Raw genomic sequence first — 277177 nt, forward strand, 5'->3', positions numbered from 1 at the left:
GTCTGTCTTCAACTGCACAATCAAAATAAAGGCAAAATGCTGCTCCTCTCTTACAGCTTCAAAAGCATTTTCCAGATGGACTGCCATTACAGAAAAGACATCTGTAAAACTATAAACAGGACACTTGAACTGCAAACAAGGTTAATTATAACTCTAAATATGAATTTTTAAAGCAGTGTGTAGGATTTAGTGGCATCTAGTGGGGAAATTGCAGTTTGCGTCCATTTGAATAATGGTCGCCTGTGCTCGCCTCACCCTCCCCTTCCAAGAGTGTAGGAGAAACTATGGTGGCCGTGAAACTCGCGAAAAACGCGAAAGGCCCTATCTAGAGCCAGTGTTTGGTTTGTCCGTTCTGGGCTACTGTAGAAACATGACTGTGCACCATGGCGACCTCCGTGAAAGGGAACTCATCTAGATAAAAATGGCTTATTCTAAGGTAATGAAAACACAACGATTCTTATTTTCAGGGGATTATACACTGAATGAAAACATACATGTGAATATTAAATTCCATATCTGCAAATAGATCCTCCTAAATGTCACACACTGGACCTTTAGACCATGAAGGTTTAACATTTTCTTAGGGCCTTTTAAAAAGCTATTTCAATGCGTTTGAAAGCATCTCAATGTCATTTCTATGGGATAGGCTGACAAACTCAAGGAAAGAGACAGTAATGCACATTCGCAATGAGCTACACAACACAACAAAGCAAGAAGAGAGAATGTGTTGGATAATAGTGCAACACAAAACAGTTTACTTTAGCCATATTTTGGTGAAATAATGACTATTTGGCACATATTGAGAATAAAGATGAACATTTTGCTGTGAAAACTTGGAATCAATTGTAGCTGACATAATTCAAGCAGACGATGGCTGCAGCTCTTTGCGAAGGACGAAACTACAAACTTTTTACAGCCGCATTTCAAGCCTACAAGGGATGAGTGTTTGATTCTCAAATGATAGACTTTGGGTGGCGTGTTACTTTAATAGTCAGGCAACAGAGAGACTGAGTGAGTGATGGAAAGGGTTATAGAGGGAGAGATATGTAGGGTGTTCAGGAAAGTGACCACCCAAAGAGTAACAGTCCTGTCCACTTTATTGATGGGATGCCACCCCTTACTCGGCTAACTGTGATTGCTTTGGCAGCTCAATCCTGTTGAAATAGGGCTGAGCTTACAGAGGATTATTCATCTGTGCTCCATCTCTTTGGCATAGTCACAGTCAGTTTCATTCCTCTGTAACATCCATCCTCATGAGGGATGTGCGAGCAGACAACACACCAACCTGGAACAAACCTCAACCAGACGGTAAGTGACAGACACTAGGTATAAAAAATAGGCTTCTGGGGATAAGGTAAACATGCAAATTTAACAAAACCATAATAAACAAATGTAATAAACATCGACCTTTAGGCTGAGAGCAAAACTTGATTCAATACATTGAGAATTAAACAAGAAACTGATGTTTGAATGGTGCCAATATCACTCACCAAGTACAATATTTTTAATATTTTTATTAAGAAAATCAGGGGACAGAGATTGAAGAGAGTTGAAGAACGTTAAAAAAGATTGCCACTTATTATAGAATTTATGAGAATTAGCGCTCACTGAATATTTAATCTTCTGGAGACTGAGTGCTGGAGGGTGCGTTAGTAGACTTCCAGTGAAGAAGAAGAAGGTGTCTTGCCAGTAATTAAGTGAAAGCTATACATCTCATTGTTTGGAGGTGCATTGGTTGTAGTTTTCTGGAAACCCAAATATGGCAATATGGGGAAAACTTCTTCCTCATGACAAACAAACCAATTAAGTTCGATTTAATTAAATTTTATTTATATAGCGCCAATTTATAACAGAAGTTGTCTCATTGCGCTTTTCCTATAGAGCAGGTCTAAACCGTACTCTTTACAATATTAATTACAGAGACCCAACAAACCACAACATTACAAGTGACTTCATTGTGAAGTGACGTGCTAAGCAAGTGATAACTTTATGTACTGTTTCTCAAGTTAATGAACTATGTTTTATGTCAATGCAAAGTGCTTATTATAAACACCTGAACTTATTGACTGAACAGCATTAGATAGTTAGAGGAACATTTTTCACAGTGTAAAGCAAATGCTCTTTTTAAACACCATCATAAGCCCAGTTAGCTGCAACACTCCTGCTCATGTTTATGACAATCACTTTCTGTAAAGCTATATGGAGTGTTTGCAAGTTACAATTAGAATACCTTTGTTGTCATATTTGCTTATAATAGCTTTGTGATTGTATTTTATTTCTTTGAAAGCCCTCTATATTTAGAAATGTTGAAATGTTTGTTTAGAGCAGGCTGAAAGCAGTTTATAAAGCTGTACATTACTGAAACCACAAGCAAACAAAAACACAAAAGCTCTGTAATACATTAGTTTCATGGAGTAAAAATGTTCCTCTTACAATGGGTGCGGTAAAACAATTTAATATAATTTAAACTATACTGGCTTTACTGGCTCCTGGTAAATTTTAGAAGTGATTTTAAGATATTATTGATAACTTAGGCCGGCTCTGGAGTCACACTCAAATACATTTCAAATCTTCGGACACCATACATACCTGGTCGGAACCTGAGGTCCTCAGCTTTTTCTTCATTAGATTCCCAAAGGTTCTGATTGACATCAGAATTGGCATTTGACATTAAATTATCACAGTTTTGCCTAAGACACTGTGGCAGTTATAACTGATTTATTTAGATTGCCTATGTTAAAGGGACAGTTCACCCCAAAATCAAAAATACACATTTTCCACCATACCTGTAGTGCTGTTTATCCATCTAGATTGTTTTGGTGTGAGTTGCCGAGTTTTGGAGATATCAGCCATACAGATGTCTGTATTTTTCGAATATGATGGGACTATATGGCACTCGGCTTGTGGTGCTCAAAGCGCAAAAAAAAAAAAAATACCTCTGAAAAACTCAACAGCAATGTCCCTTTCCAGAAATCATAACCTTTCTTTCTGTTCGGTGATACGGTTGGTGGATGTAGTTCGGTAGAAGAAAATAGTTCCAACATAAAACTGCTCACAACAAGGTCTGTGGATTATCTTGAGTAACCGGGTCAGGATTTCTGGAAGTAGACATTGCGGTTGAGTTTTTCAAATATATTTTTTGGCCCAAGCCGAGTGCCATCTAGTTCCATTATATTCCAGAGAAGACAGACATCTCTACGGCCGATATCTCCAAAACTCGGCAACTCACACCAAAACAATCTAGATGGATAAATAGCACTACAGGTAAGGTGAAAAATGTGTATTTTTGATTTTGGGGTGAACTGTCCCTTTAAAGCACTACTGCTAGCACTGTTGTGTACCACTGAAGTCAGCGTTAAATCCCATGTTTGTATGCAATTAGGGTTTAACCCAGAAGTGCTTCGTAGTTGTTTACATTATATGACCATCAAATATATTATTATTTATAGATATATATTATAAAACCACAAATAGAAAAAGCTGCTAAAATGGAGACGTAACTAAAGCCAAAGTACCAGAAGCAAAAGGAGAAACCTTTTCAAAAGCAAAAGTGCAAACACACAATATTTGAGACTTGAAGGTTGAGTCAGCACACTTTAGAGCAAATAATTAATTGTTTTTTAGCCATGTTGGCTCTAGGGATGGCGATGTTGGTCTGTTGGTCTGTCAGATGGTCCACTAATTTGGTCCAGACTGAAATATCTCACAAACATTAGGATCGATTGCCATGAAATTACACAGAAACACAGAAATTTAAGTTCCACAGAGGAGGAATCATGCTGACTATGGTGATCTGCTGACTTCTCCTCTAAAGCCACCATGATATTGACTTTTGTGGTTTTTAGTGAAATGTCTATGCAACTAGTGGATGGATTGCCATGCAATTTGGTACAAACATTCATGCCCCCTCTGGGTTAATTATAACTTAATAACTTACTTTTTATCTAGTGCCATCATCAGTTTAAAATTTCCCTTTGTCCAATACTTTGATTTATGACCAAATACCTGCAAAATTAATGACATTCTCATCAGTGTCAGCTGAACTGTGTGTTTGGTCCTAATTAGGAAATATTAGCATGCTAACACACAATAATTAACATGGAAAACATTACATCTGCTTAGCATCAGCATGTTGGCATGTTGATGTTAGCATGTAGCTCAAAGCACCACCATGAGTAAGTACAGCCTCACAGGGTGGTGAGTGTGGCCGTAGAATCTTGTTTCTGTTAATATGATCCTTTTCCTGCTGAAATTGTTCATTTTTAAATGTATCATGAACACATACTTCATTTGAAGTCTTATTCATATTCTAGCACAGTGGACGGCAATGGACAGAGCTTCCTGATGTAGAGTGCTTCACAGCATCAGGGCGGACCGCACTACTTAACTGAGGTCACCGCACAAAATGATGATATTACACAACTCTCCTCTGCACTCGACAGTCTATTGTCCCCTCTCTCCCTCATTTTGTTTGGTGCCCTGTAATGTGTTTTTCCCAGATGCAGCAAATTTGCCCACATCTTCCTCCTTTTATTCATTAACCTCACAGTGAACTATAACAGCACCTCGTTATGAACATTTGGGGACGGTGGAACAGCCACTAATCAGATCAGACAGCAAGAAAATACCAGGGCATACACACATACCAGGGTATATTCAGCACACACACACACACATATATATGCGCATACTCAACTTTTTTGGTTGTGGTAAATAATGAAATAAATGCCTGAGTGGCCGTTTAAAGGGATGAGATGTACAAAGTGAGAGGGGAGCCTTGATGGAGAAATAGCTCGAGTTGAGTCATTCGTGTACAGCTGTAGAGAGAGAGAGAGAGAGAGAGAGAGAGAGAGAGAGAGAGAGAGAGAGAGATGAAAAGAGGTAAAGAAAGAATGAAAGGGGAGAGAGAGAAAAAGAGAGAAAGAGACAGAGAGAGAAACACCAAAGAGAGAGGGTGAGCGATGGAGGATGGGATGGGGGGTCTCATGCTTTTTGGCAATTAAAGTGATTAATACTCTCCCGCCAAGGAGGTGGTGGGAGTGGGGGGTGCTTGGTTAATGGATCCAGATTAAGAATAATTGCTGCTCGGGCAGTCTGTCTGTAAAGGACTCAAAGAGGCTGAGAACACCCAGAAGAGAGAGGAGAGGAGACAGAGTTAGATGCAGAGGTTGTTTGCACAAAACGATGATACCCAGATCCGTGGGTATATTGAAGCAGGGAGGGAGGAGGAGGGAGGGAAAGGAGGAGGGAGAGAGTGGATGGATGGAGGAGAGAAGAATGGAGAACAACGTACATTGACAGAGCAAACAAAGGCTTTTGTGAAAGCTTTCAAATCATCCTCCTGTGTGTTTTTTCCCCACAAATCCATTCTGATATGTGTCCTGGTCATTTTTATAAAGACCTGATCCAGAATGTAAGTATAGCTCCTTGTTAAAGGAACGGCCAACATTTTGGGAAATACGGTTGTTTGCAGTCTTACCAAGTTAGATGATAAGATTGATCAATTTCACCTTTGTGTATCCAGCTCTCAGACATGTTTACTGCAGCTCAGCACAAAGACTGTAAGCATAGGGAAAATACATTGAGGTTTTAGGAACAATTAGTTTATGCATTGCTGTCATGTCTTTATAAGTCTGAACAAATCCCAACTGACACTTGCATGTATTGGTGCTCTACTAGTGTGTTTCTACATGACTGAAGTTCTTGTATTTTTTGGTGGTGACTAAAACATCAACAGTGAACATCAAAGTTTTGTTGCTAGTTTGTCGAATTTTCTCCCCCAACAATAGCCTCAGTAGATCAGAATGCAATTCTGTCACAAACATTTTGAGTTTGCTCTTATCACTTACATGCTCGATGTGTAACCCACTAAACTGCATGTAAGAGAGGAGGAAATTAATTCTGGGAAATGTAGGAACTGCACTTACTTCACTAACTGAGATAGAAGTTGACGGAGCAGGCTAAAGCAAAGAGGGAACCATGTACACCATGTACACCAAAAACAAAACAAAAAACAAAACAAAACAAAAACCCTGCAACAAATCATGACACAAAATAACTCCTGGAATACTGAATTTTACAGATGACGACACAAATCCCTGGAATTTTCCCTACTTTGCTTTGCTTAAAGGTACCTTGATGGTGCAGATTTAGCTAATGCAACCCTTGAAAAGTGAAATTGTTAACTGTAGTTATGACTAGATGTAAAAATTGCAGGGAAATTTGTCACTCTCTGCACATCCTGCAATGTTTTTTTTTGTATCCATCCCTTTTATGACCCTCTATGCAGCAGCATCCATTGGGGACAAATCCATGTGACGTCATCCCCGACAGGAAGTAAAGGAGGAGAATGGGGAAAGAGATGAGGAATGAGAACATTACACAGAGTGAGAGCTTAAGTGAAATGGTTCCCCATGGGAGAGAGAGAAATGGAGTGGGACAGGGCTGTTCCTGGTTTTGGAGTGGAGGTTGTAGAGAAGGTTGTAGTGAGAGAAGACAAGGGGTTTTTACCAGCATGGCCCTTGCTTAGCCTGCGCTGACAGACTTGTTGTCCTGAAGGTCTGAATGATTTATTAAAGTGAGGAGTGGCAGAGAAGAGGGCAGCCAGGCGAGCTCTGATTAACTAGGGGAGCGAGGGAGGACAAGCACTCCTCTATTATTCATTACTCCACAGGAGCAAAGAGTGGGAGCATGGCTAGAATAGCCGAAGTAGGGAAAGAAAGAAAGAAACAGAAGTGGAGTGAATACCTTTGCAGGCTGCCCCCCCCCCCTTTTTTGTGCATATTTGAGTTTGTTTGTTTCCCCATTTTTTGTGTGTGCCCTTGATACAGGGCTGGCAGGGTTCAGTGTTTCTGCAGGGCCACGGATCTGTCTGCTCACCTCAGTGTCTGAGTGAGAGTGGAGCATGCATGCAAAAATGCAGGCACATGTGCATACATGCAAACAAAACCACACACACACAAACACAAACAGACACACACACATGCAGGGCTCCCTTAAAGGCAGTTTGCTGGCTGTCACATATAATACTCTCAAGTATAGGGAGACATCAGTCCAGTTCTGGTCTGGACTGTTGGAAAACAGACATGGCATTCGGTATGATTGCATCCAACTGTTGCCATGTAGAGCCACAAAAACACACACACATTTACACACTTGTTTGTTGTCCCTAAATAATGAAGCATAGCTCTTGCTGAGATCACATTATAAGATACTTTCCTGCCACCGGTCTGACAGAACCAATCTCCTCAGAAGTATAACTGAGAGGGGCATTTGTTCAATACTTAAAAGGCAAAATACAACATTGATGACCTGTGGGTCCAATGGTTGCCATCTTAAGGCAGAGGCATCGTGTGTTTCCAACTTATTTATTTCAACTCCATAGTCACAAACAAAAATATGAAATTAACCCCTCCTTTTATATTTTTTCTTCACCATCAGAACAGATTTCAGATCTTAATAGTTGATTCTTCTTGCTGTCAGTCAGGGCAGGTGTAATGGAGCACATTTGACATGGCTGAGTAGTTTATAGATTATCCTTGCATTCCTCTGGCAGCTATCCCATCAAACAGAAAATTGCGTGGTGCACTCAGAAAGGTATTCCATTCTCTCTATCACACTCTGTATTTCTCTTCATTCAATTTTCCCATCCTGCTATGTCATTGTCTCACCCCTCCTATTTCTCTGTGGAGCCTACCCAGTTATGCTCTTTACGTCATGCCTGTAAAGCCCATCTGTGCTCTTATGTGTTTATTTGACCGCAGAAGTTGAGGGCCAGCATGTCGTGTCAAGTGGGGTTGTCAGACCCTGATGGGCCAAAGAGGCTGGCTCTGATAATGGCCAGCATTTCTGAAATCACTGTGTGTATGTGGGGGTGTTGGGGGCAATGAGGCAGAATTGGACAGAGTGAGGAGAATGTGAATAAGATAAAAACAAAAATGTACAACCATGCTGCAGACTGGGCAAGTAACCGCGGTCCTCCGCCACCCTGAACCAGCTGGCTGCAGACCATGTCAATAAGAGTTCATTTTGCTCCATCGTGGTTATAATGGGGTTTCAATGAGGCATCAAATGAGGTTTGCTTGAACAGAATCACTGTTCAGCAAAAATCTTCACTACTGCAGATACAATTCTTTCTCCAGTGCAGCGCTATCAAAGGTTAACAGGGAGAAAAAAATGCCTTGAGTGCGACTGAATGTTTGTAAAGGAAAATGGGCATTGTGGTTGTAGGCAGGAGCGTGTCTGAGACTCAGTCATCAGAAAAATAGAAATCCCTACACATGATGTAAAGCTATCTAATTCAATAGCCTTGCAATAGATAGAGCTCAGAGAGGGGCAATGTTTAATTTTCTGTTTCAACAGGAAACATTCACAAATGTAATAGTTATAACAGTGCTGTATTGTACTGGATTGCATTATGTTGTGTTTTCTGCAGCAAATATTCAAATATTTAAACCGAAGCAATGTCTCTCCTCTTGTCATAGGTTGCATGTCTATGACTTGTGAGCACTTGAAATTCAAGGAGTAAACCAAGTTCCCTTCATTCATTTTTTTATATTAATAGTTTTATAGAGGTCTGAAGAGGCAAAACTTTTACACAATAAAAAAAATATAAAACTAATTTGTAAGGCAGAAATATGTTTTTTTCTTATCTTATTTATCCATTTAATCATATTGTAACCCCCTCAGATTTCTCTTGTGACCCCCATGTTGGGAACCACTGATTTAAATGACTGCAACTCATCTTTTTTATCATCTAAACCAAAAAGCTACTTGTGATGAAAGAAATTGAATTCCCTCTATGCAAATAATTATATTCAATCTGATGAAGTGACTCTTCTTATTCATCCTCTCTTTGAGATTGTATTTCTTCCTAGAAACCCGCTGAATGAAACTACAGTGATATAAGTCACATTATCTCACCTCCTTGGTTGAGTTGTTGACTTGGATCAAGAAATATAAATATTTTACGAATAAAGATGAGACTTAACATGGCCAAGAGGAGATCTGTTTCAGCAAAACATTATGTATGCTGCCATAGGCTAGTGGACAGTTGACTCCACTTAAATCATCTGAATTATTCACCAGAAAATCTGAAACACTAGCTATTAGCTCACCACAACTATTCACCACAGTGTTTGTGAGTAAATTGTGAATGTGTGTATGTGTCTCTGTGTATGCCATCATCATCATGTTTTCATAATCTACATAAAATTAAAAAAAGAAGAACATTAAAAGGGAAACAGCAGTCAGCTTCAAACAACGTTGACACTAATCTTCCTCAGGGATTGTGATGAAGCATACAAGCGTTGGTGTTTTCTTAATACCAGTGGGGTAGAGATAGTCTACAGATCAAAAGGCTTGAGTCAGACTTAATTAAAAAAATATTAATCATGTGTGTAGTTTTTTTAGTAATTACCCTTATGCATAATAGTGCAGCTAATTGATTCATTAAGAATCACAGCAGTCGCTTGGGTGCTCTGTGGTGTAAAAGAAGAGGAGAGGGAGAAAGAACATGAGAATAAATATAACTTCAAAGAAAAAGAAACAAAGTGCTAAGAAGGTTTAATATAACACACAACATTGAGGACTGATACTGCACAAAACAGCCCCAATAAATGGTGTTTTACTGTATATTAGGTTATACTTGCTGGTAGTAGTGACAAGTGTAAATTTTATGCTGGTGCTGAATTTATACATGATTATACAGTGTCATCTGCTGGTCAGTAATGGACATTTCAGTCTTATTTTAAGCCACAAACAAATGACTGTGAAAAATGATTTCAATGGAAACCAAAAACATGTAAGTCATGTATTTATTGAACATTTAAACTTTTGGTCACTGTGTGCCCCTTGGGAGGTGTTACAGCTTAATTGTACAGCAGTCCCTAGCAACAAAAGCGTTACACTCAAAACTTGATAACATAGAAAACACAAAACAAATGCATCAACAAACTTTCATTCTACCACTGTGAAAACACACACATTCACAAAAAGTACAGTTTCATTGTTATAGAAAACATACGTTCTCTTCCAAACGAGATTCATTTATATAGGCAGCATAAAGGATCTACATAGTGTATAAGGACTAGAGCCAAGTAGAAACCAGCCAGATGCTGTTACGTTTCTGCTGTGGCTGATTAAAAAATAATTCTACAGCCACAAAACCATTAAACATCACTCTTCAAAAATAATATTTGGCTAGTAAAATCATGAATGTGGTTGTTATTAGGATCCATCAGCAATGGTCAGAAAAAGTAGCTTCACACAATAGTTCCAGTAGGCATGGAAATAACACTAACATCGGATAAACTATTTGCAAAAACAGTGATATGTACACAGAGTACATTTTAGAAATATTATAAAAGAATAAAAGTTCCATGTGAACTTCTGACCACTCTCTTTCACTTAAGAGTTTTCGATGAGTCTTTGATGTAGCAGCAGACAACTCTGTTCCAGTAATGAATTTGTTGATTTTGCTCTGATTGAAGCAGCTCTTTTCTAAATTGAGCAATGATGGCTCACGTTTGTTGACAGCATACAGCTACATTGACCTCGCTGGTGAGAGAACTGAACACCAACAGCCACTGTTTGCATTCTGATTACTAACCAGCCAATGAGAACACAGCTGAGAAAAAGAACCTAGGATGGACAGGCATAGCTTGACAGAAAGGTTTAGCACAATACAGAGTTGTAGCTTTCCTAGAAAAACATATCCTACAGTAGAGCCAGTACAAATGATGTCTTCTAAAAAGATTTATCCTTCTCAGTGAGGCCAAAATGACTACTGAGACTTCTCCTTCAACTCTCCTAGACTGACGGATCAAAAACATTTCTCATGCCCAACAGCCTTTTCATAATCACACAGACACAGTCCTTTCAAACAACAGTGTGAAGCAGTAAAGCACAGTTTTTGAGACAGTCCTTTGCGCCTGTTTGACCAGGGTTCATCAAGAGTCCACTTAACAGAGAGATTTTGGTCGAACCTTCGGGAAAAGCTGAAAAAAATCCAAAACATTAACATGAATTTTTCTGCGTTAAAGGTAAGAAAATCAGGAGGTGAAGGCTAAATAGTTCAGCCCTTCTTTTAGAAATTAGTATCTTACCCCAAAGTAGTTGCTTGGAACAAAGCCCTCCCTGCCACAGAGTGAGGCCCACCACCAATCTGACCCTTCAGGTTTCTTCAGGATGGTGACCATGTCTCCCTCTTTGAAGCTCAGCTCATCGGCTGCCTGAGCCGGGTAGCTCCACAGAGCGTACAGCACCCCGCTGTTCTCCACCCCCATGGCCTCCTCCATACCTGGTATTACAAAGTAAGCAGGAGATATATATATGCACGTTTAACACTTACTGTACCAGAAAGTGATAGTTTGGACTGGTGAACAGGGAGACTACTGGTATTTCTTGACCAAAAGTTTACAGGTTATAATATCAGTTTTTGATCACTATAGCTTTATTTTGAAACCTGTAATCTGTATTTTTCCTTAAAGTGTTACTACTTTATTTTCTTACAGTAAAGTAGTATAAGCCTGCCAGTGAACACATGCAAAGTTTTAGTGTAATGTGTTCTAAACAGTGTTTCAAAGGCTTTTCCAGCCTGCCAAAAATGCAGATTTGGTATGAAATAGTCATATTTTAGGATACCAAATATTAGCACAAAAATCCCATATTGTTTAACGCTTGCCATCACAATGTGTCCTGTTGCAGTGTCCTTGAGAAAGATACCAAACCCTATATGTTCCCTATAAGTTATTATGGATGAAAACATCGGCTAAGAGCCATAAATGTAAACTTTTATGATTTTTTTCTTTTATGATGGGTTGTTTTAGCATCAGCGATATTATGAGCATGTGTGTGAAGGACTGATGGGAGACTAAGCTCAAACCCATCACATTTAACAGCGGTACAGTAAGTACAAAGGTCAGAGCCCCAGTAGGTGTATCAACTGTCAAATGGTGTCAATTTATGATTCATTATATTATGATTAACATTTAATAGTGCAGTGTCATAGGGTGTGTGTGTGTGTGTGAGAGTGTGTGTGTGCGTGTGTGCTGTAGTGTTGCATCGTTCACAAACGATTCGTTCAAAAGAACAAATCTTTTGGGTGAACGAACTGAACTGAACTCACTTCCTGAAACGATCCGTTCATTTCTCAGTCAGTTCAGTTGAGCTCTCAGTCACTCACTGATTCAGGCCATTCGTTCGCAGGAGGACTGAGGTGTGTTCAAGACAGCGAATACACAGCTGATTCAGGTTGCTAACATTTAGCTGCAATGATTCAACAATATTGGTCTTGGACTGCAATCAAGATATCTGACACTATCTAGATTGATATTATATGCATAGACTAACATTTAACGTTACTGCACGCAGTGCCGTGTGTGAACACACACACACACACACACACACACACACATAACGTTACTGTTTTGAAAAGAGGACAGCTGTAAGGATTATATAGATTTTTTAGACCTTCAGTGTTTGTTTATGGAGTTTATGGAGTGGTTGCATTGTTGTGTTGCTTGCCTGAGACCAAGTTGTGACAGAATACGAGAGTGACCGTTCTCAGTTCACTATAAGTGAGCAGAATTGAACATTCGGCCGTGTTTCAGTTCAGTGAGTGGAACTATGCAGTTGGAGGTCCGGTCAAGCACTGAATGATTCAGTGAACAAATCTTTTGAACGAATCTTTTTAATGAACAGAGTCTAATGATTCAGTACACTGAAAAGAACTGGTTTGGCAATCGCTAGTATGCTGGTGCATATGTAGGTATAATCGCCTCACCCCTCAGAAAGTTCTCACACTCCTCAAACCCAGCAGCGTAAGGATCACACTTCTGGGAGGCGGTAGCGCCATCGCTCTGTGTCATGGCCATGACTGCAGCTCCATTCCTCACCAAAAACTCACATAGAGGACGGTCGTTACAAGAGGCTGCACAATGCAGCGGAGTCCTGTGGGCCAAAGCACTGGCGGTAATTAAATACATCTAGGGGTACAAGATTGCTGTTCTGAAAATATCACATTGAGACACATTATGAACTCTACAACGCCATTAGCAAAACCCTCACCTCGGCAAACTCAGAATTTAACAAGCCATCTTTTATGTACCAAGTTACACAAAACCTTCACAGGAGGCCAAAGACAATGAGAGAGGATATACGTGGAAAACAACAAGAAAATATTTACCAGCCATGGCTGTCTGGTGCGCTGACATTGGCTCCAGTGCGAACCAGGAAATCCACTACATTGTAATGGCCCCCGCAGATGGCATTGTGAAGGGCAGTGATGCCTTCATCATTGGGTTGGCTAGGGTCGTTCATCTATGGAAAACATTTTACACGGAGTGAGTCAGCACTCAAGATAGTGTGATGTTAAAGGAAGAAGTTTTTCTGTCTTTGTCTATTGTAACTGGCTTTGTCCACTTTATCCTCATTTCAAAACTACTGTCAGAATCACCTTGAGCCAGCACTCAACCCCCAATTGCTGAAATGGAAGTATGAGCAACCTCCAGGCAAATGTGTTTCTGTGTGAGAAAGATGCAGGAATGTGTTGAATAAGGAAATGCAGGCTCAGCAAACTTTCCCTGAGAGAATGAAAGTTAAATATAGTGCTTCTTAAAGTCTACATCCAGTACTGGAGCACCAACTTTTGCTGTCTTAGTTCAGAGTGGTTTGAATGATTTTTTTTCTCTATAAAATGTATTTATGGAAGCTGCTAACGCTAAAAACAATTTAAAATGTTTTTGGAAGATGTAGAATTAGTACCAATGGTAAATATGGAAAACAATATAACCAAAATGACAAATGCAAAGTGCATTATTGCCTTCATTTTAATTATAATTAATCTTTAATTTCAATAATTGTTTTATATAACTATGGTTGGTAGTCTTCACATTTAATCATGCACATTTCTTTGAATAGATTTTACCCTTGTTGTCTACATTTCTTATGATTTTGTTTCTCTTACTGAATCAAAGCTTCATGTTTATTAAAAAAAAAAATTGTATATAATTTTTGGTGCAATGGGTTTAATATTTTAGGTATGATTACTATTACTGGGAGCAGTAGTAGCGGCAGAGTAGTAGTTGTAGCTGCAGTAGAGTAGTAGTAGTGGCAGTGACAGTATATACAATAATGTATATGTACTGTATATTAGTATAGGCCCACACACCTCCTGCACAGCCTTCTGCACTGTCTCCAGTTCTCCGACCAACGCTCCATCCAGCAGCAGGATGAGTGGGCTGATCCGAGCTCGCTTCCCAGAACGTTTCTGCTCCCGATTGGACCGCCGCAGAATGGAATGGTAGCTCTGAAGGGACAAACAGGTTGCAAGCTTGTATAAAGTACAAAAACACTTGACAGCAGAGAATGTCATCCAGCACAATTATTTAAAACAAAATGTAACAGTAGCCATTTTATAATAATAATAATGATCGTTGCCATATCAAGTAGAGTAGTTACATAAAAATATCCCTTTACAGTGCATTGAATGCATAATCAAATATTTATAAATCCCATCATTATTTTATTTCATTATTTAATCCTCTGGTGATTTACTCTATGTTTAATATGTGGTATAAGATAACAATTTTATGTTACACAGCAATTTATTGCATTAACTGGCTTTATCATATTTCCAACTAATTTAAAGGCCATTCTTCCTTTTTTGTTTAACAAATTGACACATTTCTGCTTGTTCAGAGATTATTACACCATCAGTTGCTCTGAGCGCATTTCTTACTCTGAAGTCATGGGGAATCAGTGTCGACATCTGAGGTGCAGGAAAAGGGGCAGGAGGTGTAGCGCTGTCCTCTCCATCTGAGGAGCTGCTGCTCTCGCTACCTTGCTCCCCCTTCTGGCGGTGGTCCTTCCTGCGAAAAAGCTTGTCGATGAGATGTTTATACTGGTTTGGCTGGTAATGGGAGGCCTTCTTCAGGGGCTGTGACTGGTCCACGGAGCCCCGTTTCTTTAGGGCCCGGGGGAATTCTGCCCGGATGCGGAGCAGTTCCTCCAGGTTAGGAATCTCCTGGCTCTGGGCCTCAGGGGCCACCACTGGTTGTAGCCTGGTGGGGCTGAGGGGCCGAGGAGCTGGGGGTGCTCCCTGCTCGACTTTCCTACTGTCCTGTGGCATGCTGGGATTCTCGGAAATCACAGGCACGTGATGAACAAAGTCCAGCCGCTCTAACTCTGCATCTATATCCCCTGGGTTCAGCACTGCAAAGATGGATATCAAACCAAATTTTTGTCGTGCAAAGTTAGTTGAACAAAGATCCTGTGAACATAGAGCATGTCAGAGTGTGTGTGCAGATGTTTAATGTGTTATACCGTCACTGTATATGGCTGGCTGCCTCAGCTCAGGTGGGTTTTGCTGTGGCTGGAGTACAGGTTGGTTGAAGAATTCCCTCGGCATGGGTACAGCTGGTTGGTAAGGTGCCATATCACCTTCTCCACCCAGGACTCTGGGGTGGTAGGTTGACATTTCTCCCCAGTGGGGGTTTTGGAGACGCATGATAACGGAGAGAGGGATGGGCTTGCGCTGACGGGACTGAGCCGTAATTGGGGGAATAGAAATACGGGAGATGATGGGCTGAGGGTGGTAGGGGGAGTGAGCTGGGGATGAAACATCTGGAGGTACTGATATGTGTGTGTTACGGGGGAGAGAACTGTGGGAAAAGTGGAGAGATTGAGAACGAGGATCCTGGAAAGGAAAGAAAAGAGGGATACATTCTTGCTAATCCCAATCCGCTGAATCAGATGACTGTGTAATGTGAAGGATCTCTGATAGTGCCAAATCACAGAGAATTATCACCTAACTCTGCAGCTTTATGGAGCTTTTATGCCTCTTTCAGCTTGATTTTATGGCAAATTTATTGTATGGTTCATCAACAATTAGGCAACCAGTTGTCAACTATTGTCAGCAAAATGCTCTGATAAACCCACTGTAGGCTACCTGCTCAGCACCAAAAGGTAAAATAGAATAATAAGAATTAATTGAGACAAAAGAAAAATGAACACTTGACTCTTATTCATCGGGTGTACAGAAACAAGAATCCAATTTGATAATAATGTTGCACCGCCATTAGCAGTTTTGATTGTTTTCTGTCCGATGGAGGTCAAATTATCTTTAAAAAATGCTAGAATTGATTTTTTTATTTCAAGAAGCTAATTAAAGGAGTGTCATCTCTACAAATACTGATTCATAACCCTGCCCACAGTTTGTTAGCTACTTCACCCTGATATTATCTGTGAAAAACAACAACAACCAGGTGACTTGCAGTAATTCCCATTTGATGGATATCTGAGGCTTCTCAAGAACTTGAGGAAATGGCTTATAAAAAAGTTTTGGCTCACATGACCTATTTGATAGTCTCTCTGTTAACACCCACCTTTTTGAGGCTTGGGGCTGGAGGAGGGCCATCGAGGTTGGATTCTCTCCAGCTGCTATTTGGCACAGACGGCCGGAGCCACTCTTTCTCTGTTACAGGAAAGTGTTAATTTAGAAAACACCTAGAGACCACATACAGTCCAGGCAGAGCACCAGTGCTCCTAGGGTCTTTTATCTAAATTGTTTGTCTAATTCCACAATACATTTCATATATAAAATAAAAGTTGAAGAAGCAGAACAGAAAGTATCAAAAATCAACCAACTGTCATAGGTGTGGTGTGGTTTCTTCTCATAGGACACGTCCAGATCTGTCTCATTCCACTTGCCAGGACTCTTTTGACGCTGCACATTCTCCTCTGGGAGAGAGATTGAGAGAGATTTAGAGAGAGAGAGGTTGAGAGAGAGATAGAGAAAGAAAATAAGAGCAAAAGAAACACGAAAACAGAGAGAGTAAGAGTGCCAGAAAGAGGGATATTGAGGGAGTACTGTGACATTAAACCCAGAGTAATTAAATTATTATGGGTGGGATGGCAAGGTGACACAAAGCAGTTTTTCAAGTGTATTTTCATAGCTTTCTTTCATTTTAATGTTTCAAAAGTGGGGGTATTTTTCTATTTTTTGTGACAAACTGGTAAAATGACTATACTGTATATCTGTGAAGCCCATTGATAGCATTTTTTTGTTTTTGCCAAAGTGTTCAGTTACACCAAAAGCCAGCTTCCAGAGCTTCACACCCACCTCTAATTAAACAGACAGTTTGGGGTTAATTAACATAACAGTAGAATTATTAATGAACTACAACTGTGATTGGCAGCATTGCTGATCCTACATGCTCCCTTGACATACCATACTAAATACCATGTTTAGCAGTACAAAAACCTGACTCATGACCAAACTGAAAAAGAGCAACACGATTATATGTTCAGCTAATGTTTCTTTTATCTACAGTATGCACATCTCTCAGGTAGTTTCCTACCTTGCATGTGATGTTAACTCAAAATGACTACAATGGGAAAATAGTTAATTTAATCCTGTAATAATTAAATGTCCTGTTTTACACCTGGATAACTACAGCCACTTACCAGGTTGCTTGAAACCGCCAAAATTTCGAGGGAGTGTGCTGGACATTAGAAGATTGAAAGACAAAGGGGAGGGGCTTCTGTCTGGCCGAGGCGACCTGCGGCCCATCTGGCTGCTGTCATAAGGGCTCAGCAGGATGGAGGAGGAATGGAGCGGGGCAGGCCGAGATGACTGGTCAAAAGAAACAGCTGTGGGGCTCGAAGTGGGGCTTCTATCCATGTAACTGATTGAGCCACGTGGGCTCCTGTCGTAACGAGAGGGGGAATTACGCCTTGGGGTGTGAGGCGACTGTTTGGGGCTCTGCTGGCCATACGAGTAGCTGTCGGATCCAGCTCGAGGAAGTGGAGAGTGTGCCTCCCTGTTGATCTTGCGAGGTGAGAGTGGGCTGGTGCAGGAGACAGGGGAGGACGATGTGTTTTTGTTGCTGGAGAAGACGGAGTCCATGGGACGGAAAGTTGTTGAGCTCGGGGAGAAAGGCTGAGAGCTCGAACTGCCATTACTGCTGCCACTTGACTCCCTTGTAGTGATGGAGTAGTTGGACAGACCAGTGGACCGAGGATTCTCTCCAGAGATTGTAGAGATGCTCTGAAGGGAAAATGTATCTGTTATACTTTATTTAATACTTAATGTATCTGTTATACTTCTGTGCTGGATAGAAAGATTCGCACATAATTAACATAATTTTAACAAAGATAAAGCAACACATATTTTGCTGACATTCAACAACTGCTGCACCAATGGGCCTTTTAAGCTTTTTTAGCTTTTAAGAAAGAATGATGAAAGAAACTCTCTAATGGAAAATGCCGATGCTAGTGGCATGCTAGAGGCTAGCTATGAGAGGGTGAAAGGGTGAGGATAAAACTCACTAAAGAGGCACACATGTTTACACATTTTCAAACAAATTTTTACAAACTGTTGCAAACTAACAGCTAAAAGGAGAAACTCAGTACTGGCGGTGAGTGTGTACCTGAGACCCAGACTTTTTGTTCTTGTTGTCGGAGGAGGCCTCCTTCAGCAGGGAGTTGAACTCTCTGGATAACTCATCTGCTGTAGCTAGCGATGCATTCAGGTCATCATTTATAGTCTGGACTGAATATAAACCACATAAGCACCGCAGACAATTAGCATAGGATAGTACTCCCATGTGCACAAATATACACTGAGCCAAAACGACGAATCAAGGATTTGTGGAAACTCACACAGCATGCTGCTGCCAAAGCTTGTCGGAGAACTCATAGCTGTAAGGTAGCAGCAATCGGCTCCTATAAAAGAAAACACACCACAGCTGTTAGGATCAAAGACTCACACTACCTTGTGAGTAGTGGTAGTGATTGTGAAAACTGACAATGTTTTCACAGTTTCATGAGATGGATTCCCATGCATCACTTTAGACACTTTATGGGACTCAACATGCTCCTGCCTATGTTAAATTGCAGCAGCACAAAGATTTGTACATGCAGGCTCAGTTCTTTGTCCTCTAGGTTCCTCTCATTCCATTTGACTCAGCTTTTGACTCTAAGTTTGTTGCAATAAAATTAGACTTGCTGTGGCTTCAAACTGAAAACGCTAAGTAGTGTTTAACCCTACCCTTTCTCTACTGCTGCAGGCTCCCAGCTCCCTCACCCCTTCTGACAGAGATTCCTGTGAACACATAACCTGAACGCTCTTCATGTCTAAACAAGCCACAGGTTTCTCATACTTTGACAAATGCAAAAAAAAAAAATCCTTGTAGGCATGCTTGAAATGATTTATCAGGATTACACCACTCAATGTTATTAACACTGTTTGAAATGTGTGTCCTATTTCCTAACACAACAACTGTGATACCAGGTGTGCCAGTTTAATATCACATATGAGTGGTCTGTTTGAAAGCCAGTTTCAGAAAGACAAACAGGTGCAGTACACAGCTAGTCAAGTGAATGACAGATTATACTAATACTCCAGACTGCTATGTCTGCAAACTGGTGGCAAAAAGCTATTCAAATTATGTGTTAATGTTAAAGAATCACTGCATGCCTAATAATCACCTAAAATATCTGCATGGAAAATAATTCTTCATCATTTCTGGTCATTAATATAATCTATATGCGACAACAACAGCTGTCAAATATTGAGAAAATAAGGTAAGTTGTCAGCTTCTATTTGTGGCAGTTAAGTATGACAAATTTTAGTAAAAGTAAAATTACAAGAATAGCCCTTACAATAATGTTCAATACCTTGATTCATTTTCCAGTGTGATATTCTGTAAAAGAGACATATTAGAATAGAAAAAGAAAAGCTAACAACTCTGTGGCATCTTCTTCATAAACTTAAAATACTAAATATTAGTGCATCTTTCTTTTTTAAATACTGTAAAGCCTTAACATTGTTCACGACAATCTTAAAGGGAACAGTAAGCCCTGATTTGGCCTTCATGTACATCTGGAGAAGATAAATGCCATGGCAGTCTAAACCTAATATGTTATTTCCATTAGACAGTTAACATGTGCATGTTGGGGCTAATAAAATATCTCAGAATTACAGTTAAATTAAATGTTTATCCAAGTGCGTTGAGCCATTCTAACACACCTTTCCACAATCCTGCCCTAACTAATAACAGCCATGCAAGTATAGTCACACACACACAGACAGAAAGTGAGGTCAGTCTCTCAGCCTGTGGAAAACAAGGAATCTACTGTCCCTGATGATTCAGCCACTGGGCCTGCTGTGTGATCACTCAACATTTCTGTGAGCTATTTTGGTACATTTCGTCCTTCAAAAACTAACCATGGTCAATTTGTTGTGTTTATTGTATTACATGCATTACTTTGTAAGAAATTATTGTAATATATTACAATATCCCCCTATCCCTTAACATGCTTTGTCTACATCAGTCAAACTTTATTTGCATAGCACCTTTCATACAGTGTTCTTCAGTTAGTGATACACTAAGTTTTCTAGTTAGGCCTGATACAACAAGTGCACAAAATCATGCACCGTTAAAACTAGACCAACCTCAGTCAACATAGATAATACACATCCTTCTCTGTTACTGGATAAGCCCCAAACACCAGTTGAGCATTAGCCAGGGCTAGAAGAAAATGTGTTATGTAAGGTCATAATTGAAGCATGCAGCACAGTCAGATAATAACTGGTCTTCACACTGTGTTCTGTGCTGTTCTGTAGCAGGGAATTGTTGTGTCTCAAACAGGCCTGACTACTCATTCCTCACTACTCCTCCCAGTGAGGCATTCACCTCACACACAGCCTGGGATGCTTATCTCTGTCAAGAGCAGCTCTCGCAAAAAGAGATTACACTCTCACTGACTCACAAAGGTCAGGTCGATCACTCACTGAACTCTCCCCTTTCCGCCCAGTAATTCATTCACCCCACCCCTTTCCTCCCTGTTAAACTCCTCTGCATGCCATACGGCGCTTTCTTTGTTTTCTCTTCAATGGTTCTATGACAACTTTTACTGTTAATAGACTGAACCAAGGGTATGAGTTTATATAAATGTATATCTTTTATAAATGTTGTGTTCTGTTCTTATTTAGACTCTGGATTTGCTTGTGTCTTTGCACTTTTTTGTGTTATTTGGTGGTTTTTAAATGATATATTAAAAAAAAAACTTTTATTTTTATCTTGACAGCTTGTGTTGGCAATTTACTTCCATCTCGGCTTTTCTTATCAGCATGCCTTATTACTGTGCAAATAAACTAATGTTAACTAAACAGCATAGGCTAGACTTGGTAAAATTAAGGTTTGAAGAGGAGAAGCATATAAAGAGAAGCATAAATGTTTTTCAGGAACAGCCAACATACATGCAGAGTATCAAGTGAGGCAACTGTTACACCTTAAAGTACACACCCAGTGAGGAGGGTTTGTCTTCAAGCATTGATACACAGAAACATTAATCATCTAAAAATGTTAAGTGGACTGACAACTTGTGGCCATTGCTGCAGTGCTGACCTCTATTCCAGGCTTGCTAATCTGCTGCTGCACTTTGGTTGCTTTCTCAAGAGAAGTTTCTTGGAAAACCTGAAAAACCATTTTAACAAACAACAATTGGCTCTCTCAAGTGGTAAAGCCAAGATGAAACCATGAAGGAGTACTTAACAGAACTACTGGCTACCTCTGCATACTAGACTTAAAACATTTTGGAACTTAGAAACTTTCTTAGTGGACACTCAAAAAAGCACAGAGATTCTGTGGGAAGCAGAAGGGAGATTTAAGGATTAAAGACAATAATCATTAGCTTTGCAGAATGACAGGGTGTGTCTGACCAAAACTACAAGCAGTCCCTCCCTCTTTCCCTTTAATTTTATGTCCTTCACCAACAATTCTAGATTATGCATCTAACCGATTCTTCATTCTAGTTTCTGCGGAACTCCTTATTTCCATTCAGGCAGTCATTAATTTCCTCCCCCACCTGTTTCACTATTGTTGAATATTGTTGGAACCTCCTTCATATCTGTCCTTCAGATCTTTCATCTCTGTTAACTCATGGCAAGGAACTTGGCTGAGACTGAATGATAAAAAAAAATCCTCTGACACAATGAAACACTTCACTTTATGGCTTGTGTTTCATTTTTCTTGGTCCATGAGTGCTAAAACCTAAGTCTGGCTGTATGTCATCATGCAGACAACACAAACTAAATTATGTCCCACAGGTGAATAAACCTCCTGTCCCCGCAGCTGTGATTTTTGCAGGGCTGTGATACACTTTCTTAGGTTCTAGTGAGCAAGCATAAACCCTGGTATTAAATGATTGATTTGAAATATCCAGAATATCATTAGTCTAATGTCCCTTGAAGGTATTTTCATACCTTGAGTCCAACGTCAAAGATAACATCCAGTGTAATGTTTACATTGGCTCACCACTATCTCATGTGATGGGAACATTGTTTGAAATGGGTTGTTGGAATTTCTGGATTCTGACAGGAGACTGAGGCCAAGGCTAATTATGCTAATACAGGTGGGAGGTATTGTGTAATTATTGTGTAAAACATTTGGAATCTGTGTCACAGTACTCTAGGAAGGAGATGGTTTTCATCTTCAGTATCAACCACAGAAAGAGTGTTTTCCAAAAACGTTTATCCAAAGAATATCACCCCGGGTCTTATAGATTATAAAACTATGACCAAAAGTAATAAGCTGTATTGAAGTTTTTTTTCCTAGCTACATGAGCTGTTGAGTGATAAATTCCATGCTGACACAATCCTACGATAAATGGCTCATAGATTAATCATGTCTTCTACTTCCAGACTTGACCAACTGTAAGCTTGTCATTTACAAAAACTCCACCCAAAGTATAATGCTTACACCCACACCTCCGACCTAATTAGTCATTGAAATGCTTAGTCTTTCTACCTACATAAATACACAAACAAGCATGCATGCGCACAAGCATGCACACACACATAGCAGATTCTATTCATGACAGCAACTGTCATTGCCAAAGACAACAGCCTAAAACAATGCAGCTCTATTGATCCTCTCAAGCTGATGATAACGATCAGTCTCTGCAAACACTAAGGGTACATAAACTGTATGGACTAAAGAATATTTCTGAGATGATAACAACTAATCCCTATACAATGCAACTTGCCTTCATTCTTCTTTTGGTTCATGATGCTGCAGATTCACCTTTGGCATAGTAGCTTCAAGCACTATGCCAACTATGCTCTTCACTTCTACAGCATTGCTGTTCTCCACAGCATGTGACTCTGGAATCTCTCAGTGCAAGACAACACAACAGACATTTCTGCCAAGTTACATGCTCCATTCCTGCAGAGCGTCATGCTCATGCTGAGGTACAAAGAGCGCAAAACAGGGCCATTACCAAGAAGTGACAAATATGTGTGTCTGCTTGCATGTGCATGCACAAGTTTGATCACTTAGGACAAAGTCAAATTAGAGTGCTGTGGTGAAAGTATGAGCAGTTTGTTAGGCAACAGGTTACAGCAAGTGCATCTCACAATGCAATGAATTTTGACTGAGACCCAGTGCAGAGAACACAAGTTGAATAATGCCATTTAAACCCTGCTCTGACAGGAATGTTTGGTTTGCTTGCAGATTACAGTCGTTTAGTGAGCAGCCCTGCTAATAAGTTCAGCAAATAACTCGCAGTCACAAGAAACAGTGTATAAGGAACTCCAAATGTTATGATGGATTTTTTTGTTTATCACAGCAACACTTAAATCACCATTATTTATAAAGGTCACAATATGGTGAACAACCATCGGCTATCACATAAAAGATCATAAAAATAGCATTCAATCAGATAATATCACTATTAAATCACTATTAATGCAGTCACAAAACCCCATAGGTCCAGTAACTCTGGCTGTATATGATGTTAGTTTTAAGTTATTGGTGAAGGGTGCTGAAAAGGCTGCACATCACTCTATCAATATCCAGCAGCTGGCTGTAGCACTTAAGCTTTCCTCTGTGGTTGTAGACTGTGAGGCATGCCAGGCAGGGAGGGTAACATCTGATTTTCATTAGTTTGAGAACAAGCTCCTTGTCGCATTCAAGACTCCTCACAATGAACAAGAAAACCGTGGAAAGAACTAAAGAGGGAAAAAAAGTCATTTTCACGACTGTACTTTGGAATACAGACAGACTCAAAGATCTACACCAACGATACACTACACGCCCGACACAGACACGATATTATAATAAAAAGTTTCCCCTCACAGTATTTCCCACGCAGATACGTGCGTACACTACGGGACGACTTAAAATCTTCCTTACCTCAAAAAATGAGAATCTTTGTGTTCTTCTGTCCCAAACTCGAGAGGAAAGTCGAGCCGTGTTCAAAGTTTCTTGTCTTCCTGAAGTCGGTTTGCTCAGTCTGTGTTTCTCTCTTGTGTCGGCTGCTCCAGACATTTAGTCATAGCTGCGCACTGCGTTGAGTTATTTTGGCTCAGAGTCCAGCCCCTCTGGCGCTCTCCGCTGCTGTAACCCGAACCAGGTGTTTCTACCACCGCTGGCCCAAGTGAAGCATATCATTACGTTTGAGCACTTTTGTGACACTTTTATTGACGTTTTCTGTAAAGAACAGGTTGCTTACAAGTTGCAGAATTTCCTATAGGCACTTACTAACCCCAGCAGTTATAACCGTGCACAGAAATAGCTGTAAACAGTAATCATGCTAAAATCTAAACAATAAAATCATAGTTTTATACATTTATTCATCTTTTACATGATTCTGACCACTTTCATACAGATTTATAAAACACGGGGCCTATAACTGTACCGCGTATAAAATATTGTACTGCATGATACATGTGCAGTGACATAGAAATGTGGTAGCCTACTAGCACCACGATGCCTCAGTAGGCAATGTTGCATGGGTGATAATCAATCATGTGCAGAAAATACAGGTTGTGGAGGATGTTCATATATCGTATGTTATGGTTCTACTGTTATAGTTAGCCTCTGTTCCCCCCTGATCCCTGTGTGCTCTAGTGTGCTTTTTCTCTTCTTGTGTTTCTTGGGTGTCCCCTGTTCATTGCTGGTTTGGATAAGGGAGGGGGACGAGTGGAAGACTGCCTTCAACACCCCCTTAGGTCATTTTGAGTACCTGGTAATGCCTTTCGGACTAACGAACGCACCAGCTGTTTTCCAGGCACTCCTCAATGACTAAGACTTTTTGAATTGCTTTGTTTTTGTCTGCTTAGATGAGATCCTCATCTTCTCTCGAGACCAGGCCAGTCACATTGTTCATGTCCGTCGGGTTCTTCAACGGCTCCTGGAGAACAAACTATTCGTCAAAGCAGAAAAATGTGAGTTTCACGCTAATTTGGTGAGCTTTCTCGGCTACATCTTAGAGAGTGGGCAGATGAGGACAGATCCAGTCAAGACTCAAGCTGTAATGGATTGGCAGACACCTGCTAACCGTAAGCACCTGCAGCGTTTCCTGGGGTTTGCCAACTTTTATTGGAGGTTCATCAGGGATTACAGTCGTGTGGCAGCCCCTCTGACGAGACTCACCTCCACCAAGATCCCCTTGTCCTGGAACCCCGAAGCGGATTCGGCCCTAGCCAAACTCAAAGCCCTCTTTACCTCGGCTCCCATCCTGATTCAACCAGATCCCGCACGACAATTTACGGTGGAGGTAGATGCCTCTGACATAGGAGTCAGAGTGGCACTCTCCCCGCGTTCCACCACCGACCAGAGACTCATCCGTGCGCCTTCTTCTCCCGACGCCTCTCCCCTGCTGAGCGGAACTATGATGTTGGGAACAGAACTCCTGGCTGTCAAATTAGCTTTAGAGGAATGGCGGCACTGGCTGGAGGGAGCAGAACAACCATTTATTGTATGGACAGACCATAAAAATCTGGAATACATCCAAACAGCCAAGAGATTGAACTCCCGCCAAGCACGTTGGGCACTGTTCTTTGGTCGTTTCAATTTTACCCTTACTTACGTCCAGGATCCAAGAACATTAAACCTGACGTCAGCACCATTCCCTGGACACTCCCTTCCACCTGCGTGGTGGCCGCTGTGACATGGGAGACCAGACCCTGGAAACGACCCCAAATCGCCTGTTTGTTCCTAACTCGGCTAGTTCCCAGGTGCTTCAGTGGGTGCACAACTCTTGCTTCGCCTGCCATCCTAGGATGATTCGTACCCTCTCCCTGCTTAGAAGACATTTTTAGTGGACCACCATGGAGGCTGACACCCATGCCTTCGTGGCCGCATGTTGCATCTGTGCTCGGGGGAAATCCTCTCATCAACCACCGGCTGGCCTGCTACGACCACTCCCCATCCCCAGCTGTCCTTGGTCTCACATAGCACTAGACTTCGTTACCTCCTTCACAAGGTAACACCACCATCCTCACCATTGTAGACCGTTTTTCTAAGGCAGTTAATTTTGTAGCATTAGCTAAATTTCCCTCAGCTCAGGAGATGGCAGATCTCCTGGTTCAACGGTTTTCCGTCTCTATGGCATAACACTGGACATAGTTTCCGACCGGGGTCCCCATACTAACGGCCAGACTGAGAGGGCCAACCAGGACCTCGAGACAGCCCATCATTGTGTGGCAGCCACCAACCCTTCCTCCTGGAGCTCCCAACTTTCCTGGGTCGAATATGCACTACTAGTGCTGCTTCTGGTTTCTCTCCTTTTAAGTCATCTTTAGGGTACCAGCCTCCTCTGTTTCCATCCCAAGAAAGTGAGCTTGCGGTCCCTTCCGTCCAACACCACATCCGACGTTGCCATAAGACATGGAAGGAGACTCGAGCAGCACTTTGCCGGTCTGCGGCACCAGCACCACCATACAAACCAGGTCAGAAAGTTTCAGAACCCCATCATTGAACACATCATTAATCCCTCCGCAGTGAAACTCAGACTACCCTGCCCTGCTTCACCCCACTTTTCACGTGTAACAACTGAAACCAGTCTCTTATAGCACTCTGTGCCCTCCGTCTGATCCCCCTCGACCCACCCGGGTCATTGATGATCATCCGGCTTACTCCGTCTGGCGGCTGATGGCTGAATGCCGGCTGGGTAGGGGGTTTGAGCATCTAGTGGACTGGGAGGGATATGGTCCAGAGGAGCAGTCCTGGGTCCCGCACTCCTGTATCCTCGATCCACGTATGGTGAGAGTTCCACCAATCCCATCCGGATAAACCCGGAGGGTCGCCAGGAGGCTCTCGTTAAAGGGGGGTACTGATGTTTCTGAGATAAAGTCAGAGAGGCCAGATTGAGGTGGTTTGGACATGTTCAGAGGAGAGACTGTGAATATATTGGTAGAAGGATGCTGACGTTGGAGCTGCCAGGCAGGAGGTCTAGAGGAAGACCAAAGAGGAGATTTATGGATGTTGTGAGAGAGGACATGAAGTTAATTGGTGTGAGTGAAGAGGATGCAGAGGACAGGGTTAGATGGAGGCACATGATTCGCTGTGGTGACCCCTGAAAGGGAACAGCCGAAAGGAAAAGAAGAAGACTGTTATAGTTAGCCTCTGTTCCCCCCTGATCCCTGTGTGCTTTTTCTCTTCTTGTGTTTCTTGGGTGCCCTCTGTTCGTTGCTGTGTGTGTGTGTGTGTGTGTGTGTGTGCGTGCGTATATTCTGGTCTGACTTCCTGGTCTCCCGCCTGCTGCTGATCACCGGCACACCTGACATCAATCATTCATCAGTCTCCACAGCATATCTACCAGGCTCTACCACACTACCAGCGCCAGATTGTCTCCGTACACTTGTACGATACCTACGTTACGGCTCCAACCTTGACCAATTTAAGTGAATAGTACGCTCTAGTTTTTGCCTCGTTATAACTTTGTCTGTTTCTGTCACAGAGCTATTCTCTGCCGGGGATCTCAGCCATAGTCTCTCCTTGGATCTCTGCAAGACTGTTTCCTGTACCAACTGCCACGCTACATCAGCCAGCTGCCTTGCCTGCTCTGTCGACCTCACCTCTCGAACTTGCTGCCTCTCGTGTGCAACCTGCTCCACCCCATGGATCAGCTGCCTGGTCGGTTCAGCACATCCCACTTCACAAGCCAGTCCAGAGCCTGCTTCCCCTGTCTCCGTCCAGAACGTCGCCACTTCATCCACGACCGGACATGTCCTCCGAGTCTACAGGGAGCTACGCCAGACTAACCGCACAGTTATTATTACCGCAATAATAAAGACTGTTACTAACCAAACCCAGTTCTACTCCGTTGTGTTCTGCATTTGAGGTTCTTAGATCGTGCACTACAACATCTACAATATATATGTGTACTTAGTGGTATGAGTTTCACCAGAAACCTCATATTCATACATCAGTTCCTACAGGCCTACCAGATAGGACAGTTTATTAAAATGATCATTAAGTCATTCTATTCGCATTAATGCTGGTGTTGTTAAAACCAGACTGATAAAATCAGTAGCCAAAAATGATCCAGTATTAATACAGTATCACTACATTATTTAGTACAAGTCCACAACACAATGCAGGAGAACTGATAAAAGATTGTATTTAAATATTAAAAATTAAGGGATGAAATCAAAATAAATCAATGCAATGAGAGACAAATACATATTCTAAATAAATTGAAAATGAAATAATTATCCAAAACTAAATAAAAATCTTAAATAAGGACAGAAGATCTCGTTCCAGATGAACTGTGCCTCGCCTGGAAAGTGGATGAGATCAGGCGGCAGCAGCAGGGGGCGATAACAAAAAAGCTGCAGTCAAGTCGGACAGTTTCCAGCAGCCGTCAAGGAATATACAGGAAGTCACAGAAATAACAACATCCTGTTAGATCCTTCTGCAGGCTGCCTACCTGTAGTTTGCAGACCACATTATGATAGCTATGGCTGAAGAAAACGCGTATTTGTTCTTGATCGCTGATGAAGTTGAAGCAGATGAGATCCCCTTATTTTTACATGAAGATGGACAATAAATAATAATAATAAATCTGCTTTTCACAGTGGTCTAAGTTTGTCTATCATAACTTTTTATTTGTTTAATGATGCCACTGTTAGAGAATCAGAGAAAGACTGGGCAGATTTTAACCCTTGGAAGTCATATTTCTTGAATAATTATAGCCTACATAGAACATGTATGTAAAGGCACTGTCATTTAATAAGAAATTGAGCTACTGAAACAGTCCAAACATTTTCACAGCTACATACATAGGCTGCACATGACGAAAAGCAACACTTAGGACTACAAGACATAAGTTTTCTTCAATAATCAATTCAATAAAATCAGCTCCAAACAGTTGTGTTATTCTTTCTAATAGGTTTTCTGTAGCTTCACAATAGTTATAACCTCTGTAGGCTATTAGTCTCATGTTGTGCAATGAAGGTTTAATCTGTTAACAAACATATCTTGTGTGGTTGATAATAATAATAAAGGTTATTTATATAACACTTATCAAGACGAGCAATGACAAGGTGCTTTACAAGGCAGACAAAAAGAACAAAAGATATAATACAATGATACACATCCATTTCCACATACATATATAATTACAAACAAATATAAATAAATAAAGATTATAAGAAAGCTTAATTATGACTTGATGACAACATTTGTCAGCCAGAGAAATGGAATATGTTAAATCCAAGAAATCCACAGGTTATAACTATTGTGAAGCGACAGAAAACCTATTAGAAAGAATAATACAATTGTTTGAATGGGTCTAATTATGTTCATCACTGAAGGAAACTTGTGTCTTGTAGTCATAATTGTTGCCGTGTGCAGCCCATGTATGTAACATGTGAGAATGTTTGGACTGTGTCAGTAGTTCAATTTCTTACATTTAGGCTGGTATGATTTTTAAATGACAGAAAATGTATGTAAATGTGCTATTCAATAAATATGACTTCCAAGGGCTAAAATCTGCCCAATCTTTCTCTGATTCTCTCCTCGGTTCTAACAGTGGCATCGTTAAATAAATAAAAAGTTATGATAGACAAACTTAGACCACTGTGAAAAGTAGATTGATTGTTTATTGTCCATCTTCATGTAAAAGTGAGGGGATCTCGCCTGCTTCAACTTCATCAGCGATCAAGAACAAATACGTATAAATATATACGTATATGCATATACAATCTTTAACGTCATCGCGTAACCCCAACGTGCTCCGCCCAACGGTGGTAAAGTGTTTCCGCCAAGATGGTTGTCGGTGCTTTCCCTATCGCCAAGCTCCTCTACCTCGGAGTAAGGCAGATGAGCAAGCCTGTAGCGAACCGAATAAAAGCGGGAGCAAAGAGAAGCGAGTTCTTTAAGAATTACATCTGTCTGCCGCCGGCACAGCGTAAGTAACCGAGCTAACGGCTGCTAATGACCGCTAGATTTCAGTGTCAGACACCTGGGCAAGGGATAAAGCCAGCAGGCAGTAACAACCAATGAGATTGCATTTGTCAAAACCGTTTACCCAATCATTTTCATGGGTTTATCTGGTCGACCAATAGCAGCCAGGCTTGCTCGAAGAGGGCGGGTGTTGTCTGTCATTGAACATGCCTTTGCTTTGCTATTTGCAAATAACAGTCTGAACCTACGTCCTTTTCAGAATATGACATCGGATTTGAATTGATTAAAATATTGTTGATCGGCCACTGTGCTCTATTGTTAAGACACGTTAGACAGTTCCCTCTGTTTAGTCGCACTGCCAAAATGGAAAGTAAAGCTAATTTTGTACAATGTTATTTATACTGTGTGCTTCTCAAAACTTCTCAAAAAAGAAAAACCAGGAAGGATTAGTTTTCAAAACATTTACACTAGCCACACAAAATGAAACACAGCAATTAAACCAAGAATAGCACACAATAACATTAAAAGGAGAGCAAATCTTTTTGTTTTAATCTATTAGGAAAAACACTGAGAAACATTAGGTGTGATGAGTCAAAGAAATCTCCCTCAGGGTTGCATTTTGTCAGCGCTAGAAAGATATGATAAAATTCACAATAACATGGAAACATGGACAATGGCAGCCAAATGCCACCAAGGCACTGATTATTACGACTTGGTATTTTAATGTATTCAGTGTTGCAGCTGCTGGTGGTTGTTTCGGGCTTGGCCTCAGGTACAGAGTGCAAAATGTTCCCTGACTCAGTTGAATTAAGACAAACAAACTGCTCTAAGCTCATCACAAAGTTGTCCTGGCAATTGTACATTGCATTGCATTGCATTGACAATACAAACTGCATGTGAACACATGCATCTCATTGCATTCTTACACTGTATTTCGAACTGTTCACTTGTGAGCAACACCAAAATATATTGAACGTCTGACAGGAACTGTGTACTGTATGTTCTTTGTCCTCACAGTTTACCACTGGATTGAGATGAGAACGAAGATGCGGATCATGGGCTTTCGGGGTACCATCGTTAAGCCACTGAATGAGGATGCGGCTGCAGAGCTGGGTGCAGAGTTGCTGGGAGAAGCAGTCATCTTCCTCGTTGGTGGTGGATGTATGATTCTGGAGTACAGCAGGCAGGCTGCTAACTCGCGTCACAAAGAAGAGGAGCTGAACGACACCATCACAAGCCTAAAGACTCAACTAGCAGAACTAACACTAACCACAGAGACTTTAGATACTCAGCTGAGACAGATCAACAGGCAACTGCTGTCATTTTCTGTTTCCACCAAAAAGTGATTAAATTAGTTCTTTGCTGTATGAAGTGGCCCTGATTATTGGTCTGTGTGTGTGAAAGAACAAGAGTGCACAAACATGTACAGCCTGATAACGACACTGCTTCACACATTGTCCCCTGCCCATTAAGTTGGGTGGAAGAGGTGGACATAAGCATATCGGTGCGCTGTGGATTTGGGTGCAATCATTAGCTCATTTTTTGAGCAACTAGTTGCAAAGGGGGATTGCTATGATATTCATGGTGTATTTCTATGGTTGATCTTGCATGAACATTATAAAAGGTGACTGTATATTAAGATTTCTAATAAAAAGGCAATGGAGACTTTAAAGTTAATATATTTTATAACACCTCCAGCATATTATTTTAGTGATCGCCATGTCCTTTGATCACTTAAGAAATGCTGATTTTCATGCTTCATTGTGAAAGTGCACAAAATGAGAAACATTTTGATTAAAGGCCAAAAACATTGGATCACAATGTTGTAAAATGTATTATTTTTGAGTGTTTGCCCCATACAGTGTCATGGATATGGCATGTTGAATTTACACTGTAAATCCCTTTTCTGGTTCATGTACATTGGGTGTGATGACAACTGTAAAAGGATGGTGTAAATAAAGTGTTAAAGTGTCTTTTTAAAGAGTTTGTGTCACTTTCATAAACTATAAAATTGTCACATTACACACAAATTGAGAATACAAACTTTAAATGTTGCTCAAATCATCCCCACTCTACTGAGTCACTCCAGATTTAAGAGATTATTTTTGTAAACTATACATCGCTTCGTGTAAGTAAACTGAACTGTCTGATGTCCCTTATTTAGTGTTAGCTGTAGGCCGAAGTGATTAGGCGGGTAGGTTTATAAAACTACACTACCCAGCATTCGTTCAACGTAAACACCGTACCACTTCCTGCTTTGGAGTGTTCTAAGTGCCTAACGAGTAACATACAAACTAGTTTAGCTAATATGTCGGTTTTCCCTCACATTCCGCTAGCTAAATATAACTTAGCAATACAAACTAACCCGTTCTTTAGTAGACAATACACCTGCCCCTCGGTGTTTAAGTAAAATTGTAGCAGGCGCCGCTAATAAACCTGTGTATGTGTGCAGGTCCTGTTAACTTCCGGTTTTAGGTTTCGGTCTGGTATCCGGCCCTAGAGGGCAGTAGCGACTGTCTCAATCTTCTATTCCGGCTGACCCGCGCAACTCGCGTGAGACAAGGTAGGCCTCAAACTTATTTTTGTTTTATTTTGCATCATAACTATATTATAAGCTGACCAAACAATGCATTGACCACACGATTTGCATGTAAAGTTGGGTAACGATTGCATATTCTCAAAGCTAAAGTTATTTGCCCTGCATCAGTTGTCGGTACGTTAGCTAATGCTAGGCTAAGAAGGTTACCAACGTTAGCTAGGTAGCGAAAGCTTGAAGGGAATAACAACCTTAACAAATATTCCAGCGATAAGCTCGTCTTGCAAGCAATTATATAGGTAAGGGCAGTTAAACTCGAGATTGCATGGTTTAAAATAATCATTCGTAGTAGTAGTTACAATGGTGCGGTATCTATCCAGCGCTGCTAGAAGTTAGCTAACCAGCTAATGTAGCCTGTTTGGTTGACACACACTGCCGCCATCAGATGTCGATTTGAAATTTAGACGCGGTGTTGTAAGTTGTACCTTACTATACAATTTTCCCTGTTTTGTTAGCAGACAAATAAAGACAACAAACATCTGAAACACAATGAGTGTTGACGTGAAGAAACTGAAAGTCAACGAATTAAAAGAGGAGCTCCAGCGCCGCGGCCTGGACACCAGAGGCCTGAAGGCAGACCTGGTGGAGAGGCTGAAAGCCGCTCTGGAGGTTGAAGCCCAAGCTGATACCTCAGAGCCAGGGGAGCCAGAGGATGAATACTGCCAGGACACCCAAGACAACGACGATGGAGAAGATGCCGAAGAGCAGCAAGGTAAGCCCTATTGATGGTGTTTCTTTAAATAGATATTTTGCTCTCTATCAGATATTGACTTTGATTATGTGTGGTATTTAAACTTAAAGTAGATTGTCTTCAGACCTAGTCATGCAAGTTCCACAAGAGTGCATTGAGTTTGTATCTTTCTATTGTTACGAGAGTGAGAACTAAATGTTGTGGATATCCCTTTTTCACATGCAGAACCAGCTGAGGACTATGGTGATGGTGAAGTTGAAGGAGATGGTGAAGGTGAAGGTGATGTCCCTCAAGAGGAAGATGAGGGTAGAGATTCAGGTGGTTACTACGAGGATGAGGAGGCAGAAGGCGAACCTTACGAAAGTCAACTAACTTCAGACTCAGGTCACAGCATGCCTGACTTCACTGCAGATGTCAATATACACAAATCTGACATGATGTCAGAGGAAGAGACCAAGCCTGTGCCAGAGCCAGAGGAGAACGTTGAGAGCAAACAAGGTGATTTTCAGCAGTTTTTCAGTTAAACATGCAATATATTAAACATGCCCTGTAGAGTATTTTTGTCTACAGCTGCATTTTGTGGAATGTTGTAAATGCCAAATGTCACTAAGAACTAACGACTTTCAATAATTTTACCTAAGACCTTGATTTGATTCACCACTGGAGTAGTTAAGATGTAAATAAAGTTTTAGAGTTGAGAGAGAGAAACTCTGCAGACACCGCAAAGGTTTACTAGTGTTTAATTGTGACACATCATGCTAATTCATGTGGTACTCAGTGGTTAGTATTGTGACCTCATAGAGCAAGTTGGAGTTGCTATGCAGTTTGCTCTGCTCTGTGGCTGCCCACTTCTAAAATGCAGAGGAGAACTTTCCCCACAGGTGTTAGTAAAGTAATGTAAACAATCTTAGCAGACACATTTTTTTTAGAAATTTATACTAAACCAAACATGACAGTACAATAAAAACAGGTAAGACTTACCAAAATCAAATGTGGTACTGCAAGGAAGTTTGTACACAGACTTTAGGTCTGTTAATTTATTTACACTAATTTTGCCTGATAAGATTTCTTTGTTAGTTTAGTTTTTAGCACCTGTTACTATGGGACAACTTTCACCTTCATGTGCATGTAGCTGGGTGAACTAACGTCATTCCCAGCATCTCTCCATCCACCTTCAACCTGAGCAGAAGTCTAATCAGAATAACTGAAAACACCTGTGTGGGTCTGTAGGACTTGAAATCACATTAGATAGCAGAGCTGGCAAATGACCAACTTCATTGTGGGAGGGGGTACAGTTGTACAGAGTACAGTTGCTGTCTGCAAAGACATGGGTGCTTATTTTCTCTCACAACCTAACCAAGACTGCCATAATTCATCTTGGAAATGACAAAACGGCTAATGTGAATGTGATGTAAAAAAGGAAATAAACTAGAAACACAACAGGAAACAAGGGGAGAAAGAAGTGTATGACATTAACAAAGTCCTACTCTGGAATCAAATTGGGGACAATATATGACATGCATGAACCTTTTAAACAACACAACATGTTCATTTATTGCAGAGACATTCTTTTTGATTTAGGTTTGATTGTACATTTGTAACACTGATAATGTAGCTCACTGTCATTGTTCATTATCGTTTTAGAAGTCAAAGTGGAGGTCAAAATAGAAGATGACCGCGAGGCTGCTGGAGACAGGCAACAAGATATTCATGGCACAGAACATCAGCGCGAGCAAGATGGCGCCGCTCAGGGTGAGCAAGTCAAAGTGGAAGCTGATAAAGGTGGACACTACGGCCGCAAGAGACCACATGAGGAGAACAGGGGTTACGGCTACTATGAGCACCGCGAGGACAAGAGGTATGCTCATCATAAAGTGTGATATTTTGCATTTAGGCTTCTAGCTGGTGTTCTAAATCAGCACAACAGTGCAATACACAAACAGCAGGGAAATGTACAGTCATTGACTGGTCTATTTATATGAATTTTGTCAATAAAAATGGCTTAATAACGTCATACTCTGCTGATATTGTACAGATCCCGCACACCACAGCCCCCTGCTGAAGATGAAGAAGAGAACATAGATGACACTCTTGTCACAATTGATACATGTAAGTAAGATGATCTCTATGTCAGTTCTTTAGATTCCAATTAATTTTATTGATGTACCATACAATAGTAGTATTTCTTAAAATGTCAGGTCCATGACTCAAATATTTTCAGCTATGACATAAACTTACAACCCAACATCTGCAGTGGTGCTTGAGCTCTGTTTAGCTGGCCAATCAGCTGCCTGCAGTGTTTCGAATTTAGCCATGTGCTGGGTCATGTGTAATCTGCAGTGATAGTTAGCTCTCTGTTTACACCTTTTTTAATCATAAGAAGAGTGAATTCAGGAGTGGACTGCTGTCTCACAATCTCCTAAACAGCTGCATACAATGTGTTAGATGCTCCAAAACCAGCAGTGCCGCAATTCCCAAGTGTCTTACCTAGAGACGTCTCTGCAGAACGTTTTGATACATTTTACAGTGACATGTTGGTACGTGGAAAGCATCGCCCAGAGGTGTATGCCAAAGACTGGCACTTTATCAAGTGACACTTACCTCATACAGTAGCGCAGTTTAGACTATAGCAATGCATGTTTATAATCATGTTTTGCAATTAAAATGCTGGATCTGTAATACCAGATTTTACAAATTTAATACATTTAAAATCTTTGTTGCCTTTTTTTTTTTTTTTTTTTAATAGACAACTGTGATCTGCACTTCAAAGTGTCCCGAGATCGCTACAGTGGTTATCCACTGACCATCGAAGGCTTTGCTTATCTGTGGGCTGGAGCAAGAGCTTCACATGGTGTCACCCAGGGCCGTGTGTGTTATGAGATGAAGGTAATCAGTAATAAGTATCTTCCTCTAATGTCAAGGCTTCACGCATACAACCAATAAGATGCCTGTGCTAACTTTTCTGACAGAGCTAGTGGTTTGGTCTGGTGAAACATTGAGTAATTAAACTTTTTCTGTATGTTGTCTCCACATGTAATATAATGGTCCCTGATAGATGAGACAGTGTTTATGTATTATGTTTGAAACAGTGGATGAGCAGCTCCTTTGTTTCTCCTTTTAACATACAATATTTTTACATTTAAGTATTACATTACTCTTGGTCTCAAAACTAATGTACGCACCATATATTGGGAGTATACTTAATTGGTGAAAACTAACACAGTGGTGAAGATTGTAAAACAATGTAGGTAAGAGTGGAGATGACATCTCACACTGCCTAACCTTGAACTCAATCTTAACATTGTTATTTTATAGTATTTAGGAGATTTTACTTGTCTAAAAAAACACAATGGCATTTTAAGTCCTCTGTTTGTTAGCTCCCTTCCAAAGTGATTACTTGTTGCTGTTATACAGCACTAAATATTCCCTGACAGTCTTCTCTAGGATTGTTTTTGACCTGATATGTCTGTCTGCCAATCTTCAGATCAATGAGGAAATTCCCGTAAAGCACCTGCCTAGTAGTGAGCCAGATCCCCATGTGGTCAGAATTGGATGGTCACTCAACCACTGCAGCACTCAGCTTGGTGAGAGGAGCAATTGCCCAAACAATCAAGATGATGTTTGACATGAATGATACTTTGCTGCAAAAGAGAGCTGTTACCTAAAATAGAAACAATGCATTTCATTCTGTCTTATTTCAGGTGAGGAGCCCTTTTCCTTTGGATACGGAGGAACAGGAAAGAAATCCTCTGACTGTAAGTTTGCAGACTTTGGCGAGAAGTTTGGTGAAAACGACGTCATCGGCTGTTACATTGTAAGTAATGGCAACAGATCAATTTACATGACAACATCAATTTACTTTTTTTTATCTTTTTTAATAGCATCATATAAGGATAATTTGGAATTACTGATTTATCATCCTTTGTCTTACAAAACAATTAAGTAAAATTGACCTCAATTTGATTAATTCATAACTGATTTTGTGGTTTTAACAAATATTTATGGTAATAATTTCTCATAATTCTTGTGGTGTTTTATCCATATACATGACAGTATAGTATTAACAAGTAAAGCTCATGATGCTTTTTTCTGCCTCATGACTATAAATTTAGGACTTTGACAGTGGTGACGAGGTAGAGATGGGCTATTCTAAGAATGGAGTGTGGTTGGGCGTTGCTTTCCGGACAACCAAGAAGGCGCTGGCAGGCCGTGCTCTGTTCCCTCACGTCCTGGTGAAGAATTGTGCTGTTGAGTTCAACTTTGGACAGAAGCTGGAGCCGTACTTTCCCCCACCAGAAGGATACACATACATCCACAATCTTGACATGGAGAACAAAATCAGAGGCACTAAGGGACCTGCCACCAAATCTGAATGTGAGGTAGGGCAGCGTTGAAATTATAAAACAGTATGTGGCTTTTTTTTTTTTTATCACAAAAATTAAGTTGTGATTGACTTGGAACACATGCAGCCCAAAAATGAGGTACAGTGCCCCCACCCCCACAACCTTGATATGATACATAGTAATTGTAATTAGACAAGAATTAGACATTTTTTGACACCGATCAACAGAAAAAAATACTTCTTTATTAATACATTTCGATCAATTTACAGAGATGAAATACATTTTAGATCAAACACATTTTGATTGATTCTTATTTTAATAGGAACTGGACTTGTGAAGTAAAAAATGTATGCAGAATTAATCTGTTTTATTTGCTTTAAGATCTTGATGATGGTTGGCCTGCCGGCCTGCGGAAAGACCACTTGGGCCATAAAGTATGCAGAGACTAACCCTGAGAAGAAGTACAACATCTTGGGCACAAATGCCATCATGGACAAGATGAAGGTTGGTTTGTACCACCACCCCCAAACTAAACACACTTCACACGGTTTTACCGTCCATTGTTGTCTATTTGACTATTTGTTCTGCAGGTGATGGGTTTGCGTCGCCAGAAGAACTACGCCGGGCGCTGGGATGTTCTGATACAGCAGGCCACCCAGTGTCTGAACAGGCTGATTGAGATTGCTGCGCGCAAGAGACGCAACTACATCCTAGATCAGGTACTGCCCTACCACCCACACTCTGCTCTGATACTCGCCACAGTCAGTCAATGTGCCCTGATGATCACTCTCTCTAATGGACTATTTATTTATCTTTCAGGGGGCTCTGTGTATTATAGAGTAGAAGAAGCATTTATCACCCTCTTGTCACTTGCTTGTCATGTATTGTAATAGAAAATGATTAATGGCTCTCACAAGTGACAGAATATTTCATGTTTTCATCCCTCAGTATATTTGCACTTGTTATTTCTTGTCATAATACAGTATTGTTTGTCTTGTGAATTTCAACAATGTACAAGTAAACCATGACTATGTAAAGATGTTGAGAAACAAGTAAGCTCTGACTGGTGAGTAAGAAAAACACCTTCTGTTGCTAATTTTAATAAGACAGAGTTGATAGCTTTTTTAAAAGCTATTTTTAAGTGAGATACATGGAACTTTTGAGTGTGTTTTTTAATAAATTGACCCTGAAGGTAAGTAATGACTAACAGTTTTTAGATTTTCAGATTCTTGTGCTCAGTAAATGTGAAAAAAGGTAGGTGGGTCTGATGGCAGACTGGCTTTTCTGTGGACACTGTGAGTATGTGCAGGTAGGTTATATCTGTCTGTCTGTTGTCTTGACTGGGACTAGAGTCCGTATGAAGATGAGGTAAGTTGAGGTAAGTGTGGGGGACCTGTCAGAATAGCAAGTTGTTTTTGATGTAGCATGCTCTTGTAGACAATACATGTATGAGATTGATTGTGCTATAACAACATTTTACTGCAAATTGGGCGGTTCAGAAAGAAAATTTGCTGTAAAAAATTAAGAATTGTCAGAAGTATGTGGTTGATTTGTAGTGTTGTTAATGGAAATGAAAAAAGTACGTAAGAGATTGTAGGATTTGGCGGTAGGGTACATATGTTGGGAATCAAATGAAATGCATGTGCAATGTTTTTATTTCTAAGTTTGGTATATATCGACGGTGTTAAACAAAGTAAATAAGTTACTACTTCTAAAAGCTTAGTTGTTCTTAGGAACTAAGAAGTGTAATGCCTAATGTTGAATTGTAAAATCACATAAGTTACTAAATTAGTGAAACTATTGTTACTTATCACATACAGAATAAAAAATATTCCATGGTACTTTTAAAAATAATTTAATATATTCACTGATCAACTATTGTCACAGACTGGCTCAGGGAATGTGACAAGAAGGGAGTCCACGCAAGAGAGATCCTTAAAACAAGAGTAATTTATTAAAACTAAGGTTAACACAAATCAAACAATGTGTGATGTAGATCAGCCATGTCAGCAGTGAAAGCAGTGCATGGATGTGTGGTTAATGTGCAGTGGAGGTATTGAAGGTGCAAACCAAAAGAAAGTGATGCAGGTGAGCTTAATCAGCTTAAGACCCTCCCATGTCAGCCAATTGCCTGCTGAGGTTGGCCAGAACAGTCTCTAAGACATTTGGAAGGGCGTCACATTGTTTTGATAACATTAGTCTGACATTGCTATTGAACTGCTTTTACTGAAATACTGAAAGGAATAGTGTTGTAGTGTTGATCATCTGTTGGTCAGTGTAGAAACCACTGGTTGCTGTTAAGTGAACAGGGAGATTGTTTGATTGCAGCTGGTACTCTGAGTTGTGTACCCACTAGGAAGCTTTGCGTGTGTGTAACTGCTGGTGACAGTGAACCCTCTATTTGTATTTTGACACAACATGATGCTGACTTTATTCCTATCATCTGCTTTGTTTGAACTGTAGATTTGTGTCAGTTTGAATTCTGAATCTAACCTGTAAATTAGCCTAATTAAAGGTTTGTTATTAAGATCCAGTTCTGAATTGCAACCAGTTGCAAAATTTAAACACCTGAGAAACCTTTTGATTCCACTTTTCAATTTCTTTGAGTTTTTTTTGGGTGGGTATGCCTTTTATTATGATAGTGCAGTTGAAGATAGACAACAAAGTTTGAGAGAGAAAGGGGATGACATGCAGCAAAGGGACTGGAGCATCCCCACTTTTCGATTTCTTAAAAGTAAAATTTGGACCTACTTTGTGTCAATACAAATGCGTTAATGAATAAGAATTGTTTTTACAATATGGTAGACCAGAGATAGTGACTTAAAGTGTGGCTAAGCTTGATAGTGATAGAAGAAAATGTAATCGCGAATCATTTTTATGCATCAATTGCATTTTATGCGAATTTACGGAGGAAGAATGCAACATTTTTGATGTTCCCAGTGGTCATAATGCCCCAGAAATGGCTAATACTGGGGTGACTAACTCAAGTATTACATGGTAAGATATATAATATTTATATTTTTGTTAGTATGTAACCAGTAAAAATCATTTATCTCATATATGATATATATACAATCATCATATCTCATTATTAATGACAAATGCCGCAAATGTGCGTGTGGTCGCAGTATTCTGTAAGAACCAGAATTAATAATCCAAATCAAAATTGATAAGGGTAATACAGCAGGACACATTTGGATTTGGATTCTGGATTGGACATTGCAGGGGCATCACACATTTTTACCATCCTAACTCTGCATTTAGGCAGTTCTGCAAGGGCATAGATGATCGATCTCGACTTAGATAGTGGGCAAAATGCTCACACCTGCTACATCAGCAATTGCTCATAATAGAATCTAGTAATAACTTTTTAAAACCCATTTACAAGCAGCACATTGTCACTGCATGAAGACATAACTGAATGAGCACAATAGCTACTTAAATATCAATTTCAATATCTATTCTTATTATTGCTTGATCTGAAACCCATATGTCTTACTGTTAGGCAACTGAGCGAACGTACAGTATAGTCAGTTTGAATATTTGCGGGGTCCCCCTGTGTCCATTATTAACATTCATCAGCAGTCACTGGGCACATGGATGCACAGACTGTGAGGTAAGTCTGTGGAGTGACGAGAGGCCATTAGAACCTGAGTAAAAGCGTAGACTGACATCCAAGCCAAACCTCTCTCACTTCATTATTGCAGGGTTCCAGCTTCCTTCCAGTGGAAAGCCATAACAAGTAAACAATAACAAACAAGCTTCTACTTCTTTCTTGTCACCATTGCTAGACAAATGTATATGGATCAGCAAGGAGACGAAAAATGCGTCCTTTTGAAGGTTTTCAACGCAAGGCTATTGTAATTTGTCCCACGGACGAGGATTTAAAAGAACGAACATTAAAGCAAACCAATGAGCAGGGGAAGGATGTGCCCGATCATGCTGTTTTAGAAATGAAAGGTAGGAATGCTGTGGAAACAACAAATAAAACACCAGATCTACTTTTTACTTTTCTATGTGTTGTCTCTAAAATCAAACTTGGAAGATGCCCCCTCCCCCCCTTCCCCCATCATAGGCTTTGGCCAGATATCAGACCTGGACATTTTTATAAACAGTCAACATGAATTTGATTCTTCCTTATTTTTGCCCTCTATCTGCCACTTGTCATACAGCTTATTTCTAATGCACTGCAAACTGAGACTTGGGCCTTACTGAGGTCATGTAATAATAGTTAGTACTGCACAATTTGCTTCCCTGAAAATAATGTTTCCAAATGGCAAACTTACAAGCAGTCACATGCTGAAGTTGTTGGCAGTTAATTTGTAACAGCATCACATCGGCTGTCCTTGGTTTGCAGTGCTGTTTCCTCTTCTCACCAACCTTCTAGTTGTCCTTTTTGTCCCCCTCCCCACCTCTACTGAACTCCTCCCTCTCCTGTGTCTGCTTAAACAAATTTTTCCTCCATGTTCTCCTGGAGGTGATGTTTGTTCCCTTTTACCCTGTCATCTGCTTTCATCTATCTGCTCTTAGTTTCTCTATGATTTCCGCTGTCTCTGTATGGTAGTAATTATTTTTCATTTTGTCTTCCGGTGGTGTGGCTGCTTTGGTCTTCACTACAACCCCCTACCCCTCTCTTTCTCTCTGCCTCTCCATCCTTCTCTTGCTGGATGGGCTGTCTCTCTCTTCTCCTCCTCCTGTGGTCACCTCTGTCACTCTCCAAGCCAACTTTACTCTCCCTGAGGCTTGCGACTTCCTGGAGGCGGTGACGTTCATTGAGCTGCAGCGAGATGAGGCTGAAAATCTGCTGAAGCAGTACAATGAGGAGGGCCGCAAGGCTGGCCCGCCCCCTGAGAAACGCTTTGACAACAGGCAAGGCGGGTTCCGTGGCCGCGGCAGTGGTAGCTTCCAGCGGTATGACAACCGTGATGTGTCCCGCGGTGGATACCAGAACCGCAGTGGAGATGGAGGCAGTGGATACAGAGGAGGTGAGCGGAGCAGTTGGCATACCTCATATGTTGTCTTTTATCTTGATCATGTAACGCTGTAGTATGTTGGTTACATTCAAGTCACATAGCTAAACATTTTTATTCCTGTAAGTCCCCGACAGTCTTTCAAAAATCAAGAACGCTGTTTTAAAAAGATTGCTACTTGCTTAGCTGTGATTTTAATGTAATGATACATAAGAGGTTAAAATATGTCGCTAAATATGAGCTAATATGTCGGTAGATAGTAAAATTATGTATATAGCTATCGTAACATCATTGTTGCTTATTTGGCAGGCTACAATCGTGGCAACTATAGCCAGAACCGTTGGGGCAGCAGCTACCGCGATGGAGGCTCTGATGCACGCGGTGGATATAACCGCAACCAGCAGTCAGGAGGAAGCTACAATCGCCCAGCCCCTTACAACAAGGGAGGATACAACCAGGTACTTAACATTACCTTATTGTATACAGTTTGAGAAAAGATAAAATGAAAAAACAAACTAAATGTAATAGTACATTAATGTCTTCTCCTTAACTTCTTTCTTCACCTCCAGAGCTACAGCCAGAGCTACAGTCCAGGGTACAACCAGGGCAGCTACAACCAGAATTATTACAGCAACTACAGTCAGTACCCAGGATACAGCCAGAGCTACAGTCAGACACCTACCACTGCCCAGACATACAACCACCACCAGCAACAGCCACAGCAGCAACCGCAGCAGCAGCCACAACAACAGAGCTACAACCAGCAATATCAGCAGGTAGTCAAGAACTAATGAAACTGCCTGTCCCTGCCTCCCAACCATGGTGACTCAGTTTCACAGTGGTAAGAGTTTTGATGACAGAAAAGTCAATCAAAATGACTTATTTTAAAACCACTGGACCTTTCCACTTTTTGTCCTGTATGCTCAGTATGCTTAAATATATTTTTGCTAAACTACGGCTAAATCCACAGCTTAAATTTGACAGTAGCATGCTTAGCTGTGTACAATTGTCACAGGTGACTACGTTTGGTCACAAGACGAATGTACAGACATAAATCTGAGTCAACCACAGCAGGGCAGTGGACACCCTTTTTGAAGCCAGTTCTGCAAGTGTTTAATAATTGACACTCCATAAGATAGACTTGGGGTGGAGTATTCCTTCTTCTGAAAATTATCCACTGTGCCTAAGGGAGGTGCAAAAATAGAAATGCAAGGGCAGTTTGGGGGAAGTTACAAATGTGAACATGCTCTCACTGCTGTGCTTGCCTTTTCTTTCTCCCTCTAGTATGCTCAGCAGTGGCAGCAGTACTACCAGAACCAGAACCAGTGGAACCAGTATTACAGCCAGTACGGCAGCTACCCTGGACAGGGCAGCCACGGCTCATCTTCTGGTTCTCAGTAGCTTCACCCTGCATCTGTACCTGCATCCACCTGTGTCCTAAACACTCTGACCTCTGCAGCAAATCGATTTTGTACAGTCCCCAACCATAACTGTCTCTGTCTGGTTTAACACAGTAGCCTTCATTCCTTACCAATCAATGTACACATAAACTGTATACAGTTGATGTCTTGTCATTTTTTTTTACTGAATGAAGTCTTACTCTAAGCAGTGACCGTGAGGTGGTAGATAGGTATCAAAACATTTAATGAATGTTATCTATTATGCATTGAATGTGGATGTCTGTTGAACTGCAAACTCCACATTTGCCACAGGTCGAAGAGGTAATTGTATATTTTTAGGATACATAGTGTGAAAAAGTGACAGGGCAGGAAAAATACAGCAAAGCCTGAATAATTTTGCTTGTTTTGAGAAGCTTAACAAAGAACAAAATGCATGCTTTTTACCTTCATGACCCTTTCCTCTGTCTTGCTCTTTATTTTTCAGTTACCGAGTGAGCATATTTCATTTACTCCAATAGAATTCAAACATGGAACATTTTTTTTTATAGGTGTTGATTCTGTAGTATTTAAGTGTTAATCCAGTCTTTGATTGAGAAGTATATTTTGCCACTTTGAGTAGTTGTATGTGTTTTATTTTTTATTTTTATCGCTTTGTAATTGGTGTTCATTGAGTCCAGTAGTTAAATCCTGTTGTCTAACCCATTTTTTTCTACCTGAAAATGAAAATCTGATTATGACCAGTTATTCAAGTCTTCTTGTCTTTATACAATAAATGCAATTGTATACGCCTGTAGATGTTCATATGATTCTTTTTTCTGCCAGTGAGTTAAGTCAAACACAACACATTCTGCATGATTTATCATTGTTGGTGTATTTTTTCTTATTTTCAACAAGATTAAAATCGTGGACAAAAGGACAAAACAAACACGCATTTAGCTAAAAAAATATGCCAATTTTGGGGCATATGTATAGTTCCAGTGCAGTCCTGCTGAACCTTGAATGAACTTTTGAAAGTCAAAAATGTTGTCAGGGCAGGAAATAAACTTTTTCTGCTGCTAGTTGTGGTGGCTGATGGATAAAACTTCCGAAGATGCTTTCACTATTTACCAACCAAACTCGGGATGGGCGATATGGACAAAGTGTTCTATCACTATTACATTGTTTGTGATAGCAATAGAAATTTTGATGAACATTTTCTGGAAATGTAACTAAGAAATTAACCAGATGGAAATGCAAAGGTAGTCGCAAGCAAAACTCCAGTGAGTCCAATATTGCCATAAAGAAATGGCTTCAGTGATTTGTGATTTCAGTGATCATAAACGGTATAGCAATATCTACTGGTTGACAAACGACAAATTGTCTCATGGTATATACTGTATATCATTTCACCCAACCCAAAGCCAAACAAATGGCAGTTCTAAAATTTTTGGCGGCTTACTTTACAAATTCATGTGCAGAGTTGTCATATAGCTGCCAAAGTTTAAATTGACCAGACTTTTGTTGAGGTTAGTGTTAATTTCCTGCCCTGTATTTATTATGTGTATATAGGATCAGGAAACCCTTGTGTCTATTGTCATAAATGACCTTATGGATTGAGGTTGTGTAGAATCAAAGCACCAAAGAACCAAGGCATCTTCTAAAAACCAAATGAGGTGTTTATAAATTACAGTAGGAAAATTGATGTTTGAAGCCTAAACAATAAGCCAAACTAATAAGACAAAAATAAAATAATAAAAACATGTCACATCCATACTTGAAACATGAGGGAGTCCATGTATAATTTCTGGCATTCTGATGTGAATGGCCAGTACATCTCATCAGTTCAACACCAGTCAGACACAGCTCTGTCTTCAACGTGATGGTGTCTGGATGTTTTGTCCATGAGGGGAAATGTTAGAAGATGGGAGTGCTCAATCTGGCTCTCTGCTCTTGTCTTTGTAGAGATGCAGCTCCTCCATCTTCTCCTGCAAGAAGGAAACAGGCATGGAGCAGCCTCGGGTTCTCTGTGGCAGTGTGTTGACCTGGAAAACAGAAAAGACAAATTCATCATCAAGATAAGATTCTCAAACACAGAAACTATATTTTATTGTGGGAAAACCCTTTCAGTTTCTAGTGGGAAACCATATTGGTTCATCAAAAATCTCACAAAAAAAGTCTCACTTCACACTAGTGGCTAAGAGCCGTGCAAAGTTTTAGTTTTATCTGCAGAGAAAGGACTTAAATAATGACAGTGAGTTCTGTGGGTTATCCTGAGTAAAAGGGACAGTGTTTCTGGAGAGAGGTGTTGCTTTTGAATTTGTCAAAATGTAACAAAATTCCATTCACCTCCTTTGTACATAAAACCTCAGTAAAGCAAAAGTATGGGCTCGGTACTTTTGGCAGTAACCTACTTTTCTCAGTTCTCTAGACAGATTTACTTTTGGAAAGAAACAAAGGATTATGTGTGTTGTGTTAGGGATTTTAGACTAGAGGTCTAATCAGCCAACCTAAGTGAAGAGTGTGTGAGTGTGAGTGTGTGGAATTTAAAATTTTCTGACTTTGGCCAAAACATTGTCAGAAACTTATGCTATAAAAATAATTTGAAAGATGCTATGATCATGCAAAGATTATCCACATAGAGGATTTAAATGATTGTCCCACAACAGCAAAACTGTTATTTAATAAATCTTAGTACACCAGTGGAATTTTAACTACAGATTTCACTATGTGCTCGACATCTACAGGAAAATTACATTAAGGAGAGTCATTTAAAGTAGTCAATTCACACTCCAAACAGCCAGTATTTGTGACTGACCATCATTTATTAGCTCCTGTAGTAGCATCTGAAAGTGTTTAACCCAAGTGAATCACTGCTGGATGTGTTGTTTCTCTACCTTGGACTGACCCCACATAGAGTCACTCGAGAGATTTAGACTGACACACTGATGTTTCTTCAATTGCTGGGGTCATGAGCATTTGTGATAGAAAAATAGGTCAAGAAAGGTCAAGAAACTCTGTCCTCCTGTATGATCTCCTTGCAGGGACTCACACCCTGTCTCACCTTTTTATCTGGAGACGCAACAAGAGAGTTGTGGTGGTTTCCCCTCTTGTCCTTTTTCTCAGGTGTCCACACTCCAGGATCTGTCTGAGTGGAGCGGTCCGACAGCGTCGAATCACCGGTGTTATTTTTCCAAACAGAGGTGCCCTTGTTGTGTTCTGTCTCGTTACTTTGGGGGAAAATAAAGGCCTCCTCCTCTGAACCTGACGGGGCACATAAGACATCAGTGTGCTGGGTTAAAGGTAATTTTATAGACAGGGAATTTTGGGTGTTACATGTGTGTTCTGTATATGATAGAGGAAGGACGTACTCCAGCTGTTGCCCTTGGTTCTTGAGTCGGGGGCAGGGGTGCATGGGCAGGACCCAGTTGTGTTTTTATGTTTCTTCAAGCACTCTTTCCCCACCAGATCTCTACAGTGTCTGTGGCAGTTTATCCCACAGTCTGAGAGACAGAAAAAAAAATCGAGACTTTAACAGAAGCACTACTACTTAAAGGATCAGTTCACTCAAATTACAAAAGGTCTGTGGATTCAATGCTTGCACCACAAAACAAATTACTGTCACCTTACTTTCACAAGGCAGGTGGAAGCAGAAACCTCAGAGACAGATATCTCAAAACCTGGACCAAAATGATCTGCTTGGCCAGATACCACAAGAGGTAAAATGGGTGAACTGACCCTTTGCCATCCTTTAATGGGGCATCATCTTGCTCTGATGAAGCTGATTACTCTGATAAAGGATGAAATTACATGGATTGTGATCTTACCTTTACAGTGGTAGCCCTGTTTGATGACTCCCCACAGCTATAAGAGGACAGACATAATACATGTGATATTGCAGTTTGATTGGCCATTTATATAAAACCAAAAATGGATCCAATGGATACTCACAAAGCCTCCACAAGTTTCACAAAACGTTGGCCGTTTATACGTGGTTTCGTGGAAGTTGTGCGCGTCATTGAAGTTGTAGCCCAGCTTGGCACATATAGACATTCCCCTCATGAAGTAAGAGGTGATGTCTTCATGGCTGATTTGTCCCTCCCTGGGCAGAAAATGTTCCAAAGTACAACACAACAAGTGAGTAAGTGAGTTGAGGTTTCTATAAACCATTCAACAACTCATACATATTTCGTGTTTTCTCTGTTTTGCAGGCACGTCATGGTGAGAGGCCTTTGTGCGTGTTGCAGCTTCCTCACCTGTCAGTTTCGTGAGTGCAGAAGGAGAAGGGGAAGTTGGCTGCTATTTTCTCAAAGTCATCCAGTGAAATGTAACCATCCTGGTTCTGGTCGTAATTTTTCATTATGGACTGCAGGGGGCAACAGAGCAATCAGATATTCGATTGCACTTGTCAAGGAGCATTTGGTTAGTTCTGCTTTAGCATACCATGTAATAAGGAAGTGAAAGACATGAGGTTGTTGCAGAGTCACATACTCACATCCACCATCTGTTTGACATGTTTAGATATGGTGTCAGGGTCGAGCCTGGGGGTGACCCCTGAGCCCCACTCTGCCACTACAGGCGGTTTAACTGGAGCTACAGGCTGTGAACCGACAGAAGCAGTGATGAGACACAAAGGACTGCACATGTGAGAAACAAGAAAAAAAAGAGCACACCTACCACATAACATGCTTCCCTAACGTACAGCGCTTTGATGTGGCTGATTTTGATGTATTTCAGCACTGCGTCTGTGCTTTTGTTTTGAAGAAGATGTTACACCCACAGAGAGCTACACAAACATCCCTCCTCTTTTGAAAAGTGGTTGAAACAAATGTGAGCCTGATGGTGTTAGATAGAGCTCAACTTCAAAGAAGAGTATGTAGCTCTACTGACCTGGATCTTGGAGTTCTTGGGTTCCTTGGTGTATGAAAGTTCATATATCTCATCCTCAGTGTAGTATAAATCTAGAGAGAGCTGAAGCATTAAATGAACATAATTTATGATGTTCTTCGTGGAAAGTTTTAAAACTGAATTCTTAAAAATCATCTCCTAGTTTCTGTCTCGCACCGTGAGCAGATGCAGAAGGTCTTTGTTGGCCTCGAAGGGCGGTTTGCAGTTGTGAATGGCCAGCAGGTCGTTGATGTTGCTGTACAGGTGCTGCAGTTTGCTCAGGTTGATCTTGTCCTCGTCGATGTAGTCCGGCAGGGCCTCATTCAGCGAGATCAGATCCTTCAGGTGGACGCCCAGGATGGGCACCTTGAAGCCGCTGCACTCGTTGTAAACCCGCCGGTAGTTGCTGTAGTTGCTGCGAGAGGAGAGCAGCTCTGTCATTTCACTCAGGGCCTGAAAGAAGATAAAGATCAACAAAGTAATGATAAATGAGCCTGTCATGTGTCTATGTATTTAGTTATTTAGACTAGTATAACCATAAATATATAAAATACAAATGTAAGAGATCAACATTTGGTCCAAAAATATTCTATATACAATTCTGTCACCACATAAATAATGAATAAACAACATGGTCTTGTTCCAACATTTTCAGGCAAGTATGCAACATTACAAAGTCTTTCTTGTTAAAGCCTACCAACAGTGAATTTTGATCATTTGAGCTATGTTCAAATTTTAGGACATAGTTGTACATGTATGGACATGTATGCCATTATGCCATGTATGCTATTCTGTATGTAAATGTAATTTTCCATATGATCTTAAATGTAGCATATATTGTCCGTAGGGTCTGACCAGTGTTATTTTTTGTTTAAGTCCAATGTAACAGAACATCTAAACAACTAAAAAGAAATCATTGATATAAGGATAAGACAAAGAAACCTGTGTTGTCCCCCAAAAGAAAACAAGAAGTGAAAATGTCACCTATACCGAATAATTCTCCAATTTGCTGTTACACCCAAAGGCATTATTCTTCACCCTTATATAACACGTTAAATGGCAGAACCTGCACACATACTGTGCTAGTCTCACAGTTAAGGCAAAAAAAAACAATTCAATGCCACCAATTTAGATATATCTTGACAGACAGAGAAAGTAAACGTAACAAAATCATTAATAAAAAATATGACATTAAGAAGGAGGATGATTCAAGAAAGAAAAGTTTCATCATTATAGCTTTGTGGTGAGGTAGTCATCAACAGACTGACTCATGGTTATGTGTAATATTTAAAATACCTTAGTGATGTCAGGAGGCAGCAGGTTAGATGTGTCTTTAAGGCGGGAGATGGAGCTGTGACAAAGGCCTCCAGTCACTGCCATTAGAGTGTTAAAGTTTTGCAGTGCTCGAAGTTTCTATAGAGGAAAGAGCAGAGTGAATGGCTGCGGGGTGCGAAACAGCACATAAAGTAATTTTCCCCAAAACAAAACCCAAACAAGTACATTTCTTGGCAGCCAAACAAAAATCCCTCTGAGCCTCTTAACCAGTTTGTGATGTTTGATCCCTCAACCAGTTTACCTGAGCCACATGAATGAACTTAGTGAAGACCTGGGCTCTCTGCTGGGCTGTATGTCTGCTGAGGATCATCAGCTGGACCCACTGGGAGACTCCATTACACATCATGACCGATCGCTCCAGAGCAGGGTTGTCCCTCACTGAGCCTCGCACCACGTAGCTGCGGTAGTCCAGGAACTGGCCAATCAGATAACAGTGGTCAGGCAGGAAACAGCTTGGCCAAAAGGCGGTTGAGTTTCACACTGTTTTCACGCAGTATGTACAAGCAGAATAGAAATCTCACCAAATTCAACCCAGCCACTTTCACCAGTCAGATAAATGTATTGGCCACTGTTAATTGCGAGAGCAGATCATATTTTGTACTACTAACTGCTTTTCTACTGAAAGAGAAAACAATTCTCCAGCTTATGGAAGGAACATCTTACCTGACTTCTCAGTAAAAGGAAAGATGCGGTACCACTTTCTAATATGACATCATTAAGGCTTTGAGTCTGTGGATGTAGATATTGAGTAAATGGTTTTTGGTATGGATGCTCTGTAGCTCTTTTCCAGAAAGTAAGTGGTCAAACTGTCCATTGGATCTTGCTTATGAAACCCTTGAACTTACTAAAAACACAAAGAAAGTTATGCTGCACGAGATATTATGCACCAGCCAGGTGGATTTCTGACAATCTGACAACTTAAAAGTAATTCTTACAAATGTTTTATTACTGATACCTAATATATTTTAAAAAGACTGTGGCCCTTAAACTCTCTGTCACCAGCATTGTTGACACTCCTGAAGTCTCCTTAATACTCTTACAGTCTGTCATTTCATTGTATGCACTGTCTCTGTATTGTATCAAACCCTAAGATATACAAAAGTGTCAGTGCATTTGATTGTTTAGCCTCAGGGCTTGTGCACTTTTTAAATGTACTTGAGCATGGAGAGAAAGTGATTACCGTAAAAGTTTCTGCATAGCTGTCAGGTAAAATTATGTTTTAACTATAAATTGTGGCCACAGTATCATGTCTTTCTTTATCAGGGGATAGATTAGTATAGCCATATGAAACTTGGCATTTTAACAAGTATTTGTTCAGTTATTAAATCTTAATGGTTTGCACTTTCACCTGTTGTGAGTGTTTGTTTCGGGAGCAGCAACATCTCTGCAAGTTATGGCAACAGGATGCCTCATTAAGCAAAGTAAGGACAGTTTATAGTGAGAAGAACTGAACTTACTGAAACGTTACAGAAGTTCTTGAACTCCAGGTAGCTGAGGTGCTCAGCCATCTCATCTGGCTCCATGTGGTCGAAGATCAAAGACACCTTCCTCTTCTTCACAGAGGGTGAGGGCGCCTGGAATATGTTCACATGAGGGCTTCTAGGAAAAGAAAGCCAAGCAACAGGACAAAAATAGACGTTTTTTTTCTATTTATAGAAAAACTATATTTTCTATTTATAGAAAAACTTGTTTGAGTTGTGGCCAAATAAGCAAACTACAATTCCTCCAGGGCATGATGGTGAATCTAATCAAAACATGGCTCACAAGCAGGAGGTGTCCATGAGCTGCGAGTGCATTTCCTTTCCGTCTGACCGGACCAGCGCCCACAGGTCCCCCATGGTCTGCTCAAGGAGGGGGTCTGCCTCGAATACCGCCGGAAACTGGCTCATCCACTGTCTTGAAAAGAAGCAGAACAGAAAATATGTTTACTACCTGCAAATAGAGCAGGAAAACCAGTTCTGTCACAGGCTGTTATACAACACGCTATTGTGTCTGGTGTCCTTACTCACCTGATAAGGTGGCAGATCTGTGTCCGCCTCAGTCCTCTCTTGTCCAAGGGACAATCCTTATAAGTGAGAGAAAGAGTCAAGGATCCAAACACACTGTGCAGATATGGCACAACATTACACTAAACAGCAGCAGGGACATATACTTCAAATCTGCTTTGCCGACGAGGAGTGCAAAACAAAGCCATGCCTGTTTCCTGATCTGATTAATGAACGTGGACATGTGATTGGGAGCAGTGCACTGGTGGGACCAGAGTATTGCACTGAGTGACAGTGGAGGATATAGGGTGAGAAGTTTCTGGGCGAACATCTGAGATGGCACGACCCAACTGTGCATCATCAGGGTCATGTGGACCAGCTGGGACCCTCTGGGGCTGGAAAGCTTCCCCTCTGAATCTGCAACCAAAACACAGCAGCACATTTCACACAAGGAAGATTAATGTCGTTGAAAACAACAACAACAACAACAAAAACTCTGGGCTGCACGGTGGCTCAGTGGTCAAGCAGTTCAGTTCAGTTCATTTCAGTCAGTCAGTTAGTTCTACTTGAGTGGGTTTTAGATTTTCATATTGGTTTTCTCCAGGTGCTTTGTTTTTCTGTCACACCCCCGAGACATGCAGCTCAGGTGGATTGGAGATTTTAAATTTCCTGTAGGTGTGAGTGTCTGTCTGTGTTAACCTTGCGACGAAATGACAACCTGCCCCGGGTGTTTTCCTGCCTTTCGCCTACTGTATGAGATACATCCAACTGTGACCTAGAGTAGAAATAAGCAAATGAAGAAAAAAAAGGTCTAGACAAATGTGTCTAATTTACTTGATATACAATGTACCTTTTCATCATGCATTATATCATAATGGGACATAAAGAGTGCAACCAAGTATTAGTCAATGTCTCTCACTGGGTTGTTTAAGGTTGTTGGTAAAAGGGGGAGAAGGCCAAAAATGAGATTGGCATGTGGGTGTGGGTATCATTACTTGTCACCTTTAACGTATTGACCAACTCAAACCAAGTAGCACTGGAGCTTTTCCACTCAGTCAATACCAGCTTTTGATCCTTTTCATACCCACATATAGAAAAAAATATTATTGCACATATTTGCCTGCAGCAAATCTCTATCTCATGTGCATGCATGTGATCTGCTGTTGAAAGTAGTGACAACTACTGACTGTAACACATTTCATACTTAGTGGTATTATAAATCTAAGTAAATCACACAAGTTGTTTTTTTTATTCGTACTGTACATGAGGTTTTGATATACATGCCTTATTGGTATTACTTTAAGGATACCTGTATCATGATTTAAGGGTCAGTACAACCAAACAAACAAATTCCACTTCCTCCCTGTGGTATCTGGACAATCAGATATTTTTGGGTTTATTTGTTTATTTCTTTAATGAAAAATGCTCCCTAGGAAAACTGTTTGATTTTCCAGATTAACCAGAACGTTATTTTTGGATAGGCATGTTGCTGTTGAATTTGTCAAATGTCACTTTTCAGTCTATGAACATAATAAAATAAATGTTATTCACCTCCATTACCGTGGTGGCAGTGGGACTCTCACCAGTGGATATATCAAAACCTCTGCAAATTAAACATAAACTATCTGTGTGCTAGATACCACAAGGAGTATCCAGACATGTTTTTTTGTGATTTGGATGAACTGACCAATGAAGAGAGTGAAACCACTGAAAGTGAGGCAGAGAGGATAGAGATTTGTATAGTTTAACATTGCATGGGAATAGCTAGTTGGCCCCTGCAGCCCAACAGAACAAAGCTTGATTGTATGAGACTGCCCTTTGTCTCCCTCCCTCCCTCCCTGTCAGTCTCTCTTACCCTAGATTCCCCCCTCACTCTCCCTCATCCCTCATTTATATAACCTGGTTGTGATAAAGCGTAAAGACACATGACAACTTTGGGAACACATGCAAACACGTAGGGACAGAGACTGACCGAAGCAGTTTAGGCAGCGTTGTATGAGCTCATCCAGGCTGGCAGCACTGGCGCTGGGAGCAGAGCTGGGGCTCTGCAGAGCCCGGCTGATGTCCTGAGGACTGGGACATGTATTCCTCCTCCGCTGCACCAGCTTCCTGCTCTTCAGCCCACCAGGGCTCTCCACATTGGGCTTCCTGTGAAAGAGAGAGAGAGAGAGAGAGAGCAAGAGAGAGAGAGAGATTCAGACACAGAGAGGGAGTATACATAGCCTAGAAATAAGTAGAGCAGAGTGTGGTGAGTGCAGGTCAACATCATAGGAAATGCAGCTCCCCACATCTGATAAGCTGTGCTACAGCGCTGCAGCTTTCTGAACCATCACACACTAGCAGAACAACTGCAAACATATTGTTCTCTTTCTCCACCTGAAGCTGCCTGGCAGACAGATAATAAACAGTCCAGAATGTTCAGTATTTGTCAAATAGGTCACAGACTTGGACTTGTACTGACATGTTATCCAGTTAAGTGTCACAAGTTTAGATGGTGTAGACACCCATCCTCTTTGAAACATGGAGCCCATACCTTTGTTGTTTTAAACTCGTTTTAATGCGACAGCAAGTGAAGAGAAGACCAATATGCTATTCGTTAATAGGGTATATATAATCATAATGACTACTGTAACTCCTTGCATGAGTTTTAAAAACCTAACATAAGCTGTGTTTCTTAAGTGGTTTTAAATTGCAGATCACTATTTTGGGAGCTATAAAATATCTGGTTTAAATTGCCAATACTTGGCCAATGCCTTTGTAGTATTAATGCATGCCTTTAAACAGTAGTTACAGTATACCCTTAAAATCTGAAAGTCAGACTGAAAAAGTACAATATTACGTCACATCTGGATGAGGTCAGTACTACAATGTGTCACGCATCTACAGTGATACTGATTTGAAAGCAGTTGTAATTCTTCAGCAGTTCCTCAGAAAAGTTTCTGGGTTTTTCAGTTTGAGCTTGCTCAACAACATTCACTGTTGACAAAACAAATCTATAAATGTGTAAATGGTGTATACATAGTGTTGTCACCTTGTGTAACTGTTGTCTAGGACACGGGAATACAAAAGGAAAGAAGGAAAAAAACAATTCTGCCAGACTGAATTGTTTATTTTCCAATCTTTTCTTCTACTAAAATACTGAATAGTTTTACCTTCTTTCTAAAAAACAATCTATCAACGAAGGAAAGATCACTCCTCGGTTAAACTCCTCACAGCTCATAGACACACAGTGTGCAACCTGTGAGAAGGGGTTGTAAGTGGACATTACTTTGTTTTTTACGGATCACCAGTCCACAAGGTTGGGAACCACTGATGTAGGACAATGTTGATGTTAATTGTGTTTCCTTTGACTTTCAATAGCAACTTGCGAACAAGGAGAACCCAGACTAAAAAGAATGGCGGAAATGGCTTTTGGTCAGGCATAGCATATAGATCACAGCTTTGGCCATACCCTGCAGTGAAGCTGGATTGATGTTGAGTGCGGTCAGAAGTGCAAAAGAACTTTCAACCAAAGGAGGTCAGTATGCAACACTTCAGTTGTGGAGTGTTAACATGGAGTTACTCTTCACAGTCTTTTCAAAAACCCTTAAAAAGACAAATGAGACTGCTTTGTTTCATGATGCGATTGCTTCCTCTTCAGATCAGGGGCTCAGTTTAGCAATATCTGAGTGTATTTCACAATAAACAGTAAGTGACTCTTTTCATCCTTTTTACATTTGAACTGATATCTTTGCTTCAGTATTACAAAATATTTGAAGGAAAGGGTTTGATCCACAACCCTTCTGCCAAATTTGAAATGAAACCTGATCATTGAGTGTGTCGCCATTAAAAAAAAGATGTAAAACTTGTGCCTGAGTATTTCAGATTTTGTCCTCATGTATCTGTAGAAACAGTGTGTACCATGTAACGCTGTCAAGCTGTGTCGGTCTCTATATTGCAGCTAATGTTATGACATTACCAGGAAATACTTTGAATTCAGAGAACTGGCGACAAGTTCCCTGAATGACCAGACCTGCATCCCCTTCTCTTAACCTCTGTTTGTGTGTGCAGCTCATTTCCCCAGCCCACTCACATTCTCACACACACACACACACATATATATATACAATATATAATGAATAACTCCACATGCACATGCATCCACACACCAGTTACACAAAAACGTTGGGTTTGCTTTATGTACAACACATGAATGGATGAATGAATCTCATACAGGCGTACCGGGTGACATTCACTTGTATATTTATACCACAAGCTGCGCTCCTGCCTGTATGTGCCGTTTCATCCAACTGTCACAGTTATCACACCACACATTTCCCCTCCAGCCACGCCTGTATTCAGAAACCCTGATGGGGGGGATGTCAGTGACGACCCCATCTCTCTGCATCCTGGTAGTCCAGCTCCAGGCAGCTGGTTTGGAAACCTGCTGGGCAACAAACGCCCAATCAATTGAGAAAATCTCTATCATAGATTCCCAGAGCTCAAGGTGAAGTCTTATTTGTTTGATTTGTGTGATCAACAGTCCAAAACACAAACGTATTTAGTGTTTTACAGTCAACAACAAATACTAAGTGTATGCTTTGCATTTTTGCTTGATGAATGACTTTTCCCATTGTAATTTCTTTAGTGTGTCCTGTAAAATGTTTACATGAATATCTCCATGTATATGTTTTTACAACTAATGAAGCAAACTAATTAAAGTAAAAAACTTAAATGATTAATTCATTATCCTACATTTGGCCAATCAATTTTCTGACTTCTGATCAATGTTTTTCTTATCTTAGTGCCCTTTACAACTTGTCATCTCTCTCTGACTCAGAGTGAATTCAGCTCTGTCTGTCTCAGGAGACACGCTCGCTACTACAAACCGAAGTGCTGATGGGGAAATGTTATTGATGTCATGATGTTTGTCAGGGAATTTCCCCCAGAGTGTTGAGCAGGTAACGCAGCACATTAACAGCACAGCAGTCAGTGATCTCTTTTCTGTGCAATGAGCCTGACCAGCTTAAGAAACCGAGAGCTCTTGGTAAATACAGTCAGTGTGGTGGACTCCCATGCAAATCTGAACACAACTGGAGTTACTGTTTGGGTATTTGCATTCACCTTTTCCTAACTGTCAGACACGAAAATTGGGTAAACATAATTACCCTTCTATATTTAACAGTGCATCCATGGAAACATATGACTGCTGAAACTTGAAAAAGAAAATCCAAGTGTGCATGTCAATGAGGAAAGAACCCTAAGTAGTCTCTTTTTTAAAATATTAATGAACTTGGGTTATCATATCACTGATTTTGTTTTAGGAAGACCTTCCGCACCTCCTTTTCCTCACTGACTACTCCTTCACCCACTTTTTTCCTCTTCCTTCATCCTTGCTCTATTCAAGCCATTCAGGAAACAGCTTCTCCTTTTTTTTTCTTTGGAAATCCCCCTCTCACTCCCTTTCCCATCCGTGTCAGGACTCCTGGCTACAGATCCAGTTCCCCCCTCCCCTTTCTCCCTCTCTCGCTCCCACACTGGCAGGGGGATATGCAAATTCCTCTCTTTCTTTCCTTAATTGATTAATTGAAGCCAGGGTCCTTTGAAGGCCTTGTTTGTGAGCTGCTCTTTTTCTCTCGCTGTCCCCTCTCACAACCTGCGTTCCCTCTGCATCAAGGGAATGCGTCTACTGCGATGAGCCATTCATCCATTTGGTCCAACAATAAATCCACTGTACCAACTATTGTAGTTTGCATCAGAAAAATTGCAGCAAATAGTCATAAACCTCTTCAGCTGTTTTGTGAGGAGAAGTATAAACTGTTTGGGACTGCAGCCATGAACCTGTTGTTAAATTAAATCATACCTGTCCAACTACACACACCTTCAGTGCCAATGCATACTTTCTCTCCCTCTTTTGCTCTTTGAAAACTCTCTCTCTCTCACACACACACACACACACACACACACACACTCACACTTACATTATCTACATCAGTAATTCTGCTTCAGTTTATTTCTCTTCTTCATTTCATGTTGATTTAGTTTGTCATCTCTTTGTTTTTAGGCTTATGTTATATATTTTTATATATTTTTTTTCATCTACAAAGATTTTAAAGTCTCATTCAAACAAAATATATTTGTTATTTTGTTGTATTTTCTTTTTTCTCAGTTTTTAAAATCATTTGTGAATCTTATCTTGGCCTTATGTGTTTTTTTTTTTTTTTTTTTTTTTTTTTTTTTACAATTGGTAACATTTCTCTATACTGAGTTCACTTTTTCAAAACTATTCAGACAGTTCTCTTTACTGACATACAACACTAACAGGTTGCATTACAATATGTATCACTATTGTCTTTGAAGTATCTTATATTTATTTATTTATTTGGCATAAACCAAGATTCCATTACAACAAAAAGGGCACTTCTTTTTCAGTTTACGTCACAGAAATGAATCAGAAATGCTGCAGTATCCTTTAATAGGCTTTATTTGTTTGCCATTTTTGCAGAGTGTGCACAAAATTAAACTAAAGTAATTGAAACTAAAATAATTCAATTAATGCAATCCAAAACTACACATATTCACTATACATACTATAGGATAGCTACAGATATAGAAATACGACAGTGGTAGTCAACCCTTTCTTCTGCATTTGACCACAAGTTCTCATCGACATCAGACCTTCTGTTCTCTCTTGCAATACACCTGGGAAAGGATCTTTTTGCATGTCTGGATCCCATCGTCTGCAGTTATGTGCAGGCATCCAGCATTCATTGCGTCCAACAGGCACATCCGATCAACTTTCCACCACAATGAGGAAAAGAGTTCCTCTATGGGGTTGAGGGATGGAGAATAAGGTAGAAGGAAAAGTGAACCCATCGTGGGATGGGCTGTAAACCACTCTGTGACTGGACGAGAACGGTGAAACGCCACGTCGCATACAATTACAAAACCTTTTCATAAGCTGGCACAAGTCTGTCATAGAGGTCATCAAGGAATAAAAATAGGCAATCAGTATCCCAATTAGGTTATTTATGCGTTTTTATTTCTTTTTAGATGTAGATGTAACAGAATGTAGCAAATTGCTGTCTAATTTACAGTAATTTTGTGTTATTTTAGGTTTTGAATGTAAATTTAACAGTTTTAACAATAGTATGTAAATGTGCAAAATGGACTAAAGATTTGGTGGTGGCTGAGTTTGATTGAGACAGTTTATTAATTTTGAAATATGTGGTCACTTAATGAATTTTATGTAAAAGCAATGAAAAGTGATCTACAGTTTAGTCCACACTGACTGCTGTGCTGACTGTGAAGGGTTTTGAAAAAGTTAACTCAGTATTGAGAAATGCATGTTACCAATTGTAAAAATTCTAACTAATGATTTAAGACAACCTCACCCCTGAAGGGGAAGCACAGTAATGTGGCCACTCCAGCAGTCCACCTTAAACTCAGGTAGTTAAATCACACATAACACACATCTGACCACCTTAACATTCAACAAACCACCCTTTCATTCCAGGCAATCTGATAAGAGCTGCGGTCACAACTACAGCAGTAAATAAGTACCACTGAAAACACAGGCTGCTAAATGTGTAGTTTCTTAGCAGTATCTAAGATAAAATGCAAAAAACATCACTGGACTGACATGTAAATGGTTATGAGCTCGACAGAACATAAAAGCAGAACGCATTCCATGGAAAGGTGAACAGGCAGTGCTCAACAGGCACGCACAACTGTTGAACGTCAGAGCTCGCTTGTGTGCAGTACACACAAATAATTTGAGATGTTGATATTCTTCACTGATATGCAGGTCAAACACATTAGCTGTGACCGTGTGTGAGTGTGTATGTGTAATATGTGTGTCTGCAACCTTTCTGTTAACACAAAGCCTCCCTCTCTTCACTTCACTGTCTAGATTTAAATAAATGGCAGAAAACACACACCACACACACACACCACACACACAAACACACCAAGCGGAAAATAAAACTAAATGGCCTCATTTCTCTTCAACTTGTCAAGAGCCTTTGCACAGCCACACTGCATCTCATAACCTCAAGGTTCACACATCTCTGCAGCACACAAAGCACTTGCTGCTGACACATACTTAGACTTACACTTGCTAAGAAACTGAACTGAACTGAACTGAAGTGGGTCTGAGTGCACCAGACTAGTTTTGATGCACCCTCTTCTTTTCTTTTTAATTACCTCTTGGTCTTGTTCATTGCAGAGCTCTTCTCCTCAGCGGCACTCCTCCTCCACTGGTGATCCGCACGGGCATCTGAGCGTGTCCCTACAGCTCCATGGTTGACCCTGCTCCTCCTCCTCCTCCTCCTTCTCCTCCTCTGTGTCCTCTATGTGTTTATGTGCCCAGGACAGCAAGAGCAGGCACAAGACGTAGAGCTGCTTGGGGTCAGGGCTGCCCACCTACCAGTCATCGACTAGACTAAACTCCACGCCTAAACCCTGCTTATCAAACCACTGTGTGTCAGTCAACCTCCCTCTCTCTCTGCTATCTGAAAATGTCTATCAACCACAAATCAGCAATAAAACAGACCTCATGCTCCCTCCACCTGCAACAAAGTAGACATGTTAAGAGAAAAAGCCTCAAACAACCTTAAAAGTAGAGTACACGAGCTAACAAGACGCATTCACTTGTCCCTTCAACATAAACAAGTCAGCATCTTAAATGGAGGAACTGGCTCTGACAGATAGGGGAACTCACATCAGTTTCTGTGTGTGTGTGTCTGTGTGTGTGTGTGTGTGTGTGTGTGTGTGTGTGTGTGTGTGTGTGTGTGCAAAAGGGGGAGGGGAGAGGAGAGGAGAGAGAACAGCGAACACAAATGCAGTAGCCATAGAGGAAGGAGGAGGAGAGTTAGAGAGAGATAGTGATGAGCAATCATCTGAGCACCATCAGTGTACTCCAGGAAGCGACATCTGTGGTTCTTTTTTCAGAGCATCAACACAGAAAAAAATAGGCCACACCTAAATGTCACTTTTGATGCAGTTTTCTAGGGCATCGTCTGAACTTGGCAAAAGAATCAGTCCCTGAAAAGAGATCATTAGATGTCTGATAACATTGTTGAATCCTGACACACGACTCCCTACTAGATTTGTTCATCCATGGTCTCCAGTGTCCCCCAAATCATGTCTATCACCCTGATTTCTGCCTTTTCTTCTTCTTTTTTTTAACTCCCTGTGCCATTTCTCAGGATAGCAAGTGATTACACAGGGAGGTAGTGTTTGTGCTTGTGAATGTGGCTGTGCAGCTGGACAGGGAGACTCAAAGGCATCCTTGTTTTAACACACCAAGAGGAAGAGGCGACCAAACAGGGGACATTAATGTCCCCAAGTCTGCAGAGGTGGCTTCTTTGCTGCAGGAAGCTGACTCGCTGGCAGAGAGAGTGGGCGATATGGCATTCAAAAGCAGGGAAAGATGCACTGAGCAGGAATCCTGCAGTCCTTGCACGCCGAGTCCAAAACACCTAAAAATGCATTTGGAATTGCATTAAAAAGGAGATCATCAAGGACTTGAACAGGGTACACAGCAGTGTCACTGAAGAAAAAAAAAATGAATGCTCTTTCCTGGCAATGTGGTAATCTTACTGTAATCTTAAGCAATAGTTCCTTAAAACAGGAAGAGTTGCAATCAACTCAGCTGGTAAATCTAAAGACATATGACACACACTGAAAAAATAGAAGAAGCTTGTGGACCTTTGTATTATAAATCAACACCATAATGACATTTTAGCTGTTGCATTGTGACTGTGAGTCTGGTGTGGGAGGCTCAGTGTTTACGCTAACGTGTTTAGTTTGTGAATGAAATGCATTTTGTTTTAAGGCTTTTATTGAGTAATTTCTTGTAATAATTGATGGTATTGAGGTACACTGACGGTAACTCACGGGGCTCAGAGGTTTTCTGTTCCATTGAGACGGCATGGGAGGGTTGAAAGTTTAATTAGCGTATTTCACATATTTGTAAGGAATTTGACTTATTTTGTTATGTGGTAAGTTTTTGTCGTTACTAGCAAAGTAATGTAACGAGCGTAACGCTAGCGTTGAGTTACATTAGAGTCTTTTGGAGATATTTAATTTCCTCCTTCTGTTTTAATAAAGTTTCAAGGAGCCAGCACAGTGGGTTGGGATCAGACCATCAGCCAATACTTACCTTTGTTCGATCGAGATGCTACTGACTGTTTTAAAGCTATTATTGTTTAATTCTTGATCATTTTGGAGTCAGAATTGGAGAGCAATGTTCAACATTGAGTTCAATTCTAGGTACAATGTCGCCACGCTCAGGCGCGGTGCCGCAACTGCGCGTAAACGGAGGAGGATTCATGAGTTGGCAAAAAAAAACAAAAAAAACAAAAAAAAAAAACAGCAGGTCTCTTCTGAATCAGGACTCATACTCCCAGAATTCATGTTAGTTCTGCTTCAGTGGCGTATCACCTCCTCCTCCGCCTGCTCTCCGTTTTACCCGTTGGACGGAGTTGTATCCCGGCGAGCAGCGTCCCGAAACACCTTAATACGCCGCTAGCTGCTTTTGCAGTGGGAGATGGGCGAGAAGGAGAGCATGCTGAAGGATGCCAGATGGAGACTGAGGAGGTAAGGATGTGTGTATATGCACACTGTCTGAAGGCTGGTCATCGTTTCTGATTGAGTGCGTGATGCGCTTTTCCCCAGCTTTTCTGTCTGGTGCATCCCTGCTGCCTGTTATGACCAAGAGGGGTGTGCCACTGACACCCATGCATATCCACTGTTTCCTCCAGGAAAGCAGCAGACTGTCCATACAGAGCTGCTGATTCTGTGATTTTCTGGTACACTGTTTATTCATAATCTATTGGCCATTTTGTGTCAAGGTGTAATATATCTTATCAGAGCTAAAAGAAGACTAAGGGGATTTTATTCAGGCTGTGAGGAGACTGACAGGGATGGACCCCTTTTAATATTCTGTTAAATTAAATTGGATGTTTTTAACTAAGTCTGTAAGATGATGATAATAATAATAATAATAATAATTAATCGTTTGGTCTCTAAAATAAGAAAAAAATACTAAAAATGCACATCACAATTTCAAGATGACATCTTAAGATTACTTGCTATTCAGTTTACAACGATATATAACAGAGATAAGAGGCAAATTCTTACATTTGGGAGGCAAATGATTTTTGGCATTTTTGTTTGATAAATGATTGATGAATGATGATGAGTGAAATGAATGTTCTGCTGATAAGTCACTGTTCATACCCCCCCACCCCCATCAGAAGAAAAGAAAGAAAGAAAGGAAGGAAGCAAGAGAGAATCACACTGCTGACATCAAACCCAAAATAAAAGAAAATAAATAAAGGTCACTGGGAAGATGTCTTTATGGTGAGGTGTCTCAACTTAATGACCCTTTTGGATTCATGGCCAGTCATTAAGACACAGGACAGGTTCCTCCCTTTTAAATCACTACAAAGATTTTTTTTTTTGCAGAGGCAGCACAGAAACGTCTGTGGGCTGTTGAAAGTGATATTGCTACAGTGACTGGGATGTTAAAAATAATAGGGTAGTAATTAATTACTGTTAGTGCAGCTGAGACCTTTGCTACTTCAACACTGAAGCATGAAATCTGAAATTTTATGGGAAAGTGTGAAAGTGCACAGAGCCAATTAAAATCCTTACGTAACGTCTGTGCAAAGTGTCTCATCCTGTTGTTGACTGTACTGTAAGAAAGCATCATTAGTGTCCACTGCACTGAATGTGCCAAGCTGTAGGTTGAGCTTTCGCTTTAATCCAGCAGATTTTATTATTTCAGGATATGGGCAGTTTTTAAATTGAAATTACCTGATCAATTAGAGAAGAACATGAATTATATGATTTACAACTGCCTGTTGTAGAGTGATGAAACACAATGAATGATAATTGTAAACTAAGATGAAATTATTATTAATTTAATTGCTTATAATCAACAGGAAATTAATCAACTGCAGCTTTTCTCTGCATCATATCATTATGAAATTATTCCCTTTGGGTTTTTAAACTGTTGCTCAGACAGCATAAGCAAATACATAATTCATTCTTAATCAGCTACTTGCTAAAAGTGATGGAGTCATGAACACATTGTTACTTGACAGAGTTAAGAGATTGCTGTATTTGTGTTTTGTCTCACTGGTTTAAAGTGAGTTTAAAGTGGGGCTGTGCTGGAAAAAAGGTGATGTCAAGTTTTTCCATGCAATGATGAATCAGAATTTTACACTACAAGAACCTGAATCTGATGATAGTCACTATCAGTCACATCTGATCAAACCACACACACAGTCCTAATCAAGCAGATGAGCGGACATTTTGACTTTTTAAACTATGGATGTTTTTTGTCTCCAACTTTAGCATAAAGTGTTGTATATAATGTCACAAATATTGAATTATTTGAAACCGAGTTTTCAGAAATTTGTACACTTCAATTTTTCAAGTTTATTTTAATCAATAGACTAATCAATAATAATAATACAAAATAAGGCCTATCGTAAAATGTAGTATTTAGACTTACAGATTACCACTGTACAATTCCTCCCATCATGCATCTCTGCTAAATCTGTCCCGCATTACTCCTGCAGAGACCATGAATACCTGTTCTTACTCAAATGCTGTGCATCTGAGAAAACATGTCATAGCATTAAACTGATACAACCTCATCAGCTGACTGTCAGGTGATACAGATGTCAGAATTTTCCAAATAACTCCCTTTGGGTGCAGAGCAGCTAATGCAGTGTTAATGCACTCGTTCACCTAATTCTTATGGGGTTTTTGTACAGTGCAGCTGACTTATTCACTTTGAAGAGTTAAGATGTGTGCTTGTGTGTATGTGCATCTGTTCTTACTGCACAATCCCCAAAGGCTAGTCCTCACCCCCCTTTCCTTTTATAGCCTGGGACATGTGGAAGGACGGGAGGGAGGTGTGTGTGTGTGTGTTGGAGGGGGGCAGCCTGTGAGAAGGAGTGGCCCACTTCTACAAACATGGCGGCATGGTGGGATGGGAGCCGTGTAAATGTGTAACAAGGTGCCTGCCCCTCCCTCCCTCACCCACCATCCCTCCCTCTCTCCCTCATCTGCGGTTGGGGGATGCAAGGAGAGAGAGCAGAGGAGTGGGGAGAGCCTCGCCTCCCGTCACTCTCTCTCACAACACAGTGAGAGCCACAGGACTCATGCTGTCCTCCAGCACACCCACACACACTAGCACTGAGAGCAAGAGACACTGAGAGAGAGGGGTACAGCATCACGAAAGGAAGGAGAGAGGTGCAACGTGCAGAGAGAGAGGGAGGGACGTAGCAAAGGAGATAAAAAATCCAAATCCTGAAGAGAGAAAACAGAAGGATTTTCTCTTTTCTCCCGAGGAGCTGCGAATAACCCTCGGTGAAGGATGGCAGAAGGGGGAGAGGGAGAGGAGGAGATTCAGTTCCTGCGAACGGTGAGTCCTGCTTACTTTCCTTTTTGGGAAGGCTAACCTGCACTGGCTGCTGGAGAGGAGTTTGGGAGGTTTGGGGCTGGAGAAGGAGATGACGAGTTGAGAACAGTGAGAAAGGAAATTAGAACATTTTTTACTGAAGAGAAGCAATTAATTTATACTCTATGTGATTCAACTCTTGACTAAAACTGACTCACGATCTTCCAGCATCAACTTCATTGCTCCTTCAGTGTCCACTGGTTTCACAGTTTCTTTACTTTTATCACTTTTTCATTTCTGGCATTGGATATTTAAGTCATATCTGTAGTTGCAGTTCTCAGAGCCAAGGCCTGCTTCTGCATATAGTTGACTATTTTTGCGGTGCCCTGAATGTGCCATGACCTGCTTATCAGTTGCTCTCTTTAAACTTGGTAGTTGATTCCTTTAATCTGCTGAAATCTGGGGTTGTTAACCTACACTACGTGATTATATTTTGATCTTTTCAGAATGCACTGCTCATTGTCTCGCCTAATCTCTTTTATATTACTTCCAGAATGTTCTGGGCTTAAGAATAGGTGGGTAACAGTGTATGTGTGCATATGTGTGTGTGAGCGCAGATAGATAGACAGGGGCTGGTGCATCTGTTAGCATCGTTATCTATTTATATCTGAGGAAAGTAGAGCCTGTCAGTGCGGGGTGAGGAGGCAGAGCAACAAGCTACCCAGGGCCTGCAGGGGACAGCTGGCCAAAGGCTGCATGTCTTCCTTGGAGAAGCCAGCACACAGTCACAGTGTAGAGATATCCACTTCACAGTCTCAAACTCAGTGGAGGATGACCTCAAAAATGACCTAAAACAGCTGAGTTGGTGAAATGGGTTTCCAAAGCTAAAGAGAGAGAGAGAGAGAGAGAGAGAGAGAGAGAGAGAGAGAAAGATAAGCATGCAGTATCTGAGATAAATACTATATTAAATTGGTCTGAATATATTATTTTTCATTTCATCCATTTGGTGCTGTTTCCATGAACCTAAACCTAAAACCTATAGGTGGTAGGTTTTAGGTTTACGTTCAGGTTCATGGAAACAGCACCAAATGGATTTGAACCTAAAAAAGGTCATTAGGACAAAAGAATGTTGAGAAACCCTTGATTATTGCTACCAGTAATCACCTGGAAGATCATAGGTTCGATTAATGCAAGAACCATTTACCTGCAATATCATTTTTCAGATATTGATATGAAATCAGTATGCAGTATACAAACTGTTACTGTTTTACTGTTATTCATTACATCAGACAAAGCTCTTCACCCATATAAAACAGAAACTTTGATAGCTAATCGTGTTGGTTTTTAAGGCCAATTTGCTTGGAATCATTAATTTAGACAAAAAAATGTATTGATGTTGTTAACAATAACATGATACAATAATACAGTAATTATTGCCAGGCTCTGTTTCCATCGACGATTATGTGAGATGTTGAAACACCCTCAAACAGGAGACTCCTCCCTGCTCACTTAGTTTGACTTTAAGAACAAAATCTCCACAGCGAAATGTTTTTCTGTTAAAGTGGAGCTCTGCTTTACCGCTGCCATTGCTACCATGTTTACCTAACTGGCACTTGAATGTAGTTAGCTGTGAAATAATAGTTCAAGTACAAAAGAGCCCAGATAGCGGCATGCAGAAAGACCACAAGCAAATTATATTGATGGACAAGATTCCTGTCAAGCTTGTGGAGTCAGCTCACAATATCCACAAGACGGCATTACAGAGCAACACAGCAGTTGCTTCTGTTACAAAACTATTAACAGTGTGTTTTTTCTTCTCTTCAGAAACTGGCAAATGAATTGTGAGACACTAAACACTTTGAATGCCTTCAGTGGGTTTGTCCTTTGGTTCAAGAGGCTCGGTTAGGATGAACCTATTAGACATCGACACTTCAAAAGGACAAACAATGCAGCTCTATTGTGAATTATTAATGTCTCGTGTACTTCAATGGATTTATCTTTGACACTAACACTGTCGGGGTCAGGGGTTCAATCCCCACCGGGGATACAGGGCTAAAAATGTAAGTGCTTGTGGTGCTGTAAGGATCTTTGGATTAAAGCATCCACCAAATGGTCTGTGTTATCAGTATTTTAATTAGAGGCCAGTGATGGGAGGCATTGTGTGAGTCAGCTGTTTCTCTCAGCTGGGGTTTTTCCCTGGGTTATATTGGAGGTGGGAGGTGTGATGAAAGTAGAGTGAGAGCCCAGTTCTTCTCCAGCTGGGGCAGCAGACTGTAGTCATATATTTACCTGATATTATCTTTTTACAGTCACATAACCTGCCATGGAGGTTCACAGCCTGTGTGCCAAGGTTCACCTTTCAGCAGAGGTTTAGCTCAGCCCATCAGCCCACTTCGTGTAGAAGTCATTACATTTAACTTATAACAATTTAATGAAATCTTTTGAAAATATGGGAGCAAATTTTGCTCTTAAAAGAAGTGCCATTTCATCACACCATGGTGTCTAGTTTAGGATAACAAACATTTATGTTACTTGTTAGCACAACTAATAATAGCTCAAAATGAACTGATGAGATGAACTGATATTCAAGATTTATCCCAAGAAAATACATTTAAAATCCCACAATGCATATTTTTGTTGTGTCCCCAAAATTGTGTTCCAAAAAAGAGCCCAAAGCTAGGCACATTTTGCTATACATTGATACCTATAGCTAGCCTGCACGTCTGTCAGAGTAAAATCGCATCCAAAACATGCTTCTTACTGTACTGTAGGTGTTTGAGAAACCTATTGTTGTCTATTTGAGGAAGGAGCTGAAAAAAATGATAGCACTGTAAGCCTGTCAGTCCCTTACTTTGTATCCCTTTCTCTGTTATTCTAATTGTTTTTCACCCCTGCTGGGAATCCTCCAAATAATAAGAAAAGCTGTGGGGGGGTGAGTTTGGGAGTAAGGCGATGCAGTGTTACTGCGTTTAGTGTTTTTTTCCCATGGGGATTTTGTTTAATAGTAAGACAAGAAAGGAAGATTAGATCCCTTAAATGCTGAATCCTTCTCAGTGTGACAGATGGGCAACTCAGGAAAATGTAATGCAGTTTGGTCTTCTTTAACACATATCCAGTGATCGTTTTCACATCACAAAAGGCCACACACAGATTACTCAGCAGTGCTGCTCTATTCTATTCTGGGTCTTATTGTGTTATTCTAATATGGTCCAGGCCTGTGACTCATACAACACTGAGTGATCGCAGTGTGGCTGGAATAGTTGTATAGTCTACACTCACTGGTGGGGCTTAGCCATGCCACCTGCAGTACAGTAGCAGGTTACTTAAATTCTCTCTCCACTCAAACAAAGCGGATGCCCTCTGTTGAACTACAGGTATCTAGTATTCAACCTCCCCCCTACAAAACACCCTGCAAGCACTTCAGCCCCCACATTTGCTGTCAAGATATTGGCTTAGCTTGCAATAGCCAGCAGTCTTTCCTTTTCTCTTTAGAAAAAGCCTATAATAACAGCCACAGACTGCTGAAATGTCTCACTGCACTATAAACACACAAGAGGCTACATCAGGTAATCCAGAGTTCATACAATGATGCCGTTTCTCTTCTGGTGACAGTAAAAGCTGTGTCAACTGTTTCACGTTGCCATATTTGTGGTGTGAATCACACAGATTAGTGAGTTTGAAGGGGTATTAATGCTCCAGTCTATAACAGCAGTTTATTTTTACAGTGTGCCACTATAAGTGCACACACTCTGGAGGGATAAACCAGAGGAGTCAGTGTCCTACTTGCCAGCATCCTTTGGGAGATGTGGGTGTGTGTGTCTCTGTTCGTGTCAAGTGAACAGAGATCTTCTTCATTGTTATGACAGTCAGTTATGGCATTTGTGACAAATGCAGGCCTGCAGACACCATAACCGTAACTGTTGTCAGAACTGTATGGGCAGTTATGTTTGCAGGAAGCACTGACTTGGTGATTTACAGGTCAAGAGGTGACTAGATGTACTCTTTCAGTTTTCAACAAAATGTGTATACTGGGGGGCCTATGCAGGATTTGAAGATTTTAGGGGGTTTACATCGTGTCTGTTTTGGTCAAATGCAGCCAGGGAGAGAGGGGGATGCCACACAACAAAGGTCCCTGGCTGGATTGGGGATGTTGTGGTTATATGGCATGCGTCTTAACCACTCAGCTATTGGATGCTCAGCCAGTGACTTTTTAGTTATTTATCAATTTCATTGCTTAAATTTGGTGAAAACTAAAGTGGATTTAATAAGGTATTTGAAAGGATTCTGATTCAATAAGCAAATTCAACACAGGATTTAGATTTGATGAAATGCTGTCCCTGACCTGCCTTGATCAAAAGGCAACAATTGAAAAATAGGGACAACATCCAAATACATCACTGCCCCTGCAGAGTAACTAAATTCAAAAACGTTAACCCCATTTTTTATGACTGTCTCTCTCTCGCTACTTCTATCTCTTTCTTGAGTCTTTAACACATCATTTCTGGTTCCCCTATGGAGTGTTATACTATCATGTCTGGATTGCTTGTTTTTTTCCTGTGAGATCAGGCTGGGATGCTGATTTCCATTTCTGCAGTGGAGATGACACTGACCGAGGAAACCCAAAACTATGATATATATATTTCATTTGGTTGCACTGCTGTTTATTTGGACAGTCTTTCCCCATTTTTCATCCCAACTGTCTTTGCCCCCTCTCTCTGTTTCTTTATCTATTACATAAACACACACACACACACACGCACAGACACACACACACACACACACACACACACACACACACACACACACACAGTGTGTGTACATCAGTGAGCTACAGTAGCAGCAGATTTTGGGATGGCAGCAGATGACGGACAGGGGTGAGGGAGGTGGGCAGGGTGTGAGCGAAGCAGGGCTTTAGAAGTGCTGAGCCCAGGACACACACACACACACACACACACACACACACACACACACACACACACACACACAGCACCTGCTAGTCTGCCTGCTTTGTTTGCAGCACAACACACAATACACAATAAACAGGTGGTCTGGTCTGCTCTCTCAGGCACGAGACAGAAACACACACAGAGAGAGAGGGATCCTGCAGAAGCAAAGTGTTGCAAAGTGACAACTGTTATGCAAACTGCTGTGTGTGTAAGTGTGTGTGTGTGTGTGTGTGTGTGTGTGTGTGTGTGTGTGTGCATGTGTGCAGAGGCTCAATGATTAGCTCTGTCACCTTACAACTAGAAGGATCCAGGGATCTTTTTTTGCAGGAAGGTTCCTTGTCTTCCTGTCCATGTTACCACGCATAGATTTAAAGAGTGAGGTGGATTGTAGACATTGAATAATAGTTTAAAATAATGGTTTAAAATAAAAATACGTCAGTCAAACTCCTCTCTTAGTACCAACCCATTAAAGTTGTACCTTAACTAATCGTATACTAATAACTAATCATATACTAAGGATACTAAATCATGTATACTGTATACTTCACATTTTACATTTTTGCTGATGATTTTTGAATACTTGTAATACAGTTTTAGATTTTTGGATGTATTAATCTTACTGTTTCAAGCATTGAAGTGGTATGTAAATCAATTAGCAGACTATTGATACTTTCTCAAGTTGAGTAATCTGGCACACTGAACATCAGATCCACATTAATTTGTGTCACTGTTACAGTATCATTGCCTCGCACTTGGTAAAAGTCTGCAGTGCTTTACTTCTCACCATAATGTAACTTTGACAAACATAACGTGGACTTTATGGCCACTGTGATAGATTACAGTAAGGCAAGATTCAAAAGTCTACTAATACATTTTCATATTGTATTCAGAAATGAATGGAAACCAACTTTCTGAAACATGGCAGCATGGTTTTCAAAATGGCTGGCAGTGATGTAAAGTCGATGTGATTTTTAGTAAATAGTCTAAAACATCCAAAACCACTGGTGTGGTCCTTTAAAGCCCTTTAGAAGCTAGTATAACACAAAGTGTTTGTGTTTACTACATAATTTCTCACTGACAACGCTTTGTTCCAAGATACCAAAATCATCCAGAATGTGTGTGCAGCTGGAGTTTTGTCAGAGAGGAAAATGTTGGCGATGATGAGGTAAATATTAGACTATTTTGGATCCACAGTGCAGTCGTTTGGCATGAGGCACTTGGATTATGCTGCAAAAGCTGTCCCGAGAAATCGGACAATATTTTTTTCAGAGCTGAAGGAACACGGTCGTATTAACTAAGTAAGTTTGAGCGAAGGCTGATATTAAACTATAAAGATTAACTTTATGTGCTTTGTGAACTTCCAGGGAGGTTCAAAGATATTTGTAGTTTAATGTTTAGTTTATTACTTTATTTTACAGGGGCAGTGCATATTAATAACATTTCTGAAAATATGCCAGAGTTAGCCAGAAAGGCTCATTTTCATCTGTAGTCCTCGGGCAGGCAATAGTTGAAAGCAAGACGTTAAGAATAAAAGCACTGTATATACAATCAACGATAAAAGCAGTGAAAAATACGCAGATGCAAACAGTCTGCACTACGTAGAGACAAGAGACAGCTCTTATGACACAGGATCAACAATAGCATGATAACAGTCAACAAATCAACAGATAGCATGATAACACAATGTTAGGCCTGGTGAATTGTGGATATTAATATTTAGGTTGATCTCTTCTTTTTAACTGTCCACAGGTAAGAACGGAAATTGGTGAATATTTTCTTGGGTAGACTGGAGGTGTCCCTTCTATTTGCCCCAATGTATGCTGGGATATTGCATATTTCAGTTTTTTCAATCCTATTTTCTCAGGCTGTTAGGCTGTATTTTCATTTGGACTATGGGATGTTGCTTGTCTTGCACAATAAATCTCTCTCTGCACCTTAACTCACTCCTATATTCAATTTTTGGATTATGCATCTGTTTTAAACAGGCCTGCTGGTCGGGAAAGTACTTTGCTTACTCTTAAGGCAAATAGACCTTTTTAGAGGGATGGATTTTGGATTCAGTCCAGCTAAAATAATTTATTTATAACAGTGTTTTCCTTTGAATTGCTGCTGTCTGCCAGACTTATCGTCGTTCAAAGGGCAGAGGCTGTTTAATGTTTGATGTCTGGTAGTTTGTAGCAGTTTAACTGAGCCGGAGGGGAATGAAGCCAGTGTGTAGGCTGCCAAAACACTATGTCTCAATGGAATTCAACATGTGTGTCTCTTAGAATCTGATTTGTGAATTATCACTGTTGAAGCCTAGAGTACCCGGTAGCTTAGTTGTGGTGAAAATCATAAAATATGGAAACATATTCATAATGTTTAGTAGATATTTTTCTACAACCTACATTTTTATTAGCAACCTCATCAAAAGAGTTTATGGATGTTTTGCAGTTGTAGCCACATAAGATTTTAACCCTAATTCTGCTGAAATGTATAACCTAGTAAGCTTCAAGAGAATTTTCGAATGGTTAAGTACAATACCTATCCTTTAATTTTCCTACTTAAGTAACTCAAATGCAATCTGCTTTTTTGGGCATTGACTGATTTTACTTTTGCTTTTTGCCCTCAGTTTTGCCCCAAGTAGAGGTTATCAGCTAGTTTTCCTGTGCTCAATGACCTTCCCTGTGAGCAAGAGAGTCTTGCTCTTTCTTCACGGGAGACTTCTAAGTATCTCCAAGTGAGACCTCTAAGTATCTGCTGGTCAGCAGAAGGAGGGAATGTGATAGTGACAGGTGCAGCCACCTAAAATAGGAGAGGAGTGGAGGGGGAAGACCCAGAGCAGAGTGGTAGAGGTAATGGAAAAGGGGAGAGAAAGAGGTCTGCAATGAAATAAAAAAGTACAGAGAGAAAATATGGGTGAGAAGAGTACATCGAAAGAAATAGTGTGCAATGAGAGTGAGCATGATAAAGAGAAAGAGAGAGACAGCAGCAAACGCAGAATGTAAAAAAGACAAAGCTCTAAATGTTCTCGACACTCTGTGCGCAGTTGAAAAATTTATCAGCAGTGATTCAGTGCAGCACAATAACTTTTCTGTCTCGAGCCACCTATAACTTTTGTACTTACATAGCATAATTTATCGGAAAAACATCCATACCACATTAGACATATAACTCAGAGCAGATAGATAGATAGACACTCACAGGACTGTAATGACTCCTGCATTACTGCAGCAGTATGAAACATTTTCTCATTTTGCATATGATTTTATACTATAGTAGTATAATGTTAGTTTACAAGTGTGTATCAGTGTCTCTGATAGTAAACATTTTTTAATATTTGTATGGTTGTTTGTGTACCATTATACAGGACTCCAGGTCCAGATTGCACCTTAACAGTTTTTTTGTTTTTTTTTACATTGTTGAATGTTAAATACAAAACCACTTAATCATTCCTCCTGTCACCTTCTAATGCCTGGAAAGACAGTAAAACCTGTTTTCTCAGTATCCTGGAATGGCACTAGTAGTTACCTGTTCAGTGCTAAATCTGTATCTGTTGACACCGTGGTGAGTTAAGGAGATGGTTTGGCTATTTTAGAGGTGATATGTAAGAGATGGTGTGTAGGCCTGGTGTTTACTGTATGTAACCTAAACTCTCAGCCAGACCTTTATATTCACACTTTTCATATCCTCAGGCAGCACAGACCCGTAACTGTCCATCTACAGTGTCAGGTGATGGGGTGGACGTTTTATCAGAACAACGAAAAGGGTCTAACCTTAAAATGCTTTAGAGGCATTGATTCTGAATAAATAACAACTTCATGAAAAATTTAGTAAAATAAGCCTTTGAATGATGATACAAGACAGAAGATGCAAAATAAGGGTCAGGGAGAAAAGAGGGAGGTTGTTTGTGAGATTTTATTCTTGGAGAGGAGAGGGAGAGGAGAAAACATGAGCATGATTTAGGAGAATGTGGGTGCCACAAGGCCCTTCAGACTGCAGTCTGTGATGGAGGATCCTAATTGTGCACCAATATGGTCTCTTCTAGTTTTCAAAGGGAAACCCCATAACCACTCTCCCCTCTACCTTATTGAACTGTTTCTCTCCTCCACCCACATACTTTGCAATGTGCTGTCCCTCACTCTTTTTATGTCTGCAGAAATATAATCAATGTCCTGAGGTGGCCTGCATCAGCACACTTTGATCAGAGTATCAGGCAGAAATCTGGACCGTAAAAAAAGAATGTATATATTATTCAGTGATTTGATGAAGGTGTTGGGGCAGGCTTTGAGTGGCATGGATGTGTCAATTCAGAGTTTGAGAGTATGGCGTGAAAGGTTAATATAGTAAACCAGTATTGAGATGAAAATATTCAGAAATCAGTCATGAACTGAAATAAAGATTTAAACAAAAATGAGTGAAACAGTTAAAACTGCATTACAACTACCCTGTTAACTTGCAAATAAAATAAATAAAAAAACATGATTTTAATTTGAAGGCCTGTTGATTCTGCTGGGAAAAAAACATTTGACTCAATGGGATAAATATAGGTTTACAATGCGATTTTGAATAGTCATTATCAAGATAATGCTACTATAAATATTTTGATATATCTGTTGTCCATATCAAACATGTATTAAAGATAACAAAATATGTAAATATTAGAAAATACAGACTAGAATAAAAATAGCCATTTGTCTTAAAAACTACCAAAACCAAATGATTACAAGTTGTTTTATGTTTGTGTCTACAGGTCATGTACCACTTTTGTTTGTGTTTTCTTATGGCGATGAAGAGAAAAGCTTAACACTGTTGATATATTCTAAAAATCGTGTTTATTGTACCAACATGCAGTTGAAAGTCAAGCCAGGAAATGAACTTTTTGGTCACTAGAACAGTGACCAATGAATTATAAAGGCACCAGCTCCAGTTTTGCATGTCCTATTTCATTTTTGAACCAAGTCCTGAACCAGCTGATTACCTACTAGTGGAGAAGACAAACCTCCCAACTACAGTTAAAAATATATAGCACTTTCCCATAATAGCATCAGTTTTGAGCCGGTGTAAAAATGTCCCACACAACAAGGTTACCAAATAAACTGCTCTTAACTCTCTCACTTGGAGACCATGTATATGTCCAAGGCTCTGTTGCCCCACCTGTCTCTCTGAATTTGGGGATATCCTCCATAAACAGAAGTGTCACTGCATACACACCAAACTAAACAATCTACAGCAAGAACTGTATCAGCTATGTTCACAGTTGTACAATTACACCTCATTGACCATCCTGTCCCACCCCTTACTTAGGCAGAGCATGAGAGGATTGACGGGTGAGGATATATCTCACCAGTTTGCTTGTTTGCTTCCTGTTTAGGGCGGGCAGCGTGCCTGCTTGTCTGGGGAACCCTGGCTACCCCCTGTCTGCATGTGCACCATCAGACGGCCCTAGAGAATATACAAAGGTGTCTGCTTTCAGGCGCTATCTGTGCCTCTGGCTGTAAATCTCTGCTGCATTACACACCTCTATTTGCGCACACTAGTGTGTTTGTTTGTGTGACTGTCTGTCAATTTACATCCAATTGTCTCTAGCTCTACCTCTGACCCCGAACATCCACATAGCACAGATGCTTCAGCCGCCAAGTCCAAACATGGTTTGGCTGTAACCCTACACCCACCATGTTGATGGGACATCAAATGCGTTTCATGCACACGTCTTTGCTCACTGCCCAGGTATATGATCAGTGGTTCAGATCGGTGATAACCAGCACATCCTGGCTTTCACTCAATACTGCCTACCTGTCTTGGCTCCATCAGATACGGTCATGTAAGATTAACAAATAATCAGAAGTTGTGGTTGGCTTACAATAAAGCGTCAGGTGCACATCCTTCAAATCCTGAAAGCTGCCTCTATTAATATAAGGGTGAGTTAAGCCCAAGGGTTTGTGTGAGCTCCAACTCAGCTTTTCACGTGGTCAAATTGGAAGTGATTCACACAGTGTGACTCTTGGAAGGACACAGCTCTGTAGTTGCTGATGCACTTGACAGAGTACTATTATAAGTCTGAGTGCCCTAACATTTAGGGTGGAATAACAGGTCCAGCCATGTAGCAGCAAAGTGCTGGCAAATGTTGGCTGAGGCTTATGTGGTTGTCTGATCCAAAAGCCAGTTTGGCAGGTAACCTTTCTCAAGGTTCTTGTGCTGAATATCATACTTGACTGGTTAAGTCTGTAAAATACTTGGTACGTTTCAGAATCAATTCTGTGGTTTGAAGAATGAAAGGTTGGTCCCTTGTCCTTCTTACTTTGATAATAATTTGTTGTATGATGTCGACAGATCCATAAAATACCATATTTTATTATATTTATGGCTTAAGACAAATGTTCCCACAGTCACTTACCAAGCGGATTTGCAATTTTTTATACAGTTTATCAAAATCCAGGTGATATATTTCTATAATAATAATAATAATAATAATTATAGTCCTTATTTTTATAACACTTGCAAGAACATGTTTACAAAATTATTTACATATATGAAAAATTGATAAAGATAAAGACGGTGAGATAAAATATTCTCTGCAACCTGGAGGCCAAGGCTCTGTGCCTGTCTAGTGCCTGAACTCCCTGTGAGCTCTCAAAGTCCTCCTTTGGGTCCTCTGCCTTTTTGATCTTGCCTGCAGAGGTAGAGTGATTGAAGCAGAGTAAGTCTGCCATGTGAGACTGTGGCTGTAGAAATAGATGGAAGCCACTGGGTAGGCTGCTGTATAATGTTGGGGCATATATCGTCTACAGTTGTCACCCGATCGCACATCTTGTCTCAGCGCAATGAGTCACTCGGTTACTTCAGTCTGCTTTTAGACATCCACAGGCTCAGCCCAATCTCCTTAATGGGGACTGTGAGCACTGTCCTCAAAACATGGCCAGTTTAGCCCATTTTACCCTTCTCTCTCAGCCAAGTTCAGCTGAGCTTTCTCCATGACCTTACAACTTATCTGCCATGATGTCTGGTCTCAGAACAGTTGTCATTTATATTCAGTCCTGATAAACAAAGATCCATGTCATCTTAGGGCATGTAGCTACTGGTCTGAAACTGAGCTTTGACACTGTGTGAGTGATAGGTATTGTTGTTGTATGAGGGAGGTGGGGCAGATATTTCACCACTTTGTTTTAACATTATTGAAAACTTGATCTCTCTTTAAATACCTGAGCTTCACTAACTTTGCTAAAAGTCATGTTTGTATGGTCCATGTATAGTTTTAGTAACACTTGAGTTGCATATCATATCTGCAGTTAAGGAGAGAGGGCACAGAGGGCACATTGCTCCACTTTCAAGAGTGCAAAGCAGGGAACGTGAGGGCAGGACAGAGGAGACATTTCAAGGCTGAGGAGAGATAGATGATAGCCCAGCCAAAGGAAGAGGGGACACTCTTCAGCCAAAGAAACACTAGAGGTCTCTAGGTATAAGAGAGGAGTCGATGTTATGAGGTCACTGATCTGCATCACTTTCCATTTTCCTGCCGTGTGCCATAGACATAGACATGCAAACTCCTGTGCTGCCCTCGGCCTCGCTTTAAAGTGCCTGCCTGTTCTCCTAAACGTTAAGTCATGGCGGATCGGTGGTGTTGAATCACCAGGGCGAGACAGCGAACAGGTCAAGAACGAAAAGACAGAATTATTCATTAGTTGTTAGAAGAGGGGAGAAAAGTCCAGAACTGTAGAGAGGAATCAGGTTAAGTGATGGATCCACTTGTATAATGACTGAGTAGAAGGAACAGCTGGGAATGTTGAGTGTCAGGTGTGGGTTTCACAAGGGAGGGGGTGTTTATCGCTGCATTTACACCAGTCTCTGGAGGGTTCAGGTATTACCGAGGAGCAACAAATTATTGTCTGTTAACATTCTGCGTGTGGAATTGAGTTGTCTGTATCTATTGTGCCGGCTCTTACTGAGAGGAGCTGTTTGCCGTCTTCTCAACTGGCCATTTAAAAGACCATATCAGTGTTTTTGCCTCATTTTGCTTCTTAACCACAAATTGTGTATATAGTACTGCTGACCATTTTACAAATCTTTGAATTTCAGATTTTTGAATGCATTTTTTTCTGCTTTTCAGGCAGCCATGGGTTTTTATTCATTTCCGTATGATATGAACATCAATTAGCAGACTCTTGAAACTTTCTTTAGTTTAGTAATCCATCACAGCATCATATCTGTGTTATTTTTCAAAGTTATTTTATTGTTGTATGGTGTGGAGTTCAAATCGATTTGAAAAGTCATCACTGCATTACCTTACAATGACATAACTTTGACATAACTTAATGCAAACCTAACGTTCACTGTGACGGATTACATACATAAAGTAAGTTTCAAAAGTTTGCTAATTGATGTCCGTACAGTGTGGAAGTAAAAGTTAGAAAATGCATTAAAAAATCTGTAATAGTACAGCATGACTTCCAAAGCTGTCAGCAGCATTGGAAAGTGTTAATGATTTCTAGTAAGTCTGGGTCAGAAACAAGTATCCAATGTAGCAGAGATAATAATGGTTAAGCAACTCTGGTAAGTTCAGTAATGAGCTGAGTTAAAGTACACATAAGATATAACATATAACTTCAACATTCTCGTGGTTTCACAAAAACACAAAATCTTTAGTCATTGTGTACTGTACAAGTGCCTATTTTTATTGTATTCTATTTTTCTATTATGTCCTCTTCTGCATTCCTTACGAAGCATGTCACTTTAGTCAATAAAAGGTCAGTATTGTACACAACAGTGCCTGCACCAAATGTCGAGTCAAGCCAGTTTTATTCAAGAAGTGCTATTAAAACACAAAACAATGTGTTCTAAAATATGAAAACGCAGGCATAGCAAGGACAAACAGCAGCAAAAATCAGATCAAATAAATGTGTGGTCGAAAGCCCAAATTAGTGGTGGGAGCATATAGTGGGAGCATGAAATAACGTGTCCCAAAAGTGAAAGGCCAGTGAATAAGTGTTTGTTTGTGTATTGGGTGCAGGATGACCAGGTTGTTCTTCAGTGCACTGCCTCTGTCCTGAAGGAGCAGATTAAGCTATGTCTGTCCTGCGAGGGCTTCGGGAACCGTCTCTGCTTCCTGGAAACCACATCCAATGCTCAGGTAAGATGCTGGTACCCTTCCTCCCTTTTATTTGTCCTGTACTGTATGGAACCTTATTTTTTTATCAACTTTGTTTTATCTCTGTGCTATTTATACATTTGCAGAATGTGCCCCCGGACCTGGCCATATGTACCTTCATTCTGGAGCAGTCCCTGTCGGTCCGCGCTCTGCAGGAGATGTTGGCCAACACGGTGGAGATGACCGAGGTAGGACTCATAAGCAGAAATAAAGAAATGAGTAATAGATAGTTGAATATATGAAAAGGGATGGAGATTTTTGCAGAGATGTGAGAAATAGAGTAAGTGCTTTAGAGGAATATGTATGGTGGCCCTGAGAGCTCAATGCACTTAAGAAAACACATGCAAATGAAGAAAACATCTTCATCAATTTGACAACACATGCACAGCATTCAGAGAACACGCTGAAAATGCAGAATTATATGTAAAAAAGAGGTGTTTAGCTTAGCTTAGCACAAAAACTGGAAGCTCCATCAAAGGTGCCCTCCAAAAAATTTTAAACTGTCCTTTTTACATGTTGTATCTTGTGCAGTATTAAAAACATGTTGAAATAACATTTAACAAATCTAGCCTACACTTTGGATCTATTTTCTGACAACATCAGCTGCATCTCAGAAGTCCTGTCCTTATTGTGAAGTTTGAAGAACTTGAAGAACTCTTAACAAAAGCCTCTGATTAGTTTGCTGTCTAACAAGATATAACATGTAAATAAGACTGTTTTGGAGTTATTTTAAGACATATTGAGGCTGTTTTCTTCTGCATCCATCTAGCCTAAAAAGGCGCAGGATCTTTCTCTGTTTTGAACTCAGATATGTACATTTGCTATTGATCCCCTCATGTGACTGTGGATAAGAGGGCAACCTAGCATATTTCCTAAAGATAAGTTAAGATACTTTTAATCATTTTTAATCTGCTTAGCCCAGCTTTTAAACCCATATTTGTAAAACATTTTGTATTCCATTTCTCAAAGTATTACATATACAAGACATACATGTACAAGATTTATCCTTACAGATGATAAAATGTTTTTTTTGTGTTTCACAACTGATTAGAATTGAAAATATATGTTAGTTTTTATGATTGTATTTACTAACAGTACTGAGACCTGTAACAGCACCATGTTAGTACAAGTATTCAAAGATTTGGGTTTGATATCAGGTTCCAGTCCTTTGTTTTTCTGTTGTTTTTATTTTAGTGGGGCTATTTTTTGGTTTACATATGGGTCGCAGATTGGGCCTTTAAAATAAAAAAGCATTTTGTTGGCTTTGAAGTTCATCGTAAAACATACTGTACATCATGATCCTTCAGTCTATGTCAGCACCATAGATGGACTTTTTCTTTGCTTTTATTTTATTATGATTTTTTTCTACTTGTTATCTGACACCCCCTCCCCTCCCCTTCCCTTCTTGCTCTCTGCCAAGCAGGCAGTCGATTTGGACAAATGGGTATGTCTGTTAACATGTCTTATTTCCTGTCACGTGTGTCCCAACCAACCTGGCAACTGTCCTCGTTCCTGTCCTGTTGCCCACTGGATGTCCTATTGAATGAAATAGTGCTGTATCATTCACACGTCTCAATTCATATCCGTTTAGCCCTCACCCCAAGGTGGTGATTACTCTGTACACCTTTCATTAATTTTTAGCTACAGCAACTGATGGGGTCCATGTAAACAAGTCCATTGTCTTTAAATTAATCATTTATGCTGAGCTGCTCTTTATCTACAAAAAAACTGCATAGTTACTGGTAAAATTAAAAAAATAAGTTTTATTGAAACATTTAATTCATTTAACTAAAATTGTCTAAATATACAGTTTAAAAGCCAGTGTCAAGGCTGTAGTGAACAGTATTTTATGCACTTTTGTACTTTTTTCTACTAAGTTCACCTGTATCTGTTACAATTGAATTATCTATCCTACAACACCAAGCAAATCTAGCAAGGTGTCACAATGCATCATTCATTTGCATTTCATGCGGAAATCTCCCCAGCACATTTATCCCTATACCCTTATCATGCATATTACCTTACCTTGCTTGATGTTGTTCCTTTTGTTTCAGCACATTGTTCTTTGTTAGTCTTTGATGACGTCAAGCAAATTTCTGTTCCCCTTTTTATACAGAACGTGTTTTCATACTGCTGCCAAAACTGATTGTAATTAGTGAAGCCCCATCTAATTTGGCTTACTTTAAAGGCATTGGAATCCACACATATAAACTTTAATATGGCTAAAACTTTGTCGTAGATGATATCACATAATTCTGATATATTTGCAGCCATCTACTGTAGCAATCTAGATTTTGATTTAAGTCCTTCTGAATCAACGGGCGAGCTTTTGTAGACTCTCAATTTTGCATCAACATTCAACAATCATATAGTGAGAAATCCATCAACGTATTTATCAGTTTACCAATTTACAGCACCCTCAACCAACCAGAATGTAAGGCAGCCACAAGACTTATTGTTTTTTTAGTGTAACTCACAAAAAAACCCCAAAACTTTTTGCCTTGATTATGTTAAAATATGTATAAAGTTGATGCCCATCCTCTGGGGTTGTCAACAGGCACTGGATATATTGGAAATCACAAACTGAAAAAATGTATCTGAAGCAAGTTAAGGGAAAGTGGGTAGACCAATGTATAGTATTTAATATCACATATTAATGAAATATAATAATTCAGTATTCAAAGATGGATTTGTCACACTCACCAGATTGAGAAGGCACTGTTTGGTGATCACTGCCTATAAACCCAGGATGCTGAAAGCTGAAGTCCTAACCCACTTCTGAGCTAGCTTCTGTTCCACTAGCTTTCAGTTCTCAACTATTTTCCAAAAGTTTGTTTCTTTAATGGCTTGAAAAACATAATGTGGTTTGTCCATGCTCCAGCTAACTTTGTATACCTGTTTACAAGACAATAAAATGTAAGGACGTTGATATGGACAGAAAACCCCATATTTCAGCTTTTACAGATGAAACAAACCTTTCCTGACTGAGGTTAATGGAACTCAAGCTAGCTTTAGGAGAGGCTCTCTATTTGCAGCATTTTATTAGTTACATTATCGTGGATAGTTTGGGCACTTCCTGGCCTCACAGGAGTTGGAAGATGTGGATAAGCCAGGCCTTTCTAATGGTGAGCAGGAGGATGAGAATAGCATGGCATGCAGCCCAGCGGAGGGAAACCGGACACCCCAGAGCTCCGGACAAGCATATCGCCCTCTGAACACACACACACACATTTGTCTGTCTATACTTGTAAGGACCCTCATTGACATAATGCATCCCCCAGCCCATAACCTTAACCATTACAACTTAATGCATACCCTCAACCCTTACTGTAATCCTAAAATGCCCTCACAATGCAGAAATGTCCTATCTACGCTGGTTTAAAACTGAAATTTGTCCTCACAAAGATAGCAATACAAGCCCACACACACACCTGGGAAATCACACACCACCACCACCTGCCCTAACCAAGCCTAGTGCTAATACGGACCAGGGCTTATGGTATAGTGCTACCACTTGACATACCTGCCCCTGATTCATCCTAGTGGATTATGGGAGTTTAACCCTACAGAAAGGCTTAGCAATATCTTCCTGTTGGCTGGACTAAATGGTTGTATTGGCTAATCTATCTGTAACTGTTGCAGTAATTGTGTTTTCTTGTTGCATCCTCGCTGGATGTTGAGAAAAGGTAGGATGGATTAATGTTATATTTGCCTTTGTGTGAGATTATAATCTGTGGTGGCTGGATTCAAAGTTTTCAGTTTATTTTGCATTTTGTCAGACTTTGTCAGTCACATCATTGTGATACCTTCTCTCAGAATTATGATTTATAGAGTAGTATCATCCCAGTTTCAGCAATATCTCTACACTGCTTAGTTATTGATGTGGTTGTTGTTGTTATTTTCTTGTATTTGTATAAAATATTGAGCCCAAAACATTCTGTACAGTATTTGTTTTGGGGAAAAGTCATTGTTCAGTGTTGTGGAGCTGTTAGCTGTTATAATTTTTATCCACAAATGACTCACTAAAGTATTCTTTTCAGGGATGTTTTTTTCTTCTTAAAAATACAATGATAAACCTTTGACACACACTCAGTTTTTAAAGTAGCACAATTGTTTACATTCACTTAGCCCATCCGTCTTATCCGTCCCATTCTAACCTTTCCTGTATCTCCATCTCTAAAATAAAATGAGAGTAGATACGTTTTATTGGTCCCCAAAGGATATATCTGGAGTGAACAGTCTTCAAATCATATGCAACATATACAGTGATAGTAACATACAGCAATGTTAAATTCAACAAACAGTGCTACATACAACATAGAATTATGAAATACAGTCTCAAAAAAGAACAAATTGTCAGTGGAAGTTGATGATAATATGTTGGGATCCAGTCATTTACAGTTATTGACAGTTTGGACTTTTAATAATGTGTTCTTCTGACCCCTGGACCTTCTAAATATATATTTGTTTTCCTCCCTGTCTGATCAAGGTATGTTTGAAGTGTACAGCCAGTTTTGTCAGGCTGGTCTGTTAAATATTTTTCTATCTTCTTCCCCTCCAGTCGTCCCAAGGTGGAGGTCATCGTACCTTACTGTACGGTCATGCCATCCTTCTGAGACACAACCACTCAGGCATGGTAAGACTGCATCCAAAGTTGGTTTGAAGAAAAGAATAAACTAATTTAATAAAGGATGGTTTAACTCCAGCTTGTTTACTGTGGTTTACAGCCAATTTTTTATCTACATTTTGGCAAAGATCTGGTCATGTCCTGAATAAAAACTTTCTCCCCAGTACCTGAGCTGTTTGACTACATCTCGGTCACTCACGGACAAGCTGGCCTTTGACGTGGGCTTGCAAGAAGATTCCACTGGTAAAACCAAACTTGGAAATCCTTTTTCAAGATACAAAAGAATGCTCTTTTCTAAGTCTGCATTCAGCTGATTACTGAAACTCATTATCCTCTAGTAGTATTGTTAAATAGTTTTTTGTGAGTCAAATACCGTTTTTGAATTTTGCTGAGTTGGGCTTCTCGAGCTATTGACACAAATGGAGTCAGCAATCCATATCTTCTGTTGCAGTACATTTCTTTCACTTGCAGTTCACTGCAGTTTGGCTGAGAAATATAAACACTGATATGATAATGGTTACTGTGAGGGAGTGGTATGTTGGAAGTGAACATACAGGGTTTTTGTCTTTTGTTTAAATACTTTGAGTGAACTTATCAATTGCAAGTGTCAATCTCCATGGGGAAGTTGTTTGTTCTTCTTCTTCTTGTAGGTGAGGCATGTTGGTGGACCATTCATCCAGCCTCTAAGCAAAGGTCAGAAGGTGAAAAGGTCAGGGTGGGTGACGACCTCATCCTTGTCAGTGTGTCCTCTGAGAGATACCTGGTAAGACTCCTCATACTCCATTCGCTTTGCTGTTACACAATGGAAGATTTACACTACATATCTTTTTCCCTCCTCTTCTTGTCCGCAGCACCTGTCCTACGCCAGTGGAGATCTGATGGTGGATGCCTCCTTCATGCAGACTCTGTGGAACATGAACCCAATTAGTTCAGGATGTGAACTAGCTGAGGGTAATATCTATCTATCTATCTATCTATCTATCTATCTATCTATCTATCTATCTATCTATCTATCTATCTATCTATCTATCTATCTATCTATCTATCTATCTATCTATCTATCTATCTATCTATCTATCTATCTATCTATCTATCTATCTATCTATCTATCTATCTATCTATCTGTCTGTCTGTCTGTCTGTCTGTCTGTCTGTCTATTTATTTAGCTCTATAGCCACCATTGCTGTGCAGCCCTGGAAACCTTTTAAACACACAATTCATATACACACATGTACACATTGATATACATAGATGATCTACACATTTTATAGTTGTATTTAAAAATATCAACTATGGGCGTGGAGAACATTTTGGGATTTGGGGGATGAAATTGGGAAATCATGTAGTGTACACCTAACATATACTGTACATAAAGAGAAATTTACTCACAGATTCATACATATATGTCTACACAAAATACACACTCATTGTGGTGTGTATTCCTCCTCTCAGGGTTTTTGACAGGAGGTCACGTTCTCAGGCTGTTCCACGGCCACATGGACGAGTGTCTGGCCATCGCTACACCAGAGGAAGGAGAGGAAAAGCGCAGGTGAGAGGAAGCAGAGCAGTTCTGAGCAGCAAAATATCCTGTTACAGTTTTTCTCAGTCGCTTTGGTACATTTCTCAAATCAAACTCACAATTTGCAAAACAGTAAGTGCATATCTCAAAACAATTTGTACAAATAGCAAAACACCATGGATAACCTGCAAAAGCCACTCTCTTACTCAAAATCCTTAGTTCATCTCTCAAAAGTAAATATCTGTGTCAATGAACATGTCAGTGCCATCAGAATGACAAGTCCTTGTATCATTGTGTACGGATAAGACAGTCAAATTGTTTAGTCATGTTGTCAATATAACAGTTTACTCTGGAGGGATGTTCTGATGGAAACTATGGCTAAAGTTTTGATGACAATTATTGTCAATTGTAAGTTACATCTTAGTGTATGTGTGAGTGTAATTGCAAGAGAATGGAAAAGATTCAAATTTACACTTTTACTGATTGTACTGTATTTTATTGACAGAACATGTCATTGAGATACAGAAATGAAAAGACAGCACTGAATAGCACACAAAAAAAAACCTAAAGAAGAAATGTGAACATGTGAAAAACTGTACATGCGGTGCTGTAGAAATTACATTAAGGAATTACAATCTTCCTACACCTCTTGACGATCCTGTCTGTTGGGCCACAAATTCTCATCCACATCATCCACATCACAAGGAACATCTTCTCTTGCAATGCAGCGTGGAAAGAATCTTTTTGAGTGTCTTATCCAGCCTCTGCAGGCATCTGCTGTGATGTCGTCACATGCAGCATCCATGGCAGCCAGAAGGGTCATTTGTGTATGTGGCTGACGATCGTATACTTTCCATCTCCATGCTGAGAAAAATTCCTCAATGGGGTTAAGGAATGGAGAGTAGGGTGGGAGGAACTCCATCAGCATCCTGTCATGGGCAGCAAACCATTGCCTGATGATGTTGGAACGATGGAAACTGACATTGTCCCAAACGATCACATACTTTGGCAGGTCATCTCCAATCTGACCCCTCTCTTGTTCAGGGATGAGATCCCTGTAGAGAGTGTCTAAAAAGGTGACAAGACGCTCTGTATTGTAGGGCCCAATAATGGGAATATGCGTTAACACACCATTCTCAGAGATTGCACAACCCATGGTTATGTTTCCGCCCCGTTGGCCTGGCACATCAACTGTAGCTCTGTGGCCGATGATATTTCGACCACGCCTTCTACGTTTTGTTAGGTTGAAGCCAGCTTCATCCATGTAGAGGAAGCTGTGCGGTGGTTCACTTGCTTCCAGTTCCATTATACGCTATATCCAGAAGACACAAAATGAGTTTTATGAATTACATGCATTTTCATTTTGGTCAAGATACAGTTACATCAAATTTATACAGCACATATTTGCTATGGCTGTAGAAAAGAAGATGCAATGTGTCAAGTTCACACTTACTGTACTGTATATCACTATACAATGTTGTACTGTTTACTCTGAGGTACAGTTGCTGCATGCTCATACATGTTTTACCTGTACATATTGGTAACGCAGCTCCTTCACTCTTTCACCATTTCTTTCAAACGGAACAGTGTAGAGCTGCTTCATATTCATTTGGTGTCTTTTCAGCACCCTATCAATGGTTGAGATGCTGACTGTTTGGATGTTTTGAAAGATGTTGTTGTCCTCTATAATGGCACTTTGTATCTCCCTTAGTCTTATTGCATTGTTTTCTATTACCATGGTGCAAATGGCCTCCTCCTGTTCACGTGTGAAAAGGGGCCCTCTGCCACCCCTGTGAATTTGTCTTGCAGTCCTATGTGGGAAAAAAAATTAGTAATGAAAGTACAGTGTACAATGCCTATTGTTAGATTACATACCTATTCTGTCGACGAAAAGTCTGAATAATCGAGGACACAGTTGTTCTTCCAACATTTGGCTGCACCCTTCGACCAGCCTCGGCCATTGTAAGCCCATGATTGAGAACGTGGTCTACGAGTGTGGCTCTAATCTCATCAGGAACGCGCATATGTCCTCGGCCTCTTCTGCCTCTTCCTCGGTTTTGCCTTCCAACTCCTCCACCACGCAGCTTCACTCCTCTTCTTCGTCTTCTCTCTGGCTGTTGACCCCGTCCAATTCCTTGTCCTTCCATTGTCCAACATTGTAACATTCTGTTGCTCCGGCTATATATATACCTGCTAGTTGATGCTTCATGAGAAGCACCTTCGTTAGAGAAAGTCAAGATTCACCTGGAAGCAATTTACCAATTCAGGACAGATTTAGAAAAAAGTCTAATGGAAATATAGAAAGTATAGAAATATGCTTGACATATTATGATAACTTGTTCAACCATTTTGCATGTAAAGACTTATGCTATGAGCTTGTGCCTAAATGTTGTGGGGGGTGAGACTATTCAACAGAGACCCAATATAATACATTTTGATCAACATGACATAAGCAACTGATAATGTAGGAAACAACAGAGAATTGTACATAATCATTTGCATGGATGTACCAAAGCGTTTGCAACTTGTTCAAAGAAATGAGAAACTGCTTTTTTGATGTGCACAAGTGACACAATGATGTGAGAATTGAACAGGTAGTTTTGAGAATTTCAATTCTGATCTGAGATATGTACCAAAGCGACTGAGAAAAACTGTAATCTGATACCATATTACCGTATGTGTCTCTGCCCTGACTCTGCTACAGGATGGCTCACTATGAAGGCGGTGCTGTGTGCAGTCAGGCTCGATCCCTGTGGAGGTTGGAGCCTCTCAGAATCAGGTGATTGTCCCCTCAAGGCATTTAAATAATAAATATGAATTTTGTGCCAGATATGCTTGTTGACAGACTTTTTTTTGTGAGTGATAAGTCTAAAGTGTAGAATATTTTTTTTTAGCATTCTTTGCCTTTATTTAGTTAGCAGTTAGTGTTGAAGTTGAAAAAAATAGGAAACTTGTGGGGAAAGGGAGAAGAGGATGGCTTGCAACAAAAGTCCCCCACCATAATGTAACTTATTACATGGATGTTGTGGTTACATGTAAACCTCCAGGACACCCGTAGTAAAATAATTGCCAAAAGGTTTTCAACGAGAAACACCAGAGAATGATAATTATAAAATGGTAGTAATTAAAAGACTTAATCGGCTTTTTGACAATATGTTGTTTTTCCCCCCCGCTTTCTGCCTGCAGCTGGAGCGGTAGCCACATGAAGTGGGGGCAGTCCTTCCGTATTCGCCACATCACCACAGGCCGGTACCTGTGTCTGGATGAGGAGAAGGGTTTGCTGGTGGTCGACCCAGAGAGGGCCAACACCAAACTATCTGCTTTCTGCTTCCGTATTTCAAAGGTTAAAATTAACATTTTGAGTTTCTCTGGACTCTTGGCTATGGTTTCTATCTGTTATCATGCTATGATTTCTTCTCTCACTGACTTCTCCTATGATTTTCTCCCACTCCTTTTTCCCTCCTTGTTCCCCTGAGCAGGAGAAGGTGGATGTGGCTCAGAAGCGTGATGTTGAGGGGATGGGCATTCCAGAGATAAAGTATGGAGAGTCCATGTGCTTCGTCCAGCATGTGTCCACAGGCCTGTGGCTCACATATGCCGCCTTGGATGCCAAAGCTGCTCGTTTGGGAATGATGAAGAGAAAGGTTAGGATCTAACCTGGGTATCAAAATAAGATAAAAACGGTCTTAATATAGCAGCAAAAGCAGCATTAGTGCGGATTATGTGTACAGTAGTATTGCAATGGTCACATCCAGCCTCTTATTCTGTCTTATTTCTTGTGGTATTTTATTTCTCTTGTTGTGAAGCACTTTGTACTTTGTTTTGATGAGTGCTCTATAAATAAAGTTTTATTCAGAATCACAATCAGAAATACTTTATTGATCCCCGAAGGGAAACTCTTTGTTACAGTAGCTCGCCTTTACGTCAGTGCACACAGGAGAAAGTACTAGCAAAAAATATAATACAATACACTATAAAAACTATAAAACAGGTCAGAAAATAAATTAAGTACCAGGTGGGTATAAGTAGAAAATAAAATAAGTGTGAAGTACCAAGTGGGTTTACCGGTTGATGATGATAATACGGTATAATAATACAATGTAATAATATAAGTAATAAGTAGTAGTGCAGCAGCAGTAATGGAGGTATGAATAATAAATAGGAAAAACTAAATATTGCACAGGAGTATTAACACAGAATATTGCACAATTATTTCAAGTATGGCACAGATGTAAAGATCAATGTCCAGTTTAGTGACCTAGGGTCATACAGACTGACACTTAGAGGGAGGAGTTAAAGAGTTTGATGGCCACAGGCAGGAATGACTTCCTGTGGCGCTTTATTATTATTATTATTATTATTATTATTATTATTATTATTATTATTATTATTATTATTATTATTATTATTATTCACATTTTTAATCATGCAGCAATAAAAACGAGACAAAAATATTGCTACCAAAGCTACCACCTTGTTACCATAAGAGTTTGCATGGATGCATTTGTCTTTGAGATTGCTTGGCTGAAGCTCTGTGTGGTTTAATGATTTAGAAAAGTTATACATAATGATAAATACAATGTATAATACTGGTGGGGGAATAAGTAAGAGTTGGGTTTATGTCTTTGGGTTATATGAGATAGAGCAGAGCTTCTTAAACTTTGTTTTCCCAGTATCTTAAGGACTTAGCTGTTACATGATACAGCTACCAGAAACAGACTTTGTAGGAGAAGGACAGAGAAAACTGGGATATATCATCTGTAGTATAATTATGTTGTCCGTGTCCCCAGGTCATTCTGCACCAGGAGGGTCATATGGATGATGCCCTGACTGTGTCCCGCTCCCAAACTGAAGAGTCTCAGGCTGCTCGAATGATTTACAGCACTATGGGCCTCTTCAGGCAGTTCATCAAGTAAGTATATACATTTTCAAATGTGGTGGGACAAGTAGAAAATTATTTTTTTTTTCGAAAAAAATACTACTTGCATGAGCCAGATGTTACCTGACATCTTCAATATGCTCTCATGTGTTTATGGTACTTACAGCGTTGTAATGTGACTATATTTTTATCTGAAACATGCAAACTATAAAGACGGATAAAAAATGTTAAAAGTATTTTACATTTGTTTGTGTTCCTCCAGGGGTTTGGACTCTCTGAGTGGGAAGAACAAGTCACCAGGGGCTGTGTCGCTTCCTCTCGAGGGGGTCATCCTCTCTCTTCAGGATCTCATCTTCTACTTTCGTCCTCCCGAGGAGGAACTGGAGCACGAGGAGAAGCAGACCAAACTTCGCTCCCTCCGCAACCGGCAGAACCTCTTCCAAGAGGAGGTAATCTGCATGCTGCCTGCAAAGCCTCACACAACTTCAGAATTTCCATACATATTGATTTTTACTGTGTGTTCTTATAACTAAAATAAATTCACAATGCAAAGGGGAACTTGCACTTTTGACACCATTGAGGACTTTTATGCCCTCATGCAGGTTTGTTAACAAATCATTTTTTTTACTGTAACATCACACACACATACAAAACATACACTTAAATTTGTTTTTATCACTTGTGAGGACATTGTGCTAACTTACATTTACTCCCTGGAGGCTTACCCTAACCTACACACCTAAACCCAACCCTTACCCAAACCTTAACCTCTAACTCTAATTTTAACCAAATCCCATTCCTTAACCTTAAAAGTAACTGCTTCTTTCTTTCTTGTACCCAGATGAAAGGTGAGTGCCCACAAGGTGCTTGTATCAGCAAGTTCACAAGTATCACAAGAACATGCCTAACCCCAACTTTTAAGTAACCTTAAAATAAACCTAATTATAACCTTAACCTTAAAGCCACAATGCTGCCACTAACACCAACAGCAACAAAATACATCCAAAACATGCTGTGTGCATAACCTTTCTGGTCCTCCCTTGTGTTTCTGTTTTCTTTCTCAGGGAATGATCACCATCGTGCTGGAGTGCATCGACCGCCTGAATGTGTACAACACTGCTGCCCACTTTTCTGAATTTGCTGGGGAGGAAGCTGCAGAGTCCTGGAAGGAGATTGTCAACCTCCTTTATGAGCTTCTGGGTAGAGTAATCACTAAACACTCTGAAACCACAAAGTACATATTAAATGCTGTCTGCACTGAATAAAGTAACATTATTTCACTCTCTGTGTCTCCACTGAACAGCTTCTCTAATTAGGGGGAACCGCTCTAATTGTGCGTTGTTCTGTGACAACCTGGACTGGCTGGTCAGCAAGCTGGACCGTCTGGAGGCCTCTTCAGGTATCAGATGTGCCTCACTTATTCACTGATACATCCCACAAATTAGAATTGGTCTTTATAATTGACTAATTGCTTTTAAGGGTTGGTGTAGGTACTGTAGTAGTAGTACTGTAGATATTAGATACAGCTTTTAATCTGTTGTGAGATCCTCAGGTGCAAATCTCTTGGTCACCCTATGTCTAGACTGAAGACCAAACATGATTTGAATAGAAATCTTTTCTGAATAAATAATTTTAAAAACAATTTACTAGCTTTATTACTGTATTTTTTCTCTTAAGGATGCAGTAACTGTTTTAAAACAAGCTAAGAATTAATCATATTCCTACTCTCTAAACATTTAGGTATTCTTGAGGTGCTGTACTGCGTGCTAATTGAAAGCCCTGAGGTTCTGAACATCATCCAGGAGAACCACATTAAATCCATCATCTCTCTCCTGGACAAGCATGGAAGGAACCACAAGGTTTGTCTTTTCCCAGGAACATGGTGGGAGAGTAACATTAGCCGGCAGCAAATTAATTGGCTCCAGCTGGCAGGGTTGCCTATTTACCAGACACTTTTGCAGGTGGTGATTTGGAATGTTATAGCATCCTGAAATCATATTTGGCTCATAAAACACTTCTTGGTTTTGTAATTCCATTAGCAATTGTAGCCAGTGGATGAAAATGTGAATTGTCTGCTCTGCTGTCGCCCATTTAAACATAGAGCTGAGAATAATGTCTGCCCTCAGGTCCTGGATGTCTTGCGCTCTCTTTGTGTGTGTAATGGTGTAGCTGTGAGGTCCAACCAGAACCTCATCACTGAAAACCTGCTTCCGGGTCGCGACCTCTTGCTGCAGACCAACATTGTAAACTATGTCACCAGGTACTTGAACTACTGTTAAGTTGTTCTCCAATAGAAAGGGTACAGACTGGTAGTTGTCATTGACTTTTCTGTTTTTTAACTATTTTTTTCTTGTAAAAAAATGTGCAACAACAAGTCATCAACCACTCTGTCAAATGGCTGTTGTCTGTAAAAGTTTCTGTTGATTTCTTTTCTCTTCTGTGCTCAGTGTAAGACCCAACATCTTCCTTGGTACATGTGAGGGGTCCACGCAGTTTAAGAAGTGGTACTTTGAGATGATGGTAGACTATGTGGAAGCCTTTGTGACGGCACATGCTACCCACCTGCGTGTGGGCTGGGCTATGACCGAGGGCTACAGCCCCTACCCTGGAGGAGGAGAAGGCTGGGGAGGCAACGGTGTGGGAGATGATCTCTACTCCTATGGCTTTGATGGACTGCATCTATGGTCCGGTAAGATGACTCTGCTAACTTATTTGCTAGACTATTTTCCATTATTCTGTGCATCTTCCTATATGACTTGCTCACTCCCTGCTTTGCCATTCAGGTACTGTACCCCGCCAAGTGGCTTCACCCAACGCACACACCCTGGCTGCTGATGATGTCGTCAGCTGCTGTCTGGATCTGAGCGTGCCCAGTATCTCCTTCCGTATTAACGGCCACCCAGTTCAGGGCATGTTTGAAAACTTCAATGTGGACGGCCTCTTTTTCCCTGTTATCAGCTTCTCTGCTGGAGTCAAGTAAGTACAAAATAAAAATAAAGTGCAACTCATTTTCTGTTGATTAATTTTAGCGATTTGCATGTTAATTTCTTAATTTAACCAGTACCACAGTAAATTAATGTAACAAATATTAATTAATTATGCAGGCGCAGAAGCTGATTTAACATTTTCTTAGGAGGTTGTCAGCTTTTAAAATGATGTGATGTAATACCAATTGTGCCCTACTAATGTAGGATACACACACAGAATGGCAAAATAATAAACATTTTTGTACAATACAAACTTACAGAATATTTCAAATGATTAATTAAGCTTCAGCAGTCCTGCATTTTTTAATTCTTTAAATTTTAATTCTATAAATGCATTTAAATCCTTTAAATTATCTCTCAAGCCCAAAAAATTATCTCCCAAATAATCCCACAGAAACCTACAGTGTCTTGTCCCCCAAAAGAGATTTTACAGCTGCTGTGTGTAATGATCCCTCACAGTGCTGATATGGGGCTAATGGTGTATTGACTGATGAGAACAGGGAGAGAAACACAGGCTCAGGAATTGTCACAGAAATTAAATGTTTTCTTTATTATGAGTCTCATAAAGATCAAGGCACTGTTGCCACAAAGGACTTAAGTAGTATATAAAGATGTCTGTCAAATAGATAAAGACTAGGACTGACTCTGTTTCTGTCACCTCAGGGCTCGGTTCCTCCTTGGTGGTCGTCATGGAGACTTCAAGTTCATGCCCCCGCCTGGCTATGCCCCATGTTACGAGGCTCTGTTGCCTAGAGACAGGATGCGTATTGAACCCATAAAGGAGTACAAGCACGACTTCAACGGCGTGCGCAACCTGCTGGGTCCCACCCTGTCCCTTACCCACACCTCGTTCACCCCCTGCCCTGTGGACACTGTTCAGGCAAAAGCCCAAAACCTAAATCAGACTTTGATCATGTCATTAAAGTAGTGCTATATTAGTTTCTTTTTGTTTACTGACTTTCCTTTGCTCTATAGATTGTGTTGCCACCCCACTTGGAGCGCATCCGAGAGAAGCTGGCAGAGAATATTCACGAGCTCTGGGCTGTCACCCGTATTGAGCAGGGCTGGACCTATGGGACTGTGAGTAAGGAGTCGGCACTGCAATACAGAAGCAACAGTATAGGAATATAGATTTGACAACCTCAGATTTAGATGATTTGAAACTATGAGTAATGTGAGAGTAATATTTCAAAATGCTACTGTATGTATTCATTTTACAATAAAAAGCAGACTGTAGTTCATTGTTTAATATTGGGGCCCAGTATGTGACTTTCATTTTAAAAAAAGGGACTTGTGTAATCTCTGGTAAATATGCAGAGATGTAGTGGAGGCTAAACACACCTAAACTCACCCCCTTTTTAGGCTGATCTATATTTTGATGACTGAAGTGTGCATATAGTGAGTATCAGATGTATGTAACACAAGGATAGGGTCTGTTGAGGCAAACAAAGCATAAATTAACTGGTGATTTTTTTTTCTAATGAGTAATCTACCATCATCTTCCTCCACAGTTCAGGGATGACAACAAGAAACTCCATCCTTGTCTGGTGGACTTCCAGAGTCTCCCTGAACCAGAGAGGAACTACAACCTGCAGATGTCTGGCGAGACTCTCAAGTGAGTTTGTAATTGAGGTTCTGTAGAGGTTTCAGTTTGAGAGATGTGAGGGTCAGAGGAGGAATTTTATGTCCTTGGACATAATTGTTGATGCCTGTGTGCTTGTTATTCCACAGGACTCTCCTGGCACTGGGTTGCCACGTTGGTATGGGTGACGAGAAGGCAGAGGAGAATCTCAAGAAGATCAAGCTGCCCAAGACGTATGGCGACAAAGATATTTCTGGCTGCATAAACTAACTTTCTACATTATCTTTTATGTATAGCTGAATATGAATTTGTCTGTCTTCCAGCTATGTGATGAGCAATGGATACAAGCCTGCCCCCCTCGACCTCAGCCATGTTAAACTGACACCAAACCAGAACCAGCTTGTCGAAAAACTGGCAGAAAATGGGCATAATGTTTGGGCGAGAGACCGGGTACGGCAAGGATGGACCTACAGTATTGTGCAGGTAACCATTTCTAATCCTTTTTCAATCTTTTTTTAAAACTAAGCCATGTTGCCATTTCCAGTGTTTTAAGGATTTTTTGTAAATAAGCTATACACACACCTTTTGTATATTTTTGTCTTACATTTTTCTTAAAAAATTCTTACATTTTTTAAAGTTATATTCTGTTATCTATTTTAGGACATCTTAAATAAGCGAAACCCTCGTCTGGTACCTTACAACCTGCTGGACGAGAGAACTAAGAAAACCAACCGAGACAGTGTTAATAACGCTGTCCGCACCCTCATTGGCTATGGCTACAACATTGAGCCTCCAGATCAGGAGAGCAGTAAGTCAGCTTACCTCATGCTCATGATAACGTGGTGATTGAATGAACATCATGCAATTTCAAAATTCTTTAACCCCACCCAGGACATCTCCAATATCTCCATCCTTCTTTAACTTATCTGTCATCTTTTCCGTCTTTCCCTGCAGCTGGCCATGGCCTTGAGAACACCCGTGGGGACAAAGTACGAATCTTTAGGGCAGAGAAGTCGTATGCTATCACCCAAGGGAAGTGGTACTTTGAGTTTGAGGCAGTAACCACGGGGGAGATGAGAGTGGGCTGGGCACGTCCTAATGTCCGCTCTGACACTGAACTGGGAGCAGATGAACTGGCCTACGTCTTTAATGGCAATAAGGTCAGTCCCCACCTTTAGATTCACCTTAGTTAAATCAGTGTCAGTCCAATTTAATCAAGTTTAGACTGGGCAAATCAAGTGCTTATCAATGTCAAAATAAGTAATGAGCTGTAATAAGTTGTATTTTATAGATCATTTATTGATGTAACCCTTTTTAGGCTCAAAGATGGCATATTGGCAATGAACCGTTCGGTCGCCAGTGGCAGTCTGGTGATGTAGTTGGTTGTATGATTGACCTGACTGAGATGAACATCATGTTCACACTCAACGGAGAAATGTTGATCAGTGACTCAGGCTCGGAGATGGCTTTCAAAGACATTGAAATTGGGGAAGGTAAGAGTTAATGGTCATTTTACCTTATTTGATCAGCATTAGTTGCAGTAATGGAAGGGAAGTATCTCTTAACATAAAACTTGTTTGACATAAATCATTACTTCACAGTTTGTATAAAACATTAGGATAACTTCACACCAATAAAAAAAAAAATACTTTTACCAATTACGTTCCTGTGGTTTTACCCCTCAGGTTTTATCCCAGTGTGTGCCCTGGGCCTGTCTCAGGTTGGAAGGATTAATCTTGGTCAGAATGTCAGCAGCCTGCGCTACTTTGCCATCTGTGGCCTCCAGGAAGGATTTGAACCTTTTGCCATCAATATGAAGCGAGACATTACCATGTGGTTCAGTAAAAGTTTGCCCCAGTTTGTGCCTGCACCCACCGATCACAATCATATTGAGGTAATTACTTTTAATGTTTAATGAAGCTAGAACTTTAAAACTAGATCATTTATTTATCTTTAAAAATGTTGTCTCCCAGGTCTCCCGTGTGGATGGGACTGTGGACAGTGCCCCCTGTCTGAAGCTGACCCATAAGACCTTTGGCTCGCAGAACGCCAATACCGATATGCTGTTCCTCAGACTCAGCATGCCTGTGCAGTTCCACGAGACCTTCAAGATACAGGCAGGCACCACCCCTCTTACCCGTGCCCTCACCATACCCGAGGAGGAAGTGGTAGTGGTGGAGCCCGACTCAGAGTTTGAAGTTCTGAAAAAGTCTGCCAGCCGCAAGGAGCAGGAGGAGGAAAAGAAGGAGTCGTCTGTACCTAAGGAGATCTCTGTGGAAAATGAGAAAGACACAGTGTCAGAAAAGGGAAAGAAAAAAGGGTAAGTGTAGCAGGTTGTGTCTTTAGAGAGGAGGAGCCTGCAGAATATTAAAAGTGCAGATTATTATGTAAAGAATTTATCTATCCTCTCAACGTAAAACAAAACATGGGTCAGAGAAGAGCATCCCATCCCCACTAATTGAGACTCTTGAATTGGGAATTGCTCAAAAGTCAGTTTTGATAATTTTTTTAAAAACTTGATATCAAATTACAAACTGTCTCCTAAACAGCATTGCATATGCCTCCATCCAGAAACAGCTAGACTCAGCTCAGCAATAGACAGTTTTCCTCTTTTGTCCCTTTGTTTTTTTACTTTGTTTTTGTAAAAAAAAAGTGCTAGTGCTTGTGCTACATGCAGTTCACTGATGTTACATTATGTAGTTTCAGTTAAGTTCTTCAAAAATTACCTGAATATCATTTAGCAGTAAGCTACGTTTTCTAGTGCCACCTTAAGATTTAAGTGTCCATTTCTAAAAAATAAACCTCAAATATATGTTATCTTCTGTGCACATTAGATTCTTCTCCAAGGCCAAGAAGGCTGCCATGACACCTCTCGCCCCTCCTCCTGCCCCTCCAATGGTGCCACGTTTGGTGGAAGATGTGGTCCCGGATGACAGAGATGACCGTGAGATCATCCTGAATACCACCACTGTGAGCTAAACATTATCCTCTACTAATGCTCTATTTAGACCACATGTCAAAATTATCCCTCCAGTTTGTTCAACGTCCATGGATCAGGCTGGCATGATTTGCTGAGCCTGCTCTTTGGGATTTTACTGTATATTAGGTTGCATCATACTACTTAAGTTATTATAGTATCTCTAGATAATCCAATATTACTGCTCGTAGATGTCTCTCTCAGATGTCTTCTTGTAATAGTCTTATTTTCTTCCTTATTTTATTTTTCTGTTTTCAGTATTACTATTCTGTAAGGATCTTTGCTGGGCAGGAGCCTTCTGGTGTGTGGGTTGGCTGGGTCACCCCTGACTATCACCAGTATGATCCAACCTTTGACCTCTCCAAAGTGCGCAGCGTCACTGTTACTGTGGGAGATGACAAAGGCAACATACATGACAGGTTAGTCTTTCCCACATTTTAATTGTATTTTATTTACAAGAGTAATACCAATATTTCTAAATGGTAAGACTATGTATTTATTATTTATTCAATCTTGGTTTAATATGTAAAAAAAAAGTGATAAAGGCTAGCTGTTTCATTCACATGCTGGTGGGAGTATGGACAAACAGTAAGCAGTAAGAAATGACAAAAATGCATTGTTCTAATTTGTAATTATCTAGGGATGTATAGCTGAGTGTCAACGGCACCTCAAGGGTAGTTGTCAAGGAGATGAGGATGTTTCTGTTTCTAATTTTACATTATATTTGAACTGCTTGTCAGTAATTTAAACCAGCTACATTTTGCCACCAACCTCTCTCTTAGATCTACCTAATCCTGGCTATCAGAATAAGTAACAGCAGTAGTGAAGCAATAAGAAACTTGATACTGTCTTTTATAGCCTGTGGTGTCCCCCAAGGTTCAATACGTGGTCCCCTTCTTTTCACCATTTATATGTTTTGTTTATGCCACATTATCCAAAAATACAACATCTCTTTCCACTGGTATACTGACAACGCCCAGTTACCTTTAACTGTAAATAACAGACTAAAAAAACAGCCTCCAGGACATTTACTCAGAACTTTCAAACTTTCAGAACTTTAAGTCAACTTAGTAAGAGTTGGTTGTCTTATTTTCCATTTTCTTTATTCTCCCCTTTGTTTTGTTATTGTCTCTATGTGCTGTAAAGCACTTTAAATCAACTGTACAGTGGTTCAATTGCCATATATATGAGAAAAGTTGGGATGAGGTTTAACATAGCAGTGTGTTTGCTGTTTCTCTGCAGTATGAAGCACAGTAACTGTTACATGGTGTGGGGAGGGGACCTGGTCAGCAATCAGCAGACCCGCTTTAGTCAGGAGGACATGGTCGTTGGCTGCTTGGTCGACCTGGCAACAGGTCTCATGACCTTTACAGCCAACGGAAAGGAGATTAACACCTTCTACCAGGTAAGGAAAGGCTACACAGTATAGGTTGTTTTTGTATTTGTATTTGTGTTTTTCAGACTGAACTTCAAATGAGTCTGGATGAGTTATGTTACACTGTGGAGCTGTATAACCAGAGGTGGTTTATTTCAGGTGGAGCCCAACACCAAGCTGTTCCCTGCCGTCTTCGTTCAGCCCTCCAATCAGAACATGGTGCAGTTGGAGCTGGGCAAACTCAAGGTCAGAAACTAGCATAAATTTTTTCTGAAAGTCATTTTTTCTCTTCTGATTCAGCTTCTCCAACTACCTTGCTTTTTTGATATTCTTCCTGCCTACTTACTCTCATACCCCATTCAGATCTACATCAAACTTACGTTGTTGGTTTATCTAAATGGGTCAACCAACCCTGCCACCCGGCCCTCCTCCTTCCTTCCTTCCTTTTCAAGTTTCATTATTTACTTGTTTTTTGTCTTTCTATAATTGTCTATACCTCCTCCCCTCTTGCTCTTTCTCCCTCTCAGAACATCATGCCCATCTCGGCAGCCATGTTCCGCAGCGAGCGTAAGAACCCGGTCCCCCAGTGCCCTCCCAGGCTGGATGTCCAGATGCTGACCCCAGTTATCTGGAGTCGTATGCCCAATCATTTCCTCAACCCGGAGGTGGGCAGAGTGAGTGAGAGGTTGGGCTGGGTGGTGGAATGTACTGAACCTCTCATCATGATGGCTCTGCACATCCCAGAGGAGAACAGGTCAGAGACAGTAGTCCCAGCAGGCAGTCTGCAAGTAATTGGTTTCCAACATTTCCTACAGTCATTCCAAGTGATTTAGTATTTTTCCACAGCATGTGCCAGGGTTAAAAGTTAAAACTTTAAATGAATAGGAATTAAAATGAGCAATTTGCTTTTCAAAATGGGGCAAGATTCATCACTACAACATATTACATTTTTTGTATGAAAGTGTGATTTGTGGAGAGAATTTTTTATGGATTTACTTTAAAAAAATGTATTTATTTTATTTTATTTATTCATTTTTTTCAGCATTATGATAATTGCTCACTCCTGCTACCTGATCAGTTTTGATCTTTGAGTCTGTGCTTGTTTCTCAGGTGTATTGACATCCTGGAGCTGTCGGAGCGTCAGGATCTGATGACGTTCCACTACCACACCCTCATGCTCTACTGCGCTGTGTGTGCACTTGGCAATAACCGAGTGGCTCATGCCCTGTGCAGCCATGTGGATGAATCCCAGCTTTTCTACGCCATCGAGAATACCTACTTGCCCGGACCTCTCCGTAGCGGCTACTACGACCTGCTTATCAGCATTCACCTGGAGTCTGCCAAACGGGCACGCCTGGGCACCAACAGGGAGTTTATCGTCCCTATGTCTCAAGAGACTCTGAGCATCAAGCTGTATCCTGATGCAAAGAAGGCCCATTCTCTCCCTGGTGTTGGTCTCACCACCTGCTTACGGCCCAAGTTGCATTTTTCATCCATCAACTTTGTCGGCACGGACCCTGACCTGTACACCCTTAGTCCTGTTTTCCCCCTGCAGGTAAGAGACAAGAGACAGGTTGCAGTGGAAAAATATGATAAAGCTTTTGTTGCCTTTTGCTTATTTTTATCTCTTCCCCTTAGGAGCTGAAGACCAAGGCGATTAGCATGTTAACAGAGGCTGTGCTGGATGGTAGCCAAGCTATGCGGGATCCAGTAGGAGGCAGTGTGGAGTTCCACTTTGTCCCAATCCTGAAGCTGATCAGTACCTTGCTCATTATGGGCATCTTCAACGACGAGGACACCAAGCACATCCTCAAGATGATCGATCCAAATGTTTTCAGTGGAAAGGAAGAGGAGGAGGAAGGAGAGAAAGCTGAGGAGGGTGAAGGAGAAACTGAGGAAGCGAAGGAGGAGGAAACAGAGGAGGAGACTGAGGCCGAGCTTGAGGACGAAGGGGTCGGTGATGAGGAAGAGGAGGAGCTGAAAGATTTAGAAAAAGGAGAACATAAGGAGGGAGAAGCTGAGCCTAAGGAGGAAGGAGAAGAGGAGAAGGAGGAGGGAGAGGCCGAAGGAGGAAAAGTGGATGGAGAGATGGCGGAGGAGGAGAAGGAGGCAGAGGCAATGGAGGCAGAAGCAAAAGAGGAGGAGGAGGGTCTGGAAGAGGGATTACTCCAGATGAAGCTACCAGAGTCTGTCAAACTGCAGGTCATTTTGATATTTAAACACTGCCTGCAATTCATCTGTAGGCATCTGCACATTATTCTTATCCTTAAAATATCTGTTAATGTTTAACAAATTATATATCTTAAACTCTTATTCCTATCTTATCTACCTCTCCCAGATGTGCACACTCCTGCAGTACTTCTGCGACTGTGAGCTGCGACACAGAGTGGAAGCCATTGTGGCCTATTCAGACCAGTTTGTTCATGATATTCAGAGCAACCAACGTGTTCGTTACAATCTGTTAATGAGAGCCTTCACCATGTCTGCTGCAGAGACTGCACGTAGGACCCGCGAGTTCCGTTCACCACCACAGGACCAGGTATTGATTCTTATTTTTAACCAGAAAGAATGACCAAATACGTGTATGTGTTATGGAGTTTGAATTTGAATTGGATAATATTCCTCCCCCGAGTCATACATTGACACCTAATTTCTTAGGAAAGTGAGAACTGACATTGAGATGGGCTTGTACCAAAAATCCTGATGGTTGGTTTTTGAGATCTGATATGAAGCTTTGGCATCAGATGTTATGTCACATGTGTCATGGAGAACACAAGAACAAGATACACATTCTGTATTGCGAAAGACCCTAAGAAACCCCGGGAAATATATGAAAATGCCTCATGCAAAACGAGAAGAAGCAAAACAGACACAATATGCTAATGGGGTTGTCTTACTGTGTTCCTCTTCAAGGTTCTTTTGCTTACCAACTTTAAGCATGGTCCAGAAGATGAGGATTGTCCAGTGCCTGAGGAGGTGCGGGACACTCTGGGACAGTTCCACAATGACCTCCTGCTTCACTGTGGTGAGAAATTCTTTAAAGAGCCTGTGTATTTTTTTTTTACTCTGCAGGTGTGAATTACTTTTTATGTAAAGTATTTTAGTACTCTTAATGCTGACTTCCCATTTTTCACATAGGTATACATATTGAGGAGGAGGCAGAGGAGGAAGAGGTGGACACCTCACTGGGGGGCAGACTCCTCAGTCTGATTGACAAGATCAAGAGCTTGCGCAAGAAGAAGGAGGAGGAGAAGACAGAGGTCGAGGAGGAACCAAAACCCAGTAAGAGTAACAGCCAAATCACTTGTTAAATATTTCAAGGGCTTGATTAATTGGCAACTTCAGTCCAAAAATAGCAAAATCAGCCTTTATAAATCCATAACAATCTAACACATGATATTACACAACAGACATACTGTAGCTCTCTGTGTCCACTTCACCAAGGCACCCTTCAGGAACTGATCTCCCACACCATGATCCACTGGGCCCAAGAGTCATTCATTCAGAACCCTGAGCTGGTACGTCTGATGTTCAGCCTGCTCCACAGGCAGTATGACGGCCTCGGCGAGCTGATCCGAGCTCTGCCCAAAGCCTACGCCATCAATGCCGTGTCTGTTCAGGACACCATGGACCTACTCGAGTGTTTGGGACAGATACGTTCGCTGCTTATTGTTCAGATGGGCCCAGAAGAGGAGCGGCTCATGATCCAGAGCATTGGGTCAGTGTGGGGGTGATGATATGTACTTTTAATGCATCTGTAGTTGTGATAAAGATGGGAGGTGTGATATTGATTTCAATATTTTAATATTATATGTCATATTTTCCCTTTAGTAATATATTTTTGTTAAATGGTTCAGGCTCTTTAAAGGCTCTCTGGGGTTCAGGCTCTTTGGTCCCTCCAAAGAGCCCTAAAATCTCATCTGTAATTGTTTTCCAACGTGTCATCAGAACTTAACCCTTTCAAATTATGTGAGTAAAGAAATGTAACATGAATCTGATTGAATCTGTAATTTTTCCAGGAACATCATGAACAACAAGGTGTTCTACCAACACCCCAATCTGATGAGAGCTCTTGGTATGCACGAGACCGTCATGGAGGTGATGGTCAATGTCTTGGGCGGAGGAGGAGACTCAAAGGTAACTGGGATGATTTTCAGTTTGTTTTGTTCATCTATCTTATTCGGTCTCTTGTTGGACACTTGATGTCATTGTTGGAGTCTGCACCATAGCCCTACACAGTACAACCTATAATCTTTTCACTCTCCAGGAGATTCGATTCCCCCAAATGGTGACCAACTGCTGTCGTTTCCTGTGTTACTTCTGTCGTATCAGCCGACAGAACCAGCGCTCCATGTTTGACCATCTGAGCTACCTTCTACAGAACAGCGGCATCGGCTTGGGTCAGTGTCAGCCACCGATCACACTGTTTGCCGTACATAGGTCAACTTTTTTTCTGTTTTTATTCAAAAAAGTGGATTTATCTGTATTTATTTTGAATATTTAAAGGCAGGTAAAAATCTCCATAATCAGAGGCCCTGTTCACTGGAAACTGCTGTGAAATGTTTCCCCTTACAGCAGAAAACAAAAAAAACTGTTATTAGGCAAAGAACAAACAAATATAGACTTACTGTGTTTATTTTACATTTGCAGGCATGCGTGGGTCCACACCTCTGGATGTGGCTGCAGCTTCCTGCATTGACAACAATGAGCTGGCCTTGGCTCTACAAGAGCAGGACCTGGAAATGGTTTGAGAAAATAAAAAATGACAAGAAAGAAAAACATAAAATGGCACAGTGGACTTGTTAGTTTATAATCTCTCTCATGGTGATATAGGTGGTGACATACTTGGCGGGCTGCGGGCTGCAGATGTGTCCAATGCTCCTTTCTAAGGGCTACCCTGACATCGGCTGGAACCCCTGTGGGGGAGAGAGATACTTGGACTTCCTCCGTTTTGCTGTCTTTGTTAATGGTCAGCACCCTCATATAATGATTACGTTTGCAGTTTTGAGTTGTAAGCAACTGTCACTAACATTTACACACCTGTTCCTCACAGGAGAGAGTGTGGAGGAGAATGCCAATGTTGTGGTGCGTCTGCTCATCCGTCGGCCTGAGTGCTTTGGTCCAGCCCTAAGAGGAGAGGGCGGTAATGGTCTGCTGGCTGCCATGGAGGAGGCCATCAAGATCTCAGAGGATCCAGCAAGGGATGGACCCACTGTCAAAAAAGACAGACGCTTCATGTAAGTGATGGCACAGTAGGTACAATACGTGCATACACGCTCATTCACCTTTCAGTTTGTATTTACAAAATGGGATCAAGCTGCACTGATTGACTCAACAAATAACAATCTAGACAAATGAATTGTTGTGTATTGTTTTTGTTTTTTTTAAAACTACGCCAGGCATAAGCAGTTCTAGATAGTTATAATATGTAGGTATAAAAGGTGTTTTCTTGATTGACAGGTTTGGTGGTGAGGAACAGCAGGAGGAGAACCGTGTACATCTGGGAAATGCCATCATGTCCTTCTACTCAGCCCTTATTGATCTGCTGGGTCGCTGCGCGCCTGAGATGCATGTGTGTAGAACGGCTTTTCACACCATTGATTTCTCTTAAGCCTCCAGACACATTGGTTCAGTATGTGGTTGATGAGCAGTGGTTAGTCTCATACAGTATGTCTTAAATGTTCATATCTACAGCTGATCCAAGCAGGCAAGGGTGAGGCTCTAAGAATTAGGGCCATCCTGAGGTCTCTGGTGCCCATAGAGGATCTGGTGGGAGTCATCAGCTTGCCTGTGCAGATTCCTGCCTATGGCAAAGGTTAGATTTTAAGTTGGAATCATGAATGGACACACTGTGTAAATGTATAATATTTGGGCATATTTTGGCATCCTCCTGCATATATGATTTCTTCTGTCAAAACCACAGATGGTCAGATTATTGAGCCTAAGATGTCAGCCAGTTTTGTGCCAGATCACAAGGCCTCCATGGTGCTGTTCCTTGATAGAGTGTATGGTATTGAAAACCAGGACTTCTTGCTTCATGTGCTGGAGGTTGGCTTCCTGCCTGACATGAGAGCTGCAGCCTCTCTGGACACGGTGAGTAGGAAAAGACAAAGACAACAACTTAAACAGCAAGGGAAATTTCACTTCTGTCTACTTCAGAAATCTACATGTTGATGTGACTTACTATCCACCTGTCTCCAAATAAAAAAAAAAAAGTTTTTCTGTCTTCCTCTCTGATTATAGGTGGCATTCAGTACGACTGAAATGGCCTTGGCACTGAACCGCTACCTCTGTTCGGCTGTTCTGCCTCTGCTCACCAAGTGTGCCCCATTGTTTGCTGGGACGGAGCACCGGGCCATCATGATCGACTCCATGCTCCACACCATCTATCGTTTGTCCCGCGGCCGAGCTCTCACCAAGGCTCAGAGGGACGTCATTGAGGAGTGCCTCATGTCGCTCTGCAAGTCAGTACTAATCCCAATCTCTCTATTTAAAAAATGTAAGTGATAATTTGGCATCTGAGTGATTATAATAATAAATAACATTTTTAGATTGTATTAATTTAACGTTTATTTGACCAGGAAGTCTCTTGAGATCTAACTAGAATGGCAAAATAGTTAACATCAGAACACACAGACACGTGAACACGTACATTTGCGTAAACATATTGCTCAATAATATAGGACCCCAAAAGTACATGAAACAGTATCTCATTTTAAATAGTTACATTCCTCATAAAGCATTTTGATGACCTTCACAGGTACCTTCGACCCTCCATGCTGCAGCATCTGCTTAGACGGCTGGTATTTGATGTGCCCATTCTCAATGAATATGCAAAGATGCCTCTCAAGGTGTGCCTGCCATTTAATTTTATTGTATTTGTTTTATTGTATTTTGTAACAATGGAAAATTATATTGAATAGAACAGAATTTAAGAAATAAAAAGACATATATATATATATATATATATATATATATATATATATATATATATATATATATATATATATATATATATATATATATATATATATATATATATACACATAATCTATCTACCCAATCTGTGTTTAAAATGCAATCAGTTCAAACAGAGATGGAAAAGATGAAAACAGTGATTATTGCATGTGCTAACAGCTGTTATATACAGATACAGTATTACTAGTAATTGATTACTTGTGAGTACCATGTATTAAAAAAATGTCCTTCTTTGTATTTCCCTCTGTGATTGAATTATTTCAGTTGTTGACCAATCACTATGAGCGATGTTGGAAGTACTACTGCTTGCCAAACGGATGGGCTAATTTCGGCGTGACCTCAGAGGAGGAGCTACATCTTTCTCGTAAACTCTTTTGGGGAATCTTTGAATCTTTGGCACACAAGGTGAGAGATAAATCTCTTGGTGTCCACTTTATACTGTACAATTACACAGGGTTAGAGCTCATGTCATCATCATCGTGACTTCTCTGATGTCATTCGACCTCTAGAAATTTGATGCAGAGCTCTTCAAGATCGCCATGCCCTGCCTCTGTGCTATAGCAGGAGCCATCCCGCCTGACTATGTGGATGCCACCTACTCCTCTCACACTGAGAAGAAGGCCTCTGTGGATGCCGAAGGCAACTTTGATCCCAAACCAGTGGAGACCACCAAGTGAGCAGGAAAATACAAGACAGTACAGAAATAATTCAAAGTTGACAACAGAAAAAAACCCTATAAATACATAATAATAGAGTTGGAATAAGTGTTTAATGTTCTTTAATGCACTATGATGCTGTAAACATAACAACAGCAAAACATTAATACATACATTTCATTTGAACTCTTGATTTTGCGTTGTTTTGTTATACCCTTGTTGATAATTTTGGAAGATGCTGTTTAGCTTCTGTGTTTAATGAGCAACTCATCAATCATGCATAGTTGTACTTTGACATTTGAACTTGGTTTTGAAACATTGCGAGTGAATTATTTGAAGCTTCTAATGCTATGACATTTTAAACTTTGAGTACTGTCATGAATATACATTAGCATCTCAATTTCAATGAAAAAAAAGCAGTAACTGTGAAGACGATGTGAGGGGACATATGACCTTAGCACTAACAGAGAATTACAGTGTAATTTCTATACGTAATTCACAGGTCACTACAAGCTAACAAAGGCATTCCAAAGTTAAATTTAGTTAATAGTGAGTGATATTCATAACCTGTGCAGTATTTAATATTAGTTCATCTATTCACAGCACCATCATCCCAGAGAGGCTGGATGCCTTCATCAACAAGTATGCAGAGCACACTCATGACAAATGGGCCTTTGAAAAGGTCAGTTATGAAAAATGCAAATCACATATAAATGAAGTGCCTGTTTGTTATTTGAAATTGTTAGTACTTTGTAATGATTATCTCATTGGTTAAATCAATTTTCAGATTCAGAACAACTGGACCTACGGAGAGGTGTTAGATGAGAATGCTAAGTCTCACCCAATGCTCCGGCCATACAAAACGTTCTCTGAAAAGGTAATGATTCGTAACCTTCTGTCTAGTCTGAATCCTGATAATCTGCGCACAGTTACTGAACTGTAACTAAGCTTTAAGATGTATTAGCCCAAATGTGCTTTTAGATCTGAGGAAGCTAGTATTGTTAAACCAGTATTACTTAGCCATTAACTTTTCATCTCTAATTCCTTGTGTTTAAGATCTTTACAGACATTCTAAATAGGCTCCCTGTTAATTTTTAAATCCTCTTCACTCTGTTTCTCAGGACAAGGAGATTTATCGTTGGCCCATCAAAGAATCTATCAAAGCCATGCTGGCCTGGGAGTGGACCTTGGAGAAAGCCAGGGACGGGGAGGGAGAAGTCGAGAAGAAGGTCGCCACACGCAAGATCTCCCAAACTGCTCAGGTGAAAGAGAGAAAAGTGAAAATCACTCTGTACTCTGGAGAATGTTTGATGCTGTGGTGCCTATTTGGGTATGTTGGAAAGGATGTTTTTTACACAAGGATACATAAAAGCAATGATGGATCTCTTACTGGTCTAGAGTGACTCAACATTTACTTGTTTCTATGTTCATCTATCTTGACCCCTATTATCAAGCCTAAATTATATTATTTAATATGGGAATAACGTAATAAAGTCGAACTAAGCTGTCCCTCCAGGACCACAAAATAGGGTGAAAATAATCTTGGACGTAATTAAATGGGTGAAACTTCTTCAGGGAACCTCCATGTATCCTCTAAGTAACTCAACCTCAAATAGAGAACCCCTGCCTATTTATTATATATGACTATATACGATACTCATGTTGTACTATACTACATATTATGATTTACTATATTACTACATTTTACCTTATATTTTATATTCCGGACTATATTATACTTGCCTTGTAATTTTGAATTTTGAGTTTCTATTCTTATTTTCATTTTATATACTTCTAATTATTTATTTTTTACTTTTCTCTGTTTATCTGTACTTATTTCTGTCCTTGTGCTGCTGCAACACCTGAATTTCCGCTCTGAGGATCAATAAAGGCTTATCTTACCTGATCTTTTCTGTCTTCAGGCCACTTACGATCCCAGTCATGGCTACAACCCTCAGCCAGTCGATATCGTAGGAATGGCCCTGTCCAGAGAGCTGCAGGTATGTATGTTACTGTCAGTCTTTCACAGCACTGATATGTCTCATATTTTGGTTAGACATTTGTCAGGAGTCTGACGATATAATTTTCTTACCCTCTCCATGCAGTCTATGGCTGAGCAGCTGGCTGAGAACTATCACAACACCTGGGGCAGGAAGAAGAAGCTGGAGCTACAGGCCAAAGGTAAGTGGGGTTTTCTATTACACATCCTCAACTGAGAATTTAGTTTTTAGTGGTAGTTGCTAGTTTGCAGTCTGTTGAGTACAAAAATGACTTGTGCTTCTGTTAGGTGGTGGCACCCATCCTTTGCTTGTGCCTTATGACACCCTGACGGCTAAAGAGAAGGCCAGGGACAGGGAGAAGGCCCAGGACCTGCTCAAGTTCCTCCAGCTCAATGGATATGCTGTGACAAGGTAAGCATGTTGTTCTCACCATTTCAGTTTAACATTAGTGTTTCCTCTAACAGTTCTGTCCATGTTTCTTTCTCTCTTTCTTTCATTTTTACTCCCTCTTCTCGCCATCCTCAGGGGACTGAAGGACATGGAACAGGACATTTCCTCCATTGAGAAGCGTTTTGCCTACGGCTTCCTCCAGAAGCTTCTTAAATGGATGGACATCGCCCAGGAGTTCATCGCTCATCTCGGTACTGTGGTTTGAGAGACAAAGGCTTCTCATGGGCGCAGCACTTTATTGTGTACCGTTTACTTCAGCATGCACCTTTTGACTGACAGCTTACTTATTTTTAATTTCTGTTTTTAACAGAGGCTGTGGTTAGCAGTGGTAGAGTGGAAAAGTCACCACATGAACAAGAGATCAAATTCTTTGCCAAGGTGAGCTGTTTGATGCTTTATTGAGTTCTCCTTTTGCTTGTCTACTTCTACAGGGAAGTCAGAGGTCATGAGTGCTGTAGTGACAGAACCTCACCTTAGAGTTCGTAAGAGTCTTGGTGAAATACACACAGATAAGATTCTTGCCAAAATTGGTGATTTAAAGATGGATCCTCCAGTTTCATCTGTCTTCTCTCTACGCCACCCTGCCGCCCTTAATGAACACAGAGAGATGGGGCCTGTTAATGGCATGGTAGTGTGTTTCTTAGGAAGTTATTATTTTCTGTAATGAATATTTCATCTTGGGTTGTTTTTTTTTATAGATTCTCTTGCCACTGGTAAATCAGTACTTCAAGAACCACTGCCTCTACTTCCTCTCCACTCCTGCTAAAGTCTTGGGTAGTGGAGGGCATTCCTCCAATAAGGAGAAGGAGATGATTGCAAGGTATGTGCAGTAAAAGCTTAGAAAAGGTTATTCAAAAGACTGGTTTGTTCTCTGAATTGTGTGACTTGAACTCTTTACCATGTACCTTTCCTTTAGTACAGTACTTTCGTGTGATAGTGTCTGTCCTCTCCTTCCTACATGTCTCTCCATCTCTCTCCTATTGTGCAATATCCTTTATATCCTTGACCTCCCTTTTGCTTTCTGTGTCACTTCAAACATCTTTCCTGCCCTGTTTCCCCTTACCGTCCTCCCTCCTTCTCCCTCCCTTTGCTCTTTTCTCGTCCTACCTCAGTATCTTCTGTAAGTTGGCTGCTTTGGTGAGGCACAGAGTATCTCTTTTTGGTAAGGAATCTGCATGGTGCCGTTATGCCCTCTCACCATCCTTGTCCCTTTGTATCCATTTTCCTGTCTAATTTCTTTTTATTTCTCCAGATCTTTTTCGCTTCATCTTCCTTCCTACCTTCCCATTTATATACTAATCAGCATTGTATCACAGATTCACATTTAGTCTATCCTCCCACACTCTCATAATGCTTCATACTCTTTAGCTCAGCTTTTGCTTGGCTTTGATGTTTTCTGCAACCTGGGGCTAGATTCACGACTAAAACTCTGTATATGGACAAAGACAGAAATATGCATAAGCATTCTTTTCGTCACCTTTTATAAAGCATGCCTGGTTCTGTTTTATAAATCTCAATCATTGTGGAACTGGGCGCACGTGCACAAGCCTAATTTCCACTCCCACTGTTAGCCATAAATAATGTATAAACACCCTTAAACATCCGTTTGCATATTGATACTTGTGCTGTTCCACCACTGATTAGACCTTTCAATGAGAAGAACGACAAAGAGTGCAATTTAACAGTGTCACATCGCTGAGATTCTCCAACAGCACCAGAACAGCTGTCATTACACGCAACCGTTATTCACAGCTGTGGCTATTTATAGCACCCACACCATTCATTTATCACATGTATCTGCAAACCATCATTGATGGTGATCTCTCAGTCATCATCAATCACTCATCATTCATTAAATGTCAAAAAGATGATCAATGATTAATTCATAGAGCTCATATTAAACAGACTTTATAAAGTGCTTCTCTTCAGGATCAAATTAAATGATCATTAACATGGGGAAATGATGGCTCAGATGTAAATGAAAAGAATGATAAAATTAATAATTAATTTATAAATGCGCCTTTGATGTCAACTGCAAAAATAATGTGTGCACATTCTCACAGCACTTTCGTCTTTTATTAATACTAGTTTATGTGTGGGAAATGCCGTATGCATGGTTTTTGTGCCTATGCATGCATCGTTCATACATCTGGCCCCAGGTGTTTTGAAAGTTGTCTTTTGTGCTTTTAAGGCGTAGACTCAGATTGGTACTCATAACTGAGGGTGATTTGAGCATGAATGTCTGTAGTAGTGTCAGGTATCCACAGACAGCATTGTACTGCAGCTCCGTGATGTGTTCTCAGCCTGACTTATATGAGGCAGAATATGTTTTATCCTCACCACCATGTGTCTTTAATAGTCACTCTTATGTAACCAGTCACTAGACACTGGCAAGCACTTTGCACTGATCCTGTGCCCTTTAGCTTGGCCCACCAGTGATACATGATAGTCAAAATGCACTACTGTTACTGATCCACCACTTGAAAAGTACCCAGTAGTCAGTAGTCAAACTACAGAATGGTGCTATTGCACTTAAGATATCAGTTTTTAACAGAGCATTTGGCGCAATATAGCAATATATGGTTCAGCCTTTCCATAATTACCTGTTTATGTTGTCTTGGTTATGTAATATACAGTATCTGTGATGAGTAAAAATGAATGGTTTTTATGTAATTTTTCAGCTTTGTCAATGTTTTTTAACACGCTCTACCGCTCTACACGCTCTGCCCTGTTTTCTGTTTTTAATATATAGCTTTTAAGATGAATAAATCAGGCTTTACAAAAAATTGAGCTCTTGTAGAAAGTGGATTTGTATAGTAGGACAACTCTGACAACACAACTTTGCTGTGCTGTTTTCAGGAACAGATGCATCTGCAGTGGTAAACTGTCTGCACATCCTCTCACGATCACTGGATGCCAGGTAACTCACAATCTATTCATATCACATCCCCAGCACATCCCCAGGCAGAAGGAAAATATAATAAATCTGAAATAATATATATTTTACTATTCTTTTGTGTCCTTCTTTTCAAGGACTGTTATGAAATCAGGCCCTGAGATTGTTAAGGCTGGCCTGCGTCAGTTCTTTGAGAGTGCTGCAGATGACATTGAGAAGATGGTTGAGAATCTGAAACTGGGCAAAGTGTCCAGTCGAAACCAGGTCAGAGACAGCACCATACTGCATTGTTTATACACTGTTGTTCATTTTTCATGTAAACTGATAGCTGTATTTGTGTATGTGTGTGTGTCCCTGTAGGTAAAGGGTGTGGCCCAGAACATCAACTACACCACCACTGCTCTGCTGCCAGTCCTCACTTCACTGTTTGACCACATCGCCCAGCACCAGTTTGGAGATGACGTCATGAGTGAGTAAAGTGCTTCTCTCCATTGAATTAACGGTTCATCATTTGCCCTTCATGGCTCTTGACTCATTAACACAAAGGACTGACTCAAAGCTAATGCAATGCTTCTCTTCTCTACATCCTCAGTTGATGACTTGCAAATATCCTGCTATCGTTTAATGTGCAGTATCTACTCTTTGGGCACAGTGAAGACTCCACATGCAGAGAAGTGAGTAGAGACCTCCGTGGATCAATGAAAGTCTAAAAACAAGTCCTTAACTAATTTGCATTTATATGGGATTTGATTATCAAGTCAAGTTCATTTAATTCATTTAAACACCAACAAAGTGTGTACAACATACAACACCCTCTATCCTTAGACCCTTGATTCACAGGAAAAACTGCATAAAGAGCCTTTAACTGGAAAAAGTGTGACTGTATGCTTTCAATGGTTGATTATGCATTGATTTTTACTTGGTTTTATGAAGACATGAGGATTTGTGTTTTTTTTTTGTCCTGTGCAGACAGCGACCAGCTCTTGGCGAGTGTTTGGCCCACTTAGCAGCTGCTATGCCAGTGGCCTTCCTTGAGCCAGCACTGAATGAGTTCAACATGTTTTCTGTTTACACCACCAAGACTCCCAGAGAGAGATCCAGTGGGTCTTAGCTTTTTACCTTGTTTTCCTCCCTAGCACAACAATTCCCTTACATTTGATTTATTGTGCTAATGTGTTAATGATTAATTGTTTGATGTCTACCGTCTCCCTCCTCAGTTCTGGGTCTTCCCAACCAAGTGGAGGAGCTGTGCCCTGACATCCCAGAGCTAGAGATCCTGATGAAGGAAATCCATGACATGGCAGAGTCTGGGGCTCGCTACACAGAAATGCCCCATGTGATTGAGATCACCCTGCCCATGTTGTGTAACTACCTCCCACGCTGGTGGGAGAGGGGCCCAGAGAATTTCCCCGAGCAGGAGGGTCAGCTCTGCACCTCTGTCACCTCCGAGCATCTTAACCAGCTGCTGGGTAGCATCATGAAGATTGTGGTTAACAACCTGGGTATAGATGAGGCCTCCTGGATGAAGCGATTGGCAGGTCAGTGAGCAGAAGATTTACAATCCGCCAGAAGGCTTTGAGGTGATGTGAGACATCTTCTGGCCACCATAGTGGACCTCTCTGATTGTGCCACCCATGGTTGCTTGTGAGGCAATTTCTTAGTATCAGTAGGAGGCCTCTTCAGTTTTCATAGTTAATTCTGTATTTTTTCAAAATAAGTCCTTATGATCCTTTATTACATTGATTTGTGAATCATAAATGTTGAAATGCTTGAATATGCTTTCATAGTGATTTTCATGCAAGTAGTATATGTATTATAAAGTATAGACAACTATATTTTCACATTTTGTACATCTCATATTCTGAGAAAACTACTCTCACTCTTAACTACTGCTGACAACCATTGATTCCTGTGTACCCCTTGTCCAGTGTTTGCCCAGCCCATTGTCAGCAGGGCTAAACCAGAGATGCTTAAATCCCACTTCATCCCTACCATGGAAAAGCTGAAGAAGCGCTCAGGGAAGGTGGTGGCAGAGGAGGATCAGCTGCGCATGGAGGGCAAGACAGAGGTGGACAGCGAAAATGGGACCATCCGAGATGAGTTTGCTGTTCTGTGTCGGGACCTGTATGCTCTCTACCCCTTGCTCATCCGCTACGTGGACAATAACAGGTAGCTAAACTTACCGATGACATGATAGATGTGTAGAACACATTATTGCTGTATATTGTTAGTATTACAGTTTAAAATTTACTTGACACTATTCTCCTGAGTGACTTGCGAGCATGATTCTTCTTTAAGAACACTTTGATGGACACACTATTACTGTATTTGATATGGAGACTAAACCACAACATCTGACATCACCAGCATGAAAACCTGGCCAGTTTTTATCTTCAAGTGGCAAAGCTTCAGACTTCATGAAATACTAGAAAAATAGATACCTGATAATAACCTGAAAAGAAAATCGATCTACCAAAGCAGAGTGGTTGTTCTGAATTAAAGTTAAGTAAAATGTCATCAGTATACACTGTTATAAAATGTTTATGGGTATATTTACAAAACCATATATATGATCAGATTATTTATGACAACAGCAAGAGCATATAAAAGATATGATAATGGGAAACCTTTTCTTGAGCATCTATGAAAGTAAAAGAAAAGGGATAACATACAGTATTTGTTTGTTCTGCAGCTGATGGTGCTTGTGGTCCCCTAAAGCAAGTTTAAAGATAATTCCTCTCCCATCTGTCAAAAGGACATAAATATTGGATTGCACTTTGTTGTTTGCAAACTGAAAGTAAAAGATTGTCTGCAAAATAAACCCAGTTAGGTCAGTTGTAATAAAATAAGGTATGACCCATTCCCAACTCTTGGCTAGGACTCACAGACTTTTATTCAAGTACTTGAGTTAATCCATTTCTCTCATTGCTGTCTTTGTCTGCAGGGCAAGGTGGTTGACCTGTCCAGACCCAGATGCAGAGGAATTTTTCAGGATGGTGGGAGAGGTCTTCATTTTCTGGTCCAAATCCCACGTGAGTTCTGTTTTCTGTGGTCTTTTCTAAGTTTGTTTTTTCTATTTTCTGATTTCTGTCCTTTGCCATCTAACTTTTTTCTTGGTTTATTCGTTACAGAACTTTAAGAGGGAGGAGCAGAACTTTGTGGTGATGAATGAGATCAACAACATGTCCTTCCTGACTGCTGACAGTAAGAGCAAGATGAGCAAGGTGAGAGTGGACAAGCAGACAAATGGCCGAGTAAAACATAGCCTGTTACTTAATTAGATGTTTTATTCACTTGCTCCATATCTTGAGCTGTAACTCATCAAGAAACTAAACTCTAATAATTAATATTTCACTAACACCACCCATTCAAGCAGGGAAAGATTTAAAAGGAAACCCCTCTCGATCTATTCTCAGCTGTTATTTCCTTTCTTTCCTTTTAAGTTGCTATGGATAAGAACATCAGGTAAATGTTATTCTGTAAATAACAATTTTCTACAAGTAGAGTAATAGGCTATTACTTAATTAATAACATCCTTTCCAGGACAATGTAAGTGGCAGTATATAGTGTTTAGGCAGTAGTAGGAGTGTCGCTAACTGTGTTTTCTCCTTATATCCTGTGTCGGGGTTGGACGCTGGGCCACTAGGCCGGAGATGGAGAGGTTAGACTGTGTTTGTGCACGAGCGCTGTGCTGATCGCATGGCACCCAGAGTTTGGGGAGGCATTTCATCAAGCTCTCCCATGGACTACCACACTTCTTACACACAGACCCCAATATTCACACACATACATACACACAAACAGGGCTATAAACACATAGTTACTATCAGGAAAGAACTCACTACAATAGACATTTAGTAATAGCAATGTTATAATAATGCATATCTATGGGTGAAATGATACTGTATAATGTACATTTAGTTGAAAGTGCTTATATTAAGAATGTTTTCTGTGAGTGGGACATATTTGTGATTGTATTTGAGTAATATTGAGTGTGAGTGTGCGTCTGTTAGCGATGTGCGTCTATGTTCGTATGTGTGTGTTTGTATATGTGTGAGTAGGGGTCTGGAGCGGCTTGATGAAAGCTCTTTGCTGTAGATCGTAGTGGCCTGAGAGGTTTCATGGTGCTCGGTTGAGCAGTTGTGTATCTGATTTGGAGTGTGCACTCCTGCAGCCGAGCGCCATCATCCTATTTTTCTTTGATTAATAAACAGTTTGCCTTTAGACTGTCCCTGATGGATACAGTTGTGGAGCCCATGCTACTGTGCCATCTGTGATGTTGAAATTTTGTTATTGACGCTTGAATTTTTTTCAGCTTTTGTGGTAAAGATTCCTGCGCTGGGGGACTCTTCTCTTTTCAATACTATCATTGGCTTTGTGTTCACTACCTGTTTACACCAAAAAGCCACACCATCTCTTGCTGTCACCATTAGATTCACTTGGTCCATCGGCAGCATATGTAGCTAGCTGGGTTTGTCGGGGGAAACTGAAGGTAGCTCGACATCGCCAGATAGCTGTCATCATATTTACTAACTGGACTCGCCCCTCCATGTCTAATTCATTGACACCATTAAATTGTTAAATCATTGATTATCTAATCACAGTTTGATTGATGTTTTTCGTGGTTGCTGTAAGATAAATAAGAAAACCTCCTCTCCTTGGCTATCAGATGTGCATTACTGTAGTGAGCTTCTGTTGCCTGATGATCACAACGCCTCACATCTGCCCAAAGAGCACACACACCATGCACACTGAGGGCAGAGAGGGTGCTGTGAGGCCAGACAAGAGTCAGTAATGAGCATTGGCAGCCTCGGGACAGGAGTGTGTGAGAAGAGCTCCAGGGCGATGGAGCTGACCCCATAGACTTGTGCTGTTCTGTGTACTGTCCAATGGACAGGATGTGTCCTGTCTGGCCACTGCACTACTAACAGTGAGGCTGAACTGTGTGTAACGATTGTAGCTGATGCAGCAATGAAGCACCTGAAACTCCACCAGAGGTTGATGTGTACAAGAAAAAGTAGTTTGTAGTTTGTCTGATTTCTGCTGATGAAGAATTACTTTCACTTAGTTGTTGATTCACTTTATCAGCATGTTGTGATAATGCGTAAAATGTTACTCGGCAGTTGGTTCTTGCCATCTCATTGTATTCATTTCCTGTTATGTTTTCTGTTAGAAGTAGTCTAATTTCATCACTTTTTTGTTACATATTCTCAAAAGCCCCTGATGTCACAAAAAATATTTTCTGAAAAGGACTTTTTTGATGTGTGAGGTGTAGGGGCTTGTAAATCGAACAGTGATGGATCGGTCTGAACTTTTCTTTCTCTCTTTAGTCTGGAGGCTCGGAGCAGGAGCGTACCAAGAAGAAGCGGCGGGGGGATCGCTACTCTGTGCAGACCTCCCTTATTGTAGCAGCATTAAAGAAGCTGCTTCCCATCGGCCTCAATATGTGCTCTCCTGCAGACCAGGAGCTCATTAATCTTGCCAAGATCAGATACTCACTGGTACTTTGATGTGTTTGAAGCCAACTTGCTGACAGTATTTTATCCCAACATGGGAAAACTGGCACATTTTTCTATTTATAGATTAATTTAATATAACAGCATCAGTTGTTTGACTTTATAATTTTAAATCAAAATATAAAATATATACACACAGTATATATATGATATATATATATATAAACTGTAGAATATTTTTGATTGTCTTGAGTGAACAAATAAATTATCCTCTGAATCTTGGTCTCTTCTCTTGTAGAGAGACACAGATGAAGAGGTGAGAGAATTCTTAACCAACAATCTGCATCTGCAAGGCAAGGTGAGTATACATTTTTATAGTTTTACATATTAAAGAAGAAAATAAATATACAAATTCCCTTGTTAATATCTTTACATGCATTATACATATTTGATCCTTGGTTTCAGGTGGAGGACCCAGCTATGCGCTGGCAGATGTCTCTGTATAAGGAGATGGCTGGAAAGGCTGAAGATGCCGAGGACCCTGAGAAGGTGGTGAAAAGGGTGCAAGAGGTGTCTGCTGTCCTTTACCACATTGAGGTGGTGAGTATAGACACAAGCTCAAGTGCTTGCAAACACATGACTGTATACAAGGTGTAGGGATTAGTTGATGATCATCTGAAGGATTTGTTCAGTAGTTATTTTTGTCTTGCTTTAGACTGAGCATCCCTTCAAGTCAAAGAAAATGGTGTGGCACAAGCTGCTGTCCAAACAGCGCCGCAGGGCTGTGGTGGCCTGTTTCAGGATGACACCCCTGTACAACATCCCCACGTAATGACTCCCTTCATACTCAATAACAAAACAATGTATAAAAAAATCAGAAGGCTTGGCATGAGAAATTACAGCCCTCCTGAATTAAGTCTCAATGACCTCTCCTCTCACAGGCACAGGGCAACCAACATGTTCTTGGACGCCTACAAGCGCAACTGGTTAGAGACTGAGGGTTACTCATTTGAGGACAAGATGATTGATGACTTATCAGTAAGTCATCCTCCCCTTAATTCTGAGATGTACAATTGGCAATTTCGGCCTATTGTCCACAGTGTATATTGTACTAAGGTTTTTGTCGTGATTCATGTTATCTCCAATAATTAAATTAGAAAGCCATGGAGGAAGAGGAGGAAGAGGAAGAGGAAACTGAGACGAAACCTGACCCCCTTCATCAGCTGATTCTTCATTTCAGCCGCACAGCTCTCACAGAAAAGACGTAAGAGCATCTTGCGTCTTCTGCGACTCACCTTTGTGACCTGTTCCTCAGTGAGACTCATTGATTCCTGTTATGTGTCTCATTACAGTAAACTTGACCTTGACCATCTCTATATGTCTTATGCTGATATTATGGCAAAGGTAAGACAGTCAGTTGACAGCATCATAAAATTTGGGTCCATGAGCACAATGTATTGAGATGGATTGTGTGCTTTGTGCATGATAAATGATAGAAATACCAAATTACCTGGAGACATGACTGGAAATAGACATTGAAATTGCACAGCAGAAAGTATAGTGTTAAGTTGGGATAGTGGCTATACAGTACATTTGCTTTCAACACCAAATATTTGGTTTGATTCCCAATGTAATTTGCTATCCCAACCCTAACACTAAAAATGTATTTAACAATAATAAAATAGTTTTAGTTACTCACATTACATACATTGCTGTAACAAAAGAGTTTCCCCTCGGTGATCAATAAAGTATTTCTGATTCTGTATTTACATTACATTTACCCAAAACCTAACTGATACTGGTTGATTTGCCTTAACCTTTATGTGAACACATTTACAATAATATGTAACCTTGCATGAGAATAAAAATGGCAGTTGTAATTCAAGCTGTTGTCACATCCACCTTTTGGGAGCAAAATGTAAATCTTATGTACAAATTTTTTTGCCTGTTTCACAAAACTTTGTGAGACTGTGTTGCAATCTGGACTAAGATTGCTAAATCTTATGTGATCTTGCACTCAGTCCCTGACTTACTGTCATCTCCCTCCAGAGCTGCCACATTGGTGAGGAGGACGAAGGGGGAGAACAGGAGGGGGAGGAGCCATCCTTTGAGGTGCGACAGACAGAGATGGTATGGGGGGACCAGGGGAAGGGAGACAGGGGAGTCAGCGGAGAACCAACTCCCCACGCACTAAGTGGCCACACCACAACATCACACTCGGCACACCCCCCCACCCCACCCTTGCTACAACATTTCTCTTTTTTCTCTTCTTTTCTGTTCACTCACACCACTTGTCTATTTCCTGCTGTGGTGGACTGACCTGTGCATGCCTTTGCTGGACTCTGCCCACCAGTCGGATCAATGTTTTGGACTCTTTGAAATGTTGTTTTATTTCCTAAATTGCATGACTTGAGTACAGAGAGATGGTGCAACTAAAGACAACAAAATTAGGGGTTGATTGATTAAGTCTACCGCAAATTACCGTGTCCCAGCATGGTTTAGCATATCTACTAAATACTTACTACTCTAAAAAATATGTACATCAGTAGGTGAATAAAATCACATGCCATCTGCTTGAAAACAGTAAAGTCCAAAAGAAAGTTCCATTTCTGTATTACTGAGCTGAAAACATATAATAAAAAAAAAAAAGGAATACAAATTTCAGAAATATAAGTATTAATAATACAAAAATGGAATTTAAAATGCCTCCTGTAAATGTGAAAAATCAGTCTTGGAGATTTTAGTTGGTTCTTAAAGGTTTTCAAAAATAAAATACACATTTGTGTCACTTCGGCCAGAATGTTGTTGTAAACAGATCGAGTAAGATTCAAACACCCAAACAGGCAATTTCTAGCAGTGCCGCTGAAGTATCACTTTGCCAGCACAAAACCTTGGTGCAACTGCACAGTTAATATGGACAAGCATGCTCATCAGCACCTAAAAATATATCCTTGGTAAATCAACCCCTTAGTATGACTGGTAATTTAAATGAATATCTCGATTTGTTTTACCGCAAAAGCCAGGTTTGGACACTGTGATGTTGTAGCTGTAGAGATCCATGGCTTTTCCTGGAGGGTAGCATTACACCCATTTGCACTGCAAATTCCTTAATGTACTGTAAGAATCCCTTTAATGAGTTCAATGTTGATTCTTATTTAGGGTTATTTTCATCAACTGAACATCATTACTATTCCTTTTTGGTACCTGATATGTGCTCAGAAATGTGATGTTGCCATCCAAGACTTAATTGAGCCGCTATTTTTGGAAACTCTGATAACAGTTTTTAAGCCAAGCCATGCAGCAGGTTTCCCAACTGTAGAACTAGCTCTCTTGTGTGTCTATGGTCAGTCTCTCCCAGACTTGCACCACCCTTTCCTGACTTACATCCTCCTGTACTCACCTGCTAATTGGGCTGTGTTCACCCATCTGAGCTCACCTAATAACTCTGGTTTGAAATCTAACAACTGACAAAAAACTGATTTTGTTTGTCTTTACTTTGAATTGGATAATGTTAACAAGTCTCCGTCTCTGTGCTCACCAAGGATTACAGTAAAAGCCTGCACAGTCAGCCGTACATACATTGTCCCAAACCCAAGCACACACTCATGCAAGCATATACTGCAACACTCACAGACACACATCCAGACACACTCACACCCATAATCACATACAATCTCTTTTCACTCATCACAAAGACACATCATTTGCTCGAAAGATGAGCAGAACCTCTGTAACCTGAGAAATCTTGCTCCATAATTCTTTTAGACAAAGTCAGGCTTACGAGGGAGGGGGGCGGAGGGAAGGGTAGATTCAGTTGTGGGTGCTTTGGGTGGGACTCTTTGCATGGTGTGCAGTGGGTGGGTCAAATCTTAACCTCTTTTGTCAACAGGATTGTTATTCATAGCAGCTATACTCTGTCATTTGTAACAAAGGGAGTAATGTAGTGTAGTATAATATAGGACAGTGAAGTACAGTACAGTGGGCATAGCAAAACTTTACACCGCAGGTCTCCATATTATGTATGTTATATACATACATAATGTGGTACGGTATGAAGGTAAACAATACCTGCAAACACAAGTAAACATGTACCATAAAAACCATGCGATTGTATTTAGTTCAAATAGTTCAAATTGGAATTTTAAAAAGATATCTCTCATTTATTTAATTGTAAGATTACAGATTATCTGAAAAATTGCCCGTCCTTGAAGTTGCAATTTTAGAACATTGAACATCAACTTGTCCAAGGAGTCCAGTGCTAAATAACTAAATGATACTCATGGTCAAATCAGGTAAATGCCTTTGCCTTAATTCCAGCTCAAGTTTACAGACTTACAGGTAGTGTCCCATGGATAAACTTAAAAACAGAGAGGAACCACTGCTGCAGGAAGCGTAACTGTAGGCCATAATGTAGAACAACAGTTGTATTGTTGGAAGCAGGATATGCATGCTGTGTTACTCAGACAACTGCTGCTGCTTCCTCGTAAGAATATGTGAAATGTGTGTTATGCTCTGGGAAGAAATGTTTGCTGCCTCTGGAATAACTGTCTCCATCACTAATACAGTACACATTGTGTTCCAATGGGAGAGAATGTGTGTGTGTATTCCTGTATTTCTATCTTCGTGAGAATTAGTTTTAGTTTTAGTTGAGTTTTAGTCTTTTAGATGGGGCTTGTCCATGAATAAAGGGCCAGTGCTGCAGCCAGCTCCTGAGCCAAAACCTTGAATGAAGTATTTCCATCACCAAGATAGAGTTTTTTAAACTGTATCTTCTTTGTTCAGTTTGTGTAGAAATTAAAAGTGTAAAAATGAGACATTGTGCTTTTAGTAGTTGCAGTTTTTTTGTCATGAACATCCATGTTTTTGTTCACCCAGCACATCTGCCCAACATCAGCACCAACAGTTGCTCGGATATACCATAGTGCCAAATGTGGCAACTCCACTATGAGGACAGGCCTGATGACATACAGTAGTTTGTCAAAAAATAACTACATTAATTTAACTACACCTAAAATCATCATGTAATGCTAACTGAGCTAACTGCTTCTTTTTGTTTCTAGTCTTTGTGCTAAGATAAGCTAACCAGACATACCACTGTAATGAACAGAAATTTGATATTGAATATTGCTGTTAATTTAAAACCTGCTAGTTTAAACCTTAGCAAAGTGGAATGTCTTGTATGTCATCATCAGCTTCAGCTTCATTAGAAATGTATTTGTGTGCAGTCAGTGGATGGTCATAATTAGGATAGAATTATGAGGACGTGTGTGTGTGTGTTTGTGTGCGCATGAGTGCGGGGGGCAGTGCAGTCCCTGTTGGCAGGGTTACAGCTGTGTCCCTCCTGCTCTGCTCCACAGGAAAAGGAGATGGAGAAACAGAGGCTTCTATACCAGCAGTCCCGTCTACACAACCGCGGGGCTGCAGAGATGGTGCTGCAGATGATCAGTGCCTGTAAAGGTAGCTGCTATACACAAGGGCCATATATGCACACAAACACACACACACACACACACGTTTTGTCACTTGTGTGGACATTATATTGACTTCAATTATTTCACTATAGGCTACGCTAATCTTAGCTTAATTTCCCATGAATGATAATTTATCCATCTGGGCTAATCTGCTACAAATATGTAATTTGTTTGAGCTGTGTAACTATTATAGTTCCCTCCAGCCCAGTCAGTTGAATTGAATACCAAGATCGAGATGTGAGATGCATTGCTTTTCCAGGTTTAGTCCAAATCAGATCACTGGTGTTTGAGATATTAAAATAATGTTTTACCTTGCCTCAAGGAGTGTAATTATGAAAATGCTAAAAAGCAGTGTAGAGATAATTTCCCAGGTTTTGGGGTAAATAAATGCTGTAATGTTGTAAGCCAGTTCAGTTTTAAATGCCAGCACAGAGCAATGTGATACACAGTTTTGTGAAAACAAGATCAATAATATCTGAAATATTTATTGTGACGGCAAAGATGATCTATCTCTACTTTGATTTCCTTATTGGGTCAAAAATTGTTGCACACCACTGATGTCTCTGTGTATTTCAGGTGAACCTGGAGCCATGGTTTCTTCCACACTCAAACTGGGAATCTCCATCCTCAATGGAGGCAACAGTGATGTACAGCAGGTAAACAGACCCTATGAGAGTTTTACACACATTTGCGACAATATATTTTCTTTAGAAAGCTGGAATAAAGAGCTAAACAAAATTTTTGATTTCTCAGTCTAACAACAATACTACTCACCATCTTTAATCTTTTTAGTAGATTTCTGTTGTCAAGAAAATGTTTTGTTTTCTGTCTCCCTGCCTATGTTCAGAGAATGCTGGACTATCTGAAGGATAAAAAGGATGTGGGATTCTTCCTTAGCGTTCAGGCTCTGATGCAGACCTGCAGGTCTGTAATGAATTCACAAGTGACATTTTTGTTGTTAACCTCTCTTGCTTTTGATTGTTGACACTTCTACTCTAAAAATTGTTTTGAGAAGGGCTAATTGGAAGTAAAGTTTGTGGAACTGTATATTGTATATTCACTGTGTATTTCATGTTGACAGCGTTTTGGACCTGAATGCTTTTGAGAGACAGAACAAGGCCGAGGGACTTGGGATGGTTTCAGAGGAGGGCACTAGTGAGTGTGGTCTACAGCTTCTTCTGTACACACTGTCATACAGACTGCTACATTTACACATACACAAACACACACTGCCACATCTTTGTTCTCCTACTTAATTTTGCATTGGTTTGTGATAAAATATGGCATTTCTCTAGTTCCAGTGTGTAGTCTATTATTTCTAGTTTGCATTTGAGTGTGTCTGAGTGTGCCTGTTTTTGGATGCCGGGTTGCAGGTATGTTTTTTTTCATGTAAGTTTGACATGGCACTTTTGTATTAGTCACAGCATTTTGACTGTTGATATATGGTGATGATCTCTTTATCATCCACTGACAGCCACTGCATCTCTCTTTGTCCTTCTCTTTCCCACATCTCGATCACTTTTCCCGTTTCAACCCTTTACCTCTCATACCCATGTCCTTCCTACCCGCCAATTTGCTGCTCTCACGGTTCTCAGATAAGAAGCTAGAACGTGGTAAATGAAACTTTGCTCTCATATATTTTCTTTTTCTTTCCCTCCTTTCTGTCTTCTCTGTCTCTTTTAGCTCTTAATCACCTGACTAGTCTTTTCCTTGCTGTGAACTTAATATGCATTTCATTTCACACTCAAGGACCCAGTAAAATCAAACTTTACGATCACTCTTACCGTTATAATGGAAACCTCGCAATGATACACATGCTGCTGTAGCTGTACTTCTACAGTACTTGCAATTGTATCTCTGCCTTTTTCCTCTTGTAGTGATTGTGAAGTTTCATTTTCATCCTTGAGTGTTTTATCACAGATCTACTGTATCTCCGAAACACTCTCGTGACTGATTAATGGGAAGGAAAGGCAGTATCTTCATTCTTCCTCACCCACTCAGTTCTCTCAAGTAGATCATAGAGAACTACACTGACCCTGTGTCCTAGAAACTCTGAAATGAATTGCAGCAGCAGCAGGGACTCTCTAAGCCCTGTATCTCTCTTATTCGCATTATCCAAATGTAGTTGGTTTGTCCCTTACAGTATATGGTAGTATATCCAGGGTTGACCCACACAGCTAGACCATCTGTGTAAAGCCACTGCATATAAATCCTTGCATTTCCTAAAATGTCCCCTTAACTTCTGATAATTTTAATTTAATCCTGTTTTACCATGACAATGTCATTGGATTTTCTGTGGAATATCAGGTCACAACATTTGTGGCCTTCCAAGTACAACAGTGTACAGTAAAGTAAAAAGTGCAACAACTAAAGGCTTGTTGATGATCCTGCATAGCTTTCGGTCGCATGGAAGATAGCACGGACTCTCTCCACGATCCTTTGTCTCTTCAGGACTGTTACACTCAGGTCAGCTGAGTTTCATGTGTGACAAAGCATGGATCATAAAGGAAAAAAATAACTGGATAAAATGGTAACTAGAAAACAGTCAAGATAAAGAGAGAAAAATGCAGACTGAAATGCTGCACATAACACTATTTAACTGTGTTCTATTCAGCTATACAGTAGCTGAATCATGTACCCTGTAACTATGTAGTTTGTCCTCCTAACCTGTCGACTCTGTTGTATGTGACCCCTTTGCTTGCTACAGATACTAGATTATTTAACAGTAGTCACTATGACAGATTTCACCCCCCGACACTGTGTTATAGGAAAATATGAAACCCAGCATCATCGCCACAGTTTGATTTATGTACCATCATGATTAAATCTGAGCATGCTTGTGCATTTTTGACAAAGACCAGTTTCTGATGGCATGCTAATAGAGAGCTATACAATTTGTATTTTGTAATGGATGGGATTTAAAATGTAATGAAGTGCAATATTTAAATCAAAACATACTTACAGTAAGTGAACTGCCCACACATAAAAAAGCTGCTCACTTCCTATAAGATGATTAGGTCTCATTCTTTACTGCTACCCTGACAACAGGGACTGACTCGCTGAGTCTGCATTTTCAGGCATTAGATATACATTAGTGTGTATTGAGTGATTTATTCCCCAACATCCATACTCGTATTACTGGAGTTTGCAGAGTTCAGTAGATCTGTCCTGCATGATGGTGTGCCTTGAAGTTATCTCTGTATTTCTGTGTTCACTGTCAACATTTGTGTCACAAGTGTTTCCTCAGTTGTGTTTATGTATATCTGTATTCCCTGGTTTCCTGTCTTCATTTATTTGTGTATTCCATGTCCATGTCAATGTGATGTCACCAGTGTTTGATCTGCTGTGCATTTGAATTTTGCTGAATAGATGTTTTCTGTAAAAACTATCTGGAGAGCTAGAACGAGGTAAAGTTTGGGGGAGGGAGCAGGAGAAAATACCAAAAGTGGAGTCAGTATGGAAGCCTCAGCCTCCCTTTCCTGCTGACAAATGGACGGGGACTCAGAGGTCTTTATGGTTTTCACTAACAAATTCTAATGAAAGCAGGGGGAGTGGTATGAGGTGATGGCACTTACAATTTTACTGTTTTTACAGTGCATGTGTGTACACACATACAGTCACAGACACTTGCATACAAACATGCAAACATCATGTATACAATACAACTACACTAATCAATGTCCCTCAATGTCGTCACACACACACTGTGCTTTAGTTTTTGATTTAAGATTTTTGCTTATCGATAATATTTTACTACTAAATCTGGCACTGCACTGGAGCATTTTTTCAGTGTTTAGTGTGTATCAGTAGATTTCACCAGTGTTGATTCTTAATAAACACAGCTGATGCTTAATATAAAAATCTAATCTGAATACTGTTAAACTGTAAATCTGTCTTAACAAGTCATTTGGTATCAGATTTAGTCTGTGCAGTTTTCCCTGTTAAAAGATTTTTTAAATATTTTTTTATTTTTAGAAATGGAGTTCATATCTTGAAAAGGAGTAAGACAGATCACTGCACTAGTTTTAGTTTTAGTTTGGAACTGGTGAAATAAATTTCTTCAGAATTCTTTTGCTTCTTCTCCAAAAATGTAATCTTAGGACTCAAACATAGATAAAATGACTTGCTAAGATGGAAATACTTACCAGTGTATTGTTTTATTATGAGAACCTTCTTGTTCCTTTCAGTAATAACTGAATATACATAAATAAAAAGCAATGAAAAATGTAATTTGTAGGAATAGTAAACTCTAATTTACACTAGATTTTGTTGGTAAAAAGTTATTTTTTATTTACTTTTTTTACAAGCTGATATGACAGATATCTTGCATGACAGTAAGACAATGCTCACATTTATAAGCACAGCGATGCAAGAGAAAATTGAAATGCAGCATAAATAGCAGCGGGAAAAGATTTTAGTAAAAAAAAAAAAATAATACACTGGTATTTTCTTTTAATACAGCTAATCCCTTGTGCTTAGTTTTGTTTAACATGGTGTACTCTTAACAGAATAACACAGCAAAATGATTTCACACATACTTTGTACTGGGACTGTTGAAACTTTCATTTGCACAGATTAATATGCATTTCATGTGCACCTCTGCCCAGATGAGAAAGTGATGGCGGACGATGAATTTACGTGTGACCTCTTCCGCTTCCTGCAGCTTCTTTGTGAGGGCCACAATAATGGTGAGTCTCTTTACCAAACACTGTGGTGGTTTAACCTTTAAAGTGACCTTCCAGCAAGGAGAGTGCTAGATCACTTCCTTACAACGTACTGTTTGAGACAATGAACCACTGTGGTACATTTATCCCATACATGCACTTGATGCATTACCCTCTACCTGGATTGTTAAAGGTAGATTTCGACATTTAGGGAAATTCCATTTCTTACTGAGAGTAATTAACCCCAGAAAACTTTTAAGTATCTATTTATGAAATTATGGTATTTAAATAGTTGAAAACTCCATTTAAAGTGCATCTTGTTTTTGTTGTCCATTTTCAGATTTTCAGAACTACCTGAGAACTCAGACAGGCAGCACCACTACCATCAATGTCATCATCTGTACTGTGGACTACCTGCTTCGACTACAGGTCACTCTGATATACTGAGAGTGGTTCTCTGATCTTAGTCCCATTGCCTCCAGACTGTAGCCTCATTTCTACATGTATAGATTGAATAAGTGAGATTATTATTTTTTTTGTTTTTTATTTTTGAGAGAGATTTTTGGATGGTTGTTAGTCAGCGAGCACACATACATTTATTTAAGGAAATATAGTTTTTTCGTTTAGTATACTACACTTACTATATTACTACACTTCTAGCATATTTATGTAAGGGATAATGTCATTGCTGCGAAATTAACCCAATCGCAATAATGACGGGCTCGCTCTACATTATCAAGCTTATTACATAGATACTTACTAAAGAAATCATTAACCAAATACCAAATATTGATTTAAAAATATTTTAAAATGCTTTTTTGCCACAGGACTTCTTTCAGTTCAATAGTAAGATAGAATTCAAAAGCAACATCATGTTTTCTCCCTCCTCCTTCCTGTATACAGGAGTCGATCAGTGACTTTTACTGGTACTACTCGGGAAAAGACATTATTGATGAGCCTGGTAAGAGGAATTTCTCCAAAGCAATGACTGTGGCCAAGCAGGTCTTCAACAGTTTGACTGAGTACATCCAGGTAAGAAAGTTCCTGTATGAATGATAGATGGATTAAATGTTAAATCATAATACAAAACATGATTTCACACAATTGGCCGTGTATAAGGGTGGGAAGCCAGTGAGGGATCATGTGCTTGACACTGCAATACAAACACCCACTGGTTGGAGGATGGAATCTGAACATGCCCACTGTATATGTTACGTCCTCTCAGGTTTGCAGGTTTTCCCCACATCACGGGGAAATTGGCCTTGTCAGATTGGGAAAGAAAAAGGCATAGAAATATAGGAATTCCAAATTTTTTCTTCCAAAATATAACTATAAAACCTACTTGTCCATTTACATTTTAATGTTAGGATATGCCTACACCAAATCATCAAACAAACCATCAGATAAATCAAAACAAAACACTAAAGTCAATAAAATGAAACAGATAATAAAGCTAGATTTTAAACTTCAGTCCCCACTGACAATACCTGCTAATATATAGACAGCTATTGTTTCAGAAGATTTAGTTTGAAACACAAGAAAATGTTACAATATATCTCCTAAAAGACGGTGTAGTCCCTCATTCGTCCAGGAGTGTTCTATTGTAGAAAGGGTTTCAGTCGGTTTTCAACGGGAACTCAGAAATTTACAGAGTAGCTTAAATTTCTGAGTTCCCGGTCCATTTTTCACAATTTAGAATGACTTCCGGATGGGAGCCGAAACGTCTTGATTCTGAAAACAGTGTCCAGATGACTACGACTGAAACCCTTTCTACGATATCTCCTAAAATGATGACAGCACTGTAATATTGTCTGCATTTTCCATATTGTGTTTCTGTGTCTGTCAGGGTCCCTGTACTGGTAACCAGCAGTCTCTGGCCCACAGCAGATTGTGGGACGCTGTTGTGGGCTTCCTGCACGTCTTTGCTCATATGATGATGAAACTTGCTCAGGTAAGAAACATCCCAATAAATAAATTCATAAAACTCCATGCTATTTATTTCCCTTCGTATTTCATGGATAATTTCTGCCGAGAATCCAGAAGATTCGGCATTTTGAATGATCCAATGTGTTTGTTGTATTACAGCTGACAAAAAGATGAATCAAAGCAATTTGGAAAAAGACATTTATAATTAAATATATAAATAAATGTCCTCATAGTATATTTTAATAAATCTGTCCCCCCTGAGTATACTAATGTTGTGAACTGTCTCTCTCATGGTTCCTGCAGAGTAAAGTATGTATTTATTTGATTATTCTTTTGTTTAATGAATTGTTTTTTATATCTTAACTAGCTTTCTCCCATCTTTTCTTTGTCAGATTGTTTCTGCCTCTTTACTGAGCCATTTTATGTTACAGAGAGGTAACTGTAGGGATTACTGTAGTTCCACTTTAATACAACTATATAATTTATTACTGATATTAACAGATTAATTTATACATTAATATAGATGTATAATACAACATGCTTAATTTAGCTTAATTTCCAGGTAGCCATGTTGTTTCTATACTATTCTTATGTATGACTTACCACAAATAAAAGATTTGTAAACTCACAAAAATATTTTACAAATATGAAATCTGAAAATACAGAGATAAATTCAAACAGTATTTGTGAATGGAAAAGGCATTTGTGGATCTCAGTTCTAGACTTGTGGATTTGCATTTTACACACACAGAGTTTTGAGATAAACTTTCCGCCAGTCCGAACGAAAATCCACTTGCATTGTGTCTTCAGGGCTTTCTGCCAGAAGGCCTTTCACAAACACAAGACTTTCACCCAGGACACCGCTGTTTGTATACGGTATGAAACCAAAAGTCAACTTTGTCTTTGACAAGTAGTTTTATTGCCAAAACCTAAGCAAACTGCAACTGAAAACTGAAAATAATGATAATTTAAAAAAAAGAAAATAATAAGTCAATATTTACTTTTGGTTTCACACAGGATACGAATCCAGGTCTCCTAGGTGAAAGTCCTGTGTTTGACCCATTCATCCACCCCAAGAGTTTCACAAATCTTATCATCTAGACACGGCCGTGGATTTTCATTTGGAAAGTTTGTCTCAAAACTGCATGTGAAATTCAAATCTACAAGCGTGGAATTGAGATCCACAAATGCTTTTTCCATTCACAAATAAAAGCTGGATTCACAAATGTCTGTTCGAAAGTGTTAAATGTTAGGAAGATATTCACAAATGCTTTTCATTTATTTGTAAATTTGTTTAATGTATTCACAGTTTTTTTATATTTGTGGAATTTTGTTCTGTATTTGCAGATTCGGTTTATATTTGCAAAATATTTTTGAGTGTACAAATCAGTTTTTTTGTATTTGTGGAAGGTGTTTTATATTTACAGATTACATATATACACACGGATTGTCGATCTGTTCACACAAATAATATATATATATATATATAATAATATAATATAATATAATATAGAGACAAATATATCTCCATACTGTTTTACTTTCTGAAACAAGCACAAGCCATGGTTACTACATTAGTATAAAAGGCTAATCTTTTCTGTTTACCATTCTACTGCTGAAGCACATAAACTGATCAGTTCACCAGATTCAGATTGTAAACAACATGAACTCAAGTTAAGACGGCAGAAACAATATGAGGAAAAACTTTCTCTTTAATTTTCTTTCTGATTCTGTATAATACAGTTAATCCACCTCACCTAATTTGAGTATATATTCATTTCATAGTACTGACCAGTGCTTAGGGTTTGACTTTGCTTTGGACAAATGTGTGTTTGCTTTGAATAATGTGTGTCTGCAGTCTGTAACTTGTTTGAAGTAACGAGGAGCTGCAGTGTTTCCTACTCAGTCTAATTTTGTGTGACTGTGTTGATTGCTAATGATGCTGCTGTTTAAAATGTATTTTTGTATTTTTACATCTTGAATGGCTTTCAAATGTTAGGTTATTAGGGTTTGTTTTAAAAAAATGCAACATTTGCATCAGCACTCACAGATGAGTTCTGGTCATATATATTTTTTCAGAAACCCTGTGTTTACACCAAAAATTTACTTTTATATGAAAACATGTCATATGTCAGAAAGCAGATCTGTGCTAATTCATCAACATTGAAATTTAAAAAGCTTCAAAAAAGGTTTTAAAATAGAGGCCTGGTAGGGACTGTAGCTTATAGTTAAATGATTAAGTTAGCATTTACATAAAATATATTAAATAATATCCAGGTTTAGACAAATACAAAAATGAAGTAAAAATGTTGGTGGATAACATTTTTATTTTCATGTGAAACCCTGTTAGATGCACCCTGATCCTGGACAACGAAATGGCGTAAGAATCTGTCTCTCCTCCAATGCCACCTCATTTAGAGGCCCTTCATGCTTTTTTAAAGATGTCATGCTTCATCACATTATTTAATACGCAGCTTAATACCCGCATCATTTACATTTCCCCCTTTGTGTATTCCCTTTGCATCAGTTGCACTAGTATTATTGCTTTTTTCTAACAAGCCATCAGGGACAATGTGTAACAGGAACAGACACTCACTGTCCATTCAGAGACTGTTTGAATAAATGTTGACTAGGGAAAGATTAAACAAGTACTAAATTGCATAGAGAGTGTTCAGTCGCATTCTCAAAGATGTTATTCCATTGTTTAATGTGGTTTACAACAAATAGAAATATTTTTATTCCACACCAATTATATTAGTAGTCAGCTCAGCAAACAGATGTATGTGTCTCAAAATTTAAGGTAACGTCATCACTTTGCTCTTTGCTTTATATTTTGAAGAGGTTTTATGCTTATTTCCCCTTTATTAGATATTTTTCATGTTGTTCCCTAAAGAATCTAAATATCTTGCTTTGCTTCTTTTCATTTAGTTGTATGCTGATGTTTTGTATATTTTGTTCTTTTGTGTTGTAGAGGTATTACAAGGTACAACTGTGATTTTACAGGTGGCTGATGCTTGCATATCCTTTCCTCTAGATCTCCACCAGCCTGACAACCACTATAGACTGTCTAAAATATTTGTGGCTCTTGTTATCTGCTGGTGCAGGTCTTCAGGAGTGCTAAGATCAGCGTCTGCAAATATGTTTATGTCTTCCTTGCTCCCATGCTGCATCCACTTTTTCAGATAAAGGGGAAAGGCGGGGCTGTTTAGCAGAGGCATTTTCTTCCCTCCTCTCTTACCTGCCTGTGTTTCCAGTGTCTGTCTTGCTTTCCATCACATTAAGTGTACTATTTGTGATGTTAAAAATGCATATTCTTTATTTAAAAATGCAAACCCAGGATCATTTTTGGAGTAGAGCACACTCTGAGGTAGTGTCTCTCGCCGTTGTATGTCTCACAGAGAAGCACATATCCTCTCAAATTAAACTGATATATCATCAAAATGAGAATTTTCAGACAGCACACATGTTAAGAATATTATTTTTTCTGCTGTTTGTTTGTGTTTTGCTGTGTTTTTGGCTTTGTTGCAGGACTCCAGTCAGATTGGACTGTTGAAGGAGCTGTTGGATCTACAGAAGGACATGGTAGTGATGCTTCTGTCTCTGCTTGAAGGTATGATGTCCATCCCAGTCTAGTGATCTTTTCTGTCACATACTTTCTATATACTTCCCATCTCCTCTCACTTTGTACTGTTCTTAGGCAATGTGGTGAATGGCACCATTGCCAAGCAGATGGTTGACATGCTGGTGGAGTCCTCTAGCAACGTGGAGATGATCCTTAAATTCTTCGACATGTTCCTTAAGCTCAAGGACATAGTGGCATCTGACGCCTTCCGAGACTATGTGACTGATCCCCGTGGGCTAATCTCCAAGAAGGACTTTTCCAAGGCCATGGACAGCCAGAAGCAATACTCTCCCTCAGAAATCCAGTTTCTCCTCTCTTGCTCAGAGGCTGATGAGAATGAGATGATCAACTTTGAGGAATTTGCTGATCGTTTCCAGGAGCCAGCCAAAGACATTGGTTTCAATATCGCCGTTCTGCTCACAAACCTGTCAGAGCATGTACCCCATGACACTCGCCTTCAGAACTTCCTGGAGCAGGCAGAGAGTGTGCTCAACTACTTCCGCCCTTTCCTTGGTCGCATTGAGATCATGGGAGCCAGCAGGAAGATCGAGCGCATTTACTTTGAAATCAGCGAGGCGAACCGGAACCAGTGGGAAATGCCACAAGTCAGAGAGTCCAAACGGCAGTTCATCTTTGATGTGGTCAATGAAGGTGGTGAGAGTGAGAAAATGGAGATGTTTGTGAACTTCTGTGAGGACACCATCTTTGAGATGAACATTGCTGCATCGATCTCTGAGCCTGAGGGAGATGGTGCAGAAGAAGAAGATGATGAGGAAGAAGAGGAGGGCGGGGGAAATGAAGGAGAGTCTGGAGAAGGAGATGAAGGCAATACAGAAGGGGAAGCTCCAGAGTCAACCTCAGCCTTTGCAGACTTTCTGAAGAGCGTGGTTAACTTTTTCAACATGTTCACCTTCCGTAACCTGCGGCGTCGGTACCGCAAACTAAGAAAAATGACAGTGAAGGAAATGGTGATCGGCCTGGCTACATTTATCTACACTATTCTGATGGGTATCCTGATGTTTGTTTATAGTATATGTAAGGGCTTCTTCACACTCATATGGAAGGTGCTGTTTGGTGGAGGCTTAGTGGAGGGTGCCAAGAAGATTACAGTGACAGAGATTCTAGCCAGTATGCCAGATCCCACACAGGACGAAGTTCATGGAGACCTCCCACTTGAACCAGGGGCCAGAGAGGTCCAAGATGCAGACGGAGCGGCAGACCTCTTAGATGCTGTGGGAGGAGAGGAGGAAGAGGAGGATAGCGAGGAGAGGGAAGGTGGACGCCTGCCTGGTTTCAATACTCCTGGGGGACTTGGGGACTTTGGTGAGACGACACCTGAAGAGCCTCCGACTCCAGAGGGCACGCCGCTGCTGAAGAGAAAATTGGTGAGGCGTTCTGTTTGATAGTTGTTTACTGTTGTTTAGTATGTATTCTTCATTAATCAGTTAATTAACTGCAAAACAATTGTTTAAACAGTTGGCCGCTGCAGTGGGAGGACAAGAAGAGGAAGAAAAAGTTGAACCCGAAGAAGAGGCTCCTCAGGAGACTGAGAAAGCAGAGTAAGTTGTCGGCCTGCTGGAGATCAACATCAATACGGAGCTTCTGCTAAAGATAATTTGTCCTCAGGCTAATATTGAACCACACTCAGCTAACAATTATAGCTATATTAGCTATTTAATGACATTTACAAGTAAATATAAATTAAGAGTTTACACATTTCTTAAAATGGATGTAATTCACTTTTTGCACAGAAATGTGTCCAGATATTTTAGTGTTTATTATTAGCTGTTCGCATTATCACATATCTGTATAGTTATCCAGGTTTTATTAACAGATGTTAAAATAGTTCCAGAAAATGTCATTTTTCTGTTTAAAAAGAAAAAGCACAAGTTTCTCTCCTTGTGTGTCTTTTCTAGCACCGAAAATGGAGAAAAGGCAGAGAAGGCAGAACCTGAACCTGAGGTAAAGGAGGAAGAGCCTGAGGAGAAACAGGAAAAGACTGTGAAGACCAAAGCAAAGAAAGACAAGAAACCTGCCGAGGAGTGCTTTGAGCTGTGGAATGAGCTGGAGGTTCAGAGGATTAAATTCATGGTGAGCAGCTCTCTATTCCAGTACATGTTTTTGAATTTATGTCGTTAGCCACCACATGGTGCTATAGTCATGTGGTGTAACATACTGGTATTTTAAGGAATGAAGTTTGCTGGACATACAGCTTGATATGCTCTGCCAGTTTTTATTTGATTTTATTTGGTTTGGACTGGTTGATTGTTTGTTACCCAGAAGGCTGACCTTTTTTTTCTTGGATCACAATTGTTTTTTACAGTGGCCTTATGCTGTGTATTAACCCATGGAAAATATTTGGCAACTACATGACAGTCTAAGTTATTCAGTATTTCCCTAATGCATAATGGTCATGCGGTAGTGTAACAGCACAATGCGTGTACAATTTCAGTCAGTCCACAGTCTTATTTGTTAGCTAAACCATTTTCAAAAATGTGTCTTACTCTCCCCTCCCCCAGAACTACCTTTCTCGCAACTTCTACAACCTTCGGTTCTTGGCCCTGTTCATCGCCTTTGCTCTCAATTTCATCCTGCTCTTCTACAAGGTCTGTGCGTTTGTAACTATGTTTAGGGGACACATATAGCATCAACTCTCCTACAAAATCTGATGGCAAAAAGTATCTATTTTTGCAATATTTAATCAAACCTTTTTTTATTAACATCCTTTCTTTATTAACAAGTATTTTTTTCAATTTGCACTCAACGTTTTTGAAATTTGGTGTCATGCCATACAAATACAATACACTCAAAAGACTTGCAGGACTCATTTTGTGTCTGACTTTTCCAGGTGTCTGACAGTCCTCCAGGCGAGGAGGAATTTGAGGGTTCTGGTCTGTTTGAGGGCTCTGGCCTATTTGAAGGCTCCGGTGCTGAGGAGGATGGGTCTGGATTAGATGACGAAGGTGGAGAAGATGATGAAGAACAAGGTCCCATGTACTACTTCTTGGAAGAGAGCACAGGCTACATGGAGCCAGCCATGACTTTCTTTGGTATCGTCCACACCATCATCTCCTTCCTCTGCATCATCGGCTACAACTGCCTCAAGGTATGTGGTGTTTGCTTTACGCCACAAAATAAACCTGCGTTTTTGTGTCTGTTTGTAGGTTTCATGCAGTTTGTCTTCTGTTCCCTCTATACCCTTCAGGTCCCTCTGGTAATCTTCAAGAGAGAGAAGGAGCTAGCCAGAAAGCTGGAGTTTGATGGTCTCTATGTCACTGAGCAGCCTGAGGATGATGACATCAAGGGCCAGTGGGACAGACTGGTGCTCAACACCCCGTAAGAACCGTGTTACATTATCAGATACATGGATGGATGGATATACAGTAGAGTTTCGCAGTCAAGTCAAGTCATAGTTTATAATAGCCCAATATCACAAAGCATGCCTCAAAGGGCTGTACATATAATAAAAACAGCAATGAGAAATATTAGCAAAACACACAAAAAGGCATAGAAATGAGAAAACCTACATACAAAGCATTACAAATGGAATATTCGACACATACAATACATACAATAAAAACAGTCAATGAGCAGCATTAGCAAAATATACAAAAGTGTACAGAAGTGAGACAACACATATATGAAAACACATATATACATACATATGCATACCCAAGTGCACATAGATAGAGTATAAGTTGGATGACCATAGTTTAGTATGTAGCGCAGACTAAGTGAGGTTGAAGGCTGATGCGAAAAAATTAGGTTTGAGTTTACTTTTGAATGAGTCAACTGAGCTTTATGAGTTTTATTTATTTCTGGAATAGTCAGGAGACCAGCATTTTGAGATTGTAGAGCCCTAGCAGGTATATGAGGAGTGACTAAAAGTGATAAGTAGGATGGTGCACGTCCATGTAATATTTTAGTGTGTAGAAGTCAGATCTAGCATGTACAGGAAGCCAATGTAATGAAATAATAATGATAATAATAATAATAATAATAATAATAATAATAATAATAATAATAATAATAATAGAAATAATGATAATAATAATAATAATGATATCCTAGCTGCAGTATTTTGTACAAGTTGTAGTTTGCTAATAGTTGATTTAGCCAGAAAAAAGGGTGTTACAGTAGTTAAGCCTAGATGAGACAAAAGCATGAAGTTTTTCAGCATCCGCCATGAAAAGAATGGGACGAATCTTGGCAATGTTTCGTAAGGGGAAATTACCTTCTTGTGGTCTGATGAACAGTTATTGTGTAAAATAAAGTAAGATCTGTCGGATAAGTATGATCTAAACCAGGAGAGAGCAATATCAGTGAAACCATTATAACATTCTAGGCGATGTAATAGAATGTGGTGATCAATTGTGTTGAATGCTGCACTGAGATCTAGGAGCACCAATATTGAAATTGAACTGGAGTCTGAAGGAAGTAGTAAGTCACCACTTTTGTCAGGGTCCAGGTTATGTTTCTGTAGGAGTGGCCTGATAACCCCTGTTTTAAAAGATATAGGCACAATTCCACTAATAAGGGAGCTGTTTATCATCTGCAATAATAGTGGGCTGAGAACTGGAAAAAGGTCCTTAATAAACTTAGGAAGGCGTAAACAAGTAGTAGGTTTGGATGAGAGTACCAATTTAGAGAGAGGGAGATTATGTTGAAGTGGGTGAGTTTGCAAGATGAAAACTGATGAACTGAGAACAGATTTAATCGCTCCTTCCTGGGTGGGAAATGAGGAAGTGGAGGATATTGTTTTTCTGATTTCATCAATTTCTATTAAGTCTTTTGCAGTAAGGGAGGTATTACATATAGCGAGTGGTTTACTAGTGAGTTTAGTGAAAGTGTGAGTAATTTTTATTATTTTGTATCAGGCCAGAAAAATAAGCCATTCTAGCAGCAAGGAGAGCACATTTATATTCAAGCAGGCTATTGACCACGCAAGCTGAAAAGTTTCTTGCTTGGTTTTTCTCCATTTGTGTTCAAGATTTCTGCATTTTTGTTTAAGGGAGTGTCTTGATTGTACCAGTGTCTTGATTAAACACGTCCAGTAGTATATAATTTAAATTGTCAGTGATCTCCACATCAAAGAGTCAGCTGTAAAGTCTACTCCGCCTCCAGAAGACCGGCCACTGTCAGTATCCACAGCGGATGTGAGAAGAATCCTGCTGAGAGTGAATATGAGTAAAGCTGCTGGGCCTGATAACATCCCTGGCCATGTACTAAGAACATGTGCCAATCAGCTAGTTGATGTTATTACTGACATTTTTAAACTATCACTGTCAGAGGAGATTGTTCTCACCTGCTTCAAGACAGCCACCATCGTCCCTGTATCTAAAAAGTCTGCAGTGTCTAGTCTAAATGACTACCGCCCTGTGGCTCTCACCCCTATTCTGATGAAGTGCTTTGAGAAACTGGTTCTCCAGCACATAAAGAACGACATCCCAGCCAGCCTGGATCCTCACAGTTTGCTTTCAGAACCAACACAGAGGATCCACAGAGGATGCCTTCTCCACTGCCCTCCACTCAGTCTTCATACACCTTGAGAACAACAACACCTACATCAGAATGTTGTTTGTTGATTTCAGCTCAGCATTCAACACAATCTCCCCCATGAAACTTATTGGAAAACTTACCACACTCTGTAATTGGATATTGGACTTCCTTACAAACAGACCCCAGTCAGTTCGGATTGGCTCAACACTGGAGCCCCCCAGGGCTGTGTGCTCAGCCCCCTCCTGTTCACGCTGTACACCTGATTGCAGCCCCCGACATGGAGACAACTCTGTTGTGAAGTTTGCGGATGACACTGCCATTATCGGCCAGATTACAAACAACGATGAGACTTTAAATCGGGAAGAATATATAGTTGATCAAATTTGACATTAGTTTCCTGGTCCCTTTCCAGTTTAGGTGCAAGCCATCAGTTTTATACAGGTCACGCTCAGTCCAGAATGAGTTGAAATGGCTGATAAAACCCGCTATACAGACGTTTTTCAACCACTGATGGAGGCTAAAAAGATGGCTGAAATGTTCAGATCAGGTTGACATGGTGAGGATAGGACCAGATAGAAGACATCGTTTGCCTAGGGTTTCAGTAGTTAATGCCAGTGATTGAGTGCCACGCTGGAGCTTGATTGATTGTCTGGCCATGACGTCATGGAGAATGATAGACCTATTAACCAGCAGCTTAATGAAACTGACTCACCACTTTTCCTTGTGAAAACATGTTGACACAGAAACCAATTTAACGAAGGTTATCCAATTTTTCACAAACCTGTTAAATAAACTAAAACAGACCCTCCAGAACATGAAAAACTGGTCATTGTTAAACGTTCTTCATTACACATTTAACTGTTAATATTCTCCTTGAATAATCATCTAACACAGCAGCCAAAACAATTAACTAATGCTAGCTGGTAAGTCCCAACCTCTTGGTGTCAGTTCTGTTGCATGTGTGTCATAGTGGTGCGTGTGTGATAGACTGACTCAAGGACAGAAACAGTATTCATTATATTAGGTTTAAATATTCATATTAATGAAATACTTAAAGTGTGAGGAACTTGAACCTGGAGTATTCATGTGAAAATATGCCTGAATCTGGCTTAAACTTGTTGCGTGCTCAGGTCAGGTTGTAGACTTCTAATATACAGCATTAGAAATTGAGATTACTATCGATGACATTTTTACAATGTTTCTCTTTCAATGCAGAACTTTCCCTAACAATTACTGGGACAAGTTTGTGAAAAGAAAGGTGAGTGTTTCAGGCAGCTTTGATTAAAAATGTCAGGGATATTTCTTGCAGTGAAATGACATCTGTGTGTGATATCCAGGTGCTGGATAAATATGGTGACATCTATGGCAGAGAGAGGATTGCAGAGTTGCTCGGTATGGACTTGGCTTCTCTAGATGTCAGTGCCATGACACATGAAAAGAAGCATGAACCAGACACCTCAATGTTCAGCTGGTATGTACTGTACTGTACACTGTTTACATATACCATTTAATTAACAGGTTTATGGTACATAATATCACAAAACAAACTTGTCCATCTCTCTGTAGGATAACATCTATTGACATCAAGTACCAAATCTGGAAGTTTGGTGTTGTTTTCACTGACAATGTGAGTTAAGGAAGCAGTTCATGGAATAATTTCGACAATGAGAGAATCTGTGTATAGTGTTACTGACAGCCCTCTTTCTCATCTTTTAGACCTTCCTCTACCTGGTTTGGTACATGTTAATGTCTCTGCTTGGACACTACAACAACTTCTTCTTTGCCGCTCATCTTTTGGACATTGCCATGGGTGTCAAAACCCTGCGCACCATTCTGTCCTCTGTTACTCACAATGGCAAACAGGTCTGCACACTTCCACTATAATAATGCATCATGAGGCTTTCTGCACACGTTTTCCCATTAGGAACTGTAAACTGACCTTGTACTAATGACACACCCATCTGTTCCTCACAGCTGATGATGACAGTGGGTTTGCTGGCTGTAGTGGTGTACCTTTACACCGTGGTGGCCTTCAACTTCTTCCGCAAGTTCTACAACATGAGTGAGGATGAGGATGAACCGGACATGAAGTGTGATGACATGATGACTGTGAGTGGAGGGCAGAGATATGGTTTTAAGACAGATCAGTAGTTGGAGCATGATTTAGAAGTCAACTTTACTTTGGGTTGATTTTTTGTTTTGTGTTAGAAAATGTAATTTTCTAAGATGGCCTCTGTCTTCACTTCCTCCTGCAGTGTTACCTGTTCCACATGTATGTTGGCGTGCGTGCTGGTGGTGGCATAGGAGATGAAATTGAGGACCCAGCTGGGGATGAATATGAGCTCTACCGAGTGGTCTTTGACATTACCTTCTTCTTCTTCGTCATTGTCATCCTGCTGGCTATCATCCAGGGTATGGTTTATAAGTGGTTATTTTCTTAAACAAAATTGCTCTATGTTGTTTAGGGGTAATTAGACGCTCCTCTGCATCCAACAATTATGCTGCACTCATATTGTGTGAACTTTACTGTAAATACAAGTCAAAAGTGAGAAAACAGCCCATAATTTAAAGTAGGGTGTGTGATTTTTTCAGTAGACTCTTTTATAGCTGATACTACTTTTGTGTTAATATGTGTCACAAATGTGGCGGTACAAATAGAATTTAACTGAAAGTGACTATGCAGGGAGTTTGAAATTTAGGGACGTTGGCGCCCGCTTGTGGTAATATCCAAAAAGACACTGAGGCAGAGAGCAAGATTAATTGGTTGAAGATTGTACCAGTGTTGCCCAGGATTGTCTCATATTTCTACACAGAAAATCTTACGCCATCAGACAAATTTGAAATTGCTATAATCTAAAAGAATTTAATTGTAGTGAAGGACCCACAGAGAATTATCACCTTATTCTGCAGTTCCCCTCAGCTCTACAGAGCTTTATAGTATCTTTCAGCTCACTGTTTTGGTTTTAGGGCCCACAATGTTACTGTTTTGGTTCAATCTCACTGCTCCCACTGATTGTTTCCACACGTAGCAGGCAGCTGTTTTCAGCGAAAAAGCTCTTAAACCCCACTGTATGTACTGATGTATTGATTTTAAATCCATTCATAAAAACGGTTTTGGATGTGGGCAAGTTGCGACAAGATGTTTCTATTATTATGTGAAGCTAGGAAAGCCTCCTGAGTGAACTTAAAAAATAGGGAAATATATGGAATAGAGAAAGGTGTTTTAGAGGTCTAGTTTTCAGATTTGAATTCTAGACCTGTTGGAAAAATCTGTGCAAAAGCAAACACTTTCACCTCCCTAAACGTAATTTTGTTGAAAAGAAATGTTGTAAGAAATGCTGTCTGTCTGTCTGTCTGTCAGGTTTGATTATTGATGCCTTTGGAGAGCTGAGAGACCAGCAGGAGCAGGTCAGAGAGGACATGGAGGTAAGATAATGAGTTTCAGAGGGATTTAACTGGTCACTTTACTAAATTCACTCAATTCTCCTGACTTATAAATCAAGAACGTGTTTAATCTAAACTGTCCTTGCTCCCTCTAGACAAAGTGTTTCATCTGTGGAATAGGAAGTGACTACTTTGACACAACGCCACATGGCTTCGAGACACACACCTTAGAAGAACATAACTTAGCCAACTACATGTGAGTTACCTTTCAGAATGCATATGTGACAACTAAACTCCTCTAAATACAGTGTGTGTTCATTTTTTATGAACACACACATATTTTTTAAATTCTTTTAGACTAATTACCTTTACTTCCAAATTTCCCTTTATTTTTTTGTAATTGTTTTAAATAAGAGGCATTAAATGCATACTGAATGAGTGGATAACCTTGTTCATTATTTTTACTATTAAAACATAGCATCATTAAATATACCTCACCTCTCTCATCCCAGTATCAAAACTTGACATAAAGAGGAAAACAGTCACAGATATTTGCAGTGTTAATGTTCATTTTTTAAATAGATTGTTTGACTATCTTGTCCGCAATAATTTGGCCTCTGATAACACTAATTGTGAATAATATCTTACAACCCAAATACTGTTGCAAGTTATTCAGTTTTACCCAACAACAACCCTGTTATTGTGTTGCATTATTTTCTTAGTTTTCCCCCTCCATTTCACTTTTCTCTTTCAGGTTCTTCCTGATGTATCTCATAAATAAAGATGAAACAGAACACACAGGACAGGTCAGTAAACATGCATAAATTTGAGATATATAAAGAAGGTACATAAAATAAAGGTGCAGTCCTCATTGGTAGTTTTTTTTTTTTTTTTTTTTACAATTCTGTCTTATGTTGTAACATGTTTCCTTTTGTGTTTCAGGAGTCATACGTGTGGAAGATGTACCAGGAGCGATGCTGGGACTTCTACCCTGCTGGAGACTGCTTCAGGAAGCAGTATGAGGATCAGCTCGGATAATGTCCTGTAACGTTAATGTGCATCTGAAGGAGAAAGAGAGGAGGGGAGAGAGGAGGGGAGGGAAGTTCAGAGAGGGGAAAGATTTGAAATTTAGAGATCGAACACGTCTATGTCTTAGTTTTCCTTTGTCTGCACATTTCTCTAGTCCGTTGGAGCTATGCACACTTTGACTGCACTATTGTACCACCTGCAGCAGAATGTTGATGGAATAGATTTGAGAAAAGCAGAAGAATAATATCATATATCAAGACACAAGAAGCCAGGGGCCTTTTTATTCTGCTATGAATACACTATATGGCCTTTTTTGTGTAAAATATACATAGATTGCCTTGCATATCAATGCATTTATACACAATGGGCTTTTTCGCTACTGCTGTAAACGTTATAGTGCCTATAGCAATGTCACTGCTTTAGCTATCAGATAGTTTAGATTTTTAGCTTTAACACTTTTATTTGAGATTAGAGTTGATAAGTTTTATTTATATATTGTTTGTAAGGTTGGGAATTTTTTGTATGTGGCTGCTGCCATTTGATATTACATCTCCGATTTCTGGTGTTTCAGTGAGAGAGTGTTTTGAAAGAAAATGATTCAGCAGCTTACAGTCGTATCTCTGAGATCCTTGAGGGAGCAGTGAACATGTTAGGCCCCCTCTCAATCCTTTTCTTCCTCTCTCAAGACTTACAAACGCGTCTTCAAACAAGCTATCATGAATGAAAACTCTTGTTGGACTGACTTGCCAAGATAATAAATGGAGTATCATCTGCGTACGTGACATATACCAGTGTGAATCAGCTGTATAGACAAACCCAGTTTGCACTCTGAAGTCTTACAATGCATCCCTGGATGTATGTGGTCCCCTATCTCCACTGGTATCTCTTTGCCATATAAGATAGTGATGATGTACACACATACACTATAGGAGGATGCCGGGGTTATTTATTTATTGTTTATATGCAGATCAAATCTTCTGAAGACGACCGTTTTAGCCCGTCTGTATTTCTGGACAACAGTCCGTTTTATGACACCTTATGCACAAATACGTTTTTGTCAGTGCATTAAACTAAGTAATGAATGTATTTAATGTATACATTTTGGCCAAAGTGTCATCTGTATAACTGATTCATGTATAGGCTGCTTAGAGGCCTTTTGATGAAAAGACATATTTTACATAAATCATAGATACATATATTTATTTTTCTTTAGGGCTTTGAAGAATTTAAATGATCATGCTACTGTTGGACATGAACATGTCATGTGTCCTGTTTGTGAAATCCACAATGGTGAAGAGAATTGGTCTCACACTGAAGTAAATGCCCAGTTTGCAGTCAGAAGAGCAAATTAGCTTTTGTTTTTGCTAGTTATGTTTTTATGATAGATATTTTTAGGAATCCAGCATATCAGTTATTTTTCTCAATCAAGAAAGTCATGCGTGATGCGTTGCTCCCAGACAGTTCTGTCTCATTATACCTCTTACAGATCACATACAAACTCACAAATTCTCCATCTTGTATTTAATGTTATGACTCACTTTGTCAGAGGCAGAGCAGTATTTTGTTTGCTGACGACTCTGAAGTGCATATTTGCCGCTGTGGTCCACACAGGCAGAGCAGTATTCTGTTTGCTGACGACTCTGAAGTGCGTATTTGCCGCTGTGGTCCACACAGTTGATGGTATGGAGCTGAAAGGAGATCATTACTTTCCACCTGACTGTCCTCTGACTGAACCATGTGTTTCAATACAGAATAAACAGATTATTTTAAGGAGACCTAGAACATGTGTCCTCTTTTAAATTAAAGCTTCTGTTTGTACTTACTGTATGTGTGTGTGTGTGTTGTGTGTATTCTTGTTGTGTTACTATTGTGAGGACCAGTTTTAGACCTTGAGTGTGAAGACATGAAAATGAGGACATTTTGTTGGGTCCCTGTTTCCTTAAAGTGCTGTAAGAACTAGGTTTAGGCTAAGGGTAGAGGTCAGGGAATGCCTTATGGATCATTACAAGTATAGATGTAAAAACGTGTGCGTGTGTTTAAGCATGCATCCCTAAGGTACTGTAAATGTTGTAGGAATAAATTCACTGACTGCATGGACCTGTGAAAGATACTTTCTGGTTTGTGAGCCTCAGACAATGTTTAGGATCTTTTCGTATTACTATTTGTTCCATGGTGGCTTTTCTGACTGACCTGTCCCTCAATACCTCCAGAAATGTGAAGAAGGACATCTTTATATGCATTTACATTAAAACAATAATATGTACAATTCAGATACCTTAATTCCACTAATAAAACTGACATTATAATATCTTTAGCTGTTTATTCGGCATTTACAGCCTTCATACTTTGCAAGGGATACACTGACACTCATTTTGAAATGACATTATTAAGATGCCTACTTTATAGACTTTATAGTTTGTTGAATTAAACGTTCCCTCTCAGGCGTCCATGGTGGCTTTGGCAGGACTTAATCATAATCAAATATCAAAAGTACATTGCTATGCTTTAAACTTTTAAGGAAACACCCATATATCACTATGACAGCCTTTGTTTCCTGAAAGATTATGTGCCTGTGTGCATGTATGTGTGTGTAAATGAACAGATTGCATGTTTACTTTGTAAAACATTAGCTGGAATAACCTACTGCCTCCATGAATATCCTATATAAAATCACTGTATGCACACAGACCTGAGTGGTAGATAAGGGTTACTTGTATTTCTGTTTGCCTTAGGTAGGCAGGCTTGGTTGGATATTTTATTAATCACACATACAACCTCCTACAATTCTTTTAATCTCAGGGCAGTAAAACAATTATACAGTGGTGTGAAAAAGTGTTTGCCCCCTTCCTGATTTCTTATTTTTTTGCATGTTTGTCACACTTAAATGTTTCAGATCATCAAACAAATTTAAATATTAGTCAAAGACAACACAAGTAAACACAAAATGCAGTTTTTAAATGAAGGTTGTTATTATTAAGGGAAAACAAAATCCAAACCTACATGGCCCTGTGTGAAAAAGTGATTGCCCCCCTGTTAAAACATAACTTAACTGTGGTTTATCACAATTTCTCTAGCCACACCCAGACCTGATTACTGCCACACCTGTTCTCAATCAAGAAATCACTTAAATAGGACATGCCTGACAAAGTGAAGTAGACCAAAAGATCTTCAAAAGCTAGACATCATGCCGAGATCCAAAGAAATTCAGGAACAAATGAGAAAGAAAGTAATTGAGATCTGTCAGTCTGGAAAAGGTTATAAAGCCATTTGTAAAGCTTTGGGACTCCAGTGAACCACAGTGAGAGCCATTATCCACAAATGGCAAAACATGGAACGGTGGTGAACCTTACCAGGACTGGCCGGCCGACCAAAATTACCCCAAGAGCACAGCGACGACTCATCCAAGTCGTCTGAATACTTCCTCCTCTTGCATTAATAGTTGCTACAGTTTTCAATCACATTGGTTTTTCTTTCTACATGCCGCTCACACACATTAACACACACTATCTTTTGCTGTAACAGCCACTCCTCTGCTGGGTCAAAGGTTAATGTGCATCTAGTGCCTCCAAAGTAAACATGGTGATGCATACCTGGGTTTGGTACCCTGCTCTCCCCCTCCCTTATCATTTGTATAAAACAAGGCTTCCAGCAGAGATCAGTTCCTGACAAAACCCTCCTGATTCTGTCCCTCTCACTGACTGCTGCCATGTCGTTTGTTGCTCCTCCTGGCTATCAGCCCATCTATGGCCCAGTAAGTATCTGCGCTCACTGCTTCTTAATTTTTAAGGGTTTGATTGTATGTACAGCTTGGTGGGTAATGCATTGCACTAATGCTAAGGGATTAAGATTTAATCACCAGCCACACTAAAAATATGTTAGTGTGACATAGTTTAGACCAAAAAGTCCTGTTCAGGCTTGTTTCTGGGATTTCCAAACTATAGTTTTTTCTTCAGAGGACTTGGTACAAAATTCCCGTTACGTTACAGGCTGGAGAACAGTATAACCCACAACCCATATCACAATGGATTAGTTCAATCAGTGGATTGAAAACTTTCTTTCTTAGTGACATCATTTAAATAATTTCTCAAAACGTATCTTTTTGAAAAAGCTTTGTTTTCATTTCCAACATGTCTTGTTTGTTTTATTACTATTATTATTATTGTTTTTATCCTATATTGTCGTTAGGTATTTTATTCCGTATTTATGTATTTATATATTTTTACATTGTTGTATTGGTACTGTTGCTTAAGACTGTTGCTTACTTCTTCCACCACTGTTTACTGTGTAATGTGACTGACATTTGGAGATGTGTCTTGTATGCCTGCGAGCATTGTGCAATGTGATTTGAGTTTTTCAGTATTGGCTGAGTATTGTTTGTGCACTGTACAGAGAATTCCCTACCTGGGGCCCATTTGTGGAGGCCTGAGGGAAGGGGTGTCCATCTACATCCAGGGGTCCATTCCTGAGGATATTACCAGGTATAGAAAGCATAAATCTGTAATCTTACTCTGGGTGGAGCAGGTTTCTTTCTGCATTGTTGCATCAATGCAGACTTGTAACACACAGCTCCACTTTTATCATTTGTTCCTCACCTTTTCTAAACCATAATATCTGATTTGCCAAACGCACACTGCACATACCTGAATATAACCAGAGACAGTTTAGAGACTATCATTCCACACCTACTTCACTCCCACTATGGGAGTGAAGTAGCTGCTCTCGGCAGCACCCTTAGTGGCTAGGCCCCCAAACAACCTGTCCTGCTATCTAATCTTCATAACAGTGACATGTTTAACTCCTTTGTGGGGAGAGTTTTTTTACAGCTGGCCCCACCTTTACTGTTTGCATTTCTTCTGTTTTCTGACACTAAAACTAACTTATCAGTCACTTCAGCACTTAATGACGTAATGTCTCTGGTTCGCCTGCTGTTACTTTTGGCAGGTTCTTTGTCAACCTGCTCTGCGGAGAGTCCGAGTCCAGCGACATTGCCTTCCACTTCAACCCTCGATTTGACGGCTGGGACAAGGTGGTCTTCAATTCTTGTGAGAATGGATCCTGGGGGTCTGAGGAGAAGATTCGTGATATGCCCTTCTGTAAAGGCCAGGCCTTTGAAATGGTCATCATGGCCACTTCACAAGGCTACCAGGTCAGACCAACCAGAAGTCCACACATACTTGCAAACTATTTTTTATGGGTAACACTTTACTGTACCTTAAACACTTTGACCCCACTGTTTAGCATTTACAAATATTTAAACATTTAATAAATGGTTTATAACACACTATAATGTTGTTTGTAAACTGATATAAGGACATTTTAAGTGTGTATTAATGTATAGCATTTGTCAACATTTATAGCTTCTCCTATGAAGTGTTTTACTATATTGTCATTCATTATCAATGGCAATGTATGCCAGGGCACACTATGCTTAACATTTGACATTATCCTGTTGTAGGTCAAAGTCAATGGGAGGGACTTTCACTCCTTCCAACACCGTGTCCCTGTGGAGAGAGTCTGTGCAATGCAGATCGCAGGAGATGTTTCCATCCAGACGATTAATGTCATAGGGGTGAGACGTCTCTAAAGCTTTCAGCTTAATGCTTTGGGCTTTGCTGGGGCAAAGAAAGAAATTTAAATAATAAATCATGATAAACTGATTGCTAATGCTTTCTGCTTCTATGTCAGGGTGCTCGAGGGGGCATAAATAGGTATCCTGGAGCAATGGGAGTGAGTAAAACAGTGTTTTAAATGTTTTAATGTATTTGGAAAATGATTGTGCTTGCTTTGTTTTGCTGGGTTTAAATGTTTTTAAAATGTTTTAGCAAAGCTGAAACCAAATGTGCAATGAAAAACTTGTCTTACGGTTCCTACAGTTGTTAGACAATTAGTGGTTGCTAATAGTAGTTGTTGCAGCGCAAGTTGAGAGTTTACTAACCCGTGAGCAGGTTACACTTTTAGTGCAAGGTTTTTAATTTGCCTTAGTACTTGTTATTCCCAAGAAATGTCCTATTATTACCACTGTACTACCTCCTTATTCCCTGTTATTACAAGATATTACTTTATTATTACATTGTCATTACACACTGTTTGTAAAGTGCCACCAAAAATAGTAGAACCAATAATAGAACTTGCAGTAGTGGTATTAAAAGCAAGAGTTATTGTGTGAGTGTGCCATTTTTCCTGGTAGGTAAACAACACCATCTGCTGAGTTGAACAATTGGCATGCTTGATACTACTATTTGCACTTTATGTTGTGTATTTAAATTAGATTTGTTATTTGTTTAGTTTTAATCTTCTGTTTGTTTGTTTTTAGGGTGGAATGGGAGGAGGAATGGGAGTAAGTATACATAATTTAAGTGTAAAATTCAATTCAACACAGGACTGTACAGGATTTAACATGCTCTCCACTTTTCATCAGGGAGGATATCCAGGATGTGGCATGGGGGTATGTTGTTTTTTTAGGGGTTAATTGTCTTTGAGTGTAGTTTCCTTTACATATTACTGAAAATATAGTGAAATACAGTGAACATATTTTCACTAACCCTTTCTTCATCTAACTAATATCCAGGGAGGATACCCAGGTGGCATGGGAGGAGGCATTGGTGGAGGAATGGGAGTAAGTATGGGAGGCCTTTTGTCATGACAGGACACTAGTAATTTTTGTAAAGTGTCAAAATTAAATTAAATACCCCATTAAACAGTATTTAACATGTTCACCACTTTTCATCAGGGAGGATACCCAGGTGGCATGGGAGGAGGCATGGGTGGAGGAATGGGAGTAAGTATGGGAGGCCTTTTGTCATGACAGGATGCTAGTATTTTTTGTCAAGTGTCAAAATTAAATTAAATACCCCATTAAACAGTATTTAACATGTTCACCACTTTTCAACAGGGAGGATATCCAGGAGGTGGCATAGGGGTGAATAAACTATTTCTGCTCTTCATCAGTGTTCAAATTCAAATTCATTAATTTATGATGTCTATTACATGCATGTCAAAAACACAGAAAAAACAGCTACCCAAGTCTAACTAATTCACAATAAATTACACAAAAATCGTATTAAATCTTTCTTTTTTAAACATGTGCTTCTTCGCAGGGTGAATATCCAGGAGGCATGGGAGGTGGGATGGGGGTATGAAACAATGTTATAACAGATTTGATTGTCCTTGTGCACATTTGATTGTTTTATAATACATTTAATACAAACGTTTTAATGTAATCAGTAGACTGTACTAAGTGGACTGTGGTATCAAATTTGTACAATTTGTTTTTCCTTCTTGCAGGGAGGATTCCCTGGATCAAACCTGCCGGTGAGAATTCTGCATGACAAAGTTGACATTTTCTATGTATCCATGATATTTTCTTACTTCTGGTAATCCAATTTAAATCGTAAATCTCTTAATCTGATTATAGGGCATGGGTGGGCAGCCAGTCTACAACCCTGTAAGTAATATTTGTTCCGTACTCATTTGCAGTGGCAGTTTACAAGCACTTTCTGTATTCAAAACCACAGGGATAAGTCCCTGGGTGACACAATGAGGCCTCATTTGAGTGGCCTAATTTGAGGCCTCACTTGTTTTGGGCGTTTTGATGTGAGGAAGCTATACATCTTGTGTTGACATTTCGGCTTTGAAAGATCGATTATGTGTTTTGAGTGTACGTCACTATTCCTGTAGTCCACTTCTATTTTAATAGTTTTATTTTTAACGTCTTAAGACTGCGTCTACCTTGATGCTAGGTGGAGAGACTGTTGACTTGAGAGTATTTAGAATTGCGTTTTTACTGCCATCCAGTGGTCACAGAGATGAAATTACAAAAAATATTACTACATTGAATAAATGAGACACACCTCTTCTTATTGGCTTTTAGTGCTTATTCTATTTGATAGAAATATTTCTATGGAAAATCTTGTTTTTTTTTCTAGTAGCTTTCATGTCATATGACCCAGTGACTCCAAATCAATACCAAACGTTATTACTACACTGAACCTCTTTATATCGAATGTTAGTGCTTCTTCTATTAATGTGACCCAGTAACTCAAAATCAATATGAGAAATTATTACTACACTGGACAAATAGGACACACCTATTTTGATTGTATTTTAGTGCTTCTTCTATTTTATATAAATATCGTTATGCAAAAGTCTTGATTTTGGATCCAGAGTGTAATGTCTGTCAAATATCTAACTTAAAACTAACTTTACTGTGGTACAATAAACCCTGTACCACTGACGAGAGGGGTAGCTGAGCTAGCACTAGTGCTAGCCAGCCTCTCAAATTCAAATCTGCTGTACTGGGAAGACCATAGTTAAAAAAGTAGTCCAATGACACAGATTACTTTACACTACAAGTAATGTTAGCCTAATTAGCAGGGCTACCAAGAGAAACAGTGTTTACTGCCCTCTTGTGGCGATAGAGAGGAACACATTAGAGCCATCAAGTTATCGTAAATGCAGACATGATAACATACTTACACTTCTGGTGAATATAGTCAAAATGAAGTGACCAAACTGAAGCTATCAGATATAAACTAAGCTCTTTAGTGTTCTCTAGTGTCACAGTTCATTCTAAAAAATGTATTTAAAAAACATGTACTGGTATTGACATATACCAAGAGATAGCAGAACAATTAAAAATTAAAATTTGATTTAATTAAAATTTTAAATTAAATTAAAAGACTGTTGAAAGCTGAGCTGGGTCTAACATTGCAGAGCTTGGCCTGACAAATTAAGTATGTGTCCTAGAATTACCACTTACAGATAAACACTTTTGATTTAGGTAACAGCGTACCCTTTCCTCTGGCGTCACCCTCAGGCTAAATGTTTTTTTTGCCCCAGTAGGATCTAAAAATATTAAAGTTGTCACTCCTACTTTGTTATCTGTGTGTACATGATAATAATAATGAACAATTCAGCCTCACAGGGGCCACTAGTGTTGCTATGGAGTTTTAGTCTTGTTATTATGTTACCTGTCTTATTTTGTTTTTGCTGTGTGTTTTAAGCCTGTGCCTTACTCCAACATGATCCCAGGAGGGATGTTCCCTAAGAGGACCATCGTCATTAGAGGCATGGTGCCCTATGGAGCAGACAGGTTTGTGTTTGTGAATGTACATGCTTAAATCACTGTAGTGTAGTTATGTGAGTGCTAACAGACAACATATTACACCCCCGGGTCTGTGTCCTGCAGAATGAGCATCAACTTCAAGGTGAGCAGATCTCGGGACATCGCCTTCCACATAAACCCCAGGGTGAGGGAGGGGATTGTGGTGAGAAACAGCATGATTGGAGGTAACTGGGGCCAGGAGGACAGAGAGCTCAGCTTAAACCCCTTCATGGAGGGACAATACTTTGATGTAAGTTGTATCTGTCATACAGTCTTTAATTTTTGTCCTTCTAATGAATTTATATGTGATTTTGCTGTGTTAAACATTATTTTGACTCACTGTGGGTCAGCAGTGTTTTGATTTGTCTGCCTGTGTTTCTCAGATGTCAATTCGCTGCGGGAACCAGAGGTTTAAGGTGTTTGTCAACGGGCAGCACTTGTTGGACTTCTTCCACCGCCTGCACTCCTTCAGTGAGATTGACATGCTGGAGATAGAAGGCGATGTGCAGATCTCTTACATCCACTTCTGAGACCACACACACCTATAGGAATTATACATTCTGTACATTATTCCATTTTTTCATGTGTTTTTCAGTTGTTGGGTGATCTTTCAGAGGATATATCAGCCACTGTGTTGTTCTCCTGATCTCAGGTTCTTAAACTTCCTGCTGTGTGATCATAAATCTTAATAAGATCATCATCTGCTGTATTGTTGGTTAACTGCATCAATAAACATGCCACTAACACATGATATGGATGAGATTAATATTGACTACATCAAAGCTCAGGAAGAGAGCTCATTCATGATGAACACATTTATTTTGTATACAAAATACTGTAGGTACTGTAAAAAATGTGTTTACAAATCATGACAGTGACAATATAAAGGCAATTATAGTACAGTCTTCTCCCAATTCAACACACCAGGACATTCACAATCCACACACAAGATCTGCTGTAATGCAAAATACTAGCTCTCTGAAGGCACTGAAGGTAAAGTTGTGAAATTATGAGATTTAGGGGTGAACGGACTGTAGTCATGAAGAAGGAGTTTCAGTTTTTGCTGGAGTCCACCTGGAAGATCGTTCAAAGACACTTTGAAAGGCCAAAATGTTCCAAACCCACTGGTTGGTATAATACAGACGGTGTATCTGCATTCATATTGGTGACATATTTGTACAGACCAAATTAGACCAGTGCTCAGTCTCAGCACTGCGCTCTGTAGTTCACAAACAATGTAGGACTACCACTCACTGAGTATACAGTACCAAAGGTATAGCAAGAAATGCACACTTTATCTTAACAAGGAATTTCAGTAATGCTACAGGTATAAAATATCATTGTATACTGTTTCATACAAGTACCTTTGATGAATACAACAGAGAAACACAGCATCTCATTTAAACAAATGTTCTTTCAAAATGTGTTTTGGAATATAGTCCATTCCAATGATAAAATTATGAACTAAAGCAAATATATATATATATATATATATACAGTATGTATAAAATAAGTGCATGCATCATGCGAAGTTTCAGCTGGTGAATTTCCTCAAAGCAGAAGTTTGGATGACCACACTTCCATTCGGTTTTCAGCGGCTGCTTTCAGTCTCCTCCTCTTCGACTCTACTGGTAACAGACTTCTATTTACAGTGCTAAACCTCGAGAAACAAAAATATCCCAGAATAAGAGAGTGGCAGGATGATGTCAGATGATGAGGTTAGTCATGTTTCCCAGTCTCCCAGTCTTTGCTTATTTATGGAAAACACTCAACTTTGAATGGAGTTTAACACCCTGCAATGCTTTCTCAGGCTTTGTTCTCTGCCTTTATGAATATGCAAATTGTTACATGTGAACTGATTTCATGAGAGGTGTCTACAGGATTACTGAGAATATCCAGAAAGTAATTACAACACAAAATGAAAAAGCGTAAAAGATATACAAATTATAAACAAACATACATTGATATAAAAACATTAGTGCAAAGTTGTAGAAATAGAAAAATCAGCATACATTTTTTTTTTTTTTTTTACAAAATGTGTAACAACACTGTGCTTGAGCCAAAAGCAAAGGTGAGGAGCTTATCCCACCATTTGCCTTGGGTAACTCCATCATGTCCGTACCTACCCTCACTCCATCCACCTACCTCTGATTATTTGTACCCTCTTGATTTGACCAGTACCTCTGTCCCTGTTGAGCAAAGTCTCAGATTCCTGAGTTATGACAAAAATGTGTGGACTAGTTGAATCAGGACTTGCACAGGTGTCTCACCTGTCAGTGAGGAAAGAGTTGCCATGTGTTAACTGTAAATGGCTCACGGTGTTTAATGCACAATTAGCAGTACAACCCCTGGCGAAGATGCAGGGGTTGTTAGAATGCTACATTAGGCTATCATACAAACTACTGTAGGTTTTGATTAATAAGATGGAGGGTCCTCATTCCAAACAGCTTCACGTGAAAGTCTCTAAAGCCTGCAGTGAAATTTTATTTTCTTTGCAAATTTTGGTTATCTCGTTTAATTCTTCAGTTGTCGCGATCACAGATATTTCATTCTGTTGCTATTGGGTAAAAGTCTTCTAACTTCAGGTATGGTCACTACAGTTTAAGGATTACATGATTTTCTGTGGGGAGAGAAAATTCTACCATCGTTGGAATTACGACACCTGTCAAAAACCACAGCTCAAAGTAGAAACATTACGGTGCTCAAACAAAAAACAAAACAAAAAAAGAAGCCCAACAACAACAGCGTTATTAATTTTAGCCTGAAAATCTTCTCATTGTCCTTCATAAATCTGTATAAATATAACCATCTTCACCAGATGATACGTTCAGTGAAAGAGACACTGATGCTTCTTCTGTTCAAAGTTATTTTTGCTCTGAGTTACACAGGAGCAGGGGTTCAGATGGGTGAGGTTTCTCCATCACAGGAACAGTTTCCTCAGCTGGTGTGAGTCCTCCATGTTAGCACTTACTCACTGGAAAGTTCAAGCTCCTGAGTTTGGTTGGTTGCAGATTCAGTCTGGCAGTGTCTGAGCTGGTTTCACAGAGTTTGATTTTTTGTAGCTTTATCACGTGAAGGAGATCACTCTGCTGTATACAGGTAGTTGGCATTTTATTGCTTTAGCAACTGGGAATTCATTTCTCTGATTGTGCTGCAGTGTACGGTATGTGGGCAACAACATGTGCTCTAAAGACCCACTGTCTATCGCTGGTAACAGTGTTCCTCCTGCTACACCTACCCACATGAACTTTTACACTCACTTGGAAATGTGCTCATTTTAGAAGAGAGGGGGTTGACAAAGGAAATAATCCCAATCCTTCACTTCCTTGGAATGCCTTCGGGTGTGTGTGTGTGTGTGTGTGTGTGTGAGTGTATTTGTGCAAAATATGTATGTAGGAACACATGAGGTCTCTTACAGTCAGTAGCAAGAGGCTGGATCTCGTTCTTGGACTGGGGTGAAAGGATGGCACACTTTGGCAGTGACGAGTTTTGTCATTTTTTAAGAGTGACGCTATCACTGCCAGGGCATTTTCCTGGATCCTTCCCTGTCCTCCAGCAGCTCGACAGTCGGTGTGGGAGCTGGGGTGGGGTTGGGAGTGGAGTGGCAGGATGGCTGTAGAGGCAGCGTGGCTGTGGAGGACGACACTGGCATGTCCAGGCTCTCCAGGGAGTCAGAGAGGGCTCGGTTGGTTTCGTGTTGGGGACAGAGGACGTAGCGGTTGGGATGGTGGACCTCCACTGTGGTCACAGAGTCCAGGCCCTTCAGGCAGAGAGGGGACGGCACCCCAATGGGGTCACGGCCACCGACAGCCCCAAGCTCCATGGAGGACTCATCCATGTTGACGTACAAGATCTCGTCTGGGTCCTGGGTATCCGGCAGATCCTCAAGGGCCTTTTCCAGCTCGCAGCACAGGGACTCAAATGATGGGCGATCCTTTGGGCTCAGCAGCCAGCAGGAGAACATCAGGGCATAGCTGGAGAGGAGGAAGATATGTTAATTGTATACTCCATTGTACAGGTCTTTTAGTTGCCTAATTTCCTAGAAATGAACAGTAACATATTTTGTATGTAATTTCTTAAGACATTTTCTGGACAGACCAGAGAGAGTGTTCTATGAAATTCCACTTACCAATCAATTTAACTACTTTATCATTTCATGGTTCTTACAAACTCAAAAGATTTAGTAGGAACTTGCCAAGTGTATTGTCTCCCTTTTCCCTATATTTAGTACCAAATTATATATTCCTTTCTCTGGAATTTCCTCATCATCATCCAACATCATTAAGAAATTATGGAACTTGTAACTATGCAATAAGTCAAAATGACTTTAAATTGACAAAAATGACAAAAATTTTGAGTGAAATTAATTAAACCAGAATTTTGTGTCTGAAGCTTGCAAACCTTTCAAATTGGGGAAATCTATATAATGGAACAAAACGGTTCAGTAAAAGTGTGTTTAACTAATTAAGAATCTTTACAAAACACCATCATCAGCATCATCTGAGCCTCTTGAGAAGCAGATGGACTGGAACTGTTTTTAGCCTCTAACCTTGATTTCCTTATGGAAAAAATGTACTTCTATTCAGGGAGCAAAAGATTTCCAAGGTACTTCATTATCAGCTGAGTGTGTTTTGTGAGGATGTGCAGCGACAGAGTTGACACTCACATGCAGTCCAGACAGTCTGGAGGCTGTTTGAGACGGTTTCCCTGTCTCAAGTAATCATAAATCTCACTGTTTTCGACCCCAGGGTACGGAGTCTGGCCCCGCGTGGCGATCTCCCACATGGTGACTCCAAACGACCACTGAGAGAGACAGAGAGATGGTAGAAAGGAGTAGGAAATAGTAAAGAGAGAGAGAGGGGAAGGGTTAAGGAGTTTTGAATTCCTTCAGGTTTCACACACCTTGCCACACACTACTCAAACATGAATCTGCACTGGTCAAACATTAGCTATGGAAATAACACAGCTATGTTTATCTGGACATCCTACTTTATGCACACCTTACTAAGGAATGTACATCCTTCTTAACGCTTACACTGTATGAACACTTTCACATGTGCATGGAAACCAGGACCCCTCAAACATACATTCTGTGAATTTATCAGCTGTTACTGACTAATATCTGTTGCAGATGTTGGTAATTCTATGTATGACCAGTATATTTTACTGAAAATGGAATACATTTAGCTTAATACATCACAACTCTGTCTTCATGAGGCTATTAAAAATAATGCTATTTCTCAGGTATAAAAAGTGTACACAGTAAATATTTCCCATTGAAGAGATAACAAACTCAAGTTCTTCTGTTTTTGTCATTTGTGAGGACATTGTATTGACTTGCATTAATTTGCTGGAAGCTTACCCTAAACTTTATCATAACAGCTACACGCCTAACTCTGAACTATCCCTTTACCATTACGGTAATAAGCATACAGATGGCCAGTAGAGTAGTGAATTATGCAGCAGGGGGATTTAAGAAGTTTCTATGGAGGTTTTGATACTTTTTTCTGCTGTGGAATTTATCACCATTAAACGAATCCATAGTAACTTTTAGAAACACATTTCAAGTCCTTTCAAGTCTTTTGATACTCAAAAGGCAGATTTGGGGAAAAGTATGACTTTAACTTAAGCGTAATTCTAACCATAAGCCAAAGCCAATCAACCCTAAAATAAATAGTTAACCTTGTGGGGACCAGTGTTTTGTCCCCAAATTGGAGCTGAGTCCCCACAATGTTCAACAGATTTGTGATCCACAATGGGATTAATACAAGCACAAACAAACACAAACATACACACACACTGACACAAACACACAGTAGGTGAACTAACCACATCACTCTTGGTGGTGTAGACGCGATCAGCCAAGCTTTCGATAGCGATCCATTTGACAGGCATCTTTGAGATCCGCCCCTGCCTGTAGTAGTCTCCATTGTAGATCTTCTTGGAGAGGCCAAAGTCGGCCACACATACATTCATGTTCTCATTCAGCCTGAGGCAGAGAAAACAGAGTGTCACAGTGCTTTATTTTTGGAAAAGGGGCATTCAGGTAGTGGTGGAAAGTAAATAAGTACATTCATCCAAGCGCTGAAAAATTTTGAGGTGAAGTATTTACTTTTGATACCGTATCCTTCTACTCCATAAATTTCAAAGGTAAGTTTTGTACTTTTTTTATTCCACTACATTTATTTGAAAGCTATAGATATTAGTTACTTTGCAGATTATGATAATTTTATAAAATATGATGCAATGTATTTTAAATTAAATGCCAATGCAAGTGGCATGCCGTTTCTGCATTATATTAGCCTTTTTGGGGCTTCCCCTCTTCCAAATGTTGCTTTGAGCAGATCCTCTTGGTCTTGGTCTATAACCATTGCATGCAGGATAAAAATGGAAAGAGCAAGTGATAAAACATACAGGAACCGAGAGAGTAAAAAGTGGAAGCAGAGATTGCGCTTACATGCAGTTGCGAGCTGCAAGGTCTCTGTGGATGAAGTTCTTGCTGCTGAGGTACTCCATCCCTCGGGCAATATCAGTCATAAACTTTACCAGCATTTGAGATGGGAGGTACTGCAGGACAACACACAGAGAAAGAGGTTTTAGTCACACATCCACCACAGCCGACAGTTATATTTCTGCACAGTAGAGGGCACTAGAGCCCATCTCTTTGAGGACCTGTGAACAGCCTGAACTGAGTGCTCCCTGCTCCAGATACTAACAGCCTCCTCCTGTGGGAAGAATAGGGTTCAACACTGTGTTTTTGAATGTTTGCCGATCTCGTTTCAACATTCTGTACGAATCTTGTTTTGATTAGGCTTGTGTTTCTCAACCCGGCTCTTCAGGGACTTACTGCGTATTGTACCAAAACAACATCTCATCCATTAATAAGTAAAACTGTATATAGCAACGACAGACACATATCTTGTGTTTTCATGATCTCAGAGTGTACGTGCTGCCAAAAAGGCGCAGATGGGGACTCACTGTAACAAATACTTACGTCTATGTTGACCTTTGCATCCTAATGTGCTGACAGACATTCATGTTAACTTCTAAACTACGAGCCCATTAAGCTGTTAAACTTTGTGGGACTGTATGCGTGCATATGCGTGTGACTGCCTGCATGTTATTGTTTGTTATCAGACTTACCACAGGGCAGTCTCCCAGCCTAGAATATAGCAGATAGCTGTGCAGGTCTCCATGTTTCATATAGGGCAGGATGACCACAGGGGAGGGGTAACCTTCACTCTCCACAGTCTGCAGACACACACCTGTGAAACCACCACAGCTTAGTATTATACACATAGACTACATACATGTTCTCTACATATAGAAATTAACACGATTTAACTCATAATCTCAAAACAACTGAATTTGCTAATTAACTAAGGCGGTATTGTAAAGGGTCAGTACCATTAGTGGTATTTAGTCATGCAGATAGCTATGGTTTCATTTGCCTAGGTTTTGAGATATTTGTCTCGAAGATTTCTGTCTCCAACCCAAAAACATCTAGTCTTTCCTAAGACAGTTACTTTTACCTTTTACTCAAGATAATCTACAGAAAATGCAGTAAATCGGGACTATTTCTTTGGTGGAACGTAGTTCCAATGAAAACTATTTATAGTGAGGTTTGTGGATTATCCTGATGAACTTGGACAGTGTTTTTATAAAGACACATTGCTGTTTAATTTTTTTAATGTAATTTTTAAGCTTAAATGTATTCACCTCCACTGTTTCTATCTCAAAACATGGGCAAAGAAACCTGCAATACAGGGTGAGTGAGACAACATGTCTGTTTGTAATTTGAATTAGCTGACCCTTGACATGACCTGAAGAGGTATGAATCCTGACTCACCTAGAAGCCTCATGACATTGGGGTGATCAAACTCTTTCATGCAGGCAGCCTCACGGAGAAAATCTTCCATCTCTGAGCGGGTACAGATGGCAACTGGAGAGGAGACAGAGGTGAGACCATGTGGTTTTGTATAGCTCATGGCACACACTGCCAGGTTGAGAGGTTGCCAGGGTAAGAGGGTGTTTTGGTGACCGAATTTATTAAATTATTAATTAATACATGTTAGCAGTTTTTACCACTAAGTTTGTTAACAACACAGCTTGAAACTGGCAGAAATCTCTCATAAAAGGGTGTCCCTAAAAATTCATCTCGTCCCCCTCAACTATACAATTGTCTTTACTTTGGCACTACGGTTTATGTGGGGTCAACTTTTTCAACTTTTACTGTTTACTCACTCTTCATAGTCTTGACAGCAACTTTGAGAGCAGACTCCTCCTGAGTCAGCAGTCCTTCCATCACAGAGCCAAACTCCCCTGAAGAAAGAAAGTAAAACACAATCAAATACTTAGTTTAGATGCAATTTTAGATGCAACAACATTAACTATCTTATTAAACAGTGAAGAGTGGCCAGTCTCCTGACTTTACAGAGTACAGGGTAAGAGGTTATCACATTGTAAACTGTTACACTATGCCCGGGTCAAAATAGATTAGTGTCAGACGGAAATGACTGGAGATAAGTGGAAAGCAAGCATTGGTGCTACAGCAGACAAGTCCTTACTGTGTACTATGTACCAACTCTGATAAAAGTGCTTACAAATGCCCTTTTTACAGGCACTCCCTGTACTGATACTGTACATATTAACTCCACTGTGTCCCAGAAATTAGACTGACACATAGTTAAAAAACAAAACAGAACAAAACAAAGCATTACCTTCTCCCAGGGTCTTTCCCAGGGTTAGTTTATGTCTGTCCACCATCACGTCTTGGAGCTTTTGCTTCAGCTCGTCGCTGATGCCCAGGCTGTTCACTAAGGAGGAAAAAATACAGGATTTTAATGGTGTTTGGGGCCCAAGCCCTTTAATGAACAACACAGAAAACCCTAACTCTAAAACAGCCAGATTGTAAAACCACAATGCACAACACTAAGCCAAAAACAAAGTGTTAATGAACACTGCCAGATTGAATAACAATGAAAATGAGACCATAACTGAACTAAAACCATACTGTCTGCTTGTAAAACTCACCAAAATAAAATGTGGACTATTGTTTTTAATGCACACTCATGTTCCAAAAATACTAAAAATGTCATATCATATCTTACAAAAAGTCTCACTTTCAAAAATATTAAAATTTGAATCTACACTGAAACAATCTTTTGTAAAAAAATAAAATAAAACCAAAAATAATTAAAACCTGATCTAAAACTATCAAACACAGTAAACTGAAATGTAAGTGCAGCTGAAAATACAGTCAAAAACTATACAAAAATAAAGACTGTTCAAAATCCAAAACTACCATAACATGGAGTCCACTGTGCAGTGAGTATCTGACATGGAGCCTCTCTATCCTCTCAGAACATTTTTCAGGTGTGGGACACACCAGATGTGGGGAGCTGAGGTCAGAGGATTTAAGCTGGCTGTCATTGAGCTGTACGGTGACGAGCAGACTGTGCTACAGACGTTAGCGCTGTTTTCACATCTGGGCTAAGACATGACAAGGCAACGACATGCCCAGAGATCCCCCTCCAGCTGCTGCTACACTATCAATCTGCCACGCGTCAAACCACAATGTGCTCAGTCCACAGGCATGTTACAATACATGCTGGCGTGACCAGCTATTAACCAATGCATGCAAGCCCAAGGGTTCGACTTTGTCCTGAGAATTGGCCAAAATTACTGGTCAATTGATCAGCGGCATAAATCCCCCCCAAATCCCTCCAATCTGATCCCTTCCTTTATTCCCAGTGTGCTTTCCCCCATTCACTCAGAGTACACATTATCTCCACATCTCTTTCTCTTGGCTAGTCTCATTTTACTCACTGAATATTTTTTCCCCTTTTTTTCCGACAGTTTTGCCTTTCCCCTGGCAAGCTGAGACTTGTGTATGAGGTCTACACAAATATTGTGCATGCACCAGGGACAATGTTAGGGCTTGACTGTGACCCAGCTGTGTGAAATTTGAGTCTGTATTCTGTGTTTACAGGTACGTATCTCTGTCTGTAATCATTAGCACTCACAGGGACTGCTGGCTGGTGATAGCACACAAACCACTGCAAACCACTGCTTTCTATTTCATCAGCACAAGGTTGTTGCTCCACCTGGATGAGACTTGAAACTCCAACATTTCTCCCCAAAGGTGAAATAACCTCTTCACCCCAATCAGAGCAGTCAAGCAACTCCCATCTGTTGTTACAGGCTGCTTAAGTTTGAAATCTCATTCATAGGAAGGAGGTGTCCGTCAAGTCACTCTCTCCCTGATGTAATTGTATCCCCTTTCCCACCTCTGGAAACCTCTCCAGTGTGCTGTTATCTTGATTTCACCTTCCCTGTCCCACCTCCTTCCTCTGCTCTGTCAGTAAAATGGCTGAAATGTAGTCAATTCAATTAATTCTTTTAAAATGTACAGGGCATACCTTTATGAATAGATTTACTGCACATCTAACCGATATGATTCTAAAAAGATAAAACTTTGCGTTATATAGAATAAGGGACGCAGTGTTGTTGTGGAGTATGTCAGCTGACTGAACACTCCAGGGCTGTTATCACAGCTGTGAAGAATGAATGAACCCTTAGTTGTTCATGTTTCTGCCTTTGATCAACCAAATAAACCATTCCAGTCTTGAAATGTGGAGAATAGAACTGTCATTCTGTGTCATCACAGAAAAGATTTCCTTCCATTGAACTGTTGGATCCAGGCCCAGGGCACGAGAGGAGATGTTATTATGCTTCATTTTTGTATCGCTATCTATCCTGGGGACAGAGGTAGGTTTGGGCATGCTGAGAGGCTGCTGTAGGGATAGTCAGGTGCAAATATAAAGTGTCACATGTAGGGACAGAGAGGGGAACTCACATGTTGCTTCTGTAGTCCTGCGGCTGTAGGTGCGGCGAGCGCGGTACCTGACCACCAGCTCTCCGCTCTCCATCATGGGTTCAAATGCCTCTCTGTGAATGCATACACACATCACACAAAACAGAGCGAAACACAATGAGAGGTCACTCCAGCAGATGTGTAAACACAGCTGAAAACATGGCATTGCTCCATAATTCACAAGAATGACTGTTCAAAACAGATGTCTTCTACTCCATCCAAATGTTCCAGTATTCCCGCAGAAGTGAGGCAACTAGGTCAAGGAACTGAAAAAAACTAAAAGGTTTTGGTTTGGCACAGCTATCGAGTCCCTCCCTTCCACCCATGAGAAGTGCTAACAGCCTACGCACCCAAAGCGCGTCTCCTTGCGCCGCAGCTTGGCCACGTAAACAGCCATGAGCACAGCTATTGACACAGCGCCGGCGATGGCCATCACCACATACCACCAGTGCCAGGAAAAGGCTGGGGGCGATGATGGATCTGAGGGAGAGGTGTGGACAGGATGAGGGTTTAGTCAGGTGGGACTTTTAAGGTGAAATGAGAATTTAGGATTATGGAGCCCATAAGGTGACAAAAAAAACAGTGATTAAGTTTTGATCTATTTTATCAACTGAAGGCAAAGGGAAAAAGCTGAATCATTTATAGATCAATTTAGTTAAACTCGTCAGACAGACAGATATTACTGCTTTATGGGGTGCCACAGTGCCAGTGTACAATTTCAAATGGTCAACTTCCTTTCTTTATTCTATTGTTATTACTGAGGGAGACGGGCAAATGCTTGACAAAATCTCCTTACATTATCTTTCCTTCACAAAGTTCATAAACAATGTTTGATTATTACATACATATGCAGCATTATTGTGAGGAAAAATGTTTCAAATGGTCAGACTGAATAAGCGACCTTATTCCTGCCCTCCATTTTTGTTTAATCTAAACATTTCTACTAAAAATATGCTCTTTTTTCCCTAATTTTCAAAACATATACTTTGTCTCAGTTCTTGCTGTCTAAACACTCACATTGAAATTTCTCACAACCTCCACCCACTGTTTTCAACTTTTCCTCCCATTCACACTCATCCTCCCCCAACTTTCCTTGACTCTTTTTATCTGCCATTCTGGTTGTTTGAATTGTCTGTCTGGCTCTATTAGACTAAGCAAACAGAGATGCTACACTGTTCCTGTTATAAATATTTATGATGCGTCTCCCCATTCACCCCACACCCCTCTTCCGTCTCTCTCAGAGACCCTCTCTTCTCTTTTTTCTCTTCCTTCCTTTTTCTGAGATACACAGGAAGGGTCATGGAGGAACCCACTGACAGATAATAAGAAAGAGAAGTGCTGTGGTGGAAAAAACACCATGAGCTCACTTCCACTGTCACTGTGTCATTATGTGCCACTCTGAGAGTTCGCAGAAAAGCATGTCTGCAAGTTTGCATGTGCAAAGCCGGTTATTACTCACCTCTAAATCCCCCCATTTCTGTGGGAGAAAAAAAAAGCAGAGCTCATGTTAATATTTTGAGTTTTAGGAGACAAATAATAAATGTAGTTTTTTATATATCTAAAATAACCATTTATCATAAACCATTTATAACCATTTAACAATTTATCCATGTAGAATTTATATGGAACAAAATTGAAACAATGAAACAATTTATTACAATTATTATACAATGCTACTAAAGTTATGAGCTAAAATCAGACTATTGCTTACAAAATGATGCAGCTTCAGAAAAAATTGATTAAATAATCTATTCCAGCGATCTTTCATGTGTCAAAGTAGATGCCGTGTTTTTCATATTTTCATTGCTGGTTCTGACACTTCTTGTCACTCACCAGGAGTAAGTGTCAGAGTCTGTGTGGGGGTCCAGGGTCCTTGCCCCGCCCCTGTATAGGCACACACTCGAAAAGACACATTGGACAGGGGGACAGACAGATTTATTGACAGCTCAGTGTCCAGTCCAGTATTGACAACAAACTGTCAACAAAGAAAAGAGGGAGACAGTCAGTGTCAAGCAGATTGAATGTTTTCTTTATATCTGTCAGTATCTGTCAATTTGGTGAACAAGGTCAGAAACCATCACAAGTTTGCATTGTGTTTTGTTGTGAGTCTTTGTGTCCCAGACTGACCTGCTGTGCGGCAGGTGTGCTGTACTCCACCCTGTAGCCCTGCAGTTTTCCATGCAGCTTTCCTGGAGGCATCTCCCACGTCATCAGCACCTCTGTCCCATTTAGCACCACGGTCACGTTAACAGGTGGGTGTTCTGGCACTGAAACACAAAACACAACAGAACTTGAAGGTATGTCACATCTCACACAATCACAATGGAGTTTTATTTGTTGTAAGGTTAGGTAAGCATGTAACTCGGCATGTGGCAGTGTACATGTCAAAAGATTTGGGGTATGAATGAGGAATCGGCAGTGCTGTGACTGTGGGCGCGGTGGCCAGGGGCCAGTGGGCTGGGGGTTAGCCAGGCGTGTGTTGTTTTGACAGCCTGGAGCCTCTAGGGTGTGGATAACTACAACAGCTGGAGGGAGAATATGTCAGAGAATGTGGAGAATTCAGCTTTATTAGGACAAAAAAGGCTAGCTAAGGGCACCACAGACAGGGGCGATTAGTTGACTTCAGAAGCCAGTGTGCTCTCTCTGTCTCAGCACAGTTGGACGAACTCCGATGGACACATGCTGAGGCTTGTGTCTCCCTCCTTTATGCTGTGCCTCCTCTTCTGTCCATCCCTGTTTTTGCTTTATTCTCTCACCTGCCTTTTTCTTTTCTGGCTCTAACATGCTAGAAATAGTGTGGGGAATTTGTGTGTGTGTGTGTGTGTGTGTGTGTGTGTGTGTGTGACTGATGCGCTGTATAGCACAGAAATCCAAGAACCTTTTCACAAGGAGACGGCAGTGCTTATTTCCTTTGTTACTGTTTGAGTTAAAGCCTTCTTTGTCTTTGCTTCTCACTCTCTCTGCAGGCTTACAAAGTCACACAAACTAACTGGACACCCATACACGCCCACACGAACACACACACACACATTCACCAAGTCAGTGTGGGTTTGGGAAACATGGCCCAGCCTATGGATGATGTTATCAGGAAGCGTTTGGCGGATGATTGTTTCCACATGTGGACCCTGTTCTGCCTGCCAGCGGCAACAAAAACAACCTCCAAGTCAAGTTCGTTCCAGCAGTTCGTCTCCACCTATGATCCGTCATCTGTTTGTTTCTCTCTCTCTGCCTCCTTCTCCACCTCTGTGATGCCTACCCGCTCCTTTTCTCTCTTTCTCCTCCCCTCTTCATCTCTTTCTCTCTCCCTGCCTTCCATCCAACATGATTCCATCTCCTTTCCAAGTTTTCTTCTCCCTTCCTGCCCTCTTTGTGGTAATGCCCCTCTCTTTTTTGTCACAGAGCTATGAATTCAAGAGAACAGAGATGATAACTGTTGACGTAAAACTAAGGGGAAAAGAAAAAAAAACTTAAAGAAACTCTGGGAAGTTTCAAAAGGAAAACCATAAAACAAGATGTGTGCTGGTGCCATTTTCTGAAATGCAGAAACTACAGAGAAAAAAATGCCTAATGTTGTTCCTTTGTCTTCCCCATTGAAGCAGCCCAGGCTTGGCAAGAGACAGAGAAACAAATGCTTTTGAGCCACAATTAGTTCACAACAGCAGAGGTTAACATCTGCATCCATGGCATAGTACTCTTTCACGTCCTGTTGTGTACTGCTATTGAAGAAGCAGTCGGATAACCATCCTTGGAAGCATTTAAACATCGTTCGGAGGCAGTGTTATTCCTCTGTTTCTCTTTCTGTACACTTCATCTCGTCCTGTCAGTCTGGTTAGTCTCTGCGTGGGTCAACACGTGCATGGAAAAGGGTCATCCTTAAGCCAAAAACTGACTCGTAACCCTGGGATCTGGAGTCTGTTCTCCAGAAATGAAAACAAACTCAGCACTAAACAGGAAGCATGTTTCCCAGATCAGTCATGGCACAAATGTTAGTGTCATCAAAAATGTAAATTTTTAAGGACATCCACCTCGTTTGAATTTTTATGATGGAACAGACTGTTGTTTGTCTTTAGTAAATGTAGTCATTTAATGCTTGTAGTTGTTTTTTTGCTGGCAGTAGTATTAAACAGGATTAAATGTGTCACGTGTGTGTGTTGTGCCACGTCATCACGACTCACTTCCATAGGACGGTGAGTTTGGGTGTCCCTTATCTTCTGATGTCACTTTAGGGGTACAGACAGATATGATGTAACAAAAAAACAAACAAAAAGTAGAGGGAATCAGGAGTCCCTTAGTTGCCGTTTCAGTGTAACAAACGATATAAAAAGTGGTGTAAGTGTTGCCACACTTGTCAAGTACCATGGTCTTGTTTAATTTATTTGTTCATGTTTTTTGGAAAGATGCATTTCTGAATTTATTTTAGGAAGTAGAAAATGCGTTTACAGAATAAATAATGTAAAACATAATCTCATTGCAGCTTTAGGATTAGGAGGGTGACATGGGTCGTCTCGCTTCCTCTCCCATCGACCAGCCCCCAACCCCCTTTCTGTTCTCTCATCCTCTGGGGATAGTGGGCTTTGGGAAAATAGCAAAATGAGTGTTTTCTCAAAGCGCCCCCTTTCCCTGTTTCCCTGCTCTTCTATCCATTCCTTGCCTATTCCCACCATTAACCCTTTTTGTTTTTCCCACAGTGGCTAGCTGTGTGCTCACAGGTCATCTGAGGTCAAGAAAAGGGGGGAAATGAGAGATGAAGGAGTAAAGTTAAAAGACTGGATTCAGAAAAAAACTTGATAATAAAATAAATTCCTCAGTGGTGTTTGTAAGATTTGAGGTAGGAAAAGACTATTGCAACAAAATGAGAGCAAGTTAGCCCAGTCTAACTTGGAAATGGAGGATTGATATGAGAACAAAAAAGAGCAGGAGGAGAGAAGTGAAGTGAAAAACATAAGAATTAGGGAGGAGACAGAGGAGCAGCAAATGGGGTTGTCTGTGCCAGGATGACACATGTAAGAGATAGTGCAGCACATATCTGCACAATTTATTAATGAGAAACAAATGGAGCAGAAAGAAACTCAAGAAAGAAAGATTTCAGGCTCAACAATAGAGCCTGATGGGAGTTTTGTCACAGTCTTCAGCGATGAAACCAAAGACTAAGATGTGGAAAATATGGCTGGGCTGTGAGCAGTCTACCTCTCCCCTTCAGTCTTTCACTCCCTTTGACCTTCAATGCCTCCTAAACTATTGTTGACCACCAGCTAAATCTTATCTTCTGGGTTTTTTTTCATCCTCTGACTTATCAGGACAAGTGCAGCGAGAGCTGCCGGGCCACAAATGAAACAATATTGTCCAAAGGGAAATTATATAATCTGACAACACAGAGGATTTTTCCACTGAAACAAAACAAAGACTGCTATAACTTTGTTATAATAAAGAACTGAAACTCGAAAATCTTGACTGTAGCCAGCATATCTCAAAACCACTTTTTGTCCTTCTCCATTACAGTTTCTCCATCACATTTCAAGGACTGCTACTTCTCCCTTTTTCAATTTATGAGAAATGCTGTGTTGAAGTGTTTACAGATTAAGCAGCTTCCACTATGGAAAGCCCCCATCATCTCTCCTGTGGCATATCTCTCCTCTTAGTATACGCTGTTTCCATTTCTATTCATCCAGGGATAGAGACAGCATGAGCTGGCATGGAAAATCCCACCTCACTTCAAACTCAAACACACAGCAGCCTAGCATTACAGTTTGGACAGAGTGTTGCAGTCCTAACTGAAGCCTTTCAGGAGAATTCAACGTCCACCCTCCCTCCCTCTCTCCGTCTCCACCAACTCTGTCCAATACCAGTCAGCCTTCTACTTCAGGAGTTTACATTTGAAACTGGGTTCGTAGAGGTACAGTGACTTGTGTCTGGTATTCGTCATAAACACAGACTAAGTTAAAGGGGCACAGGAAGGAATATTATGACTAACAGTGCACTGTAACTTGATTCTCTGACTCCTTGTTATCATACAGTATGTTCCCAATAGGTCTTGACTCACTTAGAATCAAGCTGAAAAGCGGGGGCCACTGTAGGTGACTTCTTGGAGCCTATGGCAGCTTGAATTCAAGGCAAGATAGAAAACAATCAAACAGACAGCCAAAGGCATAAGAGATCATTAGAACACAGCTGCAGTACAAGATTAAACACACATAGCCATTAACCAGTGCCTAGCTTATGTCAGACTGTAGACTTGAGATTCGAGTTAGACGTGTGTCACAATTTTGACCTGGTAAAATCCTGGAACAATAAGTAATGTATAAAGAAAGCAACAGGCAGGCCTTGCAAAGCCATAATCTTTAATATTAAATGATTAGACCTAGCACTGAAGGGACTTGTCTTAGCTACTGTATGTAAAAAACTCTAACATGGCTTTGAAATGCAAGTGTTCAAATGCTATATCATTCTAATTGGCAGCATTCAGGCAGCTGAAAGATTTGCCTATGAAGACTTGTGACTTGCTCTCAGGTCCTTGAGATGTCACCTGAGATTTTAACAGTACTTGAGACTCGACTAGGACTTGCCTTTTTGTAAATCCTACTCACTAAGGCTTGGCATTTTTAGCAGTACAAAATATAGCTGAATTCTAATGATACACACTGGGATGTGAAAATGTGCAATGTAAACGTATTGCTTATTACATCTTTGGTACACCAAAGATCGTTTTATTGAACTATGTCTGTACTACAGACCAAAACACCCTAAAAAGCAGCTCAGTTGTGCCTGCTAGCTGCTGTGTAGCATCTGTCCTGTACTGGTTACAGTACACAGCAGGATTGGGAGGAGACTTGGACTTAGACCTCAATCAGAGGCCAGACAGAACCAAATCAAATCAAATCACGTTTTATTGTCACATACCCAATCATACACAATACAACGCATACTGAAATATGTTCTCATTTAACCGCCCGAGATTCGGACCCAGGAGCTTCTTGCTGTGAGGCGACAGTGCTGACCAATGAGCCACCGTGCTACCCAGCTTTGACCTTGACTCAGTTCAGTGGAGGTGATCCCACCCACATGCACACACACACACACACACACACACACACACACACACACACACAGACATCCAGGGTGAAAACAAACATCTCCTCACTTGGATGGCTCACCTCCTTCTTTGGTGCGTAGCTCCATCCAGGGCGACCAGTCGGATGGGCCCTGGCTGCTGTGACAGGCCACCCTGACAGCATAGAGGCTGTCGGGCTCCAGGTCCCCGATGAGGTGCGTGGCTGGTGGGATGTTCACATTCTGGTTGTGGATCATCTTATCTGGGCCTGCTGTGAAGGACTCTCCCGAATGTTTGGCCTGGAACATTGAGATAACAAACTTGAAATTTGTTACAGCCTCTAGCTGCCTTTACACTGGAGTTCAGATGTGTGACCAGATTTGGTGGGTAATCTGTTTTATTGCTTTATGGCACAAACAGGAAGAGGACGCTGTTCTTTCAGTGGCAACGGATCTAAAGTCAAAGCAATGGTATATAGCAGAAGAACTGAAGAGTTGATGGAGAAATCGCTTCCAACATGTTCATAATTTTAAGTAAGGTCAAACAAAAAACTTAGAAATACAAATAAGTGCAGAGCAACGGCAGAGAGCGATGACATGTAGAAACATTTTTTGTGATAGAAAGCAACTGGATTATAATGGGAAATGCGGTCTTAATTAACACTATTAATACCACCTTCATGAGGTTATTCATTATCAGTATCTTAATTATTGCTATATGCTATTTTTTCCCAATATGTACAGTAACTGACAGTATTGGGTATGAGGTATTGTGGAAGAAAAGAGAGGAGGTTAGAGTCTGTGCATAAGGATGTGGTGGGGTATGTGTTAATTGCCAGAAATGGTGCAAAATCTGCTTCATTGCTGTTTTGAACATGACCCAGGCTCAGTAAGGTGCACTGAAAGCAGAACCCATCAACAAAAAATCACAGGCAGAAACCTGCTGTTTCTGCAAACTCTCTGTGGTAAACACATTTAAAGAGGAACACAAGGCAGGAAAAATCCTGCAGGCTACAGGCTCCACAGGGCGGGCTTTAAAGTAAGAGCTGAAAACTTAAAAATAATACACCAAATGAGCAGCCACACAAACAGATTAGGTGTGTGTGTGTGTACAGCAGGTGATGTTATGACTTTAAAAACGATATGAGTTTTCAGAGGTCACATAAGTAGCTGGATGGGTGATGGCGTGAGTAAGGTGCTGTGATCCAGGGGAATATTAAGTATGTATTGTATGAATGAGGACTGTATGAATGTGTATATATGTGTGTGTGTGTGTGAGAGAGAGAGAGAGAGAGAGAGAGAGAGAGAGTCATTCCTGACTCTATGAATCACCGTCCAGCCTGTAAACAACTGTGTTTAATCTAATTGTACAGCTCAGCCCTGAGTCACACTTCAGCCTGCATTCCTGTAGTATGGCTCAGACCCACAATACCTGCTGTCACTGCCTTTTCCTGTTTTCTTTGACTGACTTTCTCTCTTTCTTTCTTTTGTTCTTTCTGTCTTTCTTTTTTATGCTTCCTTTGTGGAGCACAGTAATATCTTTCTGCTTTCTACACTGTAGCCTCTTTCATGTTTCTCTTCACCACACAATGAACCGTTAAATTCAGATTTTTGCCCCATTCTGCTGAAGCCGGCCCCTCGCCTTGTTCCCCTGTGAGGGTGAGGGAGGGCTGAGAGGGAGGGGGCAAGAACTGCAAGAGGTATGAGGGGCAGCTTTATTAGAACCAGACGTTTTGGGGTGGTGCTGCGCTGCTCCCTTCTCCAGGAGAAAATGTTCCTCCTCTAATCTATGAGCTGTAATGGCCACAGAGCAGGATAGTGGCAGAGACACACTGACAGAAAGAGAGGGAGAGAGGGAGTGGTGCTACATAAGATTAGTTCAGGAGGCCACTTTCCCAGAGTGAAACCTGACCCACTGGTACGTGAATAAAGCAGGGAGGGGTAGAGGATGAGAAAAGCAAGCTCTCTTTTCTTTAATATTAGGATTGCATTAGGTAAGGCCCTGGTCGTCAGAGTACCGCAAATAGAGGGAGAGTGATGTATTTGTTTAACATGCAGGTCAAACAGTTGCAGTGATTTTTCCAGGCTAGTTTTCTCAGCTATAGTTGTGGTATTCTCCTCTCACATTTGTCTCATGTTGTCTCACCTGAACAGAGCAACGGATTATCGGGTAGTCGCCTCCAAATCCAGGCTGCCATGATAAACGGAGACTGGTCTGAGTGATCTCCACAGCTCTCAGATTCTGAGGCCTGGATGGGAGAACTAAAGAAAGACAGAAATACCCAAAAAGACAAAGATATAACAACAACAAATTATGCAATTAACAATTCTAAACAGGAAAAGTATTTCCAAAATGAATGAAGAGGGCTGACAGAAATGTTTGTGCTTCTACAGTGTGACACCTACCAGTGATGGTACCAGATCCAGATGTGGCCACACCTTTGTGGTTATGGGCCTCACAAGAAAAGGTGCTGGTCCTGTTCAAACCTGGGCAGAAAAATGAAACAACATGTGCATGTGAAATGGGAACATTCAGGGTCTTTTGAAACCAAGAATCCTTGCTCAGCATGCTGAGTTGCACATAATGTTGGTGTGCGAAACGGTGTGAGAGTTCAAGCTAAAGTGAGAACAGTGTGAGGGTAATAGTTTCCATAAGGTAACGTGATCTCTCTGTCAACAGTATACTGCACAATAAAAGTATCAGTTTACTGTAGGCCTACTGTAGCACAGACCCTAACCCTTTCATAAAATAAATAAAACAAGTCTGGCAGGAATGACGCAAACCTGCATAGGACCAATCTGTGTCAAGCATCTTTCTGCCACCTTTAATCAAAATCAGACTATTGGTCGCAGCCTTTGAAACGTAAAAATTTGTCCTGAACAGTTTCTGCAACCCCTCCATCCAACACCTTCTTGTTCTGTTAAAATTGGTACCAGTGTGTCTGACTTATAATGCTCAGTTTTAAACCTTTCACTTTTGATTATAGTTCCCCTGTCAGGCTAATATGTATGTGTTTAGTGTTAGAACTGGGCACAAACAAAAAACTAATTATATATGAATATTATAAATATATGAAACTAATTATATTTTTATCTGATTTTTGACAGACACATATTGATGTGAAGCCTTGATCCATACATCTTTTCATCAATTAAGCTATGTTGTCTTGATACTGCCGTAGAAGATCAATCTTATTGAAAATAATCAATAATGAATGCACAGTAAGCACTGACTTGGTGATTTACAGGTCAAAAGATGTCTAGGTTAAAACTGGGCTAAATTTGGTTGAAAAGTGAAAGTTTTATAGGCATCTGTGTTACATATAACTGTTGTTTCAACAGCATATCAAATATTTCTTAATTGGTAGTAAGGACCTGCTTCAAATTAAGTCATTGAAATATTGTTGAAACATTGTTATTTGTAACCAGGTGTCTAAAAATCCTCCAACCAAATTTGGACCTAGTCATCTTTTGACCTGCAAATCACTTACAGGGTGAAGAAGACTGCATTTATATACCAGTTTTACACAAAATCTCAACTAGACTGTGGAACTCAACGGTAAATCAACAACCCTAGACTCAAGAAAACTCAAACTCAAGAATCTCTAACCTACATAGTCTAAGACTGCATGATTGTGGTTCTTCATGCCTGCAGCTTGTTGATAGTGAAAAACTGTTGAAGTTGAACATTTTTTGCAGTGTAGTTTTGAGAACAAAGAGCACGGCCCTGTTGAGGTCCAGGTGTAAAAGGCTGAGCTACTGCCTTCTAGAGGCTGGGGCTCCTCTGAAGGGGGCAAAACGCTGTGACACACACTGACATTCAACAGAGAATGAGTCCTCTCACAAAGTGACTCACAGCATGCTCACAAACTCGAATCATTCCACAACACAAAACAGGCTTACATACACACACACACACACACACACACACACACACACACACACACACTGAAACATGTGACATTCAAATTTTATCACTGTTATCTAACACCCTAACATTGTCAATCAGCCACAAACTCGCACAGAATCACGCAGTGTGTTGCTCTGTGCCGACGGCACCATGCCTCCATTGTGTTGTGGCCGGAAAAAGAACAGGGGGTACGATCCTCGCTGGTTAAGTGAAGGGCTGTGATAGAGGAAAAGGAGGGGGGGTGAGGGATGACCACTGACTGTGGGTGAATGAACTGCTCATCAGGCTGTCTCGAAATTGCGCCACTCACCCTTCTGTCTCTTTCCTTCCCTATCAGCAAACCGCAACACAACATCCCCTGACCAGCTGAGAATGTCATAATCAGTCACTAAGCAGAACTCCTGAGCTCATGAGCATCACAGTGTTGACCAATAGTGTTAATGTCAGCTTTGAATAACAGAGTATAGTCCTAATCCATCATAATGGATTTAAGGCTGTTATTATTATTAATTTAATAAACTGCAAAATGTTACAAAGTAGTGAAAAAAACCTATCACAAATTGAAATGAAACAATGACAATGAGGCAGTGCTGACTTTCATCTTTAAGAGAATGTGAGGGTTTTCTCATCAATATTTGGTGAACAGTACCAATATGCCAATTCTCTGCTGACGTCTGATGTTTGTAGACTTCAGACAGTCATTGGCTTCAAAGGACTAGAAACCAAATATCAAATATACTATACTAGGACTTAATTTAAGTTGTGTTAACTTGTTCAATTGCTTTCTGCCCTAAGACTGGTGGACAAGGCATAAAAAGAGCTTCGGTTCCTACACTGATGTGAATGGAAACTGCTTTGAACTTGAAGTTATAGGGACATGTGTTGCCCTTTATTCCTTAATGGTGGAATGTACTTCATACCATTTCTCTTTATGGGCATATTGAAAGATTATTTGTGTTTGCCTTGGTTTAGACTTGTGGTCTGCCAGAGCAGCTGTCCATTCCAGAGACGTGAATGTAGGTTACCGTCAAACAGATCCTGGTCAGCACCAGCCAGCCCACCTCTGATGAGTCAAACCAGATCCCTAAACTGGCCACTGCTGCCTGCTCCTCCTTCCTTCCGTCTGACTCAGCCTGCTCTGCCTGTCCTCCTACTACTGGACTTATCACAGGCCAGCTATCTGGCAGGCAGCTGTAGTTTGAATTCAAGCAGCAACAGAACCCTTTCTCTCCTTCTTTCTTTTATCTCCCTATGTCCTCTGCACATCTATTTTCCTTCCCCTAATAGTCCCTCTTGTGCCTGCTGCGCTGCCTTTACCCATCAACCACACAACCACAAGGCGCATTCTGAATGGATCTACTGGCACTGTGCCAGCCAGCCCGCTCCCTCTGGGGAGGGTTGTTATTTGGTGGTTTTGTTTAATCCATGGAAGGGGGATTTGGTACCCTGTGAAACTATAGAAGATAGTTGCTGTGTAGCTTTTGAAGTAGTACATTATAATCAAGATTAAAACCAACGATTTTGAAATTGTCTTGTTTCTAGTCATTTAAAAACTTTGCTCCTTGGGGCCACAAGCTGCTGACAGTGACTTCTTCTTGACTAATGTAGGGCTGAAATGAGTAGTCGATTAATCGATTCGGCAGAAATCATCAATAACTTCGATACATTTTCTGGTTACAGCTTTTCAAATGTGAGGTTTTGCTGTTTTTTTCGTGTGTATTTTATCTAATTATAAACTGAATACCTTTGTGTTTGGACTGTTGGTCAGCAAAAACAAGTAATTTGAAGACGTCACCTTGACCTCTGCCAACATGTAATGGGCATTTTCTTTGTATATTTTTTTTCACATTTTAAAGATTAAACAATTAACAATTGCAGACTGTTTTACTGATCACTGAACACTGGGATGTATCACTGCAAAGTGAGAGCCCTTGAGGAGTTGATTGAGGCTGTATGTTTTAATGGGTCTGACTAAGCTGTGTGCCAGTGGCCTTGACTGCTGAGGTAATAGAGAGTGAAATATGATACCTGTGAGGTTGAGTGTGGAGGGTGAAAGAGCCACCGGGTCCGTCAGGGAGTTGAGAGGAGCACCGTCCTGCAACCAGATGACCCTGACTGGCTCTGGAGGTCCGTGGGCCACACAGCTCAGGCTCAGGGATATGTTGGCCACTACAGACATGTGCTGGGGCTCCACAGAGAAATGAGGAAGGCCTGAGAAAGAATTAGCTGAATCAGGGTCTTGACTCTTTCAACAATTCAAATAAAACTATAGCACTCAGAGGAAACATGCTTATTTTTGTAGCTGTCTTTGTGTACGTCAGGCAGCTGAAGATGAACTCACCCTCCAGCTGAATGCTCCCCTCCTCAGACAGAGTCTGGTGGCTTTCTGATAGCACAGCGCATCGATAGGAGCCCATGTCGGGAAGCTGGACCTGCTCGATACTGTTATGTGTATAAAAGGATATGATTTGACAGGTTCCATAAAGATCAAGCAATGACAAACCAAACTGATAAAGCAGGGAGATAGATGCACAGACCCTGATTATTTTACTTCCAAATTTTGCCATCCAATCATACCGGGATAAAATACTTTGAGCTACAGCAGGAGAGGCACATGGGATTTTGCTTGGGTTATATCATTTCTTTCAGACTTAATTTCAGAGTGACGTAATCCAGCTACAGTACTGGTTAAGCAAGGTGAAAGAAAAAGGTGGAGGAACAGGAAATAAATACAATCACAGCAGATGCATGACTGACATTTTTAGGCCAGGTGTGGCTAATCTCTTGCACTGACATGACAAAAGCAGCTAGCAAGTGTTGCAGAGAAAACTGCTGCCTACCTGAGCATGCTCATGATCGTCCAACTGTTGCTGCCAGTGTGGACTTGGAACTGGTTGGTGTCTGCGTATTGAAGAGGCACACTGTCCCTCAGCCATAGCACATCAGGGGGGTCCTCTGCCTCGCCCCCTGTACCCTTCAGGGTGCAGTGCATCGTAACGGGTTTGCCCAGTGAAGAGATGACAGTAGTGGGACTCCGCTCAAACTCCAAATCTTTGATCAAGAGAGTGAAGAAGCAGGGTTAGGGGTTAGTGTTTAGTGTTAGTGTCATTAAAATAAGCCTTACATACAGTACACATTTATGACATGTTAACATTTTTCACAGCCAAAAAACCAAAGCCTTATTTTACAACAAGTAGGGCAACTATTTGATGAATTAGTAATCTAACTAGTATTTTGATTAATTACTAATTAACTAATGATTATCTTAATTATTAAATATTATATGGATAGTTTTTTTTTACCCATTAATCATATCTCTATCAAATGTCAGATAATAGTGAAACATGCTCATCACAAGTTCCCATAGCTCAAGGTAAGGTGACATCTTCAAATTGTTTGTTTTGTCCAAAAGTAGTCCAAAATAGTTATACAAAACACAGAAAAGCAGCAATCTTGACATTGAGAAGATGGAACGAGCACATTTTTGGTTTAATGAATGGCTTAAATGCTTAATTGATTACCAGAATCATTGTTGACTTATATCAATTAATCAACTGTTCTTCCCATCACTAAAATCTTCATTTGGTTGTGCGCACGTTCTGAGAAATGTTCATTTATGCTGGACAGGGTTGATTTCTCCATAGCTAAGATATGATAAGCGCAGGTGAACCCAGAGTTTATCTACCACCACACTGGTTTTTGAATGAGTCTAGTTATCTTGTGTCCCTGACAGAGGGGCTGACCTGAGAAGGACAGAGCTGATACGGGGACAAAGGCTCCTTGTTAGAGGACGGCTGCTCCTGCTGCTCTGACAGTGTCAGAGCACAGAGAGCTCAACACAAACACTAAACATATTCAGGGTTTCTCTCAAACACCAATGATAGGTCTGCAGGTCGTCTACCAAGATGTCTTTGAACTGGTTCTGCCTTTTCTCACTTTTAAGACATTCAACAGAAATGAGAGGTATCCCTGATAATGTTGAGGGCAAGGCATGCATGCTGTTTCAAAGATAAAAGAATGGTCACAGACTTGCTCTCCGTTAAAACACACATTTTACAAGGACACATACATAGATCTCTCCTAAAGGAATCATTTTCTTTCTTCTACAGCATAAAATAAAAATGCAAAGCATCCATAGAGCAGGCCAAAGCAAAGCACTAGCTATCAAGGCAAGGCACTACTCCTTTTCATGAGATGAAGAGATAGATAGAATAGATAATAGATATGATAATATGAGAATGTGCAAACTTGGATCATGCTCTTAAATTTCAGGAAAAGAATAAATCACACTTGTTTCACTAAGTGATGCCTGTAAAGATTTTCTCAAGCTTGTCAACCCACCCTCCTAGTCTGTTTCATGGCCAGCCTTCAACCTCTGACCCCATCACTGTGACCACACAGGACTCCACTGCAACCCATCTCACGCAAACACATGTAAACACACATAATTCAGCTACTGTAAACAGACCTGCAATGTAAATAACACACTTTGGCAGTACTTATTTTACTCAAAAGTAGAACATGCCCTTGATTCTCTAAATGTGCATGTAATATATACACACACACAAACACACACATACACAACCCAGCATTCAAAAAGCTTGTTCTGGGAGTGTGCAATAAATGAAGGGGCCCGCTGAGTCTCTGCTTCACCGCCTCTCTGTCTGCTTTTTGGCATTAAAAGTCATTCCTCCCTTTATTTTTAAGCTTGGCTGAGCCCTTTCAAGAATTTGCATGGCCCTGACTGTTTTTTTTCCAGTGCCATATTAAACAAAAAAGGCCCTCCTTTCTTTCTCTGTCTCTTAGTGCTGCATTCATATAATAATAAGCTTGTAAACCTTTTAGGAGAATGCAGAGGTAGACAGAGAGAGCAGGCCATGATTAAACTGTGTGTGTGTGTGTGTGTGTGTGTGTGTGTGTGTGTGTGTGTGGCCTGTCTCCAGTGATTCATTTGTACTTAACTACTCCATCTCCTCCCTTTTGTCCCCTGAATTTCCTCAAGGTCCCACACTTTTTTCAGGATCTCTCTCTCTCTCCACCCCGTCTCTACTCCTACTCTCTCTCTAGAAAAGGCACAGATGTTAAATGTCAGTGGACATGCACATACCAAAAATACCCGACACAGTCCGAGTATTTATCCTCCTCTCACTCTCTCCTTTATCTTTCTGGCTTTTTAATGCTACGTAACTCAGCCCCTCCATTCACTGCTGCGCCTTTGCCCTTTTCTCATTTAGCCTCCTTTTCATGCCATTCTTTAGATTCATTGCTACACATTTTGCCACCTCCCCTCCCAGCTCTTTCTCCTCCACTCTTGCCCCCTTGCCCCATCCATCAATTCTCTGCTTGAGCCTGACTCAGACCGGCTCTGACTCACAAACCAAAGCATTCACCCCCCCGAACCACTCCTCATCCCTCACTCCACCACAGCCATCCTTACATCCAAATAGGAACTGAGACATCAGGAAAAATTCTCTTTGAAACCATCAGTCTGAGCTTATAAATCACAGTGGTGTCTAGTAATCTCTGTCCCTCCTGGTCATACATCTGCTGAGGGCAGAGGTACAGCTCCCAGAGAGACAGCATGACGATAATGGTCAAAACACATGAGCTGACAGGTGGAGGCCCCTTTAGGGACTCCATGTTTTCATCCACTGGTTGCAGTAGCAAAAGTGACGTTGATTGTTAGAGCAGATAAGGACTTCTGAATGATGGCTGGTATGTAGACAAAAAGGAGTTAGCAGTCTGGTTTCCACCTTTCTATAAAGCAAAACAGCAGAATTCTCTCTTTGTTGATCTGCTATATGCTTGTGAAGTGAGTTTCTAAGGTGTTAAGATTCTCTCACTTCCCAGCAGTATTTATTTTAAGCCCTTGCCCTTTCCCTACCTGGAATACATCCCTCAAAATTCCACAGTATACCAGAAATGGCATGACTGGTGGGAATCCTGGTCTGGATACCTGGTTTGGATGAGTTCCCAGAAAGAGTACAAATTTTGCAGAAGGGTTCATGTTGGACCTGATCTCAAAAAACATGATCCTTTTTTTGATGATCCTGGCATCAAAAGCACTCCAGCTTTTGATGCCAGGATCATCAACTGGAAAAGCTGTCAAGAAAAACAGCTTTCCATAACAAACCCTTAATCACCTTTTACCTGCTGTCACTGAATCAATGTCAGCAGAATATGTCACTTCGAGTATTAAGTATTAAAATCCTCAGCCTGACTGAACCAACACAACTTATCTTTTATTTGTTTTCTTTGATCACCTTGTTTTAAAAGGCTTTTTAGTGAAGAAAAGTGTAGTGAATTCCCTCATGTTGGCCAGATGTTGAACGCACTTGCAGCTGTGGTTGCACCCCAAAGCAAATTGATTTAATGAGTTAAGAGCAGACGGCTGACTGGGCTAATTGCTCGTTACGATGTTTTTCTTCACATTGAAGTTGACAAACTACAGTCAGATTGGATAAAATTCGCTTCTGCTGCTCAGTAGAAATTAAACCTTACCTGTCAGTGTACCGGCGGTTACTGGCCTCCAAGCAGAAAAAATGAGAGCGAGGATCAACACAGACCACTTAGACCCGCTCATGTTTTTTCTTGAGAGGAGATCACCTCTGAAAGTGTGCTTTATAAGAAGAGCAGTCATCTTGGAAACATCGCCGGACTCCATCACCGCATCTCAGCAGCCCACAGATCCAAAGTTTCACTGTGACTGAAAATGTGATTATCCACAGATGGGACCAAAGCAAACCGGATCCCGTCGTTTCAGTTCCCTTTTTTAAGAAGACAGACTGTGTAAAAAAAAAATATCCGCGCTGCTCATAAGTCTTGTTACTGTTCCCTTAATGCTGTTGTTTTGGTTGATCCCAATACGGAGTCTTGTCCACCAAACTTTCAGTTACCCAAAAAGCGCACAACAAAAGGCGCTCCAAACTTATCAGCCGCTGATTAAACTTTGGATTAAGTTGTCCAAAGCCGAGTCTATTTCTAGAAACCGGGGAAGTATTTTTAAACCAGTGTTTCCTGCAGTCTGTCGTCCAAAGGCTCTCTCCTGCCCACCGGTTCCCTCAGACTCCCTTAGACATTCCCCTGGCTCTTTCTTTTCCCTCTCCCCCTTCAAACAGGATTCAAATTCCTCAACAAGTTATTTCCACCCTCCTCCTCCTCCTCCTCCTCCTCCTACTGAGTCTCCCTCCTTTTCTGATGTGAGAAACCATGCTGATTGTCTCAAGACAATCCCCCATTCGCTTTTTAATTACACACGGATCCCCAGAAGTTGTAAGTAACCCAGTAAATCACCCGCTTGAAACAAAGTGCATGTGTCAGTCAGTGGCAAACACAGACCTTTGTGCACATGTGTATCACAACATGATAGATAACAGTATAAATCAGTCTGTTTACTTAAAAATGAGGCACACCTTTCATCTTTGTGTCGCCTATTAAAGAGCAGTAACTTACTTTGCTTTACCTGTCCCACTTGTTTAGTTTATATATTTGTTCATCCTATCTGTTTTTATTTGTGGATATCTAGTTGTGCCCTGGTTTAATTTTACCTGTATGTTGTAAACTGACTGCTGTATATACTTGTTATTATACTTATAAATACATGTTTTGCATAATGTTCTTCTGCTTTTGTATTATTGGTTTTACATATTTAACATCATGTTTAGGGTCAAAACACACTGCCAACATTAACAATTCGGTTGATCAAGTAATGTTCATGTAAAAACTAAACATTAAATGAGTAAAATCAAATTGCTCCTCAACTTCTCAAAAGGACTGGCTTTATAACTTGGTTAAAAACCGAAAACTTCTGCCTTCCAATGAATTTCATCATTCGCCTATAAACTAAATATATTAAGTCACTTTACAATTTGAATCTGAGTGACTTTCTGCAAATTAAGACGGTGTAGTCCCTCATTCGTCCAGGAGTGTTCCATCGTAGAAAAGGTTTCAGTCGTAGTCATCTGGACACTGTTTTCAGAATCAAGACGTTTCTGCTAATTGTTTAACATGTTTCACCCTTTATTTAACCAGGCATATTAATGTCATGTTTAAAATGACAGCCAGTCAAGAGAATAAAAGCTTCTTGATGGAGGCAGGGAAAAGGGAAGAGACCAAAAATTTATGACAGTAAAGTATAATAGTAATAATATTCAGAATATTCTCTTTGTATTTATTGTTACTCCACATAACTGGGATTATGTCAGAATGTCTGGGAATTTGTTTGAAAATACTATTTCAGCCAAAACAGACTGAAGCATCATCAGCTGTAGACTAAATACATGCTGCTATCCCTGATTCCCATCAGACGGAGGGAGCAGCAGTGTGTGGCTTATTGTGTTGTTGTAGACTGTGATGTCTGAGGTGACTGTCTGTTTGGACAGAAGTGATGCTGGCGCTAGCTGCCTGGGAGAAGGCCCCACAGAGTTCAAATACCATTCACGAATAATTGATTTGTTGCATAGATTCCTGTTTTTACTTTTCCCATGAAAATGATGGGAGGAGCTGGGACTCAGGTTGCGAAGACCTGGGTCCCACTGGCCCTTTAAGAGTGGCTCTGTGGACAGTGTTGTGTTCCCAGGCTCTTTAATGGAGACAGAGAAGGACTGAGAAAGACCCCATTGTATATGCTCTCTTTTCAATAGGAGCTTGAGCAATGGTGCTCTCACTGCTCCCAGATAGAAGCACAGAGAGAGAGACAGGGAGGGAGGGAAGAGGGTCACCGAGGGGGTCCTGTACAAGAAAGAGGGGTGTTCTACTCAAAAACACAAAGTTTTGGGACTGGATGGGCCTGGAAGGAGTGAATGTTTGGGTTTTGAGGGGGATGGGCATCAGCTCCGCAGGACTCAGTGTTTATTTTTAAGCCACACCAAAATCCAGCAAACCCGATTCACCAAACACCAAGACTTTATGGATTCTTAGATTAAACTAAAGTTGATTAACAGCTGAGTTGAAAGCACATGCTTCCAGTAATAAAACCACCAACAAAATAAGTTATATGGACACCTCTTATTATGTTCCCTCACAAAGACAGACTGCAGTGCCAATATCCCAGTCTCCACTGCCTGCTGAACAAAATAACCTGTTAGTTTCGAAGGAGAGTCCCTATTGACTGCAAGACATGGGAATCACCTTCCTACTACTCTCCCAGCTACAGGGCCACCCAGGGATGCTAACAATGAGCAAACCTCTTCTTCTTCTTCTTCATCTTCTTACTGCAGACTGGATGCAGCCAGACAAACTGCTTCCCCTAACCTGTTGATACATCACAAGGGCTATAATGACACGTGACTGCCTAAAGTTTACATAGGCTCTTCTGCCCCCTGCTGGTGGCAAATGCAAAACCCTCATACTGCACATGAGACCAAACACTCAGAAATTACAGTAATTTACAGGTATACAGTAAAAATAAGGTGTGGTGTTAAGTTATGTTACATTAAAACCACTTGTACTTAGTGTATAAGTTGTAATAAATATAAATATGTATATCGGTACTTTTGGCTACCACAATTGGAACATACATTCATTTAGGGTATTCTTTAAAGGATAGGTTCACGAATTTTGAAGTCTATCTTAAAACAATACTGACATGCCCATATGTACACTGACAGAGTTATTGGTCGCTGCAATTGTTCCTCCTGTCCATATCAGGCCAAAGACATCCCTTCTTAAACAATTTCAGTATAAGTGATGGGGGACAAAATGAACAGATGAAGGTAATATCAGGCTTCAGCAGTCTGAGTTAGACAAATGCAGTGGGTATCTTCTAAATTTGTAATGTTTTTAGTATGAAATTTCCTTTTTGTGTTTGACAGTAATTTGGTACTAATATGACGATACACTAATATGAAGATACCAACCTGGTTTGTTGGTACGATTAAAGCCTCACATTAGCTTTGGTTGGACCCCGTTGAAATGCATTTTTACACAGAATGAGGACAATGGATTTTGTTCCCCATCATTACATTGAAATCATTTTAGGAAGGGATTTCTTCATTGCCAATATGCACAGGAGGTCCGATTACGGAGACCAAAAACTGTTCCAATATACATATTGGCATGTGAGTATTGTTTTAAGACTGATTTGAAAAAAATGGGAACCTATACTTTAAGTACTAGAGCTGTGTTTTGGTACTTGTACTTCAGGTATGTTTTTTATTTTTCCAAATATATACGCAAAATATATTCATGTTGTACTATTATTGTATCATGAAAATGTATTCAGTATATATTCAATATATATCATATTCAGTATGCTGCATAAAACACATAACCTAACTTAGTCCAACTGAAATTAAACTGCAATTTTTTGTCTGCTACAGCATATATTTCTGCTCTGTAAATCACATGCTCTGTGGTCTCCTTTGAGAAAAATCACACACCAAAAGGGAGAAATTTACATTCATTTACTGATAAATTTAGCATTATGTTTTGCACTTTTAAAAATGAATCTAAAGACTCCCTTTGATATAAAAGCGTGGCCTGTCCTGCTGTTCCCACTGAGAATCAACAGCCCTGTCTGCCAAATGGAGAGTCAGAGTAAACTAGTGTCTGTTGAAGACAAGCCAAACAGTAAGAGACAGGCATTTTTCTCCAGAGCGAGTGTGGCCAAACTAGGGCTAAAACACCAGAGAATATTACTTCATATTTGTGTCCTCTTGGTCGTTCTGGGGTGGGACCAAAAACGTCCAGTGCTACGGCGAAAGCAAGTCCCTGCAACGAGTGCTAGCTTAAACGTTCAGCTCAGCTTTCATGTTAACCACCACTAGCAAAACACAGTAGATGAACCCAACCCTTACTAGAGTCTGACACTCCTTGATTTTGAACATCTGCTTTCTTTTATAGATTTACAGTGTTCATAAAAATCCACTTGTTGGCACAGATCTGTTGGATGGAAAAATAACAGTCACTGTAAGGATGAGAACCTGGTTTTCACTTGGCTTTTAATAGCTAGCTCTGTTTATGATTTGTCATAAACTATAATCACAGCTGATTATCACTGGGAATAACCTTCCAGAGTCACTCAAAACAGAAATAGGCGTGAAACAAAAGTTTTGGCATGTTGCTGCTGTCATGCAGTACATTTCAGATCATTTCTCTTTGACACCTTTTTCTTGGGAGAGATTTGGTGCATATTTGTTGGTGGCTTTTTAAAAAAAAGGTATGTGGGTTTTTACAGACTTTTATATTTTATACATACATACATACATACATCCATATATGTTTATAGAAATATATATATATATATATATATATATATATATATGAAAAAGGTTTTTATACATATATGTATGTATATTTCTTTTCTTTGAAGATTGTTTGTCAAACCCTCCTTTCAATTGTTGTTAACATGAAACCAGACTATTCTGATTATTCTTCAGTCACCTACCTGTTTTTATTAGCTTGTCAAGTGTGTTGATTTTTTGTGTCAATGATTACAATATGCATGTGTAAGACTCCTCTTGACTCTTCAGGGACTCAGCCCCACATTTTCATATCATTGTGTGAGTCTGAACAGTGCAAAGGGGCATTGTAGCTGGAATTCTGACATACACATTAGTGGTGGTCATCATTGATCTAAAAGCAAAATAACTGAATAAAAATACCAATTCTTACCAATAAAATACCAATAAAAACTGCAGTTCAAAAACTTAGTCCCATATGAACATGAATGTTTCTTTTTACTCTAATGCAGAAAATCATTTTTTTGATTTAATTAGATGGGTTGACTTAGCAAATGTTTCAGAATCATAGAACCCCAGATGAGCACATATTACGTTAGGATGGGTCACTTGTTTAATGAGATTTTGTCCCTTGAACCCACAATTTGGAGGATTTTTATTTAAAAGTATATACACTGCACATGAAGGTTTATGAGTGAGGAGAGGAAATGTAATTTTGAATTGCTCCTCCTTGTTTATTTTATAGTAATGTATGTATTTTTGTTAGCCTTTTGCCTCTGTTGACTTAATTCTATTAGTCATCTCCTGCTGAATCCAATGTACTGCACTTAATTTCCCCATGGGATAAATAAACTGTGTCTCTCTTTCTCTTTCAGGCTGCCACCAACTTACAACCCATTTATCTGTGAATATAGGACCTGTTTGATTGTGGTGTGATAGTGTCTCTCCTATATCCATCCTGTTACATAATGTTATTCTAACTGAGAAAAGCATGCACAAGCCAACACAATGAGTGCAGTTTAATCCAGCTTGGATATATGACATTGAAAAACAGTTCATATCTTGGAGGTTGTTGCTTGAAGGGGGGCCTGTATCCTAGGTCTGGGCAGATTAAAATCTTGGTTGGGCCTATTCACAGCACTGCAACAACAGGCTTCCAGCTGTGTAAGAATAATAATCCCTCTGTTTTAATCTTCTTGAGCGAGAGGTGATCCAAGCCCTGGTTCGGACGGCATCCAAGGGCACAGACATACACTGGGAAACAGGTTTGATGACAGTTTAATGATAAGCTATAATGAATCGCCCATATGTTGTGTACAGGACTGCAAACAGAGGCTTAAAGCTGTGTTCCTGAGAGAGGAGCAGTATGCGAAAGCCCAACATGACATCTGGGGATGGCCGCAATGCAAATCAAAGGATCTTCCTGGTGGGATTAATCCATGGCTGTTATGATTATTTGGGCCTTAAACTCATATGATGTTTATGTGTGCAGAAGCAGGGACGGCTCCAATTCCACTCACAACAGCACGGGTTTAAGGAAGGAAGGCCTAAATAGTGGGGATTATTCTCTCTCTCTCTCTTTTTCTCTCTCTCTCTCTCCCTTACCCTATTTTTCGGCATCAAATGTTCTGCCTCTCATTTCAGCCCTTGTTGCTGTGATGACCACAGGCATGAGTACACCAGGCGTTCATCGAGGCTTCCTCAGGAAATATGGTAGGCCTGCTTTGATTCCTTGTGCAGTTCTCTGCCACCATGTAATGGGTGATAGACTGTATCTCTTTGTCTTTGTGTTTGTGCTCATCCTATATACCGTATCAGAAGGTTATATTTTATTTCAGTGAATTATTTAGTTTTTTTTAGCATTAAATGTGGGTTACTTAATGCGCAGTGTTTGTTAAATACTCTCCCTATCCACCATATGTTTGCAGTTTCTACTTGACATCTGAGTTAGCTATGTTTGTGTTGTTTATACTGTATATGTGTGTTTTATACTGTATGACTATCACAGTCTGATAAGCAGACAGTGCATGATCACAGCTGATGTCATTATTTGGTCCATGTGGAGAGTTTTCAAATTTCATTCAAATTATGGTGAAAAAACAAAATCTGTTCTTACAACATAAAACAAATTATTATACATTTTGAAGGACCTAAGGCCTTTAGTTGACAAAATGATACTTTTACAGTCTTAAATGTAGACTTTTTGTATAGAGTGTGTTGAACTCATTTTTCCCATAAGGTGTAATAGTTATTCTTCCAAGAACAGCAGTGCTCAGGCTGTTGACTTAACAATGAGTGAAGAGGAATGCTGTCTCAGATCAGCACTTCAACTCTAAGATGAGTGTTATCAATCTGAGAGTCACTTTGTGTGATATAATCGCACCCAGATGTGTTTTTACAGAATGACGAGATGTTAATTTTCAAAGCCAAGTCAGAATTCAGGACTTGCCAGTGTTTCCTGTCTTTGTGCTTATGTTACATCTGTTTTATATCTCCCTTGATTTAATTTGATAGTGGCTCCGGGGACTGAGGCAGAAGATACTGTTTACTAGCAATGTCAGCAGTTCATCATTTTTCTTTTCTTTCTTTCTTTCTTAACTGTAGACTAATAATAGTAAAATACTGTTTTATAATGTCAAATTTATACAGTCTATACAATCTATAAAGGGCATCAGTGTTTCCAAGTAGATGCCATGATAACATGTATTTAAACTCCTATACCTCTATCTCTATCTCTCTCTTTTGCAAAATCCACCTGTTCATCTTTAATCCTCTGTATGGAGAAATAGAGCAGATCTTGCCCATCCATCAACATGCTCTCCATCTATTATAATTATTACACAATGGACGGCTGTCTGGGACAGTTACAATCTAACGCCATCATGTGTGTCCTGTCCTGAAAACTCACAGTACGTTCCAGAAACAGAAGCTTTTCCTATTGTTTCTACAGATTAAATGTTCCCTTTAAGTGATACACATATTTTGACACTTAAACCCCATAGGTAATGAGAGAAGTTGACTAACAGTACATCATTGCTGATAGAGTTGCCCTAGGACAGGGGCATTTACATTATAATTATTTACATGTAACTTTCACATGTTAATGCTGCTCTGAGTACTGTTATCTTACTGTCTAGTTTTCCAGTTATTTTAGAATTCAGGCCACATGCAATTATGTTTTTATTTGTCATTGTGACATTTTTTATATACAGTACAGGTTTAGAAATTGTCTTCCTTGAAATTTTAATGATGTCCTGCGGTGCCCCTTTTGAATGGACATGGATATGACAATGATATTCATAAAGCAACATTATGTTTTCTACAGATTATTTCCTGGCAGATAATTTCCTCTTGTGTAGTGTAATAACATTCAATGCAACAGCTGTGTTACAAATTATATACTTGCGAAATGTATACATTTTTAAATTAAAAAATTTGTGTTGACAGAGAAGTGATTATTCAGCTCTAAGGTCATTTTTGAGGCTGCAGTTTGTGCTGTTCTTGTATTGAATTGCATTGTATTGTATGTTGTTATATTCGTAATAATATTTTTGCATAATATTTATCCTATTATATAAATGGTTTGGACAGCCTCGAAAACCTCATTCCAGGTGTTTGTAATGTTCTGGTCACTAAGTATAATAATTAATGGGAAACTCTAGAGTTTTGGAGGAATTAAATAATAATAGAACATGTGACTGTTGTTTTTCATTCTGAATATAAATGAATTACAACAAATGGCTACAATTGAAGGGGAAAACAATTACAAACTCTCTACTAGTACCAGTAATTTCAAAGATGATTGATAGATTTTAGCTATTCTGGCAGCATGGCTCTGTGGATGGAAATGTTGGTCTGTCAGTCATTTCATCGCTTTGGTCCAAACTGAAATATCTCAACCACTATTGGATAGATTGGCCAAATACCTTCAAAACTAACATTCCCATCAGCCTAAACTGTAGCCTACTTTTTGTTTTGTGCTAATTAGCATCCTAAACTAGCTGTACATGGTCAATATTATACCTGTAAAACATCAGCATGTTAGCATTGTATATGTGAACATGTTGCCATGCTAGCATTAGCATTTAGCTGGCTGTAGACTCTTAGTCCTGTTTAAAAAAAACTTCCTCTGTCCAGATTTTCACATCTATTTTCATCTATAGTACTGTTAATCTTCTGTCGCTCTTACCATAAATCACCTAAGATAACAAAAGGAAAAAAAATGGACTTATTCCACCTCCTACATCCATGCCTCTCTCTGTTTATTCTTCTTGCTGCAGGGGGCTTCATGTTCAAGCAGTGGAAGGAGAGGTACCTTGTGCTGACCATGGAGGGAAACCTGTTGGTGTGCCGCAATGCAGAGTCCCCTCCAGACCAGGTGGTAGCACTACAAATCAACTGTGAGTCGATTGTAGAGGGACGAGAAATCCTTGACCTGCCCAAGTTGCCTCCAGGGGGCCGGAGGGACTGCTGCTTCGCCCTCATCCTGCCGCAGAACAAGTTCCTGCTGCTTCTCACTGACAACCCTGATGACTGCAAGTGGGTCTCTCTCTCGCTCTCTCTCTCTCTCTCTCACACACACACATACACACACTGTCCTTTGCCCCACTCATTATCAGACGTTTACTGCACATGGTGATATAATGACACACGCACAAGCTGGAATTTAGGTCTCCTTTGTCTCACTTACTATCAGACATGTTTACTGCAGACGGTTATCAGATTGGGAGAACACCACACTTTCTCTGGTGTTGTTGTAAAGATCTACAAGCCTGGATCTGGTTCAAATGTAATGACTCATCATTTTACCTTTCACAGTGTGTGGCTGAAGTTGATCCGGAAAGTGAGAGAGGTGAGTCAGCAGTTTTGACTTCAGTCTGGTCCTGCTGTTGCTTCTTTCAACCCTTTTTTCATCTCAACATCTCACCTCTCATTTCTAGTATTGTGTTTATATATACGTTTCTAATAATATCTGAAAACATATGAATCTTAAAAATATCTTCAAACATCCAAAGGGAATTCTTTGGGTGTTTTTCACATGTGAGGCTTCTGTGTAAGACAGTTTAACTCTGTGATGTAATAACCTTTTGTTTGTCTCATTTTATAGAGTGTCATGTCACCCCTGACCCTTCAGAGACAGCGTAGCATCACTCCCTGCATCACTGACAGAGATCCCCTGCCCGACTCCTCCAGCGATAAAGACCCCGGGTCACCCAGGGTTGGTGAGGGCACCCCTCCTTTGTCTCGAGTCACTGAACGGGGAGGCTCCCTCAGAGACAGAAGCCAAAACCAAGGTCCGCTATCATGTCATCTGTAGTTACCTGACAGATGTAGTAACTTACAAGTTAAAGCTGCATTAGGGATTATAGTATGGTGGCTGAGAGAGTTTAATGCACAGTAATTTTATAAAAAAAACAAAAACATCTTCACCACTTAAACACATAGGTTGCATTTAGAAAAAAAGCATTACATATAAATAATACACAAGGAAATTAAGAAACCAATTTGATAACACATTTGTGGCATAAAGAAACACACAGAAGTCAATTACTAGTAAAAGGCTACTGCCTAAAAGTATGTGTTTTTCAGTTTTTAGCATTTTTAGAGAAATTTGACTGCTGTGTATGACTTACAGCATTTTGTATTTTGAATGTGTTTTTCAATTACTGTAGCTTGTGTTTTATTTATTTGCAGCTTTTCTTTTCCTAAATGTGACGCATACATTGTCAAAGTGATGGCCACGTTTTCTTCATTTGTTTTTGATTTCTTAAATAAGGCTGCAGTGTAGTGAGTTCTCTCAGCTGAGGGAGACTGGTGAGCGTAAAGACTAAAAAAGTAACAGCTCTGGTTAACTGGAGGGAAATGACTGACTGTCTCAAAGTCTGGATTTAAGAGCAGAAAAGTTAAAATCTCCAAAACCCAAATTGCACATTAAACTGATAATTTTAAAAGGTTTCCCTAATTTGGTGTATTTAATAAAACCAATGATCCAATTAATCACATATTGTTGCATATTGTTGATATTATTTTTCAAATGACTTCTACAGCCAGTGGACCACGACAGCCTCTGCGCAGTGTTTCTGTGGCCCCCCCTCATCGTGTGTCAGATTGTCTTCGCCATGGCAACAGCAGCGATGCCCGGGCGGTCAGGGCGGTGTGCCTGCTGATGGGAGGGGCAGCGGCCTCCTCTGCTCTGGGCTACCTCAACTCCTGCTCCCCTTCCTCTCCCCTTGCCAGCAGAGCCCCAGAGATCGCCCAAGGCACAGGGGGGTTCTCCGAGCTTCCTGCAGGGGGCTCCTTCCACGCCTGCAGCCAGGACGTCGACTCCCCACACTTCAACAGCTTTGACTTTGAAGGAGACTCCGACTTTGATGCATTTGACTGTGGAGGATTTGCTTTTTAGTTTTTGACGAGACAGAGAAAGAAACTGTCTGAAAGACCTTTTATTCTTATCAAAGTCCCTGTGTTGGTATTCCTTTATAATTTAAGGATATTGTTAATATCCTAACAATTTAATCTAATTTAGAAATTAATGAAGGTGTTCTTCCTGGCTTTATGCCCATGCTCCTCAGGTAAATAATTCTTGATCTTGACTCCTCTGAACACTGTCTGTCTGTGTTGTATCAGTCTGTCCATGCCGCAGGACGACTTGAGGTTAACAGGGTGAGCAGTATAATGATTCCAGACAGCCACACGGACATTTCTGAGGAAATGTTGGTCTCAGAACTTTAACAGTTGTGTTTGTCTCATCACTGTGTTCATTTTATACTTTTCTTTTTTAAATTTGACCTCTGTGAATATTTTCTTCTCCCCCACATTCTCTCTATTGCATTGGCACTTTGCTTGATTTCCTTTTGCTCTGCTTTCAGAAATCACCCCATTACCCACCATGTGCACATACCAGTATCTTACATGAAATAAATCCTGCCGTCACCATGAGCGTGCATCTTTCTCTCTAGATCCATCTGTTGTTTGTCGGACAGCAGGCCAAAGTTTGGAAAGGAAGGATGATGGAGCAGATTTGCACAAGAGGGGGATATGCAGAACCTGAATGGCAGTGTCTGCTTATCTTATCTGAGATTTTGTTGCACAGCAAAAATAATCTCTTGGGTTCATGTACTGGATGTGTCTTGTGTATGTGTTTGTGTGTGTGCTCTTAGTTTTTACACCAGAATGTGTGCTGAGATCAACATCCACCTGCTTACAAACCGCTGAGTGAAAGGAAAGCCTAATGGAACAACCAGCCATTTCATGTTTCTGCAAACCACAGATACATTGAATGTCTACGTTTTGATAGGTATAATACGTATCATAACATTTCTACAATACCTATCATATGGAAAGTGGCGTAGTTCAGATGACATCCTCTATGGCAAACTTCCATATGAGGAGGTGGATGGGAGGTCGGTGGCGTGATCAGTAGCCAGATGGCTGGAGTTGCAAAAGCAGCAGAGACTTGCGTTTGAGACCACTGTTAGCTTCCCATTTCAACCGACAGAACCGGACATTTGTAGCCTGTTAGCTTCACGTTTCAAGTGCAAAACAGGACATTTGTAGCTGTTTTTGTTGAAACAAAACTGGGTATTTTTTAGCGAGGTGTCCGGATATTTGTAGTCGTTTTTGTGGCAACAAAACTGGTATTTTAACCCAGATCATGATCTTTTCCTAAGCCTAACCAAGTGTTTTTTTGTGCCTAAACATAACCAGACCTTAACCACAGCGTTTGAAACATAGAGATTCAACGTTTAAAACATAGAGATTCAACATCCGTGGTTTACAGAAATGTAAAATGGCTACATTTCATTCTGCCGATTGGGTTGGAACAACTGCCCATGCATTTTTGCTGTCTTCCTTTGCCACGTACAAGAAGGACTCAACTGTCACAGCGATTGTGATGCCATAACTGAGAAATAGAAGAGAAAAATAAAAATAAATAAAAAATAAAAAAATAAATAAAAGAGAAATGGTCATTTTTCACACAGATGACAAAAATCATTGACAAAGGTAAAAGCACAAAAAATAATTCATAAAGTAATTCAGTATGACAAAGACTAACGAAGAGACAACAAGAATACAAAGTGTAGAGAGTGTTATGGGATTTTCTGCTAATAACAGTGATGGCCGGGCTAAAATGCACCTTTTAAAAGCATTTGCAAGGTGAGAGTTTGGCTATTAATTAATTGCAAAGGCTTCAAAGGTGTTAAATGTTGTATAATAATGAATCCTGCATCCTGACAAAGCATGTCTCTGTCCAGTTCAGTGAAACCCACAGGCCTGGGATGACATTGTACCTGGGCTGGCAGTGGACCGTTATTCAGACCCTGGTGGAACAGGCGGATGACTTCAGTGGCAAAGTGCAAATGCAGACTTTAATCAAGGACTACTGTAACAAATGGTGTTTTCAAATCCCTAATAAATGGCATGGATTTATTTTTTTTTGTTTCATGGATTTATTTTGAAGACTGTTAATATATTTATTGTGTGTTTTGTTTTCATATTCATTGTAATAATATAGTGAGTGCTGTTATTTTATATGCTTTTTAATGCTTTTTGTCACATTTGCTTTGCTGATCCTTATTTACTCTCCTCATATTTTATTTAATTCATTGTAAAACTGTGTTTTATGCTTCTGCTATGCTAGCCAGGCCCCCTTAAATGGCATTTTAATCTCTTCTAATTGTCCGGTTTGGGGATTAGTAATGGAGAACACAAGTGGAAGAATGAAACTAGAACAGCAAACACATGAGGGACCACATAGATACATTCAAAGGTGTGTTTTCAGCTGTTGTTGTGAATTTCATTACATTACATTTATTTAGCTGATGCTTTTATCCAAAGCGACTTATAAGTGCATTTCAACCATGTGGATACAATCCAAAAATTGAAGAATCATGCAAATACATCATCTTCATCAAATATGCTGTGCTACATTTAGGTGCAGTCTGAACAGATGAGTTTTCAGTCTGAGACGGAAGATGTGTAGAGTTTCTGCTGTCCTGATGTCAATCAGGGGTGCCGCCAAAGGGGGCAGGGGTGGCCAACCCCCTCGAGAATCACATATGCATAATATGCTTCTGCAAATGATAGCTGTATACATAATAGGTATTGTTCATTTAAATCAATAATGTATATTTTTCATAATAGCTAATGTGAAAGAAAATAACAAATGCATAGCCAGCCAGCGGCTTTTACAAAAACTTCATTAAAAGAAATAAACGGTATGTATGGCCTTACAACTAAGACACACACGCAAAGAGTAGGTCTGAATATTGACCAAAACATTTACTGGATAAACAAGATGGATGATATGGGTTTGCAGTCAAAATCTAAGAGGAGAGTGTGAAAGCTTTGTTGGATTGCTAAGCACATTTATCCCTCTCTCTTCAGCCACACTCTTTAATCCTTATCTCTCTCTGATGGCAGTGCGTGCTAAATAAACAAAAGAATATCTTACATAACCGTTTAACAAGCTGAAGCTCCACTCACAGTCTTCGATTTGCTGAGAGAAGCATACAGTATTTTACGTTAAATTACATTTTCATTTGCGTGCAGCATACATGGTACATTGCCTCAATGATTATGATCAAATGGTAAATGGCTGCATTTATATAGCGCTTTTATCCAAAGCTTTACAATTTTTGCCCACACTCACACACCGATGGCAGGCCAGGGGTTCTTGTCAGTGTCTTCCCAGTGTCTTGCCCAAGAACATGTGCACAGGAGGAGCTGGGGTTCGAACTGCCAGCCCTGTGATCAGAGGAAAACCCGCTCTACCCCCTGAGCCACAACTGATCATTTTACGACATTGGTTGTAACTACTGCTGCGCAGATGTGTAGTGTATTTTTAATCATCAAATAAATTCAGTCAATCTGTTCAGAGGATCTGTCCCAGCTTATAGCACTCTATGGCAGTGATATAGTGATGTACACGTATATTGTAGATGATTGCTACTCTGTCTGATGAGACAGACACGGGCATCAGAGATTCAAAATTCAAAGAAACAAATTCTGACCTGCCCCTCGGTGTGATTTTACAATTGGTGAGAATATTAATATTCAGTATTTAACCTTTTGTAATTCAGAGTTTGGATCAGGCAAAATATAATTGCGCTGCTATGTACACAATGAATGAGAGAATGTGTGGGGCATGTTACAAATCAGCTTTGAAAACATACAGTAAGATACACTTTTAGTCATTCCTGTCAATTTCTTCAACATCGACCTTGGGGAAGAGAGAGGAAGTGAATAATATGTTTTTGCCAATATAATTCAAGTCAGATGTTCTATGTTTGCTTTGTCAGCCAGCCAATGAAAAGCAATAATCCATACCAGATAATAATCTAGTAAAGGTGCCCAAAGGTGCACAGGAGAGTCACATGGCTCACCTGTGGCCTAATGCAGTGCTCCTGCCAACTCCACGTTAAATATAAACAGAAATATTCCGGTATAAGCGCCAAGCAGGGTGAAAGTGAGTCTAACAGAGATTGTTGACCAGCAAAGAATTGAGAAGACAAAGTATAAAGAGCATTATGGACTTTTCTGCAACAGTGATCTTGGCAGAGCTAATCTCACCTCTACTGTGGTTGTTTAGTATAAAATCAGTAGGAAGTATCGTTTGCCTCCAGGACCCATTGCTTTTCCTCTCATAGGAAACCTGCCACAACTGCACAAAAGCTTCAGTCCCAAACGGTTTCTCACGCCTAAGTTTCAGTACAGTAAATGAAATATGACCAAGAAGATGCCAAGCCAGCTTTACACTTGAGTACTGAGAGACACTGAGAACAAAGAAAACTCTAGCAAAAATAAACTTTATGTATGTCTGCAGAAGACATGTCTGAATATTAACAGCCAGATGCTTGGTGTATTTATTTATCTTGCTTTAATTCTTAGTTTTGTGCTTCAGGCATTTCACAAACACTGACATGGCAGGAACCAAGTTGTAATAAACCAAAATAATCTTTTAAAGATGCAAACTTTTCTCCCAGGTCACTGGTGATGCTTTGAAACTGATTACAGCAGGTTTGTAAAACATTCAGAGTGAGCTGCAAAGTGTTGCTTTTGGCATTTGAAAAACATTTGCATGGCAGGTGAAACATGTTCTCAGTGGATTTTCTGATCTCTCCAATATCACTTTTTTTCTTCTGATTAGTACCTTTAATAGATGAGTCAAACTGTGTTTTCCTCTTCTCCTCCAGCCATGCCATCTGACCCCACGTTCTTGTTGAGCCGCATCTTGTCCAATGTGATCTGCTGCCTGGTGTTTGGCCAGCGCTTCACTTATGAAGACACGCACTTCCTGCACCTCCTCAACATCATAGCTGAGATTTTCAGGTTCAGTAGCAGCTCTCTGGGTCAGGTAAGAGGAGGTAGGAGCCAGAAAGTCAGAGGCTGATGGTCCTCCAAATACAAATCCATGTTTTTTTAGTTTGGTTTTCATATGGTGTTCTTTTATCTTCTTCAAGACATATTAAAAGACTTTCCCCAAATTTATATACAGCATTCTGGAATGATTGCCCTAACATACTGAACACATTTCTACAATATTATCCCCCAGGAAACAAAGCTGCAGTGTGCTGTGTACTTCCCTCCCACAGATGTACATCTTTCCCTGGCTCATGCAGCATCTGTCTGGCCACCAGACACTGTTTTTGCCCAGATTAAGGAGGTCAGAGAGTTTATCAAAATGAAGATCCAAGAGCACAAAGAGACACTGGACCCCAGCTCCCTGAGAGACTATAATGACTGCTTTCTCATCTGAATCAATCAGGTTGGAAAGAACTTCAGAATAGTTTGTTTTGTTAAAGGAACCCGAGACCACACTGAGCAATGTAACTTTCATCCTCTGAGTTTCATCTTAATACTCTTCTGCATCCATTAATATAAGCCCTTAACATTACCTTGGGTGCTAAGAATTGTTTTCTTGGTATAGCTGTGACTGATTTTGAACAGATCTAATTTCTGGAATAAAACTGTTAAATTATTCAAATGACGCAATTTTAAGAAAACAAAAGCCCAAGTGGGCGTCTGCAACTGCTTCTTAAAGTGTATTTAAAAATGTTGAATTTTGGCTCTATTGTGCATAGCACTATTACCACTTTGTCCACTCAGGAAAAGGACATTCCCACAACTGAGTACCACAACTTGGTCGCTACAGTGATGAATCTACTCCTGGCAGGAACAGAAACCACCAGGTCCACCATTAGATATGCCCTCAGTGTGCTGATTAAACACCCCAACATACAAAAGACACAGTCATAACATTAATAACTTAATAACATTCATAATAACAGAGTGGAATTACATTTTGCTTTGTCCTGTACAAAGAAAATTCAGCAGGAAACTGACACTGTGATTGGACAAGCATGGAGGACAGGAAGTCCCTCCCCTTCACAGATGCAGTCATCCATGATGTGCAGCATTTTCTGGACATTGTGCCCTTCGGCCTCCCTCACTACGAACTGCAGGACATCTCTCAGGTACCAGATCATCGCCACGGCGTGGCGAGAGGAGGAGAGATGCTGTCACTAGGATAACTACACAATATACAGTTACAGTACAGTTGATGTTTGCTGTTACCTGGCTGATATACTGTAGAAGACAGGCCCATCAGACTTAAAATTTAAGGATCAGTCTTTTGGTTTGGTTGTCTTTTCATGTATAGTTTCCTTTTTGTATACATTTTAATCAATTCTTGGTTAAAAATGTATTACTACTATTAAAGTACTAAGTCCTTTTATACAAATGGCAATAAATCACTTCCTGATGTGGAACAATTGTGTATATACCTGTTTGGAAGTTATTTTCTTTATATTACATATTCTTTAATTCTAAAGAAGAAAAGAATTGGAAAAAAATAAAGTCATAACATTAAAGACTCCTTATTTTCAAACAAAAGGTCCTTGATCATTGTCGTCGTGTAAAACATGAATTACAAATCTTCATTTATTTGTTTGCGTGATCATTTATATATTTATTTTAATAATGTTGTTCTTGTTTTCAAATCAAGCACAGACAGATAGTTATAGTTAAAGCTACACAAATAATCACTTTGTGTTCATCTGGAGTAATGCAGCATTTTGTGTCAACTCCCTGTTTCATTCTGAAGGAACATCTACAGACTGCTTCTGTAAAAACAACAACAACAACAGAGTTTAAGAGAGATCTCTTGAACAGTGAGGAGACAAGAAGAAGACAAAGAGGGATGTTTTTTTCCAGAGTGTAATGGATTTTTTTGCATCTATACTCTTAGCAGGGATGATCTTAGCTCTACTGTGGCTGTTGAGAGGGATAAATGTCGTTGCAGGACCTACTGGCCTTCCTCTCATCTGAAACTAAACTTTTCTCTGCATTTACAGTATAGGTGTGACTGTTGCAGGTCTGTCTCATTTTTGGAGTGAAATAGGTCAGTTATTTCAATATTCTAATTTTAGGACAATTCATCAATGGCATTTAGCAAATTTAGAGACTTCAGTGTTGAATCTTTACAAGAAACCCCCAGCTCGACTCTCAGATGTGCACTCACTATACTGTAATACATAAATAAATAAAAGATTTCTACATTTTTGTTCACCTACATTTACTCTAAAGCAGGATTGGTTACAGGAATGTGATTCAAGTCTACTACTTCTACCTTGCTAGAGGTGCGTTGCCGTTGCAACGGCCTCCCGGTCAAAGCCATTACATGTTTAGTTTAGTTTGCTAACATCTGACTAACAGAAGGTTAGTGTAGCTAGCATATATCGTGTGCAGGGAAGACTTGCTAGGAATCGTTTGCTTCTGTCTGGCTCGCCTAATTGACCAATCCTGCTTAAGAGTGAGGTTAGGACCTCCTACCTCATTAACATAAAGGCACAGAAATAAATAAATGTAGGTGTACAAAATTGTAGAAATAAATTCAACACATTTTATTTATTTGTGAACTGTTTAATAACCAACTTTTATTTATTTATTTATGCATTTATTTATTTATTTCCATATTTATCTCAACATTTGTTTATTCATGTATTTATTTAAGTCATTATTTGTCCTTAGAAAAACCAGCAACAAATATTGTATATAACAGGAGTTACTCTGGATAACTAGTATTTCCTGCTTCCCTGCACAGCTGCATTCTGCAAATGACATTCAGGCTAAAGGTTGGCCACCCTACAAGCAGCTGTAAAAGCTACACGTATTTACACAGTCAGTTGCTCTCTCTAAAGACTTAGACCTGTAGTCAATTGCAGAGGACAAAGTTGGATATTTTCTTTCATGGAGCATTATGGAGTTCTCTGTCACGTTGATTTCAGCAGGGCTACTCATTGCTTTGGTGTGGCTGTTTAGCCTGAAGAGTCGTAGACATTTTTGTTTACCTCCAGGACCCTCTGGCCTGCCCATCTTAGGAAACCTTCTACAGTTTGACAAAAGAGCTCCATTCAAAACTCTGCTAAAGGTTAGAAAGATTGGCAACTTTGATCTTCAGTCTGTGATAATGCGTATCTATTTTTTTCCACCTACTTGCCTGTACATAACTATGTTTAGCTTTGTTGTCCGTTTTGGCTTTAGAGTGTTGTATGTGTTGTACCTTCTGAAGCATACATTTGCTCTTGGCAGGGGCGTAGCACAAAATTCTGGACCCTGTACATAGGCATTCTCTATGGGCCCCTCTCCGCATCCATGGCTATTCATTCTAGTATCTATACTCAGTCCCCTTTCTCCCCGCAGTCCTACGCCCCTGGTTCTTGGCACTGTATGCAAGTGCGTTCGTGGTAAAATTATTTTTATGCCTGAATTACTTATTCTTATTCTTATTGTGATTCTGAAAACAGTTTTACCAACCTCACTTGTTATACAGAACATAGATATTCTTTGCTTTAAGTTTACTTTTGTTCATTTATTTTTTTTCATACCAAGCCTCAGTTATAGTGTTTTGTGTTTTTGACTTGTGTATGATTATGTTTTGTTCTCTGCAGTGCACTGGGTGTGTTTACTTTGGTTTGTTCCTCGCATGCCTGTACAACAGTCAAATGCATGTTTATCGCTCTGTTGAACCTCCAGCTCAGTCAAAGTTATGGCCCTGTGATAACGGTGCACCTGGGCCGTCAGCGCGTTGTGGTCCTGGTGGGGTATGATGCTGTGAAGGAGGCACTGGTGGACCAAGCAGATGACTTCACTGGCAGAGGACCTCTTCCTTTACTGCTCAGAGCTACCAGGGGCTATGGTAATATGGGAATTTTGTGATGATAGTGTAACATATCCACATGTTTGAGTACAACATTCTGTGTCCTCAAAACCAGGCTGAAAATCATTGTGTCACTGATCTCTTTTGGCCAAAAGTCTGTGTTCTGTTGAACCTGTAACCGCACCCAACAGTGATGTTATAATCTGCATATATTTGGAAAAATTGTGTGTCCATTTGTTTTTAATTAGTTTTTTATGGTCACAGTTTGAAAGGTTTCTTTTTTGTTTCTTTTTTTAATCACACAAAATTTTCAACTTGCTGTTTTATTGCACCTTAAAAGCTATAAGTCTTAGCAGCAATGAGCTGTCTGTTTCTTTTGTATGTGGAGGCAAGATTTATTATGAGTTTCTTTTAACTAAAATCTTCTTCAAAGGTTTGGGGATCAGTAATGGAGAGCGCTGGAGGCAGTTGCGGCGTTTCACCCTGACAACACTAAGAGACTTTGGGATGGGACGCAAGAGGATGGAAGAGTGGATCCAGGAGGAGAGCAAGCACCTGGTGGCCCGCATAAATAGTACCAAAGGTATGTATGTGTGACAATGACTGTGCTTGCCTTGTGTGTTTGCAATGTCATAACTAAACGTGGACTCTTGTCTTGTTCCAACAAACCAATATTCATGGACTTTAAACTTAGTTAAATAAACATGTGAGATTTTAACTAGACTTTTTTTTTTTACTTGACATTTTCCAGGGGAAAAAAAACAAGCTACAAGGTGTTCTATATTTCATAGTTTGTTAATTTGTGTTTGACAAATCCATTGAGAAATTAGCTCTAATCAACATTTAAGTAAACATTTCAGGCAAGGACAGATATTGAACATGCAGGGACAGATCTCTGAGGGCACAGTACCTGTTCATGCTCTCACTGCCAAAACTCAACTCAACAAGGAAATCTTGCTCGGTCTCAATCACAACTCTCATGTCTTTGCATGCTTGTTTCCCACTTTACAGTCTGTATTTGCCCTCTGTTTGACTACTACTTTGGTAGAAAGCAGTTCCAATTAAGGTTGTTCAGTGAAGTCTGTTAGTGAGTAAATGTAATCATTGATTTTTAAAAGACACACTTAAAGACAAACAAAATGATATTTACCTCCAGATGTGACAAATGAGACAAATCAACACAACTATCTGCATGGTGAATTAACTAGAGGTATATTGTCAGAATATTTTGTAATGTGTGTCGATGGACACTTGATGGACAGGATTAGGAGATAATAGTAGATTTGCAGTGAACGATTTTATTTAAAAGAAATTGGACTGGCTTGTTTCCTCTTGTTCTGACTGGCAAACTGTGAGATTGGATGATGTTTTGAGAGAGACCAAGCTTGTCATTGTTATCCTGGTGAACAGGTGATTTAGTTGAGACTGAGAGTTCTTTCTTTACAGTTGACAAAACAATCTCACCACAAGATCCATTTAGTATCTGTTCTGGAGCTTTCAATCATAGGTCTCTAGACATACATAGGTAGTTTGATACTTTAGTATATATACTCACTTATATACTCAAGCATGTTGGCAGTACAGTATAATGCTGTCTAAATGGAAAGTCTGTGCAACAAATTAAATTAATTAAGGCTGTGTTGTTGTTGTTTTGTTTGCATCCAGCAAATGCAACAATTAACATAATGCTCTTTTGGTTTAGCATCTGCAGTATAATCAAGTTTCCTTGTGGCCTACTGTGTTACAAAAGAGGATTAACTGTCATCTGCTCACTAAAATACTTGTGATTTTGATGTCTCAGATGTTTTTCTTCTTTTAGAATATTGATACCGCAATCGATTATGTTCTTTTTTCCATTAAAATACAATTAGTAAATTGACTTAGCTATCTAACAAAATTTCTCCAACACTGAAAAAGCTTTTAAAACACTGATAAAGGCTCACCTACCTTTCAGATTTAGTGTGATAGATATATTAATACTTAGTGATTTGTTAGGTTGCAGTGTGTTCTTTTCCTAATAATTCTAATAATGGCAGAATTGTTCACACTAAGCCACATATACTTTGTTGCATGCTGAAAATAGAGGAGAAATTGAATTGCTACTGTATTATTGTTTTGGGAATGCTGAGTAGTGAAGATTTATTCCCAGGCAGTTGTGATTTTATTAAAGATTCACAGATTGGGTTACATGGGTCACTAAAAAAAAGAGATTGGCTGACAGTGGCTTCCCTCGTACACTTGGGTTCTGGAAACAGCCCACTACTGAAGAACTGAAGTTCCAGTTAGGAAAAACTTGATTGCTGAACGAGTGGCTTGACAGGGTGTACAGGAAAACAACTTTGTTAGAAATTTGAGTTTATATTTGCAGGAGTGTGTGTGTGTGTGTGTGTGGTTTGTGAAAAAGGTGAGAACTAAAAAGAAAGTAAGGAAAACATAATAAAAATGATTAAACCCAGTCATTACTGCCTGGACTGATTAACTGCTATACATGGCACTGCCACAAGGTGGAACCATGAGACTATAATGGTGCCAGCTACCCACACTAAACTTATCCCACTTAATATATAGCTGAGAGCAACCAGCATAAGAAATAAACCTCTATAATAAGCAAAAAGTATTCAGTGCTATTGATACTGTATTAAACGGGAAATGATGGTGAATACAACATATTGTTATACAGGCCTACTTGCTCGTACCTACCAATATAATTACAGATTAAACATGAACTCAACTTTCAGATGAGACATGATAGAACAAGCTTTAAACAGGTGGAAGCTAACACTGCAGACACTTAATTGCCCTTAATTGGGCCTAATTAGCATGACCAGCAGTAGCAGACAAGTAAAAGAGCAACAATGAGCTTCACAAAGGATCAATATACATATAACTATATTAATATATGGGCGGCACGGCACAGCCAGAAGATTCTGGGTTCGGTTGCAGTTTGCATGCTCTCCCTGTGCCTGCTTGGGTTTCCAGTCCAAAGACATACAGTTCAACCGGGATCAGCTTCAGCACCCCCCGATAAAATGGGTATAGCTAGTTGATATATTAATATAAGACCTAAAGTACATTCAGTTCGATGGATGCACACAACAGTCAAAAACAATGGGGGTAAGGTGCTGGTATTTTTAACAATCAAACTGAAAGTTTACTGAGCACTTTCTTCTTTTTCTCCAGCCACACCTTTCAACCCCACCTACTTCATGAGCTGCACTGTGTCCAATGTGATCTGCTGCTTAGTATTTGGTCAACGCTTCAGCTATGACGATGACAACTTCCTCCATCTTCTGCAGATAATCTCAGACACCCTGAAATTTGGCAGCAGTCCCTGGGGTCAGGTAAGAGGAGGAGGTGCAGAGAAAGTTACATGGCATGGAGGGTGTGTTAGTGGTTAGGAAGACCACAGTTGACTTTGTACTCCAGCCACTCTGCAGGGACCCAAGTAATAAATTATATCATAATTATTCTTAATCAGGGTTATATAATTGAATAGCATGATTCAAACCTTTCCATTAAGGTTTTGATTGAGGGAACCTTACCAATGAGTTAATTTTGTAATTAAGCAATGTCTATAGTTGATTAATGTTTTGTGATTCATGTACAGTAAAATTTAATAGTCAGAAATAACTACTGCAGGTGAAGAACTCTATGATAAAGTTGGCATTATTTCTCATTATTTTCTATATCAGGACACACTGAAATGTATATTTGTCCTTATACAATGGTCACTTACCTACTGTAACTGAGAAAGTGTAACTTGCTAGAACTGAAGGAAACATACAAAAGGATGAAGCTCACGGAAATTTAGAAAACATCTTCACCACTTTGACAGCACATATGTTGCCATTTGGGAATAAATGGTGCAGTTACATAATGCACATGCAAACTGAGAAACACATTCACCAATTTGACAACTCACGATGTGGCATAGAGAAACAAACTGCAAATACAGGAACGCTGCAAGTAATGTACAACACAAAGGTTCAGGTTTCCGGCCTCATTAAAAACTGAACATGGTCAGACGTGCGATTTGCAGAAGTTCAGCAACAGAATGCATCAGACAAGCTGTTCTTACAGTTTATATTTTTGTATTTATTTGCAAATGTACAGTGTATGTTTAAGTGGTGAAGAAGTTTGCTTGATTTGTGTTTTGCCTATTTATTTGTGTTTTCTTAAGACTTTCATCAGTTTTTTGTATTAAATTTAACCCATGCTTAGGTTTATTTCCCACTGCAAAAGTTAACTGGCAAAGTACAAGTATAGTTACAAAGGGTCAGAAACTATTCTTTTCCATCGTGATATATTTTCAGTTAGTCCTTTAGGGAATGATTTGCGGTTTGTATGCAGGGAGGGTCAGTGTATTTGTATCTGAAGAGCACCTCAAATACCAAAGGTTGGCAGGCACTTTGTACTCAGCTGACAACTGGTTGTGGGACACATTATTCACGAGTCCTTTCCACTCCCCATCACAGATGTACAATATCTTCCCTCGGTTGATGGAATGGCTGCCAGGTCAACAGCACAAAATGTTTGCCAGAATTGAAGAGCTGAGAGAGTTTATTATGAGAAAGATCCTGGAACACCAGGACACGCTGGAACCCAGCTCACCCAGAGATTACATCGACTGCTTCCTCACTAGACTCAGTCAGGTATGACAGAACTCATTAACCATGTTTACTCATTACACTTATGTATTCACCGATGCAAATGCACATACTCCCTACAATAACAGATAGTTCTGCAAATACTGAGCACTTTAGACCACTTGTTGCACAGATGATCTCCCTGGACTGCATTTCAACCTCTTGACTTTTGATATTGCAGGTTGTGTTGTCATATCAGTAAAATGGTTCTTATTTTGTTTCTTTAGGAAAAGCATATTCCCACAACTGAGTTCCACTATGACAACTTGGTGTCAACAGTGCTGAATCTGTACCTGGCAGGAACTGAAACCACCAGCTCAACTATCAGATTTGCACTAAGTGTACTGATCAAATACCCCAAAATACAGGGTAGGTCACAGAAACCAGACAAAATCTGTACACAGACAGATTCAGATTCAACAAGTCGAATGACTTTTACTTTAAATACATTTTTTACCTACTTTCTTTTAAACACATCACCATTGCCACACCATCATTGTAAATTCACAGATACATTTTTTGATAGACTCAGGACACTATAGCTCTTGACCTTGCACCTCGTCATTGGTTGCATGTAATGCTGATAAAACTGAGCATTTTGAACTTCTCTACTCTTCTGCACTGTACTTCACTCTAGAGTAAGCATGTCTAAAAAAACAGCAAATCCTCAGAATTGAGAAGCTGGAACCAGTAAATGTTTGGCATTTTGCTATATAAATGATTAATCCAAATTGTTTTATTAACTAAATAATTAATCGACAAATAGTTTTAGCACTAGTTAAATAGCTATGTTTTCCTCATTCTGAAGAGACTATGCAGCAGGAGATTGGCAGTGTGATTGGCCAGGAGCGCTGTCCTTATATGGAGGACAGGAAGTCCCTCCCCTTTACAGATGCAGTCCTCCATGAAATTCAGCGTCTTATGGATATTGTCCCTATGAGCATCCCTCACTACGCACTCCATGATATCTCTTTCCGGGGTTACACAATTCCCAAGGTATTCTGGTTTCATCACACAGTACAGTTTTATTTCTGTTTCCAGATAATACAAAATGTGATACAATTTCTTGTCTCAACAGGCTACTGTAATTGTTCCCTTGTTGCACTCTGTGCTGAAAGAGGAAAAACAGTGGGCAACCCCTTGGTCCTTCAACCCCCAGCACTTCCTGGACCAGAATGGCAACTTTAAGAAAAATCCTGCATTCCTGCCTTTCTCTGCAGGTAAATTATTAGTTTTTAGTTAGTAAATTAACTTCAACTATGTTTCACTCACTCAAAAAATGTGGCTGAACATTGTACCTACTTGCTAAACAGATTTTAGTGTTGTCATGCTCTTTTCTGAGCTATGATGTGTTTATGAGGCCAATTATAAGCCCAGTCCATGCAAATATTTTTTATTTATCTCAAGTATATATTCTCATTGGTTTGTTTGTGGTTATCTCTCAGGAAAGAGATCTTGTGTCGGAGAGTCCCTTGCTCGCATGGAGATTTTCCTCTTCCTGGTGTCACTTTTGCAGCATTTCACCTTTTCTTGCCCTGGAGGACCTGACAGTGTAGATCTCAGCCCTGAGTACAGCGGCTTCGCCAATGTGCCTCGCATGTACAAGATCATTGCAACTCCCCGGTGTTAATGCCATTTTACTGCATAGTCCTGTGTTTTCAACCTTTCTTTTGGCCTTCAACCTCTGAAAAGTGGATCATTTGATTCCAAAGGACCTAATTTCAAGTGTAGATCAAAGTGACTTAACATTTTTTTCTCCTGTGCCTATAACTCTGAGGTTTGCCATGACATCACCAAAAAAGTCTCCTCTGACCATGTCTTCTCAGAGCACACAGGGGCACATGTTGGCACATAACCTCACAATGTAGAAAGTGAGAGGCCATTGATGGTGCTGCTGTCCTGTTAAAACATTTCCAATTAAACTTTTAGTGGTGAAGATAATGTCCACTGATTATTTAAGTATTTCCATGTACCCAACTGACTTTATAAAATATTGTTTTCACACAAATGCTCAGACCAGTGGTCTTTAGATTGAATTCCAACAGTACAATATTTGCATTTGAACGGTTTAAGTGGTGCCAAAGGAAAAACAAAAAGGATTTTTAAAATATTTTTGTAATTTCCTGGACTCCTGCTAAGACAATAAAATATTTTTTCCCTCTAAACTATATGTACCTGCTCATCATTGCTTTAAATAGTGTTTTCCCAGTATTCCCATTAAAGTACCTTAACAAGATCTACACTATGACATTATGTTTATACATGTGTCAGCTTGTTCAGTGCGTTATTGTAGCTATAGTATATTACACCTACTGTCTACTGAGTGAAATATTCACATCCAATATCCAATTTTTGTGGTTGAATTGATATATCAAATGGAAAATTGTGTCAACCAAGGGTTAAAGGTTTTACCAAATGTTAAAAAAGGTTTATCAAAAATTTTATTTGTCACAATGGTATTTCTCTTTTTTGGACTTTAGAGTTTGGTTACGCCCCCAGAACACACAGTGTACACAAAGTTTATTTTCAATACTGGTAATAATCTAAAATGATCCCAAAGAGCAGATTAAGCCCTCAATTGTCTAATTTGTGTATAATATATATAAACCACCTGTCAATACATAGATACCTAAATATTGGAAGTTTGGCTTATGGTGTAGTTGTTTTGGAATAGCACACTTCAAACAGGAACAAGGTATAGTAGTATCATTCTGTAGTTATGTGTTTCCCATCTTGTAAAAGGTTATGTCATATTATCAGGTGCATGTTGTTGACATATCTTGAGATCTTCATAACAGTGTTTTATTACTGTAATTGGAATTTGTAGTGGTTTGAAGTGTTGTTTTGGTTCATTTTTGTTGAATGTTTTGTTTACTCACTTGGTCGTATATATTAATAATATATTAATACTGAATTTTTGTCCAAATTCCATCAATCATCTTGTGACAACTGTTGGGTCCTTACCCCAGATTAAGACCCACTAGTTTACAGCCCTTAGCACAGTGATGTATAGCATGGAGTTACATGTGTAATTTGATTAGTTCAAGGTCAGCTGATCGGTCAAGCTGTGCGTCAGGCTGTCGGCGTGTTGATGCATGTCCCAGTGTATCACTGTCTTGTGTCTGAGCAACAGAGTGAATGTCCATGTCAGACTTTGGGGATCATTGTCAAAGACTGAGGCTGCAATATGTTAAGAACCCATTAAATTACTGTCATGGCAGGCTTTATTAAACCTTAATAAGACTGTGTAAGGAAGTTATACAGCAAGTATACAGCATTATATATGGTACTGTATTACATGTAGTACATATTTTGTAGCCAGTATGAACCTGCATGGGGATCAGTTGTTGTCATTGACTGCAACAAAAAACAGGAAAACTATAGTGTTTTTGTCCAAGTGAGGATGGCACACTGCTTAATATAATTTTATAGAGATGTGATAATACAGTACCCATTGCATCTGGTGCAAGGTGTCTTCAACTCTGACACATACTGTATTATTTGGTAATAGTACTGCAAGTGTGTCGCCTAACCTGCAACTGTAAATGCCCCAACTATTGTTTGTTGTGTAAAGAATATTAAGTGATGATGTCAACAAACATGACATATGAAAGTAATGATAAAAATAAAATACACTTTCTCACTGTCACGCCAAAAATATTTGCTTCAAACACGTCTTCAAATTGGACTGTATTCAAATGATTGCACAAAGCATAGCACAAGTCCATCTTTCTCAGTTCAGCCACAAACTTGTAGATCAATTTGTTAGTTTATTAAATGTTGGGCAGGTGATATTTATGCTTCACCTGTTTCTTGACATCTGGTGCTGGTGAGATGTTGCTGTTTGGTAACTGAGGCAGGTACTGAGCCTAGAGAGAGAGAAAAGGGAAGGAGAGTGAGAAAAAAGGTGTAAACCATCTGACCTATCTTCGGTGCATTTCTCTAACATATTTTTTAAAACTGAGATGATGCTTTATCATGGTGACTAGCAGTGAAAATAGTAAGAGCAACCATCATTTAAAATGATTATCTACTTAAAAGGTAGGTAGTTTGTTCTTCTTCTTCTTCTTCTTCTTCGAGAGAGATCAGTGTGCATTCATGCCAAGTTAAAATGCAATGGTAAAGAAGCAGCTTGTTGGAGGTAGCTCTTGTAAATGTAAGCTGTGTATCATATTTTCAGTGTTGGGAACACATATGGATGCAGAAACCAAGCCATAGCAGCATTTTCAAGCCTACAGAGGTTAATCTTTTATACTAAAAAGATTTTGGGTGGAGAGTCTGTCTTAGTGAAATGTCCATGAGCAAGACCTGAACCTCTCCCACCTCTTCGTCTGTCTCTGGCTCTCTGCTATAGCCCCAGTGAAGAAGCAAGTACCTGTAGTGGTACAGTGACCAACTCTTGACATGCGTGGCTGTAGCAAGGTGCACAGTGTGTAAGTTTGGGGTTATGGGACGATTTCTTACACCATTAAGCAATCGTATGTTATACTTACCCCTGCCTGTCTGCGTCGGGAGCCTTTGTCATGTCGTCTTCCTGGGCGCTCACCCTCACGGCCCCAGTTGGCTCCTCCTTCCTCCTGGAAGTAAGGCAGCTCCAGCAGCTCTTCACAGGACAGCCGGAGAGAGGGGTCCATCACCAGGCATGACTGCTCACACAAAGATTCACAGAGTTAGCATGGAGAGTTGGCATTTTAAAATATTTGGCATTTCAGAACACTGACTTTGCCTTGTATATATTTTATACTGGCTGGACCCTGAGTACTGAGTCATCATTTTATTTGTATTTGTCTGTTACACACTGGAGCCGGACCAATACTGGGTTGTTGAGGCAGATACGATATCCAGTTTTTAATTGTTTAGTCAGATAATGATATACTGCCCAATACTCATTTATCAACCTAAAAACTTTAGTTAGATATTGAAAAAAAAGGATCCCTTAAATTTGGTTATTAAAGAACTGTGACCAAGATATTTACTGTAAGGAATATTTTACAGTTGAAAAATAAACTTGTTAATGTTGTCTGGCGGACAAACTACAGTATGTAACGGCAACACTGTTTATAAACTACCTCAAATATATAGTAGCTTTAGCTTTTCTGTACTGCAATTTCTTGTTACTTATCAGCCAACACATACACTACCCTCATACTAATTACATACAACCTAATTTTCCTGTATATCAGTGAGGCTCTATTACACAATCCATTACATACCTTCATAACCTGGAGGGCATGAAGAGACACTCCATGGAAGCGCTTTTCCAAGGGCTCCTAAGAGCAAAAATAAATGGGGAAAATAATATCAAACACACTTCTTCACCTCTACATTAAGAACATGCATTCTCAACGGTAACAGGATCCGTACCGTCGTGTCAGGTTCAGGAATACTGACTCCACTGAAGAAAACGTTAGAGCGGAAGACCTGCTGGTGGCGAGGGATCAGGTCACCTGAGGTCAGAAATGAGATGATTTTAATCAGCGTGTGTATTGGTGGAAATTTTCCTTAAGAAACCTTTAAAAATGTTGAACTATCTAAAACATCCGTAGTACATGTCAGATTTTGGTGTTATCTCCTTAAAATAAAAGAGCAAGGCCTACGTTTTGCTTTGCTTCTTTATGTTTCTTAAGGATGCTTTCACACCTACCCTGTTCAGTTCAGTTGAAAGCTGTCAAGTGGCCAAACAACCGGACTAAGACCACTTGAAAAGGTAGATCTGCTTTCAAGCTAACTGGTTTGTTTGTTTGTGGTGTGAAAGCAAAGCATGAATTTAAAAACTGCTATTAAATCCATCTGCTGATCGTGGAAACTGTCAATGAAACAATGTCATATGCGATCTGTACAAGTGATCTTCATAATTATGCAAGTGAGTTTGTGCAAGTGCATCCATAGGTAGATTATTTCTTTTTAGCACCCATTGATGTGGCCCCTTATCAGTGTACCTAGAGTTTTTCGGATGAGGTATAGCTGGTCAACGTCAGACTTCCCGGGCCAGAGTGGATTGCCATGGAGCAACTCAGCGAAGACACAGCCCAGAGCCCACACATCCACAGGAGGTCCGTACTGAGTATCCCCAACCAGCAGCTCAGGGGCCCGGTACCAGCGGGTCGCTACGTAGTCTGTGTAGTCATCCTCTGGTCCTGCTACCGACACACAGAGATGGAGATAACTTTTTACGGACACACATGCACTTAGATACTGAATAATGAACACTAAATAACACGTACATTGTAGAGGAAGGGATTACAAGGCGTGCTGAATGACTACATGACTACATGTTAATGTATGGTAACATAACACCGAAACCTAAGGCAGGAAGGGTAAACAGAGACACACTACACAGAGATGCACTAACTGGCTGAATGATCCTCCTATGCAATGCATTCATTGAAACACTGAAAGTGAGAGGCCATCAGGAGGAGCTGAAATAGGTTCCGTGTTGAATAAGTCATTAGAGGTGCATTAACACTAAATGCACATAAATGAACTGGCTCTCTGGATGACCTACTCAGAATGCGGGCGAAGCCAAAGTCACAGAGCTTGATGACTCCGGTTTTGGTGAGGAGGATGTTCTCTGGCTTTACATCACGGTGGATGCACTGCAACATAAATGCTCAGGATCAGGGATTTGATACACAGTTTCTTAGTGACAGAGAAAGAGGCTTATATTAAGGCTGACAGGTTAGGAATGAACGTGGAGGAACAATAGCAAGAGATCAGAAACCTTTACGCATTTAAATATTGAAACTGAATACTACATTGCAGTCACTGAGACTTGAATGATTCCTGTTGGGGGAATTTAAACCTAAACAAAGTCAGAGTTTGCTCATTGTGGTTTGGAATTAAGCTCAATTTTAGTTAGACAAGTTAGAGTAGTTGTTCACAAGTGGTGCACATTTCTAATTCAACACAGTCCTGCTCATAATCCAAACCACTCTCTACAGGTGCCTTGCGGACAGCTTCAGTCAATTCTCAAAAAGTTTTCCAGGCAAATATTTTGTACTGAAAACTAAGCTAGCCAAATATGAGCTGGTTTTGCAAGGTTCTGAGAATTGGTAAACTATTGTCACAGGAAAACATATTTCAAGCAATGCTGTGAGCAGCCACAGATATAATAATAATAACTTGCTTATGCAATGCAATGACAGTTAAAAAGCACTCACATAGCAGAGTATTAGAGCAAAAAAAAGAAATATATATATATATAATGTTTGGTAAAAATAAACAGTCGACAGTAAAACAGTGAAAAAATAAAACATAGTATATGTTCAGATTTTTTCAAGGCTATCCTAAAACAACAATCAGGTGCCATATGTACGTTGAGAGAGTTATTTGTTGCTGTAGTCATTTGTCCTTTCCAACTATTACTTGTAAAATATGGACAAAATGCACAGTCTTCATTCTGTAACAAAATGCCTTCTAAAATCAGCTGGAGCTTATATGAGGATGAGGATTTTGTCCCCCATCTTTCATAGTGTAGTCACACTAGGAATGGATCGTTGCATGGCCAGTATGGAGAGGAGGATATTATTACAGAGACCAGTAACTTCAATGTACTGCACATATGGCATGAAAGTATTGTTCTAAGGCAGTCTAAAACACTTCAAACTTTAAGACAAAAAAAAAAGAAGGGAAAAAAAACACTGAGAGAAAATCAAAGAATAAATACAGAAAAATCACAGAAAAAGCATTCAATTAAGTACCAGCTTAAAAATATACTGACATTGTGCTTGTGGCAAAAGTTAACAGCCTGCAGAGTCTGCCACACTATACTTTTCAGCTGAGTCTCAGGTACCCTGCAGAGGACAAGAGACAAATATTGATTGTTGTAAGAGGAACAAAACAAAACCTATTTACTAGTCATGTTTTCCTTATCTATTATTCCAGCGATTTCAAAAAAGAAGAGGTGCTTTACACAGCCCTCTTGTCACCCGGGTAACCTTAGGCCTGCCTCTAACAGCAACAGCGCCTTTGTTTTCAGGAGCAGCTAGAGTTTCTGCTGCACAGCCTTGTGGGAAAAGAAAAAATGGTCTGCTAGCCATTGTTGCCTACGCTTGCTGTGTGACTTAACATGACAAAAACTACACTAAAATCTTATCTTGTGAGTGATAGATTGCATGAGGAGTGCTTCAAGCATGAAGCACAAAGAAGAACCCTTTTCCCTAAATACTTAAGTAATAATTTGCTTTAGACTTGGCTATTCCTCCCTTACTCTGTTGCCAACTTCTACATCTTTGAAATCTCTTGGCAACAGTCTTGACTCCCTCTTTGTAATTCACCCTGTTCCTTTCTGCTGCCCTTCTCTCTTAAACAGTACTCATATACAACAAATACATGTACACACAATGAGTTATGGTAAACTGTATGCTAAACAGATAAGTCCTTAAAAGGAGAGGCCTACTTTTGCAAGAAGTATTCAGATCATTTACTTAAGTATGCGTAACAATACCACAATGTAAAAATAATCAATTACAACTAAAGTCTTGCATTCAAATTGTACTTAAGTAAAAGTTAGGCAGTATCATTAGCAGAACATATCAAAAGTAAAAAGTAAAAAGTATGCAACAGAAAGGCCCTTGTTGGTGGTACATTAATTTGCTACATACATATATATATATATATATATATATATACTATGTATATTAAATTATTTGATGATAATCACTGATGTAAGCACATGTAAGCAGCATTTTAATGCTGTAGCTGGTTGAGAGGGAGCTAATTTTAACTCATTTAAATCTTTAATAATCCATCATATTTTATAAACTGGACATATGTTTTGTATGTAAATTGTCAAATATTTTTTTCTGTCTGAGATGTAGTGCAGTAGATGTATAAACTTGCATAAAAGGGAAGTACTCAAGTAAAGTACAAGTGCCTCAAAATTGTACTTAAGTACAGAGTAAATGTACTTAGTTAGATTCCACCACTTTTGTCTAGAATTCTTAGAGCTGCCAACAAAATAGATAAGAGATACACTTCTGAAGATGGAAAATGAATGATTATCTTCAACTTGTGGCCCTTCGGTATCCACCATAAATCACTGCTGAACAACTCACAGCGAGTGAGCGGGTATGTTCAAATCTTACTCAACAACACTTCAACAGATGGCATGGCGGTCTCTTTAAACCACTGCGTTGCCCCTGACCTACCCTCGAGGGTGTTTGTCCAGCTCATTGAGGACCGTCTGCTCACAGAACTCAAACACCAAGTGGAGCCGTCTTTTCCTCCTGAAGACCTCCAGCAGGTTGACCAGATTCACATGTTTCAGCTGCTGCAGGGCCAACGGAGAACATGGACACTGTATCAGCACTTAACAGCCCAAAATGTTGGACAAAATGTTTAATTCACTCTTTAATCAATCCCAGGCTACAGAGGATTTAAGGTCTACCCCAACTCTGACCGACTTGAAACCCTGTTATTTTCTCCTGCCTCCTAATGTTGTGTTTACGGCATTTAATTTGCTTGTATGACAATATAAATATATATATGACACATTCCTAACAAAGTGACAAAAGATCATATAACTTAATGAGTCCATGTGTAGCTGTGTGCGTGCACGTGTCCACCTGTGGTGTTAGATGTGAGCAAACTTGATACTATTGGGTGACACTAATCTCTTCTCACCTTCAGCATACGTATTTCTCGCAATGCAATCTTCTTAATGACCGGGTCATCTTCAGATTCCACAAACTTCTTGATGGCAACTATCTGGCCAGTATCTCTGTGTCTGCATTTGAACACCACACCATAGGAGCCCTCACCAATTTTGGCCAGCTTTTCATATTTCTCCATTAGTACCTGTCACCTGTCAAAAGGCAAATGTTTTCACAAACTCACCACCAAACTGAGGGATTCTTATTATTTTTTGAAACACCTGAGAGAGAATTCCACAGTCCAGATGTGTGTTGTTTGTGGACAAAAGCAACTCATGCAGATCTAGGTAACTACAGTTTTTAGTGTCACAACCAGCATGATCTCAGCACTCACCTGTCCAGAATCTGAAAGGGTCTTCATCGACAAGTCAGTAGCGAGTCTGCAGATGATTTAAGTCCATTAAAAGTCCGCAAAGCTACGTGTAGGCTACCTATGTGTGCGCAGCCACTTCTCTCAGCCTCCTTGGGCTTAAATTCACAAAATCAGTAGCCTACGGCATATTGTTTGAGTAAGGGTTTCAGAGGTCTCTTTCCCTAACTCTGCTACTAGTTACTATTACTCATTCCCTCCGCTGTCTCCTCGTCCTGTGCGTCGTCACTACCTTGGTAACCCTCTCTGGTTATTTTTTCCCTTAGGCACAGTCCGCTGATTCAGTGTAAGTCTTCATTTTGAATCCACCATATTGAAACGATGCCACGTATATTCATAAAGACAGAAATAATGGGCCGCTAATTACGACGTTTAACTTACCCCTTTGACGATAAGAGCAACAATAATACTGCACACGTACAGGATACCAATTCACAAAGCTGGCTACGTAAGTTAAAACACGCATGGGAATACACGTGCGTTGTAACCAAGGAGACAGTTGGCCAACAGGTGGGGAGGACGCACGTTAAGGCGAAGCAGCCTAGATTGAAATGAATTAGCTAGTTACTAATTCTGTAATAACTTACTACCACTACTTTTGTTTATTGTACATTTTAAATATAATATAGTAGCCTATGCTAGAACAATTGCAAAATCTCATAAAAGTTTAGGAGAATAGAAACATTCCCAATAACCTTAATGTAATTCTATTGGCAATGTACTTACTTTGAAGATTAAGATTTTACATCCAAAACATATGATATCATATCAAGTTAATATGATCTATTTTAATAAAACAGCAAAAAAGAGTAGTTAAAAGGAGCTCAACCATCTTGCTACAACAAAAATGCTTCTCACACGTTCATGCATAATAATCTAATTATATATGATAGGAATATAACATTAACAAGTGGTATCTTTACTTTTGATACTTTTAGGATAGGATTTGTAAGCTGGTAATTTAGTATTTTTACATTGTTGTATTGCTACTTTTACTTGAGTAAAATAGCTCAGTGCTTCTTCAACCACTACTTATAATGTACTGAAATAGGAATAAGCCTCATACTAAGGTTAAGGTTACTTTATTGTCTCCCATAGGATAAAACTGTCTTGGATTAAGGGAGTCGCTGCAGCAAAACCAAACATCACAATAAAAACACATTAAATAAGAACACATGTACAGACATTGGCGTAAGATAAAACAACCAAGCAAATCAGTCACAAAGCCATTCCCTCTGTTAATACTATTGTGCACTTTACATGCTGGCCCATACACCAGTACAGGCAATTACTATATGAGCTGTTACCCAAATACAGTTCCAGAGCAAGCATCATTCCACTGCCCAATAGTTTCATCAGTCACAAAGACTGCTGGAAGAAGCTACAGCATCATGTCACTCTGCCACAGATATGAAACGTAGCACCAGCTCTGATGTGGTAACATCATTTTTAGACTATCTGTTCTCTCTGCTGACTGCGAATATCTTTCCCCCCACCGTCCTCCCTCGGCCGGTTTGGCTAAGAGACTTTGGGGTTTGCCACAGCTCTATGGGATCCTCTGCAGAATCACACAGAGAATCATTTAGGACTTCACAGTGGATGATGGGAAAGCAGACCATGTTGCACTCTTGTGCTCAGAGACACACAGACCCTTTGAGGTGCTGGCATTGAGGCCTTGTGGTGAAGGGTATGAAATACCTCATGGCAGACGGGTAAGGTGTGTTACTTGTACGGGGTCAGTAAGGCACAGAGGCTGTTGTGTTCAGAGGCCCATGCAGTATATATGTTAAAAGACCAATGGAGAGCAGACAAAATAGGTCAGAGCATTTACTTGGGATTTTGAATCAGGCTTTGTATGCATGACAAGAACACTTGTGTTGCTAGAGCAATATTTAGCACAATGTCTGTTCAGTGGCTTCCTCTGTTAATACAGCGCTCTTATTTGTCTGATAGTGCTCAGGCGCCCTTAATTTTATCACAGAATACATGTCTGGTTAAAAGAGTGAAAGAGGAAATGCTCATTATCTTCAATTCATAAAATGCGTAACTGTTATGTTAATCAAAGCAAAACCACTGGGTGGTGGGTGGTTATCTCTCAGACAAAATGATACAGGAAGAAAATCTGTAATTATGTCTGTTGTGACCCTTCTCTACCTCATTCCGTACACACTACTGTTATAATAATGGTTGTGTACAATTATTTTATGTGAAAAGAGTATAAGTGTGGACTAAATTTTGATTGACAACAGAGATGTCAACCCCAGACTCGTTGCTGTGTTCTCACCAAGAGGAAAATCATCAGAACTCGTGTAATTGATGTACCATCTTTGACCACCAGGTGACAGTGCACATCCATCAAAGCTCCTACAGACCAACACAACAGGACACGTTACAGTAACAGTCGATGACATTTGATAGCCACATTCAGTTTGTTCCACCCTCTTGTCATTCATGGTATTCAGTGGCATAGTGCGGTTGACACTGTGGAACAAATTGTCTATAGTATCTTTGTTTGAGTGATCTTGTCTGAGTAATATTACTGTTAGTAACTTAGGGGATTTTTGCCTTGACATTTTCCTCATGTTAAATGCTATTATTTATTGCCAGTGTTTGATGAATACTTCATTCTTCATAACTGTCCCAGTGAATGGAAGACAATAGACACCCATGGAAAAAACATTTGGGCAAAACCTAAAAAATTCCCAAGCCAAATACTGTACTATGGCAATTTACTATCTTTACTTCCCTGTTGAATCATCCCTCAGACAGAGACAAAATGATTGAAACCACCATGGTTTGTTTTAGTCTAGCCTTCCTTTTGAAAATACACAATCCAACCTTTAAAAAGCACCCAGACCTTGGAGAGTGCACCACACAGTCCAGCCCTGTTGGCTCTCCATCCCTTGAAGTTCAGCCTTCTACTTTTAGACATGCTAGTCCCAAGTGGCTCAGTTCTTTGGCCTGGCAGAAGTTCACCTCCACAGCCACCAGGTAAATGTTAGTTTGGCGAGACATTAGTGCCATGCATGGCTTGTTGACATGTCAGTCATGACTGCCTCAGAGTCAGACAAACCAGAGAGTGTGAGAGAGCTGGTGCCTCTAAAGTCAGTCGTTCAGCATGTTCAGCTCCTGGCTTCCTGATGTGGACAGAGGGCAGGCAGTAGAGCTCTGTTAAACAGCAGATGTTTTACACTGCGGCCGTTACCCTCATTTCCTGGGCGGAGAGCTCCTCGCTCTATTAGACGAGTAACAGGAACCAGATAAAAAAAGAAGAGTTAGAGGGAGAGAGAGAGAAAGAAGCAGAGCGAGTGAGTGCTAGAGAAAAGTTAGCTGAGCTCAGAGCTCCCACAAATTACTTTGTCACCAGCAAGCTCTGACAAGCACCGGGAGAGAGGGAGCGTACAGGGAGAAAGGGAGAGAGGCAGGGAGTTAAATAGAGGTGCAAATAGGGAGTTGTATCAGAAGGGACTCAAGAGGGAAGGTGTGAAGGAGTTGCAGAGGGCATAAACGAGGTGATACCGATGGATGGGCAGAGGGAAGCGAGGACAGAGACGAGACTACAATCCGATTCCCAAAACAGCGTGAGCTAAGAGGAACTGTTACTTCTGCTACTGCTGTCGTTACTGCTCCTGTCTGGATGGTACACTCATTTAAAAAGAAGGTGTGTCAAACCGAAATTTTGTTACCGGAGGACAGTTGTAAAGGGGGCTTGATAACAATTAGAACAGTGGAAAAAGAAAACAGTAGACTTTCCTACAACAGCGTTTGATTGACAGTGAGAGAGTTTTGCTGTGTTTTTATCTGATAGCATCCCTATTTGAGCTGTTTTCATCTCAGGCTTGATACACAGAGAGCATACACTATCATAGTACTGTATTTGAGAATGACAGTTACAGAAACAGCTGCTCTCTGTGTGAAGTAGACATGAGTCGGACGTGTTGAAAGCAATTTCGGGTGAACTGCAGTTATACACAGATCACATGCTGTTATTGCTAAAAAGAGGTAGTCAGAGCGGACAGCGATACAAGTTTATCAGATGTTTTTCTGTAGGGACATTTCTTTATGGCTTGACTGCGTAGGTTTGTGACTGGTATAGAATAAGTTTGTGAAAGTGATTTCCCTGCACCACGGATATTTGATTAGCTCTGGGCTGACTCAAAACCCCTGAGAATTTTATCTGAGCTGTAAAGGAAGCCAGAGGTCATCTGATCAAACTTCAAAAACAGAGACATAGGAAGGTAATTTTTTCACTTTAAGCAACATAAGGACATATTAGAGACATTTAGAGAGGGCTTATTTGACATTACATCCATGTACAGAATAGTCCTGAATGATCTGTGAAGAGACCTGGGTCAAGGAAGACAGGAAGCAGTGTCAGCTGAAAAGCCTTAGACTCAAAGCCTGCGGCTGCTCTCTGTGTGCATGTTTGGCTGGGCTCTGTTAGCATCTGACAGCTACGCTTTGGACTCACATCAGCATCTGGGACGTCATTGTGTTTTCTGTGTGGCTGAGTCAGAGGCTGGCTCATCACTCGGTGTCTGTCTGCCCACTCGGATTCTCTCAACCTGCTTCTATGCAAAGAAGACACAAGTGTTAGGTGGTTTTCACAGCAGCAGCGACAGTGGTGGCACCAGTAGTCTTGAACTTTCAGGACTCTCCACACTGCTTTAATTGTTCTGCAGTGTGTAAACACCTTGCGTCACTCACACCTCTCTACAGAGTGATTCACTGTTCCCTAAGCATCCCTGTTTGGAGGCAGGCAGTGAAAGAAAAGGTGAGGGAGGATTTGCTGAGAGCCAAAGCACATAAGTGGTTGCAAACAGTCAGGTTGGCACCATGAAGCTGGCATTCTTGATGCTCATGGTTGTGTACACGGTGGGCAATGTAAGCGGTATGTCCACATGTAAGACACTGGACCTGGAGATGGTGAAGAAAAAGCGCATTGAGGCCATTAGGAGCCAGATCCTTAGCAAACTGCGTTTGCCAAAAGAGCCTGAGCAGGATCAGGCAGGAGATGAGGAGGAGATCCCTACCACCCTGCTGTCCCTCTACAACAGCACCAAGGAGATGCTGAAGGAGCAGCAGACTGAAGTCCAGACAGACATCTCCACAGAACAGGAGGAGGAGGAGTACTTCGCCAAGGTGCTGCACAAGTTCAACATGACCAGTGAGTACCAGATAACTTAACAGCAATACATCAATCGTGTATCGTGCACACATGGACACCCATTGTCAACAATGGAGGCAGCTGCTGATGGCTTACAGCACTAAGAATGTCAAGTAATAGTATTGTATTAGTATAGTATTTATGCTAATGGAGGATGGAATTCAATAGGTGCCATTTGGAACAAGAACTACTGTATATAAATGTATCAAAAACCAAAGAAGGTCTAAGACATTTTCAATATTTCATATTGTCATTTCGTTGGCCCACCACAATTCAGCATAAATAAGCCTTAAAGCACTTGCTGGGATAGACAAACTATCCCTGCAGCCCAAATCAACCAGCATTTGCCCGATGGCTGGTGTCAATTCCAATCTCATCCGTAAATTCCCTCAACATGTGTCCCCCTTCTGATATCCACCCAACATCTTCAGGCAGTTTGAGGAGTTCAGAGATCGCAGGTGTAACAAGTTAGTGGTACTGTGTGTTGCATCTGGTCTGATGCTCTGTGTTGCTTTCATGGTATCCACAGCATTTGTACTGCTTTATTAGCACTGTTTGTTTGGCTAGCTTGCATATGCTGTTTGTTCAGCCAAATGTTTTTTGGCTATAACTGTGCAATGACTCCCAAACTATTATAATAAACAGATTTTTTTTGTTTTGTTTCATTGCTCCATTGTTCTCTACATGCCTATACTCCTCACCCTATCAGGCAGGCATCCACACTATCCCTCTTTTATCCACCACTTCAAAAGAAAGAGTGGATGGACCGTGCTCAGGAGTGTGCAGACCAAAGGGAGAACAAAGAAACTTTCAAAATATAGGGCATGATTTTGTTCTGCTTAGATGAAAACCAAAGAACATAAGGGAAAATGGAAAAATTAGATGGGAGAAGACATGAAATGCACTCCTTCACCCTCACCCTGTCTCATTCTCTCTCTTTCGTTTTCTCTTTTTTTCTCTCTCTCTGTCCCTCAGGGATTGGGGGTTTCCTGTAACTTGAGCATTGGGTTCTCCCTTGCTTATCCTGTCACTTGCTCTCCATCATACCTCTTTCTCCCTGATCATTTTCCATTTCATTTACATGTCTCTCTGCCCATGATTACCCGTCTCTCTCTCCTCTCTCTGCTGGGTTTCCTGAGCTTATTATCAGTGTGTTTGCAGCATGTGTGTGACAGGGCAGCTTGGCAGGAAGGAAGGCAGGCTGATGGCCACTGAGATCTTGAGTGACTCAGGTCCGGTGCAAGCGGTGCCCATGGGGAGCATGTGTTTCCTACCTCTGTGGAATGCCAGAGAACACCCATCCACTGTCTTAACCCTCAGCACGGCTCCTCAAAACACTCAACATCCACACACTCGGAAAGGGTGAACACAGTGTGTATTAGTGTAGGCCTAACAAGAAATGTTTTGCAATTACTAAAGAAAAATCCAGCTTCTGCTCTTCTGTGAGAAGTGAAAGACAGAGCACTGTGTTTTAACAAAGCAATTAAAATAGAATCCAACTGGAGAACAAATTGGTTTTTTTTTTTAAATCATTAACAATCCTATTCGTCACTTCAATTTGTGGTTCTTTTTATTGGACGACTCACACTTTCCTGATGCACCAAAACAGCCTATGGGGATGCATAGTTGTGTGCAGAGCATTTTAGAATTTAATAGTTTTGGTCTCCATCATGGTAATTGTGTGGTGGATTAGGCTAAATTCCTTCTGCCAGTTAGCAGTCACATCCCTCCCTTGAAGCCCACACAAATTCACCTCTCCCATTTAACATGGTATTGGTCCAAAAGTAATTCAGCTCGTTTACAGAGGGAACTCTTTTCTCCTTTGAAAACCAGCCACTTTGTGCCATTCAGGAGTGAAATTAGTTCATTGCTCTGGAATAATGATTATATTTAAGAGTAAATTAAGCTGCTACCAGACTATGATGAAGAAGAGTAGCAACAGGGGTCGGACAGTATGTTTAAAACAGGGTGAGGTGGGGAAACGAGATATCGGCAAGTGGGCTGTGGGAGGGTGGAGCCGAGCATAGGAAGGAGGCAGGTATTTAGCCTGTTGCTGGAATCTGGTTCCTCCCACTGATAATTACAGAGCTGTCTCCCTACCTGTCACAACAGCTGTCCCCGGCTTACCTGCGGATAGGCCCTGATTCAACACACAAATCCCCCCACACCCATGCAGGCTAGGGAGCTATCTTTACCCCTATCTGGAAGAACGAGGCCTTTTCTCAGCCGAGTATGGAGAAGAAATTTTACACTTTGTTCCCTCAAAGTGTTATATTTTGATCACACGAGCAGGTCAGTGACAGGCCTCCAGAAACAACACAAGCTGTGTTAATTGGAAAGTAGAAGCTTCACCGTAGTTATGATACTGCTACCGATATGCTTCTTAGGGGAAGTGATGTAATTTCCTGTTTCGTAAACACTTCTCTAACCCTTAACACATTTATCTCAGTTTACTCAAACTAGCCGGAGACGATGACTTTCCGTGCTCGGTGCTGCTTGGTACATCATTGCCAATTCACTGCTCTCTGAATACTGTACACTGTTGTGACGCTCTGTGTTTCCACTCATGCACTTACAACCAAACACTTGACTACTATGGGTGGGACCAGTAAAATGTCATCTCATTTCCCTTTACACTTCACACCAGCTCTTTTCAGTTTCAGTTTGGCTTCACTACAAGGGGTGAAACACTACCTAAGTAATGACACAGATGGCAATACTGGTAAATGATACACAAGCAGCCGTGACATGGAGGATCCTGGTACAGCCTGGAGAGACTACGCAGCTCAAGTATGCGAGGCTGGGTTGTAGCTGCTGTCAAAGAGTAATTCCCGGACTTGAGAGCAGAGAATCCCGGCTTTGGCAGGCTGAGGCAGAAGAGTAGAAGGTTTGGGCCTGGGCCAGACCCGCGCTCCATTGATACACATCTCCAATTTCTCTGCACCCCCACTCACACCCTTCCACCCCTCACAAAATGTGAGTTATATTCATGAGTACATTCTTCACTTCGCTGTTTTCTTTGCATTTACCGTTACAACCCCCTCCCTTCTACACCTCCTCTTACTCTCTCTTTCTACACAGTGTTTCACTCTCAATCGTCTGCCTTCCTGTACATATCTTTGCATGTCTCCGACCAACTTAATCCTTTGTAATGTAACGCTGGTAGATTTATGGTGTTAAAGCCTTCAGTAGCTTGGCTCTGTTTTCTATCAGGCTCTGCAGGGGGAATGTTCCTGCTTTCATGATATGGGCAGGCTCAGGAATATAAGTTGCAAATATGGGCAGGGATACTGTAAGAAAACAAAACACTCTCTATGGTCAACTTTACAGCAGCTGGAATAGATGAATGTTTGGCTGCAGTTAAGATTATTGAGTAACACTGTGAATTTGGCTCGTACAGAATGATGAAAAACATTTATGAAAAAACTTTTCATAAAGTAATATGTATGAAAAACAGTAGTAAACATCTCAGTATTACATTATGTAGCATATTGCAGTGTTGTAAGTACCAAGTGTGCAAATATAATAAAGTAAATAAGTGAATTTTGAATATAGTGTAATGCAGAACAAATGTTCATAGCTAAAATAATCTGAACTTTAAGGACCTCATTCTTTGAACCTCATGTCCATTAATTGTTCCAAAATCATACGTTCTTGTGCCAAGAGATATTGCAGTAAATTGTATTTACTATAGACACCGTAATTGTGGTCTGCCTATCAAAAACACAAGAGCTCCATGATCACAAACTCACCGAGCTCCACCACCTCTCCAAGATCACAAAATGGATTTGTCTCATACCAAAACCTTTCAGTACTGCTCCTGTTCTCCTCTTTATCACTAATATTGGTCTTTGATTCAGGAACCTGGAGGAAAATAGGGAATGAAGGGTGAGGAGAGGAGAGAAACTCTGATCCAGATTTGAGTGTTTTAAAATGTAGTATCTGCTGACAAAGAGTGCTGAGCCAATATTTAGATCCTCCTACATAATATAGCTAGACAGTGCTCCGTAGTTAAAAGATCATAGATAGCTCTTAAAAAACACAGACGAAAAAGTTACACTTAAAAGAAGAATATTGTAATTACAATTACTATTCAGTAAGTAGTTGAGTAGTTCCCCTTCTTTATGGATAAGGTTGGTTTCAGACACTAGATTATATGACATGCCAGTGGGACATCCGTTTTTGGATATTGTGCCTTTATACATCCAAAAACTCTGTTATCTGTGTTGAGATTTCTTCTTGCCTGAACTTGCTTGTCCAAAATGGTTTTATGAAATCTCCTAATAAGTAATTGCCTGTTTAAAATCACACAGGAAAAAATAACACAGAGAACACCAAGACCTCCAAAAGCATCCCGATGTACTTCAACATCTCTGAGATACGGGAAAGTGTGGGGGATTACCGCCTGCTGACCAGTGCGGAGCTACGGATGCTCATCAAGCAAACCACGATACTGTCTGAGCAGCGGGTGGAGCTGTACCAGGGTCTGGGGCCCTCGGCCCGCTACCTCGCTTCCCGCTTCATCACTAATCAGTGGAAAGACAAATGGCTGTCCTTTGATGTCACTGAGACCCTGCAGAACTGGCTCAAAGGGACTGGTGAGATAAACAAGCTTTATTTACTGATCTGGTACTACTATGACCTCTGTTTGTTTAGTTCAGCCCATGTGCAATCTCATGCAATTTCCAGAGGATATTTACCTTCACAGATAAAGTAACCAACCAGTTATAAAATTGCTCCATGTTGTCTTACCAGCGGATGAGCAGGGTTTCCAACTTCGGCTGTTCTGTGAATGCAGCCAGACGACTTTTGAGAGTGGCTTCAGTTTTTCCATTTCTGGGATCGCAAGTGGTAGGGGAGACACAAGACTCTTACAATTGATGACGCAGCAACCACCCTACATCCTGACCATGTCCATCCCTCAAAACAACAGCAGCCACTTCACCTCACGCAAAAAACGCTCCACAGAGACGAAGGACACCTGTACAGCGTAAGCAATCCTACACATATCACATTGCTCTGTTGTATCTTACTTCTTTAAAATGTTTAAAGCAGCTCTAAGAAACCTAACCCATTGGAAGCTTCAAAAGGCAGTGAAAGGTAAAACACTTTAACTACCCCGTTTACCCTCTTGACAAGTCTGTGGTCATTTTAATAGCTGTATGGTAAATGGCCTGGCCATCAGGAGCTCAAGGACTGTTCAACATGTGGATAGGAAGAGCGGGGGTTCAAACCACCAACCCACTCTATCTTCTAAGCCACAGCTGCACTGGAGCACTGGCTTAGTGCTGTAAGAAGACAATTTATATCTCTTTATATCTCGTTTTCTTCGGGCAGAGAAGTGAGTGCAGTATATCAGACACCAGACTTTCATTTAGTGGTCTTGTTTATGATGGGAAAGACTTCTCAAATGCAGCTGCAATTTGTCATCTTACATTCAAACTAACCTTAGAACAGCTTTGAAACTGACTTACTTTGAAAATGTACCTTCTACAGCAACTAAAAATCCCATCACACCTTTCAATTCACTAAAGACGATTCCCTGTTTTATCTTATGCAGCCAGACAGAGACCTGCTGCGTGCGGAGCTTGTACATTGACTTCAGGAAAGATCTGGGCTGGAAGTGGATACATAGGCCGACGGGCTACCATGCCAACTACTGCATGGGGTCCTGCACCTACATCTGGAATGCTGAAAACAAATATTCTCAGGTATAGTGAAATACCTCGCAATAAGGTAGCCATGTAATGTTTGGCAGCTCGGACCGAAAGCTTTCCCATAACTTGATTTTTTTCCCCCTCTGAAGGGCTGTTTTGATTCACACCCCAGTAGTGATGTGTGTGGAACACATCAAGTAATGATAATAATAGCTTTATTTGTATAGGACTTTTCAATACAGGTAACGAAGTGATTTACAACAATCAATTTAAAACACACATAAACATAAAAATAACATAAAAATAGGCATCACACAATAAAAGGTTTTTTTTTTTTTTTTTTATAAAAATGTGTCTTAAGAAGTGAGATAAAACAGGGGACTGACTTTGCAAGCCTGATCTCCTCTGGCAGATTGTTCCACAGCGTAGGGGCCCTGACAGCAATGGCCCTGTCTCCTTCGGTTTTCAGCCTAGACAGGAATGGCAAGCAACGCCCTACCAGAGGATCTCAGTCTGCGTCCTGTAGGGACTTAAGAGTAATTAAAAGAATTTTAATATCGATCCTAAAATAAACAGGCAGCCAGAAAACAGGGGTGATATGGTCACATTTTTTGGATTGAGTTAAAAGCAGAGCTGCAGCATTTTGGACTAACTGTAGGCGGTGGATTGATTACTGACTGAGACAGGTATATAGGGAGTTACAGTAGTCGGGGCGTGAAGTATGTGTTGCATGAGAGTCAGGGAGGGTTTAATTTAGTGCTGAAATGATAATCGATTAGTTGGTCAACAGAAAATTAACACTTCTGATAACTGATTAATTGTTTAAGTCATTCATTAAGAAAAAAAGACAAACATTCAATCGTCCAGCTTCTCAAATGTGAGATTTTGCTGCTGTTGGCTGGACAAAAAACACAATTTGAAGACATCACTTTGGTTATTTTTTACATTGTTTTGACATTTTATAGACTAAACAATTAATCATTTAATCAGGAAAACAATATACTAATGACATACTAATTGATAATGACAGTAATAATTAGTTGCAGGCCTAATTCAAATAATATAGCACTTTGGACTTTGACTGATACCAAAACAGATGTTTTTAGCCAAGCTGTGGTGTGGCACTAGGCAATGGTGGTCTGTTGGTCCACCACTTTGGTCCAGACTGAAATATCTCAACTATTGGATGGATTACCATTAAGTTTGATTCAGACATTGATATCCCCACCATCAGGTCAAAATGTTCATTTGTCTCATACTTTGGTTTATAACCAAACACCTGCAAAACAAATGACATTCCCATCAGCCTCTGCTGCGCTTTGTGTTTAGTGTGAATTAGCAAATGTTAGCATGCTAACACAATGAACTAACATGGTGAACATGGTAAACATTATACCTGCTAGGAGTCAGCATGTTAGCATAGACATAACATTTAGTGGTGCCTAAGTACAGCCTCACAGAGCCATTAGTGTGGCTGTAGACTCTTAGGCTTGTTCAGTTGAAGTCACACGTAACTAACAAACACTCTTGTAACTCAAACTCGTAAATCCTTTGTCTATTACAATTGCTTCGGCACATGTCACGTCGGTGATGAAATTCTGAGCTGAGTTCTCTGTGTTCATGTCTTTCCCTCATATAATTGTTAACAGATTTTGGCCCTGTATAAGCACCACAACCCAGGAGCCTCTGCCCAGCCCTGCTGTGTTCCCCAGGCACTGGAGCCACTGCCAATCCTCTATTATGTGGGCAGGCAACACAAGGTAACTATACCACAGCCAAGTAACCTCCATTCTGAGGGGAAAGGTTTACAGAACATTTTACGTGAAAGCAACACTAACAGATGATTTATCACATTACTGTTGATTTTCACTTTCAGGTGGAGCAGCTGTCCAATATGATTGTGAAGTCCTGCAAGTGTAGCTAAAAATACAACATGGCGCACTGCTCTGCCTCGCCTCAAACATATACGGAGATGGAAGAATTTGTGTGAGACCACAGAGAGGAGCATGTGAAAGAGATAAAGAGGACGAGACTAATGTGGACAAGGGGAACAAAATATTTTTAAAGTCATCAGGATCTTTGTGGTCCACCTTTCCTCTTGTGAGCGCTGCCATTATCATGTTGAACGCACATCAAACAATGGACTTCTTTATATAGATATTATAGATCATATTTTCTATGTGTATATACTTTTTCCCTTGCAGCAGTAAAAATATCTGTCTTGAAATGAATTAATTTATTTGTTGGAGGGACAGATCTGTAAAGACGTGATATACATGTATACAAGTGTGTCAGTTTGACATGGAAAATGATTCAAATGATTGAACATAAACAAAAAAATGTGGATTAAGGATGCCGAAGGACATGAGGACCAAAATGACCTTGATGGAAGAACACTTTTGGTTTCACAGATGATTGTCTGGGACATTTCTGTTTGCCATATCTTCCTAAAGAGGTCATAGTTAAAGGTGCTAAATCTGGAAAACAGTGGTTGTTGGGGTTTCCCTGGAAGATAATGCCACAGGTGTTTTTGGAGAGAGTTACACCGTAAAGGACAGCAAACAACCACAGGGACAGTCCAACCTGGGGAAACTCCATCTGACTGAGGCTGGAGTTGTCGGCCAGCTGAGCGACACTTCACAGGAACCGTCCATCAGTTTTACTTTGCTTTGTTTGTTTTTTCAACCCATGTGATTTATACAATGCCTTTTTTTGTCACTATGTTCGTGTTCATTATTGAATGTCAGCTTGTCCTTATGAAGCCACCCTTGCTGTCAAAGCCATGAGTAATATCAGTGGTTGTGAGAGTGATGACACCATGTTTTTCTCCCTCTCGGGATTTACAGTCAGCTTGTTGTCTTTAGATGGTGAGGGTCAGGGGATGTGGTTGTGGTGTTGGTTTTAGGGAAGACATTCAGACTTAATACACACATTTGCTGTTTCTTTTAATCGCCATAGTAAATTAGGGGCAATGTATTGCCTTTTATTTCAGGGCAAGTTTTGACTTTCATCTGAAGTGTGATGCGTTTTGCACAACTCAACAATTAATTCAGCTTCTGTGATGTGTTTTAGGAATAAAACCAACACCTTTTTTTCAGTTTACCATATTTTTATAATGCACTTACCATTTGAAATTTGCATTTGTAAATATTTAAAAAAAAATTGAAATAAACATTGATGTTAAATTATCACGTCAGAGTGGAAGATTTTTGTGAGCAAAATAAAACCACATGCAATGTTTCCACTTGTCAGAGAGCTGTGTTGTGAAGGTGTATGTGTATTGTACTTGTCTGTGCATGCATGTGTACGTGTGTGTTTTAATTACAACAAGGTGAAAGAACATTTTACCAAATGAACTGAAATGATGAACTGAAACACACCTAGTGTGTTGTGGACATGAATGCCACCACCATTTAGACATGCAGTTTTGTCTTGTCACGTGAAAACATAAATGAAAGGTTTTATTGTGTTAGTGTTGGGCATGTTGTAGTCTATGAACGTATAAGTATAACACGTTCAGGGCATGGTTCGCTTATGTAAAAGGTAAATGTTTGTTGAAAATGTAACTTTACTTTGTATAAAACTCTGACTTCAATTAGAAACTGAGAGTATGCCGATGTAGATCAAAGCTGTAGTTCAACACTGATGTACAGGGCCCCCACCCATACACACCTCCTTTTCCTCCTACACTTTTTCAGTATAAGGCTGCTCTTCTACTTAAATGTCTGTCATGTAATCCTTTGCTGATGGGGATAAATCTCACTCAGCATGCTCAGAGCACACATCATGCTTCTTTCAGCAAATTTTATAAAACCAGGTTGTGCACTTAGATCTACCAGTGGAAAAGCGTGGCATATGCCAGGTGTGTGTGGTCTATTTCTGGGCAAGCAGTGGATGCATGTTTACTCTGGACAACTATGGACTGAGTGAAGAAGAGCAGCAAGCAAGGCTTCACTGATGGCTAAGCCAACACTAGAATTCCCGGACGCACAGCCGCGTTCTTGGCATTGCCTTTACCTGTAGGGACGCACGCCATACCAACATTTTTTACTATCTCCTAGCACCTCGTCCACCCCGCCCTGCCAGCCCCACCCCCCTCCCTCAGTACTCAAGGGATTACTGGCAGCCCACGAGGCTGAATTAAAAGTGAGGAGAGCAGGTCCAGACCCGTTGGTAAGTCCCAGACTTAAGGGCAGTGACTACATGGAAAATTAAACACACATACTGTACACATGCACATGAAAACACTGAACCCACTGACACACAGCCACAGCTCAAGCACATCAACGTCAAATGCCTTACATAAGCTTTGTGCTCGTGAGTGGTATGGGGGATGCTTGTGCTGCTAACAAGGTGACAGTGATCTGTGCTATCTTGTTCCAAAGCTTCTCATGTTACCCAGGGTTCCTCTGGAAAGCACAGGAATTTTCCTCATGTGAGCCAACACAGAGAGCGCTTGTTTGGAAAGCACTCTCCGAAGGCAGATAAACAAGGTAAAATGAAACACGATCAACATAAGTGAATCCCCTTTTGTCTCACCTCTCAAAATGATTCACACAGATCTGTTGCCAGGTCCTGATTTTTAATAGGGCAGAGGCACAGTATGTACGGTTTTATCTTGGCAGGGCAAATGTAATTGGAATGTTAAAAGGTATTTTTTCTCCAGGAAAACAGGATCATTACCAAACCAAAACAAGCAAAACATGAGTTTGTTGGAGGAGACAAGATCATTAAAATTAGTTTCTAAAATGCCTGCACTTCCACCTGTTTTACTTTCCCTGTAATGACCAAACAAAGGGTATGGATGTCAAGAGGATCATAAATCTATCATGGTGTTAATGGAACAGTCCCAGAGGGAAGTCAAACTCAAGTAGGCTTGTCCTTCTAACCAATGTTCATTTCTCAGCAGCTGCTTCCTCTTGAGCCCTCAAGCTTTTTTATGGGACTGAAACTTACTGTTGACACCTCCTGCCATAGACTGAAGCGCATCCCAGAAAATGCTGCATCCAAAGGAAAAAAAAAAGGGCGTACTTGAACCCAACGTACTATATACGGGTGTTACACAAGAGAAAAGAGAGAAGACAAATGCCTGCAGTTTTTCAAGGTCAAGCAGGTGTTCTTTCACCACTAACGCAATCCATGTGCAGAGTTTATACGACTGCATGAGTAACCAGAAAGTTGTTCTTTTGCTGCACTTCATCAGAGTGAATAAGTCATTCAATTTTGACATAATTGGCCCTTTAATTGCATCCATGTGCTGTGTTTCGTCTTCTTTTATCTGCACAAAAATGAAAGGCTCTGTTTCATGTAATGCTGCCTGAAACATTTTCTCTATGTGGCACTTTTACAAGTTCACAATGAAAACTGATCATGCTAAATGTAAGCAGATTTGCCACGCCGCTGGTCTTGAAATTCTATTTTGGGTTCTGTCATATTACAACATCTATGACATTTGCAATTATATGTCCACTGATCTTTTGCCACAACTGGTCATTAAAAGTGGAGCAGTAAAGCGGCCTGGTGTAATTCCTGTGGACTCAGACGGAGCTGACTGTGACCTTAATGACACACTCCGGTGTCCTGCTGCTGCTCAGCTCTGCTACGCAGTCACACAGCTGCTCAAAGCCATTGTTGCACCAGGTGCTCCATACGCACACAAATACACACACATCAACAAACATGCCTTCCTACTCCCAGTTATAACTGTTTTGTGATAATAAAAAACCCCACTTCGTTTTAATTTCAATTTTGATTGCAGGCTGTCATTTCATTTCACTTTAAGACAGAAATAATTTCACTTGGGTTGTTTTATTTATTTTTTAATGAATCCATTTCCTTAAAAATAACATTGTAACTATTTTACATTGCTATAATCTATTTTCATTGTAAAGTTTTTATTGTTGGGAAATATTTCTATTGATAAAAGGGGTCTGGCTGAATAAATTTAGTTTTCTCTATCCTGGATTTTAATTGTGATATTTCTTTATTTTGTTTAATTTTATTTTTTATTTAGGTGTACCCTATTTTATTTAAATCTGTTTAAGTTAGTCTGTAAGCCATATTATAATCATATGAAAGAGTAAAATCAATTGCAGTCTCTTGTTTCACTTTACGGAAAGGCTTTGTGATAGCTGTAGTTTACATTTACAAAAGTTTACTTTATTTCTTAATTTCAATTTAGCTAGATTACTATGTTGCATAAATATCTTCCCATTCTTGACATATTAACATTAACACACAAACACACACACACACACACACACACACACACACACACACACACACACACATTTTTTTGTCAGCCTGCCCTGAAGGGCTTTGAGGACCAGAGAAAATGTCCTCACTCTCAAGGTCTACAATTGGTCCTCACAAAGATAGAAGTATAAGCGCTTATATACACACACACACACACACACACACACACACACACACACACACACACCCTAACAAATAAACTGGTCTCACTGACTTTTTTTGTGTGATTATTTGATTGTGATACATATGAAGTAAATTCTTAGATTAGTGAGTCCTTAGAAATTCACCACAGTGTCTACAGATTAAGTGAGTTTTGAGATGTTTTCACAGAAGTGTGTGAAGGCAGCACTGCTGAATATGAAAAAGGTTAGCGGTGAGTTGACAAGTTTTCCCCTCTCCACCTGTCTTGTCTTTACCACCGTCCCTCTCACTTCACACCTGCAGTTTAAGAAAAGATGTTTATCACAGTCTGAGTCAGCCGACCATATCTCTTGCTCCATCTTTTCTTTCTTTCTTTTCCTCTCTCATCTTTTTGTTAACCCCTACAAGCGCTTTGAAGATGCCTGGCCGTTTTGAGTTATCACCAGAACTAAACAAGGCAAGTGATAGGGGAAGAAAACAGATGTAGGTGAGTGAATGAATGGGGGAAAAAGAGAATAAAAGACCACACACCTCTGCTTGGTAGACATTTAGCTGTTTAGCACTACTGTCTACAAAATAAAAATTAACTGGGGAAAAACAACATATTCACAAATGATTTTCATTTCCTTTTCACCAGATGGTGGCTCTGCTCTTTTGTCATGCACATAACCAGTAGCGAACATCATAGCTTAATACGTGGAGGATCAAAGCCAGAGGATAAAGTCAAACCCTTTTCAAAGTGAAAACTACAAAGGGAAAGTATGATAAACCATGTGAGTGTCTGAGTGTGGTTATAAAGCATGCTGCGCCCTGACTCATTTGCTGGACCTCAGTAAGTAAGAAATGTTTTCTAAAAAAGGAAAGGTACCAATTACATCTCTTGACTGGCTCCTTCTCACGGTACCGCCCCTCAGTTTCCTTCCTTCTCAGAGTCTCTCTCTCTTTTCCTCTCTCTCTCTCTGGCCCTGGACACAGAGGGACAAATGTACCCCTATAAACAGCTACCATGTCCCTGGGTAATAAACAGAGGAGAGGATCTGACTCTGGGGTCTGAAAAGACAACAGTGGCCATGTAGACACTACACCCAGAGGAGATGCAGCCCCTAAATAGCAGTTTAATCTCACAACCCCGACTGAGGAACGTACCCCAGTGGGTGATGGTGACAGTGGGAGGGGATGAGAATTTGTGAGGAGTGAGGTTTGAGGGTCCCATAATACCTCTAAGCAGTCCCTTGCTAGTCTCTATTGCACTAGCATCTGTAACTCAATGAGTTTTTAACAGTGAGTTTCTTTCGACAGTCTTATCTAAAAACTCTGAACATCTTTCTGTGGTTTTCTGTTCATATTAAAAACTAAATGCTTATCTACTCTTGTACTGGCATGTAAAATTTGAACACAACAACAATTTTAAATGCGCATGCATTGATTTTGTTTTGGTCACTCGATGACAGAATAATTCTAAAACAAGCTGACGGACGGACTTGATATATTATCACCTTATAAAGACTAAGCATAAGATTCACTGTCCTGTTAGCTCTGTTTTGTTCTCCATCAGTTGCTGAGAAAACTATCCCACTGTTTAGCTAGATCTTTGACTTATACTAACTTTTTCCTCTGGTAAGATATAGTGTGTACAATGGGTTCACCAGAGTTAGTTTGTTGAAAACAGCTACCTGCTGCTGCTGGAAACATAGCTGGTAAAACCCAAACAATGAGCTAAAAGAGGCTAAAAGGCTTCGTAGAGCTGCAGCGATGGGTTATTATTCTCAGTGGGTTTGTCACTGGGAGTGACTCCGTTCACATGAAATTAGAGCTGAAATAAATAGTTGATTAATTGATTATTCGATCAGGAAATTGTGTTTGTGAAAAGTTGGGATTTGCTGTTATCTTGAAAAATGAATCGATTCATCGGGAAAAGAATGACCTGGTAGTTGCAGCCCTACCTGACATATGATTCATTGTAAATGTAAAATAAATTGATCAGTGGAGATAAATTCTATTTCATTACCATTGATTGTATACTACTTTGAATGTTTCATTGTTGTATCATTTGTGTCCTTCACATATAATTTAATAATTCTAACTAGACATTCGGACAACACTACAAAATGGCACACTATGGAGTGCACTATTTAGTGAATAATGAATGATTTTGTACTCATGTTTTGGAGCCATGTAGTTACAGAAGCCAGTGGAATAGAGGCATACTGGGAGAAAGGGTGGGACTACAGCTTTCGATAAACCCCTTAGTGAGCTTGGCTGAACTGAGGCTGTGACCCTCACCAGTGGGAGTAAACTTAAGTTCAATCCCACTGCCTCCTTCATGCGCTCACACACACACACACACACACACACACACACACACAGTAAAGCAGGGGCAAGGCTGCTGACTCCTATTAAGAGAGGTGTGACTTGAAGTCACAAATCACACACACTGGTGTTAAACTGACACAGTGGACAGGAAGAAATATAATCTTCCCGTTCTGTGAATGCACACACACACATACATACACACACGTAGTGTCTGTATCACATGGTAACCTGACTCTTCTTAATGGATAAATGGGAGGTTAGGGAGGTGTTAGGTTTTCGAGGATAACTTGGTATAGGGTCTGTTTTAGATTAGTCAGCCCTGACCTGCGGCCTCTTGTGTCAGTGGGGCTCTCAACTGTATTGATGGGCGTATAAGGGTTATGACAGCAGAGAGAAAGGCTCGGCAGCTTGTTCCTCCATTGCCTCCACTCAGAGGGACATTAGGTCAGCGTGCCCCCACCCCTCCTTCCTCTCCCCACTGGCTCTGAATTCCCCACTGAACAACACATTCCTCCTTCCCAGTCCCTGTTTATGACACGCCATCCTTTGAAGCAGCATGTGAGTGTTTGTGTACGTGTATGTGCAACGGTGCACGAATGTGTGTGTGTTTGTGTGTTAGCCTTGAGTAACTTAGCCTTGGTGAATACAGAAACGTTTCAGCATGAGACTATCAAAGTGTGTTTGAGTGCGTTGTGAGTATTCTGCGGATCCGACCCACCTGAGCAGGTATGATGAGGGCATACATCTGTGTGACAGCTGTTTTTTTACATCGTTGCACCGAAGGCGGAATCTAGGCCAATTGGATTATACAGAGAGAGGGAGAGTGCATGAGAGGAATGGGTGGAGCAGAAAGCTATGAGTCATCACCAAACTTGGGATGCGCTCGTTTTAAAAGGCAGAGATCGAGAGGGACAGACTGGGTGTTGAGATGAAGAAAAACAAACAAGTTTATTTTCTAATTAAAGGAGCCCTGAAGGAGAGGGTGGGGGTGTTAGGGATTCGGGGGGTGGCGGAGGTCAAGGCAAGCTGAGTCATTCCTTTACACCCATTTCCTGTGATCAGGGCATTTTGGGACCGGGCAGCAAGGTGAAATTATGTGTTTGGTTCATGCAATCCTTCCTCATTTCTCTTCCCATTCAGTGCACTCTCACACGCAATCAGAATATACATGTACACCCATGAGAACATATTCAAACACACTAGTGCATACACGTGCAGTATGTATATATGCACACAGTGCTCACACATATACATGAACTTAAACCTATATGTACACTGGCATACACAATTAATCTTTTGCCACATCTGTACTAAGAGATAAAACAATTGGCTCCCCTCAATCAATGCTATCAAGCTTTACTATTATTCACTACTTTTTAACTGCATCTGATATGTTTTTTCACGTTCTATGCCTATTATTTTGCACATACTATAGTCACCTTTAGTCCACTTCACTGTTTTTTATATATAATATAGTTAAGTTACTTTGCAGATTTTACCTAAAAAAACATGAGTAATTAACATATTAATATATTACAATATGATTAATTTTTATATGTTAAACTATAAAATAGTATACTATGATCTCCATCTCAACCAGCTACATTAAAATGGTGTTTCCTCACGAATGCACCAGTAATAACAATCATATACCATATATTATAGATATAGCATTGTATAATGTCAAATCTGTGTATCATCATTATTATTATTCCTATCACTCATCATATCATATCATCATTCCTATTATTATTAAGTTATCAATATTAATATTACCACTACCACTACATTATTATTATTGGTGGAATTTGCATTGTGCCCCCCTCTCTCTGCCTCTCCTCTCCCCTCCCCTCTCTCTCTCTCTCTCTCTCTCTCTCTCTCTCAACCCAAACCGGCAGCGGCGGATGGCCGCCCACCTTTAAGTCTGGTTCTGCCCGAGGTTTCTGCCTCTTAAAGCAAGTTTTTCCTTGCCACTGTTGCCAAGTGCTTGCTCATGGTGGGATTTGTTGGGTCTCTGTAACTAATATTATAAAGAGTACGGTCTAGACCTGCTCCATAGGAAAAGTGCAATGAGATATCTTCTGTTATGAATTGGTGCTATATAAATGAAATTGAATTGAATTGAATTATAATGATTAATGTAACTTTTGATAGAAAATTAATTTCTTCTGTTACTTAATACTAATACTTATGTTCAAATTTTGAATACAGGACTTGTAGCTGTAATGGAATATTTTGACATTGTGGTATTGCTACTTTCAGTTACTGCAAGTAAAGCATCTTAATACTTTTCCACCACTGCTTTTGATCATGCTCATTTTCCGTATTCTCAGCTGGTCATCTTTTTCTGCTGACACCTCCCCCCTGCCTCCATCCAACACCCTTGGCATATACGCGCACACATACACACACCTGTAGTTTACATAGAAGCACATGTGCACAACATACTGACAAAAAAGAAAAAGGAGTTGACAGGCATAACAGAACTCAGACTTCAAAAGTGGGCACAAATTCAAACCAGTCTATCTTAGCATCAGCATCACAGTCTGGCCCTCTGGCACTACTGAATCATAAAGGCTAACGCTCAATACACTGGAACCGCACGCCTTCCCTAGTGGCATCTGAGCACTCTTTCACAAAATTCATTAAGATGAAGTGATCAGCTTTTTGACCACAGTGATGATAAAGAGGGAGATCAAGTCTACTGCATTCCACTGAGGTCCAGTGAGAGTTTGGAAGATGCTATCTGTGGTTGATTTTTGGTTCACACCACCTGATGAACATATGTGACTATGCCGCTGAGTGTGGTTCTCATTTTCTTTTAGCTATACCCGCTGGTCTCTGCACTGCAAATAGGTGCAAAGAGGCCGTCTACTCCAGAGAGAACCTAGAATTGACTGCCGGGCCACCCAAGTGTACAGGATGTGAACTAATACTTTACAGTAAGGAATCGTACTCCCTAGAGAAAAAAAAAGGCTCAGGGATGAGTCTGGAAGACACCCAAAGGTCTGTCAGTAGTTAATGCTAACTGACAGGAAAGTCCAACAGTAAAGGAAGAGGAAGAGGAAACTCTCCCCCACAACATCCTGGATGGCCTGCCTATGTGTGAATGGATATTTTCAGACACTGTGCAGGTTTTCTGAGTCTGTATTTGTGCTTCACAGCTGGTATTGATATGGCAACGTTTTAGTGTCTCATTAGTTAAAAAGCATCTGTGTTCCAGTGTGTGTGTGTCCACTATTATGCAGTAGTTGAGAAAGTAAGGTTGTTCTTCTGACAGATATTTACAGTTTGTCTTGAACACTTGTGACATGGTTGTCTGTCTGCTGCTTTGCTTGTTTGTTATTGCTGTCTCACCACATCAGATCTCAGCTATTCAAACCACTTGAGACAATTCAGCCCCGTTAGGACAGACTGGGGTGGTTTTCTCAACAATTCATCTCACTTTCCACCGTGTTTGCAGAGCCCTGTGGAAGTCTTCCTTCCCTTTTAAGTCCCATAGTCATCTAATGGTCAGAGTGCACCCAGACATCCTGAGTCACTTATGATGCGGGTTCTTTTCTGTGGGAAAGCTTGACCATGTGTGCTGTGCTCAATCGTTCATTGCTCATAAACAGTAGGAGCACAGCCTGCGATGTAAAATAAACTAGCTGCCACAACATGTTGTCGCTACCGTTAACTAGCATGAAAACAACAACCACACTGCCAGATGAAAGGGCTGCAGCAGGTCACACAACTGCTCTGCTTGTGCGCCACTGTCGCTTTGATAGATAATCTCAGGGCTCTTTCTTCTTTTATGAGCTCAACTGCTAGAGGGTTGCCGTCTGGCACATTAGTACAACTGTGGGATGTGGGTGTGATGCAGAGCCTGTCACAAAGCTGGTGTTTCCTCCAGGTGAAATGAGCAAACAAATACTGCAGTGTCTGACTCCAAGTGAGCTGTTGGTGTCCTTCACATCCTGAAATGAGCACTGAAAAGGTGTTGTTGAGAAAAATAAGGTGAACTGTGACTGGGCAAGATCGCATTTATAGTTAAATGGAAGTTTTTGTCACCTTTAATGGGTTCAGTAGGATGGTTGATGTCATAGGGCGATGTAGAGCAGCGTCTGGGGTGGTCACTGTCTATAAATATCATACTCTGGGTGTTCTTCCTCTCTCTTTCCTCATGTTCACATAGAGTATGTAACAAACTTTTCACCTCGCATACTTACAGCCCCCTGATTCAGTGTGTCTATTTCACATCCTCCACCGTCTGCCCTGCTCTATCTATCTGTATCCCTCCCTGCAAGTTTCTCTCTTTCTCTCTGCTTGAATTTCTCATTTCCTGTTTGGGGTGTGTATCCGATCCCTTGTTCTCGTGCCCAGCACACATCAAACACTCATGCTGCTCAAAATGAGAAAAAGAGACAGAAAGGAGGATACACAGAAAACATATAAATGACGGAATGATGGCAAAAGTAGATGTGAATGGGAGAGGGGTGTTTGTGGAGAGAATCGGGATGAATATGTAGAGACAGTGGAAGGGAAAATTCTGACTGATGACACAGACACAGTGAAACCAAAGGAAAATGAAAAAGGAGCAGAAAATACAAAGTGGTTAATTATCATAGTATCCACAGATATTACCAAATAAGGCCAGACTCGTGCCAAACGTTGAGTTCATACTGCAAAATCGTTTTTCATCCTAATCAAATTTTTAAGGACTCTGGGCTGCTTTCACTTCCCATAGCAATTAGTTTTTATTTAATCTAACTATCTGTTTAGTCTGTCATTTTCTAAATTTCCTTTAACAAGGCTATGCCAGTCGAAAAAACCAACCTCCTATAGTCTGCTTCACATTTCCACCGTCAAGAACTGATTCCACTCAGCCTGTGTGTGGCCTTACACTCAGGTATGGAGCCGTGGTTAAAAATGAGCCACATGCCACAGTCTGTTCTACCAGCAAATATGATATAAACCAAGCACTGCTTTTTATTATCGAAGTTACAGTGCTGAAATGAAAAGGGACGTTAATGATGAAGGATTGGACAGTCAAGTGGACACATTTGAGACAGTCAATTAAAAAGTCCCTTTTGGTTTTGTTTTTATGAAGGGAACAAACAAGTTTTTCTCTGTGAAAAGAAGTATCAGTTTTGGCTATTTTACAGCAGAAACTGTAACAGTCATTGTTTTATCAAAACTATGGATAAATACCAGAAAAACTTGTATTTAGTCATTACAATCAAGCATAGAAATTAACTGTTTGAAGGATTGTAATTTGTTATACTTAAACAGTTTTAAGTTCAGCAAAGAACATCAGTCATTACCTTTTAACTAAAGCCCTACTGAATAACTTCATAGTTGTCTAAAATGTGTGTTTAAATGCAAAAGCTAGAAAATAATTTTAAGAAACAAACAACGGAGAAAAAACAAATATTTTGTTTATCTGAATTCAGATTCTTATAAAATCATATCTGCTGACCAGGACTTACACTGCAGCTGATTTCATTGCAGGCACTGAAGGTAACAACCTTACTTTATACTTAAAACAGCCCTACGGGAAATGTAAACAGACCCTCAACAAAATATAAACACAATTGCTTTCTATACCCTCCTCCAGTCCCCACCCCTACCCAGCCTGGTTACATGTCCAAGAAACACAGGAGAAAACAAAAGAGGTTTTGATTTGGAAAGGTAAAGCCAGCAGCAGACTTTTTAGGCAGGTATGCATCACGTTCGTTTTTTCCAATTACATGAAATTTCCAACTCCTCACTCCCCTGTAGCGCATATAACTTCAGTGAACATGCAATGTGTCATTTCAGGATGTTGATTTACACGCTGGCTGATGGCTACACAGATCAACAGGCGGTTCCACTGGGACGTGGAGGAGAGACTTTGTAATGCTGCTGTATAATGTGAGCAACCCCTGCGATTCGTAGATGTCTCAAAGAGACTATCAGCTGAAGAATGCTGGCTTGCAGAGAAACCAAATGTCTAAACCAAGCACAAGCAAGATAGGGGGAAATAAGAAATAGGAGGAAGGGTGGAGCCTAAAAGGATGAGTTTTTTTCCCCCAATTTATCTATAATTTTGCCCTGCCCGCTAGAAAAACATGTGGTTCAAATAACCCCCCACAGACCCCCTGAAGTCATGCTCTCATTAGTGAATTATTTGGACAGAGTGGAGCAGAGGAGGGGAAACAAGACTGTTGCTATTTCAGCTTCTACAAAATACTGGCAAAGTCTGACATGACGGTTAAAGGGGTGGAGTAAAAGAGTATAAGGGGGTTGTTCAAAACACTTACTACGCAATGGTCTTACATGCTACAATATAATAAATAGTAAGAAGGTCTGGACCAGGCATATGTAACATATACTCCATTCACTCTGCGGCCTCATCATTCATTGGCTCGCGAACCTGGAATGTCACTCACATTCCCCCTGACCTTGACCTGTCTCTTTCTCTGGTTGCTCGTATATCTCTGCGTTCCTCCATTTGTGTTTGTTTTAACTTTCTCAGGACCCCTCCAAAGCCCACGCTCATGCATCGTACACCCAAGAGGACAGCAATTTCCCTCCTCCGTCCTCCCAGCAAGCCAGATTTTCTCTACCTCTCTCCCTCCCACACTGTCTCTCCCACTCACTGTCTGCGTTTACTCTCATGTGGGGCTGAGGCTTTAACGTCAGCTCGTTCTCAGTCAATCTTGTCGTGTTTTTTAAAAAACTTTTCCCCCTCCCTCAAGCGCTACTAGTAAAACCATCACAGAACTAGACGTGTTATGGCTCAGGGAAAAAGACGACTCATAGATGATATTGCTAAGAGAAAGTGAACTCACACTCTGGGGTTAGTAAGTGTTCAACAGGGGTCATGGTGAGTCACCCGACTGTTTGGCTTCACTGCGGGATGTCGCTTGTGAGTCAGGGCAGCAGACTGGACTGGGCTGTATCCTCTGTGTCACATGCTTCTCTCGAACGTCTCTTTTTCTGTCGAACTTCTAACCCTAACCACCTAAAACCCAAACACACCAAACCACAAACCTACATCTCGAATGCTTGACTTTTCCTTTCTGGTACACAAGACAAATTACCCTCTCCTGACTCCACTGACCCACAGCACTTTTTGACTACAGACACAGTAGAGTTTCTGGCAAAGGAAAGGTGTTTCAGCTCGGATGTGTTCCTGCTTAAAGTTGCGTGATGTTTTTGCAAACCAGTTATTTGAGGCTGGGGTGCATCAGATGCCATGTGCGGGTGAGTAAAGTTGTGGAGATGTGCACCTGTGCTATATTTGTCCCCTCATTGCCATATCTGTGGTTGCAGGAGGCCGACATTGCTGCGTTCAGATGGCAGGAAACTTCCACTGCGACATCCTCAAGCCTTGAAACATCTGGAAGAAGACCACAAGGAATTGTGACTGAGGCTGTACTGTTGTGTTACATGAGCCTACATTGCGATTAATTGGAATATTATTGCAGTTCAGTCAGGAGGGTGAGACTTGAGGACCGACTATCTCTTAAAATTAGTCATGATTCCAGGCAAGCCAGGGAAAATTGCTCCCATGTGAATCATTTACCTAATCTTTAACTAATGATTCGGTTGTAATATATTACTCACCATCTCAACATTTTCTGGTTAACATAGTTCACTCTATTAGCAGTCTTATGGTTGTCTACAAACCCAACCGGTTATTCTACTCTAATTTCACGAGTATTTCATGGGTGTTTAACTGAAGGTCTACACTGACCCCTGCTGGTTAATACACTCTAATAACTCAGATGGAAATATTATTCCTACTTGATATTTTCCACCTTTAGCTTTGAAATGTCATTGTCAGTGACTCAGTCCCATACCTATCCACTCACACACAGGCACTGCTTTTATTTAAACTACTGGGACACCAAAGAAAATTAATATGGGATAGGGAAACACAAACCGTAGCCACAATCAACATGAAAAACCCTCCCCAAAACATGCAGTTTCTTCCTCAGACACAAACCTCAACACAAGATGCACGCATGAATTAAACACAGACGGCTATAGTTTAACCTGAATTGTTGTATTATAGCTGTGCATTAGGCTTATTAATTAAGAAAGACTCAACCACATTCTTTATAGTTTCATTTCTTGCCTTTGTATTAAAGTGTTACTAGCCTACAGTGTATGTTGTCATTTTCAAGTAATAAACAGTTTAACAACACTTACCACTCAAATAATAAACTTTAATTATAATTTCCCTTTGCACGGCATGTTGTGTTGTCCATACATTTAGGCGTAATCTCCCTTCAGCACTAAGGTTTGTATCCTTTAAAGTTAACTTGAAAAATTACTCTGTATCTACAATTTGAGCAAAAAAAAAAAAAAAAGACTTTGCGACCATCCAGTCAATGGCGCACGTGTCGGAATACGGCAGTAAGAAGAAGATGGCGGAGGGAGGTAATGATGCAGAGCTACTGAAGGAGAAGGCGAATAAGTACTTCAAAGGTAATTTGACAGATCTGTCAAGTCAACGGCGTTCACCAGCAGTTTATAACAGACAAATATATGACTACTAATTACAGTAGCGACATAATTGTGTCGCAACACGCTCCAACCGGAGCCGGTCGCTAATGCGAAGCTAAGCTAACATTGCCGAGAGAGCATGCTAACTGTAAACCCCATTCATTGGATTACGCTGCACTGAATTGAAACAGCGGTTAGTTTATTTGGCTAACGCTAGCTATCAGCCAGTACAGTACCGGCAGCAACCATAGACTGTATGCAGCAACAACATCGATGTAAACCCATGCGGTCATGTATAGTTGCACCGCTAACTCGTGTAGTTAAGGGTCAGTTAAAACTCCTAGAATGTTCTGTTGGCCGGCGGGCGCGTGTGAGCAGCGGCAGCAAGGCACAGCCTCGGTTGAGCCATAGTGTAGTAACGTTATTGCTCTTTAGCTAGTTTTTCAGTACGGTTACATTTGAACTTGTGTTAGACGTGTCCAGTTCTTACTAGACGGTAGTTCATTTTGAAAGGAGGTAAAGTCTAATAGTCATGTTGCGACTCAGTTTTGGTCCAAGAACTTGACAGAGAGAAGCATCAACAGCGAAAGTCAAGTTCTCCGCCTTTGGTCCACTCTGTAATATCTGTTTTGGTTGCTTGTTAAGTTAGGTACATTTCGAAATGCCATTCAGAGCGCCTGTTCCTTCCTAATGCCAAATACTAGAGAATTTGACTAATGGTATGCTGTCGAGTGTTCCTGTAGGTTGAAGTTTGGGATTTCTAGAGGCCCGGGCATTACCAGGGCTGACACCTTGATGAGTCAGAGCAGATGTAAGAGAAAGGATGTCTGTTGTAGGATGTGCAGGACAAGTTTAGATATTTACTCATAATCCATCATAATAATCAATGGGCAATTGGAGTTTGAATGTGCCATCACCTATCCCAATAAGAACGTATTACGTCTTTATGTTGGAGAGATTATCATGTCAAACTAGTCAACTGTGGCATTTAGGAGTTGCTTGCTTGTTGGCAAATATTACATATATTGCTAAACCTGATTTTAGTTTGTTGGCTACTGGTAAAGGCAAGCATATGATCTGTCCATAAACAGTATTTTGGACAGTTCATGTTACTGATATGCAAGTTATTGTAACAAAATTCAATCAAGTATACCCATGTGGGTAGAAACAAGCATTGCAAATTCACTTCAAACACTGACATTTCCCTGCAATAAGTGCATTCCCATATTTGCTGTATGCTGAATTTACAAATGGATTCTTAGTTCAGGAAAGGTTTGAAATTGCATTTTGTATTTAGTACAAAATATAAAATGCTATAATTTACAATTAAGTTTGCCGTGGAGTTGTGCGCCATACAGAGTGGGAATAAGAATAGCATGTGTCATGACAGTGATCTTAGCTACTAAGCATTTGTGTCATTGCAGTTTTTGCATTACACGCGCAGAAAAGCCTATATGGCTGTTGAGGATACTGGGCCAGCAGTGGCTACCTCCTATAGTATGCACACTAATGGAATTAAAGGAAGTTTTTCTCTGTCTCTCATAACTTCCAAAGTTTTGCAGAATCATCCATGCACTGATGTTAGTGTGTGAGGCCTGGAGCTGAAGCCCAAATGTCATCTGGGATGTTGATTATTGTAACATTGTGATTTAGCTAAAATGTTGTTCCTGGGACTGCTTTAGCAGAGTGAAATTAACAAGGTTTGCATTAGCCTACTAATAACTCTTCTCAGACGCCATATCACCCACCCATACTGTAGATTAAATGTTGAATAAAATCCAGTAATAAATATTAAATAAATCCACCATTAACCATATACAGAATATTTTCACATTATTGATTTTGAGGTATTGAATGAAGCATATTGGTTTTAATTAGGGCAGCAAGTAAGCATTATCTTCCTTATTTGCTTTCAATGTATAATTTTGTTTGGATTAATAAAATAAATATTATGTACATACAATTTCAAACAGAATGCCAAAATCAAAGTTACCAGAGCCCAAAGTGATGTCTTGAACTAGCTCATGATGTTTTACCATCAAAACCCCAAACATATTCAGGTTACAATAATATGAAATTGGAAAAAAGCAAGTAAATCTTTTTGAGAAGCTGTGTATTTACTTGAAACATGACTTTAATGATTATTCATGGTCAGTAGTGTCACGGATTAATTATCTGTTGATTGACTGCACTAATTTTATTTTGGCATTACTGTCCAGCTCTAGTATCACCCCGGGAGGAAAATAATAAGAATAAACTTGTACACAAACTCAGTGTTTTGCAGTGAAGATGTGATATTTGTTTTTCAGAGAAAGACTATGAAAATGCAATCAAGTACTACACAGAGGCCTTGGAGCTCAATCCATCCAATGCCATCTACTACAGCAACCGAAGCCTGGCATACCTACGCACAGAGTGCTATGGCTATGCCCTGGCTGATGCTACAAAGGCCCTGGAGATAGACAAAAACTACATCAAGGGATATTACCGCCGTGCCACCTCTAACATGGCGCTGGGCAAGTTTAAGGCTGCACTTAAGGACTATGAGACGGTAAGAAATATAGCATCTTTTGCTATTAGTAGCTGCACACTTTAAACTACCATGTAGTCTGAACCTAGAACATATGAGACAATGTGCACAGTATAACTGAATGTTTTTTTTCCCTGATCTCTGAAAAGAAAGAGCTCTCCAGTTCCATCTGTTGATCTGTCACCATGAGTTAGGCTCTTCATGTTGCCTTAACAGCCTGGAATAGGGATCATCCTTTAATCCAGTCATGATGCCAATTAGATCCAGTGTGAAGGCATTCATACCACAGCTAATTTAGAGTCTATTGTTGTTCGTGCTGTTCTCATAATAAGCAATATAAATATACCAGGGCTGTGGCAACAAAGACCTCTAAAGCTCAGCCTTAGTCATTGCAATTTATTGCACAAGCTAGACTAAGCACCACGACAACAGAAAATGAGAGTTAATCTTTATGAAGTTATGAGAGGTTGGAGCTAGATCTATATGTATTTATAGATCTCTGAAATGTATAGGCCATAACACTGACTGACTGTGAATGTTTTAATTGTTGCCCATTTACAGTACCACACAGAGCAAAATATTTTCCATCCAATATAAACTGTTTGCATAATTAAGACATTAAAACCTTAATATACTTTTATCATCATTTACATCCTGTTCTTTGCAGCTACACTGAGTCAATTTCCCTGTGTCTGCCTTAATGCCAGTTGATGATTAACCAGTGTGGTTAATTCGTATAATTTCCCTGTTCTGATGATAGGTAGTGAGGGTTCGACCAAATGACAAGGATGCAAGGATGAAGTATCATGAATGTAACAAGATCGTGAAACAGAAGGCTTTTGAGAGAGCCATTGCCAGCGATGAGATAAAAAAATCTGTTGTTGACTCTCTGGACATTGAGAACATGAGTAAGTTTCCTGTATTATTGGAAAAATATCTGTAATCATAAAGTGCTTTAATCAAATTTGTGCTGATTAAGTAAAAGATTATGTTGCATGTAAAACAGGAACTAATGATTGCAAAATACACTGGTGTGAACCATTTGATTCTTTAGTGTACTTTTTGATTTTTCTTCTGAAATTAAGATGATCTTGTATTGCAGCGATTGAGGATGACTATGTAGGCCCAAAACTTGAAGATGGGAAGGTCACATTGACTTTCATGAAGGAGATGATGGATTGGTTCAAAGACCAAAAGAAACTGCACAGAAAGTGTGCTTATCAGGTAAACATGTTTGTTCATTAGAAATACACTCACTGAAGGAAACCTGCCTGTACCTGTAATTAAATGTTTTTGTACTCTTTCAGATTTTGGTGCAAGTTAAAGATGTTCTATCGAAACTACCAAGTCTTGTTGAAATCACATTAAAAGAGGTGAGGACTTTGCAGATAATCAGTAGTGAAGTGACTTAAAGTTGCTGTTAGTTTGTGTACAATGAGTGCAACAGCAGAATTATATTCTTTGATTACCATCTCTATGATCAGCCCATAATAGGACTACAGGGGTTAGAGTCACAACACGAGAGTAAATAAAACACAATATTCCTGTGACCCAGCAAGTCCAAGATGTTGTTTTTATGATTGTTTTATATAGTTATCTGTTTGGGGACTCTTTAAAGTGTTCTGTTTCTCTTTGCCACAGACAGAAAAAATAACTATTTGTGGTGACACCCATGGGCAATACTACGATCTCCTCAACATCTTCAAGCTGAACGGCCTACCCTCAGAGACCAACCCTTATGTATCCTTTCTTTTTGCAGACAGCCACCCATCAGCTTTTAAATTTGTGTTCAGTGCAGTCATCCTCCTTGTTTGTACCATTCTGTGTCTAAAACGACAACAACAGCCAAAAGCCTAAAATCCAGAACTTGTGTGTCACAATGCTTAACCACAATATTCAGCTGTTCAATGGCGACTTTGTGGATCGTGGCTCTTTCTCTCTTGAGGTCATTCTTACCCTCTTCGGCTTCAAGCTGCTCTACCCCGACAACTTCCACTTGCTTAGGGGTGAGAGCTCTCGCAGTGTGCCTGTGCATGAGTCTGCTGATGCATGTGTAATATCTGCAGATGTGTGCTGTAACATGTCATATTAATGTGTCACACTTAATACGTGTGTGTTGTCATAAAGTTCAAAGCACAACACTGAAATTCATTTATTAGCCTTTTTCATGCTCGCATTTCATTTTTTTCCTGCTGTGATATTATGATGTTAATTTATAAAGTTGTTTAAATAGGATTGTTTAACCGAGATTTTTACCTGCAGGTAACCATGAGACAGACAACATGAACCAGATGTATGGATTTGAAGGGGAGGTCAAAGCCAAGTACACAGCCCAGATGTTCCAGCTGTTCAGCGAGGTCTTTCAGTGGCTGCCTCTTGCACAGTGTATCAACAACAAAGTACTGGTAAGCAGAGGCATCGTGAGCTGAAAGCAGTCACACTGCCAACTAATGTTGTTGTTCACCAGGTCCGGTTTTAGTTTGATACCAAAGTGGTGGTGTAGTAAAGTTACTAGACTGACAAGATTAGGGGAGAGGAAAGCAGATGAAAATAGTAGCTGTCTTCATGTACAGTCAGTGTGTTTAAATGCATGTTTCCTTCAAGAGGCCATGCAATGCAACTTGTGATGGGTTATTTGATTATCTTTAAATACAGTGACTGTTACTGAAGACAGTGTGTGTTGGTTTACTTTTTGTGGGACAAACAGCCATAAATTACCCAAATCTTACTGATGACTGCTGTTATCAATGATTTTGCAACCCTTAATGATGCAGTGGTTTGATATTTTGTGCAAACAGTCCTAATGCAATTCTCCATCTCAGGTTATGCATGGTGGACTGTTCAGTGAAGATGGTGTCACATTGGAAGACCTCAGGAAGATTGACAGGAACAGACAGCCTCCAGACTCAGGTAGGGTCAGACTCCAAATCCACCATCAGTGTAAATCTGGCTCTAAGAAACCATCTCTAGAAAGAAAAATGGGTACATTTGAACATCTTCCTCTGCTCTTTCACAGGTCCCATGTGTGACCTCCTGTGGTCAGATCCACAGCCTCAGGTCAGTTCCCACCCACCCAATACCTCATTAGGTCTATTTGGTCACAGTATTCAGTCCACTTCTATTTTGGATTAAGAATTAATTTGTCCACTTCTCTCTCAATATGTCATGCAGAATGGCCGGTCAATCAGCAAGCGAGGAGTGAGTTGTCAGTTCGGGCCAGATGTGACGGAGCGCTTCCTGGAACAGAACAAGCTGGACTTTGTTGTGCGTAGTCATGAGGTCAAAGCTGAGGGCTATGAGGTCACTCACTCAGGGAAGTGCATCACCGTGTTCTCAGCACCCAACTACTGGTATGTAATCATGCTGGCGTAAACTAAAGAGTGTTGAGTCAGCTGTTCACAAAGGCTGTTTGCTTTAACTGTTGTGTGTTGCATTCTGCCTTCCCCATAGTGATCAGATGGGAAACAAAGGAGCTTATATCCACCTCAGGGGATCAGACCTCAAGCCAGAATTTCACCAGTTCACTGCTGTGGTCAGTATCTTGTACTCTAAATTGTTATATTCATTATAATTATCATCGTGTGTCAACATGTCATCATTTTTATGGTAATAATTTACTCAAGAGCTTCATTTTGAACATGGGCTTAGTTCTGTGCATAATGTTACAGTGACATCTACTGGGGCCTCAGATGTAAACTGGTGCTGTTAATTTGGAAGCCCAGCTACAAAAGCTTTAAAAAGCTAATGTTTGTCTTCCTCTCATTCTCCTTTACAGCCTCATCCGAATGTCAAGCCCATGGCGTATGCCAACACGCTAATGCAGTTGGGGATGATGTAGAGGCCAAGCTAATCTGTCTGTGACACTGACGACCTCCCATCTGACCTGAACCATCCCAGCCACTTCACTCCCTCCAGTGCTTGGACATTCTCTCATTCATGCTTAGCCTAAGGGATCCCTCTCCCCAACAAACTTCTGCTAGTCTGATGCAGAAAACACGTGGTGTAGTTCAGGTGGGAAGAGATCACTTAAAGCAGTCCAGTCAAGAACTGGGTACATTGTTTCATGTTATTGGTTAAAACTGGAAAATCCCCATTTCATTGTCCATTTACCTTCTCATGTGTTCCATCACTGGGTAAGAAACCAATCCTGAGAATTTCAGATGAGTCTCCTTGGAGCTGCTTGGTTTTTAAATATTTGATATACTCAGCAGATGGGATCAAATAGCTGGTATGTACCAAAGATCTGTAATGAAAATGATTGTTCAGTTTTTACAAGGAGCGTCTTGTGACTCTGAAACCTAGCATTGTACTGTTGGCCTGTGTACACAGCTTAGGGCATTGTAAACTGGGTTAAGAGCAGCATGTCCATCAGTGTTTCTCAAACCATCCTACAGTATGTCAGTTTATTTTTTTTATTTTACAGGAATACAAAATATGATTACATGTATGATCCCACCCCAAAAAAAAATAGATTGATTGTCTCTGGGTACCGTCTTACAGGTGCTGTTTACCATTAGTGATGTATTTAGGTGGTTCAGTCATGTAGCTGGTAACTTTTATTTTGCACTGCTGCACTGCTTCCTGTTGAGGAAGATACTGCTCCTCTCCATGTTTTCATCCTTGACTGTCATTGTGCCACTCATCCGAAAGCTCCCCGCACAGTCTACTCTCCAAACTAGCTTTGGTGTAAGTCAAACACTGATGGCACTCTAGTCTCCAATACCTGTTCGATTACTGGTGACTTATTACCCCCATATGTGGATTTCTTCAGTGAACAAACGTCCAAAATGAAATCCTGTCTTGAAAACGCACAGCTTCATTGTTTAATGGCCCTCAACTTTTTAGATAAATAAATACACTGGTGTGTATGTATATATACTGTATCATTGAAAGATTCTGTGTAATGTTTGGAGAAAATTATTGAATAAAAAAATCCAGTCCAGTGATTTTAGAAACAAGCTGGTATCTTTATTTATGTCAATTATGTCTACACTTGTTTTGTAACACAGTGTCCTTTGTGGGTGGGGGTTTACAGTTACTACTATTATTATTATTATTGCTATATTATTATTACTATTATTTTTTATTAATATTATTACCACTACCATTACTTTACATCTCTGTGTCTCTCCAGTTCAGTTCATTTCAATGGGGCTTTATTGGCATGGGAAACAGACGTTAACATTGCCAGATCTCTCTCAACCCAACCGGTCGAGGCAGATTACCGTCCTTTCAGAGTTTGTGTTTGGGATCGTTGGGTCTCTGTTAATATGTTAAGAGTACGGTGTAGACCTGCTCTGCATGGAAAGCGCCCTGAGATAACTTCTGCTATGATTTGGCGCTATATAAATAAAATTGAATTGAACTACCTATGAAGATGTTAATTAAAAACTCTTTATTTCATTATTGTATTGCACAGTTTACTGTAACTTAGGGTTCTGGGCTGCTTCCGTGGCAGTCGCATTTATTTGACGTCACGCGTCTCAACAGCTGATCGTTATTCGTCAACTATGCGCCACGACTTGACAACACAGCACGAGTTTCACCTTGTTGTGAATCCAGTTGGACACTAATATCACCCGCAACGACACCGACCTGAGATGCCAAAATATTGTTCGGTCCCAAACTGTAAGAATGACTCCGGGAACGGCAACGACAGGAAAAGCTTCTACAAGTAAGCTGGTTATAAACACCGTTTTAGCTAGCTAACCTCGCTGCTCGGATAGTTGACGCTTCTACCAGCACTAACTTTAACCAGTTTTAACCAGCTTTAACCTATTCGATGAGTCAGTCTTCCGCGACGTCTACAAAGTGTTTTCATTTCGTGTCTTCTTTTTTTGACCTTTGAAAGGCAGTCTGAGTCCGGACTGAATCATGGTTTGTCTGGTGACTGAGTTTTATTGACACTGTAAGATATATATTTTACATGTTAATTTTGGAAACGTGAGGTTTTGTGGATTTCAGCCATGGTGTATCGAGCAGCATTAGACAGGCTGTACTGATGGCTGTCATCTTAATACTGGAGCTGATCCATAGACAGGAACATCTGCTGGGGCACTCTGACCGCACTCATGGTGAATTTACTGGGAATTGTATCCTTAAGCTGGAAGCTCTACATTTAAATTAAACAGTACTCACAGTGACCATAAGAATAGAAACCTGTCTCAAGTCAATTTATATATATATAAAACCCAATATCACAAATCAGATTTTGCCTCATGGGGCTTGTACAGCATATGACACCCTTCGGATAAGGACAAACTTGTTGGCAAAGAATAAAATGAAATAAGAAATATAAAAAAAATGAATTAATCCTTTTCTTCAATATTAAGCAATGCAATAGCCAAGCTTTGCAGTCCCTGCTACCATTGTGGCTTTGACAGAATAATTTCAAAAGGTGTTTTATAATATTAGTCTACCTATAAGTCTACCTACCTCACACAAAATATTTGAAACATTTCTGAATATAAAAAAAAACAAACCTACCAGAGTTGGGTTGCATTACGCTGTACAGAGTGGAATGGCACAAGCCAAAATGTGATGAGTCCACAGAGTCCGTCAGTTACCCGATCTCATCATCAGATTTGATGCTCGGATTTCCAGCTTAGGAAGGCAGTTTTCTTTGTGTTTATAGATGTTTATAGACTGTCAAATCATTAGAACACCATAGTAAATTCTATTTTAGGGTGCATTTTTCCTGTTTCTTATTTAATTTTAAACATTTGACAATATTTCACTTGAAGGAGCACAAGTGTGACCAGTGTCTCACATCTGTCGTTATCGTATTCTAGGTTCCCTCTACAGGACCCGGTCCGGCTGCAGCAGTGGCTGAGGAACATGGGACGTGAGAACTGGACTCCGTCTCGACACCAATACATTTGCCACGAACATTTTGCACCTTTGTGCTTTAAGGTGCGATGGGGGATCCGTTACCTTGAGAGCGATGCTGTGCCCACAGTCTTCCAGGAGGCCGAGGTAAATTTGTTCTGAAGTTTTGAGGGCTGCACGATATTGGCAAGTAATTATATTGCCATTATTTTGCTGAATACTGAAGTCTTGAAATCTTTTTTTCTTCAGGAAGCTTTGTTTGTTTGTTCTTTGTTCCTTAACATTTGTACCATTTGAATAGATTTTTTCTACCATGTTAGTTTCATTTAGAAATTTGCCTCAGCAACACAAAATCGTGTTTAGGAGTCGGTCCTCAACTATTTTCAGCTTTATGCAACATGGAAGTTGAAGTACTGTAGTTTATATATGTGAATTTCCCCGTTTTTCCATTCAGTTAATTGTGCAGCTTTTATACCAGAGCAGGCAGCAACGTGTTATTGAAAGGTTTTACAACTATTCTAACCAGAGTGAGTTAAAAGCATTGACAGTAGATTTCAGCTATAAGTCATGGTAAGCGCCTGTTGTGAGGTGATCATAAAGTTTATTTACAAAGACTTTATTTGATCCTGATGTGTCACAATGCACAATGATAGTTTTCTGTATTTCTTATATTACCAAATGTTTCATGCGTTCTTCTCATGCCTAATTGTGAGATTCTTGTGGTATGTAATGTAATACAATAAATAAATTAAAAATATTTTTACTTGGCTCTTAAACAAATCTGCACATGTATTGACTGAATTATTTTTAATATACAAAGATTTACCATGCTTTGCTTTCTGAAGTCAGTAGAAAAGTGTTGTGTTTGCAACACTACAGTTAAACTGTAAATATTGTCGTGTTGCTTTTGATAAACACACGCTCCTGCCTCTTTTTAGAAACGGAAAGCCACGGATCACAGTGAAAAGAAGCCAAAACGGCTTCGAGCTAACAGTTATCAAAGCATAGCGGAGTCGGATGACAGGGTGGTGGCTGCTGACGCTGTAGAGATGGAAAGTACGTTGCATACGGTGCACCTGTATGAGATCACTGTCGACCCATCGCAGCAGGGAGAAACCAGCCTGGTGGATTCAAGTGATGTTGTAGAATCTGCCTGTTCTCTCCAGACAGACCTGAACCCGCTGGCATCAGGGGAAGGATTCGAAATGGAAGCAAATTTCCCTTTAACTTTATTCCAGACAGTCGATGATCTAAGTAACAGTGGAGAGAACACAGAGGTGGTGGTGATGTCTGAATGCCCTGCTGGTGAAGGGCAAGATGAGCTTGTGAATGGAATCACTGCTGCCATTTTAACTCAGGGCCGCGGGCTGGTCATGAATGACTTCACACTTGGTTGTACAGATGAGGCTGTGGCCTCTTTCGGTGTTGAAGATTGTACTTGTACCGCGGAGGAGTTCTCAGACGTCCACGAAGGCCATGAAACTCAAGTCATCACCTACTTCGAGACCATACCAAACGTTTTCCCCAGTGAAACCCCTGCCCAGTTCACATTCTCCCCGGATACAGTGCTGTCGTCCGCTCTGAGCTCCAAGCCCATCTCATCTACTCTGCCTATAGTGTCTAAACACATGCCACCTTCCCCCACATCCCTGGTCCTCACTGTGGAAAGGCTGGATACAGAGGAGGGAGAGGGAGACGATGGCCAGTCGGAGGACGGCATCGAACGGCAGGATCACCAGCTGGAGGAGCACTGGTGAGCACTGATTCTCGATTTCAGGGACATGTCTGTGTTTTCACTCAGGGAAAACTTAATTAGGAATTATTGAGAATCTTTCCTATATTCTCTTCTCTATTACAGCTTTTACAATCTCTTTCCATTTTTTACATGAACAGTTACCATAAGAATAGTTTGAGTAAGGAGCAGCTGGAGGCAATTGTGGCTGAGCTGCAGAAGAAGGTGAAAGTTCTGCAGCAGCGACACCGGCGACATCTGGAGAAACTTCTGGGACTGGAGAACACAGTCAGCCAGCTGAGACAAAGCAACCTGCTGAATGAAGAGCGACTACAGCTGCTTGAGAGGGTGAAGAGCTTTAAGTATTTACACGAAATATGTCTTATTTAAAAATAAAACTTATAATTGCTATTCTCAAGTTTCTTTTAGCTGTAGGTGTATTCTAATTACTAATATTGAGAGATATTGAACCCTCCTTTAAACTTATTGTGCAACTTATAAAAATCAGCTCAGCCAGAGATGATTAGCTGTAGGGGTCGAATACTTTGTGCAATCGACTATTTTGTCTTTTATATTTTTACTAATTACATCTGCTGTTCCATTCAATGTTGTAAAAAAAAAAACAATGTCCTTATATATTTTGTTTGTGAAACAGTGCATTTACTTTTTGTTGTCTCCTCTCTCTCAGGCTTACATACAGACCAGTGCAGCAGTGTCAGAGGCTGGTGAGACTGTGGCCATCATCTATGAAGAGGATGACGCTGTGTACTTTTATACTCCACTGAACAACACAGACGAAAAGCTGTGAGGCCCGATTGAATGCGGATGTCCCACCTGTCTGCGCACCGTGCCAAAAAGTGACGTGGCTAATGCTGTTGAAAACAAAATGCTACCTAATTGTGCTCTTTTGTTTTCCTTTAACAAAATGAGATCTGTGTATGAAATGTGGCAGTGCTGTTGGATCTACTGTGAGCTTTGCACAAATCTGGAGGAGTAATATGGGACAATGTTGAATGTGGTTTTTAAGGTTTACACCCTCTACCCCCCCTCTACCACTTTTTGTTTGAGTATTTTTGTTGGTGATGATTAACATATCAAATAAAAAATCACTTCCATTTATGTTTGTGCTACATTCCAGCTATTAAAAGAACAACACAATACACAACCAGTGAAGTAGAGTCATATAGAGAGTTTGATTTAATCATCATCACTGACAGTTTTGACCTTCTTCAGTTGCAGGAGCAAATGAATTGAGTCAACACTAGTCACACCCTGTTTAGTGACAGTAAATACATCACCAGTTGCAGGTTTGGTTCGTGGCAGTTTGAACTCCTGTGTTGAACATAGTGATTCGAAATAACAGTGACAGAGAGGAGCTGATTCGAGTACAGCTGTCTGATCAGCTCATTGCTGCTAAAGCAGGTTTATTGTTTGCTTAAGGGGTTGTGTCAAATAATTCAGTGTTGAGTGCGGTCAGCATGTTTGCCCTATAGGTAATTGAAATGTGCAAAAACACTGTTCAAGTTATACAGTGGTATTTTTTCTTCATAGTATACTTTTATTCAGCAAATCTAATTAACATAAAACTGATAGGGGAAACAGCCCCATAGTTCTACAGAAAGGAACGTGATACTAATCAAATCTCAAGTTTGCTGAGTTATCTGCATAACTGCTGAGTAAAACCTGGAACAGGTCGTTTCACTTCAATTTTCAAGATTTGAGGTAGTTCTCGATCTTATTCAGCAAAATTATCTGGATTACTAGGTTTTGGTCTTAATTTTCTACATAGGGTTCTTTTCCCCTCATGCAGTGCGCTCACTCTCATTCCACTAGATGGCAGCAGAGGCAGGTGTTTCATCTGGATTTTAGGAAATTTAAATGAGGAGATTTTACATACATGAAAATGTACAGATCAGCATTTAACAAAAGACCCTATTAGGCTATTAGGCCAAGCATCAAAAAGCTAAATCTCAGTCAGGAGGTCGACCAGCAAGAGGAAACATCTTAAGTACAGAGAAGCTTCTAAATCAGGCAGAGAGAGGAAAGGAGACCTGAGGCGGCAGGCGTAAAACAAAGGCAAGATCCGCTGCACCCTGCCCTGCACCTGTGTCTTACAGAGTAACATTAACATTTGCATTTCACAACTGAAACTGGGATTTAATACTGGTGAAGCCCATTCATGTAGAACTTCATTAGGTTTTGAATGAATTGACTTTTCAGGAAAGTTTAACTTTCATTCCTGGAATACCATTGTTTGGCAGTTTTTATTGGTGTTTGATGAGGACAAAGTTTCAAGTATTCATTTCACATGATTGCAAAAGTTATGAAAAAATGTAATACTGAAAAGATGAACAACTTGAGCTAAGAAACAACTATACAACAGGAAATTATTATCTATAAGTGTACTATGGGGAGTAGAATGAGATGAATATTTTTTAGGGTTGATATGACTAATAGTACATATGAGGGTACCTTAGATGAGTAAATAGAGATTTGGCTTAACACTGATTTTATTCACTTTACAGTAAAATTGTTCAATTAAACATGTTTGGCACATTTCCATCTTTCAACACAAAACAATTTCAGACATAGAAACTCATGTTGCTTCCTCCATGGGAATAAAAGCAGAGAGGACGAGTCCTCTCAGCTGTTGATTTACGCTGAGCCCTTGAGTTGAAATGATCCACAAATGAAAATTCTCTTTTCATTTTTTCCCTTTGACAGATTGGTCAGAGATCAGGGTCAGCCACACCAGGAAATGCTTGAGATTCACTCTGTTGCTTTAAGACATTTCAGTAAGGTCGATGTAATACTTGCTACCTAAATCCAGATCCCCCCACTGACGGACTGTCTCCGCACACATATAAACCACTAATCCTGAACCTGCTTTACCTTGGTCAACAGTCCAAGAGTGTCTTTGAATCTAAATATAATGCTTTCTGAATAATTCTACAACCGTAGCAGTGAACGATTCATCATAAATCCTCTAAGTCAGTCGGTTAGTGAGTCTGATTGCCTTGGATGCACTAATCACTGATATTTCCTTATTTAGACATTTCGAATTTTCAGCAGTAGGTTTCACAACACTTCTCATTACTCCTCCTCCATGCTGTCAATGAGATATAGCAGTAGGTCTTCAGTTGTGGATGTAGGGTTGAGGAAGGGGCAGCTGAGGGTGAGGAGGAACAGAGTGGTGGGGCGGGACGGAGAGGCAGCTGTCCTCTTGGCTATGGGCAGGCGGAAGACAGGGAGACGGATAGTAGCACTGGTTAGATGGTGGCATGCTGGCACCAACCTGCACAATGAGTTTTACATAACATTAGTTTTTTTGTGCACAGTGTGATTTAGAGATTTTCTCTCAAATACACAAAGCCTGTATGTAGAATTTATATAAATTTACTGTATGTACATGTAAATGTACTTGTTTGACAGGCAGCAGCATTGGCTCCCACCTGTGGCGTGTTGCTGCCAGTGTTTCTCAGGTCATCCAGGTCAGTCATCCCCAGCTGCCACCTTTCCCATTTCTTCTTTATCTCTGCCTGCACCTGCAAGCAAAGGATGTGTTACAGTGAGGGAAAGAAGCGAGAAGGAGGGTTATAATGATGAATAAATTTATCAATAGGGAGATAAATAAGAAATGAAAAAAAATGTAGGAAGAGGCTAGACATGATTAGAAATGACAGAGTACTGTATTTCCTTACTAATACATACATACATACAACATCTCAGCTCGTGGACAAGTCAATGAAGAGACAATCCCATTTACAAAAAGTCAGAATTCATGCAACAGTCCACGAGTCCATCAGAATACATATTTCAAGCCAAAAAGTCCTTGAGCAAGACACTTTTCTCTATTAAAGACCAAAAATGTAATAGAAGAGCATAAACACTCCTTTCAAGAGAAATTAGTAGATAAGAAATCAGTCCCTGCTATTGTAGAGTTGTGTCACTTTTGTATGGCTTATGTATCAATTCTCTCAAATCTGAAAAGGCATTCTTCAACATTAATCTTGTTCATCTGTTTCCAAATCACCAAGAATGAGGTCATTCCTATTTCACAAATGGAGCAGTAGCTCTAAACAACAACACATACAGATATGAAAGGGCACAGAATGTGACAAAACACAGCTGTGGTGAAACAGGGAGGTTTGACAAATTATTTTATGATTATATATTATAATATACAGTATATTATATAGAGTATCACATCACTATATTAATATATGGAGGTTTCAGCTTGGATTTACTACAACCGTGCTATGTCTAATGTCTTTACTACAATTAGATTTTAGATTTGGTCCATAAGGACATTTCACTTCTTGAAAAATTTAGTTTTACTGCAATAAAATATACTATTTCATATTAGAAAATTAACACTTAACTGGCAGATTTGTTGGTCTTAAATCCTTACACTTCCTTATACAGCACATAATACACAGACTTTTAATGCCTAATACCTCTAATGCCATTTCTAATGGAAATGCTTGGTTGCTTTCAAGTCTTTTCATTGCCCGCATAGCATTGTGAGAATCATTGTCCACACGCACACACACGCACACACACTTAGACACACCACTTACCTCCTTGTTGACAAAACAGTAGAGGATGGCTACAAGTAAACCCTGTGAAGAGGGAAAATGACTCTTAATGTTGAACCAAACGTACAAATACCATGAAATATGTTTTGTGATGCTGATTTTATGCAAAAAGTCTTCTGAGTGCAGATATTTTTAGCCTGGGTGGATATACAAAGTTCTGACTGTACCTGGAAAGAGTTGAGGAAGAGTTGGAAAAAGAGACTGACGTTGCGGAGGACGGCATTCATGTGCTCCTCTGTCAACACTGCAAAGAACACTTCATGGATCCCCAGCAGAGGGATCAGGGTCAGAGTGGATTTGGCCAGTCTGGAGAGAAAGACACAAAACAGAAACAGTTGTTGCTTGTACCTCTTTGGGGAGCTACAGAAATACAGTGATGGAGTGCTGCCTTTAGATCTGGTTCTCTATTCAGTGTTTTGCGCAAAGACACTTCAGCAGGGGAGATGCTTTGTTTGTTGAACACCTGCTTCCCAGTTAAAAGACAGTCAGTCCTCATACACAAACCCAGCTGCCCACAAGCTCTGACCAGGGATAAACTAGAAACGTAAGTACTTGATGGAAATTATTCTTATAAATCAGTCCATTTATGCTAGATAGCATCATCTTGTGTGTGTGTGTGTGTGTGTGTGTGTGTGTCTGTGTGTGTGTATGATGCTGGTCAAGGTTATGTCAGGGGATTATAATAGGCCTCTCCTGCTTCTCCTCTCTATTGGATATGTTTTACTTATTTATGAATTAATGTACTGCATGTCTTCTGTTGTATTCATAATGACTGCGGCGAGCTTCCCTTGAAGGCACAGTGAAGTAAAGTAGAGTGAAGTAATGTATCCCAGAGTTTCCCTGGCACTAAATGCCATACAAACTCTGAAATAATTAAAACGATGAAAAGACGGTGCTGTTTCAGAGGCTGCTTCACTCCCGCTCTGACACAAATAAGATCCGTGGGGAAATTCTGCATACTTTTCGGCTTTGGAGTAAAAATAAAAATGCTGACCTTGATAACCCCACACAGGTCATCTGAATGCCATGTAAGCCAACACTTTGCCTCTGCGTGACTTTCAGTCAAAGATTAGAAGGTCATGTCAAAATATCAAAGTGCTGACATGGGCTCTGTGCACCCCATGTTAATTCTGCTCTTATATTATAATGCTCCAGTAAGGAGGTTTCCCACAATACTGGTCACACAGTGTTCACCATGTCATTAACTTGACCTGAAGTCAGTCTAATTACTGTCTTTCTTACTGCAAATACCATTTTCCTTGAGAAGGGGGATGTGTTTGTCGGGGGAAATGTATTTTTAGTGTTTATATACAGTTGAGTTTTCAGGGGAGGTGAATATAATATAACAGCCATGTTCACGTGTCTTACCTGAATTTGTAGTCGGTGTATCTCATCTGATGGGCTTTCAGTTTGGATACAAGAATATGGATGATGCGGATAAAGATGAAGAAGTTCACCTGAAGAGATAAAAAAAAAAATAGGGGCATTGATATTCTCAATGATCATGTTACAAATGAGATGATATGACAGTTCAGAACATGGATTCAAATCAGTCTATAAGTGCATCTATGAATAAAAGTCTACAGCTTATGATCACAACTTTGTTCAATCTACTGTCAGTTATCAAGCTCCCCTCCTGTGGAATCACATCCCAATGTGAGTTCGGGAGGCAGACACCATCTCCACATTTAAGAGTAGGCTTAAGACTGAGATAACTTCTGTTATGAATTGGCGCTATATAAATAAAATTGGATTGAATTGAATCAAATTGAATTGTCCCCACCCAGTCGTCACTCTGTATAAACGGTCCAGGCTGGAAGCTACTATAAGTCACACATGAATTTCAATCACTGACTGACTTCTGAAAGTCAAATATACCCACATTAATGTCCTACCTCGTTACATGTACATGTTCACGTTTGTGTGTGTGTGTGTGTGTGTGTGTGTGTGAGTGTCTTGTTTGTGTGTATGTATGTGTGGTTGTGAATGTGCCTGTTACCAGAATGGCGAGCAGGATGGGAGTGCGGATTATCCACCAGTGCGCCATGTTCTCATTTATCTCCCAACACCTACAAGCAATAACACACAAAAAGTAAGCAATAACACACAGCAAGGTATCCTGAAAAACTAAAATATTGGATAATGAAAAGATATAGGTGAAGTGGTTTTCTGCAGTGTGTTGTGTAAAAGCTGTGAAGCAGGTGCCATGGAGAATAAGATCAAGAGAGAAAAAAAGAACTCCTGCACACTGTCAGCACAAAATTTACTGAATCAAAAATAAAAATGACTCACCCTGTGTTTTCAAACAGGTAACGTACAATACTCCAAGGAATCACAAATAACACTGGGGTGCCTGACACAAAACAGACATGTATAAGTATAAAAAGTTCACAACAGCAAATTGAATTTAATTAACACATTATGTGACCTGTTCAATAATTAAGAGTACAACCATTTCTTTTTTTTCCTCTTCCTTTCCATTTCTGCTGTGTTGTGTGTGACTATTTCTGTATGACTACTTAGTCTGTGTGTGTCTATGTGTGTGTGTGTGTGTGTGTGTGTGTGTGTGTACCCCAGCCTATGAGTAGGTATCCACAGAAGTAGCGGTTTTCAGAGAATGCCATCAGCACCAGTAGGTTGTGTAGATACAGGCCTTCCACCAACAGCCAGTAGTAGTTGGCTACCACACAGTACTGCATCAGCACCTGGGCCACGCGGCAGCCAGACACTGCCTAGTGTGTGTGTGTATATGTGTGTGTGTGTAGGAAGAGAAAATAAGTTCTTGAGAGATTAGAATTAATACATTTTTTATGTGTTAATGTTCTGCTTAACATCAACCATAACTATTTTTAAGTCAAGTCTCAAGTCTTATAAGATCATAAGCAGATACCAAGTCAAGATGCAAGTTTCTCAGTGCACTGACCGCTGATGATTTAAATGATACACCATTTCAACATTTTATTCTCAAACCTGTTTTAACATGCCTGTCTGTTGTTGTTTTATATATTTTTTATGTTTCTGGGATTTTACCAGGTCAAAACTTGAATTTTATTGCTTTTAAATTTCAAGTCAAGGCTTCAGGGAGTCAAGTCTAAGTAAATCAAGTTTTTGTGATGCAAGTCTGACTCGAGTCCACAGTTTTGGCTTCACTTCTAACTGAATCAGTGTCCGTAATTACTATTAGACAAACTTGTACAATGCAAACAATCACTTAGTATTATTGGGCTATCAGCTGACTTGTATAATTGATGCAATGTCAATACTCATGGTCAGGGTGAAGGCTAATGGTTGAAAACAGCCATTTGATACAATTGAGGGATGAAATAGTTTGGAAAATACATTTAGCAATGTTTTCCTTAAAGTGATACAAATGTAGACATCCCTGTTTCCTACTCTCCTTCTCTCTTTTACTTTCTATATCTCTCAATTTTCTCTCTCTCTCTCTCTCTCTCTCTCTCTCTCTGTGTGTGTGTGTGTGTGTGTGTGTGTGTGTGTGTCCCAACCTGATCACTGAGTATTTCCGAGATGTTCCTGCTGCCTCTGAACTCAGGAATGTCTCTGTTCAGCAGAGCATCTCTGGTCAGGATGGAAACAGCTCGCAGAATGAACGATGCAAACAAGTTGATGTGGATGTAGTTTCTGGTGCAGTGCAGCTTCCTGCAGACAACACACATGCCACAGTGATGTTAAACATATCAGAACAATGTTTAACATTCAGTCAGATTGCTAAACACGTGACAGGTCAGTGAAGAACCTGACCTTGAGAAGAAAAAACTCTTGTGGAAAGCACACCGTTTTTCTCAGGCTAAACTTTGTCAGACATTTGCTGAGTTTAAGGGTTATTCTGAGGTCTGTTTATTTTATTTTTGCCCTTTCATGGTTAGTGCTTGTTGCTGTGATGTTTTTACACTACATCATTCACTTTACACAACAAACATGAATTGCTGCTTGTATTTTTTCTCTTATAATGTCCAGAATCAACACTGGACATTTTTCTGTAATTCTAGTTTTTCTTTCTTTATATTAGAGAAAATGTCTCATCAAACTCTGTATTGATAATAAATCAGTTGAATCTTTTAACAGTAACTGCATTAATGTAAGATGTTAAAAGACTCTATACAAACACACTGGTTGAGGCGATAGTACAGTTTACAGATATAATTAACCTTATCTATTTTCTTTTCTATTTAAGAAAGTTACATAATGCCTTAGAGTAAGTACATAAAGAACCAAAAATAGGCTAAAATAATGAGATAACAAGATGGGAAAATCCAAAATCAGATAGTAGAGGTGTAGGCCTACCTGAAGAACAGCAGAATAATCAGAGCCAGAGAGAGACTGGCCAGACTGACAGAGTAACCCACTGTGTACATCACTCTGAAGTAGGCAAAGATCATCATCTGCTTCTCCTGTACAAAATGCAACCCAAATACAAGAGTGGGTTAATACTGTTGACAGAAATTTAAAGTTTCTTTTTCCAGAGATTTCACTCCCTTCTCCAATACTTCAGCCCGGGGTGTGTGTGTGTGTGTGTGTGTGTGTGTGTGTGTACCTGCGCTATCTGATGGCTGTTGTCAGTGTTGCACTGAGAATAGTCCCTCCAGGTGCGGCTGGAGGTGGCGGTGGTCCACTGACCATTAGGACCACACTCCCGCAACACAAAGCCATTACGCACTACACAAACACACAGGAAAGGCTGAAACACACACTGATCATAGTCACTACTACACATATAAAGTGAAAATAACGTGTGTGTGTGTGTGTGTGTGTGTGTGTGTGTGTGCATTCCTACCTTGGTTGTACCAGGGCAGGTACCAGGGGCAGGGCACCTTAACTATAGAGTTTGGTTTTCCATCTGACCAGCAGGCGTACATGTCAAACATACGACCACAAAACACACCTGAGGAGAGGATAGGAGAGGGCACAGTGTCTGAATACATTTAATATGTATTAGAGACAACAATATGTGCGTGTAATCACAGTTTTAAAATGTGTAAAAGGTTACTTGTGCCTTCATTAATGTATATTATAAAGAGTGGGCATGGGTGGGGGTGGCTGAACATGTTTGTTTTCATTTATTTCCAAAAATGTGCATCTTTGTGCGTGTTACCTTTGGGTCTAGGTTCTGTACTCATCTGGAGCAGACATTCATTCCTGTAGCGGTTCCATTCCTCCCTCATATGATGAAAAGTTCTCTCTGACACACACTACACACACACAGACACACACACACACACACACACACACACACACACACACACACACAATTCAATACAACTCCCTGCAATAAATCTTTATTTTATGAAGGTTATCATGTGTTTTCATGGACACTGTCAGAAAAGTGTTTACTCAAGTCCATATTCATTTCTGTAGTGCGCTGTTGTGTAACAACTCAAAAAACTGGCTTAAGAAGTTTGACGGAGACACAGTAGACAGTGCCAAACGGGTGTGGTAAAGGAGACTGAAGAGGAGGAAGAGAGACATGGTGAAGGTAAGCCATGGATATGTTGACTACATTATCCTGAAAGGCATTTCTAATATTTGGTCTATCCCCTTTAACATAAATAAATGTGGACAAAAATTTTGAGGCAATTTATTGTGGGACTGTACTGTAACTAGATTGCATTAAATGTATCTAGCTGTACCTAATTAACTGGTATCTCAGTGCATGTTGCACACAGGGAGTCCTCGGTGTAAAACGTTAGTAATGGTGTGTGGGAATTTCTCTTATTTACAAATAAGTTGCTAGACGGGATACTGCCAGACAATTTCCCTGAAACTTAAAATGTAAGGGGGCATAAAAGATTTTTAATATATCAACACTCTCCTCCAATATTATGCACATTAAAACATCACTTGCATGCTGCTTTGTCATCAGTAAAATGTCTCTCTAGACAAATACCAGAGTCCCGTAGAGGAGGAAGGGAATGAGGAATGTGTTAGAGGCCTTCATCACTCAGGACTGCAGGGAAATCATCTCAGAGCTTTAGAGGACACCACAGGGTCACTGAGAGGTCATCAGAGATCAAGTAGAGGAAAAGGTGGGATACGTTCCAGATCACGAAACAGTCCCTTTACACTCTGCAACATACTGCCTGGAAATACAGAAAACAACAGTTTAATATCTGATTTACATCCAAAAATGTAGTATGTGAAAGCAGCGCACAAGGAATACATAAAACTACAACTGATAATTTCACCTTCCCACTCAATACAAGCCGCTAGATTGAATTCAGGACCCATGTGATCTTAGGGTAAATAATAATCATACAGGAAGGAAGACAACGAATCAACAAATTTGTTTAAGAAAATCATCAGTCTTAACAAGTAATCTTAGCGGAGTCCATATATATGTACTTTATTTTCTTGTGATAACGAAATAATCATTTCATTAACTCTACATAACTTAAACTGTCCTCTTATGATTGTTAGATTGAAGTGCTTAAGATGTAATATCGAAATCAGGAATAAGGCAATCTTTGCCAAAAACGGACCTAATGAGATTGGTTCATTATTATGACTATATCTTTAATAAAAGCATACGGATCAAAATAATTCAACTGTGGGGCTAGAGCCATGAACAGTGGGGCAGTGTGGGTAAATTCATTTGGAATTGTGTGTGGAGGGTTGTCTATCTGTATCTCTATCTGCAGATGTTTGCTGAGATTTGTGAATATGTAGAATCATTTGTAAATGTGTTGCAGTTGATGACATCACTGTGTGGCTGCATGATTTGCATATACAATAAAAAGTTACTGTTTATGCGTTTTCATAGATGCAGAGCTTATCTCTATGTAAGCATTTCATGAGTGTTTTCACATGTTCAAAAATGTGAAAAATCTTAATGTAAAGTTTGATTTTCCAAAAGTTTTATATCAAACTAAAACTATAGACTAAGAATTTATACAGTAAGAAAATACCTTTATATCTGAAGAAAGATAAAAACACAGCTCACTTTAATAAAAATAAATGCAGCCATATATATTTTCCTAAATTGTAATAATCAGTACCAGAGTTTCACACAGCCTAGTTCTGGGTTTATTTAGGAATGTATCACATTTGATCTGGTGTGAAATTTACTGGAAAATGCACATTAACAATCTGTGAGGGAGTGAGATATTACTCCATCTCTGTCTTTTGATTGAGACTTAAAAACCTTACACAGCTTGGTGAAAAGCTAAAGTACATTTGTAGCAATAGATTCATTAGTGAAGCTATTACTGCAAGTGTCATTTTGAACTAATAATAACTTTAATAACTAATCTTAAATATATTAAATGATTCACAATGTAATGACCGAGACAGGCAGAAAAGAAAAGGGAGAGAGGTAGAGAGCGATAAATGTGTAGAGAGAAGGGAAGTTGGTCTGTCATCTGGTAGATAAGAACTGCCTGTGTACAACGAACCACATGCCAGTGGATTCTGTGTGGACAGTATGCTGACAGTGCAGTTTTGCCTGGAGCACGATGTACCAGGAACACAAACAAATGTAGGAAGAAGGATGTGATGAAGGAGGCAGAAGAGTCTGCACTAACCTAATGTATCGTGTGTGATTCAAATCCACAAGATTTTGTTGAAAGTTCCATGATCTTCTATAAACTTTTCAGTAGTAGTAGTAATGCCTTTAATTGAGTTTCCCCTACTCAGAAGTGGGGCTGGGTCTGTAATGGGCATGATCAATCAAGAACAAGTGGCTTGCACAGGGGTAGGTTTAATTTTTGCTCACACCACAGTTGTACATGGGCTTATCAAAGAGGCACTTGGGCTCACCAGAGAGTTACTAAGGCCACTCAAATGCCTCTCTGGTGTGACAATAGGACAGATATGAAGCATGAAAGCTCGCCATTGATGCACAGACATATCCCAGGTCAAATATAGGTTTCAAAAATGGCACTCGAGCACACAGAGACGTTTTTGTGTTTGTGTTTTTTTTTGTGTGTGTTTTTTTTTATGTAATGTAATAGTGTAGATGTTTCAGATCAGAATCAGAATCAGAAATACTTTATTGATCCCCGAGGGGAAACTCTTTACTTATTGAATAATATTTCGGAATAAAAATGGCCTTGTTTTAAGGTCAATCAGCACTTTTTGGGAAAAACAGCCCACATATCAACTCAAAAGTTAAAAGGGTACTGCACCAATTTTAAATGGGTGTGGCAGAACCAGAGACATCGTCTTTTTTATTCCACACTTTCTTCTTCCTTCTAACAACCTGGAGCCTACATTACTGGTCAGGTGTGTTATGTGAGTAGTAGCGGCTAATGTGGCTTCAAATTGTTGTTTTTCATTTTCAAACTTGTAGTCTTCAGCCCCAGCTGACGCTGCCTCAAGTGACATCACTTGAGACAATTTATCAGACTTCACACAGCTCCCTCTGGAGCCACAAAAGGCTTTATACCTCTTTTTTAAACATATGCAGTATACTCCACAAGGGAGTTCCCCTTAAACTGCTTTAATATAATACTGATAATAGTGTCAGTCTTGAGCTTTGGGTTTCACTTCAGAAACACAACAGTATTACAACTATATGATATTATATTTTAAACATTCACTTTAAGAGCTAGCTCTTACTGTGTAAAGTGATTTTCCACCAAACTGGAGACTATAACCAGACATTTGTGTATTAAAGATTTCCAAATCCACACAGCTTTAAAAAAAAATCTGATATTAAGATGGAGCTTCAGAACTGATTCTTCAAGTCAATAATCATGTCTAATATATTTTTAAAGGGACAGTTCACCGCAAAATCAAAAATATTTTTTTTCCTCTTACCTGTAGTGCTATTTATCCATCTAGATTGTTTTGGTGAGATAATCCACAGACCTCGTTGTGAGCAGTTTCATGAAACCGAGTAACCGGGTCACGATTTCTGGAAAGAGACATTGCTGTTGAGTTTTTCAAATGTATTTTTTTGGTGCTTTGAGCCCCACAAGCCGAGTGCCATATAGTCCCATTATTTTCAAAAAAATGTAGACATCTCTGCGGCCGATATCTCCAAAATTCAGCAACTCACACCAAAATAATATAGATAGATAAATAGCACTACAGGTAAGAGGAAAAATATGTATTTTTGAGGTGAACTGTCCCTTTAAGTTATACAAAGAGAAGCACACAGTAATGACAGTATTATCCGAGATTCAATACCTCTGAATTTAATGAACACTGTCATGCCTTTAGCCATGCAAATATGCACCAGCTGCACAGTATATTATTACTGGGAGAAAACGTTGTATTTTATTTAATTTATATATGCATTCAGTGTTAACTCAGAAGAGAGACATGGAGGGTGTGAGAGAGATCATGTCATTTAAATGAATGGTTTTTAAGAATACAGTATATTACATTTCATAATATACGAGGAGCAGCAGCAGCAGGCAGTGACTGGATTTGCTCTGCACTATGCCCATGACTGTGTCTCTGAAGTGGTTTGCAGTTTGACCTCAATGACAAAAACACTAATTGATTGAATATGATGCTAACATTGATGAAATTCAACTCTGAACATACTGCTGTCTTCTTGCTTTTCTACTGTGCATTTTTCTTTTTGTTGGTCTTTTTCTTTCTATCTCCAAATTAGACACATTTACCACATGATGACAAATTACACTGCAGCCAAGTATTTCTAAATGCATCCAGCTCATCTGTCTGAACTGACTTGGAGATATTAAGCCCTTCCCAGTATAATGAACCTCTTTCCATGTTTAACAAAGTCCAAATGTTCACTATTTCCTGTTAAATGAGATAACTCCCTTTACATTAGTAATCAGTGTAAAACAAAGAAGGGGAAATGTGTGTTACATAAGGAGAAAGGAAAGAGTTGGAGATAGGAACATCTTTGTGACTGCACAAGCTAAACAAATTTTCAGTGATTTGATGATGACTATTAAACTGATCAAATGATCTTCACTTGACTGACAGAGAACAGTGCTGCATGGCATTTTAGAAACCAGTGAACAGACTAGATGGCACAGCCAGATTGTGATGAAAAGAAATCATTTATGTGGCATTGGTAGTAGCATTTGCATAGAAGAAATATCTGTCCTGTGTCAAATATAAATCATGTCCAGCAGCAGCAACTGTGATTTGTTTGAAAGAAAGACAAGAGCAACAGGGGAGCAGCAAATGATCTTTTCCTAATTAGAAGTCAGGGACAACCACATCCCCGCCTCCAGTATACCAAAGATTCCTTTCCACCTCACTGTCTGCATGCAGGTTTATAATGATCACATACAGTAGATCATTATGTTGCATGATAACATGCCAAACTTCAAGGATAGTTTCATTCCAAAGATGCTCCATTATAATTCTTATGCATGAGGCCCTTTTTATCATAAAGGCAGGGTTAATCTAGAAACACTCAAACGCTCTATACAACAGAGGATCCTGAGTTTAAGGCCCGCCTGTCCTTATTTAAGTTTTTCCTTTGTTGCTCATCTGCAGGGGCATAGAACTAAGGGGACTGAGTATACAGGGCTCTCATGTGACCACAAATATACTAGAATGAATAGTCGCAGAGGCGGGGAGGGGCCCATACAGAATGCATATGTGCAGGGTCCAGAATTTTGTGCTATACGCCCCTGCTCATCTGTACTTTCAGCATTACATCACTGTGTGTTCAGGCAGCATACAGTGTTTTTTGCAGGGTCTCAGGTGTGGGCGATTTCTGCTTTTCTGTTGAATCTTAGAAATCCTATTTTTTTGTCATCACGTTGCTGATACTTTTATTAAAAGAGACATGTATGCAGGGAACTTGCAGGCTGCCACTTGCCACTGAAAAGCAGAAGTGTTTAAGACCTGACAGGAATCTTTTTAGCCTCTTGTCACCCTGTTTTCCTGCACAGTCATCTGGAGCTGTGGTGGTTCACCCCACTGACAGACGCATAGCACATCTGGGCCTGGCTTTGGCATAATATATAGAAACATACACACACAGACATGCACATTAGCCAACAGGTCTCAGTTTATGTAACAGTGCTAGCAGTGTGTGCAATGCTGTGTGTGTGTGTGTGTGTTTGTGTGTGTGTTGTAACCAGCTTTCCCAGATACCTTAGCCATGTCTGTGTTCCACCACACCGCAAGGCTATATTCACATTGCTAGTATAACTCAATAATTAGCACCTACTTTATACTGATGCTGTGACAGGCCTGGAATTTCTTTCTTCTTTGTTTTTCACTCTCATTTTTCTTTCTTTTTTCATGACATACACATCTACAGAAAGTGTCCCTTAGGTGAAATTGTAAAGTTTTTTTTTCCATTAATGATAACCTAAAAAAGTCAAATTTAGTGACATGGTCATTTCATGTTATCAGATCCCACAGTGATAAATACCTTCACTTTAATCAATTGATGATTATCATGGTCATTTTTCTTGCTTCCCATCCCTCCACATGGAAGTCAGAGGTCATGGGTTCAGTGTGTTGTACTCAGTCTCAACAGTGAGTTCACCATCACACTAACGGTGAACTTTAAAAGGACTCCTCCTTGACCTAAAAATACATAATTTTGATCTTGTTCATTGTCTCACCTTCCACCATACTTTCTAAGCTGAGGACAGAAGCTGCGTCCCTACATGTGACCATTTGCACAGCACTTGTATTCACCAAAGATCTACTTGAGCATTCGCTTATATCGCTATCCATATGTTTCTAAACTGTTTACTTGTTTACATTTGTTTGTGTCTTTGTCTTTTTGTTTCTGTCACTACTCACTACCATCACACTGCCATGCTTACATAATCCTCACCGACCACCGGCCACAGTATTATCATGCTATAATAAACAATTACAATGAACAATTCACAATTATCATTCAGAAAGAAAAGGCATACCAAACACTGGAAAAGGCTGTGCAATGGTCACAAAATGTTAATCAAAACTGGAGGCAAAGGTTGTATGAACGTAACAGAAGAGAAGAAATGTGGACCTCACCTTTGGAAACGTCATGTTTTCACTGTCAAAATCTGCAACCAAATCCAGTTGTGCAGCAAGTCTGCGTCTCGGACTGTTGTCCCGAAGGCAATCACATAACGCGATCATTTAAGTCTCTCTCTCTCTCTCTCTCTCTCTCTCTCTCTCTCTCTCTCTCTCTCTCTCTCTCTCTCTCTCTCTCTCTCTCTCTCTCTCTCTCTCTCTCTCTCTCTCTCTCCTGACAGATGATGTGATGTTGATCTCTCTCTCTCTCTCTCTCTCTCTCTCTCTCTCTCTCTCTCTCTCCTGACAGATGATGTGATGTTGATCTCTCTCTCTCTCTCTCTCTCTCTCTCTCTCTCTCTCTCTCCTGGTGGATGATGTGATGTTGATCTCTCTGTTAACATTGCCAAAGCAAGTGTGAAATAAAAACATAAATACAACAAATGTGTTATTAGAATATTTACAGATAAGTACGATAATATAATAATAATAATATTTCATGAATATGTGTGTGTGTAGGTCATTCACTGTTCCTCAGGTTGTGGCATGTTGTTACATACTGATCTGCCCTGAAGAAATGCCCTGTCTCCTCCTAGGAGTATTTTTAATTTTGAGAGCTCATTTAGCTCTTGGACATCTGAGATTACAGAGTTGAACTTGTTAAAGTAAATGTGCATCTCTGTCTCAGCCTCACCTGTTGAACAGTGACCACATATTCTGTTGCAGTGTGTTGCAAGTTGCAAGTGGTGTAGATGTAACTGCATTAATTAGTCAAGGATTGATCATGTTTACACGAACCAAGACAGTAACTTAAAAAATGTCCTCTTGATGCATATGAAGATGCATATCCTCATGTAGAGTCAAGCTTTGGACCCTTGTTGCATCCTGTAATCTTCTCTAATATAATCAAAAATGTCCCTTAAAATAATATGCCAAAAGTGTAAATCAGTCACAACTGGGGTGGAGGTTGACAGTCCACCACTGTGACTGTTCAGAAAGGCACTAGATTTCTAATGAGCTTTACCTATAACAAGACGCCAGGTTATTAGAATGCATATGATCTGTAGCTTGAAGATGCGGTTTGCTGTCATACATGTGGTGGTGTGACTGGGGTCTCAGGCCATATCACAACAAATGTGGTACCTCTGCTTCTGACCAGAAAGCCGCTATCCCAAATTAAGCTTATGCAAAATATATAATCAATGAATTGCGCAACATAACTTCTCCTCAACGACTTCTGTCAGCATATTTTTTAGCAAATTGTTAAAACCTCAAAGAAAGTCAAAAGTGAAAACCATTTCTTACATAAACTGAGACCATAATACAATGTTATTCTGTGCAAAACAGAAAGAAAACCACATTGCGTGCCAGTAACATTTGTACAGTAACAGTAGGTTTTTGCTTGTGAGGCATGATCGCGATACAGAGGTGTACCTAATGAAAACAGTAGGATTACAGGTGGGTAGAAAATAAACGAACCTGTAGCAACAGGATGAGACGTTGGTGGCAAGAAAAGACTCCTGTGTTTAAACATTTCAGTTGTTGCTGCAGTGCTGCAGCATTATATGAATTTCAGTTTGTGTCAGGGCTCTGAATTTGTTATCACTTGTGTATGACATCCTCCCAGTGGCGATTGTAGAGTCTGTTGGGGCCCTGGGCAAAAATCCCCAGGGGACCCCACCAACCAGCGTTTATCACCATTATGTTATAAATAATATGACACTGATGAAAAATGTATGAAAGAGTTGGGGGTTGATGTGCGCAATGTAGTTTTAACCAGATCTTCATTCCTCCTGTCTGATCAGACAGTGCAGATACACAAAACAGTCATGAATAAATGCAAAGAATGTCGGCACTTAACACAAAGCAGGCCAGATATACACGTATATACACACACACACATACACACACACATTAAGTCATTAAGACTTGATGAGATGATAGTGATAAAAGGAAATGACGAGAGCAGCTGATAAGGTTTTTATGCTCTTCTAGCACTCATGTCATATTAGAAAATGTTGCCTTTTTGGGTGGGACTTTGCACTTAGAAATGTTCTTCACATTATTATCTGCCAAATGCTTGCTGAAAAGACACTGACATTTTGTCTCCCAGATGCTGTATTTAGGTCTATTTTTGGCTTGGCATGTCATGTTATATTGATGAATAGCACACCACAACACATCTCATTACATCAAGTCAAGTCATGTCTTATTAACACTCTTCAAAAATCAGGTCACTTTATATGTGTCAAATTATATCTATACGTCATCAAATCCAATCTATAGCCAGTGAGATATGAATGTGTATTCCTCTAATGATCCGTCTTAAATCTTTCATATTTTAAGTATTCACTCAGAAGCAGAAGAGGTACATTTATTCTCTTTCAGTCCCAGGTAAAAATTTTGGAATTAATTGTTCCTGGCACACATTTGCTGCTCTTAATGAAAAAATTTACCAGATGCTGTTGTGAAATATTATTCACCTCAATATGCATTTAAATCACTACAGAGGCCCTTTTTATCCTGTGTACACAAAACCCAGATGAACAGGAAGTACTCCCTCACTGAAAAGCCTTTTAAGTGTTTCTTGACATAATTAGAAAAGTTATTGTCTTACTCTGATTATTGCTTGGGGGTTTATGAGGCTTGTGAATGATTTGAAGTTTTACACAATCAGTGATGAAGATTTAACTGTAATCTATAGGCATGCTGGCTTTATTAATCCATTTAAGATTTGTGTGCAAAAGACTTTATTTTGCAGTGCCCATACTGTGCAGTCTGTGGCTCACAGTTTGTCATACACATAAACCCCAGCATTATTTTTAATGTATGTATATTTTTTATGTTTTAGTCCACATGGGCTGGACAGAGATCTGTCCTTCAACACTGTTGTTGAACTGTAGTAGTGCATGGAATGAAAATACAAAACAATAATAAAACAAAACTTAATTTTATCCACCGTCAAGCTTTATATTTCTTTTTACACTCAATTTTAATTACTTAACTAACAGTATTATTTATTGATGTATTCAGATTTTGACTTGTCTGATCATCTTTTACTATATTGTTTCAGTTTTGAGGCTCCATAATGCTAGGTATAAACTCTTCAAAAAAGCATCATTTTGGCAGGCATATCAGCAGCGCAGTTTCTGGATCTGTTTTTTTTTTTGTAGACCCTGATGGTTACAAAATTAACTTTGAAAAAGTTTTTCATATTCTCTGATAGTTGATTTTCATATCAAAATTCCAATTTCACAGATATACACACTTGCACCTTTAATGTCTGGTTAGCAACTTGAAGAGTACATGTATGAGATGAGATTTTCTCTGTCCTAGGCCAGAAAAGAAGGCTCAGTTCTCATGTAAGATTATCAAGAGTGAGTTCATTTGTCAAGTCTTTCTTGAAAAGGAAGTTTAGTCGTATCAGTTATTGCACAAGGATAGCAGCATCTAACAGTGTATCCACCTATAACAGCCAATGTAGTATTTTCTCCCCATTACACTGCTGTAACTGAAGAATTTAACCTGTAGATTTTTAGTATGGCCACTTGAGGGCAGCAGAATATATATTGTTTCTTTGGGCAAAACAGTCTATTGTGACATATTCTTTTTTAAGGAAGAATATTGTATTTGTATGAAAAATGGAATGTACGTTTAATCATACTTTAATCGACTTCTCCTTTAATTTGGAACATTAAGACCCTCAAATCTGACTTTGAATGACCTCCATCTCCATGACCTCCATCTGTTTGCACTATGTTTGTCTTTATGTGTGATAGCCCAACATCCATTTCTTTTTTAAGGGCCTTTCTAGCTGTTCAGTGAATGGAGAATGTTACTCTCTTACCCACATTTTACCAATTCCTAAGCTTATGTGTTCACCTGGCATCCTCTCTCATTAGGCTACTGTCACCCCAAACTGGCTTTAACCTGATTAATTCTACCACAAAACTGAAAAGTGATGAGAGCCAGCGTATCTTATCTTTGCGTAGTTGGAAAACACACTGCTGGAATGTGAGGGAGGGATCTGTTCTTATCATGAGGACTTCATCAGCAGGTATTTTAGTTCATATCTTCCTCATAACATTTTGGTAAAGAAAAACCGCTATATTATTTATGACCACTTGTTCAGGTAAACGAGTTGATCCTGAGATGTCTAAAGTGTTTTGGTTGCATTAGTGCATTTTGGATGAGAGATGAACTGTTTGGAACTGTGTGAAGAGTTTTGAAAAGGTGAACTTGTATAGAGAAATGTGACTTAGCGAATGTGAAAAACTGTAAGAGCTGTCCAATAAAATACAATCTAATACAACACTACAAACTAGCTTCAAAAATCACCATGAAGTAGAGTCAACACCACTGTGTGACACAGTCTCAGCAGTCCTTGAGATGGCACCAAGAGTAGCAGATCAGATGTTAAGATCAGTCAGTCCTTTGGCTTTGTGGCTATGATATACCATCAATGACTGATTGACAGTGAACAAACCTTATGTTACTGTTTTATGTTTTGAATATTTAGTTGACACTGACAGAATTACTTCCAAAAATAAAGCAACAGTAGAATAAACCTTACCCATACCAACATGCAAGGCACCAGCCAGCAGCACTGCAAAACAACTAATGATAGCAAAATGTTAAGAGTGAAAAAAAAAAAAGTGCCATAGAAAGAAGTAGGAAGATGTGAGTAATTCCGGTATGTGCGTGGATGACAGTGAAAGTCTGGGTTTTGAGGGGAAAAAATTCCTGATTGGGAAAATGTGAGTAATTTGGGTGTATATGTGTATGGATAACAGTAAATGTCAGGTGTAGAAAAGGTTTCAGTCGTAGTCATCTGGACAATGTTTTCAAATTCAAGACATGGAAAACATTGTCCAGATGACTACGACTGAAACCTTTTCTACAATGGAACACACCTGGATGAATGAGGGATTACGCCGTCTTGTTTTGGAGTAAATGTCAGGGTTTTTAAAAAATGTTAAACTTCTAAAAACTCCCTGATATGGTTTTATACAGAGGTTTGTGACTCAAACAGCAGTTCCCAGCTTTTCATGGTAAAACTCCTTTCAGGAAGGAAAATGTTCTTCAGTCCCCATTACACTGCTGTAACTGAAGAATTTAACTCTGTAGATTTTTAGTATGGCCACTTGAGAGGCAGCAGAATATATATTGTTTCTTTGGGCAAAACAGTCTATTGTGACATATTCTTTTTAAGGAAGAATATTGTATTTGTATGAAAATGGAATGTACGTTTAATCATACTTCCTTAATCGACTTCTCCTTTAATTTGGGAACATTAAGACCTCTCAAATCTGACTTTGAATGACCTCCATCTCCATGACCTCCATCTGTTTGCAGCTAGCACTATGTTTGTCTTTATGTGTGATAGCCCAACATCCATTTCTTTTTTAAGGGCCTTTCTAGCTGTTCAGTGAATGGAGAATGTTACTCTCTTTACCCACATTTTACCAATTCCTAAGCTTATGTGTTCACCTGGCATCCTCTCTCATTAGGCTACTGTCACCCCAAACTGGCTTTAACCTGATTAATTCTACCACAAAACTGAAAAGTGATGAGAGCCAGCGGTATCTTATCTTTGCGTAGTTGGAAAACACACTGCTGGAATGTGAGGGAGGGATCTGTTCTTATCATGAGGACTTCATCAGCAGGTATTTTAGTTCATATCTTCCTCATAACATTTTGGTAAAGAAAACCGCTATATTATTTATGACCACTTGTTCAGGTAAACGAGTTGATCCTGAGATGTCTAAAGTGTTTTGGTTGCATTAGTGCATTT

At 40.1% G+C, this 277177-nt stretch overlaps 14 protein-coding genes and 1 pseudogene across 55 annotated transcripts; 10 read left to right on the forward strand and 5 right to left on the reverse strand.

The window, feature by feature from the left end:
• Positions 1-9797: 9797 nt before the first annotated feature.
• On the reverse strand, positions 9798-34619 carry ppp1r13l (protein phosphatase 1, regulatory subunit 13 like). Of its 3 annotated transcripts, none has more exons than XM_044202775.1 (13): positions 34469-34619; positions 18664-18726; positions 18432-18553; positions 17467-18049; positions 16648-16740; positions 16386-16474; positions 15325-15697; positions 14741-15213; positions 14171-14308; positions 13187-13320; positions 12785-12951; positions 11106-11299; positions 9798-10997 (listed from the first exon to the last, which is right to left on the reverse strand). In XM_044202775.1, exons 2-13 carry the CDS (start codon positions 18698-18700, stop codon positions 10962-10964), a joined length of 2439 nt encoding a protein of 812 aa, XP_044058710.1. In that variant the 5' UTR covers positions 18701-18726; positions 34469-34619; the 3' UTR covers positions 9798-10961. The 3 variants fall into 3 exon arrangements, with proteins under 3 accessions (XP_044058710.1, XP_044058709.1, XP_044058711.1); XM_044202774.1 differs by lacking the exon at positions 34469-34619 and adding an exon at positions 24201-24338; XM_044202776.1 differs by lacking the exons at positions 18432-18553; positions 18664-18726; positions 34469-34619 and adding an exon at positions 24201-24411.
• On the forward strand, positions 30008-32173 carry opa3 (outer mitochondrial membrane lipid metabolism regulator OPA3). Its single transcript, XM_044202782.1, has 2 exons — positions 30008-30204; positions 31218-32173. The coding sequence occupies exons 1-2, from the start codon at positions 30063-30065 to the stop codon at positions 31544-31546; spliced, it is 471 nt and encodes a 156-aa protein (XP_044058717.1). The 5' UTR covers positions 30008-30062; the 3' UTR covers positions 31547-32173.
• On the forward strand, positions 32609-44993 carry hnrnpul1 (heterogeneous nuclear ribonucleoprotein U-like 1). Of its 2 annotated transcripts, none has more exons than XM_044202772.1 (16): positions 32609-32763; positions 33252-33508; positions 33713-33985; positions 35132-35345; positions 35523-35596; positions 36234-36373; positions 36972-37071; positions 37189-37301; positions 37600-37866; positions 38212-38334; positions 38421-38549; positions 41622-41790; positions 42552-42815; positions 43110-43258; positions 43370-43576; positions 44085-44993. In XM_044202772.1, the coding sequence occupies exons 2-16, from the start codon at positions 33286-33288 to the stop codon at positions 44199-44201; spliced, it is 2562 nt and encodes an 853-aa protein (XP_044058707.1). In that variant the 5' UTR covers positions 32609-32763; positions 33252-33285; the 3' UTR covers positions 44202-44993. The 2 variants fall into 2 exon arrangements, with proteins under 2 accessions (XP_044058707.1, XP_044058708.1); XM_044202773.1 differs by having other exon boundaries at positions 33255-33508.
• Positions 44994-45052: 59 nt separating this feature from the next.
• Positions 45053-61071, reverse strand: rasgrp4 (RAS guanyl releasing protein 4). Of its 5 annotated transcripts, none has more exons than XM_044202778.1 (17): positions 60568-61067; positions 54356-54531; positions 52689-52800; positions 52408-52470; positions 52163-52294; positions 51856-51994; positions 50640-50813; positions 50360-50476; positions 49241-49516; positions 49067-49147; positions 48672-48776; positions 48433-48542; positions 48128-48278; positions 48004-48040; positions 47548-47679; positions 47241-47440; positions 45053-46221 (listed from the first exon to the last, which is right to left on the reverse strand). In XM_044202778.1, the coding sequence occupies exons 1-17, from the start codon at positions 60582-60584 to the stop codon at positions 46111-46113; spliced, it is 2133 nt and encodes a 710-aa protein (XP_044058713.1). In that variant the 5' UTR covers positions 60585-61067; the 3' UTR covers positions 45053-46110. The 5 variants fall into 5 exon arrangements, with proteins under 5 accessions (XP_044058713.1, XP_044058712.1, XP_044058714.1 ...); XM_044202777.1 differs by having other exon boundaries at positions 51856-51997; XM_044202779.1 differs by lacking the exon at positions 60568-61067 and adding an exon at positions 53083-53158 and having other exon boundaries at positions 51856-51997; positions 54356-54490.
• A 1594-nt stretch (positions 61072-62665) lies between these two features.
• On the forward strand, positions 62666-145604 carry ryr1b (ryanodine receptor 1b (skeletal)). Of its 23 annotated transcripts, none has more exons than XM_044202748.1 (111): positions 62666-62964; positions 65733-65806; positions 79715-79834; positions 79939-80040; positions 81276-81296; positions 84414-84488; positions 84644-84722; positions 85130-85242; positions 85331-85430; positions 85932-86028; positions 88703-88777; positions 89185-89341; positions 89478-89642; positions 90789-90910; positions 91140-91326; positions 91942-92077; positions 92181-92276; positions 92618-92736; positions 93004-93137; positions 93325-93566; positions 93661-93853; positions 94528-94744; positions 94840-94944; positions 95376-95479; positions 95596-95679; positions 95770-95929; positions 96107-96254; positions 96401-96606; positions 96765-96939; positions 97132-97340; positions 97420-97766; positions 98281-98416; positions 98682-98842; positions 99666-99828; positions 99958-100044; positions 100326-100552; positions 100909-101353; positions 101437-102000; positions 102137-102337; positions 102712-102823; positions 102937-103080; positions 103243-103516; positions 103818-103935; positions 104066-104198; positions 104449-104543; positions 104632-104767; positions 104852-105035; positions 105259-105370; positions 105493-105613; positions 105722-105891; positions 106042-106262; positions 106559-106649; positions 107041-107181; positions 107286-107449; positions 108036-108114; positions 108220-108309; positions 108554-108694; positions 109355-109432; positions 109538-109613; positions 109720-109843; positions 109958-110073; positions 110193-110260; positions 110581-110702; positions 110995-111044; positions 112742-112802; positions 112916-113042; positions 113139-113247; positions 113371-113452; positions 113748-113878; positions 113996-114316; positions 114707-114947; positions 115723-115810; positions 115910-116002; positions 116425-116439; positions 118109-118279; positions 118533-118592; positions 118700-118834; positions 118950-119062; positions 119176-119272; positions 119392-119498; positions 119587-119638; positions 120284-120364; positions 123592-123691; positions 124282-124361; positions 124553-124629; positions 124787-124860; positions 125301-125318; positions 128313-128393; positions 128710-128798; positions 129273-129401; positions 130216-130320; positions 130599-130604; positions 132646-132675; positions 133633-133662; positions 133824-133905; positions 133993-135302; positions 135394-135476; positions 135834-136008; positions 136437-136523; positions 136766-137023; positions 137123-137253; positions 140632-140674; positions 140754-140887; positions 140983-141043; positions 141133-141279; positions 141391-141525; positions 141672-141828; positions 142778-142842; positions 142956-143056; positions 143555-143606; positions 143743-145604. In XM_044202748.1, the coding sequence occupies exons 2-111, from the start codon at positions 65759-65761 to the stop codon at positions 143836-143838; spliced, it is 15300 nt and encodes a 5099-aa protein (XP_044058683.1). In that variant the 5' UTR covers positions 62666-62964; positions 65733-65758; the 3' UTR covers positions 143839-145604. The 23 variants fall into 23 exon arrangements, with proteins under 23 accessions (XP_044058683.1, XP_044058684.1, XP_044058694.1 ...); XM_044202749.1 differs by having other exon boundaries at positions 65736-65806; XM_044202759.1 differs by lacking the exon at positions 65733-65806.
• A 1832-nt stretch (positions 145605-147436) lies between these two features.
• LOC122879500 (galectin-4-like) lies at positions 147437-153683 on the forward strand. Of its 5 annotated transcripts, XM_044203661.1 has the most exons (16): positions 147437-147580; positions 148219-148307; positions 148771-148975; positions 149285-149398; positions 149515-149556; positions 150143-150166; positions 150248-150274; positions 150398-150445; positions 150560-150607; positions 150722-150748; positions 150927-150962; positions 151114-151140; positions 151244-151273; positions 152832-152920; positions 153017-153182; positions 153316-153683. In XM_044203661.1, exons 1-16 carry the CDS (start codon positions 147536-147538, stop codon positions 153460-153462), a joined length of 1164 nt encoding a protein of 387 aa, XP_044059596.1. In that variant the 5' UTR covers positions 147437-147535; the 3' UTR covers positions 153463-153683. The 5 variants fall into 5 exon arrangements, with proteins under 5 accessions (XP_044059596.1, XP_044059598.1, XP_044059597.1 ...); XM_044203663.1 differs by lacking the exon at positions 150560-150607; XM_044203662.1 differs by lacking the exon at positions 149515-149556.
• Positions 153684-153716: 33 nt separating this feature from the next.
• Positions 153717-181880, reverse strand: LOC122879495 (tyrosine-protein kinase receptor UFO). Of its 2 annotated transcripts, none has more exons than XM_044203650.1 (20): positions 181267-181880; positions 177606-177816; positions 177107-177207; positions 176794-176976; positions 173262-173342; positions 173002-173117; positions 170960-171155; positions 165936-166075; positions 165642-165783; positions 165268-165285; positions 164159-164288; positions 163791-163882; positions 161653-161748; positions 161177-161254; positions 160782-160874; positions 160076-160197; positions 159390-159499; positions 158762-158921; positions 157599-157735; positions 153717-156906 (listed from the first exon to the last, which is right to left on the reverse strand). In XM_044203650.1, exons 1-20 carry the CDS (start codon positions 181427-181429, stop codon positions 156447-156449), a joined length of 2829 nt encoding a protein of 942 aa, XP_044059585.1. In that variant the 5' UTR covers positions 181430-181880; the 3' UTR covers positions 153717-156446. The 2 variants fall into 2 exon arrangements, with proteins under 2 accessions (XP_044059585.1, XP_044059587.1); XM_044203652.1 differs by lacking the exon at positions 181267-181880 and adding an exon at positions 179107-179656.
• A 4288-nt stretch (positions 181881-186168) lies between these two features.
• si:ch1073-83n3.2 lies at positions 186169-193898 on the forward strand. 2 transcript variants are annotated; one of them, XM_044203668.1, is made up of 6 exons: positions 186169-187499; positions 187590-187658; positions 190226-190484; positions 190764-190797; positions 191053-191239; positions 191993-193898. In XM_044203668.1, exons 1-6 carry the CDS (start codon positions 187385-187387, stop codon positions 192346-192348), a joined length of 1020 nt encoding a protein of 339 aa, XP_044059603.1. In that variant the 5' UTR covers positions 186169-187384; the 3' UTR covers positions 192349-193898. The 2 variants fall into 2 exon arrangements, with proteins under 2 accessions (XP_044059603.1, XP_044059602.1); XM_044203667.1 differs by having other exon boundaries at positions 186183-187658.
• A 326-nt stretch (positions 193899-194224) lies between these two features.
• LOC122879109 lies at positions 194225-198478 on the forward strand (annotated as a pseudogene).
• A 1578-nt stretch (positions 198479-200056) lies between these two features.
• Positions 200057-207916, forward strand: LOC122879496 (cytochrome P450 2F3-like). The gene is made up of 9 exons (XM_044203653.1): positions 200057-200376; positions 200982-201144; positions 201539-201688; positions 204286-204446; positions 205581-205757; positions 205979-206120; positions 206560-206747; positions 206830-206971; positions 207197-207916. The coding sequence occupies exons 1-9, from the start codon at positions 200206-200208 to the stop codon at positions 207379-207381; spliced, it is 1479 nt and encodes a 492-aa protein (XP_044059588.1). The 5' UTR covers positions 200057-200205; the 3' UTR covers positions 207382-207916.
• Positions 207917-208941: 1025 nt separating this feature from the next.
• On the reverse strand, positions 208942-243625 carry LOC122879503 (cyclin-dependent kinase-like 1). Of its 5 annotated transcripts, XM_044203671.1 has the most exons (11): positions 216156-216239; positions 215739-215784; positions 215376-215556; positions 214901-215022; positions 213472-213544; positions 212257-212347; positions 211691-211891; positions 211116-211198; positions 210965-211021; positions 210245-210397; positions 208942-209620 (listed from the first exon to the last, which is right to left on the reverse strand). In XM_044203671.1, the coding sequence occupies exons 3-11, from the start codon at positions 215541-215543 to the stop codon at positions 209525-209527; spliced, it is 1044 nt and encodes a 347-aa protein (XP_044059606.1). In that variant the 5' UTR covers positions 215544-215556; positions 215739-215784; positions 216156-216239; the 3' UTR covers positions 208942-209524. The 5 variants fall into 5 exon arrangements, with proteins under 5 accessions (XP_044059606.1, XP_044059609.1, XP_044059607.1 ...); XM_044203674.1 differs by lacking the exons at positions 215376-215556; positions 215739-215784; positions 216156-216239 and adding exons at positions 242564-242673; positions 243489-243625 and having other exon boundaries at positions 214901-215019; XM_044203672.1 differs by lacking the exon at positions 215739-215784 and having other exon boundaries at positions 216156-216285.
• tgfb1a (transforming growth factor, beta 1a) lies at positions 218946-229787 on the forward strand. Its single transcript, XM_044203666.1, has 6 exons — positions 218946-220941; positions 225255-225539; positions 225697-225931; positions 226502-226652; positions 228248-228358; positions 228475-229787. Exons 1-6 carry the CDS (start codon positions 220611-220613, stop codon positions 228520-228522), a joined length of 1161 nt encoding a protein of 386 aa, XP_044059601.1. The 5' UTR covers positions 218946-220610; the 3' UTR covers positions 228523-229787.
• Positions 243616-251261, forward strand: ppp5c (protein phosphatase 5, catalytic subunit). Its single transcript, XM_044203654.1, has 13 exons — positions 243616-243767; positions 246095-246336; positions 247076-247223; positions 247418-247539; positions 247623-247688; positions 247957-248055; positions 248216-248321; positions 248578-248720; positions 249138-249225; positions 249332-249372; positions 249487-249665; positions 249766-249847; positions 250091-251261. The coding sequence occupies exons 1-13, from the start codon at positions 243671-243673 to the stop codon at positions 250151-250153; spliced, it is 1476 nt and encodes a 491-aa protein (XP_044059589.1). The 5' UTR covers positions 243616-243670; the 3' UTR covers positions 250154-251261.
• A 544-nt stretch (positions 251262-251805) lies between these two features.
• Positions 251806-255990, forward strand: LOC122879499 (THAP domain-containing protein 5-like). Of its 2 annotated transcripts, none has more exons than XM_044203657.1 (5): positions 251806-251989; positions 253107-253290; positions 254082-254896; positions 255037-255223; positions 255564-255990. In XM_044203657.1, the coding sequence occupies exons 1-5, from the start codon at positions 251916-251918 to the stop codon at positions 255681-255683; spliced, it is 1380 nt and encodes a 459-aa protein (XP_044059592.1). In that variant the 5' UTR covers positions 251806-251915; the 3' UTR covers positions 255684-255990. The 2 variants fall into 2 exon arrangements, with proteins under 2 accessions (XP_044059592.1, XP_044059593.1); XM_044203658.1 differs by lacking the exon at positions 251806-251989 and adding an exon at positions 252090-252389.
• Positions 255991-257120: 1130 nt separating this feature from the next.
• gipr (gastric inhibitory polypeptide receptor) lies at positions 257121-271520 on the reverse strand. 2 transcript variants are annotated; one of them, XM_044203655.1, is made up of 16 exons: positions 271402-271479; positions 268246-268342; positions 265376-265568; positions 264584-264680; positions 264266-264373; positions 264026-264147; positions 263776-263882; positions 262977-263130; positions 262046-262205; positions 261766-261826; positions 261473-261542; positions 260842-260930; positions 259641-259779; positions 259456-259497; positions 258328-258420; positions 257121-258170 (listed from the first exon to the last, which is right to left on the reverse strand). In XM_044203655.1, the coding sequence occupies exons 3-16, from the start codon at positions 265424-265426 to the stop codon at positions 258012-258014; spliced, it is 1452 nt and encodes a 483-aa protein (XP_044059590.1). In that variant the 5' UTR covers positions 265427-265568; positions 268246-268342; positions 271402-271479; the 3' UTR covers positions 257121-258011. The 2 variants fall into 2 exon arrangements, with proteins under 2 accessions (XP_044059590.1, XP_044059591.1); XM_044203656.1 differs by lacking the exon at positions 268246-268342 and having other exon boundaries at positions 271402-271520.
• Positions 271521-277177: the final 5657 nt, after the last annotated feature.

The sequence above is a fragment of the Siniperca chuatsi genome, linkage group LG7 (genome assembly GCF_020085105.1).
Source record: "Siniperca chuatsi isolate FFG_IHB_CAS linkage group LG7, ASM2008510v1, whole genome shotgun sequence".
Taxonomy (NCBI): Eukaryota; Metazoa; Chordata; class Actinopteri; order Centrarchiformes; family Sinipercidae; genus Siniperca; species Siniperca chuatsi.

Coding starts and splice junctions, on each gene's coding strand:
- ppp1r13l (XM_044202775.1), bottom strand. CDS start 18,700: ATGAGTTCTCCGACAAGCTTTGGCAGCAGCATGCTGT. Junction 16,475..16,647: donor ACCACACCACACCTATGACA/GTTGGTTGATTT, acceptor TTCCTGTAACAG/AGAAAGAGTGGCTCCGGCCG. Junction 15,698..16,385: donor CAGCCCCAAGCCTCAAAAAG/GTGGGTGTTAAC, acceptor TTTCCTTTCCAG/GATCCTCGTTCTCAATCTCT.
- opa3 (XM_044202782.1), top strand. CDS start 30,063: ATGGTTGTCGGTGCTTTCCCTATCGCCAAGCTCCTCTACCTCGGAGTA. Junction 30,205..31,217: donor CTGTCTGCCGCCGGCACAGC/GTAAGTAACCGA, acceptor TTGTCCTCACAG/TTTACCACTGGATTGAGATG.
- hnrnpul1 (XM_044202772.1), top strand. CDS start 33,286: ATGAGTGTTGACGTGAAGAAACTGAAAGTCAACGAATTAAAAGAGGAG. Junction 33,986..35,131: donor GAACGTTGAGAGCAAACAAG/GTGATTTTCAGC, acceptor TTATCGTTTTAG/AAGTCAAAGTGGAGGTCAAA. Junction 41,791..42,551: donor TGCTGTTTTAGAAATGAAAG/GTAGGAATGCTG, acceptor TCACTCTCCAAG/CCAACTTTACTCTCCCTGAG.
- rasgrp4 (XM_044202777.1), bottom strand. Junction 50,477..50,639: donor AGTTCATTCATGTGGCTCAG/GTAAACTGGTTG, acceptor TTTCCTCTATAG/AAACTTCGAGCACTGCAAAA. Junction 47,680..48,003: donor ACAGGGCTACCACTGTAAAG/GTAAGATCACAA, acceptor TCTGTCTCTCAG/ACTGTGGGATAAACTGCCAC.
- ryr1b (XM_044202748.1), top strand. CDS start 65,759: ATGGCAGAAGGGGGAGAGGGAGAGGAGGAGATTCAGTTCCTGCGAACG. Junction 93,567..93,660: donor TGGACTGCATCTATGGTCCG/GTAAGATGACTC, acceptor TTTGCCATTCAG/GTACTGTACCCCGCCAAGTG. Junction 137,254..140,631: donor AGACTGGTGCTCAACACCCC/GTAAGAACCGTG, acceptor CTTTCAATGCAG/AACTTTCCCTAACAATTACT.
- LOC122879500 (XM_044203661.1), top strand. CDS start 147,536: ATGTCGTTTGTTGCTCCTCCTGGCTATCAGCCCATCTATGGCCCA. Junction 147,581..148,218: donor ATCAGCCCATCTATGGCCCA/GTAAGTATCTGC, acceptor TGCACTGTACAG/AGAATTCCCTACCTGGGGCC. Junction 151,274..152,831: donor GGCAGCCAGTCTACAACCCT/GTAAGTAATATT, acceptor GTGTGTTTTAAG/CCTGTGCCTTACTCCAACAT.
- LOC122879495 (XM_044203650.1), bottom strand. CDS start 181,429: ATGGAGTCCGGCGATGTTTCCAAGATGACTGCTCTTCTTATAAAGCAC. Junction 177,817..181,266: donor AACCGCCGGTACACTGACAG/GTAAGGTTTAAT, acceptor TCTTGATCAAAG/ATTTGGAGTTTGAGCGGAGT. Junction 176,977..177,106: donor GGGGAGCATTCAGCTGGAGG/GTGAGTTCATCT, acceptor ATTCTTTCTCAG/GCCTTCCTCATTTCTCTGTG.
- si:ch1073-83n3.2 (XM_044203667.1), top strand. CDS start 187,385: ATGGCTGTTATGATTATTTGGGCCTTAAACTCATATGATGTTTATGTG. Junction 190,485..190,763: donor GACAACCCTGATGACTGCAA/GTGGGTCTCTCT, acceptor TACCTTTCACAG/TGTGTGGCTGAAGTTGATCC. Junction 190,798..191,052: donor TGATCCGGAAAGTGAGAGAG/GTGAGTCAGCAG, acceptor CTCATTTTATAG/AGTGTCATGTCACCCCTGAC.
- LOC122879496 (XM_044203653.1), top strand. CDS start 200,206: ATGGAGTTCTCTGTCACGTTGATTTCAGCAGGGCTACTCATTGCTTTG. Junction 205,758..205,978: donor TCCTCACTAGACTCAGTCAG/GTATGACAGAAC, acceptor TTGTTTCTTTAG/GAAAAGCATATTCCCACAAC. Junction 206,121..206,559: donor CAAATACCCCAAAATACAGG/GTAGGTCACAGA, acceptor CTCATTCTGAAG/AGACTATGCAGCAGGAGATT.
- LOC122879503 (XM_044203672.1), bottom strand. CDS start 215,543: ATGGAGAAATATGAAAAGCTGGCCAAAATTGGTGAGGGCTCCTATGGT. Junction 212,348..213,471: donor ACTTTTGCCACAAGCACAAT/GTCAGTATATTT, acceptor TTTATGTTGCAG/TGCATCCACCGTGATGTAAA. Junction 211,022..211,115: donor TTCCTGAACCTGACACGACG/GTACGGATCCTG, acceptor TTTTGCTCTTAG/GAGCCCTTGGAAAAGCGCTT.
- tgfb1a (XM_044203666.1), top strand. CDS start 220,611: ATGAAGCTGGCATTCTTGATGCTCATGGTTGTGTACACGGTGGGCAAT. Junction 220,942..225,254: donor GCACAAGTTCAACATGACCA/GTGAGTACCAGA, acceptor AAAATCACACAG/GAAAAAATAACACAGAGAAC. Junction 226,653..228,247: donor CTGAAAACAAATATTCTCAG/GTATAGTGAAAT, acceptor AATTGTTAACAG/ATTTTGGCCCTGTATAAGCA.
- ppp5c (XM_044203654.1), top strand. CDS start 243,671: ATGGCGCACGTGTCGGAATACGGCAGTAAGAAGAAGATGGCGGAGGGA. Junction 249,373..249,486: donor GGTCAGATCCACAGCCTCAG/GTCAGTTCCCAC, acceptor TATGTCATGCAG/AATGGCCGGTCAATCAGCAA. Junction 249,666..249,765: donor TTCTCAGCACCCAACTACTG/GTATGTAATCAT, acceptor CCTTCCCCATAG/TGATCAGATGGGAAACAAAG.
- LOC122879499 (XM_044203657.1), top strand. CDS start 251,916: ATGCCAAAATATTGTTCGGTCCCAAACTGTAAGAATGACTCCGGGAAC. Junction 251,990..253,106: donor GACAGGAAAAGCTTCTACAA/GTAAGCTGGTTA, acceptor ATCGTATTCTAG/GTTCCCTCTACAGGACCCGG. Junction 253,291..254,081: donor CAGTCTTCCAGGAGGCCGAG/GTAAATTTGTTC, acceptor GCCTCTTTTTAG/AAACGGAAAGCCACGGATCA.
- gipr (XM_044203656.1), bottom strand. CDS start 265,426: ATGAAGGCCTCTAACACATTCCTCATTCCCTTCCTCCTCTACGGGACT. Junction 259,498..259,640: donor TCTTCCTCAACTCTTTCCAG/GTACAGTCAGAA, acceptor CCCTCTTCACAG/GGTTTACTTGTAGCCATCCT. Junction 258,421..259,455: donor ACTGTTTTGTCAACAAGGAG/GTAAGTGGTGTG, acceptor CTTTGCTTGCAG/GTGCAGGCAGAGATAAAGAA.